We start from the raw sequence: 288,358 nt of genomic DNA, 5'->3' as shown, positions 1-288,358 counted from the left end.
GGCTGATGGTCAAATGGAATGGGTTGGTGCTTGCAAATCAACACCTTTCTTGTTAAGCTCTTTTTGTCTGGGCCCCTCATCTTCACTGTTGTAAATGGGGTGCAACTTGTCAAATAGGAATATTAATAACAGACTCTGATTTTAAGGTTTTTCTTACCCACAGAACCAAATATTTCCTTTAAAGAGATTCCTGACCAAAATCACTAGCCAGCTACTTTTTTTTCAGCCTAAGTCACAAATCCTTTCTTTCCAGTTTGAAGCCAGGCTTACTAAACTTGAATCTCAAAAGTAACGCTGGTTGGGGAGGCAGAGACTATTTTGTGAACTGATGTTCCTTGATCTCAGTGAAAGGGTTCAATCAATCACTTTAAAATTAGCCAGTGGTTGATCTATATTTCTCCCTCATCTTCTCTTTATAAGCCCCATTGTAGCTACCTTCTTCAAGCCATTTACCTTTTTCTGGAATCAAAATGGACTCCCTATATACATATAGAATAACTGCTCAGAATAAACTTCTATTCAAATTTAGATGAGTTTTGATATTTTTAACAGAATATTCCTGGGAAATGAGCAAGTGGAGATAAAAAATGGAGCCCTACTGCTAACCAAAAGGTCAGCAGTTCAAATCCATCAGCCACTCCTTGGAAACACTATCAGGCAGTTATACTCTGTCCTATAGGATTGCTAGGAGTTGGAATCAAGTCAGCTTCAACAAGTTTTTTGGTTTGGGTGGTGCAGTGGTTAAGCACTTGGCTGCTAACCTAAAGGTTGGCGGTCTGAACCCACCAGCTGCTGTGTGAGAGAAAGATCCAGCAGTCTGTTTCCTTAAAGATTGACAGCCTTGGAAACCCTATGGGGCAGTTCTGCTCTGTCCTATAGGGTCACTATGAGTCGGAGTCGACTCTATGGCAGTGGGTTTGGTTTGGTCTTGGTTTGGAAATCGAAATCTAGGACACATGTCAACATACCTCTAAAAATTAAATAAGAGGGTATGGGTACACAGGAATGGTGGGTACCATTGCCCTCAAATGCCAAGCGGTTATGGGATCGCAATAATCAGATCTTTCTGTGGTGGGCATCTGTTGAGCTTTTGGACCTCCAGCCCCTTTGAACACCTCATAACTGGGTGATTGCCCTGCCAGAGAGGTGGAAACTCCCTTTTCTGCACCTAGGCCACAACCATGTGAGTGACTGAGGCGCCACTAATTAGGACTTGCAAGAGACTTTATATATATATATATGTGTGTGTGTGTGTGTGTATGTATGTATGTATGTATGTATTGTTGTGTGCCATAGAGCCATTCCAACTCATAGTGACCCTATAGGACGGAGTAGAATTGCCCCATAGGTTTCCAAGGAGCAGTTGGTGGATTTGAACTGCCGACCTTTTGGTTAGCAGCCTGAGCTCTTAACCACTTTATTTTGTTGTTGTTGAGAATATACACAGCAAAACATATGCCAATTCAACAGTTTCTACATGTACCATTTAGTGACATTGATTATATTATTCTAGTTGTGAACCCTTCTCACTCTCCTTTTCTGAGTTGTTTCTTCTCCCCTTAACATAAATTCACTGCCCCATAAGTTTCCTATCTAATCTTTCGAGTTACTGTTTTCAATCTGATCCCTTACAGATAGTTCTTAAAAGAGCATACTGTTCAAGGCAGATATTCTTTACTAGTTAAGCTAAACTATTGTTTGGTTTTAAGAAGACTTCAAGGGCCATTTTTGGTTTAAGGTTTGAAGATTATCTCAGGGCAGTAGTTTTAGGGGTTCATTCACCCTACGTGGCTCCAGAAAGACTGGATTCTATGAGAATTTGAAATTCTGTTATACATTTTCCCCCTTTTGATTAGGATCCATCTGTAGAACCTTGGATCAAAATGTTCAATAATGGTAGCTGGGTACCATCCAGTTCTTCTGGTCTCATGGCAAAGGAGGCAGTTGTTCATGGAGGCAATTGGCCACACATTCCATTTCCTCCTTCTATTCCTGAATCTTCTTCTTCCTCTGTTGCTTCAGGCAAATAGAGACCAATCGTTGTGCCTTGGATGGCCACTCGAAAGCTTTTAAGACCACTAGTAACAATCTAGGAGGTAGAATAGAAGCACTAAACATGTTATTAGGCCAATCGACTGAATGTCCCCTGAAACCATGACTCTAAACCTCACTTCAAGGAACCAAATCCAATGAGGTATTTGGTTGTACATAAGCAGCTTCAGCAGCTACTGTTTTATTTTATTTATTTATTTTTTTTGTCATTGCTGTAAATACATCTGTCACACAACTTTTCGCATGAGACTTTGATTCAGAAGTGAGCAAAATAAGAAGCACATGCCCTGGGGAATCATTCTGGCTTCTACCAAGGGTACACAGGACCGAGTGGTAGAAAATCCAGGGCAGCCCCATAATCAGCAGTTTCAGCCGATGGCAGTGGGGTCTTCGATGGTGCGGCCTTTGGTGTAGTGTGGCCATCTGTCCTGATTCCGACTCATGACAACCCCATTTGTGTCAGAGTAGAACGCTTCTCCATAGGATTTTCAGTGGCTGATTTTTTAGAAGGAGATCACCGGGCCTTTCTTTCAAGGTGCCTCTGGGTGGACTCGAACCTCCAACCTTTGTGTTAACCAAGCATATTAACCATTTGTACTACCCAGGGACTCCTCCAGAGCTCCCCAGTCTCATTTAATTCATCCTTTCTTGGTTCACACCAGCTTGAGTGTGTCCAGTTGTCTGCAGGTGCAGCCACTGAGTAATGGTTTTCAGATTCAGCAGCAGGCCCTGGAGATGATGTCTGGAAGGTAGTGGCAGGGGCAGGTAGCACAATCCTCCTGCGCTGCAAGAGGACAGGCACAGCACACCACAGGCCCAGAGCAGCCAGAAAGACTCGCACCTCCCAGGAAGGGCAGCCAGTCCAGCCTTGGCTGAGCCCTGGGGTCCAGACCTCGTGGTTATGTGGACACACGAACCCTTCTGACCTTTGGTGCACTCTCTGGGTCACACAGTAGGCGTCACCGATGTTTCTTATGCCTTTGAAACAGAGTGGCTTGAAAATGGGGTCAATAGAGACAGGGAGAGGAAGAGAAGAGTAGGAGGGAAATCAGCCGTGATTCATACTTCCACTGCCCAGCCTGACGCTCTGGTTTCAAGAATTATACGAATCAGTTCAACTTAGTACCACTGAGGCACATAAACCAACTTTCACATCCCTCCAGCCCAGTGGGGGATGAATGGCCAAAGGGACTGCTTTGCATCCCCCTAACCTCAAGGCTCTGTGACACTTTCTCAGAGAACCCACATCTGACCTCCAGCCATCCTGGAAACCCCAGGATGGGGGCTGTGCCTGGAGGAGGAACATCACATTCATCCCACCAAGGAAAGAGCCATGGTCCTGGTATCCTCGATCAGGACCTTTCTCTGGACCTCAGCATCCTTGTCTGCAGAAAAGAATGGGTTGGAACCAAGTCAGGATGTCCCAAAGTGCATCGTGAGGAATGTTCCTAGGTGCTATAACAACAACAACCAACCCCCTGCCTCCCCCCAAAAAGAGAGGGCTCCATAGCAAACTAAATTTAGGAAAGGCAACATTGAACAGGGCTCTTGGCCCCACGTCACTGAGCCTTTAATATGCTGATGTGGTTGTGCGTCTGTCTCCAAGATTCACCACACCCCAGAGCCTCCCTGGGAACCAGGAAGTTGAGGACCTCAGGGGTCCCTCCCGTCTCCATCTAGCACCATGGCTGAGTCCACAGGGTTTACGTCTGAGCTCTGCTGCTTTCCGTCGGTGGGCCCCTGGGCAGGTCGTTCCCGCAACAGCCTCCATTCTTCGTCTGTAAAGTGAGAGATAATAGCGTCCCTCTCAGGGTATTGTAAGGCACTCACAAGAGAATCTATGTGAAGCCCTTAGCAGTAAGTTATTTCAGGTCCACAATCCCACACGAACCCCTCAAAGCCAGCTGTGACTCAGAATTCTGAATTTTCCAGATTGAGAAAGGCGGTCTGGTGCATATGGCAGTAGGTTTTTTATGCAATACCCTCAGTGGGGTCTGAGGTTAACACCCAGTATGCAAACACATCGGTATTTCTGCATTGAAACCTATGAATATTCACCCCGAGTGGACCCTGACTTTGGGCACCAAACAGATGGAAAAGCTTTTGGTTTCCAGAGCTTCGAGGATTGCTGGAATTGCATCTAGAAGGTTGTGAACCTGTGTTACTTTATCAGCACCGCTCCACCACCACCACCACCCCAGCTTGAAAACAGCATCATTTTCCTTGGAATAGCCTCATTTGGGGTGAGGTGCAGGAGTGGGCACGGACCTGAGGGTGAGGCCAGCCGGGCGGTGTGGAGGCCGGCGACTGTGGCTGCCCTGGCAGAGCCCCTCACAGCCTCTTTCCTGAGGCCGATTTGCCTGAAGCGAGCACATGCCACAGTGCAGGCCCCACTGCAGCTCCTGGCTGGGAAGGTCCTGATTAGCTTCCCCAGCTGTTTGCTTCACTTGGCACGTTATTCTCATTCCAGAGGTAACGGCTGGAGGAGGCAGAGGGGAAGCAGCCGGCACTGAGGCCAAAATTTTTTTTTGAAAAGGATAAAAAGTGGATGAAGTTTCAAGTTTGCAATAAAGACTCAGCAATAGCCTGAGCAGACTTAACAGGCCAAGAGCCAGGGCAGGGAGCCAAATGCATTGGAATGTGCTTCGTGGAGAGTCTCTGCTGCCGCGTCCTGGGCTGTCAGGCCAAGGAAAAGGAGCTGTCGGAGAAGCCAGGGAGGGTGGTAGGAGCATCTCGTAGTGGTGGTCCTGGGGTTGAGATCTGCTAGCACAATTCCTGCCTGGGTTTGAATTCAGGCCCTTCCACCTTCAAGCTGGGTGACCCGGAGTGTGTTACGTAACTCATCTGTAAAATGGAGATATTAATAACAACACCTACCTGTCAGGTAGAGGCGATTGGTGGGTCAGTGCTAGCATTCTCATCTCCCACGCCGGAGACCTGCGTTCACTTACCAGCCAGTGCATCTCACGTGCAGCCACCATCGTCAGTGGAGGCTTGTATGTTGCTATGATGCTGAACAGGTTTCAGCTGATCTTCCAGACTAAGAGTAGGAAGAAAGACTTGGTGATCTACTTCTGAAAATTAGCCAATGAAAACTCTATGGATCACAACAGTCCAACTCCATGGCAGCTAACAACATCAGGCTGTGATGAAGTAAAATGCTTCAATCTGTGTCAAGCCTGTATCACAGTGCTTGGCACATGGTTAAACCAAAAAAAAAAAAAAAATCCCACTGCCATCAAGTCAATTCTGACTCATAGTGACCCCATAGGACAGAGTAGAACTGCCCCATAGGGTTTCCAAGGAGCAGCTGGTGGATTCGAACTGCCGACCTTTTGGTTAGCAGCCGTAGCACTCAGTAAATGTTAGTGGTTATTATAGACAATGCTCCATAAAAATTTGTCAATTGCTCAATTTAAGTGGCCAAACTCAGATTTGATCCCGGAGCTCCTGTGTTCAAATCCAGTCATCTCTCTTGCTGAAGTTATTTTCCTAAAGTAGTTCTGAAAAGCAAATTAAAAAAAATAATAAAGGATTAAAAATAAAATAAAGACTGCCCTGAGGCAGAAGATAGGAACTCAGAAAATAACCTGTTGAGGAACAGCACACTGAGACCAGTGCCCCAAAGTGGTCTCGCTCTCAGCTGAGGAGTGGCCACGGTAGGCCTGGGAGGCTGTGGTTCTGCCCTGGAGCTCTGTGAAGCTCGGGTGGGGCTGGGCGTGGAGCCTGCCCCTCCTGAGGGAGGAAGGGCCCAGTTTTGAGGGGAGTGCCCAGAGGTGGTGTTTTTGCTGGGTAGGCTAAGCAGGGATAGCTAAGCCCCTGTCCTACAGTGCCACGAGTGGTTGACATGGACTGGGCGGACTGGGAGGGATCTGTTGGTATCTGCCTAAGCGACCCCCTTTTCTGTGCTGTGCAGACCTTTTCTCATCAGGACACAAAAGTGCTTGGTAGAAACTTGAGGCCTTGCTCCCTGATAGGAAGAATCTGACTTGGTGTCTTCAGAGAGAAACTACACACACACACACACACAGAGCACACACAGCCAACCCACCCACCCTCTAGGCAGATTTCCCCGCCTTTTCCAGGGGGCCATCCCTGGAAGTACTGCCAGAACGCTCCTTAGGAGCAAGGATGGTAAAACTTCGTCTCACATACTTTGGGCATGTTGTTGGGAAGGACCAGTCCTTGGAGAAGGACATCATGCTTGTAAGTAGAAGGTCAGTGAAAAAGAGAGAGACCCTCAGTGAGATGGATTGACACAGTGGCTGCAACAAGGAGCACAAACATAACAACAATTGTAAGGATGGCACAGGACCAGGCAGTATTTTGTTCTGTTGTACTTGGGGTCACTATGAGTCAGAATCGACTCGACAGCACCTAACAACAATCCCAGACCTAGTTCATTGTAAAGGAAATCTGCGCTTGGGGTGTAGCTTGGTCTGCCTGCCCTGCAGGGTGCTGCAGCTGCCTTCACCTAGGTTACCATTTAACTTTGTTTAATCCTCACAACAATGTGATGTGGAAATAAAAGACCACTGAAATGAAAACATCAAACCGAAACTCGTTGCCCTCGAGTCAATTCCGATTCATAGCGACTCTATAAGACAGAGTAGAACTGCCCCATAGGGTTTCCAAGGAGCACCTGGTGGATTTGAACTGCCGACTTTTTGGTTAGCAGCCGTAGGTCTTAACCACTGTGCCACCAGGGCTCCAAAATGAAAACAAGCAGAGGCTATTTATTCAGAGCTTGCTATAACAAGGGAGTCAGCCACCATCACCTGCATTTGGCAGAGACTCAAGGCAGGCAAGAGGAGGGGAGAGCTTTAGAAGGAAAACAGAAAAAGCCTCAGGTGTGCCCTGGTTGGAGGTTGTTGGCACAGGGAAGCTGGAGGTGGACTAGATAGAAGTGGTACGTCCTGTGTAATTGCTTCCCATACCTTTTGCTGTTGAGTTGATTCCGACTCATAGCGCCCCTATAGGACAAAGTAGAACTGCCCCATAGGGTTTCCAAGGCTATAATCCTTACAGAAGCAGATTGTCGCATCTTTCTCCCACAGAGTGGCTAATGCGTTCGAACCTTTGACCTTTTGGTTAGCAGCTGATCACTTAACAACTGTGCCACCAGGGCTAATTGGCTAGACGAACAGGAGTGGGGTGGGGGCAAAAATTAGGGAAGCTGGTAGTCACTTACCAAGTCCTGCCTGTTCTGGCTTGATTGCTGCAGAGATTGTGCTTGGGCTTCCTAGAGCTAACGCTGCCTCACCGACAAGAGATTAAATGTACAAACAGACAGTGACCAGAGCATCTATGACAATAGAACTCTGATTGACATAAGATGCCTGGGAAGCCAAACCACAGCTCATGTTTAAACCAAAAAATGTAACTGAGTAAGAATTGAAAATTTAAAGACTAGAAAGACAAAATGCTAGTGTTTCATTTCTTGAACCTGAGTCTGCTTTCAACCAGAGAAGTCCTGGGCAACAAGTACAATGAAATGAAGAGCCTTGTCATGCTCTCTCATGTATGCATGCATCCCTGCACACACCTACACACCTCTACACACAAACAGTTGTCAGCTCTGCATGCCCATGTGGAATGCACAATTTGACAATATCTAGAGCAGTTCACAGAACATTCTTGAATGCATTTATTGGTGCAAGGGAGAAAGTAGCCAGAGCTAGAGGGCAGAGAGTTCAGGTGTTTCCATTTAGGAGCACGGAGACATTGAACACCGAGCACCCACTGCCACCTCCACCATCCCAGGCAGGTGGAACATCCCATGACAGCCATGGTGCCCTCTGGTTTCTGGCTTCCCCCATTTGTCTTCAAGATGAGTGAGCCCAAACAAGTGTGGCCATCAGGATGGGGGCCCATTGACTCAGGGTGCTGTTGTGAGGCAAGAGCGCTGCCTGGTGGGGGCTCATGGGTCCTCGTCCCTGAAGAGTGTCAGGCTGTGCTTCTGTATGTGTCCCAGCAGGACTTGTCCTCGCCGCTCCAGGGTCTGGAGAACCTGCTTCAGGCCCTGGGCCCCGCCTTGGCTTTCCCAGAACACCGGGTCCATCTGCAGGGACTTGAGCAGCATATTCTGTAGACAGCCTGATGCAAGGACCTTCACAGCAGACTCAGGGAACCTGGAGGAAAGGTCCCCGAGCCCCCGAAACACAAAGGAGAAGCAAAAGTAAACTCAGAGAGTTTCAGAGAAAGGGGAAGCCAGCTGGCCAGGACTTTCACAGCTGGGGAACCCTGGCAAAGTCGCCTTCAAAGTGTCCTGAGCCACACCTGCTCCCTGATTAGCGGAGACCCCTTTGGCCCACTCTGCTGTGAAAGCAGGGGCAGAGCTTTCGGAATGGTCCCATCCCTCAGAGAAGCTGGGGGAATCAACATTTCTGCCCGGGTGCAATGCCCACTGCTCTGCATGGCAAATGCTCTACATGGGAAGAGCCCCAGGAAGGCCGAACTGGCTGCCAGAAGTCAGCAGGGAAGGGTGGGGTCCCAGGCTAGCGCTCCCACCCAGGACAAGGGAAGGGCTATCTTTCTCATACCCCAGCTTCTGCAGGGCCAGGAGGCCCTCTGTACATTGTGGAGGCTAGGACACTCCACCCAGGGGTTGGCGGACCTGATGACTGCACCCCGACTCTGCTTTCCCAGGGCTGGGCTCTCTGCCCCACCAGAAGCTCAGCTCTGACAGCTTTTGTCTGATGGTCTGGAAACCTCTCAGGAGCCACGGTTCAAGGTCCCACAGCCTGTAGCAAGGCCTTTAAGCCTCAGTTCCTTGAACCTCCAACTCCACCCAGCCCTTTGCTCTTAGTCTCCTTGCCTTTGAACCTTACCCATCTATGCCCTCCAACAGCCGAAAGTTCAGCTTGTCCTCAGGGTGCTGAAGGTTTCCCGCATTATCAATGTAGACTAGATGGGATGGATCACTGCTCCGGACCTCAGGGAAAGAAGATGGACAGAGACAGGGAGTAAGGGTGCAGCAGAGCTGGCACTTATCGGCTCTGGGAAGGCCGAGTGGTTTGGGGGCCCTGAACTATCAGTCCCACAACCCATCCTGCTACTGCCCAAATGGTTTCCACGTACTGGTTGCTTACTCTGTGCCGGGCACTGTGCAGACAAAGTCCTTCCAAGGCATTTCTGAATGAATCTTCCCAGCAACCTTCGGAGGTGGGCACTAGGATTAGCCCCATTTTATAGGAGTGGAGGCACAAAGAAGTTAAGCAATTTGCATAGGATCACCCAGCTAGTAAGTAGCTGGGCTGATTTCAAACCTAGACTGGTAGCTGTAAGCCACAGCACCATCGTGCTAAACTGCAATGCAGAGGGACTAATTGCTGGGTTAGTTACTACTGAGAAGACAGTCACCTTTCAGTTTCCCACACCAAGTGGCTGAAGGGGTGAGGAGCCTGGGCAAGAATCTGCAAGTGCAGACTAACATACTCAACAGGGCCATCTGGGTTCACAATGTATCACACATGCACATGCTTACATACACACACGTGCTCATACACACATGCTCACCATGTACACACTCTCACGTACACACACATACACTTACACACGCTCACCACCTGGGTGCCGCTTGTGCCTGCACACCTGGGCATTCCCCCACGCACCACAGGTAACACACCAATGTCCGTTACCTTCTGACAGCACTGACTATATTTCCACAGGAGAAGGATTTGGCTTCTGCTAAGCCTTTTCAAAACTAAAATCAGCAATAGGGAATTCTTTCGTACCTTTAAAAGGGCACTAGGTGTTGTATCTTTAAGAGGGTACTAGGTGTGGCTGGGAAACCCCGGTGGTGTAATGGTTAAGTGCTACGGCTGCTAACCAAAATGTCGGCAGTTCAAATCCAACAGTTCTAATCCAACAGGCGCTCCTTGGAAGCTCTACAGGGCAGTTCTACTCTGTCTTATAGGGTCACTATGAGTGGGGATTGACTCAGTGGCAATGGGTTTGGTTTGGGTTTGAGGTGCACACACTTATTCCCACATATTTGCCAAAATTCCATGGTAATTTCTCATAATCTTCTCCAGTGACCTAGGCTTGAATTATGAGGTTGTTTGTCTCCAGAGCCCCAGCTTCCCCTCTCTTTGCCTCTTCTCCCTCCTCACCTCCCTCCATACATCAGGGATCACCTTTTTTTTCAAAATCTGGTGACTCTTCCCTCTGAAAACTGTCTTAAAGGCCCTGTGAAATGGCTGCCCAGCAAGGGGTGAGTGACAGATATTGAAGCTTTACCTCTCCCAGGGATATTTGCCTTTTATCAGGGAAGAGAAGAGGTGACCCTGGGGGACAGGGGCCCAAAAAATCCCACCACACAGTGGGCCCACGTGGCAGCCCTGGCCTCCAGGGTCAGTGTGGCCTGCCTGGAGCTCAGTCCCAGCACCACACTGACAGCCACCCTCCAAAAGTAGCTGGCCAAAGTGGGGCTGCAGACACTAGGCCTCGTCAGGACAGTAAGGTGGAAAAGGCTTCCCCAGGTGGCACCTTGCTTCTAACGCAGAAGTGGCTGTTAGGCCACACCGGCCCCTCTCTGATGGCCACTTTCCTTCCCACCCTGGTCTCCAGCTCTAACTGGAGGCAGCACCGAGTTTCTCTGGTCAGTACTGCCCTGGGGGACATCAGGGTATTGAGTTGGAGCCCTATTGCTGCCACCAACCAGCCGCGGGGCCTTGAGAACTCCTTCTACTCCCCAGGCCACAATTTCCTCATTTATATGCACAGTGAGGAAGTTTGACTCTCAGACTTTGACTCCTGGAGCCCTAGGGGTTCCCTGGAGTCTCTTGGGGGTCATAGGGCAGTGGCAATGGTGAAAACAGGGCTCCAGACCCCCCTCCCTGACTTCACCTCAGCCACATTCTCAAAGCTCCGTTTTGCCAGTTTTATAAATTGGAAACATTTACTCAAAGGAAGGGTTCTCCTGCCAAAAAGAACAGGATTGGGAAATCGCAGCATCAGATGACCTCTGAAACTCAATAACTGGTTTCTGAAGGAGACAGGAAGACCCGGGCTGGGCTGGCGAGGAGACGTACCAGGATGTGGACCAGTCGCAGCTCGGCAGGGTTCCGGCATTTTTCCCGGAGCCTTTCTTCCACACAGGGGTCTGAGGGTTCAGGCTCAAAGCCGCAGCAGTAGCGATCCAGGCGGTCATGGACCTGTGGGGACACCCAGCCTCTGAAGGAGTGTGGCAGGGCACCTGCCTCCACCAGGCCCAGTGCCAAGGCCGCCTGGCCTGCCGCTCCCTGTGACCTCAGGGCCACACCTCCACCCACTCAAGGGGACTTAGGGGCTGGGACAATCCTCAGCAGCTCTGTGCCGGTCAGCACTGTTGCTGGCCTCTAGCTAGTAATGGGGCTTCTGCTCTGCACCTCTGGCCAGCTCACCCTGCACACCAGGAGCTGTCCACTCCCCTCTCAGGCCAGCATGGGTTTCTGCCCAGTGCCTGCTGCCTCCACGCCTGGGCTTAAACTACACCACTGCTCCTGAGCTCCAGCCTGGGGCCCCTGGGCCTCCAAATGCCAGCCACCTGTCTGCCTGGGGAGGACCACATAGGGCTTTATTTTTTCTTTAAGCACCAAATGCTACATCATGGTATTTCTCCCTTCTTCGGAGACAAAAGTCCCTTTGCAATTGTCTAGACAGTGCTTGGGCAGACAGCTTGCACTCTGCAGTAGGCCTGAATCAGTGTCAGGAAAAGAGGAGGGCATGCCCGTTACAGCCTCATTTTCCACTGGATGGCCTAAAGTGAGCATTGGCAAGTGTGTGGGGTCAGTTCTAAGGAGCTTAACAGAGTCAACACACTCCATGTCTCAGAGTGGATCAAGGAATTCCTATGATAACATCTTCTGAGTCCCTGGCTGGTGCAAATGGTTAAGCTCTCAGCTGCAAACTGAAAGATTGGAGATACAAGTCCACTCAGAGGTACCTGGCAAGAAAGACCTGGCAATCTGCTTCCAAAAAACCAGCCATTGAAAACCCCGTGGAGCACAGTTCTATTCTGACATGCATGGGGTCGCCATAAGTTGCAATCAACTTGACAGCCACTGGGTTTGGTTATAAGGAAAATGAGGCTTATCTCTAGCAGGAAATCTTAGGCAGGGCAGGCTTTGTAGATTTAGCAGCTCCAGAATGTCCTGACAGGACTCAGGGTTCTTTCTGCTTTCCACTCTACCACCCACAATGCTAACAACATCTCAGTGTTGTCTCAGGAAGTCTACAGGTGACCACTTTCCCCACCCATGTCCAGTGGGAGAGAGAGAACAAGAGAGAGAGGAGAAGACGGAGAGGGAACCTCTCCCCCCAGCCGTGGAATGGACGTCTGCAACTCCAGCCTCACTCAGGTTAGGACACAGGCTCATCCCCAGAAAAAGAGAGGCCACTGAAAAATGCCGATGCCCTGATCAGCTGAAGCTAGGATCCCTGCACCTGTCACCTCTGAAGCCAGGAAGGGTGGAAGTTGAGTCAAATCAGGGCTCTACTAAGAAGGAACACAAGGCAACCAGCTGAGTCCACCACAGCCCCCATGTCCTCATTCAGGCTACTGATAAAAGTGTTGACCTGCTTAAATGCTAACAAGCAGCCATCTAAGATGCATCAATTGGTCTCAACCCACCTGGAGCAAAGGAGAATGAAGAACACCAAGGTCACACAACAACTAAGAGCCCAAGAGACAGAAAGGGCCACATGAACCAGAGACCTACATCATCCTGAGACCAGAAGAACTAGTTGGTGCCCGGCCACAATCGATGACTGCCCTGACAGGGAGCACAGCAGAGAACCCCTGAGGGAGCAGGAGATCAGTAGGATGCAGACCCCAAATTCTCATAAAAAGACCAGACTTAATGGTCTGACTGAGACTAGAGGAATCCCGGCAGTCATGGTCCCCAAACCTTCTGTTGGCACAGGACAGGAACCATCCCCAAAGACAACTCATCAGACATGAAAGGGACTGGACAGTGGTTAGGAGAGAGATGCTGATGAAGAGTGAGCTAATTATATCAGGTGGACACTTGAGACTGTGTTGGCATCTCCTGTCTGGAGGGGGGATGGGAGGATAGAGAGAGTTGGAAGCTGGCAAAATTGTCACAAAAGGAGAGACTGGAAGGGCTGACTCATTAGGGGGAGAGCAAGTGGGAGTACGGAGTAAGATGTATATAAACTTATATGTGACAGTCTGACTTGATTTGTAAACGTTCACTTGAAGCTCAATAAAAGTTAAAAAAAAAAAAAAAGTATTGACCAGAACCCTGAGAGTATGGCCCCTGGACACCCTTTCAGCTCAGTAATGAAGTCACTCCTGAGGTTCACCGATCAGCCAAAGATTGGACAGGCCCAGAAAACAAAACAAGACTAGGGGGCCACACCAGCCCAGGGGCAAGGACTAGAAGGCAGGAGGGAAGAGGGAAGCTGGTGATGGGGAACCCAAGGTTGAGAAGGGAGAGTGGTGACCTGTCATGGGGTTGTTAACCAATGTCCTAAAACAGTATGTGTACTGACTCTTTAGTGAGAAACTAGTTTGTTCTGTAAACGTTCATCTAAAGTACAAAAAAACAAAAAAGTTATGCTATGATGGGAAAAAAAAAAAAAAGTGTTGACCAGGACAGCCCTGCAACATGCCACCAGAGACCTCTCAGCCATTCAACTGGTTTTAAATCCACCTGAAGCTAGTATCATGGAGCCCTGGTGGCACAGTGGTTAAGCACTGAAAAATCGATGGTTCGAACCCACCAGCCCCTCCATGGAAGAAAGATGTGGCAGTCTGATTCCATAAAGATTACAGCCTTGGAAATCCTGTGGGGCAGTTCTACTCTGTCCTACAGGGTCATTATGAGTCAAAATCAACTTGACAGCTGCGGGTTTTGGTTTGGTAAAGCTAGTATCACACCGTCTTAGTTCTCCATATTGTCCTTGATCTTAGCAAGGAGATCCAGCTCCAGGCTTTCAACACAGTCGTTTAAGTGCAGAGATCAACAAACTTTTTCTGTAGAAGACCAGGCCAGATAGTAAATATTTTAGGCTTTATGGGCCATAAGGTCTCTGTCACAACTACTTGACTCTGCCAGTGTGGTATGTATTGAATACATTATAGATAATATGTAAACAAACGGACATGGCTGTGTTCCAATAATTATTTATGTACACTGAAATTTGAATTTCACAAAGTTTCATATGTCACAAAATATTCTTTTTTTCCAACCATTTAAAAAAAAAAAAATGCAAAAACCATCCTGGGCCGTGCAACAACAAATGGAGGGGAGGATTTGGCCTGCACTGTGGGCCATAGTTTGGTTTACTGACTCCTGGTTTGGAGCCTAGATAGATCTGGGGATAAATCCTGGCGTCACTCTGTCCTGTCTATGTGACTCAAGGGACTCATTTAACCTCACTAAACCTCTGGTTTCTCTTCCACAAAATGGGGCCATGACATCCCTATGGGCTGCTCTGGGACCACACAAGATGACGATCTACATGAAGCAGGGAGGGGGCTGTCGTGGAGAGTCTTCAGTTGTCTCCAGCCCTGGCAGGGACGGGCCCAAAGGGGAATCTTAGGAGTTCCCTCCCAGGAAGCCTTGGCCTCACCCCAGCTTACTTTGGCTAAAGGCTCGAGAACAAGGGTCTGACATAAAGTAAGTGTTTTGATGGACTAGACACTCTTCTATATGCAGGCCTAGCTTCTGGACCACAGACGGATCTGGGCAACACAAACCTACCTGTTGAGTCCTCTTTGACTGGGAGAGTAAATGCCAAGGCCGTTCTAAAACCAGTTGCCGTAAAGTTAGTTCCAACTCATGGTGACCCCATGTGTCAGAGTAGAACTGTGCTCCACAGGGTTTTCAATAGCTGATTTTCTGGAAGTAGATCACCAGGGTTTTCTTCCAAGGCACCTTGGGTGGACTCAAACCTACAACCTTTTAGTTAGTAGCTGAGCACATTAATTGCTTGCACCACCCAGGGCCACCAGGGCAGATCTAGCAAGGTGAAATGTAATAGCTGCTCTGGACTTGGCTTCATGTGTGATGAACAGCCAGCCAAACCACCCTCCTCCTGCCAGACCCTCCCTGACCCGTCTCCACCGGGCTCTGCAGAAGATTTCACCCCAGAGCTGCGTTGATTTCCAGAGGAAGCTAGAAGGAATATTGGCCCATACAATACGTGCGGTGCTAGCTTCCCAAAACCTACACCCATTTGAATGTTAACAGGAAGGGCCTGGCCAGGTGCAGTTGCCAGTTTGATTATTTTGCTACGCTGTCTGGTTATTTTTTTCCACTGAAGAGAAATTCAGTTTAAACAGCAGCATACTAGTAACCAAACAGGACCAATGTTAAATTTCATTCCCATATTCCTTCAGAATTTGATTCTTTTTCACTTTTTTGGAAAAATGAGAAACTCCTTGGCAGTGTTGCTTTTCTGATCCAACGTAGCAATACTGCGTGATCATGATGCTGCATTATAGTTTTTGCTTATTTTTAAAATAAACAGTTATAAAACCGTTACTCCATGCCAGGCACCACTCTGGGTGCTTTACCTATTGCAACTCATTTATCTCCCCCAACAGCCAATAGCTATTATCCCCATTTCAAAGATGAGGAAACTGAGTCACAGAGACTGAGTAATGTGCCCCGGGTCACCTAGCTAGGAAGTGGTGGTGCCGAGATTCGAACCCATGCACTCTGGCTTTCAACCACTAAGTCAGACTGTTCAGCCGGCATGTGTGCCCTTGGCATCAGGTTACAAGTTCCTTGATGGCAAAGATGAAGACGGTTCAATATGATGCCCAGGACCCAGCACACATTTAGAAAACCTAGAGGCTTAGTTGAAATCTTTTGAATGAATGAATGAAGCGAGCAACTGGCTGACAGGAGGAAGGATATATTGGGTCTTCACGTGAGGACCGTGACCACTGAAAGCCTGCTCATAGCACCCTACCTCCCTGCTCAGGATGCCGACACCAGAAGGCTTCAGAGGAAGGCTTGGCTCTGCAAACAGGGTGGGACGAGCCACTGAAGTCAGGCCAGGAGGTCAGTGGAGGAGGGGACATCAGGCCCAGCTCTGGGGGAGGGGTGGCCCCATTCTCTAACCAGGCCCTCCAGGCTCCTGGGCTAGGACAGGTACCAAGGGCCTGATCTGGGTCTGGTGGGTTCCAGGAGATCCACCTGCTGTCCCTGGGGGCCTGCACCCTTCTGGGTGGAAAGGATGGTTCTCGACTAGGGCAGGCACCCTGCTGGAGACAGAGTCACGAAGTGGCTGGAGGCAGAGGGGTGCTAAGCCCCCTCCCCTACCCCAGCATCTCCCTCCGTGGAGGGCAGCAGCGTCAGCCCACACTGACTGACTTGCTTTGAAGAGGACAGAGTGTGGGGAGGGGCAAGTTGCTCGGCGCTGACTCACACTTTCTGAGGACTCACCCTGCAGTGCTCCCCACAAAGGGCAGCCTTCTCAGGAGGCTCCTGGGAAGGAACATCTGGATCTCCTCATCTGCCCAAGCCTGAGGCCAGAGGTCAAGGCACTAGCTTGGACTTGTGTGACTAGACCGGCTGCTGGGGCTTGAGGAGAGGGATTGAGAAGAGCCAGAGCTTATTTAGGAGCCCTGGTGGTGCAACAGTTGAGCCCTCAGCTACTAAAGGAAAGGCTGGCAATTCACACCCACCCAGGGGCTCCATGGGAGAAAGACCTGGCAATCTGTAACAATTACAGCCTAGAAAACCCTATGGGGTAATTCTACTGTCATACGGAGTCGATTATGAGTCAGAATCGACTCGACGGCACCTAGCAACAACAGAGCTTATTGAAGACATCTGTAGACCACTCTCAATTTTGGACGGCAACACACAAAACCAGTGGCGCATTAAAAGAGAAATCCATTAGGGAAAAGTAGGTTCCCACCAGGAAGCGGGATGAGTCACCGTTAGGACATCTTTCACAAGAAATCCCCATATTAGCACACCACAGGGAAATTAATGTGATCTCCTCCAGGGATATTTGAAAGGCATTTGATAAAATTATACATTTTATACATTCCTGACATGAAGAACTCTTAATAAGGCAGGAATAATGACTAGTTCTGTTTCATATCTTCAGTCGAAAGCCAGCATAATGTTTAACGGTGAAACATTAGAAATAGTCCCAAGACTGTAAGAAACAAGTCAGCACCATTATCCCTTTAATATTTAACACTGCTCTGGAGGCACCAGTCAACGTAATGAGATAAGAGAAAGAAAGAAGAGGAAATGAGAAGACAAAGCGATGTTCACTCCGGATGAAATGACGGTATACTTGAAAAACCCAAGAGAATAAACTGAGCAACTGTTAGAAGCAATACAAATTTAGTAAGGTAGCCAGTAACGGAATTAATATTACAGAAATAAAGCAGCTTTAATACAGGCAAGGAGCTACTGTTGTCGTTAGTTGCCCAAGTCAGCTCCCACTCGTGGCATCCCCACGTGTACAGAGTAGAACTGTTCCATAGGGTTTTCAAGGCTGTGATCTTTCAAAAGGAGATTGCCAGGCCTGTCTTCCAAGGTACCTCTGGGAGGGTTCGAACCACCAATGTTTCGGTCGTTGTTAGGTGCCGTCAAGTTGGTTCCAATTCATAGCGACCCCATGTACAACAGAATGAAACACTACCCGGTCCTGTACCATCCTCACAATTGTTGCTGTGTTTGAGCCCATTGTTGCAGCCACTGTGTCAGTTCATCTCATTGAGGGTCTTCCTCTTTTTCACTGACACTTTACCAAGCACGCTGTCCTCCAGTGACTGGTCCCTCCTGATAACATGTTCAAAGTACATGAAACAAAGCCATCCCTGCTTCTAAAGAACATTCTGGATGTACTTCCTCCGAGACAGATTTGTTCATTCTTCTGGCAGTCCATAGCACGTTCCATATTCTCCGCCAACACCATGATTCAAAGGCATCAATTCTTCTTCGATCTTCCTTATTCATTGTCCAGCTTTCACATGCATGTGAGGCGATTGAAAATACCATGGCTTGGGTCAGGCGCACCTTCGTGCTTTTTAACACTTTAAAGAGGACCTTTTTTTTTTTGAAGCAGATTTGCCCAGTGTAAATACATCATTTGATTTCTTGACTGCTGCTTCTGTGGGCATTGTGGATGCAAGTCAAATGACATCCTTGATAACTTCAATATTTTTTCCGATTATCATGATTTTGCTTATTGGTCCAGTTGTGAGGGTTTTTGTTTTCCTTTATGTTTAGGGGTAATCCATACTAAAGACTGTAGTCTAACCTTTCAGTTAGTTGAGTGCTCAACCATTTGCACCACCCAAGGACCTAAGGAGCTACTAGCCAGGACATAAAAGGAAGAAGAGGTCTCATTTTGAATGCCCACAGAAGTTCAGAAGTTGAAGTACCCACAGGTAACACAACATGAAGATTCAGCTGAAGAAAACTTTAAGATGCTTGAACGTGAATAAATAGACATGCTTGTTCTTGGCTAGAATTACTCTAAATTTTAGGATATAAATTCTCTCTATATTAGTCCACAAAAATTTAGTTTGCTTCCAGTAATATCCCAAAAAGATTTGGGAAAGGGGAGAAAGTAACAAGCTGACTCTAAATTTTATGTGAAAAAAGTATTCAAGACTATCAGGAAAATTCTTAACAAGAGCAATGAAAAGAACAAGCCATCCAGTTTTTAATATAATATGTAAACCTTAGGAATTAAAACCATGTGATTCTGGCATATAAATACGCCCACTCCTCACTTATCTTTTCACTTATCAACATGGTTAAGTTCCAAAGACCAGGTCATTCTGTGAAAATTGGCATTATGCCAAAATGGAGGATGACTACATCATTATGTAACTGCCAAACCTGGCCCAGTTGGCACAAAACCTTAACCATCACAGCCAGTGTTACTCTCACCTTGCACCTCGGTGTTTGTTACTTCCAGGCATACGTCGTTAATGCACAAAATAGATAGTAGATTTTTTTTTACTGTTTTCGTAAATGCAAAATGTCAGATAACAAGATAGTCAATAAATGAAGAGTAGGAAAAGAAAAGAGTCCAGAAATAGACCTTAATACATATGGAAATTGGCTATCTGATAAAGGTAGCATTTCAAATCGGGGGAAAGATTGATTATTCAACAAATGGTGTTGAGACATTTGAGTTGCCATGGTGGTGGTGGGAGGGGGAGTTGTTTCATACTTTATCTCTTACCCCAAAAATAACTTCCAGGTGGATGGATGATATGTGAAACAATAAAAGTACACGTGAAATCATGGAAGAATTTTTTAAATTATCCTAAAGCTAGAATGACTTTTCCAAAGCATGATATACAAAACTAGAATTTATAAAAGAATAGCTTGATAATTTTAACTTTTTTTTAATTTCTGTACAGAAAAAGACTACGAACAAAGCTTAATGACAGTTAAACCTGAATATGAGCAGAAAGTTAAAAATAAAATAAAAGGCTTTTAAACAGAGGCAGGACTAGGGTGTCAGGGGACGCTCACTCTCAGGGTCCTGCAAGTGCCTGGTATGCACAGGAGAGTAAGCGCCGCCTGAAATTTTTGTACCTTGGGTACCTCCCCTTGGCTCATTCATTAGTTTTCTACTACTGTGTTATGAATTATCAAAAGTTTAGTGGCTTAAACACACACACACACACACACACATTTATTATCTTACAAAGGAGCCCTGGTGGTACAGTGGTTACACTCTCACCTGCTAACTGAAAGATCGGTGATTTGAACCCACCATCCACTCCACAGGAAGAAGATGGGGCAGTCTGCTTCCATAAAGATTATAGCCTTGGAAACCCCATGGGGCAGTTCTGCTCTGCCCTATAGGGTCACTATGAGGTGGAATCAACCCAACGGCAACAAGTTTTGTTTTGTTTATCTTACAGATTTGGTGGGTCAGGAGTTCACCTCGTTTGTCCTGGGCTCTCTGCTCAGAGCCTCACCAGACTGAAATCAGCCAGCGCCACAATCTCATCTGTAGCTCAGGGTCCTCTTCCAAACTCATTTGGGTTGTTGGCAGAAATCACTTCCTTGTGGTTGTAGGACTGAGGTCCTGGAGGATCTCAGAGTCTTCCTGGAGGCCTTCCCTCCTGATAGTCAGTTCATACCATGGCTGTTTGCTTTCTTCCTTGAGCCAGAAGGAGGATCTCTCTGATGCTTCATCTTCTTTAAAAGACTCACCTGATTAAGTCAGGCCCACCCAGGACACTCTCCCTTTGGATGAATTTAAATTTAACTGATTAGTAATCTAATCACTGGAGTGATATTCCATTCTATTCACAGGCCTTGACCACAGTTAAGTGGAAGGGTTTATATTAGGGTACAGTAATCACTGGGGGCCATCTTAGAATTCTGCCTATCACACCTCATCCTCATCTAGGCCCTGCTTTTAAATTTATGAAAAGATGTTCGGTGTCATTCATAATTAAAATTTTGTTGTTGTTGTTGTTGTTTTTAATCTATCATAGTGGCAAAGATCAAAGAGATAGATGTTAACCAGTGTTGTTAAGGGGTGGGGAAGTAGGTGCTTCATACATTGCTGGGAAGTGTAGAACTGTTGGGAGGGCAATTTGGCTATGTTTACTGAGCTGTTTGCCACTCCCAATCTAGGTGCTGACCCTATGGGCTGTATCATCCCTGCCCTCTGGCTTCTGGTTGGGTTTGGCTGGTGGGAGGCACCAGCAGGAGACTGGAAGGTCAGAGAAAAGAGAGGTCTGGGCACGTTTTCCTTACTCTCTGCCTGCTCTGGGCTTCTTTTCTGGTACTGGCTGTACCCCTCCTCCACCACAGCTCCTGTCAGGCAGCCCCCTTCCATGACCACAGTGGCTTTCTACCTTCCCCTTGTCCATGCAAGCCTAAGGGCGGTAAGGCTAGTCTCTGATGCTCTATCATTTCTTATTCACTCCCTGAACCCTGCCGACACCTCCGTAACTGGACCTTTCATTAAAATCTCTTCCTATGGACCAACTGGGTTAGATTCCATTTCCTGCTGGGCAGATACATCTATCAAAATGGGAAAAAAATGCCTCTCCCTTTACCAAGCAATTCCATTGCTAGGATTTTATTCTACAGTAAATTTCGGATGATAAAAAGACGTATGTAACTAAGGATTTGCAGGCATAGCTGTTCCAAGGAATGAAGCACTGGAAAGAACATAACTTTCTCAATGGAAAGGAGAGAAGTGGATGGTAGTACAGCCAAACAATGAAATACTTTGTCGCCATGATATACTTTTAACTGGGACAGAAAGAAATCCTGGGCGTGGTATGTTACAGTTTGTGTTAAGGGGGGGTAGGATTAGGTATGTGTAGATATACTTGAATGTGCTGGATTTTTCTGGAGTGACACAAGGAAGGCTAGTGACCAGTTGCCTTTGAGGAGGGAGAATGGGGGACTGGAATTCAGAACAGGCAGATTGTACATTCCTTCCCTGACATGAGACTTGGCCATTGACTTGCTTTGGCCAATGGAATAATAGATGTGACATTGGCAGAGGCCTTAAATGTGCTTTTGCAATTTGGTTGGGCTCTAGGGCTTCTTCCATTCCCCCTCTAAGAAGTTTGCCTCAGGCATTATCTCCTCTTCAGCCTGGGCACCAGAATAAGACATAAAGAGCAGACCTGAGCCCAGCCCACAGCTTGGCACCAAGCTCAGCTGAGCCCAGTTTACCCAGAGACCCTAGAGTCAAAAATAAAGGGCCGGTGTTTTTAGCCACTGAGCTTGGGGAGGTGTGTTACACAGCATTTTTGCAGCAATACCTAACCAGTACAGAGTGTTCTGTGGGATTTGTGAAGCATGGGTGTGATTTGTGGGGCATGTATGTGTGCAGTGCTTGTGTATTTTGTGTGTGGGTAAATGGTATGTTGTACCAGACAAAGAAAAGTGAGGCTTTATGATGCATAAAACAAATGAGCAAGCACGCCCCAAAGCAGACTGTGTACCAAGCTTATACTCAGCCCCCGACCAGAAGGTACCTCAGTTTCCTCTGCAGGGAACCCCAGAATTTGCAGCCCTGCCTCTCTCTGACTTGCCAGTGGTTTCTAGGAAGGTGGTGGCAGCCAGAGGAGTGTTTGACTTGACTAGTGTTCAGCAAACCAGGGAAGGGGTGGCCTGAGCCCAGCCGAACCCAGCCCAGCAGCATCTGATCACACACCCAACCTGTGTGTGCCTTGGCTGCAGAGACTTCGGTCCCCACAGCAGGGCTTGGCAACTGCAGGAGGGTCCCACACCACAGCCATAGCAGGGACAGAGAGGCTCTGTGTGGAGCAGAAAGCTGCAGTGTACACCTCAGCCAGCTGGGGCCTTGTGAGGAGCGGTGCCTCAGAGCCCGAGACCCCCCAGCTTCGCTGCAAGTGTCCATCTTCCTGCTTTTGTTCATAACCATCCCAATGGTGACTGAATGAATGGGTGAGCTTGGAGTCAGACTGTCCAGGCTGCATCTCAGCTGCATCAGCTGTGACAAGTCACTTAACCTCTTGGGCTTCAGTTTTCTCAAATTTAAAATAGAGATTGGAATAAGTTTATTCCTGTAAAATGCCGAGAGCAATGCCTGCTTTTTATTAAGGGTGTGCCGCCTGCCAGGAGCTGTTTGGAGGAAACTGCATGAAGGATCTCACTCAGTCCTTGCAGAAACCACCTGACTCAGGCTGGACTACCCCAGAAACAGACCTTGAGACAAGGATCCAAGTGAAATAGGTTATTTGTGAGCTAACTCCAAGAAAAAAAGTAGGGAATGGGGAATTGAGACAGGGAAGGCCACCAGTTAACACTGTGGCTACCTGGGGTTCAGTCCTGCTGGGGAACTCTGGGAGACAGTATAGGACACACCCTCAGACTTATCCCAGCAAGGGAGCTGGAGTATTTATGCACCAATTCCCATCAGTCCTTGGTTAAGGGCTGCTCCGGGAGGTGGATGACTAACCTTCTCTGCCCAGGACTGTCCCAGTTTTGGAATCCCTGGATGTTGCAAATGATTAAGCTCTTGACTACTAACCGAATGGTTGGTGGTTTAAATCTACCCAGAGGTGCCTAGGAAGACAGGCTCGGCGATCTGCTTCTGGGGGTCAGAGCCTTGAAAATCCTATGGAGCAGTTGTACTCTGCACACAAGGGGTCACCATGAGTTGCAGCCAACTCAACGGCAACTGGTTTGGTTTTGATTTTTTGTCCCGGCTTTAGCACTGAAACTTCTACGATCCTGGGAAGCACCTCAGTCCCAACCCAGGTGGCTGTTCAAGCTACCTAAAAAAAAAAATACCCATTGCCATCGAGTCGATTCTGACTCAGAGTGATCTTCTAGGACAGAGTAGAACTGCCCCGTAGAGTTTCCAAGGAGCGCCTGGCGGATTTGAACTGCCAACCGTTTGGTTAGCAGCTGTAGCATTTAACCACTAGGCCACCAGCGTTTCCACCACTACGCCAACCCACTATGCCAGCAGGCATTAATTCCCCAGCACTTCCAGCCTGTCACACAGCAGGGTAGAGAAGGCTCCAGGGCCAAGATTAAGCTCTCTGTTTCCTCAAAGGAGGTTCCTACAGAAATGGGCTGGCTCGGTGTGCTTGTAGTGCACATATCCACCACACTCTGAGCTTTATTCGCTTTCTGTCCTAATTTGTTCCTGGCAGTTTCCTCACGTGTGTATCCTCAGCTGACATCAGTCACAGGCTGGTTGTTAACAGGCCGGCCAGTAAATAACGGATGCCTGGAGTCCACCAGTTAACCCCTGCTGCCCTGACTCTCCTTCCCTAGGATCTCAGACTGCCCTTCATCCAGCAAGTCCAGGGTTAATTCCTGCACAACAAGGACCTCATCCTCTGGCCAATGGCTGGAGTTCCTTCTCATTCCTCAGCACCCTAACTAGACCAGAATCATCCCCCTTTCTCTCTCTGTCTACCTTTCTGTCTCTCTCTCTCTGGGGTATCTCTCTCACATACACACATACTTTATTTTAAAATGATGCAACCATTTTGAATCCTTGTTGAATCAAGGATGGTTATAAACAGTGGTGTGCTGTTTGGTGTGTGCTGTTGAGTTGATTCCAACTCATGGCAACCCTACAGTTAGTTTACATAATTTCATTTTTAATAATGGCTGTATTTAACAACCAGCTGAATTTCTGAAATTCCTGAAAATTTTAACAATCAGCTCTTGTGAACTGATCCAAGGTGGCTCCAGCACATGGCTGGATGAATAAACCCAGAGGCAGAGAAATAACAAAAGCATGTGCTGGGTGATCAAAGGACAAGGACGTCAGGGAGAGTCACCGCCATCTGTCTTCGGGTGGACAGGTCAGGCCTCTCCACCTGAATCCCCTCCACCTGAATCCCACTTCTCCCCATACCTGCCTGCCTGGCCCCACCTACCTGCAGCAGGAAGTCGAAGAGTGCCAGGCGTGCCCACTCGGCGCGGTGGATGCCCAGGCACAGGGTCTGGCCTGGCCGACTGCAGCCATGCACCAGCAGGGCCTGGTACTGCAGCCAGCCTAAGGCCAGAGAGTTCTGGTCGTCGTCAGGGTCAGCCAGGTGCTGCACGTCCGGCGCCCACCAGATGAGGGGCCTTGCGCTACCATCCGTGTAGCGGTACGGCAGCAGGGGACTGTGGAAGCGCCGGGCCACTGCAGGCAGGCTCCGCCGCAGCCCCAGCACGCGGTCCACGTGGAAGGACAGGACCTCAAGCAGATCCCCGGGCCTCTTGATGAGGCCGCAGAGCCCCTGGGAGCAAAGCCGGCTGAGCCCAGGAGCAGATGTGTCCTGAAGGGCACCCTCGGCAGAGAGGCTGACCTGCAGCACCTGCCCGTGGCCCGGGACTCGGGCCTTACCCACCACCTCCCCGTGGGCCAGCAGCCCAAGTGTCTGCACATCATGCTCTGTGAACCATGGGGGAACCTGTGTGGCGGTCCTCAAGCCCGTCAACAGCCCAGGGGTCTCAGTGTCACACCAGACCGACCCTTGCAACTCCCCAACAGAGCCAGGCCACGGATTAGCCCCCCGGGCTGGGGCAGAGTCCCTGGCATGTTGCCCACCATCCAAGGCTCTTTTCTCAGCTCCTGGCAGCTCCCTGCCTTCAGCTGAGTGAGGCTGGAGGGTGGGTCCAGCAGTAGCTCTCCAAGTCCGGAAAGTGGTCGTGTTGTTCCCTGTAAGCCGGCCGACCAGCGTGCCCGTCTCACTCTGTGTCTTTCGGATGGGACTGTCTGGCTCACACGCTACCGAAGCAATGTCCCTCCGGACCCTACTTGGATGCCTGCTGTCCCCTCCTGGGGACTTCTTGCTTCTCTCCACTCTCCCTCTGTGGTCTTGCTCCTCAGCACAGACCAAGTTGGAATTCCTGGGCAAAGCCAAGCCTCTCCGAAACCCCAGGCTTCTTGCCCGCTGCCTCCGGCTGAAGCTCAGAGCCTGCCGGACATGGGGGACAGGGGAACCAGTTATCCCCTGGGGCTCCATGGAACCAGGGTCCGGGCCGGCGGCTGGATGCAGTGGGGGGGAACGGATGACAGCCACCACAGACAGGGTCATCAAGAGGCAGAATGTCATCACTGACCGTCTCTTGACACGCAGCCTTCTCCAGAGCCACGGTGCCTGGGAGTGGAGGAAGTAGAAAGAGAAAGTTTGAGACCTGGGAAAGATGTCAACCCCAACCCCCAGAACAATGACAACAGAGACAGGGGGCATCTGGGTACGTGAGGGAGTGTAAAGAGAGTCTAGGTCAAGAAACATCTAGCTGCTCTCAAGAGAAGAGATGGGCAACCCCAGTTGACTCCACCAGGCTCCAAGGCTTAGCTTGCTCTGCCTCCTTGGGGTAGCCTCCCCTGGTGCCTGCAGGCAGACTGGCTTCTCCCCTATGGCCTCCACTGCCCTTCAGTCAACACCCATTTGGACATGGTCACCAGGAACCGTAAGAGTCTCTTTCCACATCTGTCCCCCACTACCAAGTCCTGACCACTCTTTTCATCTCCATGTGATCCCTAGGGCCCATGTGGCAGACTCTAGTTGTCTCACAAATATGCTCTTCCCTTCTTCCAGGACACACAGCCATCTAGAAACCCTGGTGGCCTAGTGGTTAAGTACTACGGCTGCTAACCAAGAGGTCGGCAGTTCAAATACGCGAGGTGCTCCTTGGAAACTCTATGGGGCAGTTCTACTCTGTCCTATAGGGTGTCTAGGAGTCGGAATCAACTCAGTGGCGGTAGGTTCGGTTTTTGGTTTATGGCCACCTAGCTAAAGATGACTTTCTCCAGCCTCCTTTGCAGCTGGGTGTGGTCATGCGATTTAAGTCCTTGCCTGTGGCAAGTCAACCACTTTTGCCTGCCTCACTTGCTTAAAAGGAAACTGACTGCCCTGGCCTTTCTCTCTTCCCTTTTTCTGCAGGTTGGCACACAAATGAGGCAGCACAAGCTCCATACATAGGTAGGAGGGTCCCAAGTAGCGTTTGAAATCAGCTGGTTTTCATAATGCAGACAGACGCTCCTTCTCATGCACCACCCAGCCAGGCTGTTCCTGCATATATGGCTGGTCGGCATGGTTCCTTGGGTATCATGGCCTCCTCTGCTTCTCTAACCCTGAGGGCCCAGCTGGGGCCTCTGGGCCACAAAGGTCACCCCCATTTCTACACCCTTTTTTGCATATAAGAGATGGAGATTTTGCTCCTCAGTGTGTCTCTCACCTTCAGGTGTATTTTTGTTGGTGCTATCTGAGATCTGCCCCCACTAGGGTCTCTCCTCCACTCTCTCACTTCAGCCACCACTGCTCCTGCATGAACTTGACTGCTTTTTACATCCCTTCCAAGTATTCTGGTGTCTGCCTCCTAATGCAGCTGAAAAGGGGATTTGCGTTTTGTCTTTCATTCTCTCTGTTGCTTTTGGATAGTTTCCAGTAGAAGAGGAGAATGCAGGGTTTAGACCGCCCTGTTCCTACCAACAGTCCTTGATGGCATGTTTTTAAGAAGCAAAGGAGCATTCCTTTACAGAATGCAGTGACTGGGCCACCCCACAGACTGAGGAGCCACAGCACCCAGACAGCCTTGGGAATCCCAAGAATCTTGCTCCCTCTGCACATTTCCACAAGATCCAGGACAGTGCACCAGCTTTGAATGAATAGAGTACAACCTCCAGGTGGGCTGACCACTCAGCACCACTTCCAAGAGACCACCCTTGCAGTCCACCTATTACAGTTAGATTTTTAGGCATCAGGGAGACGGAGCCGGGGCGGGGGGGCAACTAGGTTGACTAGAAGTCCTCCACTTTATAACTAACTCTCTTTCTCCTGTTTCCAACCTGGCTAAAAGGTAGCTGTTATGTATACTTCTGTACACATGTTCTCAAATCACATAAGTCACTATCAGAAATACTTCTATACTGCTTTTTACACTGTTATGATGTTTTTATAATGCTTTTAAACACTTATGTATAAATCACTTATAATGTGAAATTAGAAATAGAGAATTTTTGAACTTAGAAATAGAACCACACATATTTTTATAATGCTCTTTAACCATTAACTGTAAATAATTAGAAAGTTGTTCTAACCTTGAAAATAGATAATAGAAATATGTGAAGTAGGTCATAAATAACTTCTCTAAATTGGGCTATGCACCTGCACTCTGTGATAAAAACATGTAACAACATATAACATTAATCAAATCTCTATGAATTGGCAAAACACAAATATGTCAAGTCCTAGACAAAGCAAGAAGACAAGAAAAAGAAATAAAAGGTATCCAGAATGAAAAAGAATAAAATTATCTCTATTCACAGATGATATGATCCTATATATAGAAATTCCCAAAGAGTTCACAAGAAAACACTTAGAGCTAAAAGAGGAATTTAGAAGAGTTGCAGAGTACAAGGTCGACAAACAAAAATCAGCTGGGTTTCTGTACACCAGCAATAAGAAATCTGACAGGGAAATTAGAGAAACAATTCCACTTACGTAGCATCTAAGAGAATAAAATACCTAGGAGTAAATCTAACCAGGGACATGAAGGGCTTATATGATGAAAACTATAAAACACTGCTGATAGAAATTTTTAAAAACTTAAAAAAAAAGGAAAAATGTTCCATGTTCATGGATTGGAAGATTTAATATTGTTAAGATGTCAATACAACCCAAAGTGATCTACAGATTCAACACAATCCCGATAAAAATTCCAACAGCCTTATTTACAGAAATAGAAAAACCAATCCTCAACTTTATAAGGAATGGCAAGAGGCCCCGAATAGTTAAAGCAATGTTGAAAGAGAAGAACAAAGTAGGAGTACTCACACCTCATGATTTTAAAATATATTATATAGCTACAGGGAAACCCTGGTGGCGTAGTGATTAAGTGCTAAGGCTGTTAACCACAGGGTCGGCAGTTCAAATCCGCAGGCACTCCTTGGAAACTCTATGGGGCAGTTCTCTGTCCTGTAGAGTCGCTATGAGTCGCAACTGACTCAACGGCACTGGGTGTTTTTGGGTATGCAGCTACAGTAATAAAAACAGCCTTGTACTGGTATAACAATAAGCACATAGACCAATGGAGTAGAATTGACAGTCTATAAATAAACTCATATATCTATGGCCAACTGATTTTTTTTACAAGGGTGCTAAGTCCATTCAATGGGGAAAGAAGAATTTCTTCAATAAATGGTGCTGGGAAAATTGGATTTCCACATGCAGAAAAATGAAACAGGATCTGTGTCTCACACCATATTAAAAAACAAATTCAAAATCAGTTAAGGACCTAAATGAACAAACTAAAACCATAAAATTCTTAGAAGAACAAGCAGGGGCAACGCTGTCAGGCCTTGCTTTCAACAATGGATTATTTAATGTAATAACAAAAGCAACAAACAGCAAAAGACAAAATAAATAAATAGGACCTCATAAAAATTAAAAACTTTTGTTCATCAAAAGACTTTACAAAAAAAGTGAAAAGACAAGCTACTGACTGAGAGAATATCTTCAGAAGCAATATATCCGACATGGATCTAACAACCAAAATATAAAAAAACTTCGACAACTAAACAACAAAAAGACATATAACCCAATGGTAAAATGAGCAAAGGACTTGAATAGACATTTCACCAAAGAGGACATTCAGATGGCCATCAAATACATGAAAAGATGCTCAGCGTAATTAGCCATCAAAGATGCTCAGTGTCATTAGCCATCAGAGAGATGCAAATTAAAACCACAATGAGATACCAATTCACTCCCACTAGGATGGCTAAGATTAAAAAAAAAAAAAACAGAAAATAACAAATGTTGGCAAGGATGTGGGGAAACTGGAACCCTTATCCATTACTGGTAGGAATGCAAAATGGTACAGCCATTGTGGAAAACAGTGTGGTGTTTCTTCAGAAAACTAATAATAGAACTACCATCCAAACCGAAAACTTCTGCCGTCGAGTCGATTCCGACTCATAGCGACCCTATAGGACAGAGTAGAACTGCCCCCACAGAGTTTCCAAGGAGCGCCTGGTGGATTTGAACTGCCGACCTCTTGGTTAGCAGTCGTAGCACTTAACCACTACGCCACGAGAGTTTCCTATCATATGACCCAGCAATTCCACTCCTAGATATATACCCAAAAGACTTGAAAGCAGAGACTTAAAAACAGACTTGTACACCAATGTTCATTGAAGCACTATTCACAATAACCAAAAGGTGGAAACAACCTAAATGCCCATCGGCAGATGAATGAATAAAGAAAATGTGGTACATATAAACAATGGAATACTACTCAGTCAGTAGGAGAAAGGAAGTCTTGATACATGCTACAGTATGGATGGAGCTTGATGACGTTATGCTGAGTGGAAATAAGCCAATCGCAAAAGGACAAATATTATGTGACCTCACTTATATGAAAAGACAAGAAAAGGCAAATATGTAGAGAACAAAGTTTATTAGTGGTCACCAGGGGCAGGAGGAGGGGGACCAGGGGAGTTAACGGTGGTGGAAAAGTTGTACTGATTAAGAGTAGCATTGCACAGCCAATTATTTTAAGTGCTGTGAATAAGTCGTACACCTGTAAAACGTTAAACTGGCAAAAGTTGTATGATAGATATATTTACAACAATGACAACAACAAAAAAAAAAAAAGAGTAGCTGCTGAGGCTACTTACGTACAACCAAAGACCTCATGTGATTTGGTTTCTTGGTTTGGAGGTTTAGGGTCATGATTTCATGAAACATCTCAGTTAATTGGCCTAATAAGGTGTTTAGCGGTTTTGTTCTACCACCTAGTTTGTTGCATAGTGCCTGGGGTCTTAACAGCTTGCAAGCAGCCATCCAAGGCACAACAATTGTTCTCTATTCACCTGGAGCAACAGAGGAAGAAGGAGAGTCAGGAATAGGAGGAAGAAATGCAATGTGTGGTGAATTGCCTCCATGAACAACTGCTTCCTTTGCCAGGAGACCAGAGCTGGATGGTGCTCAGCTACCACTGCTGAACATTTTGATCAAAGATTCCATAGAAGAATTCTGATCAAAGGGGGGAAATGCAGAACAGGATTTCAAATTTCCATGGACTCTAAACTTTCTGGAGCCATGGAGGGTGGATGAACCCCTGAAACTATTGCCCTGAGATAATATTTAAACTTTAAACCAAAAATATCCCCTGAAGTCATCTTAGAACCAAGTTTAACGTAGCTAGTAAAAAAGGTCTGCCTTGAGCATTATGCTCTTTTAAGAACTATCTGTATGGGGCCAAATTGACAACAGCAGCTCAGAAGATTAGATAGGAACCTTAGAGGGTAATGAGTTTATTTTAATGAGGGAGGATCAGAAAACAAGGGTGAGAATGGTTGCACAACTTGAAGGATATAATCAATGTCACTAAACTGCACATGTAGAAACTGTTGAATTGGAATATGTTTTGCTGTGTATATTCTCAACAACAACAAAATAAATGAAATTTAGGAAAAAAATGTAAATATGTCATTAAACAATTCCCGTAATTTTTACTTAACTTGGCCTTGAAGTGTATGTAGTAAATAAGAACATAAATATATCATGCCCTAATTAGCAATAATTTAAATCTCTATAAATTAGCAAAACATAACTATGTTATGCAACAATCCCCTTAACTGGCAATAAAACAGACCAATTAGAGTTAAACATGACAGTACACCTGTCACCTAGTGATGGGACACACACAAAGTATAAATAAATTCAGGTACTAATACGTGCTCTGTAAAGAAAAATGAAGCGAGATAAGATGATAACAGGAGTATATGGACCTACATAAAAATAAATGCAGGGGAAAGACTGAAGCCAAAACATATGCAGGAGAGTGAAGAGGAATTTTTTTTTTTTAATGGGAATATAACCATAATACCCACCTTATAGGATTAAATGAGATAAAACACTAGAGCACTTAGCACAGAGCCTGGGGGTTAGACTTCATGTGGACCCAGACTGCTTAGGTTCAAATTTGGACTCTGCCACTTCCTAATGTGTAACTTGGGCAAGTCACTTTAACCTCTCAGTTCCTTAGTTTCTTGGGTTTTACACATATAAACCCGTGGATTTCTGCTTATTCTTGGAGAAGACAAAAGCAAAAGATTTCTCTGACTGTAAATTTGACCCTGTTTGAAAATAGTGGTTTTCTTTTGCTATGTTGATGAGGTCATACCAGAGTACAGTGGATCCTAAACCTAATCCGTTTTGAGTGGCACCTTATAAAAAAGGAAAACAAATACAGAGAGACACACACAGGGGGAAATGCCTTTTGATGATCCATCTACAAGCAAAGGAATGCCAAGGACTTCAGGCAGACACCACAAACAAGGAGAGAGACCCACAGAAGGAACTGACACAGCTAAGACCCTGATTTGGACTTTTAGCGTCCAGAAATGTGAGAAAATAAATTTCTGTTCCTTAAAGCCACCCACTTGTGACATTTCTGTTATTCAGCACTAGGTAGCTACGACAAGGCTCTGACTTCATCACACCTGCAAAAACCCTTTCCCTAACTGAGGTAACATTCACAGATCCCAGGGATTAGAGTGTGGATAACTTTTGGAGAGCCACTTTCCATCCTACTACACATGGGAATCATTTTTAGTGTAAAGAAGATGTCTGTTGCACACCTTGTTCTGGTTGATATAACAACTTGTCCTGAAGCTTTTTCCATACTTGTCCATATACAGTGACCTTACTCTTTAACTGCTACATAATATTTTGCAATAAGAATGTGCCATAATTTCTTTACCCATTCCTCTATTGAAGGATTTTACATCATTTCCTTTTTTTTTTTTTAATTCTAATTTAGATGAAGGTTTACAGAACAAGCTAGCTTCTCATTAAACAATTAGTACACATATTGTTTTGTAACATTGGTTACCAACCCCATAACATGTCAACATTCCCCCCTTCTTGACCTTGGGTTCCCTATTACCAGCTTTCCTGTCTCCTTCTGCCTTCTAGTCCTTGCCCTGGGCTGGCGTGCCCCTTTAGTCTCGTTTTGTTTTATGGGCCTGACTAATCTTTGGCTGAAATGTGAACCTCAGGAGTGACTTCACTACTGAGCTAAAAGGGTGTCTGGGGGCCATACTCTCAGGTTTCTCCAGTCTCTGTCAGGCCAGTAAGTCTGGTCTTTTTTTGTGAGTCTGAGTTTTGTTCTACATTTTTCTCTAGCTCTATCCAGGACCCGCTGTTGTGATCCCTATCAGAGCAATCAGTGGCAGTAGCCAGTCACAATCTAGTTGTGCTGGACTCAATCTGGTGGCTGTGGTAGTTGTGGTCCATTAGTCCTTTGGACTAATCTTTCCCTTGTGTCTTTGGCTTTCATCATTCTTTCTTGCTCCAGATGGGGTGAGACCAGTGGAGTATCCTTCATGACCACTCACAGGCTTTTAAGACCCCAGACGCTAGTCACCAAAGTAGAATGTAGAACATTTTCTTTATAAACTATGTTATGCCAATTGAGCTGGATGTTCTCTGAGAGCACGGTCCCCACAGCCCTCAGACCAGTAATTCAGTCCCTCAGGGAGATTGGAGTTTGGTCTATGGAGCTTCCATGACCTTGTCACTTCCATTTTTTATTCTAACAATGCTGCACCGAGCATCCAGTGCATGAATCTGTAGGGAAAATTGAGGATTTCCCCAGAGGAGGTACCACGGGATGAAGTTGTTGGGCCCCCCTCCTTCTGACTGATGTTAATTTCCATTATATATCAGTTATTATCTTCTTTAATCCTTACACCAACCCAGCAGGGGAATGAGAGTTACATCATTCCTATTTTACAGATGAGAAAACTGAAAGGGAGAGAGTGCTAGTGTTTCCCAGGGTCACACAATTGGCAAGAAAACCAGGAAAAATGGCCATGGACAAAGAAGGCTGTTTGGCCTTTTTTTTCTTTCTAAAAAGAAAAATGTGTTTTCAAGTAGAGTACATAACCTGTCTTCTTAAAGTTCTGGATACCACTAGGGAAAAATAAGTCATCTTTTTAAAATATTTCAAGAAGACAGACTCTTTTTGATCCTTCTCTCGGCCTCACTTGGCTTCAGACAACCTGGGAAAAGTTGGCAGTTGTGCAGCTGTGCAGAGAGGAAGGTTCAAAACGGCCATGAGCAGCTGGCCCCCGCAGGGCCACCCAAGGAAATGTTTGGGGAAAGAAAAGTAGCTTTGATCAAACTGAAAAAATATCCTCTGAAGAGAAATATTCAGCTGAATAATAAAAAGTAAATTAGAGAAAGGAGAAAGGGAAGCGATGGATAAATATACTAGAGAGTTTGCTGATGGGACCCATATGAACCCATCACTGCATACTTGCCAGCTGAGCCTACTCCCACCCCTATTCTCACCATCCAAAACACAGATACTGTCTTCTCTGCCCTGCGATGATCATAGAAGGAGGGAAAAAGAAATGTCATGACCTTCACTGTCTAGTTCTACAGCTGCTGTATTTCTCCACCTCTCCTCAAATCCCCAGCGCTCACTCCTTTACCATGACTCCCGCTTGATTCCTCAGAGAAGATGCCCACTGGTCCCACAGTCACATCACCCACAGCCGCAGAGGAGGGACGGTAAAAAAATAGGGGGGAGGGGGATTAAGCAGAAAAAACATATGGCGCAGGCTTTGGGAAAGACACAGTCCTGCTTCTGCCCTTCTGAGCTGTTACAATGGGCAGGTTACACAACCTCTCTGCCCCATTCCTCAGTTATAAAATGGAGAAAAGTGAAATAATTCCTCCCTCCAAGGGTTGATATGGGAAATAAGTGAGTCAACATGTGTAAAGGGCCCACTACGTGGTTTGGCACATTTAAATGGGTGGCAGCATCAGGGTTTTTCTCTGCCTACTTCCCGAAAGCCCTCCATGGTCCTGGGATTTGAAAAATACCCACCCACCCCTTCCTGGAGCTTGGCATGTTGTTATCTGAGAGTAAAAAATGGGGATATACGGAAGCCCAACTCAAAGTAGAGGCAGAAGGAGAAAACTCTTTGATCATAAAATCATGAGTGTAAGCTCGGAGGAAGCCATCTTGGCAGTGAGAAAGGTCTCATTGTCATGAGGGGCTCTGTCCAGAGATATCCAGAAGGGAAAAGAAAGGAATCACTTGGCTTAAAAGCATGTGGGAAGGTAAGGAGAGAAAGGGACCCAGGATGGGAGCGGAAAGAGAGGCTAAAAGGAAAAGATTGAGATTCCAACAAGAGTAGGGCTTGGGTTCCCAACCAGCTCTGGGAAGGTAAGTCATGAGTGTAGTGATCAAAAATGCCCAGACCGCTGAGAATCTGGGGGAACATGCTAAGTGGGGATAGGGACCAAACTCTCTCGCGCTGACTCCAGACAAGGTAGAATACAGCTTTCAAACATGAAGCGAAGGTGATTGTCATTGACAGTATCATTTGTTCACAATTCTTCCTTCCTCCCTGCCTTACCATGGTTTCACTGCGGATGGAGTGTACTTCCACACCCACTGTCTTTGGCCTTGACCATATGACTTGCTTCAGCCAATGGAATGTGAGTGGACATAACGTATGTCATGTCCTACCAGAGGATTTAAATGTGCTTGTGTGGTTTGGCCTGACTCCTTGCAAGCCTGCCTCCACCAAGAGAAGAGCATGGCCCAAGTGAGGTACTTGGAGCAGATGTAAACGCAATCCCCAACCTGGACCCAACCCAGCCTCACCTGCTAAGCCCCACCTACCCACAGCCCTGTGACCAAGGAATAGATGTTCGTTGTTGCAAGCTATTCACGTTGTAAGGTTGTTATTCAGCATTACCATGGCAAAACCTGACTAATACAGGTCTTTTGTCAGTTCCTACGGGGCACAATGTGTGTACTTGGGTCAGATAAGCGTAAGGCAGTTTATTGACAAAGTGTAGTATCCTTCCTTTGAATAATAAGGTCACAGAACTGACTCTACAAATGGGGCTCAGGCTGTAACGAGGATGATGGTGCAACCTGGTCATGGGTCTATCCTTGACCCAGTTTTCCCCGTAAGATGGCATGGGGTGGAGCCCTTTATCATATGGAAACCAGACATTTCTTTTGATAAGGAATTTTGGGGGGATATTGAGTAAAAAATCTGGCCACAAGCTGGTGGCCTTTGCACAGAGACGCTTTGATAAACAGGGTCACTTGGAGGAAAGGACTCAATTATAGTTTGTACCACAACAGCCAGCAGGGGCTTTTTCTCATTTCTAAAGAGCCACGGGGAGGAATGCTCTTCTACTTTAGGGAAATCTGGTCAGGATTTTGTCTTATTTTTTGGCACCAGATCTCCATTCCCCAAGCCACCTCCCCGACTACCCTGCTCTCACCCTGACAGCCCCAGTGCCTAACAAATATGATCCCACTCAGCCTGGCGGCACCGGAGCCAAGTGGCAGGGACAGAGGCGAGGCCATCTTTCTCAACTCCCAGACATCAGAAAAAGATGACAAAAACCTGGTCCTCCATCAAACTCCCATGGGTAGGGGAGATGGAGAGAAAGCAGAGAGAAATCCCATGTTCCTCTCCCCAGCAAAGCAGACACAGTTACAAAGCAACTGTAAAGTTTTTCTGGGGGGGAGTTTTCTGGGTGGGAGAGGGGCAGAGGGAAGGTATGTGATGAGGTGCATACGTGTGTGTGTGTTTAGCGTGTATGTTTTAATAAAAACCAAATTTGGCTCCGGTTCTGGAGTCATCACTAAGGTGCAACAGCCCCTTCTGTTCTGTTCCCTGGCCTTTGTCCTCTTCTAAACAGCCTCCACCCCTTTCTGATGGCTGATTCATCATTACTCAGACTCTGAGTGAGACTGGGAGAGTTTTTGAAGTTTGAGGTTTTCTGTTCTGTTTAAAAGTTCAGTTAAATAATTTTCATAACAAAGGTATGACTGGGCTGAGAAGGAATATATGAGCGGATTTTCAGAGGGCTGAACTAAAACCATATACCATAGTCCTCTGAGTAACTCTGGTTGGATTTTGCTTCCCTTAGCTGTGCCCAGAATTGGACCCCAGGCAGAGTGAGCAGGGCTGGCATAGGCCTCCATGGCAAAGGAGACAGTCACAAGCCCATTAGAGCCTCCAGGCACACAACATCCCTCTTCCAGTCAGATCTGCTGGGTCCTGGGAGGATGGAGCTCTTTGTTCCACTGTGGCAGGGTCCCAGGCTGCCTGTCTCCTAAGCCACCACCCAGCCAGGTTCTCTTGGTCAGCTCCATTGAGGGGGGTTGTGATTTTCCTTCCACATCAGCAACTTCAAGAAAAGAAATGACTCTCACCCCTGTAATTTCTGGTCCGGCCAATTTCCAAGAAAAAAAACAAAGGAATGATAACTAACATTTATTCACTACGTGTCTGGGATGGTTTCAAGAACTTTACTCATCTAATCCTCTGGGATACCCTGGAGATGCAGTGGTTAAGAGCTATGGCTGCTAACCAAAAGGCTGGCAGTTCGAATCTACCAGGCGCTCCTTGGAAACCGTATGGGGCAGTTCTACTCTGTCCTATAGGGTCGCTATGAGTCGGAATCGACTCGACGGCAATGGGTTTGGCTTGTTTTTTTTAAATCCTCATGCCAAACCTTATGAAAAAAAAAAAAAGTTGCCATTGAGTTGATTCTGACTCCTGGTGACCCCATGTGTTACAGAGTAAAACTGCTCCATAAGTTTTAATCCTTAGGGAACCAGATCTCCAGGCCTTTCTTCCCTGGTTCTGCTGGGTGGGTTCGAACCACCAACCTTTAGGTTAGCAGTTTGAGCACACACCGTTTGCACCACCCAGGGACGTGGCTAGTCTTATGGGGCTTGGGCACTATTATTATCCCCATTTTACAGAGGAGGAAAATAAGGTATAGAGACTCAAAGTGACCCAAGGCTCACACAGCTAGCAAGGGCAGCACTGGGGCGTGAACCCGGGCCCTGTGGCTCCAGACTAATCACTGTGCTACCCTGGGGGCCCTGCTCTAGCCCTGGTTCCAAAGGACCGCTCTGGGCCAGAGGGGTGGGCCCCACTCTCAAGGAAGGATCATCTGTTTGGGACTGGTTGGTCCATCTGCAAAATGTGGCTCGTATGAGATCAGGGGTGGGTGGCAACCTTTTTGCACTGGAGCAAATTAATTCAGGAAAAATAAAAATGCTTTCAGGGTATACTTATTTTTCATTCCAAATGAAAATAACTTCCTTGTGTCTCATGTCTCACTTTATTAAAGAGAAGGCTATCGATCAGAAAGTGCCAAAATGACTCTAAAGCAGAGATGAGAAGGTAAGGGGGCAAGGAAACTAGAGTGCTGGAAATGATACAACCAGAATGGAATGAATGGGAATGATGACACATTGTGAAAAATATAACCAATATCACTGGATAATTTGTGTATAAATTGTTAATTGGAAACCTAATTTTCTGTGTAAACTTTCACTTTAAATACAAAACATTATTTAAAAAAAAAAAGAAGAAAGTGCCACCACTTAGCCTACTGAAAGCTCAAATCTGGGCGTATCTGAGAGGTAGTATCAGAAGCAGCTTTCTCAGTTGTTACTCCCAAATTAGGTCTAGGGCTTAATCTCAAAACCAAGCGTGTTCTATGCCTCCTGTTATATCCAGAACCAGGTTGTGCCCAAGGTCCTTTTAGCTCAAGCATTCTCAGTATGATAAACCAAGAAATTGAATACATCTGAAATGTGTGGTGAATACAGCAGACCCTCATACTAAATGCCAGGCCACACTATGTGCCAGGTACTCTCAAAATCCTACAGTGTACATATTAACGAGATGGTTTGCCAATTGCAGAAACTAAGATTCAGAGAAGTAAAGTGCCTCATTAGCTGTTAAACACATAAAAAGCGACAGGGAGGATTTAAATTTTTCCCAAAGCCCATGTACTTTCCCTCTGCCAGAGAATGATGAGGGTAGATTCAGAGCCTTGGGAGACAGAGGTGAGTTTAGGGAGGGGCTGTGCATGAGAAAGAGAACTGGAATATTGTCGCCTCTTTCAACAACTTCCTGTGACTTCAGACAGCCCCTTCCTGTGACTTCAGACAGCCCCTTCCTGTGACTTCAGACAGCCCCTTCCTGTGACTTCAGACAGCCCCTTCCTGTGACTTCAGACAGCCCCTTCCTGTGACTTCAGACAACCTTAACTTGCAACAAGCCAGGTGCTAAGGCCAAGAAGCCATCACAGCCTTACAAATGGCAGCCCACATAGTGGGTTCTTAGGGACAGAGCGAAGTCCCTTTTGAAAATGGAAATCTCTTTCCATCTCCTCCTCAACCTTCCTTAATCTGCCCAAGCAAATGCCCAGGTTGGCACATTTGAAGAAAAGTGTTTTGAACAAAAGGCGTCAAGATATTTGGCCTTGAGGGATTTATGGAAGGAGCCCTGGTGGCACAATGGTTAAGTGCTTGGCTGCTAACCAGTAGGTTGGCCATTTGAACCCACCAGCTACCCTGCAGGAGAAAGATGTGTCAGTCTGCTTCCATAAAGATTTACAGCCTTGGAAACCCTAGGGGGCAGTTCTACTCTGTCCTATAGGATCACTGTGAGTCAGAATTGACTCAATGGTAACAGGTTTTTGGTTTGGAAGGCCCATGACACAGATAATTTGAAGTTCTGCTGAGGTTCAGATTTGAATCTCATTTGTCACAAGCCGGTGTGGTGAGAGGGGCCAGCCATTAAGCGTATGGATGAGCCTGGCTGTCTGTGCAAGTTCTGCTGGTTAGCTTCCATTGTGTAACATCAGGGATGCAGTAACCGTGTGAAGCGATGGAAACGTCCTTGGTGAGCAAATGGCAATAGCTAGTGCTGGGAATAGAAATAAAGACTGAAAGAAGTTTTAGAAAGTGATGGCTGTCAATGGGGTGGGGAGAGGGGAGGGAGGAACAGGCAGAAGAGCCCCAGAATCTGTATGCTTTAGAAGAAATAACGAGTGGAATGTCAAATTTAGAGATGATGGAAATCTGTGATCCAAATGAATTCTCCACACCATCGCAGAAATAAGAAAAGCTGTTTAAGAAATTGTTTCAAGAGACTTTAGCCAAAATAAAAATTATTTGTTAAGGACAGTAATAAAAGTGGGAAATTTAACTCTCTCAGCCCACTTTCCTGCATTTTATGGAAGAACATAAAATGCTATGTATAATGGTGTTTTTGAATTTGGGGATTTGAGAAAGCCTCCAGAAGTGGCCGTTGTCAGGGTTACCTTTCTGCAAGAAGGTTCTGGCTGGATAACACCTGGGTCCACCTTTCCAGTCTCCCCCCTTCACTGGAGTGATTTCTGTTCCTGGAAGCTGAACTGTTACCTACAACTGTCTGGAACCCAACACCTGCTTGTAGGCGCAGGGAGTGGAGGAGCCTGGGAAAGGCATGTGGTGGCAGGCACTAAGGAGACCCCTGGGCGGGGGGCAAGCAGCTTTAGACGCTGCCAAAGGGGCAATGCCAGGCTAAGGCATGGAGAAGTAATGCTCCCCAGACAAATTCTGCTGGATCACAGTTACATCCTTTCATTCTGAGCGCCCCTTCTCTGCCCATCACTGGGTCAGGAAATGGGGACACCAGTGTGAAGAAGGCTCGACCCCTGCCCTCAAGCAACTCATTGTCTCCTAGTAAAAATCCAAATGGCACTATCATTTCCCCAGGGCAGCTCTGCCCACCCCAGACCAAAAAACCAAACCCACTGCCATTGACTTGATTACAACTCATAGCGACCCTATACAAAACTGGCCTTGCCCACATCCAGGCAGCGTATCCTCCCAAGCAAGAAGGGATAGGGTGGATAGGCTGGGAGAGCACAGAAAGTTGAGAGAAGTCAGGTGCCACTAACCTGAGGACTCCACCAGAGTCTAGTAACATCTCATATGTGCTTAGCGTTTTTCACTATTATGGCCAGAAGGATGTTGCCTCAAAATAGTCTCACAACTATCATGGCAGGTAGGAAAGAATTCCCATCAAGCCCATTTTATAGATGAAGAAATCGAGGCCCAGAGAGGCCTAGTAATTTGCTCAAAACAACACAGCCAATTAAGCAAAAGAGCTGGGATTCCAACTCGTGTCTTCCGCTTCCAGAAACCAAGCCCTTTTCAGCACACAGGAGCTAGTCCTGGGCCTGGGGACTTGGGGGTGCATGGCGGAAGGGAAAGCACAGCCCTCGGTGCTCATACGCTTCCAGCTGGCGCGGGGGGACCAGCGCTGGCAGAAGGCTTTCGAACACCTGGATCTGTTTGATACACGAGCAGGGAACCTGGCACCAACTGAGACACAGGAGATGACCAGCTTCATTTTCCTCCAGCACATACTCCTGAAACACCCATTTCAGAAAGGATCCTGAAGGATGCAGTGGAAGACACACAGGAGCTGGACGATCTAGACCCAAACCCAGCTCTGCCACTAAGGACCGTGTCACTTAACATCAGTTTCCTCATCTGAAAAATGGATATGGTAATGGTTCCTACCTCAAAGGGTGTTTTGAGGATTAAATAAATTTTAATATGTGTAAAGTGCCAAGAACAGGGCCTTGCATATATGTTATAGTTATTATTTAGTCCTATCGTTAAATCCCTGAGGCACTTTGTAACTCCAGCACCTCCTTTAGATTACTGTCCCGTGCCTCAGTCTTTCCATCTGTGTAGGGGCTGGTAACAGTTAAGGTCCCAGCACCTGAGGGAGTACTATTAACCTTGAGAGGAAGGGGTCAAGGAGGTCTCAGGAACTGATGCTAAGGCACCTGCTCAGAGCCACCACTTGCTCGAGTGACCAAAAGACCAGCTCTGACTCCTCGCTGTGCAGCCCAGTACAGCAGATCTCTGCACGTCGGCTGCTCTGTAAACGCCTGTGAGCTCTGGAGAGGATAACGTCCTCCTGGAGAGACACTGGCCTCCCAGAGAGCAGGGCTCAGCCATGAAATGCCTTAAAGACTGGCCCTTGGGATGCTTGAAACAACGCTATTCTTGGACTCCCAGGTGGAAAAATTAAACCTTTATCAGTTGGTCAGTCTGTGGGGTGAATGGGAAGTAGAAGAACCCTGAAGTGGGGAGGCTCATGGGGTATTTCCTGACAACCATGGACCACAGAGCTCCTTCCAGCCAGAAGACCTCAGGCTGAAGAGGACAAGGGTGGATCGGGGCAGCCGTGTCTAGGGATACAGAGGTCTTTCCTCCAGGAGACGCTATGACAAGACTGTAGCCAGCATTACTGAGCACATCCTGTCCAGGCTCTGCCAGGTGCTTGATTCACATCATCTCATCCAACCCCTGAAACCTTCCTACGAGGAAGGCACCGTCATTCACACTGGGCAGCTGAGGAAACTGAGGCACAGGGAGCTTGTCACTTTCTCATAGCCCCACAGCTAAGTGAGAGAGCCGGGATTCAAAGCCAGGTCTGGCTGGCTCCGTCAGTTTATTAACTGGAGTTTTGTCCCTGCTATTATAGAAGCTTCAAAGAACAGGCGTAAACAAACTTGGAGAGCTGGAAGCCAGCCTCTTCCTGCCCCGGGAGAGAATTAAAGGCCTTTGCTTTCAAATAGAGGCAAATTGAGCTGGGCTGTCTGACTGATCTTGAGTCACCCACGTGAGGGCAGGCTTGGAGCCAGATTTAATTTGATTTAGAAAAGCAGTGCTGTTGTCCAGCCAAAAATGGTGGATAAACACGTGCTATTGCTCTTGGTGGCACAATGGTTAAGTGCTCAGCTGCTAACCAAAAGGTCAGCAGTTCAAACCCACCAGCTGCTCCATGGGAGAAAGATGTGCCAGTCTGCTTCCGTAAAGATTTAAATACTTGCAAACCCTATGGGGCAGGTCCACTCTGTCCTATAGGGTCACTGAGTTGGAATCAACTCGACAGCAACAAAATTTTTTTTTTTTTATTGAGGGGCGTTTATTCCTTCTCTTTCCTCCTGAAACCCCAGTAAAATGACAGTAAAGGAGTTGTAGTTTTAACCCAAAGCCCATAAGGACAAACAGAATAGGAGGCAACCATAAGCAAAATCCAGGAAGCTGGGAAGCTAGTGAATGAGTGATGCCTGCCTTAGCAGACCCATCAAAGCTGAGTCCTAAACCGGAAGGCAGAGGGCAAAGCTCTGCACGATTTACATCACAGAAGAGCCCAGCAGGTCATGAACTGGTGACACCAGGAACTTCCAGAAGTGAGAGGTGAGGGTGAATCATAAACAAGAGTTGGCTGAAAGTCTAAGAAGAAACTAGACCTCCAGATGTCTTGATCCACGTCTCAAGGTCAGGCAACTGCCCCTCCTCCACCCAGCGAAAGACTGGGGGTTTATTCTGTGGTGACCCCGTGTGTTTCAGAGCAGAACTGTGCTCCGTAGGGTTTTCAATGGCTTTTTTTTTCCAGAAGTAGGCCACCAGCTCTTTCTTCTGAGTATCCCCTGGATGGACTCAAACTGCCAGCCTTTCAGTAAGCAGCCCAGTGTTTAACCCTTTGTACCAACCAAGGAATTGTCACGAGTTGGAATCAACTCAGTGGCAACTACTTTGTTTTGGGGTTTTGTTTTGTTCTATGAAGAGAGAAGGCCAGAGTATCCCTATACTAGCACAGTTGAGGGCAGGGGGACTACATTGAAAATAGGAGTTTTTTCTTTTTTTCGAAAACAGGATTTTTAAGAGAACATTTACATGCTGAACATTGAAAGATTGAAAGGGTTCCCAAGCATCCAACACAGTAGCTAAAACTAGACCTGAACTGTACTGTATTGTATTCAATTATTTGCAAGCCCTCCCTCCCCATCCATGCGCTTGCATTTTGGTGGGATCAGCCCTAGCATTACAGGTCCTGTTTCTGCAGTCATGGAGGCAGTATGTTGCTGAAGCCTTTAAAAGCCAAGGCTTCCATGGCAGTGGCTGCTTGGGATTCATTGTCATTTATCTGCACACCTTGACAAAGCCTCAGCACCAGGCACTGCTGTGCCTCTTACCTGCTCCCATAAAACTACCCGGTGTGCAATACCAAGGAACGCACAACGTGGAAGTATAGGGAAATCTATGCGTAGTGAAGCAAATCTTTGACCGTTGGGAGACAGAAGCCAGTGGACAAATTCAAGTGGTCCTGAGTTCCATGTGTGTAGTTTCTTGGACAGGTCCATGGAACAAAGCAATCAATCACACTAAGCAACAGCCAGCTAGGTAACTCATCCTCATATCATCTCTCCCTGCTTCCCTGCTTCTCTGTGTTCCCTGAGATTGCGTTCCCTAACGAAATAATAGCACATAAGCCTTCTGCCTCAGGCTCTGCTGTTGAGAAACCAGGTTAAGACAAACTAAGGCACATCATTGTGAAATTTCAGAACAATTGGGGAAAGATCCTGTAAGTTTCCAGAAAAAAAAAAATACAGGCTTTATGCAAAGTTACTAAGAATCAGAATGACTTTGGACTTCTTAACTGCAACCCTGGAAGCTAGAGCACAGTTAAGCAAGGACTTCAAAATTCTAACAGAAAATGTTTTCTAGCTTAAAATTCTATACCCAGCCAAACTATTAATCAAGTGTAAGGCTAAAATAAAGACATTTTCGGGCATACAATATTTCATAAAAGTTTATTCCTCATACATCATTTTTAATAAACTATTGGATAAAATCCACTGAAACCAATTGGTAAACCAGGAAAAAAAGACATGGGATTCAGAAAATAGAGATCCACCACAAAAGAGAGGCAAAGAAACTCCCTAGATGTTTGGTGAAGGGAGATCTTAAGGAAACAGCTGTACAGCAAACCAAGAGAGAAACCAGTTCAGAAGGGAGCAGGTCAGAAGGCTCTGGGAGAGGAGTATCCTAAGAAGGGAAATTAATATCTGCTTGAACTTATTGGGAAACCCTGGGGGCGTGGTGGTTAAGTGCTACAGCTGCTATCCAAAAGGTTGGCAGTTTGAATCCACCAGGCGCTCCTTGGAAACCCTATGGGGCGGTTCTACTCTGTCCTGTAGGGTCACTATGAGTCAGAAATGACTTGATGGCAAAGGTTTGTTGTTTTTTTTTTTGAACCTATTAAGAGAAAGGTGATTTGGTGATAAGTATCTGAAAAGCTAAGCAAACCAAAAGGACAATTATTAATTACAGAGGGAACAAAAAGCTGCATAGGAAAGGAGAAGCAATCATAACGTACTGTACTAGTCAATCAGCTGTCGTGATAGGCTGCAGTGGTCCCCCAAGGATATCAACATCCTAATCCCCAGTACCTGTGCATACGTTACCTTACGTGGCAAAGGGGACTTTGCCAACGTGATTAAATTAAGGATCTTTCTATGGAGAGATTGTCCTGGATTATCCAGGTGGGCCCCACATAATCACAAGTGTCCTTTTAAGAGGGAAGTAGAGAGAGATTTGACTACAGAAGGAAAAGGTCAAGTGGCTATGGAAGCAAAGTCAGAAAGAAGATGCTATGCCACTGGCCTTGAAGGTAGAGGAAGAGGCTATAAGCCAAGGAATACAGGCTGTTCTAGAAGCTAGACAAGGCAAGGAAATGGATTCTCCCTGGTGCCTCCAAAAGGAACCGGCCCTGCCAATGCTTTGATTTGAACTCTGTTAGATTCATTTCAGACTTCTAGCCTCCGCAAGTGTAAGAGAATAAATGTGTGTTGTTTTACGCCACCCAGTTTGTGGCAATTTGTTACAGCAGCAGTAGAAAATGAATACATCTGTGAATAGTTTTTATGTGGTTATAATTATGTAAACACTGATCTAAACAAAATTATCTAATCATACGGGAAGGATGGATGTATGAGAATGGTGTGTGTGGTGGAAATGGGACAAGGTGATTAAAGTGCCAAATCCTTATTTTCCGTAGAGGGACGTTAATAAATAATGGCCATTGCGGAAAACATTAAGAAGTAATGATACACGCAAAAATTTAGGCTTGTATTTCATGTCTTTGTGTGTGTGTGTTTTTTCTTTCTTTACTTTTTTAATTATTATACTTTAGATGAAGGTTTACAGAACAAACTAGCTTCTCATTAAACAATTAGTACACATATTGTTTTGTGACAATGGTTGCCAACCCCTCGACATGTCAACACTGTCCCTTCTCAACCTTGAGTTCCCTATAACCAGCTTTCCTGTCCCCGCTTGCCTTCTTGTTCTAGCCCCTGGGCTGGTGTGCCCCTTCAGTCTGCTTTTGTTTTATAGGCCTGTCTAATCTTTGGCTGAAGGCTAAACCTCAGGAGTGACTTCATTACTGAGCTGAAATGGTGCCCGGGGCCATACTTTAGGCGGTTCTCCAGTCTCTGTCAGACCATTAAGTCTGTTTTTTTTTCTTTGTTTGTTTTTGTGAGTTAGAATTTTGTTCTACATTTTTCTCCAGTTCTGCCTGGGATCCTCTACTGTGATCCCTGTCAGAGCAATTGGTGGTGATAGCCGGGTACCATCTAGTTGTGCCGCTCTCAGTCTGATGGGAGCTGTAGTACTTGTGGTTGGTCCATTACTCATTTGGACCAATCTTTCCCTTGTGTCTTTGGTTTTCTTCATTCTCGCTTGTTCCAGATGGGGTGAGACCAGTGGAGTATCTTAGACGGCCACTCACAAGTTTTTAAGACCCCGCTATTTCATGTCTTTTGAACTCATATGTTATATGTTTATTTTATTTTACTGTTCTAATAATTCGGTTTTAATATAGTTTATAAAAGTTTTGGTCTGTGATAGATTTGAAATTTTTTTTTTTTAATGTCCTTTACCCCAGATAGTCTGAGGAGCACTACTGTCCTTCCCTGCTCTCATTTTTATAGACGAGGAGAAAGAAACCCAGGAAACTGTGGTTCAGTTACCCAATGAATCATCTTGAGAAGATTGTAAATGGGTGCGGTCTCTTGTGCAATGTTTCATGCTTTTACTGGTTACAGTTTGGGTGTGAATTAGTTCATCAGACACCTGACTGGCTAGCCCAGACAGCTGGGAGAACTGAAGGCAAACAGTGCACCCAAGGTCCCCAGAGTCTCGGCTGCTAAGTGAGGAGCAATCAGCCTTCTCTCTCAGCATCTTAAGGTCTTCTTGGCCAACTTAACAGCTCTCACCTGAAGTCACCTGTTTCTATTTCCATGGCCTGATTTGGACATCCTGCCCCAATGAAGAGCACACTAAGTACCAAGAGGCCACCTTGGCAAGTCTAAGAGAAAAGGTCTCTGTTACTCTCTCCTCATCCCCAATCACCTGAAGCCTGATGAAACTTCTGCCAAGAGGCAGATGGGGGAAACCAACAGATTCAAAATCCAGGCATCCAGAGCAAGTAAATGCCAGCAAAGCAACCACCACCTACTAAATCCTCAATAAACATATGAATGAATGAATGAATGAAGTGCATATGTTCAAAAAAGTAACCGACACAGTATCCGGGTTCAATTAATACTAGGGGGAAAATCACCTTACTTGGACCAATGGCCTGAAAACTTTTTTATTATACACCCTTATTGGTAAAATTTTCTGATCGCATCCAATATAGATTTCTTTATTTGCAAATTATAAACATACATTACTACATGAATATGTTCACTATAAAAGTTAAACAAGACATGAAAATTACATAAGGACAAAGTAAAGTAAATGTTCTAGTATTTTCATACTGAGCCCCAGTGGGTCACCTAGTGTACCGGCTGAGGTGAGGGAACCCCACACTGGAGACCTGTGATCTAGAAGCAGTCTGCCTTCTTCACACACAAGATAGCTCTGACAGAATGACTTGAGTTTAATTGTGTTTGTTTATTATTTTTAAGAACTGCATACACACAGTGTACTAGAGATTATTTGAAGGAGTTATGGAACCTTACTGACCACATAAACCAACCCAGTGCCTTCGAGTCAATTTTGACTCATAGCCACCCTATATAGATGGAGGAAATATTGTTACCACAGAGATCCTGGATATAGCAGTCCAGTTACCCCCACAGAGTCCCACCTGCCCCCACCTTCACCTTTTTCTTCCCCGCCTCCTCTAATTCTCACGGAGGATCCTGGCAAAATCAGGAGCTCCTGGAAGTCAGTAGCTATACCCTTCCACCTTGACTGTCAGTTCTCCTCTTTTCAGAGGGATAAAACCAATTCACATTTCCCCTCAGCTCCATCCAGTTTTGCATCCACAAATTCATAAGCAAGCACTGTGTTCTTTTCCACACACACGCCGAGGGCTGTGCAAGCACAGACCAATATTTCATAATTCCTGGCTCCTTTTCCTCTCCTCTGGCCTCCTGCCCTGGGCTGGCCGGGTCAACTCCATTTCAGGCTGGATGTGACCATGTGCTGTTTCGATGAAGCTGCGTCCAGTGTTAGAAGAAACAAGCCCTTAACCTGGACCGGGTCAACTCCATTTCAGGCTGGATGTGACCATGTGCTGTTTCGATGAAGCTGCGTCCAGTGTTAGAAGAAACAATCCCTTAACCTGGACTGTGTGTCACCAGTTTCTACTAAGAAGAACGGGAGCTTGGAGGGCTATACTGTCCTCCATGGCATGAAGTGGTGCTTCTTACTGCTCGTGACCCAGCTTTCTGAACTAGTTCCGGGTTCTGCCAAGGGGAAGATCTAGCTCCAAGTTGCAAACCTATCCCATCATAAAGATATATGTTTCTTTTTCCTTTGGATAAAAGCAATTAACTAACACAGATGACATCCCAATTGCCAAGTAAATGTAGGATGAACTATGTGTGACAAATGGTGCCATCAAGTCCTCTTAATTGATGACCACTGTTGTTGTTGTTTTTTTTTTTTTAGTTGTTGTTAGTTACCATTGAGTTGATGGCGACCCCACGTGTGCAGAGTAGAATTGCTCCATAGGGTTTGAGGTGCCTGTGTGTAAGCTCGAACCACCAACCTTTCAACTAGTAGTCGAGTGCTTAATCATTTGCACCACCTAGGGACTCCTAAACTTGAGGACTCGTTACCATTTATCTTGAGAATGTATATGTAATTAATGCTCCCAGGAGCAGCCCTCAGCCAATGACAGACAGGAACTGGTGGATAAAGACTCCATCTTCTTTATTCTCGTGCAGGACAACACTGAGCGGGCTCTACACAGTCTCCTAGAAGTCCTCGGCAGGACTGAGCCTGCCCACCTAATGTCCGCTCTATAATGCACCTGCATCGTCTGGCATCCCTTCCTTGTCTCACTTCCCCCTGCCCCACTGCTGTTTCCTGGTGTCATCTTCCAAACAAACCAGTTGCACTGGAATCCCTGTCTCAAGGTCTACATCTGGGAGCACCAATCTAAGACACAACCTTGTAGGGCAGTTATGCTAATTAAATGAGATAGCTGTCAAGTGATTACAGCTTTACCAGCCTCACAGTAGACCTCAATCAACGTCAGCTCTGAGGAGGAGGAAGAGGACCCCTCTCCTGTGCGACCATCACGTGAGGCACAGCTGGGGGAGGAAAGACTTTGCCCACAGGGAAGGTCATACCAGCCTGGGAGTGGGAGGCCTGGGAAGTGCTTTTATGGAAAAAAAAAAATGGTTGTTTTCCAATTTGAAGATTCTCCCCATATCTGTGGACTCCAGAACTCTCTGAAGAAAACAGTAGCTTGCACACTTAGTATCTCCCACTTGAAAAATGGAAAAGTCAGCCCAAAAGGATAACCCCACAGAGCAGGGAGCAGAGGCCAGAGGTGGCGCCAGCCAGACTTGCAGAGGTCCTTCTCACCTCAAACCCAGCAACTCCAGATGCCCCAGCTGATCCCCAAATCCAATCACACAAAACTACCTGCCTTGCACTGTCGTAAAGGAAGCTGATGGTAGGTACTACAGGTGTGGGGAACAGAGGACGAAGGTGGGCAGGAGGGAAAAAATCTGCATCTACTGCTTTTTTTTTTTTTTTACTGCTGGCTGGGGGGCTGTCTCGTCATTCCAGGCCGGCCCTTCCAGCCCCAGGCCCAGAAGAGCCTCCACCCTGGTTTACTGCGTGAAGGGCACGTGAAATGTGCATTTCTGCACAGGCCTCCTTAGTACACGCACTGCCAGGTCTCTGCTCTAGGAACAGAGTGATCTGCTCCTCATCAGGAAGACAAACAGCCTCTGGGAGTTTGTGGACATTCTCCAGGGAGGCCACAAATCCTCAGGTTCCAAGTGGTTGGCCCAAGGCCCACGAGACACAGTCTGAGCAAGGAACTGAGCACCCACATCCTAATGATCCCTGGCCCGCCCAGCTCCTGACTCTAAGACCCGGCCCAGGACAAATCAGCTCACCCCAGCGTTTCTCCAGTCCTCAAGCTGTTTTTATAAGCTTCATCTCTGGGCCCTCCTGCCATCACCAGCCTAATGTAGCCGTTAATAACGCATGGGCTGGGAGTGAAAAACAGTTGAGCCACTGTGGAAAACAGTCTGGCAGTTCCTCACACAGTTAAACAGAGTTCAGTGGTTAAGAGCTCGACTGCTATCCAAATGGTTGGCAGTTCGAATCCACCAGCCACTCCTTGGAAACTCTATGGGGCAGTTCTACTCTGTCCTATAGGGTCACTATTAGTTGAAATCGACTCGATGGCAACAGGATTGGACCACATGACCCAGCAGTTCCACTCCTAGGTATATAATATACCCAAGAAAAGAGAATATATATGTCCACCAGAAACGTGTACATAAATGTTCACAGCAGTACAATTCACAATAGCTAAAAGGTGGACACAACCCAAGTGTCCATCAACAGATGAATAGATAAATAAATGTGGTTCCTACATACAATGAAAGATTATTCAGCCATAAAAAGGAATGATGTCCTGATACACGCTACAATATGGATGAACCTTGAAGACATTATGCTATATGAAGAAGGGTGACCAAAAGGCCACATATTGTATGAGTCCATTTATATGAACTATCCAGAATAGGTAAATCCATAGACAGAGCAAAGATTGGTGGTTGCCAGGGGCTGGGGGAAGGGGGCCATAGGGCGTGAATGTTAATAGGTGTGGAGTTTCATTTTAGAAAGTGTTCTAAAACTGAACATTTTCAAATTGTGGTGCTGGCTGCACATACCTGTGAATATACTAAAAACCATTGAATTGCACGTTTTTAATGGGTGAATTATATCTCAATAAAGCTATTTTAAAAAGACAAAATGGGCACGGAGTCAGGTTGCCTGGGTGTGAATTCCAAGTCCACTGCATCCTTGCTGTGTGACCTTGGGCCTCAATTTCCTTATCTGTTCAGTGGGGATGATAATAGTACCTTCTTCATAGGGCGATCCATTCATTAATTCATTCAATAAATACTTCCTAAGCCAAGCAGTGTCCTGGGTAGATGAGATACATTAAGACCCTTTCCTTATGGGTATGACATTCAGGTGGGAAAAGAATGTGACTTGTCACTCGTAAAAATAAAATCACTTCACTGAGTACCATAAAGGTAATATCAGCTACTATAGCCAAAGTATTGAAAACAGAGCCTGACACATAGTTGAGTCCAGTGTTAGTTCTTCTTATTAGTATTGTTACTTTATGATTTTCTAGCAGTGCTTATGGGATTAGCTCCACCATGGGGATCCTAGAACCTGCGTCGAGAATGAATGTCCGGCAGGTGGAGTGTGAACCCTCAGCCAGCTCCCTAGGTGGGAGGGAGGTCACCACGGTGTCCTTTACCTCTCCTGCCCTGTTCGCTGATCACCGTGCTCCAGCCTCAAGCTTGATTACACTTCAGGGCTTTTGAAGTCCCGTCGGCCCCAGGAGCCCTCTCAGATCCGTCACTGAATTACCACTTTGTTCCAGCTCACAAGCGCTCCAGTATGGGAACACCACAAGCCCGATGGAATTTTGAAGACCCTGTCATTTGTTGGAAATTCCTCTGGCTGCTTTTGTATGAACAGCCACACATTTCACTCTCAGGCCCTTGAATAGGAAGGGGGTCAGGATTGCTGCTCAAAAAATATAGCAAGTTTCTCTCTGGGCCCTTCCATTCTGGGCTTCAGGAGATTCCTACACTCTGGCTGCTGGGAGGCCAGGCCATAGCCCCAGAGAAGAGGAGGAGAGGCAGGTCTGTGTCTTCCAGTTGCACTTCTTTCCCTCCTTCCTGATCAGACTCTGATAACCTAGATGGCTGAGCCCATTAGGGACACCTCACTGCCTTAAATCCATCCCAGTCCCACAGGTCAGAGGGACTTCTACAGGGTTAGGCCTAGAGGAGACTTGGCAAATAGGGATTCATGGGTCAGATCTGGCCGGCAGATGTGTTTTGTTTGGCCAGAAGTGTTTTAAATAAATCTGAGCCAACGTGTAAAAACCAGGATATTTCACATAAAAATCCAGACTTCTGACTTTCCTTGAAAAAGGGAAATTCTACCTGTATCTTGGACCTATGCTCCCACATGGCTTCTACTTTTAATGACATGCCATCTGCAGTTCACCACAGGCCCCACCACTCCCTATTATCTCCCAACACAGAGAGAAGGAAGGCAATGACTTTGGCATCACACTTTATTGTTTTCTTAAAGAAGAGAAACACTTCTCTGACCACAGCTCCATAAAACTTGAGAAAACGAAGCATAAGCTGATTATATTATACTCGGCCCACTTCATTCACACATGCCAGCAGCCTGGCCACCACCGGCACTTCAGTTTGTACCTCTTGGTACAGGGCTGCACTGTCCAATAGGATAGCCATGTATGACTATTCACAATTAAATTAATTAAAATTTTAAATTCCTTAGTTGCACTAGCCACATTTCAAGTGTCCAGTAGCCACCTGGGGCTAGTGGCTACCATACTGGACACACAGAAAGTTCTACTGGGTTTCTCTGGAGATATTTAAAATAAAGTATGGGGAAGCTGCTGTCTCAAGTAGCCTGGGCATTTCTCAAGCTGAAAGAACTGGAAAAAAAAAAAAATTCAAGCCTCAAGTTGCAGTATCGAAGGATTCTATGGGGAAAGTATTGAACAACACGGGAAGCATCAAAAGAAGATGGAAGGAATGCAGAGTCACTAAACGAAAAAGAATTGGTCAATGTTCAACCATTCCAGGTGGTAGCATATGATCAGGAACCAATGGTACTGAAAAGAGAGTTCCAAGCTGCACTGAAAGCATTAGCAAAAAACAAGGCTCCAGGAATTGATGGAATACCAATAGAGATGTTTCAACAAACGGATACAGCGCTGGAAGTGCTCACTCCTCTATGCCAAGAAATTGGAAGATAGCTACCTGGCCAACTGACTGGAAGAGATCCATATTTGTGCCCATTCCAAAGAAAGGTGATCCAACAGAATGCAGAAATTATCGAACAATATCATTAGTAGCACACTTTAGTAAAATTTTGATGGAGATCATTTAAAAGCAGTTGCAGCAGTATATCAACAGGGAACTGCCAGAAATTCAAGCCAGATTCAGAAGAGGACGTGGAACCAGGGATATCATTGCTGATATCAGATGGATCCCGGCTGAAACAGAGAATACCAGAAAGATGTTTACCTGTGTTTTATTGATTATGCGAAGACATTCAACTGTGTGGATCATAACAAATTATGGATAACATTGCAAAGAATAGGAATTCCAGAACACTTAATTGCACTCATGAGGTACCTGTACATAGATCAAGAGGCAGTCGTTTGAACAGAACAAGGAGATACTGATTGGTTTAAAGTCAGGAAAGGTGTGCGTCAGGGTTGTGTTCTTTCACCATATTTATTCAATCTGTCTGTTGAGCAAATACTCCAAGGAACTAGGCTGTATGAAGAAGAGTGCGGCATCAGGATTGGAGGAAGACTCATTAATAACCTGTGTTATGCAGATGACACAACCCTGCTTGCTGAAAGTGAAGAGGACTTGAAGCACTTACTGATGAAGATCAAAGATCACAGCCTTCAGTATGGATTACACCTCAACATAAAGAAAACAAAAATCCTCACAACTGGACCAATAAACAACATCATGATAAATGGAGAAAAGATTGAAGTTATCAAGGATTTCCTCTTGTATCTACAATCAACACCCATGGAAGCAGCAGTCAAGAAATCAAATGATGCATTGCATTGGGCAAATCTTTTGCAAAAGATCTCTTTAAAGTGTTAAAAAACAAAGATGTCACCATGAAGATTAAGGTCCACCTGACCCAAACCATGGTGTTTTCAATCGCCTTATATGCATCCACAAGCTGGACAATGAATAAGAAAGACCAAAGAAGAATTGATGTCTTCGAATTATGATGTTGGCAAAGAATATTGAATATACCATGGACGGCCAAAAGAATGAACAAATTTGTCTTCGAAGAAGCACAACCAGAATGTTCCTTAGAAGCAAGGATGGCAAGACTTTGTCTCACATACTCTGGACATGTTATCAGGAGGGATCAGTCCCTGGAGAAGGACATCATGCTTGGTAAAATAGAGGGTCAGCAGAAAAAGAGGAAGACCCTCAATGAGACGGATTGACACGGTGGCTGCAATAATGGACTCAAGCACAACAACAATTGTGAAGGTGGCGCAGGACCAGGTAGTGTTTCGTTCTGTTGTACATAGGGCCGTTATGAGTCAGAACCCACTCAACGGCACCTCACTACAACAACACTGTCTTAGTTATCTTGTGCCGCTGTAACAGAAATACCACAAGTGGGTGGCTTAAAAGAACAAATTTATTTTCTCACAGTTCAGGAGGCTAGATGCCCAAAATCAGGGCACTGGCTCTAAGGGAATGTTCTCTCTCTCTCTTTCCCTTCCCGCGCCCCCCATGAAGATCCTTGTCTCAGCTTCTGTAACCCCATCCTTCCTGGGTTCCTTGGCAATCCTCACTTGTGCTTCTGTCTTCCCCTGTTTGTGCTTACTTGTCTCTGTGCCTAATCTGCTCTTTTTATATCTCACAAGTAATTAGGTTTAAGACACACCCTACAATGATATGGCCTCACTCACGTAACAAAGAAAACCCTATTCCCAAATGGGGTTACATCCTCAGTGAGTCCATTCTAACTCATGGCAACCCCTTGAGTGTTACAGAGTAGAACTGTTCCCTAGGGTTTTCATGGCTGTAATCTTTATGGAAGCAGATTGCCCAGCCTTTCTTCTGTGGTGCTGCTGGGTGAGTTTGAACTGCCAACCTTTAGGTTAGCTACCAATTGCAAACTGCTTATGCCACCTGGGGACCTGCTATAGTTATAACAAAAAAAAAAAAAAAAAATTGCCATCGAGTCGATTCCAACTCATAGCAACCCTAAAGGACAGAGTAGAACTGCCCCATAGGGTTTCCAAGGAGTGCCTGGTGGATTTGATTGCTGGCTTTTTGGTTAGTAGCCTGAGCTCTTAGCCACTGTGCCACCAGGGCTCCACTCTACAGGTATAAAAAGAAAACTCAAACCCGTTGCCATCGAGTCAACTCTGACTCATTGCGACCCTATAGGACAAAGTAGAACTGCCTCATAGAGTTTCCAAGGAGCACCTGGTGGCTTCAAACTGCTGACCTTTTGGTTAGCAGCCGTAGCACTTAACCACTACGCCACAAGGATTTCCCCTCTACAGGTATAAGGGTTAGGATTTCAACACATATTTTGGCGGACACAATTCAATTCATAACAGCTACCACCCAATGAAAGCCTGTGTTGAGTTCATCCTCTGCACCTGTGCAGCACTGGGCATCGTGGGGAGGTGATGCACACTGGAGCTGCCTCCTTCCAGGAGTTCACTGTCAACTAGGTCACAGGCCACAGCACGGGCAAGCCATCATGGGAAGTGCCTGGTGGGAGCCACACCTGAGGCCTGGCATGGATCCTCTCTGCTGGTCCATCAAACGCCCTCTTGGCCGAGTCCGAGGCAGATGCTGCGTCAGAGGCTTCCAGAAATGGGGGCTTCCTCAGGCTCTTGCAGAGAGGCTACTCAGTAACTAGGTGCCTGGGGCTCAGCCCTACCCATGTTTTGGAGGCTTCCCAAGCAGATTTCAGAGTCAAATTTGGGTGCTTCTCCCCCAGCTTCAGATGCCCCCACACACCCCACTGCCCGCTGCCTCTCTTCCTCATGCCTCCCCAGAGCTGTCCCATCCCACGGCTGCCCAAATCCAGGCCCAGCCTCCCTCCCTGGGCCTCCTACTCCAGCCCTTGTCCTTCCCTCTCTTCTCTATAAACTGGGTGCTCTGGGACCCTGATTCTCAGAACAACGCTCTACAGAACAAACTAATTTCTGAGGATATTTAGTTTTAATAGAAATTTTCCAAAGACTACATATGAAAATGAAAGGGCTAGTCTAGGTATGAGAATTTTCGGGCTGACTGAGTGGAAAGATCAGCACATTTGTCAGTGGAGAGCCAGCGTCGAAGGCTTTCTGGTTTATGAACCGCATGGCTTGGCCGCTGCTCAGCTCACTGAGCCTCTATTTATTTACCTCTAAAATGGGTCTGAGGTCCTTCGGTGGTGCAAACAGTTGGTTTTTGGCTACTAACCAAAAGGTTGGCAGTTCAAACCGACCCAGCAAACCTACCCAATGGTACCATGGAAGAAAGGCCTAACAATCTGCTTCCATAAAGATGACAGCCAACACTGAATTGTACATGTAGAAATGGCTGAACTGACGTGTTCCTTAGAACAATCAGTTATACGAGATCAAACGGACAACATTTGCCCAAAAGCAAAGATGAGAAGGCAGGAAAGGGTAGAAAAACCAGATGGAAAGAAATGGGGAAGCCAGGGTGGATGTGGAGAGAGTGCTGGCACGTCGTGGGGAAACAAACCAATGTCATGGGACACTTTAGGTACAAACTATCGAATGGGAAACTAATTTGCTCTGTAAGCTTTGACCTAAAGCACAATAAAAATTTTAAAAAAGAAGAAATGGTTGAACCGATATATGTTTTGCTGTGTATATTCTCAAACACAATGAAATTAAAAAAAAAAAAATTACAGCCAAGAAAACCATATGGAGCACAGTTCTACTCTGCAACACATGGGGTCTCCTTGACTCAAAATGGACTCAACAGCAACTCTTTTAACCTTTAAAAGATTAAGGAGTCAATGAGATAATGGATAAGAATGCTACAAAGCCCAATGCAAAGATAGATGTTACTAGTATTAAAAGGGAATTATCTTCCAGTACCCAGCACAGAGCCCAGCATGCACTAGAAGTTTGTTGAAGATTATTTTTTAATGGCTCTGCAGTGGAGGCTGAGGAAGGCACTTTCAGGCACAGGGGGCTTTTGATGTTCCCCCAAAGATCATATCACACCAATGAATATCACAGACATCAGGGGTTCTGAACTGTTTAGTCCCAAAGACCTCTCTGGTAGCCTGGTGAAGCCGGTGGACCCTTCTCAGGATGCTCTCTGTAAGTACATAAAATGAAAGACATAGGACTGACAGACAGTCATCAAAATATTTTTTTAAACAAATTTATGACATAAAAATACATGTGCTGCTTAATCAGGACATTAGATAACAAGATCTACTAGCACACCTAATAACAAACATAATTTCAAAGCTGTGAGGAGTAAGGACTATATTTCAAAGTAGGTGCTTCCGCTGTCATGTGATGTAAATTATCTGGGATTTCCACCTCTGATGGAGTCACTGGTCCTGCTAATGCAACTGTGGTTACTGCCTCTGCTCGTTATTGAAAGAAACGCTGAATTTCAGTTAAAGATTAGTGAAAATAAAGATGTAACTTTTTTCAGCCAAGTTCACCTGTTGCCATCGAGTTGATTCCAATTCATAGTGGCCCTATAGGACAGAGTAGAACTGCACCATAGGGTCTCCAAGGCTGTAAATCTTTACAGAAGCAGACTGCCACATCTTTCTCCCACACAGCAACTGCTGGGTTTGAACCATTGACCTTTTGGTAGCAGCTGAGAGCTTAACCACTGAGCCATCAGGCCTCCTTCAACCAAGTTAAAACCAAACCCTTTGCTGTCAAGTTGATTTCAACTCATAGTGACCCTACAGGGCAGAGTAGAACTGCCCTACAGGTTTTCCAAGGGATGGCTGGTGGATTCAAACTGCTGACCTTTTGGTTAGCAGCTGAGCTTTTAACCACTGTGCCACCAAGTCTCCATTCAACCAAGTTAGGATCCCTGAATTCTATGCATGACCTTGGGTCAAGACCCCTTAAACTAAGGTACCCCTTCCCCTACCCTCTGACTCCATCTTTCTCTAGTTCAACATCAAAGGGATATCCATATTGCAGTCCCTTTACAGCATATATTCCTGCTCCAGAACCCGCTCTGTGTGGCAGCTAGGTTCCAAGGCCAGCTCCTGCTCCTGCTCCCCTTGATGCCCTAAAGAACCCTACTACCAGTCATCCAGGCCCAGCCTTGCTGCGCCTCCAGCCCTGCCTGTTGTCTAAGGACAGTGCAATCGCAGCTCCTACTAAGTGAGCACTTACTGTGTGCCGACTTTTGTTCTCAACCCACAAGGGGGTGCTGTTACCTTCACGGGAAATGAGGCTGAGAGGTTAAAGGTCTACTGACTTGCTCAAGGTGGTAAAGCAGAGTTTGAATCCATTTCTGATTCCATAGCTTACCCTCTGAACCCTCCATGCTTTAAAGCTGTGGCAAGTAAGGTATTATGTCACCCTGGACCACTGCGAGGGGGATGAGTGGGTGTGGACAAGGGGCCAGGAGACTTGACTGACCCTCAGCAAAGTGGCTAAAGAGCGTGGCACTCCCAGTCAGCCATCTGCACCCCCCACCAGCCAGCAGCCGAAGAGAAATGGGGGGACTTTAACTAGAGTTTCAGGAGTGAATGTTCTGAAAGAAAGGAACACAATAGCATCTTTGTAGCTGCACCAGGATCTCCTGTAAACCAGGAGAAGTGGGGAGGGGAGAGGGAGTCAGGACGTGGTGACCCACTGTAAGTGCTGACTGGGACCAGGGCCCGCAGACAGTGGCCGGGTGCGCGGGGAGGCCAGGTGTGTGGGGAGGCTGGGAGGAAGTGGCTGTCCTGTCCAGGAGGCCACCTCCTGCCGTCAGCCAGTCCCTGAGCCAGGTCAAGGTCCCCTGGAGGCATACACTGAGCCTCTGTGTGGACAGACAACAGAGCAACTCTGTCCTGGAGAAAGAGGCTCCTGTGTCCCGCCTACCCTCCTCCAGGCTTGGAGAAATCTCTGGCACTTGCAGGGATGGACAACCAGATGGCCCATTCACTGGCCATCCCAGCTCCAGCCCTCAAACTGGCCACAGCCTGCCCCTCCACTGAGCCCAGGCAACCCCAGAAGCCCAACCCAAATCCCCTGCCCAGCCTGGGTACAGCTTGAGCCTGACTCCGGCCCTTCCACCCAGCCAAGCACCCCGGCTTCAGAGCAGAGTGGCCCTATAGGACAGAGTAGAACTGCCCCATGGGGTTTCCAAGGCCGTATATCTTTACAGAAGCAGACTGCCACATCTTTCTCTCATGGAGTAATTGGTGGGTTCGATATCACTGACCTTTTGCTTAGCAGCCGAGCGCTTAACCACTTCACCATCAGGGCTCCTTCAACCAAGTTAAAACCAAACCCGTTGCTGTCAAGTTGATTCCGACTCATAGTGGCCCTATAGGGCAGAGTGGAACTGCCCCACAGAGTTTCCAAGGAATGACTGGTGGATTGAAACACTCCGAAGGTGTGCAAGTGTGGGTGGGTGAGTGTGTGTGTCTATATCACAATGAGTGTGTGAGGGTCTGTGAGTGTGTCAGTACCTGTGTCTGTGTAACTCAGGGCAGTACGAATAGCTGAGATGCCAGCAAGAAAAGCAGACTCATAGAAGACAAGCCCCCAGGGGCCTCCTGAGACCCCAGATGACATCCTTACAGGAGCTGTCCTCAGCCCTGGGTGGTCTGGCCTGGCCTCACCCCCATCTGCACCCCCACAGCTTCCACTTAGACATGTCCAAGGGACTTCAGGGGCCCTGCTTGGATTATGGAGGCTCTAGGGATCACCTGACCTCCTCCCAGCTGTCTGGATCAAAGGTGAACAGTGAGATAACTCCCCCACCCCGCCCCCTGCACCCATTTCTCCCTCTCCACCTCCCGACCTGCATGGTCAGGAAAAGGACACAGGCCTGGGGCTCGTTCAGATTGGGCTTCAGCCTGACCCCAGCTTTCCCAGTCATGAGACCTTGGGCAAAGCACTTGGCTCCTGTAAGCTTGAGTTTCCTCGTTTATAAAAGGCAGAAAGTCACACCTGGCCCACAGAACAACACACCTGGAACATAGAACATCATACCTGGAACACAGAATATCATGCCTGGAACACAGAACGTCACACCTGGACACCTAGAACATCATGCCTGGACACACAGAACAACACACCTGGACACACAGAACAACATCCCTAGAACACAGAGCAACATGCCCAGAACACAGTACATCATACCTGTACACACAGAACAACATGCCTGGAACAGAACACCATGCCTGGATACATTGAACATCATGCCTAGCTACACACAGAACATCATGCCTGGAACACAGAACATCATGCCTGGAACACAGAACAGCACACCTGGAACACAGAACATCATGTCCGGACACAGACCATCATGCCTGGACACAGAACATCACACCTGGAACATAGCACATCACACCTGGACACAGAACATCACACCTGGACACACTGAATGTCACACCTGGAACACAGAACGTCACGCCTGGGCTGCAGTCCAGGAGGCTGCCATACAGTAGGGCTCCCACACACCACCCCTGGGTCTCCTCGGGACTGGGCGCTCCTCTCGGAGCCCATAGCTGCTCATTCACATCCCAGAGCCCACATGGTACCTGGTCACATGTTTTTCTGATGACTAAACTTAATAAATCTGCTGGGGGTGCTGGTTTTGCTCCTCCTCTGCCCCCCACCTCCACTCCTTCTCCTGGATGGTAATGGGGTTCAGGGTTTTCAGAGTATCCATGGGACTGGAATCCAGTCATCTCCTTTGAGAAGGAAGGAAGGAGTTGTAAATCCTACACTCATTGAAATTATAACCCTCTGATGCTACAAATTTGGCTAGATTTGGGTCTTCCCATCCCACCTCAAATGTGCCACCAAGTATTTAAAAATACTAAAGCAACTCCCATTCCTCCCTTCCCCCATCCCCTGGTAACCACTAATCTTCTCTTGTCTGGGTGGATTTACATATTCTAGGTATCTCATTCCCCCCAGGTGTCTGTCAATTTGTCGTACTATGGGGGCTTATGTGTTGCTGTGATGCTGGAAGCTATGCCACCGGTATTCCGATACCAGCAGGGTCACCCATGGAGGACAGGTTTCAGCTGAGCTTTCAGACTAAGACAGACTAGGAAGAAGGACCTGGCAGTCTACTTCTGAAAAGCATTAGCCAGTGAAAACCCTATGAATAGCAGCGGAACATTGTCTGATATAGTGCTGGAAGAGGAGCCCCGCAGGTTGGAAGGCACTCAAAAGATGACTGGGGAAGAGCTGCCTCCTCAAAGTAGAGTTGACCTTAATGACATGGATGGAGTAAAGCTTTCGGGACCTTCATTTGCTGATGTGGCACGACTCAAAATGAGAAGAAAAAGCAGCAAACATCCATTAATAACCGGAACCTGGAATGCACGAAGTATGAATCTAGGAAAATTGGAAATCATCAAAAATGAAATAGAATGCATAAATATCGATATCCTAGGCATTAGTGAGCTGAAATGGACTGGTATTGGCCATTTTGAATCAGACAATCATATAGTCTACTATGCTGGGAATGACAACTCAAAGAGGAATGGTGTTGCATTCATGGTCAAAAAGAACTTTTCAAGATCTATCCTGAAGTACAACACTGTCAGTGATAAGATAATATCCATACGCCTAAAGGAAGACCAGTTAATACGACTATTATTCAAATTTACACACCAACCACTAGGGCCAAAGATGAAGAAATAGAAGTTTTTATCAGCTGCTGCAGTCTGAAATTGATCGAACATGCAATCAAGACACATTGATAATTACTGGCGATTGGAATGCAAAAGTTGGAAACAAAGAAGAAGGATCAGTAGTTGGAAAATATGGCCTTGGTGATAGAAACAATGCTGGAGATCGAATGATAGAATTTTGCAAGACCAGTGATTTCTTCATTGCAAACACCTTCTTTCACCAACATAAACAGCGACTATACACATGGACCTTGCCAGATGGAACACACAGAAATCAAATGGACTACATCTGTGGAAAGAGACAATGGAAAAGCTCAATATCATCAGTCAAAACAAGGCCAGCGGCCGACTGTGGAACAGACCACCAATTGCTCATATGCAAGTTCAAGCTGAAAGTGAAGAAAATCAGAGCAAGTCCATGAGAGCCAAAACATGACCTTGAGTATATCCCTCCTGAATTTAGAGACCATCTGAAGAATAGATTTGACGCATTGAACACTAGTGACCAAAGACAAGACGAGTTGTGGAATGACATCAAGGATATCATCCATGAAGAAAGCAAGAGGTCACTGAAAACATAGGAAAGAAAGAAAAGACCAAGATGGATGTCAGAGGAGACTCTGAAACTTGCTCTTGAGCATCGAGCAGCTAAAGCAAAAGGAAGAATTGATGAAGTAAAAGAACTGAACAGAAGATTTCAAAGGGCCTCTCGAGAAGACAAAGTAAAGTATTATAATGACATGTGCAAAGAGCTGGAGATGGAAAACCAAAAGGGAAGAACACGCTCGGCATTTCTCAAGCTGGAAGAACTGAAGAAAAAATTCAAGCCTCGAGTTGCAATAGTGAAGGATTCCATGGGGAAAATATTAAATGACGCAGGAAGCATCAAAAGAAGATGGAAGGAATACACAGAGTCATTATACCAAAAAGAATTAGTCGATGTTCAACCATTTCAAGAGGTGGCATATGATCAGGAACCGATGGTACTGAAGGAAGAAGTCCAAGCTGCTCTGAAGGCATTGGCAAAAAACAAGACTCCAAGAATTGATGGAATATCGATTCAGGTGTTTCAACAAACAGATGCAGTGCTGGAGGTGCTCACTCATCTATGCCAAGAAATATGGAAGACGGCTTCCTGGCCAACTGAATGGAAGAGATCCATATTTATGCCTATTCCCAAGAAAGGTGACCCAACCGAATGTGGAAATTATAGAACAATATCATTAATATCACACGCAAGCAAATTTTGCTGAAGATCATTCAAAAACGGCTGCAGCAGTATATCGACAGGGAACTGCCAGAAATTCAGGCCGGTTTCAGAAGAGGACGTGGAACCAGGGGTATCATTGCTGATGTCAGATGGATCCTGGCTGAAAGCAGAGAATACCAGAAGGATGTTTACCTGTGTTTTATTGACTATGCAAAGGCATTCAACTGTCTGGATCATAACAAACTATGAATAACACTGCAAAGAATGGGAATTCCTGAACACTTAATTGTGCTCATGAGGAACCTTTACATAGATCAAGAGGCAGTTGTTCAGACAGAACAAGGGGAAGCTGATTGGTTTAAAGTCAGGAAAGGTGTGCGTCAGAGTTGTATTCTTTCACCATACCTATTTAATCTGTATGCTGAACAAATAATCCAAGAAGCTGGACAATATGAAGAAGAACGGGGCATCAGGATTGGAGGAAGACTCGTTAACAACCTGCGTTATGCAGATGACACAACCTTGCTTGCTGAAAGTGAAGAGGACTTGAAGCACTTACTAATAAAGATCAAAGACCACAGCCTTCAGTATGGATTACACCTCAACATAAAGAAAACAAAAATCCTCACAACTGGACCAATGAGCAACATCATGCCAAACGGAGAAAAGTTTGAAGTTGTCAAGGATTTCATTTTACTTGGATCCACAATCAACAGCCGTGGAAGCAGCAGTCAGGAAATCAAAAGATGCATTGCATTGGGCAAATCTGCTGCAAAAGACCTCTTCCAAGTGTTGAAGAGCAAAGATGTCACCTTGAAGACTAAGGTGCGCCTGACCCAAGCCATGGTATTTTCAGTCACAGCATATGCATGGAAAGCTGGACAATGAATAAGGAAGACCGAGGAAGAGTTGACGCCTTTGAATTGTGGTGTTGGTGAAGAATACTGAATATACCATGGACTGCCAAAAGAACGAACAAATCTGTCTTGAAAGAAGTGTGGCCGGAATTCTCCTTAGAGGCAAGGAGGGCGAGGCTGGGTCTTACATACTTTGGACATGTTGTCAGGAGGGATCAGTTCCTGGAGAAGGACATCATGCTTGGCAGAGTACAGGGTCAGCGGAAAAGAGGAAGACCCTCAACGAGGTGGATTGACACAGTGGCTGCAACAATGAGCTCAAGCATAACAACGATTGTAAGGATGGCGCAGGACCGGACAGTGTTTCGTTCTGTTGTGCGTAGGGTCGCTATGAGTCGGAACCGACTCGACGGCACCTAACAACAACAACAGGTATCTCATTCAGATAAGTGAGATTATACAACATTGTTCTTCTGTGTCTGGCTTATTTCACTCAGCATAATGTTTTCAAGGTTCATCCACGTTGTGGCACGTATCAGAACTTTATTCTTACTGGAGTAATACTCCAGTGCGTGCTAAACCACATTTTGTTTCCATTCATCTGTCGAAGGACATCCGGGTTGTTTCCACCTTTTGCCCGTTGTGACTACTGCTGCAGTGAACATTGCGGTGCACATGTCTGTTTGAGTCGCTGCTTTCAATTAAAGCAGCTTCTCAAATTCTTGCCAGGATATCTTGCAAAGCCCCCGGCGCCCTCTGAGGCGTTGGAAGTCACCTCATAGCACTGCTGCAAAACCAGTCTAGACGGAGGAAAGTCCAGCCTCTGGAGCGAAGTCATATTTGTCCTGCACACAAATACTCCCCTGGCTGGATCACAGGGCTGAGCCAGTGGTGGCTCTGGGGATCTGAAGCTCAGAGAAGTAGAGGCAGTCAGCACCCCAACCCCAGCCAGGCCAGCTGGAAACAGCTCTGCTCTGTTGGGGCGACGGACTGCTGAACCCAGCGCTGCTTCGGTGCCCTGCCCAGCCTGAGAGCCCCGCACCGCCCCAAGCCACACCACAGGGTAGATGCCCGCTGTATGAGCTCCCCAGGGCTGCTGCTTTGTCCCTCTGCCTTACTCTTTCTAACTCACATCCAGACATCTCTGACTCACAGGCTTTTCTTCTCTTCCTTTCTCTCCTAGTCCTATTCCCTCTGTTGTCTTTGATCAGTTTTGGCTGATGACATTTCTGGAAAAATTTCTGCCTGACTGGGATCTTAAACATGGAACCATGAACCCAGTGCCTGAGTCAAGATGGAAGATTTTGAATTCTCCAGAATGTTCTGGAAGAGTCTGTTTGCTCACTGTAAGCAAACACCGTTGAAAGCCAAACAGAAACTGCCCACAGGTAAACAGCCTGTGACACAGCCCCTTTCCACTGCCACTTAGCAAAAACCCAAGCCATGGCAGGCGAGGAAGTTGGGCTAGGAATGACATAGCAGCTGAAACCGCTGCCCACCCTCCAGCAGGGTGGTCATCGGGCCCTGGAGGCCAGGAAGACAGGAACTGGCCAGGCCACACAGGCTGGGGGAGCAGCTCAGGAACCACAGCAAGGGTGACATGAATAACGTTGTGCTCATTTATTACTGTAATTATCTCTACTCTGTTTTTATGATTATAAAACCAGTATGTGAACACCAATCAGAGGTCTGGGAAGAAAGGTGAAACGGCATTGCTGTTAAGAATATAACGACCTGTTTTATAGACTTAAAATGATTAGCATCATTTTTAAGTAAGTTACTTCTAGCATTATGACTACTTCTAGGTGTGACTAGTTAAAGGACACCAAAAGGTAAATAAAAATGAAGAGGAAGAGAGAGACCTGTGTGCCCAGATGTTTGCACAAGAAAATGGAGTCACTCTTGATCTGCCCTCACACTCCACATCTGAAGTTACCAAGGGCTGGAGGCTCTCCTGCTCAAACGTCCCTCACACCACTCCCTCTAGCCAGTCACAGTTCCACATGTCCATCCTGTCCACCTGGATCACTCCCCAGACACCTCTGTATTAGTTTCTCATTGCTGCTGTAACAACCACAAATTTAGTGGCTTAAAACAGCACAGATTTACTCTCTTTAAGTTTTGGAAGTCAGAAGTCAGAAATCAGTCTCACTGGGCTAACATCAAGGTGTGGGCAGGGCTGGTGCCTTCTGGGAGCTCTGAGGAGAACTTCTGCCTCCTTGCCCTTTCCAGCTTCTGGAGGCCACCTGCATTCCTTGGCTCCTGGCCCCTTCCTAGTGTCACTCCAGCCTCTCACTTCCCTTTCACATCTCCTACTACTGATTTACATCTTCTTGCCTCCCTTTTATAAGAGTCCTTGTGATTATATTGGGCCCACCTGGATAACCCCAAATTATCTTCCCATCTCAAGATCCTTAACCACTTCTGCAAGGTCCCTCTTGCCACCTAAGGTGACATATTCACATGTTCTGGGGATTAGGAAACCCTGGTGGTGTAGTGGTTAAGAGCTATGGCTGCTAACCAAAAGGTCAGCAGTTCAAATCCACCAGGCTCTCCTTGGAAACCCTATAGGGCAGTTCTACTCTGTCCTATAGGGTTGCTTTGAGTCAGAATCGACTCAACAGCAACAGGTTTGGTTTTTCTTTTTTTGGGGGGGGGAAGAGGGAGGGGGGTTAGGAAGTGGACATCTTTGGGGGAGGCATTATTCTGCCTACCGTACTCTCCCTCCACTCCACTTTTTCAGCCTCCTCTCCCTATCCCCCAAAACATCTTAACCCTTTCGTGCCCAGTGGTACATTTAGCAACCACGAAATTTTTCAGCCTCTGGGGTTTACAGGGAAGCTGCCACACCACTAACAGTGCATGCCACCGCAAGGCAAAGGCCTTTATGACTTTTTGAAACCAAAGAAATGAGCACGTGCCACAAATTACTATTTTTACAGGGTACTGTATGAAGAATGGAGCCCTGGTGGCCCAGTGGCTAAGAGCTCAGCTGCTAACCAAAACTGTCCGCAGTTTGAAACCTAATAGGGCAGTTCTACTCTGTCCTCCTAGGGTCACTACGAGTTGAAATCGACTCGACAGCGATGGGTTTGGTTTTTTTTTTTTTTTTTGGTAAGAGGTGTCTGAATTTTTGAGAGAAAAATTGAAATTTTGAAACTTTTTATTTGTTGCACATATTTACCAATAGACCCCAGTAGGGACTGTAGGGTATAATTAGTGATACTTCATATATACCACTAAACACTTAAGGTAGGTTTGTGGGAGGGAGCAAGGAAAAAAATCCATACTACCTACCAGAAATTCAGACACACTCAGTGATTCAGCATGCTTCCATTAATGAAAACACATGGTAAAAATTATGAAAACACACGGTAGCAACAAAAAATTCAGAGCAGAAAAGAGTCACCAAAGGGTTAACTTAAAGACGCAATTAACCTCACCAAGCTCAAAAGCCTTTCCATTGTCCTAAGGATAATAAGACAAATTCCTAGCTGGACCACAAGACCACCCAAGCCCAAGGGTCAGCAGGCTCTGTCCCTAGCCCCATCTCCAGGTGGTTCCCTTGGCAGTTCCCCCAGCTCCATCCAACCAGAGACAACTTTTGATAGCTCACTGTTGCCTCCAGGATTTTGCACATGCTTTGTTGTTTTCTTTGTTGTTTTCCTCCTGCTAGAATGCCTTTCCCTCTTCTTTTTGTTATTATTACTTTTAAAATTTAAAATAAGGCCTCTAGGTGGCTGTTAGGAATTGAATTGTGTCCCCAAAAAATGTGTGTCAACTTGGCTAGGCCATGACCCCCAGCATTGTGCGATTGTCCACCATTTTGCCATCTGAAGTGATTTTCTTATGTCTTGTAAATTCTACCTCTATGATGTTAATGAGGCAGGATTAGAGGCAGTTAGATTAATGAGGCAGGACTCAATCTACAAGATTATGTTGCGTCTTAAATCAATGTTTTTTGAGATATAAAAGAGAGAAGCAAGCAGAGGGACAGGGGAACTTCATACCACCATGAAAGTAGTGCCAGGACCAGAGTATGTCCTTTGGACCCAGGGTCCCTGCACTGAGAAGGTCCTAGACCAGGGGAAGATTGATAACAAGGACCTTCCTCCAAAGCTGACAGAGAGAACGCCTTTCCCTGGAGCTGGCACCCTGGATTGGGACTTCTAGCCTACTAGACTATGAGAGAATCAACTTCTCTTTGTTAAACCCATCCGCTTGTGGTATTTCTGTTATATCAGCACTAGATAACTAAGATAGTGGCACAAAGAGTTTGTGCTCAACTGCTAACCTAAGATTGGCGGTTTGAACCCACCCAAAGGGGCCAAGAAGAAAGGCCTGGTGATCTGCTTCCATTAAGATTACGCCAAGAAAACCCTATGGAGCAGTTTTGTTCTGTAACACATGGGGCTGCCATGAGTCGGAATTACCCAGACAGCAACTAACAACAGCAAAATTTACATACGATAAAACTAAAACTGTTTGTGTACATTCTATGAGTTTTCATACGTGTATAGACTCGTGTAAGTGCCGCCACAATCAGGATTCAGAACGGTTCCGTCACCCAGAAAACCCCCTTGTACTTCCCCTTTGTAGTCATAGCCCTCCCGCCCCTGGCAACCACGGATCTGTTCCCCACCTCCGCAGCCTTGCCTTTTCCAGGCTGTCATATAAATGGAATCACAGAGCATCTAACTTCTTGAGGTTGAGTTCTCCCGCTCAGCATAACGCCTGAGATTCACTCCCGTTTCTGCATGTATCAAAATTTTGTTCTTTTTAATGCTGATCAGTCTTCTCTTGTGTGGACATATCACAGTTCGTTTATCTATTCTACAACCAAGGGACATTTGGGTTGCTTCCAGGTTTTGGCAATTATAAATAAAGCTACTATAAACATTCGTGTAAGAGTTTTTGTGTGAACATATGTTTTCATTCCTCTTAGGTAAATATAGAGGAATGGGATTACTGGGTCACATGGCAAGTGTGTGTTTATCTTTATGAGAAACTGCTGAACTTTTCCAGAGCGGCCACACCACTTTGCATTTTCATCATTAATGTGTGAGAGTTCCAGCCGCTCTGCATCCTGGCCGGCACTGATACTGGCAAGGTTTTTGGTTTTAATCGTTGTTGTTGTATTTTGTTTTTTTAGCTATTCTAATAGGTGTGCAGTGGCTCCCCACTTCCACACTTACCAAAGTCCAGGCCATCCTAGGACACTCCCTGCCCTGGAGCCTCCCCATAACCCTCACCCCTCAGGCTGGGCCCCTTCTTTCTCTGCTCTCCCATCAGAGCACTTAGCTCACAGAACCGAGGCGTTTCTTCATGCCTCCTTCTCCCCTAAACCCAACACCTGCTCCTGCCATACGGACACACAGGCATACACACACACGCACACACACAGGCATACACACGCGCACACACAGGCACACACACAGGCACACACACGCGCACACACAGGCACACACACACGCACACACAGGCACACCCACACGCACACCCACGCACACACAGGCACACACACATGCACACACAGGCACACACACGCACACCCACGCACACACACAGGCACACACGCACGCACACACAGGCACACACACGCACACACACAGGCACACACACACGCACACACAGGCACACCCACCCACACACACGCACACACACAGGCACACACATGCACACACACGCACACCCACGCACACACACAGGCACACACACACGCACACACAGGCACACACACATGCACACACACAGACACACACGCACACACACAGGCATACACACACGCACACACACATACACACAGAGGCATGCATACATACACAGGCATACACACAGACATAAGCATACACACGCACATACACATGCACATACGCAAGCATACATACACACACAGGCATACACACATACACACAGGCACACATGCACACATACAGGCATACATACAAACATGCATACACGCATACACACATACACACAGGCATACATGCACACACACAGGCATACATACACATGTACACACAGGCATACATACACAGAAGCATACATACACACACACAGACATACATACACACAGGCATACATACATACACACAGGCATGCATACATACATACACACACAAACGTGCATACATACACAGAAACAGGCACACATACACACAGAGGCAGCCTCACAGACTATGCACTCCCCAAGGGCAGGGCCTATGTTATTTACCTTGGTATCTTCTGCCCTAGTACAATGTCTACCTTAAAGCAGGTGTTTCCTGAATGGATGGATGGGTGGGTGGATGGGTGGGTGGGTGGGGGGATGGACGGATGGATGAAAACGTGTCAGGGAAAGAGAGAGCACTAATGCACACATACCCATAGATCATGAGCCTCCCTACATGGCCTTTTAGATATGACACTCAAGAATTCAAAAGCCACTTGGCAGTAAGACTCAGGCCCTGACCAAGGATTTACATGTTGTTCAGAACCAGTCAAGGCCTGGAGACCTGAGCAAGGCTCCTACTGTTTCATCATCCCCCTCCCAACTACCTACCCCCGCCCCAGGATTCACCAGCTGATATCAAGCCAGGCAGCTTCTTACTTCCGTTTAAGGAGCAGCTGTGAAGCCACCAGGCTGGGCCCTGGGGAGCCACCACGCCAGACCCCAGACCACTTCCAAGAGTGGGGGATCCCCAAGAGTTGTGGGTTCCACAAACCTTTGTTCCCATTCTCCCTTTCAAGCCAGGTACCCCTTCAGACAGATCCAGACAATATAGGAATTGCACTCCAAACTCTCCAGATGGAAACACTTCAGTAGTCACATCAAGACGATCCAAACAAAGACAGCCCCAGATGGCTCGCAGCACCCAGGCCTCCAGCAAACCTGACACGCTCTGTGTCTACACCAGGTACCTTGAGTGGGGAAGGAGGCTGGGCCTCCCAGGCCTGTTGTGAGGGGACTATCAGGGAATCTGAGGCCCATCTGAAGTACCTTTCTCTCACCGGCCTCAGAAACAGAGAGCTGAGGAACTAATTTCTTTGTGAATTTGTTCCCCCTCACCACCACCACCATTTTTTGGACTACCCGCTTGCGTGGTTTGACTGGGGCCAGTGGGTTGGTTGTCTACAAGCATCGGCTCTCAGGCCCAGCCCTGCACAGAGCCTGGGTGGTATATGGAGCAGGGGCTGCAGGTGAGGGGGGTGTCCTCAAGAGTGGGAGCGATGGTGTCAAATTCCCCACAAGGCTCCCAGGGCTGCATTCCATGTCCTGGTTCTGATTCCAAAACCGGTTTAACCTCTACTTCATCTGAACCTGAGAACCTGAGGGGCGCATCAGACCTTCTGCAGGAGGATTCCCGGGGGCACCCCAGCAGTATGACCTCAGGCGCCTGCAGCAGTCTCATCAGAGAGCAAGCAGGCCCAGGGGACACATGACTGCACAGACATCTCCCACAGGCTAGGCTTTTCCTGCCTGGTAAGAAGAGAGATATAAGGGATCAAGAAAAGGTTTTTAGACTAGAACCTGTTTATAGCTGACCCACACTTAGGGGGGTCCCAGAACCAGCCCCCCAGCCGATATGGAATGAAAGGTATCTGTAACTGCCTCACCATTCCTTTAAACAAAAACAAACCCAATGCCACTGAGTCGATTCCAGCTCAAAGCGAGGCTATAGGACACAGTAGAACTGCCCCATAAGGTTTCCAAGGAGCGGCTAGTGGATTTAAACGGTTGGCCTTTTGGTTAGTGGCCTGACAGAAAGAAAAACTATTTTTGTGGGTTCTCCGTAAAACCCGCATTCTTATAGCACCTTGGGGTACCAAGTATTTTCACCTTCATGATTCCATTTGCTCCTCTGAACAACCCATTATTATAGTCCCACTTTATAGACCGGGGCCAGAGGTTCAGAGCATTGGAGTGCTTACTGAGTCACACGTCACCCAGCATGGCACAAAGCCCACTCTGATTTCAAACCCTGTGCTTTTTGGAAAATATTTTGGTCATATTTTGGTAGTTCCTCAAAAAGTTAAACATAGAAGTACCCTAAGATGCATCAATTTTACTCTTGATTTGTTTTAACTTCAAAAGAATTGAAAGCAGGGACTCAAACAGCCACATGTACACCAATGTTCACTGCACCATCGTTCACAACAACCAAAAGGTGGAAACAACCCAAGTGTCTTTCGACAGACGAATGGATAAACAAAATGTGGTATAGCCGTACAATGGAATAATATTCAACCACAAAAAGAAGTTCTTATACATGCTACAACACAGATGAACTTTGAAAATATTATACTAAATAAAATAAGCCAGGCACAAAAGGACAAATAATTGTATGATCCCGCTTATATGAAATACATAGAAGAGGCCAATGCGTAGAGACGTAAAGTAGATTAGTGGTTATCGGGGGCTGGGGGAAAGGGGAATGAGGAATTATTGCTTAATGGGTACTGAGTTTCTGTTGGAGGTGATGAAAAAGTTTCGGAAATAAATAGTGGTGATGGTTTGAAAAAAAAAAGGGAATCAAGTACTAATACACACTACACATGGATTAAAAGCAAACAAATAACAACTATGCCTTTTCTCCCCTGCTCCAAGCTGCACCAAATCCTTCAGGTTTATGAAGAAGCTGGGTGTTTAGTGATGGGACCTACCTGGGTAGAAGAACTAGGAGGCCCAGGCTCCAGCCCAACTCTAAGGGACCTTGAAGAAGACACATCGCTTCTGTGGCCTCAGTTCTTCACCTAGAGATTCACCTCTGAGTCTCAACCTCCAGGGATTTTAGCTCTGTCCTTCCGAGAAGAACTGACCCACTGTGGGCTCTCCCAGGACCCCCTTCTCCCACCCCTGGCCGTCTGATGACATCTCAGTAGAGCAAAGACAAGAGAAAACGCCCCCCATCTCCCTGGGGGCCATTTGGGCTCTCTCGGGAGATTGCGAGTAAAACCTCTGGTGGAGAAGAAGACTGAAGCAATTTGTTCTTGTGAGTTTGTCTAATTCCCACTTTGCTGGGCACTCAGCTCCCATTTCCACAGATCATTAGAAACTGGCCACATGCCATCAAAAACAGCCCCACGCTGGAAACGACCTACATGTCCACAAACAGGGAAATGACAATCACGAAGCATTCCAAGTATACTTACGAAGATATTTCAGAGATGTAGATATGGGAACATGTGTTTTGATATAAAGTAAAACAACTCAGATTGCAAAGCTGCATGTTGAGTATACTACAACTCTTTCAAATAATAGAGAGAATAGGAGACACACCAAAACAATACTCACGGTTACCTGTAGAAGCTGGCAGTGTGGCTGTCATACACATTTATTCCCCCACCCCCAAGAGTCAGGAGGAAGCTTTTCTTTTAAATTGGCAGTAATAGTCTTAACTTCTTCTATCTATATTTTTCATCCAAAAAGTTCAGAGGCCCCACCATTGCTGCAAGGGAAGAAGGCGGCAAGCGTCCCAACCTTAGCTTTAAAAATATACGCACCAAGCCCTGACAGGGACCCACACCCTCCTCAAGATGCTCAAAAATGCCCCATGGATCCTGTGATCCAATGTTCACTTGTTCAGAAACACACTTAAGGATTCCAGGCTCTTAGCTTTATATTTTTAACCCAGAGTTTCCCATCTTGTGTACCCTGAATCAGTAATATGGTGGGTTAATAAGAAATTACTGGATAAATGTATACCATATTCGAACAAGTTTGGGAAGTCCACATCTTGGGTAAATGAGCTAAAAGAGGCTCCCCTAGTGGAAGGGCCCTCCAGGAGGGGAATGTAATATGTATCGCTTCCCAGACTAACTCTGGTGGTGTAGTGGTTAAGAACTACGGCTGCTAATCAAAAGGTCAGCAGTTCGAATCCACCAGGCGCTCCTTGGAAACTACGTGGCATTTCTACTCTGTCCTATAGGATCGCTATGAGTCAGAATTGACTAGATGCAACGGGTTTGGTTTGGTTTGTCCCAGACTAACTTCACCAAAACCTTCTGTTTTAGTACTAGCTGGAGGAATAAAGTTCTGTACATGTGGGGGTATCTTGGGAAGTGCAACACTAAGCCCCAGCCTTTCCTGTTCCCTCAAACTTGACTGAGCACTGGCATCACCTGGGAAGCCTGAAAAAACCCATTGGTCCTGGTCCCATCCCAGATTTGGTCTGGGTGCAGCCCAAGCGGGATTGAGAACCACTTCTTCCTCAAACGCCCAGGGTTGGGGTCCACGCTCAGAATTATTTATGCATCTTCGATTTTTGGAGCTAAATGGTGCCTCAAAGGACATCTGGTCCAATCTTTCATTTTACAGAGGAAGAAACTGAGGCCCCCCAAGGATTCCGGGCTCCCTGCCTCCTCCCATGCTGTTTCCATGGTGCCAGGCTGCCCCATGGGCCCCCAGGCCTCTGGACCACGGGACTCTTCATTCACAGGGGGAAGCAAAGGAGAAGCCTCAGCTCTCAAGGCCACTTAGCTGCCAAAGGTTGCCCATCCACCCAGCTCTGACAAACAGGCCCTGACACGGTGAAATTCTGACTCCACCTGAGAGCTCGGATGTGAAGGTGGGAGGCTGCACTGGCTGGCGAGTGCAGGAAGATTACACTGGCAGTGGGGCAAGAACTCCATGCCTCTTTAGGCTGTCCAAGCAGAAGGCAGGTACGGTCTCTCCTCTGTGCATTCTGCCTCTGCCTTGGGGGCCAGTGAGGCTTTGCCATAAACACCTTTCAAGCCAAGAGACCACTGCACAAAGTTAATGCCTTGGCACAACTCCCTTCTGGCAGCACTCTTTGGCCCAAACAGAATTTTGCAGTAAAAATCTCTACCCTTTTCCGTTTCCCATACTGTATCTGTGAACACTCCCCATTTTCAACCTTAAGATTCTATTATTTCTTTCTCTTTAGCATCTTTGAGAAAAAAAAAAAAAACAGGATTAGGGAGAGGGTATTAGGACAGTGAAGGTGAAATACACACACACACACAGCGCCTCACAAATATCCTCCCTCAGGCCCCAGCCCCTGCTGACCAGCCCTCCATCACTGGTCCCCACACCTGTCGTGACACCCTTATATTCAAAGACCCAACACCCTAAAGGGGAGTCTCTAGGTGCTCTTCTAAACACCAAGCCCACAGCTAATCTCCTGGAGGCATATCCCAGGTGGGCCCCAATCTGCCCTCTGTGAGCTTGGCGGTGGGAGACACAGAGGAGCAGGCAGGAGGGCCCCTTCAAGTTCCTTCAGAATTCCAACTTAACCCAGAGGCTGACCTGAAGGACACAGGACGGTCATGACCTGCAGGAATCTGACTGGGGCTGCTGGGAGCTTCTGCCAGAAAGCCAGATAAACCTGCCAGTCCTGAGGGAAACCCCTTTCCTGAGGTTACACGTGTGTCTGCCCGCACCACATTCTCAAAGGATTTACCTTTTCTGCTTGTGAGTGTCTGAGAGGTTTATCAACTGAAGAGAGAGGTGCAGAGGTCCTCCCCTTCATGCAGAACATCCCTGACTGCCCAGTGCTGCTACACCTGCCCTGTGGTCCCCAGAGGGATGTGGTCCTGTCCAGGAAGTGGGAAGAGGTGGATACTAGGAGCTAGGGGATAAAAGGTGAACCTTACCAGGGCCAATTTAACTCCGTGGTAATAAACGTAAGGCATTATTTTTCATATGAAAATATGGCTAAGTTATAATACAAAATTCCCATGCATTTTTGAGAAGAAAAAAAGTGACTTCAAAGGCGTCTCACTCAGCAGAGGCTGCTTTGGGTGTCCAGAGGAACCCTCCCCTCTCTCTGCTCTGTGCGTCGGGTGAAGTTTGCACAGAGCGTTGGCTGGGTTACGGTTCCGCCAGCCTGTGTGGGTGCATAATGAAAGCTCCCCTATGAAGATCCTCCCCCCAAAGACGACAGCAAAGCTGACAGTCCCAGGTCCTGGGTGCCAAACTGAAAGGCCGCCCGCGTCCCCATGCAACTGTCGGGGAACACCTCGGACCCCAGGAGGCAGCGCGGACTGCAACCGCCAGGAGACAGCGCGCTCTGCCCGCACCACCTGTCCACTCCTCACCTCGCCGGCCCCTGCGTCCCCTCCCACGGTCCCTACCATGTCCCTCACGGTGGTGGGGCGGCTCCTCGGCGCGCTCAGCCTTCTCGGGGGCTCATCTTGCTGTCCCAGGCCTCCCCCGACGCCGTGGCTCCCCGAGCTTCCAGGGACTCGCGGCTGCGCTGGCCTCGGGTTTCCCGGACGGAAGGTCCACAGCGTCCCCGCGACCAAGGGGACCCCGGACTCTGGGATGCTCCGCGGGTGGGGTTGTTAGAGGAGGTCTGGGTGGATGCACGACGGGACCTCCGAGGATCTCCGGGTCCGCAGGAGCCCTCCGGCAGCCTCGAGCCTCTGCCTTCTTCTGGGGACGTTTGCAGAGTTTGCCAAGTCCCTGCCGCGCGTCCCGGCCCAGCCTCCCCGCTCCCCCGAAAGCGCGGAGGAGGGAGCTCCTTTCACAATAAAAGCCCTGCCCCGGGCTCGGGCAGCCCAGCCGCCTGGAGCTGGAGGGACTGGGGTGGGGGCTTGGGGCAGGTGAGAGGAAGGGACAGGCCCCGCCCCGCGCCCCGCGGGTGAGGTGCCCAGGCCGGCGGCGAGGGGCGCTGCGCCTCTAAGGCGTGCGAGTCCTCTGTGAGTCCGCGGCAACCTGGGGGCCCGGCGGAGGGTCGCCGGAGCTGCCATCCTCCCTGCAAACCTTTAGAAAGACAAGTCTTTTTTGCTAGCATCTAATCGCCTTGCTCGGGCTTAGCCCCCAAGGGCGGTTTGGAAGGAAACACAGAATGAAAATCCGTGGATCACTTAAGGTCATTAACAATGAACAGCTTTCCTCCTCGGGAATTGTTAGGTGCGGCGGGGTCGGTTTAGACTCATAACCACCTGTGTACAAGAGAAGGAAACACTGCCCAGTCCTGCACCGTCCTCACAGTCGTTTGAGCCCATTGTTGCAGCCACTGTGTCAGTCAATCTCTTTGAGGGTCTTCCTCTTTTTCACTAACTCACTACTTTACCAAGTATGATGTCCTTCTCCAGGGATTGGTCCTTCCTGATAACATGTCTAAAGTACATAATAAGAAGTCTCCCTATCCTTGCTTCTAGGGAGCATTCTGGCTGTACTTCTTCCAGGACAGATCTGTTCCTTCTTCTGGCAGTCAATATCCTTCACCAACACCGTAATTCAAAGGCGCCAAATCTTCTTCAGTCTTAACCTTATTCATCGTCCAGCTTTCACATGCATATGAGACAACTGAAAATACCACGGCTTGGATCAGGTGCACCTTAGCCCTCAAAGTGACATCTCTGCTTTTTAACACTTTAAAGACGTCTTTTGCAGCAGATTTGCCTGGTACGATACGTCATTTGATTTCCTGACTGCTGCTTCCATGGGCTTTGATTGTGTCTCCAAGTATAATAAAATCCTTGACCACTTCAATCTTTTCAGTTTATCATGATGTTGCTTATTGGTCCAGTTGTGAGGATTTTTGTTTTCTTTATGTTGAGGTGTAATCCATACTGAAGGCTGTGGTCTTTGGTCTTCATCAGTAAGTGCTTCAAATCCTCTAAGCTTTCAGCAAGCAAGGTTGTGTCATTTGTGTATTGCAGGTTGTTAATGAATCTTCCTCTAATCGTGATGCCAAATTCTTCTTCATATAGTCCAGCTTCTCTGATTATTCGCTGAGCATACAAATTGAATAAGTATGGTGAAAGGATACAACCCTAACACACACATTTTCTGATTTTAAACCACACTGTATCCCCTTGTTCTGTTTGAACAACTGCCTTTTGGTCTACGTACAGGTTCCACATGAGCACAATTAAGTGTTCTGGAATTCCATTCTTCGCAATGTTATCCATAATTTGTTATGATCCACACAGTTGAATGCCTTTGCATAGTCCCAAAAACACAGGTAAACATCTTTCTGGTATTCTCTGATTCCAGCCAAGATCCATCTGACACCAGCAATGATATCTCTTGTTCCAGGTCCTCTTCTGAATCTGGCTTGAATTTCTGGCAGTTCCCTGTCAATGTACTGCTGCAACCATTTTGAATTATCTTCGGCAAAATTTTACTTGCTTCTTATGTGTGATATTAATGATATTGTTTGATAATTTCTGCGTTCTGTTGGGTCATCCACAAATATGGATCTCTTCCGGTCAGTTGGCCATGTAGCTGTCTTTCAAATTTCGTGGCATAGCCAAGTGAGCGCTTCCAACGTTGCATCCATTTTTTGACACATCTCAGTTTGCAACGCTTCCAACGTTGCATCCATTTTTTGACACATCTCAGTTCGCATTCTGTCAGTTCATAAAGCTTGTTTTTGCCAATGCCTTCTGTGCAGCTTGGACTTCTTCCTTCAGTACCATTGGTTCCCGATCATATGCTACCTCCTGAAATGGACCAATTTTTTTTGATATAGTGACTGTGCATTCCTTCCATCTTATTCTGATGCTAATGAACATTAGTGTCTATTTACCTATTCATGTCATTTTTTGAAAGTGAAAACATACAATATTTGTCTTTTTGTGATTGACTTATTTCCCTCAACATAATGTCCTCCAGGTTCATCCACAATTGTACGATGTTTCGGGAACTCTTTTCTCTTTATCACTGTTTGGTATTCCATAGTATTTATGTAACACATTTGACTGATTCATTTATCCATTAATGAGCACCTAGATTGTTTCCATCTCTTGCTACTGTGAATAGTGCTGCAGTGAATATAGGTGTGCATATGTCTGTTCAGGTCATTTCTACTAGATCCCTAAAATATATACCTAGAAGTGGAATTTCTGGGTCATATGACAGCTCTACCTCTGGTTTTTTGAGAAACTACCAAACTGTTTTCCACAACAGCTGTACCCACCCCCACCTTTATTTGGTTGTTGTTCTTGCTGCAAAGCCACATGTAAGCTAGCATTTGCCCAGTCATCCCTTTTTCCTATGTACAGCATACTGACATCAATTACATCCGTCATGCTGTACAAACTTCACCCACATTCGGTGCCACTTTTTCCATTACTATAAACAAAAAGTGACTACTACCTAAGGAGTACTTGTCCCTCTTTCCCCTCACCCCACCCCCTGGTAACCATTAATGAACATTAAACCCATTCCCATAGCTGTACCATTCTGCATTCCCACCTTAATGGATGAAGATTCCTTCTTTCTCCTTTGCTCCAGATGAGTGAAGACCAGTAGTTGTATCTTAGATGGCTGCTCGCAAGCGTTTAAGACCCCAGACACTATTCACCGGTCTAGGATGTAGAACATAAACTTTATGCCAATTGGCTGAGTAGTCCCACAAGACTATAATCCTGAATCTTCAAACCAAGAAAACTAATCCCATGAGGCAATGCGTTATATCTAAGAAGTATCTGTTTCTGTGACCCTTATTTGTTTTATACCTTAGTGAAAAAAAAGAATTTTTTTTTTTTTTTTTTGCTTTAAGACTTTTACATCTATGTTTCTGAGAGATAATGACCTATAATTTTCCCTCCTTGAATTGTTATTGTTGGGTTTTGGTATCAGGGCCTCATCAGATGAATTAGGAAATGTTCTCTTTCTTTATTCTCCAAAAAAGTTTGTGTAGCTATCTGTGCTTAGAGTTTTCTTTGTGGGAAGACTTTTAATTATGAATTGAATTTCTTTAACAGTATTCAGATTTTCTGTTTATTCTTGTGTCACTTTTGTGAAGTTGAGTTTTTTTTTTTTAAAGAATTTGTTCATCTAAGGTGTCAAATTTATTTGCATGAAGTTGTCCATAATGTCCTCTTATGTTTTTAATGTCTTTTGTGGTCACCTGTGAGGCAGAATGGAACCCCCACCCAAAATTGGTTTGGATGTCAAAACTGATGACGCCATGCACGTACCAAGAGGGTATGAAGAAATGTATTACTTACATATTGCAGTTTTCTGGAAAAGCAGGGAATACACCCAAACCACTTTGAAAGTGGCTTGAGAGGGCAAGGAGGGGTGAGTGACTTGGAGCTTTATTGTGGTTAGGGGGTAGGGCTGGAGTGAGGGTTCCCAGTGTGCAGGCAGGGCCTTGCATAGTTTAAAATTACTTTCTGCTGGTGTCAAGGAAGGGGGCGTATGGGCTCTCTTATTGGTTTGCCCAGATATGGGCAAATGAAGAAAAGGGAGAAGTGGGACTCGAAATCTGTCAGAAATCAAACATCAATAATGGAGTCAGACTCTTTATTACATAATTGTTGTTGTTAAGTGCCATTAAGTCGATTCTGACTCATAGTGACCCTATGGACAACTGAGCGAAACACTGCCCGGTCCGGCACCATCCTCACAATTGCTGCTGTTTGAGCCTATTGTTGCAGCCACTGTGTCAATCCACCTCCTTGAGGATCTTCCTCTCTTTCACTGGCCCTTTACTTTACCAAGCATGATGTCCTTCTCCAGGGACTGGTCCCTCCTGATAACATGTCCAAAGTATGTGAGACGAAGTCTCGCCATCCTTGCTTCTATGGAGCATTGTGGTTGTACTACATCCAAGACAGATTTGTTAGTTCTTCTGGCAGTCTATGGTATATTCAATATTCTTCACCAACGCTAGAATTCCAAGGCATCAATCTTCTTTGGTCTTTTTTATTCATTGTCCAGCATTCACATACATATGAGGAAATTGAAAACACCATAATAAATCTTAATACTTACTGAAATAATTGATAGTTACCTTGTTGCCTACACTTGGGACGCAAGATAAACAAGTATGAAAATGAGGTATATATAGCCCTGACTCTTTGGAAAGGGCCAGAGAATTAGCATTAAATGTGATATATCCTCCCTGGCTGTGCTGTGATTGTTCTACAAGTGAGAACTAGTATTAAAGAATTCCAGAAAAAATGTAATTATTGACACTGTTCATTTACCCATGGCAATAAGCTAAACATGGACCCTTGACTAAACAAATAATAAGAAGCTTAAAGAATATCTTTTATGTAAATTATTTCCATTTCAATACTTACAAAGACTACAGAATGGAGGGAAGGCATCATTTTGTATTTACACTTATAAGAATGTAGGCTTATAAAGGTTAAATGGCTTGCCTGCAGCTTCTGCTTTCTGGAGCAATAATTTTAGGCAAAGATTTTGAAACACAAATGTCAGAAATATATTTAATACATTTTAATAATAAGTTTAATATTGAAACAAATATATGTGTATGTAATGGCTTGGGATGAAAAAAAAATTAATGCTGGCAGTGAGACAGCTTAACACCACATACCTAGTCCTGACCCCTGGAGTCTGAATTTCCTCTGGGGATATCTTTTTTTATTGTGCTTTAAGTGAAAGTTCACAAATCAAGTCAGTCTCTCATATAAAAACTTATACACACCTTGCTATGTACTCTTAGCTGCTCTCCCCCTAATGAGACAGCACACTCCTCCTCTCCATCCTGTATTCCCTGTGTCCATTCAACCAGCTCCTGTCCCCCTCTGCCTTCTCATCTAGCCTCCAGACAGGAGATGCCAACATAGTCTCAAGTGTCCAACTGATCCAAGAAGCTCACTCCTCATCATCATCCCTCTCCATCCCATTGTCCAGTCCAATCCCTGTCTGAAGAGTTGGCTTTGGGAATGGTTCCTGTCCTGGGCCAACAGAAGGCCTGGGGGCCATGACCACCAGGGTGCTTCTAGTCTCAGTCAGACCATTAAGTCTGGTCTTCTTACTAGAATTTGAGGTCTGTGTCCCACTGCTTTCCTGCTCCCTCAGGGGTTCTCTGTTGTGTTCCCTGTCAGGGCAGTCATTGGTTGTAGTCAGGCACCATTTAGTTCTTCTGGTCTCAGGATGATGTAGTCTCTGGTTTGTGTGGCCCTTTCTGTCTCTTGGGCTCATAATTACCTTGTGTCCTTGGTGTTCTTCATTCTCCTTTGATCCTGCTGGGTTGAGACCAATTGATGCATCTTAGATGTCTGCTTGCTAGCATTTAAGACCCCAGATGCCACTCACCAAAGTGGGATACAGAACGTTTCCTTAATACATTTTTTTATGCCAATTGACCTAGATGTTCCCTGAAACCATGGTCCTCTCTGGGGATATCTTGGTGGAAAAGTTCAAGAACTACTGCATAAGGGATGCAACTCCTAATAAAACAAAACCCCAATCTTCCAGGAACAAAGGATTTACCTCGAGACAGCAAAAGGTAGTGGGACTGATAGGCCCTAACTCACTCCCCCTATAAATTGTTAACTTTCCCTTGGAGTTATCTAATTCCTCTTGCCAGTGGTCTGACCCTCGGTTTATTCATGTATGCTGCCTCTCTAGCTGAGGCAAAGACAAATATAGCCAAGCAGGGACAAAAATTCACCTTCTATTTTTCCTAAGTCTTTAAGTGGTACGGCCTAGGTTTAGACCCTTTTTGAGCCTCAGTGCCTCTGTCTATAAAATGGAAAATAGTTACCTCAAGACAAGAATTACCTTAGGTGAAGGGAAGGACAAAACACAATACAGGTGATTCAGCACAACTAGAATAAACTAAAAGCTAAGAAGTTGCCTGAATACAACCAAACACCTCGAGGGACAGAGTAGCAGGGGCGGGGGCCCGGGGACCATGGTTTCAGGGGACATCTAGGTTAACTGGCATAACAAAGCTTATTAAGAAAATATTCTGCATCCCACTTTGGTGAGTGGCACCTGGGGTCTTAAAAGTTAGCAACCGGCCACCTAAGATGCATCAATTGGTCCCAACCCACCTGGAGCAAAGGAGAATGAAGAACACCAAAGAGTCAAGGAAAATATGAGCCCAAGAGACAGAAAGGGCCACATAAACCAGAGACTCCATCAGACTGAGAGCAGAAGAACTAGGTGGTGCCAGGCTATCATCAACGACCGCCCCAACAGGGAACACATCAGAGAGTCCCTGAAGGAGCAGGGAGAAAAGTGGGGTGCAGAACTCAAATTCTAGTAAAAAGACCAGAGTTGTTGGCCTAACTGAAACTAGAGGGACCCCAGAGGACATGGCCCCCGGACTCTCTGTTAGCCCAGTGCTAAAACCATTCCCAAAGCCAACTCTTCAGACGGAGATTAGACTGGATTATAAGACATAAAATGATACTGGTGAGGAGTGAGCTTCTTGGCTCAAGTAAACACATGAGACTATGCAGCCAGCTCCTGTTCAGAGGCGAGATGAGGAGGTAGAGGGGGACAGGAGCTAGCTGAATGGACACAGGGAATGCAGGATGGAGAGGAAGAGTATGCTGTCACACTGTAGGGAGAGCAACTAGGGCCACATTTTGTATGAGAAACTGACTCGAATTTTAAACTTTCACTTAAAGCACAATAATATAAATAGATTAAAAAAAAATACAAAATCTCCATTCCAGAAAAAAAATGTTACCCCAAGGGGCTTTTGGAAACAGTACAAATAAAATTAAATGTACATGAAAAGGCCTAGTGCTATGCCTGGTGCCTTGTGGGTGCCCAGTAAGTGAAGTTAATTGTTAGTTGAATCCATCCATTCTGGAAGCAGATATAACTGATATGGACCTGGAGCTTCCTTTAGACTAGATGACCAACTGTCCGGTTTTCTCAGGACTGTCCCAGTTTTAGCACTGTTCAGTCCTGTGTCCCAGGAAATCTCTCACGAGGACATAAAAAGTCTTGGTTCTCAGTGAGGGGGTGGGGAGATACAGAACCCATATGGCTGCCCCCAAAAGAGGGGCAAGCAACACAGTTTTTAGCGTTGAGTGGCTACGCCATAGATTGTCTGCCTTCTGTGGTTGCTGTTGCTAGCTTTTCCCTTGGCCATTATCGTTGGCCGCCATGATTTGCGGTTCACAATACTGGAACTTCCACTGTGTCCTCACTCCAAGTGAGGCCACTTAAGTGTGTTGTAATCATGAGTGTTAACAGTTTGTCTTTCGGTTTTGCCTTTGGATTAACTATTGAACTTTGTATTGAAATAGTGCTTTTTAAATTTTTAACATTGTGACTATTATGACCATACTTTTTTAAGCATTAAGATAATGAAAACGAGAATGATTACTATATCAATGATGGCATGACCCAGACAACACCGAAAAAGAAAGCTAAATGACTTATTTAATGACAGAAGGACACGTACAACTGGATTAGGAAAGTGAATAACCAAAACAGAACATACTGGGCAATACGCGGAAACGAATTTGAGATTGGGCTTGGTAGAAAAGGAGATCTGAAAACACATACGGGGGCTGAATCTCACAAGTCTGGGATTCATATTTCATATTCATATTTCTAGTTTGAATGATACTTTAAATCAATCAAAAGTTGTTTTTTAATTAAAAACAAATGTTTCCTCTTCACCAAAAGACAACAGTGCCCCATCGAAAATAAAGGCCACTGAATTAGTTTGGGCTTACCACCTAAATGAACACATGTTATTTTATCATTCCCTTGATTGCTCTATGAAACTGAACATAGTCACATTTCCTGATTCGGTGGTTGCAACATAAATGTTCTGGGGGTGAACACAAGGGGATAATCTGATAATAGGTGTGTTGGGCCGTACAGTGCAGAGCTCATTCTGTCACACCTCACCAACAGCCATGCCTTCCACATGCACCAAGCAAGGCATCAAATCATGACAAGAGAAAATGTTGCCCCTAGCTCTTAGGTACTTGGATTTGAAAAATGGAGTTTCAAATTTCTTCTTGATTTCTGTGAGGATTTTAATAAAACCACAGAAAACATAGTATCTTGTTCAAATACAAACTAGACTTTGCTCATCGATCTACATATTCAACAGACGGTGCAAACATAAATTTTAGTAAATTCTGTTTAGTCTTTAAACTCTTACAAAAGAGAAAGAAAATGAAAAGATCTTACTTGCTAAATGTCCTGCATACCTTGTACAGAACTCTGCTGGAAAGGGGTTTGATTTACTTACCTGTGAGTTTGAGGGCTTTGTGATTAAAGTTTTTGATCACTTTTTAATTTCCTCAAAGCATACAGAAGCACTGAATGAGGTTTTTGGCTTTACAGATATGGAAGGAGCCTCTTTATACCTGTGCCAAAAAAATGGCTGTCCTCATTGCCAGCCACAGAAAAGATATTCAAAGGTTGGGCTGCCATAAAGTCACATTTTCAAAGTGTGCGACAAGAAGGATGTCCAGATAAAATTACAATCACAGGCGGAGCCAAGATGGCGGACTAGGCAGACGCTACCTCGGATCCCTCTTACAACAAAGACACGGAAAAACAAGTGAATCGATCACATACATAACAATCTACGAACCCTGAACAACAAACACAGATTTAGAGACGGAGAACGAACTAATACGGGGAAGCAGCGATTGTTTCCAGAGCCTGGAGCCAGCATACCAGTCAGGTACGGCACAAGCACAGAGACCTGCTCCACCCCCCTGAACTAACCCCGGGAGGGGGACTAGCCGGTTCCACGGGCGGCGTGGGACGCAGCCGTTAGGAGAAGTCCCCGGGAGGCAGTGACTGATCTTGGAGCAGAAAGAGCAGCATCCGAGCCAGGGAACCGTCCCACAGGGATTTGGACTGCACGCAGGCAGCTTCATTAACATCTGAATAGCCTGAGCCAGAGGGAGAACTCTGATAGGGATCTGACTGCAGTTTTTTTTTAGCGGATTTTCTGGAAAAACTAGTTTCCCAGTGATGGCTCGGAGACAACAATCCATATCAAACCACTTAAAGAAGCAGACTGTGACAGCTTCTCCAACTCCCCAAACAAAAGAATCAAAATCTTTCCCAAATGAAGATACAATTTTGGAATTATCAGATACAGAATATAAAAAACTAATTTACAGAATGCTTAATGATATCACAAATGAAATTAGGATATCTGCAGAAAAAGCCAAGGAACACACTGATAAAACTGTTGAAGAACTCAAAAAGATTATTCAAGAACATACTGGAAAAATTAATAAGTTGCAAGAATCCATAGAGAGACAACATGTAGAAATCCAAAAGATTAACAATAAAATAACAGAATTAGACAACACACTAGGAAGTCAGAGGAGCAGACTCGAGCAATTAGAATGCAGACTGGGACATCTGGAGGACCAGGGAATCAACACCAACATAGCTGAAAAAAAATCAGATAAAAGAATTAAAAAAAATGAAGAAACCCTAAGAATTATGTGGGACTCTATCAAGAAGGATAACCTGCGGGTGATTGGAGTCCCAGAACAGGGAGGGGGGACAGAAAACACAGAGAAAATAGTTGAAGAACTTCTGACAGAAAACTTCCCTGACATCATGAAAGACGAAAGGATATCTATCCAAGATGCTCATCGAACCCCATTTAAGATTGATCCAAAAAGAAAAACACCAAGACATATTATCATCAAACTCACCAAAACCAAAGATAAACAGAAAATTTTAAAAGCAGCCAGGGAGAAAAGAAAGGTTTCCTTCAAGGGAGAATCAATAAGAATATGTTCTGACTACTCAGCAGAAACCATGCAGGCAAGAAGGGAATGGGACGACATATACAGAACACTGAAGGAGAAAAACTGCCAACCAAGGATCATATATCCAGCAAAACTCTCTCTGAAATATGAAGGCGAAATTAAGATATTTACAGACAAACACAAGTTTAGAGAATTTGCAAAAACCAAACCAAAGCTACAAGAAATACTAAAGGATATTGTTTGGTCAGAGAACCAATAATATCAGATATCAGCACAACACAAGGTCACAAAACAGAACGTCCTGATATCAACTCAAATAGGGAAATCACAAAAACAAACAAATTAAGATTAATTAAAAAAAAAATACACATAACAGGGAATCATGGAAGTCAATAGGTAAAAGATCACAATAATCAAAAAGAGGGACTAAATACAGGAGGCATTGAACTGCCATATGGAGAGTGATACAAGGCGATATAGAACAATACAAGTTAGGTTTTTACTTAGAAAAATAGGGGTATATAATGAGGTAACCACAAAAAGGTATAACAACTCTATAACTCAAGACAAAAACCAAGAAAAACGTAACGACTCAACTAACATAAAGTCAAACACTATGAAAGTGAGGATCTCACAATTTACTAAGAAAAACGCCTCAGCACAAAAAAGTATGTGGAAAAATGAAATTGTCAACAACACACATAAAAAGGCATCAAAATGACAGCACTAAAAACTTATTTATCTATAATTACCCTGAATGTAAATGGACTAAATGCACCAATAAAGAGACAGAGAGTCACAGACTGGATAAAGAAACACGATCCATCTATATGCTGCCTACAAGAGACACACCTTAGACTTAGAGACACAAACAAACTAAAACTCAAAGGATGGAAAAAAGTATATCAAGCAAACAATAAGCAAAAAAGAAGAGGAGTAGCAATATTAATTTCTGACAAAATAGACTTTAGACTTAAATCCACCACAAAGGATAAAGAAGGACACTATATAATGATAAAAGGGACAATTGATCAGGAAGACATAACCATATTAAATATTTACGCACCCAATGACAGGGCTGCAAGATATATAAATCAAATTTTAACAGAACTGAAAAGCGAGATAGATACCTCCACAATTATAGTAGGAGACTTCAACACACCCCTTTCGGAGAAGGACAGGACATCCAGTAAGAAGCTCAACAGAGACACGGAAGATCTAATTACAACAATCAACCAACTTGACCTCATTGACTTATACAGAACTCTCCACCCAACTGCTGCAAAATATACTTTTTTTTCTAGCGCACATGGAACATTCTCTAGAATAGACCACATATTAGGTCATAAAACAAACCTTTGCAGAGTCCAAAACATCGAAATATTACAAAGCATCTTCTCAGACCACAAGGCAATAAAACTAGAGATCAATAACAGAAGAACGAGGGAAAAGAAATCAAATACTTGGAAAATGAACAATACCCTCCTGAAAAAAGACTGGGTTATAGAAGACATCAAGGAGGGAATAAGGAAATTCATAGAAAGCAACGAGAACGAAAATACTTCCTATCAAAACCTCTGGGACACAGCAAAAGCAGTGCTCAGAGGTCAATTTATATCAATAAATGCACACATACAAAAAGAAGAAAGAGCCAAAATCAGAGAACTGTCCCTACAACTTGAACAAATAGAAAGTGAGCAACAAAAGAATCCATCAGGCACCAGAAGAAAACAAATAATAAAAATTAGAGCTGAACTAAATGAATTAGAGAACAGAAAAACAATTGAAAGAATTAACAAAGCCAAAAGCTGGTTCTTTGAAAAAATTAACAAAATTGATAAACCATTGGCTAGACTGACTAAAGAAATACAGGAAAGGAAACAAATAACCCGAATAAGAAATGAGAAGGACCACATCACAACAGAACCAAATGAAATTAAAAGAATCATTTCAGATTATTATGAAAAATTGTACTCTAACAAATTTGAAAACCTAGAAGAAATGGATGAATTCCTTGAAAAACACTACCTACCTAAACTAACACATTCAGAAGCAGAACAACTAAATAGACCCATAACAAAAAAAGAGATTGAAACGGTAATCAAAAAACTCCCAACAAAAAAAAGTCCTGGCCCGGACGGCTTCACTGCAGAGTTCTACCAAATTTTCAGAGAAGAGTTAACACCACTACTACTAAAGGTATTCCAAAGCATAGAAAATGACGGAATACTACCCAACTCATTCTATGAAGCCACCATCTCCCTGATACCAAAACCAGGTAAAGACATTACAAAAAAAGAAAATTATAGACCTATATCCCTCATGAACATTGATGCAAAAATCCTCAACAAAATTCTAGCCAATAGAATCCAACAACACATCAAAAAAATAATTCACCCTGATCAAGTGGGATTTATACCAGGTATGCAAGGCTGGTTTAATATCAGAAAAACCATTAATGTAATCCATCACATAAATAAAACAAAAGACAAAAACCACATGATCTTATCAATTGATGCAGAAAAGGCATTTGACAAAGTCCAACACCCATTTATGATAAAAACTCTTACCAAAATAGGAATTGAAGGAAAATTCCTCAACATAATAAAGGGCATCTATGCAAAGCCAACAGCCAATATCACTCTAAATGGAGAGAACCTGAAAGCATTTCCCTTGAGAACGGGAACCAGACAAGGATGCCCTTTATCACCGCTCTTATTCAACATCGTGTTGGAAGTCTTAGCCAGGGCAATCAGGCTAGACAAAGAAATAAAAGGTATCCGGATTGGCAAGGAAGAAGTAAAGTTATCACTATTTGCAGATGACATGATTATATACACAGAAAACCCTAAGGAATCCTCCAGAAAACTACTGAAACTAATAGAAGAGTTTGGCAGAGTCTCAGGTTATAAAATAAACATACAAAAATCACTTGGATTCCTCTACATCAACAAAAAGAACACCGAAGAGGAAATAACCAAATCAATACCATTCACGGTAGCCCCCAAGAAGATAAGATACTTAGGAATAAATCTTACCAAGGATGTAAAAGACCTATACAAAGAAAACTACAAAGCTCTACTACAAGAAATTCAAAAGGACATACTTAAGTGGAAAAACATACCTTGCTCATGGATAGGAAGACTTAACATAGTAAAAATGTCTATTCTACCAAAAGCCATCTATACATTTAACGCACTTCCGATCCAAATTCCAATGTCATATTTTAAGGGGATAGAGAAACAAATCACCAATTTCATATGGAAGGGAAAGAAGCCCCGGATAAGCAAAGCACTACTGAAAAAGAAGAAGAAAGTGGGAGGCCTCACCTTACCTGACTTCAGAACCTATTATACAGCCACAGTAGTCAAAACAGCCTGGTATTGGTACAACAACAGACACATAGACCAATGGAACAGAATTGAGAACCCAGACATAGATCCATCCACGTATGAGCAGCTGATATTTGACAAAGGACCAGTGTCAATTAACTGGGGAAAAGACAGCCTTTTTAACAAATGGTGCTGGCATAACTGGATATCCATTTGCAAAAAAATGAAACAGGACCCATACCTCACACCATGCACAAAAACTAACTCCAAGTGGATCAAAGACCTAAACATAAAGACTAAAACGATAAAGATCATGGAAGAAAAAATTGGGACAACCCTAGGAGCCCTAATACAAGGTATAAACAGAATACAAAACATTACCAAAAATGATGAAGAGAAACCCGATAACTGGGAGCTCCTAAAAATCAAACACCTATGCTCATCTAAAGACTTCACCAAAAGAGTAAAAAGACCACCTACAGATTGGGAAAGAATTTTCAGCTATGACATCTCCGACCAGCGCCTGATCTCTAAAATCTACATGATTCTGTCAAAACTCAACCACAAAAAGACAAACAACCCAATCAAGAAGTGGGCAAAGGATATGAACACACATTTCTCTAAAGAAGATATTCAGGCAGCCAACAGATACATGAGAAAATGCTCTCGATCATTAGCCATTAGAGAAATGCAAATTAAAACTACGATGAGATTCCATCTCACACCAGCAAGGCTGGCATTAATCCAAAAAACACAAAATAATAAATGTTGGAGAGGCTGCGGAGAGATTGGAACTCTCATACACTGCTGGTGGGAATGTAAAATGGTACAACCACTTTGGAAATCTATCTGGCGTTATCTTAAACAGTTAGAAATAGAACTACCATACAACCCAGAAATCCCACTCCTCGGAATATACCCTAGAGATACAAGAGCCTTCATACAAACAGATATATGCACACCCATGTTTATTGCAGCTCTGTTTACAATAGCAAAAAGTTGGAAGCAACCAAGGTGTCCATCAACGGATGAATGGGTAAATAAATTGTGGTATATTCACACAATGGAATACTACGCATCGATAAAGAACAGTGACGAATCTCTGAAACATTTCATAACATGGAGGAACCTGGAAGGCATTATGCTGAGCGAAATGAGTCAGAGGCAAAAGGACAAATATTGTATAAGACCACTATTATAAGATCTTGAGAAATAGTAAACCTGAGAAGAACACATACTTTTGTGGTTACGAGGGGGGGAGGGAGGGAGGGTGGGAGAGGGTTTTTTTATTGATTAATCAGTAGATAAGAACTGCTTTAGGTGAAGGGAAAGACAACACTCAATACATGGAAGGTCAGCTCAATTGGACTGGACCAAAAGCAAAGAAGTTTCCGGGATAAAATGAATGCTTCAAAGCTCAGCGGAGCAAGCGCGGGGGTCTGGGGAACATGGTTTGCGGGGACTTCTAAGTCAATTGGCAAAATAATTCTATTATGAAATCATTCTGCATCCCACTTTGAAATGTGGCGTCTGGGGTCTTAAATGCTAACAAGCAGCCATCTAAGATGCAGCAATTGGTCTCAACCCACCTGGAGCAAAGGAAAATGAAGAACACCAAGCCCACATGACAACTAAGAGCCCAAGAGACAGAAAGGGCCACATGAATCAGAGACCTACATCATCCTGAGACCAGAAGAACTAGTTGGTGCCCGGCCACAATCGATGACTGCCCTGACAGGGAGCTCAGCAGAGGACCCCTGAGGGAGCAGGAGAGCAGTGGGATGCAGACCCCAAATTCTCATAAGAAGACCAAACTTAATGGTCTGACTGAGACTAGAGGAATCCCGGCGGTCATGCTCTCCAGACCTTCTGTTGACACAGGACAGGAACCATCCCTGAAGACAACTCATCAGACATGAAAGGGACTGGTCAGCGGGTGGGAGAGAGACGCTGATGAAGAGTGAGCTAATTATATCAGGTGTACACTTGAGATTGTGTTGGCAACTCTTGTCTGGAGGGGGGATGGGAGGATAGAGAGAGAGGGAAGCCGGCAAAATTGTCAAGAAAGGAGAGACTGAAAGGGCTGACTCAAGACGGGGAGAGTAAGTGGGAGTAGGGAGTGAGATGTATGTAAACTTATATGTGACAGACTGATTGGATTTGTAAACGTTCACTTGAAGCTTAATAAAAGTTATTATAAAAAAAAAAAAAAAAAAAAAGAAGGATGTCCATCTCCCATGTGGAAATACCTTGAAGATGAGAACAGAAAAAGGGATTACCCGGAAATGTACGTGCTGTTTCTCCAGAGCCTTTGGTGATCTTTGATGAGCCGTAAGGAGCTTCTAAAAAGGTGAACTGCCTGCATCTGAGTGGTTTGATTTTCTGGGTAAGTTGTAGCAAAAACACATATTTTAGAAATACGCCTGCTTCAAAACTCCAAAAATTGTCACCAGAAAAGGGCAGCCAAGTTAAACAAGACGTTCTCAATTTATTAAAACTATAACTTCTTTTGAATCTAACTTCAAATTACCTCTGTTCTTTAAAACTATTTTCCCTGAGAAAGAAAGGTTTACTTCATAATGACATTTAATGTGCTCTGGCATGTTTAAAATGATCAATATATTAGGCATGGATAGTCTATGTAATAGACATCTATATAGTAAATTGGCAGATGGAAAGGACCTGACTGGCAAACCACTGGTCTACCAAAACGTGCCTGTAGATACGAAGTGAATGGACATTTTTGCAGAGTCGGAAACTAATTCCTATAAGTCTAAAAACCTGCTGTTGCTAATGCGGAAAGTCCTAAGTAGCACATGCTCCGGTACTGCTGTTAAGGGGATATTTAGCTTCTTGTTAACACGTTGGACTGACACCAGGAATCAGTGTGTGTTTGATGAGAACAGGTTTGTAAGTCAAAGTGATTTTCACCTCTGACTGTATTCCGTTTGACCACTGCATGAAAGAAAAGAGAGCTGTCCTAAGGGCTGCAGGGCAGTTAGACAAGTATCATTGGAAAAGAATCAGGAAGAATGAAAATATCCTATTGTTTCATGGAACAGAGAGAAATATTTTAATTTTTTTAGCAAATATAGGTAGTATCTGTTTAATTAGTCCTACTGTAGTATTTTGGAAACCCTGATGGTGTAGTGGTTAAGAGCTACATCTGCTAACCAAAAGGTCGGCAGTTCGAGGCCACCAGGCACTCCTTGGAAACTCTCTGAGGCAGTTCTAGTCTGTCCTATAGGGTCGCTATGAGTCTGAGTCAACTCGGCAACAGGATTGTGGTATTTATAGGAGCCCTGATGGTGCAGTGGTTAAGTGCTCAGCTGCTAACCGAAATGTTAGTTGTTCAAACCCACTAGCCACTCCTCAGGAGAAAAGACCTGGTCATCAGCTCCCGTAAAGATTACAGCCTAAGAAAATATATGAGGAGCTTTACTCTGTCTTACAGCGTCCCTTTGAGTCAGAATTGACTCAATGGCACACAGCAACAACAATAACAACATTGTATTTATGTTTTCCTTTTAAAAAGCTTAAATAAGTACCTTAAGACTACATGATAATACGGTCTATGTGACTGTCCAATTAAGACAATTTAACTTTTAAAAAGAGTTAAATTTGTATATCAAAGAAAAGAAGCATTATAAAAATATTGTTTTTCACATATATTTTTGTTTAACCTTATTATTAATTACTACTAATCACCATTGCTAAGTAGTCTTGTTTTGTTTAAATAGTAGCATTTATCTAACAGAAAAGTAAATAATACCAAATATGTACTTTTAAATAAACACCTATTTTCATATTTTTATGTTAAAGTAATAACATGCTGTTGTTGTTTTATGCCATTGAATCGATTCCGACTCGTGGCAACAGCATGTGTCACGTAGTAGAACTGCTCCCTAGGGTTTTCTTGGCTACAATCTTCATGGTAGCAGATCAGCAGGCCTTTTCTTCCGTGGTGCTCTGGCTGGGTTCAAACCGCCAACCCTTCAGTTACCGGCAGAGTGAGAACTGTTTGCCCCACCCACATGCTGTTGTTGTTTGGTGCCGTCAAGTCGGTTCCGACTCATAGTAACCTGTTTGTACAACAGAAGGTCCTGAGCCATCCTGACAATCGCTGTTATGTTTTAGCCCATTGTTGCAGCCACTGTGTCAGTCCATCTCATTGAGGGTCTTCCTCTTTTTCGATGACCCTCTACTTTACCAAGCATGATGTCCTTTTCCAGGGACTGGTCCCTCCTGATAACATGTCCAAAGTACATGAGACAAAGTCTCACCATCCTTGCTTCTAAGGAGCATTCTGGCTGTACTTCTTCTAAGACAGATTTGTTCGTTCTTCTGGCAGTTCATGGTATATCCAATATTCTTTGCCAACACCATAATGCACACACATACATGTACAATTATTTATTGTATGGCCCCAGTGGTTAAGAATTATGGCTGCTAACCAAAAAGGTTGGCAGTTCGAATTCACTGGTCACTCCTTGGAAACCCTATGGGACAGTTCCTCTGTCCTATATGGTCAGAGTTGGAATCGACTCAATGGCAATGGGTTTGGTTTGGTGGTTTATGTTATTAAGGGTTCTTTTTGAATGGTATGGACAGTATTTTGTCTGGTAAACTTTTTTTTTGTCTTGGATTGGCTCTCTAAAAAGCTGGCCAGCCTACCTGCGTCAGTCTGTTTTTGCCACAATAATGCCATGTAACAAACCTCTCCAAAACTCAGTAGCCTCCAACATTTATTTCCACACCCAAGGGTCTTCAGGTTGACCATGCTTTGACTGGTCTAGAATGGGTTCTGCTTCAAATGGATATGGCTGTAAGCAGTGCGCTGGGTTTAGGTCTGTCCTACCTGTCTCGTTCTGGGGATCAGACTAGAGGGAAAATGGCTACCCAGAGCTTGTTCTTCATATAGTGAATACCAGAGAGCAAAGCCAAACCATAGTGCGTGAGCACATATATGCCTCTGTTTGCTCACGTTACATTGATCAGAGTGAGTCCATGGCCAAGCCCACTGACAGTGGAGGGAAGTGTTCACAGTGAGGGGAAGAGAAGTGAGCATTTGCTGAACAATAATCACCACTCCAGCCCCCTTTAAGAGCTGCTACGGGCCCCACCCAATGACTTCCATTTACTTCCCATTGACCGTCCTTTTCTGCAAGTGAGGTTGTGAGCTGTATGATATTTTTGACTGAATATACTGCTGCCCGCTAAAACATAGGGATTCAGTGAGTGAAGAAAAAAGAGAGAATGGAAATTGGATGATAGCAGTCTCTACATTAAAGGAAGTTTCTTTCTCATTCATTCATTCATGGATTCAAAAAATGTTTGCGGAAAATCTTCCATGAGAGAGATCCCTGTTCTGGATGATGTAACCTATACGAACATGTTCCGTGGTTGCAGGAACCGGGCGAAGTAGAGTGGGCAGGGTTGATGGTCCTCATTTGTCAAGTGAGGAACCTGAAACCCGAGGAGGGGGCGTTGCTTTGCTGTGGACCATGTTTCGTGAGTGGTAGATGCAGCATTGCCTCCCTCCTGTCTTATTCCTTTATTCAAAAGCAGTTACTGAGTAGCTACTTGGTGCTAGGCAGATGGAGACAGAAGGCCCAGAGTCATCATTTTCTCTAAGGAGTTCATAATCCATGAGAAAAATATATATATATATATTTTTTTAATTTAACAAACTTGGTTATCTGTGTCCCTGTAGCTGTTGTTATGTGTCATTAAGTCAATCCCAACTCAGAGTGAGCCCATCTGGTAGAGCAGAACCGCCCCACAGGGTTTTCTAGGACGTAATTTTTACAGCAGCAGACCAGGTCTTTCTCCCATAGAGCCGCGGTTGGGTTCAAACCACGAACCTTTTGGTTAGCACCAGAGCGCTTAACCTTTGCACCACCAGGGCACCTTTCATAGTCTACCAGAGAGACCAAAAAGATAACACTTGCAACAGAGTAACTTCAGGGAACATGCTGTGCTGGGTCTTCAGATAGAGAGAATTGGGGTGGGGGAAGGTCAGGTTGGAAATAGAGTATGTCAAGGAAAAGCTTTGAGATGCAGGGAATTGCAGATAAGGAGGTCCACGTTATCAGAGGTCACCTTGGAGGAGTTTGCCTTTATTTAATCCCCAGAGTTACCGGGAAGCAGGCCAGTGGCAGGCCTACACTTACATTTTGGTAGTGACCTGTAGGATGGGGAAACCCTGATGGCATAGTGCTTAAGTGCTACGGCTGCTAACCAATAGGTCTGCAGTTCGAATCCACCAGGCACTCCTTGGAAACACTATGGGGCAGTTCTCCTCTGTCCTATAGAGTCGCTATGAGTCAGAATCGACTCGATGGCAACGGGTATGGGTGTAGGTTGGATCAGAGGGAGCTAGAGACTAAGGAGCCCTGGTGGTGCAATGGTTAAGTGCTTGGCTGCTAACCAGGAGGTCTTCACTTTCAACCCACCACCAACTCCACAGGAGAAAAGACCTGGCTGTCTGCTCCCGTAAAGATTACAGCATAGGAAACACTATGGGGCAGCTCTGCTCTGTCCTATAGAGTCAATATGAGTCAGAATTGACTTGCAACACACACACAAAGTAAAGACTAGTCAGGGTTCCTCCGGGAATACAGTGAATGATGACAAAAGTTTGAGCCAAAGGAGTAGCAGTGAGGATGGACAGAAGGAGAGAGATTCCAAAGTCCGTTAAAATCACCATTTGGACGTGGGAGCCAAGGAAGAGAATCACTTACCTCAGCAGTTCTCCACCCTGGCTGTGCTTTAGAAGTAATTGTGATGTTTTAAAAATACACAGATTCTCAGCCTTGAAAATTTTGGTTCAGTAGTCCTGGGATACAGTCAGACATGAAACCACATTAAAGAATGTGCCAGTAGGGCAGCTGCCTGGGGTACCAATTATTAAGTAGCCCTCAGACGTCATTAGAACAAATTGGAAATCTGACTCCAGAACAGATCAAAGGTAAAGATAGACTTCGATGAAGTAGAAAGCGCCCTCTGGTGGAAATTACAAAATATTTCTCACTAGCCCCTGTTTCAAAGAGGCCTGGTCATGCAATGGTTTAGCCCTCAGCTGCTAACTGAAAAGTCGGCTGTTCGAACCTACCCAGGGGTTCCACAGGAGAAAAGACCTGGCAATCTGCTTCTGTAAAGACTACAGCCAGGGAAACCCTATGCGGCAGTTCTAGTCTGTCCTATAGAGTCACTATAAGTTGGAATCAACTTGACAGCACACAACAACAACAGCAGCACCTGTCTCAGTTGAGTGTTTTCCAACTTGAAAGGTCTGGATGTAACCAGAGGCCCTCCCAGCAACTTGGGAGCAGCCAACTGCCAATCTGTTGAAGATTTGAAAGTAAATAATGCATGAAGTGCTCTTTCCTAAATCCTCCAAAGGGGGGATTATTTGTTATCTGTATTTAAAACCCTTTAATATTGCTTCCAGAGCCCAGGTGGTACAGTGGTTAAGAACTTAGCTGCTAACCAAAAAGTTGGCAGTTGGAATCCACCAGCCACTCCTTGGAAACTACATGAGGCAGTTCTACTCTGTTCTATAGGGTCGCTATGGGCCGGAATAGACACGACAACAACGGGTTTTGTTTGGTTTGGGTTTTGTCTTGGAACACAATGAGTAAGAGAGAGCATGCAGGTGATAATGTTAGAGATGCAATGAGGGACCAGGTGCGGAAGGACTTACAGGATCTTGTACAACTGGAGATGTTACTCTGAGGGAGACAGGAAGCCATGTTAGCTGAGAGATGGGAAGCCATCAGGAGGTTTTCAGCACAGGACCAACAAAATCTGATTTAAGCAGCTCTTTTCAAAAGCAATTTTATTCATGTAATCAGGATGGACTAGGTTATGCAACAGCAACAATTTCCAGATTTTTTTGATTTGTTTTACCAGCGTTTCCAGGAAAGGTGTGCATATTTTTTTGTTTTGCTTTTTTCTTCAATATTATGTGGTGAGTGTAACAGTAGAATTTTTTATTAAAAAAAAAAAATTTTTAAGTAATAACTCTCCACTCTCCTCCCCCTAGCCCTTGGTAACCACTAATCTACTTTATACATTTGTTATTCTAGGTATTTCATATAAATGGGATCATATAATATTTGTCCCTTTGTGTCTGACTTATTTCACTCAACATAATGTTTTCAAGGTTTATCCATGTCATAGCATGTCTCAGAACTTCATTCCCAAATCTTAATGGCTTTACACAATAAATTTACTTCTCACTCTCATATCCAGTGAGGGCTGAGGAAGGCTCTCTGCCGGCTATAGTCACTCAGAGACCCAGGCTGACAGAGGCTCCATCTCTGCACATACCCCCTCATGTCTCCTTCCCAGTTGTTACCCTTCCCTCAGGGCAACCACTTGACTTCTAATGGCATAAATCAGCTTTGTCTGTTTGTGTACTTCATCGAAATGGGATCAAGCAGCAGGACTGCTTTTGTGGCTGGCTTCTTCCCCTCAACAGAATATTTGAGCATAGTTGTAGTTCCTCAAGTCCCACTTCTGTAAAACACTCCGTTGTGTGAATATATTACAATTTATTTATCCTTTTTACTGCTAACAGATATTTGGGTTGTTTCCACATTGGGGCCATGGTGAACAATGCTGCTATGAACATTCCTGTGAACATTTTGGTGAACATGCATAGGCATTTCTGTTGGGAATGGGTCTAGGGGTGTATTTGCTGGGTGAGAGGCAGTTTTCTAATGTGGTGATGCCTCTTGTTTATTCTTTTTTTTTAATTATTATTATGGTGAAAATATACAGACCAAAACATTTGCCAGTACAACACCTTCCACACTTACAATTCAGTGACACTGATTACATTTCTCATGTTCTGCCACCATTCTCGCTATTCTTTTCTAAAATACTCTACCACCATTGACATAAACTCAAACATGAACTTCCCCTTCCCACATCCCTGCCACCTCTGCTAACCATTAATAATCTTTGGTTTCTAGATATTTGCTTATTTCATATAAGTGAGCTTATACAATATTTCTGCTTTTGTGACTGAATTATTTCACTCAGCATGTTTTCAAGTTTCCTCCGCGTTGTGGCATGCATCAGGACTTCGTTTCTCTTTATGGTTGAGTAGTATTCCATTGTGTGTATATACCATATCTTGTTTATCCATTTATCTATTGATGGACATTTCAGTTGTTTCCACCTTTTGGCTATTGTGAAAAATGCTACACTTAGCATTGATGTACAGGTTTCTGTTTGCATTCCTGCCTTCACTTCTTCTGGGCATTCCAGAAGTGGAATTGCTGGGTCATATGGTAGTTCTGTGTTCAACTTTTTAAGGAATTGTTTTCTGTATTGAAACCAAATTGTTTTCTGTAGTGGCTGCATCATTTTACATTCCCATCAGCAATGGATGAAGGTTCTACTTTTTCCACAACCTCACCAACACCTGTTATTTTCCTTTTTTTTTTTTAATTATTGCCATGCTAATGGGGGTGAGGTGATATCTCATTGTGGCTTCTTACTCATTCCTGACACTCAGCACCAAACACGGGGTTTGGCACAATACAGGTGCCCAATAAATGTCCCCTGGATGAATGCATGGAGAATGAGGAAGTAAATGATAGGGAACCAGAATGGGTTGTCAACATCGTAGACATGTTGGGTCACAGAGTCATAGGCACAGCTCTCTGAAGCATGCTATCGGTGACGTAAACTGGCACGGCACATCTAAGATACTATGAAACAGTGGTCTGAATTATAGGGTTTCAGAATTGGAAGGAATAGTGTAAGCTAGAAGGAATAGCGTAAGCTTTGTCTCACATCTTTGGACATGTTATCAGGTGGGGACAAGTCCCTGGAGAATAATATCATGCTTGGTAGGGTAGAGGCTCAGTGAAAAAGAGGAAGATACTCAATGAGATGGATTGACACAATGGCTGCAACAACGGACTCAGGCATAACAACAATTGGGAGAATGGCACAGGACCAGGTAGTGTTTGCCTCTGTTGCACACAGGGTTGCTATTGAGTCAGAACCAACTCGACGGCACCTAACAACAACAGTCAAGCGCTTGGCTGCTAACTGAAAGGTAGGTGGTTCACACCCACCTGCCGCTTCAGGAGAGAAAGATGTGGCAGTCTGCTTCCTTAACAATTACAGCCTTGGAAACCCAGTGGGACCATTCTGCTTTGTTCTACAGGGTCAGTGTGAGGCAGGTCATTTCCACAATCATTGTTATGTTTGAGCCCAGCAATGCCACTGGGTACAAGATCAATATTTTAAGAATTAACTGTATTTCTATACACTAAAAAAAAAAAATAACGACAAATTCAAAAGTACAATTAAAAAGACAATTGCAAAGTGTCATCAAAAAGAATAAAATACTTAGAAATAAATTTAACAGAAAAGGTACAAGATTTGTACACTGAAAACTACAAAACATGGTTGGACGACATTAAAGACAAACTAAATAAGTGGAAAGGAGCCCTAGTGGCACAGTGGTTAACTGGCTGCTAACCAAAAAGTTGGCAGTTTGAATCCACCAGCAATTCCATGGGAGAAAGATGTGGCAATCTGCTTCCGTAAAAGATATAGCCTTGGAACACTATGGAGCAGTTCTACTCCATCCTATAGGGTCACTATGACTTGGAATTGACTTGACGGCAATGGGTTTTTAAATAAGTGGAAAGAAATCTCTTGTTCGTGGATTGGAAGACTTGATATTGTTAAGACGACAATACTCCCCAAATTGACGTACAAATTCAATGCAAACTCCTATCAAAACCTCCACTGAATTTTTGACAGAAGTTGACAAACTGATCCTAAAATTAATATGAAAATGGAAGAGACCCAGAAGTGTCAAAATGATACGGAAAAAGAAGAAAAAATTTGGAAGACTCACACTTCCCAATTTCAAAGCTATAGGTAATCAAGACTGAATGGTACTGCCATGAGGATATACATAAAGATCAATGGAACAGAACTGAGAGTCCAGAAATAAATCCATACATCTATGGTCAATTGATTTTCCACAAGTGTATCAACACTATTCAATGTGGAAAGAACAGTATTTTCAACAAATGGTGATAGGACAACTGTATATTCTCATGCAAAAGAATGAAGTTGGATTCCCTACTTCACACCATATACAAAAATTAACTAAAAACAGATCAAGGACCTAAATATAACAACTAAAAGTACAAAACTCTTAGAAAACATAGGTATTCAATTTTGTGACCTTGGAATAGGGAGTAATGTTTTAGTTATTACAACATAAGAAAAAACAGATGAGTTGGACCTCGTCAAATTTAAAAACTTTGTGCTTCAAAGGACACTATCAAGAAAGTGAAAAGATAACCCACAAAATGAAATAAATATTTGCAAATCATGTATCTGGTAAGAGTTTAGTATCCAGGATATGTAAAGAACCGTAACAATGAAAAGACAAGTAACCCAATATAAATATGTGCAAAAGAATTTAATATACATTTTCTCCAAAGAAGATATACAAAAGACCAAAAAGCACATGAAAAGATGTTCAATCTCTTTAGTCATCAAAACCAAACCAATTGGTATCGACTAGATTCCAACTCATGGCACCCCTATGAGTCAGAGGAGAACTGTGCTCCACAGGATGTTCAGTAGCTGATTTTTCAGAAGTAAATCACCAGGTCTTTCTTCAAAGGTGCCTATGAGTGGACTTGAGCTCCAGCTTCTCAGTTAGCAGCCAAGGGATTTAACCATTTGCACTATCCAGATACTCCCATTAGTCATTAGGGAAATGCAAATTGAAACCACAATAACACTTCACACCTACTGGGATGGTTATAATAAAAAGATAAACAATAAGTGTTGGTGAGTGTGATGGTTAAGATTGTGTGTCAACTTGGTTGGACCATGATTCTCAGTGGTTTGGCAGTTATGTAATGATGCAGTTTGGTAGTTATGTAATGATGTAATTTGTCAGTTATGAAATGCTGTAGTCATTCTCCATGATACAATCTGATGTGACCAGTCAATCAGTTGTAAGAGTTTCCTCAGGGGTGTGGCCTGCATCCAACATATATATATGGACGTTCAGGCAAAGCTTGCTTGCTAGCTCTGGATCCTGCATCCGTTTTGTCATCATCTGACCTCCGGTTCTTGGGATTTGAGCCAGCAGCCTGCCATCTTACCTGAGTATCTTGGGATTTATCAGCCTCTACAATCTGTGAGCCAGCAACCTGCCATCTTACCTGCTGGTCTTGGATTTGTTAGCCTTTGCAGCCTGTGAGCCAGCAGCCTGACATCTGACCTGCCAATCTTGGGTTCGTCATACCCTGCAGCTACGTGAGTCAGGAGAAGCCTGACACCTGAGAGCCATTTTCTTGAGAAAGGTCCATACACACACACACATATTACTGATTTGCTTCTCTAGACAACGCTGCCTAAGGCATTTGTTACCAAGAGTGCTTCTAGACAAACAACAATGTAAGGAAAAGTTTTCTAAATTAGTCCTCAATCTGACTAATCTTAAAGGCACTGATGACTCTGCCTCCAGTAGTAAACAGAGTGCTGCTAATCCATGGAGTGAGGTGGCAATATTAATATGTGCCGGGGGCCAGCCTCAGCAAAGAACAGGGTCACCAGAGGAGGGGTAGAGTTTGGCGAAAAAGAATGAGAGATAGTGTGTCTTATTTTTTCATTCTGCAGAAAAAAGAAGCCTGCTCTTTATTTTTTACATGGTCTTTTATATCATAAGCTTACAAAAGCATAACATCGCATGATCAATAAAGGGGCAGTACAAGATATAATCATAAACATCATTTCCCAGAGACATAATTTTCCAAGTGACACATAGTACAGTTCCACATACACACACAAGTACAATGAGTTTTTGTTTAATTGAAGAGAATATTTTGTTGATTTATTTTTACACAAAGTAACAATTGACTTCATACTGCTTTACACTTTATGCTTAATCTTGCAATTCCTTCCACAGTTTTTATAATAATTAATCTTTTTTGCAAAACCATTGCCACATAAGCTTTGTCTATTTTGTCCAGGGTGGCCAAATTCTTGTAGTCCAGCCACTTTGGGTTACGTCATATTGTCCACGATTATGCCAAGGACAATTAGCCCAATCTCTACACCCAAAGACCAGTCAAGCGCAGCAGTGAGCGGGGTAGACGAGAAGGTCGACCTGTAATTGGCTGAGAAATTGGCTGAGAGAACTCATTGCCTTTTGTTTTTCCACTTTTATGGGATCATGTGTGGGTGGTGGTTTAATCACAAAAGGGCATCGGTAAATACCAGGATTCCACCATCCTGTTTTTGTTTTCCATAGTCGAGCTATTTGTTTTCCCCCTAAGACAACTTCATGTTGATCCCCAGGTAATACACGGGCTGTCCCTACCCGGGATTTTACCAGGGGATTATGAGTAGGACGCCCCCCTCCAAAGGTCCCTAAATCTATAATGGAATTTTATGCTTATACATTCTGCTATACACAGGCTGAAAATGAAACAGAAACATAACACAGATGACAGAGATATTCCTGACTTTTCAGGAATTCTTCGATGTTTATGCTAGGGGCAGTGGGTGCAGAGGGGCCGCCCTTGCAGCCTGGCTCCTCCTGACTTTTCAGGAATTCTTCAATGTTTATGCTGGGGGCAGTGGGTGCAGAGGGGCCGCCCTTGCAGCCTGGATCCCAGCAAATATGCAAAATATTACCACCAATAGATCAAGTATTTTTGAGAAGCAAGATTCTGGGTGATCACATGTTTGATACTTTTCTACAATTTGGTCAGAATGAGAAGTATAGGAAAGCTGGTTTGTTGGTCGTACTTTCACTAGACAAAGTGGTGAAAGAAAGATGAGCTCAGGGCTTCAGAGTCACAGCTCAAGCACTGCATAAAAGACCTCAAAGTTGCCACTTGTGTCCTGAAGAAAGCCTTCTTATGGTAACAGAGCTGACATTGCTGAAAACCAAACCCAGAGTCTTATCCTAAGAGTGGCTGAATTACAATGCCAATAGATTCCCAGCCTTGAATGGTGTTTGAAGTTAAAGTGAGGGCATTGATTGGGAAGAAATGGGATCCATAAACTTGGGATGTGGACATATGAGCAGATAATCAGGAAGCTGGGGACACTGAGCCCATAAATTCTGTTGAATCACTCTTGCCAACAGAACCTGACATGTGGAGTAAACGCTATTATGGTAAGGGAAGGCCAATTTCCCCTACCCAGGAAAACAGTAAACCAAAAGCAATACCACATTCCTGAAGGGACTGCAGAGATTACTGCCATGATCAAGGACTTCAAGGATGTAAGAGTGGTGATTCCCACCGCATCCCCATTAAACTCACCTATTTGACTTGTGCAAAAGAAAGTAAGAAAAAAAAAAAAAAAACAGATGAACCTTGGAGAATTACAGTGAAAAATCGTAAACTTAACCAGGTGGCAACTCCAACTGCAGGTGCTGTTTCAATGTGGTTTCATTGTTTTAGTGAATTAATACATCTCCTGGACCTACCGTGCGGCTATTGAGCTGGCCTAAATGTCTTTCTCTCTATTCCAGTTTTGAAGGAACACCAGAAGCAGTTCGCCTTTATCTGGCAAGGCCAGCAATACAACTACACTGTCCTTCCTCAGAGGTATATCAACTCTAGCCCTATGTCATAATTTAGCCCCCAGAGCCCTTGATCGTCTTTCTCTTCCACAAGACATCACACTGGTCCATTACATTGATGACATTATGCTGACTGGACTTAGTAAAGAACAAGTGACAATGACTCTGGACTTACCGGTAAAACATTTGCATGCTACAGGGTAGGAAATTAATCCTACAAAAATTCAGGTATCTTCCACCTCAGTGAAATTTCTAGGAGTCCAGTGGTGTAAGCCATATCAAGATATTCCTTCTAAAGTGAAGGATAAGTTGTTACATCTGCCCCCTCCTACAACTAAAAAGGAGGTACAATGCCTGATGGGCCTCTTTGAATTTTGGAGGCAACATATCTCTCATGTGGGTGTGCTACTCTGGCCTATTTATCAAGTGACTCAAAAAGCTGCTAGTTTTGAATGGGGCCCAGAACAAGAGAAGGCTCTGCAACAGGTTCAGAATGTGCAATCCATTCTGCCACTTAGGCCATATGATCTGGCTGATCCATGGTGCTTGAAGTATCAGTGGCAGATAGAGATGCCGTTTGGAGTCTTTGGCAGGCCCCCATTGGTGAATCACAGAACAGGCCCTTAGGATTCGGGAGTAAAGCCCAGCCATCCTCTGCAGATAACTACTCTCCTTTTGAGAAATAGTTTTTGGCTTGTTACTGGGCCTTAGTAGAGACTGAATGCTTAACCATGGGCCACCAAGTAACCATGTGGCCTGAACTGCCCATCAAAAACTGGGTGTTGTCTGACCCACAGAGTGATAAAGTCAGACGTGCACAGAAGCAATCCATTATTAAATGGAAGTGGTATATACGAGATCAGGCTTGAGCAGGACCTTAAGGTACAAGTTAGTTGCATAAGGAAGTGACCCAAATGCCCATGGTCTCCACTCCTGTCACATTACCCGCCCTCTCCCAGTCTGCACCTATGGCCTCATGGGGAGTTCCTCATGATCACTTGACTAAGTGAAAACTTGTGCCTGGTTTACAGGTGGTTCTGTGTGACATGCAGGCACCACTTAAAAGTGGACAGCTGCAGCACTGCAGCCCTTTTCTGGAACCTCTCTGAAGGACAGTGGTGAAGGAAAATCTTCCCTGTGGGCAGAACTTTGAGCAGTACACCTGGTTGTTCTCTTTGACTGGAAAGCGAAATGGCCAGATGTGTGACTGTATACTGACTCTTGGGCTGTGGCCAATGGTTTGGATAGATGGTCAGGGAACTGGAGGAACATGATTAGAACATGGGTGACAAGGAGGTATGGGGAAGAGGTATGTGGACAGACCTCTCTGAATAGGCCAAAGAAGATATTTGTGTCTCACATGAATGCTCCCCAAAGGTTGGCCTCAGCAGAGGAGGAGTTTAACACTCAAGTGGATAGAATGACACATTCTGTGGAAATCAGTCATCCTCTTTCCCCAGTCACTCCATCATTGCCCAATGGGCTCATGAACAAAGTGGCCATGGTAGCAGGGACAGAGGCTATGCATGGGCTCAGCAACATGGACTTCCACTTACCAAGGCTGACTTGACTACAGACACTGCTGAATGTCAATCTGCCATCAAAAGAGATCAACACTGAGTCCCTGATATGGCACCATCCCTCAAGGTGATCAGCAGGCAACCTGGCGGCAGATTGACTACATTGGACCACTTTCATCATGGAAAGAGCAGCGTTTCATTCTCACTGGGATAGTCACCCTGGATATGGATTTTCTTTCCCTGAATGCAATGCTTCTGCCAAAACAACCATCCATGGATTCACAAGATGCCTTATCCACTGTCGTGGTTTCCCACACAGCATTGCCTCAGATCGAGGGACTCACTTCACAACAAATGAAATGTGGCAAAGGGCCCATGCTCATGGAATTCACTGGTCTTACCATGTTACCCATCATCCTGAAGCAGCTGGCTTGATAGGACAATGGAATGGCCTTCTAAAGACACACTTATAGCACCAACTCGGTGGCAACACTTTGCAGGGCTGGGGAAATGTTCTCCAGGAGGCTGTATATGCTCTAAACCAGAGTCCTGTATATGATGCTTTTTCTCCCATAGCCAGGATTCAAGGTTCCAAGAATCAAGGGGCAGAAATGAGAGTGGCACAACACACTATTACCCCAGTGACCCACTTAAAAAAAATTTTGCTTCCTGACCCCATGACCCTATGCTTTGGGGGTCTAGAGGTCTTAATTCCAAAGGTAGGAATGCTCCCACCTGGAGACACAACACTTGATTCCACTGAACTGGAAGTTAAGAATGCCACTTGGCCACTTTGGGATCCTCACGCCTCTGGATCAACAGGCAAAGAAGGGAGTTATCATATTGTCTGGTGTGACTTATCCTGACTAACTACCAAGTGGAAACTGATGTTGCATAATGGAGGTAAAAAAGAGTATGTCTGGAATTCAGGAGATCCCTTAGGGCATCTCTTAATTCTACCATACCCTGTGATTAAAGTCAATGGAAAACCACAGCAACCCAATTCTGATATGAGTACTAATAGCCCAGACCCTTCAGGAATGAAGTTTGGGTTACTCCATCAGGCAAAGAACCACGACCAGCTTAGGTACTTGCTTAGGGTAAAGGGACTATGGAATGGGTAGAAGAAGAAGGAAGTTCTAAATACCAGTCATGACAACGTGACCAATTGCAGAAATGAGGACTGAAACCATTATGAGTATTTCTTCCTTGTGTGTGTGCATCAAATATTTTTGTTTTCTTCACTTATAAAATATAAGATGTAAAAGGGGCTAGTGTGTTTTCAGTCATACACATTAGTTGTATCATGTTAGGCTCATGCATGACACAATTGTCTTCATTTAGAGACTATGTATGGTTTAAGGAAATGCGTACAGGTACTAAGGTGACAAAGGGTGGACTCTGACGGTTAATGTTGTGTGTCAACTTGACTGGGCCATAATTCTTACTGGTTTGGTAGTTATGTAATGATGTAGGTTGGCAGTTATATAATGATGCAGTTTGGCAGTTATGTAATGATGTACCTTGGCAGTTATGTAATGATGTAGTCATCTTCCATGATGTGATCAGCCAATCAGTTGTAAGGGGAGTTTCCTCAGAGGTGTGGCCAGCATTCAATATATATATGGACAGTCTGGCAAAGCTCACTTCCTTGCTCTGGATCTTGCATCTGGCTCATCTTCATCTGACCTCCGGTTCTTAGAACTTGAGCCAGCAGCCTGCCATCTTACCTACTATCTTAGTCATCTAGTGCTGCTGTAACAGAAATACCAAGTGGATGGTTTAACAAAGAGAAATTTATTCTCTCACAGTCTAGGAGGCTAGAGGTTGGAATTCAGGGTGCCAGCTCCAGGAGGAGGCTTTCTCTCTGTTGGCTCTAGGGAAAGGTCCTTGTCATCAATCTTCCCCAGTCAAGGAGCTTCTCAGCACAGGGACCCTGGGTCCAAAGGACATACTACTCTCCTGGCTCTTGTTTCTTGGTGGTATGAGGTCTCCCTGTCTCTCTGCTGGCTTCTGTCTTTTATATCTCAAAAGAGATTGAATTAAGATACAACTTAACCTTGTAGATTGAGTCCTGCCTCATTAACATAACTGCCTTTAATCCTGCCTCATTGACATCATAGAGGTAGGATTTACAACACATATGAAAATCACATCAGATGACAAAATGGTGGACAATCACACAATACTAGGAATCATGGCCTAGCCAAACTGACACATATTTTGGGGGGGAACACAATCCAATCCATGACACCTACCAATCTTGGGATTAGTCAACCTCCACAACCTGTGATTCAGCAGCCTGTTGTCTTACTTGCTGATCTTGAATCTGTCAGCTTCCCCAGCCTGTGAGCTGTGAGCCAGGAATCTTTGGGTTTGTCAGCCCCTGTAGCTACGTGAGTTAGGAGAAGCCTCCACTGTGACACCTGACCCTCGGACTTGGGCCTTGTCAGCCTCTATAACCACGTGAGCCATTTCCTTGAGATAAATCTCTCTATATATATTTATATAGATACGTCTCACTGGTTTTGCTTCTCTAGAGAACCTAGCCTAAGGCAGGGAAGATGTGGACAAATTGGAACCCTCATACATTGCTAGTGGGTATGTAAAATGGCTCAATTATTTTGGGATAAAATTTTGACATTTCCTCAAAACGTTAAACACGGAGTTGCCATATGATGCAGCAGGTATTATCTAGAATATGTACCCAAGAGAAAAGAAAACATATGCCCACAATAAAACATGTACATGAGTGTTCACAGCAGCATTATTCATCATCCCTAAACAGTGGAAGCCAACCAAATATCCATTAACTGATGAACGGATAAACAAAATATGGTATATCCATCCAATGTAATAAAATTCTGCCATAGAAAGGAATGAGATATGATACATTCTACGAAATAGATGAACCTTGAAAACATTATGCTAAGTGAAAGCCAGTTGCAAAAGACAACATATTGTATGATCCCATTTATATCAAATATCCACAACAGGCAAATCTATAGAGACAAAGTAGATTAGTGGTTACCTAAAACTGGGCATGTGAGGGGAATGGGGAATTACTGCTAATGGACACAAGGTTTGTTTCTCTTTTGGGTGACAAAAATGTTCTAAAACTTGACTGTGGTGATGCTTGTACAATTCTGTAAAAATACTAAATACCATTGAATTGTATACTTTAAATGGTGAATTGTATAGTTTGTAAATTATATCTCAGTGTGGCCATTAAAAAAAGACATGAGAGTCTACTTTGCACATCAAGATGAATGATTTTAATGGTTGAAAAACATTAATCCATGGACATCCATGAGTTTACAGAAAAGCAAAATGCATTGACAGGTGACTCTTAAATCCTTACTTTGAAAATTGTTATTTAAAGGTAAAGTAATTAAGCCCTTGTCCTATCTTCCCAACACTGATAATTTTGAGGAATTTTAAATTTTATTGTATGTGATAATGTTATTTTGGTTAAGTAGGTAAATCTTCTTAGTTTTGAGATGTATCCTAAAGGGGAGGAAAATGATAATATTCGTAAGCTACATTCAACTATTTCAATATAAAAAACTGTTTTAAAATTTAATATATTTATTATCATGTATAATAAATATATTTATAATAAATATATATTATGTACAATAAATATTTTTTGTTTGTTTTTTATTATCATGTAAAGCAAATTTTTCTATTTGGTCTACTGGGTAGTGGACAGGATAATATTGCATTGAGTTTATCAGTTTTATAAAATGGGGAGGGGAGGAATTGGATAAAAGTGATCACACATACTCAGTATTTAGAAAATGTTTTCCACATATCCCCAGGGATATAAGCATCCCAGTGTGTGAAATATCAAAGCAGGGTGTTGTATACTACAATTTAAAGAGATGGAAAGCAATGAGTAGCAGACCAGTCAACAACCATGTGATCAAGGATCCCAGTGTACTCCATGCACATAGAGAATACATGTCTTTCACTTTGATGAAATAAGGCAAAGGAAGAGACCAAGCTAGAGAGGGTACCTTTTGTTAACTCACCTATGAGGCCTGCTCTGCTGTCCCTCCTGCTTAGGCCTCCCTGTGCCTGGCCGAACCGTGGCTCTTTCCCTTGCTCTAGCTGAGAGATCAGAGCTGGTTTGGAAGCAGGTGATGCTCCTTGAAGGGAAGAAAAGAAACACAATGATGAGCAGAGTCATAGATGTCAGTTTCAGCCTATAGACACAAGAACAGGCAGAGGAGGTGAGAAGAGTGATTTCTGGGTGGACTTAGCAAGAAGTATTCTGGAGAGGTATAAGGATTCTAGGAAGAAGCTTGAGACACACTAGGACGCAAATTTCTTTTTAAAGGGAAACAAGATTTCTTACCTTCGTTGTCAGAGGATGGAAAATTCCCATTGCGGGGAAACAGACACGTGGTTCCTAGATGCAACTCCCAGAAATGAAAGGGTGAGGTTCTCTCAAGATAATTTGGAGGGTTCAATACTAGGTTGAGGGTGAGTACCAAGATATAGCTCAAACTGTGCTGTACCCAGAGGACCACCTCTGAGGCAAGTGGGGAGAAAGCATAGTTTTTATGATGGAGAAAGAAGGAAAGCCCTCTTGGAGGTTAGAGAGACCCCAGGGCTCTCCATACCTGGCAACCTCAGATTGCTATGTGGGTTCAGCTAATAGTTATAAGAGACCCCTTCAACCTCAGAGGGCCCAGGTAGAGACCAGCGGCACAGAGGTCTTACCTAGGAAGGCCACGGCCTCATAGTTCTCCAGCATCACATCCCTGTACAATGCCTTTTGAACAGGCACCAGACTGGCCCATTCCTTCTGGGTGAAGTACATAGCCACATCCTCAAAAGTCACTGATTTCTGAAACGACAAATTCCTGCTCTCCCAGGTCTCAGGACTTTGATGATGGTCAAGACTGTCAACGAAAGGCCTGAGAAAGGCACCTGCAATGATATGTGTTTAGTACTGGGTCCCTGATGTGCCTAAGGGGTCTGTGAGTGTAATGTGGACGGTGTGGAGGAGGAAGACACAGGATTAAGGGCAGACAGCCAGAAGTCAGCACGCTTTCCCAGTTAGAACCAAGTATGTCTGCACTATGAGCTTCCAAATATATATGACCTCCACACAGACATTGAACCTGCTGTACAGGACCAGGGCTTGGGCCTGAGCAAAAAGGATATAAATAGGAGAACGGACCCCTGTATATAGCTGTCCCCTTAGCTCTAAGCCCCTCCTCACTTTGTATTTATTTGGGTGATTATTTGAGCTGACATTTCCCAATTCTGCTTTTGCCCCAACTCTTCATTCTTGTCTTCTCAGCCACTAGCCCGGCACAAAGCTCTCAGGTCTGCTGATGACACTCACACCCCCTCCCCGTCCCCATACAGAGGGAGTGAGGTTAGAGAGGTTAGAGAGGGATAGGAAAATACTGCTTACTTGGGAAAGGCGACAGTCTAGATCACCCTGGTGTGCATAGCTCAAAGAGGCCTGAAAAAAGGCTATTCAAAGGTTTCAAGTCCTGAAAAAGGAGCTCAGCCACGTATTTCAGAAAAAGAGCTCTAGAGGAAGGGGTCTTAACCTGGAGGATGGGATTGGGGGAACCTATGAACCAAATGCTAAAAAAAAGCTATAAGTATGAACCAAATGCTAAAAAAAAGCTGTAAGTTATCTTATAGATATATTTTTAAATTATCTAGGAGGCAAGCCCTTTATGTTATATTATGTTGTAAAAATTATTTTACTTCCCCAACAGTGAGTGCTGTGGAGCACTGATACAAAAACAGACAACCAGACTAATAGAACTAAATGGGGAATTAAAAAATAGACCCAGAATATATAGTCACCTAATATATGACAAAGTAGTAAATGCCATTTAATAGTGAAAAGATATGGCTTTTCAATAAATGGTCTTGAGTAAATTGGATATCCTTATGGAGGAAAACAGAACTTTGACCCATATCTCACACCCTTAATTTTAGATGAATCACAGAACTATATGTGAAAGCTAAAACAATAACCCTCTAGAAGAAAACATGGAAGGATATCTTCATGACCTTGGGGTAAACAAAGATTGCTTACACAAGACAAGCATTAACCACTAAAAAACAAACAAACCTGATATACTGGACTTCATTAAAAATAAGAAATTCTGGCCAACTCTTCAGACAAAGATTAGACTGGACTATAAAACATAAAATAATACTCATGAAGAGTGTGATAAAACATAAATAATACTCATGAAAAGCATGCTTCTTAGTTCAAGCAGATACATGAGACTAAATGGGCAGATCCTATCTGGAGGGGTGATGAGAAGGCAGAAAGGGATAGGAGCTGGTTGAATGGAGATGGGAAATTCGGGTGGAAAGGCGGAGTGTGTTGTCGCATTATAGGGATTGCAACTAGGGTCACATACCAATATGGGTATAAATTTTTATATGAGAAATTAACTTGAGCTGTAAACTTTCACCTAAAGCACAAGAAAAAAAAGAAAAACACACACACGATAAGAAAATGGTGGCAACAAAAAAACTCGTTAAAAAAAAAAAGAAATTCTGTTTATCAAAGGACACCATTAAAAGAATGAAAAAGCAAGCTGCGTACTGGGAGAAGACATTTTGTATATACATATATCTGACAAAAGACTTATATCCATAATACACAAAGAACTATTACAGTTTAAGGGAAAAAAGGACGCACAATATAATAAAAAATGGGAAACATCTGAACAGGCACTTCACATAAAAATATCTCCATTTAGCTAATAAACATATAAAATAGTGCTCAACATCACTGGAGAAAAGACCATTTTAAAACCACAATGAGATGCCCAGAAGTAATGACAGTAAGTGTGGGCAAGGATGCGGAGTAACTGAAGTCTCATACACTGCTGGTAGAAGTATAAACTGGAACAACCATTTTAGAAAATTGTTGGGTAGCACCTACTAAACTACCCAAATGTATACCCTATGATCTAGCAATTTCACCGTTACAGATACACCCAAGAGAAATGAGGGTGCATGTCCGCCAAAAGGCAGCTACTAGAACGTTCACTGTATTCTTATTCATATAGTCAAAACTGAAAACAAAATGTCCACCCGCAGAATGAATAAATAAAATGTAGTATAATCATATAGTTGAAAACTACTCAGCAATGAAAACAGACAACTGCTATGTGCCATAACATGAGTGAAGTTCACAGACTTTGAGCTAAAGAAGGCAGATACAAAAGAGTACATATTGAATGATTCCATTTATATGAAGCTCAAGAACAGGCAAAACTAATCAGAATAGTAGTCAACTTTGGGGGGTATTCCTGGAAGGAGGCAAGAAGGGGGCTTTTTGGGGTGATGATAATGTTCTGTCTTGATATGAGTGATATTTATACAGGTGTGCATGTTTATAAAAATTGATATAGATCTGTAATATATACATATGTATATATTCATATATGTTCCTGTTAGTTGCCATTTAGTTAATTCCAACTCATGGCCACCCCATGGGTGCAGAGTGGAACTGCTCCATAGGGTTCTGAATGCTGTGATCTTTCAGAAGCAGATCACCAGGCCCATCCTCCGAGGTGCCTCTGGGTGGATTTGAACCGCCAGCCTTTAAGCTAGTAGGAGAGCCCTTAACTACTTGTGCTGTCCAGGGACTCCATATTCATCTATATTACATATATATTATTTATACAAATACATATACACACCCATGCATACATGTGTATATAAAACCTGCTGGTTAATACAGACCACTACATCTTTAGCTTCAGGTACTCGTTCACTGAAGTGCTTGTACTGGCTTAATTCAGGTCTACAGAAGGCAGAGGAAACCCAGCTCACCTGGGGTCTGGTTGCTGAGGACATAGCTGTCATCATCTGACCTCTTTTATTCCTTTCTTGGGGCTGAAGGTAAAGAAGGAAACATTAGTGACCATAACTCCATTGACTGTAACTCCTGCATATAACCTCTGACCCATCCTCTTTTGAAGGCTACATGAACTACTATTCTTCAGTTATTGCTTATATCAGTGTCATTTTTAGGCTCACAGACATTAAATAGGGGAATGCAAGCAGAGATCATCCCAGGAATGAATCTGGTAAGAGCTAAGAAGGTGAACTGAGAAGCCTGTAATTTTCAGTAACCCAGAGAAGAGACATTAAAGGAAACTAGGTTATGGGCTGAAAAGAAAATTGGAGCACCAAACAGTTAAGGTAGATTCCCTGAAATCTATAAAATACAGACACTCATGAGTTGTAAACAAGAAATCCACCAAATACTGGTTTTCCTCTCATGTTACACAAGATATTTGTATAGGACAGTTTCAAATTTGAAATTTGAAAATAATTTATTAGGACTGTCTTGGTCCTAATTGCCTATTACTACTTTTTGCCTCTAAATACGAAGGTTGATTATAAGATGTGCATTTTGTAAGCATTGGGGACTAGTGTTGAGAAGAAAAACATTACCATATTAAATGAACCCAGGAATTTCATGACTTGTCCCAAATATTTCCAAGTTCCAAATATAATGAGGGAAGCGAAGCAATCTCACTTCTCAGGTAGTCCCAACTACCCCTGGGGTAAGTTAACTAGTTCATCATTAAGCAGTAGGCCTTCTGCCATTCAATAGAGTGACTCACCAACGTATACCCATTAAAGGCAACACCTGAAATCCAAATAGCTGCCATCAGTGAGATCAGAAATACTTAACCAGCATAAAAATGCATGTACTTGTTTGTAGACCTTAAAGAGTTTCAATTTCAACTTCCATTTCTGCAGTTTGCCATAAGCCTCATGGAACTACAGCAGCATCAGAAAAAAGACTGCCCCTCACTCCACTGCCCCTTAGTGAATCCAGGAAGGCAGGGGAAGCTGAGGCTGTCAGGGCAACGGAGTTGTCAGGAGAGACTAGAAAGGACATCTTGGCAGTTAGGGGGAGTCCAATAAGGAGAAACAGTAGTTTCAAGTGTAAACACAAAGACTTTTAAAAAAACAGTGTAAAATCTACACAAGTAATGCAACTAAATTCGTGGATGGCTTCTGTCCAAGGGTAACGAAAGCAGGGATTGACACTGAGTGAATGGGTACCTTGGTACTTGTGTACTGCATTGCAGTTGTGTGTGCTATTTCTCTAAAATTGTGATGCTTTTTGTATCTTTGTGATAAATGTTCCTTACCGTGGGTACTTAATAAGACTGACAAAGTTATGACAATGGGATAAAAAAGAATATAAGTGAAATGCAGGCTATAAAGAGAGCTAGATCAAGAATTCCTTCCCTGTCTCTAACACTGTACAGAGGAAATTATGCTAAACATTGGATACATATTTTAGAGTGCTTGATCGATATGACCCAGCATGAGATCTTCAATTAAAACATTCATGTGAGCCAATTCAAATCTCAGAGCTCCACGTTCTCCAATTTGTGGACTAAACAGGCTTCATTCTGGGGATAGAAAACAAACATTTCAGTATTCTCAAAACTTAGACTGCTTTACGCACCACAATAAGCTTTGAAGGTGAATAAAATGATCACAAACTGACTTCCTAGTGCCACCTGAAAAGGAGAAAAGGTTTGAGCTGTACTCATGTTCAGGGCTGGGGCTGGGGTCTCCGCAGCTGCGACAAGGACGGGGGAGGGCAGGGGGGTGGGCAGCCGAGGGGCGTGTTCCCTGGCGAACGGACAGTTAAAGCTTTACGGGTAATTCGCTGTCAGTTCCCGAGCCTGAAGAGCCCGTGAGCTGGCCTGGGGAAGGGAAGCCAAGGGCGGGAGCCTGCGACCAGCGCCCCAGGCCTGGCGGCGCCCCTCTCGGCGCCCGAGGCGAGCCGGGGGTCGGGCTGAGGGCCCCAGGGCAGCAGTGGTCATCATGCCCTCCTCCCCCGGAGCCCTGTCCTGTTCTTCCCGGGCCCAGCCGGAGCCGCTCACCGTGGGCTCAGGCAGCCTCTGCAGCTTCCAGAGAACAGAGGTCTTGGCCACCACAAACCGCCCCTCACAAATGGAACTTGAAGGCGTTAAAAGTCACCATGGCCCCGCTAGAAGTCGTCCCTACACTGACTCTCCAACTCTTACCTTCCCTGGAATTCTCTCTAGCAATATTGGAGGACACCCACATCTCAGTGGTTTCCTCCTTCTAGTTCCCGCAAGGCAAGCCTAGAGGAAAGGGCGAGTGGGCGAGACACGCTCTTGTCCAGGGTTGCTTATTTACATTACATATATATGTTACCGTCGAGTGCGTTCCGACTCATAGCGACCCATAGAGTAGAACTGCCCCATAGAGTTTCCAAGAGCGCCTGGTGGATTCGAACTGCTGACCTTTTGGTTAGCAGCCATAGCACTTAACCACTACGCCACCAGGGTTTCCATATATACATATATAATGAATCATCTGGGGGTCTTGTTAAAATGTGGATTCCGGTTCAGTATTTCTGGGTCTCTAGAAGTCGGAATCCAATGGATGGCAAAGGGTTTGGGTTTTTCGGGGAGGGGGTATGGAAAAGGGAATTCTCAGCATGGGGTCGAACCCAGCGAACTGGTTGGAAGCCCTGCCCTTGTCTTCCTCAGCTTCTTTCTGAATCAAGACAACAGATCTGTGACTCATTCTCCGCCCGATTAGGGTTAGGAGGCAGGAGTCTAAGGCGGCAGCAAGAGGCTGCCGTTCATTCCTTTGGATACCCGGTGAGGCGCAGCTGAGCCAACGAGAAGCGGAACCTGCATAAGTCTTCCCCCACTTTGGAAGTCCTAGCCTGTTCCGGCCCAACCCCTGCCCTGCTGGTTTCCCACCTCCAGGTGGTCCCTCCAGAAACCCTGATGGCGTGGTTAACAGCTATGGTTGCTAACCAAAAAAAGCTGACAGTTGGAATCCACCAGCCGCTCCTTGGAACCTGTATGGGGCAGTTCTACTCTGTCGGAATGACTCCACGGCAATTTTTTTTTTTTTTTTTTTGGTTGGCGGTCCCTCCTTTCTGGGTCTAGAAGAAGGGAATCAGGAGTCAAGCAGGAGACCTGAATGGAGCTGAAGGTCTGGCCTGGACAGAATGGGCCTCAGAGCAGTGGAGCCTCGGAAACGTTTGCTGGAATAGCTGCAGAACACCCTCAAAAGAAAAAAAAAAATGTTGCCATCCAGTGGATTCTGACTGTTGGCGACTCCATGTGTGTTGGAGCAGGACTGTGTGCTCCATAAGGTTTTCAGTGGCTGATTTTTCATAAGTAGATCGCCAGGCCTTTCTTTCAAGGCACCTCTCGATGAACTTGAACCTCCAAACTGTTAACAGCTGAGCCTTTCACCTGTTTACACCACTCAAGGACTCCAGAAGACCCTCAAGGTGTCAAAAAGGTTGTGCTTTTTCCATCCTGTGCATAGGGAGGGCCACCAGGAATGAGTGAGGCAGGGTTAGGAACAGGACAAAGTGAGCCCAGGCTGGACTAGAGGCCTGCACACCATCCTGCACACCACTCTCAGATGTCCTTTAGGGTTCAACGGACCTCACTTGTCCCACACTGCCAGATGTCCTTATTTGTCTGTCCAACTTCTGCCCAGGCCACGGCGATACCCCCCTTGGGGCTCAAAGATTACAACTTTTTTTCTTTTTTTTTTTACACAACTCTTTTTATCTTACACTCATGCTCAATCATGGTTTCCCACAAAACAACCACTCTGCCGAGAAGGCTGAGTCCAGAGGAGCATGCAGCCCTCAGCCATGGACCACTGAGGTCAACACTTCTCCAAGATCCATGAAGCCCTTATGTGCAGCCCAGGTCACCTCTTTTCAAGGTGGCCCGCAAAATCCAGGGCTCTTAGCAGAGCTTCACTGATGACCCCCCAAAAGACCTTTAAATATGGGAGTGCAGGGGCTGGCACCTCACTTCCTGTTCAGAAGAAAGTAGGGAGAAAACTGAGTCATCACAGGTAACTGGTTGGGTAGGTATGCCAAGACAAATCAAAACAACCTTTATCAGAGTGGTTAGTATAATACTCATTTTAGAACAGCAATTTAGTTTCAGCAAAATATTACTGTCCTTAACATTAAATTAATGCAATTTGAATATCATTGATTTTGAAGTTTTGGTTGTAAGAGTGTAATACCTATAAACATAAGGATTTTATATCAAGCTTTAAGGGTACACATGTTTAAGCTTTTTATTATTATTATTTTTTTAAAGTTACAAAGGTTGCTCATTGTAACAAATCAAATGATTAAAAAACAGCCTCACAACACAGTAAAGCTTTTAGATACAAGAAACACCACATATACCCCTGAAAATCAGTCACTTATATTCAATATTTCTCATATTACAGAGATATTAAAATATAAAATAAGCCTCCTGCCGCACTTAGAAATGCCTTTATCCACAATACACACACACAATCCAGTAAAACACTCACTTAAACTGGTTTGTTTTTTCACATTAACAAGAAGCTTGGATGTAGGCAGTAGCTGGTGTTGTGTGGGTGGCTTAATGCTTGGGCCAGCGCCTGTGAGACGCTCTTGGCCACTCCCTCATTGTTCCAAGACAACTGGTACAGCTTCAGACAGCACATCTTTACTCCAGACAGGAAGAAAGAGGAATATCTGGCACTATATCCTGCACATTTTACCAGAAAAGTCACGTTTTAGCCATCACTACCCTCGAACAGTTTTCTACTCATATCTCACTTGCCAGAATAGTGTCTATTAATGACTTAAAGAAGAAAGTTATTTACCTTTTGCTTAACAGTATGAAGGCAGGTAGTGTAGGACTGGTAGGGAGCTCTGCTCCATGAAGTCATCCAGGAACATCGGCTCCTTTGGTCCTGTTGCTTCACCATGAAGGTGCTATCTCATCTACCTGGTCCAGGATGACTCACTACCACTTCCTCATTCCAGCTCAAGTGAAAGGAGTTACGGGGAGACAAGTGGAGAGCGCCCACAGGTTGTATGAGAATCTGGGGGAAATATTTTTTAGAGGATCCCTGTCTCTATAAACAATTTAATTAAACAACATATTACAAAATTCATGGTCCCATGTAAGGTAGAATGATTTTTCAATAAAGATTTAGAATAATGGTTAAGAAGAGGTACTTAATAGTTATTGTCCAATCAGTGCACATGGAGATTCCTCATAGCATCCAGGTACCACTTGTTCTTGTTCATCCCCAGGAAGTTTCTTTGTGGTCAAAGCTGGCTAATTTCATATATCCCATCACAGGAAAAGGGCAGTAAGCCTGACAGTGCCCTGCAGAACCTGTTTGTATTGAAACCTGTTTGTATAGATCTTTTCGCATCTGCAGGTCCCTAGTCCACCGCCGTCAATTTCCCATAGATTTGCAGTTCCCTAGTACCATTTATTAAATGCTGGTTACATCATTACCTGGGGTATTACCTTATCATGGCTTCCAATGACATTTTCAAAGCTTGTTACTGTGTTTCATTGGTAATTACTATAAATACAAGTCTTACCCAGAATACACAGGAAAATATAAATGGCAATCAGTTTCCTGGTCATATTAACCTTACCGTTTGGAATTTTATAGTGTAATCATGGAACAACACATTTTACAACCATGACATATCTTGAGCTCTTTAGGCTGTAATCACTGTATTCCTAGAATGTCATGTCTTTAAATATTGATCACAACTCTCCCGTTCATACACCCCCACCATAAGCAAGGGGCCCATGGGCAGAGTTAGAAAAGCAGCCCAGTTCACCCAAGAAATGTCCATCCCTCATCCAGCACAGCTTAAGACTGACTCAGGAGAGAGAACATAGTGTCCTGGCATCAATCGTAGGAGAGGACATCTATCAGAAAAGCCTGTTGAAAGGCCTCAGAGGAGACAGTTGTGGCCACCCCCAGGGAACCACCTGACATGTGGTACCAGAGACTGTGTAGGAGGCAGGCTGCCCACCCTAAATGCCAACAACGGGGGCAAAGTGATAAAGGACACCACCACCTCTATGTCCTGAGGTGTGTAGCCCAGAGGCAGTATTGCAGTTGGAACACAGATGGGAAGGAGCTGACACATGGGCCCACACATGCAGCTCATGCCCAAGGGTCAGCAATGCACCCATAGTAGCCCAGATCCCTGAACTCATCCTGTGCCTGACATGAGAGTCACCCAAAACCAGTGTCAATGCCATTCTGTTGGCCTAACCCCATGTGATCCTGTGAGAGAAATACAACGATGGCTGCTCTCCTGGAACCGAGGCCCAGCCACAGGGCCCTGAGCAACTCTACAGGTATGAGTTATGGAGCAACTCAGTGCACCTAGTCGACCCACACACTGGGTGAAGGGTCAGGGAATACCTCTAAGGGGAGAAACATAGGTCCCAGTCTGCTCTTGGAGCACACCACAGGACAACACTGCTGGGCCCAGCCACTCCCGGGCAATAGTGGAGGATTTAAAAAATGTGTGGCACTCCAAATACAGGAACGCCTGAGGCACTTCGCCTGGGGCAAGACCTCGCTTTCCTAGATCTAAGGGTGGAATGCGTTCAAGTGCATGGCCAGAGACTTGCACACACCACTTCATCACAGTGAGTCACACGGTCAAACCTCCTGTCATGGATTGAATTATGTCCCCCCAAAAATGTGTGTACCAATTTGGCTGGGCCATGATTCCCAGTATTGTGTGGTTGTCCTCCATTTTGTGATTATAACTTTATGTTAAAGAGAATTAGGGTGGGATTGTAACACCCAGCGGGTTTGGTTTTTTTGGTTTGTAACACCCTTACTAAGGTCACATGCCTGACCCAATGTAAACGGAGTTTCCCTGCACCACCTTTTACAAGAGATAAAAGGAAAGGGAATCAAGCAGAGACTTGGGGACCTCATACCACCAAGAAAGCAGCACCAGGAACAGAGCGCATCCTTTGGACCAGGGGTCCCTGCGCCTGAGAAGCTCCTTGACCAGGGGAAGATTGAGGACAAGGACCTTCCTCCAGAGCCTACAGAGAAAGCCTTCCCCTGAAGTTAAGCCCTGAATTTGCATTTCTAACCTACTTTACTGTGAGGAAATAAATTTCTCTTTGTTAAAGCCATCCATTTGTTACATTTCTGTTACAGCAGCACTAGATAACCAAGACACCTCCCTATGGGGCAACCGAGAAATTTAGCAATTTCTGTGGAAGGAGAATTGAATGCATAGGTAATAAGTAACAATCAGTGACATATCCTAGCTGCAAGTCAGGAAACAAGATGATTCTACAATACATTTGAAAAGTGAAATGAAAATAGCCAAATCACTTTGAAAAAGAACAAAGTTGGAGGATTCAAATATATGATTTATGAATTTACTATAAAGCTACAGTAGTCAGGACAATGTGGTATTGGAGAGAGTATACATATATAGATCAATGTAACAGAATACAGTTCTAAAAACAGACTCACATACACTACCAACTGATTTTTGACAAATTTGCAGAGGAAACTCAATAGAAAAGGCATAATCTTTTCAACAAATGGTGCTTCAACAGCTGAATATCTATTATGCAAAAAAAAAAAAAACTTCAAGCCACACCTTGTACCATGGACAAAAATTAACTCTACAGGATCACAGGCTTAATGTAAAACCTAAAACTACGAAACTTAGAAGGAAACAGGAAAATCTGCCTTGAACATTGTGCTCTTTTAAATAATTATCTATATGAGATCAAACAGACAACAGGAGCTCTAAAACACAGATGAGAACTTGAACGGGCAGAGAGTCTAACGGTGGTAAAACAATATGAGTTGAGACAGTGAGAATGGTGACACAATGTGAAGAATATAACCAATGTCATTGAACTGTAGATGTAGAAATTCTCGAATGGGTGTGTTTTCACAAAAAAAAAATTTTTTTAAGAAAACAGGAGAAAATCTTTGTGACCTTAGGGTAAGCAAAGATTTCTTAGAAACAACACGGAAAGCACAATCCATAAAAGGAAAAAAAAGATTATTTCGGACTTCAACAAAATTAAGAACTTCTGCTTTTCAAAACACTAAGAGTAAAAAAACAAGACACAGACTAGGAGAAAACATTTGTAAATCATATATCTGATAAACAATTCCTATCCAGAATATATAAAGAACTCTCAAAACTCAATAGTAAGAAAACACAAGCCAACTGTGTAGTAAGGAAATCTGGACTCCAAAGAGAAGTCTGGCCTTTGTCCTGGTTCCAGAGATGTAACCTTGGAATTTCCTGATAGGAGTGTCACTCAGCCCTGTAACACAGTTCAGCAATCTGAGCTGTGACACAGGCCTATACTGTCTGGGTCTCCCAGCCATCTGCCACTGCCTCAGGCAAAAACTGAAGTAAACAGACTGTGTCCAAACATTGGAGAAAGCTGTGCTCTCCAGGTACCTAGCATGGGAGAAAAGGGACAGTGGATTAAAAAGCACACTCTAGTAGCCTGGCAAATAAGCCACTGGAAACATGAAGGAGAATCCCCCAACTCCTGAAATTTCTCTCCAGCTACCTCTTTTGACAAAGCTTATTGTTATTTGTTGTTAGGTGCTGTTGAGTCAGTTCCGATTCATAGCAACCCCAAGTACAACAAACCACTGCCCAGTCCTGCGCCATCCTCACAATCATTGCTGTTTGTGCCCATTGTTGCAGCCACTGAGTCAATCCATCTCGTTAAGAGTCTTCCTCTTTTTCGCTGACCCTCTGCGTTACCAAACATGATGTCCATCTCCAGGGATTGGTCCCTTCTGATACGGCCAAAGCATGTGAGACAAAGTCCTACCATCTTTGATTCTAATGAGCATTCTGACTGTACTTCTTCCAAGACAGATTTGTTCATTCTTCTGACAATCTATGATATATTCAATATTCTTTGCCAACACCATAATTCAAAGGCATCAATCCTTCTTTGGTCTTCCTTATTCATTGTCCAGTTTTCACATGCATATGAGGTGATTGAAAATACCACGGCTTGGGTCAGGTGCACCTCAGTCCTCAAACTGACATCTTTGCTTTTTAACTTTAAAGAGTCTTTTGCAGCAGATTTGCCCAATGTAATACGTTGTTTGATTTCCCGACTGCTGCTTCCATGGGTGTTGACTGTGGATCCAAGTAAAACGAAATCCTTGACAACTTCTTTTCTCCATGTATAGGGTCGCTATGAGTCGGAATCCACTCTACCGCAGTGGGTTTGGTTTTCGGGTTTTTTATCATGATGTTGCTTATTGGTCCAGTTGTGAGGATTTTTATTTTACATTGAGATATACTCATTACCGAAGGCTATAGTCTTTGATCTTCATCAGTTAAGTGCTTCAAGTACTCTTGGCTTTCAGCAAGCAAGGCTGTGTCATCTGCATATCAAAGGTTGTAAATGTTTATAGTGGTGGTAGACAATAGTGGCTACATGCCAGGGACTTAATATAGATGACTTAGCAAACTGTAGTGAACTAGCAGACTGCATGAGGGCACTCACGTTCAGCTTCACAAAGCCTGTTTCCCCTTTAATACTTATTACAAGAAGCTCTCACCTTTTCTCCAAAATGAGAAGCAGTTTCAATAGTCATTGTATTCTTTTCTGACTATACTAGTTACTCCTCAGTTTGAGTCACGGCCCCACTGAATACTGCATATAAAATGAAATGAGAAGAAAATGGTTAGTGTACACAAGCAATCACAGGTATGTAACAAGCAAAGAGAAAATATGCAGTTACCCAGTCTTCATTTCTGTAGTGGGTTATGAAATCACAGTATGCATTTATAGCTTCCTTCTTAACTACCATTAGCCAAAAGCTCTGGATACTTTACCTGGTGAAATAACCCAAGTCTTCATTCCCAAAGGGTCTGAGTCCTCAATCATCCTGCAGTTTGTTTTTTGGTTCCTATAGTTTTCCATTAGCTTTTAGTATTGGCCATGGAAGTACTAGGAGCCCTGGTGGTGCAGTGGTTAAGAGCTTGGCTGCTAACCAAAATGTCAGCAGTTTAAATCCACCAGCTGCTCCCTGGAGACCCTAAGAGGCAGTTCTACGCTGTCTATAGGGTCACCATGAGTCAGAATTGACTCAACGGCAACAGCTTTGGTTTGGTATTTTTATGGAAGTACTAAGAGGCACCCCAGAGAATTCCTGGACTCCAGACATAGTCCTCTTTGTTTTCACTGTGTCACAGCAACCCAATTTACCCTTGGTAATCAGGATTAATCACTCCAGCCAGTAGATTAAGCCCCCTTTTATTTTCTTGTTGGTTCAGTTGCAAAATGGCCAGGTAGTACTCATCTTTCAAATCAATGGAATGTGTCCCCTAGCAGAAGCATCATTCTTCATTTGGGACTAAAATCTCTAAACCAGCAGAGTTCAAAGCTGCTGTGAGTGGAAACAAAAATTTTGTGAGTGTGTTATTAGGTGTAATAGTGAGTGGGAGGAACATCTTCCACTTCCTTCCCTTGATTCCTGGACCCATGTGTTGTGGCTAGTTATCCATGGCTGTGTAACAAATGACCACAAATTTAGTTGTTTAAAACGATATACATTTATTACCTCACAGTCTCTGTGCGTCAGGAGTCCAAGCATGGACTGGGTCTTCACTTCAGAGTCTCTCACTGGGCTATAATAAAGGTGTTGGCCATGCACAGAATGAGGTATTGCTGTGACCAAGAGCCAGCAACAAAATAAAAATAAAATGAAAAGAAAAAATGGCAGAAAAACAGGGAGTCAACAAAGATAGAGTTCTTGTGTGACTTGGGATTTTCTTCAGGAGCCAAGAAAAGACACGCCCGGGTTTAAATAGTATATGAGGGAGGAACAGCGACAGTTTGTCTCTGGCAGGTGAGCCTACGTGGCCATCTCAGTGCAGCCACATCCAAAATTGTCAAGGTGTAATTTTCAAAAACTTAAAAATATGACCCTTTTTTGTATTTAAATACAAACAGAATGATACATGTCAAAATTTCACTTAACTCCTTAATGAGGAAAGAGCAACATGGTAAATAAAGCTGGTTCAAGGAACATTTAAGGAACAGGCAGGTCAGGAAAGAATACCGAAATAAGTTATCCCTTTGTTGTTTTAAGTTAGAAAAAAAAAACTAGTTAATTTCTTCCAGGTCAATAAAACCATAATCTTTGTGGCTACCTTTACTACCCGTTCAGGAATCATTTGCATCTTTAAAGGAGAAAAATCGCAAAGTTAAGATGTAACTTAACAGAGTTATACCGATAACCTGTTGTCATCGAGTTGATCCCAACTCACAGTGACCCTAGAGGACAGAGCAGAACTGACCCACAGGGTTTCCAACATTATCTTTAAGGGAGGGGACTGCCACATCGTTCTCCTGGGAAGTATCTGGTGGGTCCAAGTGGCTGACCTTTCAGTGAGCAGCTAAGTGCTTCACCCCTGCACCACCAGAGCTCCTTGTTACACCAACAGTAGACAGCAAATCAAACAAAGCAGGCTCCTAATCAATAGTAAATAACAGTTACGTCAATAGAAGTTGAGAGAACACGCAACCGTTTTTTTCCTTATTTCTATCCATTGGGGATACTCCACCCTCCCGACCTATCCTGCTCTGGAGAAGCTTGCAAATGCAGAGTTAGAAATGACTTTGGGTCAAGTAGAGAGAAAAAAATATATATATAAAAAAAATCCAGGATTTAAATGAGTTGTAAATAGAATAACGCTGCCTTTAAGAAAATATTCAGGGATGAAGGAAGCATAATGAGAAAGGTACCATCATGGAGGCAAGCTTCGAAAGGCTTTAAGGCAAGACAGGATCAGAGGAAGGGGGAGAGAAGAGGAGAGGGCATCTGGGGGAGCAGAAAAAGCAAAGGTTCAGAGGTAGGAAGTGAACTAGCCTGTGGTGTAGACAGTGAGCAAAGAGGACCAGCAGGAGCAAAGTGAGCACTCTGGGGAGGGGCAGGAGGTACAGCTGTATTGGGAGAATCAGGCCAAGGAGGGACGGGCCTGCTAACTTGCACCTGGGGGACACACAGACGAACAATTACATTTGAACGTTTCTCTCCAGGATCAGTTCTCTGATGGCGAATAAAATTTGAGCTCTGAATGAAGATTTTCCTACAATCTTTTTCTCTAGCATGGAGCCTCTGGTGCCGCTTCAGTCCTGAAATCTTGTTAAAGACCTTCCCGCAGTCTTTACATTCACGGGCTTTCCAACAAGGGTGGACCCGTTGATGTTGATTCAACCTGGCTTTCTGCTTGAAGGCCTTCCCACACTCCTTACATTGATAGGCTTTCTCTCCAGAGTGAATTTTCTGGTGCCGGAGGAGCTGTGAGTGCCAAGTGAAACCTTTCCCACACTCCTTACATTGGTAGGGACTTTCCCCAGTATGCAGCATCTGGTGGTAAGTGAGCTGCGAGTTCAGCTTGAAAGCTTCACCACATTCCTTACACGCATAGGGTTTCTCTCCAGTGTGTGTCCTCTGATGCCGAATGACGGTAATTTTCTGACTAAAAGCCTTGCTGCAGTCCTTGCATTTGAAAGGTTTCTCTCCAGTGTGGACTCGGCGGTGTGCAGTGAGGTAGGAGCTGCAGCTAAAGGCCTTGCCACATTCTTTGCACATGTAGGGTCGCTCTCCCGTGTGGATCCTTTGGTGCTGAACAAAAGTGGAGTTCAAGGTAAAGGCTTTGCCACAATCCTTACACTCATAGCGCTTTTCTCCAGTGTGGATTCTGCGGTGTCGAGAAAAGTCTGAATTGCTACTGAAATGTTTGCCATGCATATCACAATTGTTGGCAATCTCTTCACCTGGAAATTGCACATGTGTTACATGATAAGAACTGACATCAATATTTTTCTCTGATTTCTTGTGTGGACGACATCTATTTTCTTTATGAATTTTCTCATCATTTACTCTCTCCTTCACTGAATCTGTCTTATTTTTCGTCAGTGTAGCTCCCACAGGATTTCCTGAATTCCTTTCTATTTTGCTCTCTGATTCAGAAGTGCCTTGAAAATTGTGTCTCTGGGAAAGGTCTCTTAGATATTCCTCTGAAGCCAAGCCAAGGGATTTGCTATTCTCAGAAATGTCTTGATTGGAAGCTGAAAGCTCATTTCCAGCCCTGACTTTATAACCTGAGGAGAAATAACAAACGCAAATATCATCTCTTAGCAATGCCAGAGAGGGAACTGGACCATCAAGGATACAACTGTGTCCTGTGAGTACACAGCTTTTATATGTTTACAAATTGGTTTCACAGCGTATACGGAACGAAGAAAGATAGGAAAAGTCCTGGGACTCAAAAGGGAAAAGGGCTACATCTAGTCTTGTGACTAAAGATGCAAATTATGGCTGATTAGAAAGGATAACACTGTGGATGATGAGCTATTTGGTATTGGGAATGGTCTGAAAAAAGAACAGTAAAGTGAACAGGCTAATCCCTTAGTAAGGAGACTGACAATTAAGAAGAAACAAAATGAGTGAGGATAAAATTAAGTGAGACTCTCATTAATTAATCAACTATCAAACAAAAAATAAAATTAAGTAATTTAGATATTCCATATCAGCGGTATATGACAAATGTGCAAGCTCATAAATGCCATCGAGAAGCTTTTAAATTATTTATAAACTTAAGTAACACACAAAATTAGAGAAAACAACATTGGGACAAGGGCACACAGATCAAACCTGCCACCCACAGTGACTAACTAACGGTAAACTGTAAGGTAACCGCAGTTTTGCCATTTTGCCATTACAGTTGGCTCCAGGCTGTATTTCTCAAAGTGTTGCCCTTGTACTATCCATTAGAATCACCTCTGATATGCTGCTAAAAATATAAATTACCTGGCCTTACCTGAGGCCTCTTGAATCTGAAATTCTGGAAGAGCCCCAAGTTTGCATTTGAAAAGTATTCAAGGTGAGTCTTATTATGCACACTGAAACTTAAGAGGTGTTACTCTAAGAGAATGGGCCCAGATTGACTCTGCCAAGAACAATACCCTCCAAGAAAGGGTAATGAGCCAAAATCCTATGGACAAAATTAATCTGCATTTCTGGAGAGTCTTTACTCCTGTAGAGAACAGCTAAGTAGGAAAAGTCTGAGAAATGCAATAAAAGCCCATTCTCCGACAACAAAACTGAATGGCATGGAGAGAGGCAGGTAACCAGTTTCCCGGCACTCACCATCACGGATGCCCCCACAGCCTCTCTGGAGAAACTACCCTGAAGATCCAGGCTGAAGGTTCTTCCCCCTTGCTCTGAGAACCATCGCCAGAAAATGCAAACCCCATAGTGGCTGAGGACAAACCAATAGGACAGGATAAAGAGCAGTGGAGCTCATTAGCAGACCCACATGGGCTGGAAATGTAAACCAATAGCTAGTAATTACTAGCACGTACTACGTGCCAAGTATATGGGTTATCTTATCTAGTTTTAATTACCTAATTAGGTAGGCATTATTCAATCTATAAAAAACCATTAATCCAAAATGATACTTAAAAAAGATAAAGGCAAAAAAAAAAAAAAATATTTATTACCATTTGAGGCTGCCATTAAATCACCTCCTTACCCAACATTATTAATTGAAGAGGAAGAATTAATCATTCATCCTGCCTTTTTAGAAGTAGCTGCTGACAAAATGGTCTGGTTTACAGACTAATATCTGCTAATAAATTTAGAAGGAAGGATAAAACTAGAAAATCATCACTGTGCAACCCCTACTGAAATTAGTGTATTCAGGAAAGACTTAGGAGTTGGTGTTCAAATCATTAAGTGAACGACTGGCCAGGAACTTGACAATCTCATAATGCCACAGGATCTCTCTGGTCTCCCAAGGACAAACCTAAATGGACAACGAGGGATTAGGCTGTCACCTCCTTATACCAGTTATCAATCCTGGCATCACAAATGGGCATCAGCAATACACGATATCACATATGACACCATGTGGTCAAAAATTTTTACTTTAAATTTTATTAGGAATTATGTAACTAACTTTCAGTTTAAGAAAGTATGGAAGGAACCAAGCTAAATGAAACTACACAGAAATGATCAAAAAAAAACAAAACAGAAAGCAGAACAAATAACTTTGTCTCTTCACCAAGTCAGTGTCTTGAAAAAGAGACTGAGTTTAAAAATAAATAAATAAAGACTTAAGGAACCAGTTGTAATATGTGATCCTAAAGTGAACAAACCAAGTAAAAAGCTATTTTGGGAACAAATACGGGTATCTGAGTATAGACCCAGTATCAGATAGTATTAAGAAATTACTGTTAATTTTACCATATACAATAGTATTATTTTAGGTATGTAAGAAAATATTCCTATGTTTTAGGTGTGTGTCCTGAAGTTTTTAGGAGTAAAATGTCATTATGTCTATCCAAGATCAGAATGAGAAATAAAGAAAAAAATTAACTTCTCTCTTTCCTATTTACAGTACTTTTTTTTTTACTGAATTTACCTATTTTGGAAAATGAGTTAAATTGAAGAAGGTGGAAACAAATACCAAGCCAGCAAATAGAACATTTTCCTTCAAATACCTTCGTGGATAAAAAACCATCTCAGCATGGGAAATGAGAAAGCTAGGGTGTTATGTACAATAGCTTAAAGGGATGGGAAGCAATAAGTAACAGACCAGGGAAAAAGGGTGCAATTAAGTATCCCAGTGAATCCCGTGAGGCTAGGAAGAGAGAGCACATGTCTGTCATACTGATGAAGCGGCCAAGCTGGAAAGGAGAGAGTACCCCTTGTTTCACTCACCTGTGAGGCCCGCTCTCCTGCCCCTCCTGCTTAGGGCTCCCTGTGCCTGACTGAACCATGGCTCTTTCCCTTCCTCCAGCTGAGAGATCAGAGCTGGTTTGGAAGCCGGTGACACTGCTTGAAGGGAAGAAAAGAAAACACAATGATGAGCAGCGTCACAGATGCCGGTTTCAGTCTATGGGAGCAAGCACAGCAGAGAAGGTGAGGGGAGTAATTCCTGGATGGGCTGCGCAGTGGGTGCCCAGGAAGGTGCAGGGAACCCAGAAAGTAGCCTCAGCACAGTGGTCCCAGGAAGCCTGAGGCACACTGGGAGGCAGATCTGGATTTAAGGAGAAACAAGATTTCTTACCTTCTTTGTTAGAGGATGGGAAATTCCCATGAGGAAACAGACACATGACTCCTAAAAAAAGCTACCAGTGGGAGACAAGGAGGCTGAGGTTCCCCCACATAATTTAACAGATGAGATGGCTAGGGGTACCAAGAAGCTCCTCAACTCCTTCTGTGCCTACAGGACCATCTCTAAGGCAAGTGGGAAAGGAAGGATATTTCTCCACCACTTGAAAATTCCAAGGTTGAGCTACTTAAGGTCCAAACCCCAGAAGCCACTACTCAGTTAATAATTATAAGAGACTCCTACAGCCTGTAAAGACCCAGGCAGAGACCAGCGGCACAAAGGTCTTACCTAGGAAGGCCACAGCCTCATAGTTCTCCAGCATCACATCTCTGTACAAGGCCTTCTGAGCAGGTACCAGGCTGGCCCATTCCTTCTGGGTAAAGTACACAGCCACATCTTTGAAGGTCACTGATTCCTGAAATGATAAGGTCCTGCTGTCTCAGAACCACCCATTCTCAGGCCTTTGGTGATCTACATGTATTTGGTCCTGAGTTTCTGGTGTGGTAGACAGGTTTGTGTGTGAAATTGAGAAGGTGTGGAAGAAGAGGACACAGGAGTTAAGGCAGCCAGCTACAGGGCAACATGGTTTCTCAGTTGGTAGATCCAATATGAGCTACCATGCAGCTGGACTTCCTGTGGACATTTCACCTACAGGATCACTGCTGGGCTTGGGTCTGAGCATGAGTACCTTCATGGAAGGAGAACTTAGCCCTGGTCAGGACCATCAATGCATACTGATGCATATATCTGGGTGACTATGTGGGCTGCTCACCTGAGGCCACGTAACCATGTCATCAACTTTCACCTTAATTCTTCCTTCACCTTACTCTCCACACCCTGTTTGTGGTTCTCCACCCACTCACTGCATTTACTAAATGGTTTATTAGCGACCTGGAATTAACTGTTTCCTGCAGTGGTATGTGTGTGCAGTGGTAAGGGGACAAGAAAGCAGAGCCAGAGGACAACTCTTCCTCGCTGCCTGAGGTGGGGAGGCAAGTGCCACTTACACTTAGAGCTGTATTCTCCACACAGCAGCCAAGGGAACACTTTGAAAGAGGAGTGACGTGATCTGTCTTAGGTGTCAAAAGGGCCACCCCATAACTCTGGCCTCACCTACTACAATTCTCCTCACTCCGCTTCAGCCACACATGCTCTTTCTTTGTACCTGCTGTTCCCTCTAGTCAAAACACTCTTCCTCGGACATCACCACACAATGTTCTCTCAAATCCCTCAGTCTTTGCGCAATTAACACCTTCTCAGTAAGGCCTTACCCTTACAAACCTTTACAAATAGCAAACCCCCATCCCCAGTACTTCCCAACCCCCTTTCCTTCAAGCATATCATGCAATTTACTCCTTTTGCTTATTGTCTTTCTCCCTGACTAGAATATAATCTCCATCACAGCCAATTCACTGCACTCTCTCTAGCATCTGGCCCTTAGTAGGCACTTGTGTGGTATCTAGGGAATGAATGAAAAAATGAATGAATGTCTTGCACACAAAGAAGCATTCCTGTGTCAGTCTTTGCCCACACCAATATCTTGATTCAATAACAATTTTCTGTAGACTATGGGTTGTGGTCACCCCACAGAAACAGAAAAGATCCCACACACACATCCCCAAAATTTGGTTCAGATGTTGCAACTGGAGGTACCACACTCGCACCCAGAGGGGATGAAAAGGTTTATTACTCACATAATGAGGCTTTCTGGGAGAGCAGGACAGGCTCCCAAGCTAGTCCAAATGGCTTGAGAGGGCAGGGAGAGGGGACTGGCCTGGGATTTTACAGTGGGCAGTGGGTGGAGCTGAAATGAGGGTTTCTGTGCTCGGGTCAAGGCTTGTGTGGTTTGAACTTCCCACTGGCACCAAGGAAGGGAGCATCTAAGTTTTCTTACTGTCTTGCCCAGATGTGGGGTAGATGGGGAAAAAGCGAGGGGGCTAGAAAAGCTGTCAGCAGTCAAGCATCAAAACTGGAGTCAGGCTCTTTATTACACCATGCAATGCATGGTATGGTCAGTATTGCCTGGTTATGCAGCTGCTGGACACAGAGCAGTAAGTATCCAGGAACTCACACCCACCCACCAACCTCACATTCTCCACTCAACCCAATGGCAAATTTGAAGGCTACGGCAAAATCAGAGGCTAGAACATTTGAAGACTCTAATTAAACAGTTTCAAAAATCAATGGGATCACTTTTCTCCATACTCCTTTTGATCTATATATATATCGACAAAGTGAAAACCCAAGCTTATCACTTCCCTGTTCAAATACGCTTGCTGTCTAACTCAGTTTCTACAATTCCTCACCCAGGGATTCAGGGCCACATCACGACCAGAATTCACTCTCCAACCCTGCCTCACCCTCCTTCCCTGCATGCACAGTACACTGCAGCCACACCCGGGTGTTGTCTGTTCCGTAAATATGCCCCTGCTCATGCCTGCTCTCTCTGCCTATAATGCCTGCCTGCCCTTCCTCCCTTTCTGCCCATCTCCCTGCTGTCTAAACAGAACCCATTCTTTGGAATCCCAGTTCAAATGCTAACCTCCTCCATGAAACTTTACCAAGGTCTACAACACCCTTCCCCTAAATAAATACTTTGCAAACTCTACCCCACCCATCCCACTTATAGCAACCCTTCTTAGAACTCCATGTATGCCAGATATTTGGTGTCTTTCTGACTCTAAAACAGACTCTTAGGTATCTCTCAATACTATTTTTTCCCCTTCTTTATAGAGATAAACAAAATAAAACAAACAAAAATCCTTAAAGTTTAATTGAACATGTGAACGTCCAAAAATAAAGGTACATCCCAGATGCCCTTGCAGCTAGGTATGACTGCAGAATGTAATAAGAAATGAACTCATGACTAAATCCTGGTGGTAAGCATGACTGCACAGTGGTGAGCCATCTTAGACCGTGCACCCCTGTTCAAAACCTTCCAGTGGCTACCCAGCTATCCAAATCCAAAGTCACTGCCCCTGGACACCCTTTTAGCTCAGTAATGAAGTCACTCCTGGGGTTTACCCTTCAGCCAAAGATTAGACAGGCCCAAAAAACAAAACAAGACTAAAGGGGCACACCAGCCCAGGGGAAAGGACTAGAAGGCAGGGGGGGGACAGGAAAGTTGATAATAGGGAACCCAAAGCGGAGAAGGGGAGAGTACTGACATGTCGTAAAGGTTGGTAACCAATGTCCCAAAACAATGTGTACTCATTGTTTAATGAGAAGCTAGTTTGTTCTGTAAACCTTCATCCAAAGTACAATTAAAAAAAAAAATTCCAAAGTCATTACCATGGCCTACTAGGACCTGTAAGACCTGATCCCTGGCTCTCTCTTTGATGTCATTTCCTCTCACACTCTGAGCTCATCCCCTAATCATTGCTGCCTCCCTGGCTCCCTCTCTATTAATACATGTTTCTTCCTAACTCGGGGCCTTACTATTACTATTTGCCAGGAATGCTATGCTCCTAAATATCAGCACATCTTGTTCTCTGTTTTACTCTGGTCTCTGTTAAATGTTCCCTCATCAGAGACTGTTCCTGACCACCCTATCTTTCCCTCTCTATCCTTCTGTGTTTTATTTTCCGATATAGAATATATCATTTTTGTGTGCCACCAAGTCAATTCCAACTCACAGAGACCCTACAGGACAGAGCAGAACTGCTCCATAGGGTTTCCAAGGCTATAATCTTTATAGGAGCAGACCTTGCTTCTTTATCATTACTTGACATATTTATACACTGTGGGGTTCTCCCACATTTTGGTGTTATGCCAATATATTCGAATATTGGTTTAACTAGAGAATAAAGGAATGGGTTTCTGTATGATCAGTCCATGCCTGTCCTTCATTTACTACCACGTCCTGAGGGTATTTCTTGCTGCTGCCAACTAACTCCCATTCTTCAGCCTATCCTCTGCGGCAGGTGCACCTCTTCTCGGCATCCACCTCATCTTACCTGGAACCTTTCAGAGCTCATCCTGCTAGTGAATACAGACAGGCATATCTTCACCTTCAGACACAGGTTCAATGAAATGCCTGCACTGGTTTATCATAAAACTTAAGTGGCTGGACTGTAAGACATTAAATGATACTTGTGAAGAGTCTGGTTCTTAACTGAAGTAAATACATGAGACTAAACAGGCAGCTCCTGTCTGGAGGCGAAACGAGAAGGCAGAAAGGGCCAGGAGCTGGTTGGATGGGCATGGGAAATACAGCATGGAAAAGAGGAGTGTGCTGTCACATTATATAGAGAGCAACTAGGGTCACGTAACAACGTGTGTATAAATTTTTGTATGAGAAACTAACTTGAACTGTAAACCTTCACTTAAAGTACAATAAAATGAATAAACAAAATGTCCCTCTTCATCTCCAGAAAAAAAACCTTAAGTGGACAGAAGATTAAAAGAACCAACACTTACCCGAGGCCTGGCTATAAAGGACATAGCTGTCAACATCTGGTATTTTTAATTTCTCTCATGGGGAAAGGCACAATTCTCAGGAGCTGAAGGCAGAGAAAGATGTATCAGCAAGACTGAACTGACCATAACTCCCTCATAGACCCTCTGCCCCAGGTTCTATTTTAACATTTAACACGGTTTACACTGGCAGCATGATATTTGCTCACAGACAGAGATAACATATATAGAAGAATAGAGATGAAGCAGAGATCATTCCAGAAAGTGGATTCTTAGGCAAGAAAACTGTAAGTTCTGTGGATGCAAAGGTGACATCACAGGAAAGCACACAGAAGGGGAGACTGAGGGAGTTGATGGGTAGAGAACTTATAAGTCAAGAAGAAAAATAGAGACCCAAGCTATGGATAGAGTTCCCTAGAATCTACACACCAGAGATAGGAGAGAGGAGCTTATTAGATATGCACACAAACACTAGAAGACCTTGGGCGAAGTCCTTAACTCTCAGTCTGCTTTTTTTTCTGTATAGAAAAGAGCATTGGACTAGACAACTTCAGAAGTCCCTTTCAGCAACAAAAGTCTACGATTTGAAGGAACTAAACCAAAAGAGGATTTGGAAACTGTCTGCCAAAAAGATTTTGATAACTCTCAAATACTGCTTTTCCCTAAGACATGCAGATTGATTTTAAAACGCTTCATTGATCTTATAGCTCTGGCAGGAGGAAGATGGGCATAAAAAGAGAGAACGGTAGTCACCTTAAAGTTACATATCAAGTTATAAGGCATATCGGAAATATTACAGTATTGTAATAGCAAACTATTTCCAATCCCATTCTGTGCTACTTAGTTCATTACTGGGAAATAGGGATTCTATCTTTCAGTGAATTGATTCTGCAAGATATACTCATTAAAGGCAATGCCTGCAATATAACAGCTACCACTGGTTAGACCAGAAATCCCCAATCGGCATGAATCTGTAAGTCCTAATAGCTCTTTAAGCCTCAACTGCCTCGTTTGAGGCCAAATAGATGCAATCACCACACTCAGCTTTCCCCCTCTGCTCATACATCAAGCTTTGACAGACAGACAAGACAAAAGTCCACAACCCAGTATCAGTTCTGCAGCTTTACCAAGTCCATGGCATTCTGACTCTACAGGTATTTCAGGAAGGTAGGAAAGCTGAGCCATGTGGGTCACGAGAAAAGTTGTCAGACGATGCTAGAAACCACACCTTTGCAGGTAGAAACAACCTAATGAGAACAAGTAGTTAAAAGCATGAATTGAAGAACATAAAAGAAAACGTGAAAATCTTCATAGGTAACGCTGCTAATTTCATGAAAGGCTTCCATTCAATATTAACACAAGCAGTAATTCCTTGTAAACAGAGTACATAGGTACTCCTTGAAAGTGGTGTTTTATTTCTCTTAAATTGAGAACCTGTTGAACCTCTGTGCCTATTTGTCCTATCCAGTGCATATTTCATAGATTAGAAAACTCAAACAAGAGGACTTTGGAAAGAAGGTCTGATCAAGAGAACGAGCTGTTGAAAAGCATATACTTAGAAAATACTAAAGCCCAATGTGAGTTACCTAGAATATGCTAGTAACAGAGGTTCCCCTAAATGCTCCTTAGGACCTGATGCTAGACGTGAAAAACCATAACCACTGAGCTGAGGTCCGAATACCAAGTCTGCTGTAGACGTGTTACTTCACTAACAGACTGTGAAACCCAGTCAAGTCTGAATCCTCAGAATTTTAATGTTATGACACAAAGTAAGAGAAAGAGGATGCAATGAAAAGAGTAAACAGACAGATGTGAAAAGTAAGATTTCTCTGCTATCTCTCAGATTTGGAAAGGATATGTATTTCAACTGTGCACAAAGGAAGATTTTAGGTTGAAGAAATTTCATTATGCCAGTTCAAATCCTGGGGCTCCAAATCTTTAATGTGGACTAAACAAGTTCCATCTTGGCATAAAAGTCCAATATTCCAATGTCCTAGACACTCTGATTGCTCCATAGACAACTAAAAGCATCTAGTCCGGGCTAAAAGCCATGCCTGGTGAATTAAGTGTTTATAAACTACAGGCAGTCCCTAACTGTGTCTTTAAGTTAAATTTGTAGGTAAGTCAGAACAGGTGCAGATGGTGTCTTCCTTTAGTACCTTACTTCAAGCTGGAACCGGTTTGAACCCCTGCTGAGATTTTTCATTTCCACTCCAGATATGCTGAATCAGAATCTACATTTTAACACCTGGGAATCTTGTTAAAATGTAGATTCTTTTTTTCCAAACTTCAGTGGCCCATAAACAGAGCAAGCAGGATTTTTCAAGAGGCTTTCAAGCATCTACTTGAGGCAGAAGATACATGTGCTCCCCCTCAGAGCAAGTTCATAGACCCCCTTTCAGAAGACACACAGGTCTTGTGGGCCTCACTTAAGAGCAAAGCACAGTCCACTGTCTATCTACTCCCAGGAGAAGAATGGTTTCCTGGCTGTGCTAGGCATCACCGCCTCACTCACGGGTTTTCCTGGAGTCCCCCAGTGCAAAAAGCAGTATTATTATTTTATTAATGCTTGAGGAAGGGCGACCTGACACTGAACATCAAATTATTTAGAAACTTGACTTTGGTTCGTTGAACTTCTAATTTCCCAATTTCTGGCAGTCAATGCATCATTTTCTTTCTTTTTTTTTAAATTGTGCTTTAGGTGAAAGTTCACAGCTCCAGTTAATTTCTCATTCAAAAATTTATATGCATATACAGCACGCCTCCCCCTTCCAACCTGTCCCGTGTCCATTTGACCAGTTCCTGTCCCTTCCTGCCCTCTCTTCCTGCCTTCGGACAGGAGCTACTCAGAAGCACGTGCCTCACGTGTATCATTCCTCCTCTTACAGTCCTGTCTTTGTCCAAAGAGTAGCCTTCAGGAATGGTTTCAGTTCTGGGTTAATAGGGTGTCCCGGGGCCAGAGTTTTGGGGGTTCCTCCAGTCTGTCAGACCATTAAGTCTTTTTACATGAAAAAAAAAAAAAAAAGGTAGATTCTGATTCAGTATATCTAGGGTGGAAAAGCCAATTCTCAGCAGGGGTTCTAACCGGTTCCGGTTCAATGCCCTGCTTTAGTGCAAGAAAAGGCTCAAGGCCGTTTCAATGACTAAAAGCTGCACGTGCAGCAAGCGAAGGTGATTACGATGGAGAATGTGCTGTGAGTAGTGGGTTGGTTCAATCCGGTCAAAGTGAGGGCAAAGTTACTTAGCATTAAAGGGCAAGTGCAAGGTGTCCGGAAACCCTGGCGGCATAGGGGTTAAGTGCCACGGCTGCTAACCACAAAGGTCGGCAGTTCAAATCCGCCAGGCGCTCCTTGGAAACTCTATGGGGCAGTTCCACTCTGTTCTATAGGGTCGCTATGAGTTGGAATCCACTCGATGGCACTGGGTTTGGGGGTTTTTTTTTGAACAAGGTGTCCACAAGTCTGACGTTCCTAACGCAGAGACTTACTGTATTTCCTGTGGCCACATAAAAAAAAGGGGGGGGGGGGCCGCCGGCGCTGGACACCTTAGGAGGAAAGTCCACGAGCAAGGGAAGGTGGTGGGATCACCAACGATCGTGTTCGCCGCCGCCACACCGACCCAGAAAGGCGGACGGTGACAATCTTGTGGGGCGCATGCTGTCAGTCTCCATCAGGCTGCCTCACGCGAAAAGTAATGGGGTGGGAGGGCGGCCGGTTCCCCAGGCCAGCACACGCCCCCTTTTCATCGCTCCCACAGCTACCACCAGCGTCGGGCCGAGGGTCCAGGTGACAGCGGCAGCTGCGCCCGCCTCCCCCGGGGTCCTCCCCGTCCTTCCCGGGCCAAGCCAGACCCGCTCACCGTGGGCGCAGTGAGAGCCCCGCAGCCCTTCAGCAAAGAGCAAGCTCTGCTACTCAAAAGCTCGCCCTGAGGAAACGCGTCATCGCAGGGACCTTCCGGCACAGAACCTTCCTCTGGTTTCTCTAGGAATCCGGGAGGATCCCACACCTCGCTGGTTCCTCCTAGTTGAAACGAGACCAACCTGAGGAAGAGGGCGGACAAGCGGGCCCTGCACGCTTCTTTCTTTCTTCCTTACAGCCTCCTGTGCTGAGTCGGGACACCTGGACTGGGTTCTTTCTCCAACTGATCTCCTTGGAAAAGAGCTGGGAATCTAAGGAGGGAGAAAGAGAGGGGCCATTTCTTCCACTAGATACTGGCCCTACCCAACCAGGTAACAGCAGAGCCTGCAGAGACCTCTTCTTGGAGACTGGAGCCTGTTCCTGCCTACCAGGTCCAGTCCCATTCCAGCTACTGTCCTGAGGGCAGACAGACCTGACAGGGAAATTTGAACAGCGCTGAGGGATTTGCCTGGGCAATTAGAAATATTTAAGGATACTGGTGGCGCAGTGGTTAAGAGCCCAGCTGCTAACCAGAAGGTCCCCAGTTCAAATCCACCAGCAGCTCTTTGGAAACCCTATGGGGCAGGTTTACTCTGTCCTATAGGGTTGCAATGAGTTGGAATCGACTCAACGGCAGCAGGCGGGCTGGTGGCACTGAAGGTTAAGCACTCGACTCTGACCAGAAGTTTGGCGTGAGGAACCCACCCAGAGGCCCCTTGGAAGAAAGGCCTGATCATCTGCTTAGACAGGTCACAGCCTTGAAAGCCCGATGGAGGGCAGTTCTGCTCTGCACACATGAGGTCTCCATGAGTCAGAACTGCCTGGAGGGCAACTGGTTTGGTTTTTGTTTTGGGGGGCGGGAGGTGGAGGATTGTTAATATTTTAAAAATCAATCATATTTCTATATATTAGCAAAGAGGAACTTGAAATTCAAAAACCAACATTATTTACCCCAGACTCACTGCTGCCGAGTTGATTCCGACTCACAGTGACCCCACAGGATTTCCAAGGCTGTAAATCTTTACAGAAGCAGAGCGCCACATCTTTGTTCCGTGGAGCCACCGGTGGTTTCCAACTGCCAACCTTTCAGTTCGCAGTCCAGTGCTTTAACCACTGCACCATGAGGGCTCCTTTAATAATATTTACAGTGACTTCTAAATATATGAAATCCTTAGGAATATGACAAAAGATGTGCAAGATCTGTACACAGAAAGCACAAAGTTAATTTTACATTAGGGATAAGTATGACAAAAGATGTGCAAGATCTGTACACAAAAATTAAAAAATTAAGACTCAGTGTTGTTAGGATGTCAGTTATCCACAATTTGATCTACAGATTCAACAAAAACGCAACCAAAAATCGCAGCAAGGTTTTTTGTAGAAATTGACAAATTGATTAAAAAATTTATATGAAATGCAAAAGAACAAGAAAAGCCAAAACAAAGAACAAAATTGGAGAATTTACATAACTTGATTTCAAGAGGTATTATAAAGTTACAGTAGTGAAGATAAAGAAATCAGTGAATCCAGAAATATTCATATATTGATTTTTGACACTGTTGCCAGAATAATTCAATGAGGAAAGAATAGCTTGTTCAACAAACGGTGCTGGAAAACTTGGATAGCTGCATAGAAAAAAAATGAACTTAACCCTTTTTTAACACCATATACAAAAAAATAACTTGAAATGAATCATAAACTTAAATGTAAGAGCTAAAACTGCAAAACACCTGGAGAAAATCTTAATGACCTTAGGTTTGGCAAAGATTGCTTAAATACTACATAAAAGATACAACTATAAATGAACAAAAAAAAAGTATGAAGGAAAAGAACCATATGATCATTTCGATGGAGAAAAAGCATTTGGAAAAATCCAGTATCCTTTCATAATAAAAGTACTCAGCAAACCAGGAATAGAATGGAAATTGCTCAACATGATAGAAGACATTTATGAAAAACCCATAGCAAACATCATACTCAATGGTGAAATACTGAAAGCTTTACTCCTTGAGATCAAGAACAAGACAAGGATGTTTGCTATCACCACTGTTATTCAACATGGTACTAGAATTCTAGCCATAACAATCAGGCAAGAAAAAGCATTCAAACCAGAAAAGAAGAAGTAAAACTACCTCTATTCACAGATGACATGATCCTATATATAGAAAACCCCAAAGAATTTACAAGAAAGCTGCTAGAGTTAATAAATGAGTTTAGCAAAGTTGCTGGGTAGAAGATCAACACGCAAAAATCAGTTGTGTTTTTATACACCATTAATGAACAATCTGAAAAGGAAATTAACAAAAACAATTTCATTTACAATAGCATATAAAAGAATAAAATATCTACGAATAAATTTAGCCAGGGATGTGAAAGATTTGTACACTGAAAACCGTAAAACATTGCTGAAAGCAATTAAATAAGATCTAAATAAATGGAAGGACATCTCCTGTTCATGGATTGGACCACAATACCGTTAAGATGTCAGTACTACCCAAACTGATCTACAGATTCAATACATCCTTATCAAAATTCCAACCTTTTTTTTTTTTTTTTCGCAGAAATGGAAAAGCTGATCCTCAAATGCAAGGGGCTCAGAATAACCAAAACAATCTCGAAAAAGGAGAACCAAGTAGGAGGATTCAAACTTCCCAATTCCAAAATGTACCACAAAGCTACAGTAATCAAAACAGGGTGTTACAGGTATAAAGACAGACATATAACCAAAAAAAACCCAAACCCAGCGCCGTCAAGTCGATTCCGACTCATAGCGACCCTATAGGACAGAGTAGAACTGCCCCATAGAGTTTCCAAGGAGAGCCTGGCGGATTCGAACTGCCGACCTTTTGGTTAGCAGCTGTAGCACTTAACCACTACACCACCAGACATACAGACCAATGGAATTGAATTGCGAGTCCAGAAGTAAACCCATATACCCATGGCCAATTCATTTTTGACAAGGGTGCCAAGTCCATTAAATGAGGAAAGAGTAGTTTCTGCAACAAATATTTCTGGGACAACTAGATCTTTACATGCAAAAGAATGAAATTGATCTATACGTCACAACATCTATAAAAATTAGCTCAAAATGAATCAATAACCTAAAAACTAAAACCATAAAATTCTTAGAGGAAAACACAGGAGTAGAGCTTCAGGACCTTGTTTTTGACAGTGAATTTACATAAGACACCAAAAACATGAGCAACAAAAGACAAAATAATAAATTTAACTTCAAAATTTTAAATTTTTTTGTATCAAAGGACTTTATCAACAAAGCAAAGAGACAACCTACAAAATTGGCAGAGCATATTTGGGAACCATATATCTGATAAGGGTTTAATATCCAGAATACATGAAGAACTTCTACAACTCAACAACAAAAAGACAGCCCCATTTAAAAATGAGCAAAGGACTTGATAAACATTTCTCCAAAGAAGATATACCAATGGCCAATAAGCACATGAAAAGATGCTCAGTGTCATTAGTCATTAAACCTGTTGCAGTCGAGTCGGTTCAGGCTCATAGCGACCCTATAGAACAGAGTAGAATTGCCCCGTAGGGTTTCCAAGGAGCATCTGGTGGATTTGAACTGCCTGCCTTCTGGTCAGCAGCCAAGCTCTTAACCTCTGCACCACCAGGGCTTCTCATTAGTCATTAGGGAAATGCAAATCAAAACCACAATGAGACACTACTTCACACCCACTAGGATGGCTATTATCAGAAAAACAATATAAATGTTGGTGAGGATGTGGAGAAATTGAAACCCTGGTACACTGCTGGTGCTGTTGTAAAATGTTGCAGCTGCTGTGGAAAACAGTTTGGCAAGTCCTCAAAAAGTTATACGTAGATTAACCTTATTACCCAGGAATTCAACTCCTAAGTATATTCCCAGAGGAGGGGCTCAAACAGATACTTGTACATCATTGTTTATTGCAGCAGTATTCACAACAGCCCAAAGGCGGAACAACCCAAGTGTCCATGAACAGATGAATGTATAAACAAAATATGGTATATACATATGTCAAAAGAAAAAATTTGATTAACAAGTCAATTAGAGTTAACAGAGTTTATTGAGTGAGAAGCTGTTCATGAAGAGGGAACACCCCAAAATGAAAATAGTAAGGGGGCTAGAGCTTACACAGTTATAATACCCTTTTAAAGTTTAAATGAGTATTTTGTCCTTTGCCTTGATTGGTTAATTACATTAATTTTCCTTTTGTTTTGGAAAAGTCGGTCACTGAATGCAAAGCTGGCTTGATTGGATGAGTGTTGCCAACTCATGCTGATAAGGAAAACTTGCAAAACTCTTGAGTCTGCACAAAGTTGTTGTTTCTTGTAAAGGGACTTATGACTAATTTTTGTTTGGCTGTTAGTGCAGGGAAGCCATTTTAACTTTTGCCTCTAAAACTTATTAACACATACAATGGAACATTATTCAGCCATAAAGAGAAGTGACATTCTGATACACGCTACTACATGGAACAACCATGAAAACATTCTGCCTGGTAAAAATAAGTCAAACACAAAAGCACAAATATTGTATGATGCCACTTACATTAAAATCCAGAGCAGGCAAATGCACGGAGACAGAAGTTTTCAGAGGTTACCATGGGTGGGGGAAGTGGGGAGTTACTGTTTAAGAGGCACTCATTTTCTGTTCGGGGTGATGAAAATTTTTTGGAAATAGATAGTGGTGATGAGTGCACAACATAACCTGTTGCCATTGAGTTGATTCTGACTCATAGCGACCCTATAGGACAGAGTAGAACTGCCCCATAGGGTTTCCAAGGAGCGCCTGGCGGATTTGAACTGCCAGCCTTTTGGTTAGCACCTGTAGCTCTTAACCACTACGCCACAATATGGTGAATGTAATTAATATCACTGAATTGTACACTTAATCACACTTAAAAGGGCAAAAATTGTGTTTATAGTATATATTATATATGTGTACATATATATGTATACACATATATATAAAAACACAATAAAATTAAAAATAATATTAATCATAGCTATTTCTCAGTAATTGGATTACAGGTGATTTTTGAAAAACTTATTTTTATGTATTTTCCAAATTTCTACAGTTCAGTTTCTTTATGTAATACTTTTATAGTAAAAAAGTTATTCTTAAAAATTTTTTAAACTGTGAATGAAAAATAAGTTCTTGTGGGTTAGCCTGATAAACTAACATACAGTATATCTCCAAGTTAATGTGTTCCAAAGTTCAAACAAGGGACTTGTAAATCAGCTCTTAGATTCCTGCCTTTCCTAAGTCACAGCACTGACTTCTTTGGTTCTTTAATTCCTTTTTAGGTTAGCCTTGCCACCATCACCCTTTTTCTGCCAAAAAAGACTAGTCTTTTAATTCTCATACCAAACTTGAACCAGTGCCCAGAGGATTGCCCTTTTCAAATCTGTCTACCCAGACTGGGCACCCTTTTCTAATTTATCTGCCCAGAAGGGGTGTGTTTTTCTAATTCATCTATCTGCCTTATTTCTAATTGCACAAAAGTACTATTTAGGCTAGTAGGGGCCCTAGCTATATGCTTCTCAATGTAAATGCAGGAATAAAGAGAGGGTACCTACCCCTTAAACTTTTTACAAATCTTCAGCTTCACTCTTTGGATCAGTATAGGACACATGCCCATTCCTGTACCAATAGCTGTAGCCACAGAAATGGGATTATTCCAATTGACTTGACTATCAGGGTCCACCTGTGTACTTGATAGTATAGATAAACCCATACTATATGGCTGTGAAATGTTAAGAAGGGGACAGGGGGTTATGGATGCTGGATAAGCAGTCAGCCAAGTCCACTACATCATCTATTTCAATTACCATGAGGGAAGGTAGCATTTATTAGCTATTGAGCACTATCAGATTTTTTGTCAAGATCTTTACATTTGGCCTCCCTGACTGTTATGGATTGAACTGTGTTCCCGAAAAAGATATATGATGAAGTCCTACCCCCTATACCTGTGAATGTGACCTTGTTTGGGGGAACAGGGTCTTTCTTTAAAGATATTATCAGTTAAGTCATACTGGAATAGGGTAGGTCCTAGTCCTAATCTCTTCCGAGTGGTATTTTATAAAAAGAGAGTCACACACACGGAGAAGACAGACGCCACGTGACAACAAAGGCAGATGTATCTATTAGTAGCAAAGGAACACCAAGAACTGCAGGCAGCCCCCAGAACTCGGAGACAGGCATGGAAGTTCCTCTCTCAAAGTCCTTGGAAGGAATCCACACAGCTGATTTGGACTTCTAGCCTCTAGAACTGTGAGAAAATAAAGGTCTGTTCTTTTAAGCAACTCACTTCATGGCATTTTTTTATGGCAGCCCTAGGAAACTAAGAGGTTAAGCAGTAGTTAAGCGCTCAACTGCTAAATGAATAGTTGGTGTAAGAACCCACCGTGGGACAAAAATGTGGCAGTCTGCTTTCTTAAAGATTAGAGCCTTGTAAACTCTATGTGGCAGTTCTACTTTGTTCTACAGGGTCTCTGTAAGTCGGAATAGACTCGAAGGCAGCAGGTTAGGAATTAAGATATTGACCTTGCTGTCTTAGTCTTTAAGCAACAGGACTAGGACTATGCCCCATCCTCCTAGATCTCCATTTGTCTGATTTTAGTGTTGGCCTCTGAGAAACTTAAAAAAAATAAACTGGTGAGAAGAGGCAGAGCCTCGTACCTCCAGACTGACCTCAGCAACCTGTGCTTCCTCTTACCTCTGTCAGGCAGAGGGCAGACATAAATTTGATGGATCCACTGGTCCCTTTACCTGGCTCTTTCTGAATATTCCCATTTCTAGTTCTTGCACTCACACTCACTTTGACTTGGGGGAGAAAATTGCACCTTACAAGTTGGCGGAGTACTTCGCAACTGAGGTAATCACGTACTGTGATCAAAAGGAGACAGAAAGTCTTCCTCGTAATAAATCTATGTTTCCATGCTGCTGTTTCCTTTATGCTGAAACTCACTCCTCCTTTGTAGATGTATGAAGGCTCAAAGAAATGAGCAACACACTTCCAGATGTGGTTGGCCTATACAAGGAGTGCTCATCAGCAATACTATTGGCGTTTGGGCCAGATAATCCTTTGCTGTGGGGGAATGTCCAATGCATTGTAGTGTGTTTAGTAGCATCCTGGCCTCTACCCACTAGATGCCAGTAGCATCCACTCCCTCGTGACAAATAAAAATGTCCTTAAACATTTCCAAATATCCCGTGAGGCAAAACCACCCATACCTGAGAGCGACTGGTTTATACAGATATATTCACCCATTCTTTGAAAGAGGAAGACATGACTAAAAATTAGAAATGGGCAAGTATGGCTGAAGCTGGGCGATGAGGGAAGTGGGAGGTTGAGGGAAGACAGAGCCAAATCATAAATTAAAACAATCATTTATGAAGTTTTGAATATTGACCTAAGGAATTTGGATGGTTTTATAGACAGCAGAGAATCATTAAAGGGTTTTCAGAAAGGGAGTGGTATTAGATTTTCATTTTAAGAAAAGTTTCTTGACCTCAGAATGAGAGGATGGAAAAGACAATAGCTGTCCCAGAACTCTGGGATGGTCACCACATGAAGAAAAGTGAGGAGGTGGAAAGGAGGTGGCAGATGTACTGTATTTGTGGGAAGGAATCATCACAGCCTGACCACAGACTGTTTATAAGGGTGCAGGATAGAGAGGAGCTGAAGGTTCTCATGAAGTTCCTGGCTCGGAGCAGGCGATGGGTGGTAGGGAAAATGGGGAACGCACACTTGTGGGTAAGGACAATAAATTCCGTTTTGTACACATGACATCTAGATGTAGCTTAATCCAAATGGATAAATAATTCTGCCTCCTAGTGACTATGTAAAGTCAGAAAAAGAATAAGATTGGATCACTAGGGGCCTGCTTATCTTTAAAGGTGGGTAAAACAAGAGGGACCTCAAAAGTGGTAGATAGTTAACAGGTCAGAAACACCAGAAGAAAGTGGTGTCCTAGGAGTCAAGAGGGCATTCTCAGGGTGTGAATGTGGTCAACAGGGTAACATGCTGGAAAGAATGAAGGCAAAGAAACCAATTATTGGTAGTAACCTTAGCTCAAGGAGTTTGGTGGAAGCAGAAGCCAATTGCTGTGGGTGAACAGTGAGTGGACAGAGAGGAAATGGAGAGTGTCATGAACCTGGGCTAGTCCTTCAGGACAATTCCCACTTTCCTGGACAATAGCATCCAGCCCCATCTGCAGGTTAACTGGGCATCAAAGATGGAACATGCCCACCTCTTGTATGTGTTCTGAGTTGATTTTCAGTTTCCATGTTTATACCATCATTTATGGCTTCCCTCAGGAACATGTTACCTTTCCAGAATATTTTTACTTTATACATCCCGCCTTTTTAAAAAAATCTCATTTGCCACCAGTTACCAGTATATACCACATTTTTTCATTTATAGTTTCACAGTGGATTGGTGTATTCACTCCTTTGTTTCCCCTTCACACAGGCACAAACTCTTCATCTGCCACCCCAGGACAGTAAAATTTCAGGAGAGTTTATACCCATTTTCATGTGGATCCCTTGAGCCTCCCAGGAAAAATAATAAAGTGTGTTTTGGGGTTGGTGGTTAGATCTCATACATATAGAATTAATATTCTCTCAAACAGTAGAAAGCAGAGTCAAAAGCCTACCTCAACCTCTCTACAGGGTGCTCCTAGTAGGCAGGAAACTTATCTGAGGTCCAGGACACCTGAGACACCACTTGATTGCTTGGTAGAAAAATTTATTTTTAGTTTCTTCTCTCACACCAATTTTTTCATTTCTTTTTATTATCAACAGATTAAAAGTGTCTGTTCCTTACTATATCATCTGAAAACCGATGAGTAACTTTTCACCAAATTTAGTGGGTACCAAAAAACCAAAACCAAACCCAGTGTGTCGAGTCGATTCTGATTCATAGCGACCCTACAGGACAGAGCAGAACTGCCACACAGAGTTTCCAAGGAGTGCCTGGCGGATTCGAACCGCCGACCCTTTGGCTAGCAGACGTAGCACTTAACCACTACACCACCAGGGTTTCCTTAGTGGGTACAATATAGTGAAAATCAGAAGGTATTGGGTCTCAAACCTCATTTATGCTAAACACACTTTAGTCCAGCTTGAACTAGGAATGCGTGAAATTGGGGTGGGGTCTGACAAGTGTGCTTGCTTAACGCCAGCACTTACATCCTTTACACCAGAAAACTATAGCTCTTCTCTGGAAAAAAAAGAAAAAGTCAACACTATTTCTTTTGCATGCTTTCTGTTGCTAAAATAAGGAAGCAACTTTTCAATCTGTAATTTCATCTCAGTCCCTGGGCAGAGAGATGACTTTTAGATTAACAGAATCTATCCCCAGGTCTGGACTCTGTCCTTCTCAACAATCGCTGCAGAATCGTTCAATAAAACAAAGTGTCTAGCAGATCGGAATCAAGCACCTGACTACTTCACAATGAAACGGACTTAAAATACAGGTGACGTGGCAAATACAAAATTCACTTGAATTTGGTAGGGGGGCTTCTAAGTCACCTCAAAGAGACAGGAATTTATCCTCTACAGAATGTGGAGCTGGGAATATATTTTTATCAAGTTTGGAGGGTATGTTACAGTATGACTTAAAAATCAGTCAGGTGGTATTCATGAAATTAACTTTAGGACATGAAAGGCATGTATTTAGACACAGCCTTCAGGCAGCTGAAATGAGATACAAATGAGGAGCTTGTGTGACTACCAAGCAAGAGAAAAATGCCATGTTACGGTGCCGTATGACCAAAGTGTTTTCATATTCAAGCCTGTAACAGTTATGACTAGTTCAGTTGTAAATGACAGAAAACCCAAATGTAACCAGCTTCACAAAAGATGTTTATTGGCTCACATAGCTGAGAAGTCCAGAGGTAGTTCTACTTCAAGTAAGGCTTGGTCTAATGGCTTAAAAGCTGTCACCAAGGACCCAGTTTCTCTCCATTTTGCCACTGTCTTCTTTGGTATTGGTTTCACCTTTGGGCTCTGGAGAGTAGCACCTAGAAGCTCCAGATTCTCCCCTTTTTAATAGAAAAAAATAGTTGCTACAATTCTAGGCCTCATGTCCTCCTACATACCAAGGAAAGGACCGAGAATATCTCCTTTGTCAGCTCTCATAGAAGAAAAGAAGCCTCTCTCTTCCAGAAGGCCCGGGAAATATCTTCTCACAGTTCACTGGCTCTGTGGCCAAGGGAATGGGATAAATTGATTGACCTAAGCCAAACAGGTCCACTCATAAACTTGCAGGAAACCCAATTATGTGGCTGAGAAAGGATACCTTCCCAAAAAACATTTGGGTCACTGTTCCCAGAAGGAAGAGGAATGGACACTGGGAACCAAATAAGAGATGACCATTGCTAAGCCCCAAACTGAAAGTCACAAAGACAGGTGCTCAGAATTGCAGACAGTGATCTGCAAGTGAGTTGCTTCTAAAATAAGTAACTGTATCTGACACCGGGGTGTAAAAGAGCAGGGATATAATTATTGATTTCCCAAGAAATTCTGGGTAAGCCAGCTAATTTTTAATATGTGAATGACTTTACATACTATTTTCATATTTCCTTACTTTGCAATTTTGAAAAATTTCCAAGACAAAATTTTACCACGTCCAATTACTGATTTTGATATATTGTTCATTGCAATTTATCAGAGAATATCTTAAATTTCCACCTTTAATGTTTGTCCAGAATTTAGGAACTGAGTAGTACTTTTTATTCCTCTTCTGATTTTTAGAAGTCTGGAAAGTATCATTACAAATTGGAAGGTCTTCCATGTTAAAGTTTTTTTTCTTTCGATCTTTTTTTTTTCTAGTGACATTGACTTGAACACTAAATGACAGAGCCAGATGGATCTCTGAATTGAGACCGAGGAGTTTCTGTGGCAGGCCAAACAGTCACTTCTCTGTACAGATGCTCCTACTTTTGTGAACATAGGCAGTCCCTGGGTAACAGGTGAGACTCACTCCTAAGGCTGTCTTTAAGTCAAATTTGTAGGTAAGTTAGAGCAGGTACATATGGTTCTTATTTAGGATCAGTAAGTCAAATGTTTGTCTTAGTATATAGTATATACTTTACCTTTCTATATAAAACAGTTAAAAAAAAACATTTCTAAACCACACAATGTTTTCACGAGCATCACAAAGTACTGCGTGTGTTCATTATGAACCATTGTATTTAACTCAGATTTTCAATATAACAGGCTTTATGGCAGTCTGTTCTTAAGTATGAGTTGTCAGTGAGTTAGACGTTCGTAACCCAGTTACTGCCTTACGTTACACTATAGAGTCCATGAAGTGGGCTCAGGGCTTCCACATGTTTATCTCTGGGCCTCTGGTAAGAAAATGACAAGTTAGGAATTCTCTTGGTAGGGGATCCATTTCCACATTCTATTTCCTAAACCTTCTAGAATACCCATCTGTTGCCATATTTTGATAATTCTCTTGTGACGATCTTAAAAATCTTCCCTACCCACACACACTTCCACCTTTGAAGGAGTTTCTGGGGTTGATCAACTTCAATAATGCTCCTCTCTAAGGCCAAACTCTCCCTTCTCTCTCCTGTTCCCTCGTACTCATAATCTCTCTGCTTCTTCCCATGTTAAGATACTGACCTCTTCCAGCATATACATCATCGCCACCCTGGAAGCTTGTGAATATTTGGGGTTTTAATAATCACCACCTTTCAGCCACAGTCTAACCTTCAACCCGGTAATTTCAACTACTTCCTGCATAATGTGTACACTGGTAATGTCGCCAGCCCCTCACTGGCTACTCTTTCTCAGCATCCCTTGCTGGCTCCTCCCCCTCCATCCAACTCCCTAAATACCAAATTGGAATGTCATAGGACTCCATCCTGGGCTCTTATCTTGCTATACTTTCTCTAGGAGCAATGTCCAATAGTACTTTCTGCAGTGATGAAATAGTGTACTATATCTACACTATCCAGCATGGTGGCCAACTGCCATATATGATTACAGAGCACTTGAAATGTGACCAATGTGACCGAGCAACTAAAATTTTATTTAATTTTAATTTAAATGGCCACAAGTGGCTATCTATTGTATTGAATAGCATAGTTCTAGGGATTTATTTCATTCCTTCCCATGTCTTTATATCCCTTCTGCTTATTTGATGACCCCCAAATGTACAACTCCAAAACTGTATACTGACTACTTGAAAGTTTCACTTGCACTTCTTATACAAATTTCAACTATGTTAACCTAAAACAGAGTTCTAGATTTCTTCCTCCCCAAACCTATTCCTTCTCCCGTCTTACCCATTCCAGTAAATGGTACCACTATCCACTCAGCTAAAGCCAGCAATCGACTCCTCCCTGCACATTACCGTTTCTATCCAATCCATTAGCAGGTCATTGATTCTATTTCCAAAACATCTTTTAAATCTATCTACATCTTTCCATCTCCATTACTACTACCCTCTCCATGTCACCATCCTTTCACCCCTAGACTGCTACTACAGCCTCCAAGATTATCTTTCAGTCTTGTCCCTTTACAAACCATTTTCTACTTAGCAGCCAGAGTGGTCTTCTTAAAATATAAATCGAACATGTCACTTCTCCACTGAATACCTTTCAGTGGCTTCTCTTCTCACATAGGATAGAACTGAATGATCTGGTCCACTTCTCTCCAAACCCAACTTGTGTTACACTCTTTTTGGTACCTTGAACATGCCAAGCTCTTCCCACATTGGGGAGTCTGCATAGCTGTTCCCTTTGCCTGCTGCTCTTCTGCTCTTGATACAAGTGGTTCTTTCTCACCTGTCGATTCTTAGCTTTAATGTTACTTCCTTCCTAGGATAAGCCTTCCTTGACCACCTATATAAAGTAGGTCCCCTCCATACCAGTCTCTCAGCACTCTGTTCATTCCCTTTATAGCACTTTGCAATTCAAAATATTTTTTTGAATTATTTTACTTGGTTTCCTTTGAGGGAGTAGTTGGTCTCTTCCACTAGACTAACTGTTCCAGGAGGGCAGGGAACAAGTGTTACTGTTTATGCAGTGCCTGGCACAGTGTTTTGCACACAAGTAGGTGCTCAGTAACATTTAATAAACAACTTTCTTCAAACACCTGTTCACATCATTCATTTCCATTTCCTTGGTTCCATGTGATACAAAATTTCTACTGCTTTTAGAGGTTGTCTTGGCTATGCTGTGCTAGGCCAAGTTCTCCTTACTACATGGATTTAGGCTTCAGCAATCAGGGTCTCTGGAGTTAATGTTTATGATTTTCAGGAAGCTTCTCTTCATCGCTCCTTAATCAACAAGTAATCTAACTGGCAGGCAGTTTACAAAATGAAATGCCTAAACGGCAGTGCATTGTCTAAAGAATGGCTCTAAAGGTCAAGAGACTGAAATGGATATTTCAAATCTGTCTGTTTTGGTCAGCATCCTTCTCCCCTGAATAGGGCCTTTGGTTCTCTTGAATAGTGTCAAGATGGACAGTATTACTTTCTAATATCCTGCATTTAATAGCTACTATTTACAGCTTGCATCCCCTTTAAAAAGATACTGTTACACAGACTCCTCCTGATTTCAAGTGTAGTTAATTCTGGAATTCTTCACTTTCCCCTTACGTGTGTAGAATCTATGTGTTCCTAGCATTTATCTTTGATCCTAGACCTTGGGAAGGGAATTTGTGACTCTGTCACCAGGATACTGGATCAGATGGTATCTTTTCAACTGCTGACTGGCTGAAGCTGTCTAATAGCGCATTAACCACCATCAGAAACCGGCTGTTTCTCTCTCCCTTGGTGATCAGCCCACAGCTTATTTGGGGATGTGGGTTATTATGGTGATGAGACAGGGACAGACTGAGAGGGGATTTAGAATACTGCTGCAGTGAGGAAAGGAGCTGTAGCTATACACATTTTTATGAAAAAATCTCAAGCTTGCCTTACAACATCCTATTTCCCACTCTCAGAGCGTAGGCTGATAACATAAGGGCCATCAGGCTTTCCAAGACTGCACAACCCAGACTACCTTCTCCTGCTTTTCCTCAGTTACCCTGGTGACACCAAAGTGGACCACAATGTCTGAGGAAAAGAAGATCCTGGAGTTGGCAATATTAATTTCAGTGTCAGCTATATCAAATAAGCATTTGGTGAGGCAGACTTATGAAAAACAATATTAATAAATACTTGTGTATATAGAGAGAATATATCCAGAAGAATACACAACTAGTAACAGTAATTGCCTCTAAGGAGAAGAATTAAAAGGAAGCTTAGTTTTCATTGACGTCTTTTTAACTATATCAATTTTTTGTTTATCATACTCATGTTACACCTAGTAAAAAATAAATAAGTTTTAAAATATGATAAATAAAAGAAATGCAGTGTTGGCTCTCAAAGGGAAATTTAGCTGGAGTCAAGACTAACACACAGGAGACTGTCAGAAAAGTATAAGGCAGCACATAATTAAATACCAACTTCGGCGGCGCTGATTACAAATAGGATAGAAACAGAAGTCTGTTTAGTTGAAGGAGTTGGGTCTTGATGAAGGGAAACTTTCAGCCCAGGGAAACCTGACCAGAGAAAAACGAGTAGAGGCAGGAATGTGCGTAATTAAAAAAGAACAGCGGACTCTGAAGTCAGATAGCCTGGTTCCAATTTCAGCTCTTCACTTGTTAGCTGCGTAATCTTGAATAAGTTTTTTAATAACCTCTTTCAACCTCAGATTCCTCATTTGCAAAATGGACCTGAGTATCTACCGTAATAGAATTGTTAGGAAAATTAAATAATGCATGTAAAGCACCTGACACATAGTAGGTGCTCAACTAAATAGTGGCTGGTATAAACATGGTTGAACAAAGGGATTGGTCTTGTTAGAGTACTTGGTATCTGTTCAGGAGAAGGGGCAAGATATTATTGGCTATTAGGGTAAGAGTAAAATTCTGGAAGGTTACCTCATTTTCTTTCTGGGGTTCCTGTAGCATGAGAATTACAAACAATTACCACCATTATACATTCTCTAATGTTCAAGAAGACGAAAGGTCTGATAGTTATAGGGTTTCTCTCTAGCATGGCAGTTCCGGTGCTTAATTAAGACAGAATTCTGACTGAAGGCCTTCCCACAGTCATTACATTTATAGGGTCTTTCCCCAGTATGAATTCTCTGATGTCGGATAAGGTGTGCCTTGCAAATGAAGCTTTTCCCACACTCAGTACATCCATGAGGCTTCTCCCCAGTGTGGACCCTGTGGTGTTGAGCAAGGTCTGAGTTCCATATGAAGCCTTTCCCACAGACCTTACATTCATAAGGCTTCTCCCCAGTGTGGATTCTCTGATGTCGAAGAAGGGCAGGGTTCCGAGTAAAGCTTTTTCCACATTCTTTACACGTATATGGTTTCTCCCCAGTGTGGATTCGCCGATGTTGTATAAGGCTTGTATTCTGACTAAAGGCCTTCCCACACTCCTTGCATTCAAAGGGTTTCTCTCCAGTATGTATTCTCTGGTGCCTAATCAGGTTTGACTTCCAAACAAAGGCTTTAGCACATTCTTGACATTCATAGGGTTTTACCCTAGTGTGAATTCTCTGATGTGCAATGCACCGTGATCTAAAACGGAAAGCCTTCCCACATTCCTTACATCCATAGACTCTGTCTTGATTATGAGTTCTCTGGTGTTGATCAAAGTCTTCATTTTGATAAAAACACCTGCCACAATCTTCACATATACAGAATAGCTGCCCGCTTAGAATTTTATGATGTATAGTAAGGTGGGTATTGAGATCAGTACTGTCTGAACTTTCTTCTACTGAGATCATCTCGTCCTTGACAATCACTTCTATAATATCGTCTGTAGCGCTCTCTACACTTTCCCTGTTGGCCCATCTCCCTAACCTGCTTTTCTTATCTTCACAGGTTTTTCCAAACCAGAATTCCTGGGAGCCATACCACTGGGATCCACTTGATAGCATCATATGGTTGTGTGTCTCCTGAAAAAATTCCTGCTTCGGAATAAATTCCTCTTTTTCACTCTTCAACACACCCTCTGAAAGAAGAAATCAAAGCTGCAAATGTTATCATTACCCACTCAGTGGTATTAACATGTCCATTTTCTCTCCAAGAGCCACCCCTGTGTCTTGGCAGCCTTTCCTAGCAGAAAATGTCAAAGCAATGCTAACACATAAAAAGTAAACAAAAGCAAAAGACAGAAACTAGACAGAGAGTCTCTGAGGGCTGTGATTCCCAGCACCAGATCAAGCACAAGGTGGGCTCTCAGGACACAGGTGCACTGAATCCAAGTGAGACAAGTCACAATTCCTTTTGAGTAGCTCAGTCCAGTTTATGATATGAGAAGGAGGCCAAAATTCAGGGTAGAGGACCTGTTCAGAGATAAAGAATCCTTTGTGGGATACTTGAGGAACTGAGCTTTGTCACACAAGAGGCAACAGCAAGAAGAAGGACCTTCTTCTAGCTTCTCAACACTAATAAAAGAAAATGTGGTCTTGTCACTCAATCTGATTACCAGGCTCACCATAAAAAATGTTTCCCCACACTACTTCTGGGAGAGTTGGGCAAAGATTCCGTCCTCTTTGTTCCCATAATGCCTGTTCACATCTACGTTATAGCATCATAATTTTGCTGTAATTACGCATTCATGTACCTGACTGTTGCATTAGACTGTGAACCTTTCCATGATAAATGCCATAGCTTAATTGTGTTTTGATCCCTGCCAACTAACACAATGAGTAAAGTATAGCATTTACATTAAAAAATATTGGTTGAACATAGTGGCCAGATGGGTAGGCCATGTATTCAGTTTGATCCTAGGACCAAAAACCCATCCTAATTTAATTAATTGACTTGACCTCATGAAAGGTGAAATATTAGGGTTTAAGTTTCTTCTTGATTAACTGGTTGATTTAGAGGTTTCTGGAGAGTCGTCATTTACAGCATGAACAGTAAAATGGATTTTTAACATTTTACAAAGGAAAGGCAAAAGAAAATGTGTGATTGGGAGAGAAGTGCTCATTTCTCTCTCACTTACCAGTACAATTTAGACATGGACCCCCTCCTTGCAGTTTCAGGTTCAGTGGCTCTTCCACCTGCTCAAGCTGGGAGATCCCAGCAGGCTTTAGAAATGGATATCCTGCCAGGGTCAAGATACAAATAAGGCCAGCTCAGTCAGAGGTGTGGGGCCCATTAGGAAAAGAGCAGAGATGGAAGTGGCAAGGGAAGAGTGAAGCTGGGTGTTGGTAACATAGATGACCTGAATCTTGAGGGGGACAATAATATGAAGGTTAGGAAACAGAGGTACAGGGAAGTTGTAATTCCATCAATTCTCAAAGAGATGAATACATATAATCCATTTTAAAAAGCCAAAAAGAAGAAACAGGAAAATTGGGAAAGAAACTTAAGCAAGTTTTCATGTCCCAACACAGCCTTCTTGAGACCTCTCCAGCCATAACACCTTTAAGATCTAAAACTAAGGCTTCTTCTTCACTTGCCGCATGAAGGTGAAAGCCAGTTCACAAAGTAAAAGGGTCAGGATAGGATGGAATTGCAAAGAGCTATTCCTGGGAACTCTGTCTAGTCAGGATGTGTTGGAAAACCACAATCTTAGTTTCCTTCCTTCCTATCCATCTATTTATTTCCTTCGTATTCCACAAAGGACCTGAGGCAGTTCAATGATGGGTCTCTCTATGGCATTTGTAAGAAATGGCCTCAAGCCTTATCAGCTATTTCCAGAAGTCTTACCTTACTCTGTTGATGGACACCTCTATTCACATAGGTCCACTCTATTAAATTCTTTTTCAAACTGAGCTAAAACCCGTCCTTTGTCACTCCCATCTAAAGCCTCCTAAGATTCAGGGCAATTTTACATCCTCCAAATGACAACCTTTTATATCGCTAAAGCCAGGGACAGTGTGTCCCCTGAGTATTCTCTTCTCTCAGACAAAAGTCAACTTTGAGTAGGGGCAGATATGCTCCAGGAAGGCTGCTGCAGGTCAGGGAGTCAGGGTTTTGCTCAAGGAATAACTTAGCTGTTGGCTTTCTGCCCAAAAGAAAGATGAGAAATTCCCACAGGCAGTAGGAGGAGTAAGCACTACATTCCTGAGTGAGTGTAGAGGACACTGTCGTTGTCTCCTTACATCCATTCTAATCCTCCCCCAATGTTGAGTAGCCCCAGCTTCTAGGGTAGGCCCTGACTGGTAGAAGCCAATCAGGCTAAGCCCATCCCACTTGCTACAATAATTGATTCAGGGACGAACAATCCAAGTCAAGCCAATCAGTACATGACGTTTCCCTGGCCACAGTGATTTAGAGCTGGCATATGACTTATGATGTTCCAGTCTGCGCAATACTTGGGACTCTGATTCCTAATGACTGAAGGCTAAGAAAGGCCTGCCCTGTTTTTCCCCATAGGTATGAAGAAGTAGGCAAAAAGGTCTGGGTACAACTACAACTACCAATCACCTTACAACTATGTGAGGAGCCAGGCTGTGGACAAAGTTGACATACAAGGAGACAAAGAGACTAGAATTCTGATCAGACTTTACCTGCAGCCCATTCTACCTATGCACTTCCAGCCAGCTGAAATGGTAAATTCGTCTTTATTGTTTAAGTCACTTTGAATAGGGTTTTCTGTTACTTGTAAGCAAAAGTACTCTAATATAGAAAGACTGTCAGACACAGCAAATAACTGTGAGAATGGAGAAGTTGAAACCAAGCTTAAGTACCTCTGTGCCCACAGAAAAGCTTGGTAAGAAGAAGGAGGAATGGGGCCAGAGAGGCAGTAAGGGGACACAAGTCTCACTAGGAAACAGAGCAGAAAAGCCCACAGGAATCCCAGGGCTTTCCCCACCAATCCCTAGGGAATAGGAACTACTCAGCTGAGAGTTACCAAGACTTCTCAACTTCTAACGATAAAGATCACCTGCCAAGGATGGAGTCAGAATCTTCTGCTGGAAGACTATAAGTAGGCCAGGGAAGTAGAAAGACCACTTCAGATCAGGGAGCAAACAGGAAAGTCAGGGAGTAAAGATAAATGGTGACCATCGTAAGAACAAAAGAACTGGGGAGGAGGCAAAACAGGTGAATGAAGATGGCACATAGCAGCCAGGAGTGAGCAGGATGAATAATAGAAGGACTCAAGATGGAAAACCATGAGAACACAGAGAAAAATGGGAATTCCACTGTGTCTACAGCACTGGGTTAATAGAACACATACCTATTACATGCTAAAGAACAAGACAAGGGAACTGGTCAGATGAGTGGCATGTGTGTTCTCACTCACCTGAGGAGATGCCCCTCAGGCCCTCTCCATCCAGAGCTCCCTGAGGAGCTGAGCACCAGGGTGCTTCTCCTTGTTCCAGGTAGGAAATCAGAGCCGGTTTGGGAAACGGAAATGCTGCTTGAGGGGAAGGAAATCGGACAAGGAGGTGAGTGGAGTCACACAGAACAATCCCGGGGCTCCTCCCAGGCCTTTGACTTCTGGGGCAGGAGGAAGAAGAAGGGAATAACTAGGGACTGCAAGAACGGATAAGGGGCAGGAGACCCAGGGGAGAGGGCCAGGAGGCTTACAAAGGTCAGGAAGTTGACAGAGTAAGAGGAGCTCAATAACAGTTTGAGTGAGCAAATGGATGATTTCACTCATTGAGGAACTAAACTTTCTTGTCCTCTCTCTCAGGGCTCTCAAGTTCAGAAATCTGTACGAGGATGTTCAGTACTGGGCCAGGATCTCACCTATAGAACTGTGAGAGCTCAGTGGAATCCCAGGAATCTTCTCTCTTCCCACTGTACCCACAAAAGATGGGGTGGGGCAGGCCTCTTAAGGAAGTCCTGTGTGAGGCCCAAATTGATACCAGGATTTCCCACTTCTCAGCAACCTCTGAAGTTGGGCCATTAAGAATCTAAGAGCCTGAAGCTACCACTCAGCTCAGGATTATCAGTGACTCTTGGGCCTCTGAGATAGAAGGAGCCAGGAAACTCTGAAGGGCAAAGGCAGAGCCCAAAGGGAGATACCCTTACCCAGGGAAGCCACAGCCCCATAATTTTCCAGCATCACATCCCTGTACAGAGCTCTCTGGGCAGGGGCCAGGCTGGTCCATTCATTCTCAGAGAAGTAGACAGCTACGTCCTCAAAGGTCACTGACTCCTGAAACAACAAGTGCATGAATGCCCCAGGATAACCTCAGGACCCAGGCAGACAGGGCACTAAGAGGTACTAGAGCAGAAGCCTGCTGGATTCCTGGATCCTGAATATCTCAGGGTACTCCAAGTAGAAGATTTCATCCCCTACTTACAGGGAAGATATAAAAGATCAGCCATCAATTTCCTCATGTCTCTTCATCTTTATTTCAGCAAACATCCTCATCTTTTTCACAAGTATCTGCAAAAAGTTCTCCCTTTTCATCTCTATATTCAAAACAACCACTTGTGTTCTACATTCTATCCCTTCTCCACAGTGTGTTCCCTCCTCCAGAGGCCACCAGCCCTTGATAACAAGAACGACTATTGTTTATTGAACCTGTGCCACGCACTTTACATACATGATGCTGCCTGTGCTTTACAGCCTAGGAAGAAGGCATCAGATCCATTTTATGGAAGAAACTGAGGCTCTGGTGAACTTGCCCAAAGTCACAGAACTGAGACAGAACCCAGGCCTGTGTGACTTTCTGCCTCTAACCTACTATGCCACACTCCCTTCCATCCTCACTCCTGCCACCTCCACTTCTCCTATGTAGGACCCTTCCTCTTCTCTCCCTCCCAGTCACTGCCACCAGCCAAAGACGCAGCTAAGGGGTCCTGGGAACACTCACGTTGCCCTAGATACTGTACAACAGAATAGACCTTAACTCTGACTTCACTGCACCCTCCACCTCAATGCACCCCCTAAAACATCCCACCCCACTCTTTCTTCCCCACGTCTCAGTCTCAAAGTCCTGTTTTTCAATATTTCTTTTGCAGCCTGAGCTGTTGCACCTTTTCTTTCCTTCCTCTTTAAAAGACAGTGTTAACCTACAGCTATCGAGCCTTTCTATAATTTCCTACATTACAAGAAATCCTATAATTCAGGCTTTCTGTCTCCATACCAAGGAGGTACCGATTCTGGTCCATTACACTTCAACCCTTGTCCTACGAAGTCCCCACAGGGATTTATCCAGCACTCCAGAGCTCAAAGGCTCGGACTAGCTCACCGCGCTGTACCTAATAAAGTCCAAATTCCTCCGCACCACAGACAATTTCATGCACCATCCGGGGACCCAGCTTACCTGCCCAGGATCCTATCTTGGCACGACCACACCCATTCCCTACCCTCTCAACATCCTGTTAAGATGGCAAACCCTTTCCTCGCCCAGATCTGTACCCTTGAACCTGCAGCTCCCCCTGCCTGAAGATCCAGTTCCTTCCTCCTGAATGTGCAAACTCCTGTTCATCTCAAGACTCACCTCAAACGCAACCTATTCTGTAAAAAACTACCCAAAAAAAATAGGCTCATTAAAATCACGGCCATTGCCGCTATCCAAGCGCTGTTAATACCTCTGCCCTCAGCTCCAGCCAGTGCAGCTGCACATCTGCTTCCCTGCCGACTCAAGTCTGGGGGTGTCGAATTCACTGTGCACCCGGCCTACCCCTCGGGGCCCTCCACTCTGGCCTGTACCCGCCGCACCGCCCCCCTTCTCGCCCCTTATCTGGTCCTAGAGGCCCGAGCGGGGCAGAGTCCGCTTCCAGGCGCCAGGCCCGCACTCACCGGGCGCGCCCGGGACGGCGCGGGACTTCCGGGCAGCAGCTCGAGGGCAGGGCCGAGGCGGGCCCCGCACTCCCGGGCCGCAGCCGCCATGGCCCCGGCCGCCCTCAGGGGAAGCGAGCGCGCGGTGGTCTGATCGGGGTCGGGGAAGGGCACCTGGGCCCAGGTCGCCTGGAACAGCGCCTCCGCGCCGGGGCCAGACCCAGGATCCGCGCCCCACCGGCCCCCAGCGCTCTGCGCCCCCCAGGCCTCGGCGTTCGCGAGACCAAGAATGCGGCCCTCGTGCTGCTCCAGCTTCTCTAGGACGGCGAGGGAGCCGTCTCTGTGGTCCTCCTTCCCCTCCCTCAGAGCAAAAGGGAGGGGAACTAGCTAGATCTTGCCACAGTGGCGTCACTAGAGGGGGTACAGGTGTGCGGACCACACTGGGTGACACTGTGGGGGGGGGGTGACACCAAAATGACTATAAAATTTTTGTGCGGTTTTAGGGGAAATTTATTATTTTTTATAAACATATCCCTGTAGTTAACTCTAACAACAAAAACATTATCCCTGTAGTTAACTCTAACTTAAACAAAAACATTTTTGGTAGGCCCATCTTACATGTATCAATATACCTACAAGGCTAAAACTGTGCTAATGTACTTTTCCAACCTTCTAATGTGCTCAGGTCAGAGCTGTCATTATTATCCAATTACAGTGATGCTTGGAATCACCGTCCTTTTGTCTGCAGGACACTGCTAACACGCTGCTGTTTTCATTGCTTCCTGTGTCTTTATAGTCGCTGATTTTGTCAAATTTTCTGGTGTTTTAGCTAAAGTATTGTGGTAATTAGTATTCATGAACCTACATCAATAACTTTTTTGAGAATGAAATAGTAATTAAAGGAAAAGAAGGAGTGATATATGGGAACTATGATATATGAGTGACATCAGTACGAAAAAACATTGCTAAGGATTCTGTATGGTCTGGTAAGGGAGGAGGTCCACAGTAGGGGGGTGACACCACAAGCTATCACACTAGGTGACACCAACCCTAGTGACGCCGCTGCCTTGCCAAGACACTGACCTCCCCAGGGGCACCACTACTGGACTCTAGGGGAGCAGACAGCTAGAGAGAAGGGTTCCTATGGAAAACCTTTCCCGGTCGTCCTCCCACTAACCACCCCTTCCTTTGTACCCCACTGTACCATAGTATGGGGGGATGCTGATATACGTACGGCAGCTCGTATTTCGCTTACACTTAATTGTGCTCATGAGGAGCTTGTACATAGACCAAAAGGCAGTTGTTCAGACAGAACAAGGAGATAACGCATGGCTTAAAGTCAGGAAAGGGGCGTGTCAGGGTTGTATTCTCTTACATATTTGTTCAATCTGTATGCTGAGCAAATATCTGAGAATCTGGACTATATGAAGAAGAATGCTGCATCGGGATTGGAGGAAGACTTATTAGCCTGTTATGCAGATGACACAACCTTGCTTGCTGAAAGTGAAGAGGACTTGAAGCACTTACTGATGAAGATCAATGGTTACAGTCTTCAGTATGGATTATACCTCAACATAAAGAAAACAAAAATCCTCACAACTGGATCAACAAGCAACATCATGATAAATAGAGAAAAGATTGGAAGTTGTCAAGGCTTTCATTTTACTTGGATCAACAATCAATGCTCATAGAAGCAACAGTCAAGAAATGAAATGATGTATTGCATTGGGCGAATCTGCTGCAAAAGACCTTTTTAAAGTGTTAAAAAGCAAAGGTGTCACTTTAAGGTCTAAGCTGCACCTGACCCAAGCCATGGTGTTTTCAATAGCCTCATATGCATGTGAAAGGAAGACAATGAATAAGGAAGACCCAAGAAGAATTACTGCCTTGGAATTACAGTGTTGGCAAAGAATACTGAATATACGATGGACTGCCAAAAGAATGAATATGTCTTGGAAGAAGTACAGCCAGAATGCTCCTTAGAAGCAAGGATGGTGAGACTTCATCTTACATACTTTGGACATGTTATCAGGAGGGATCAGTCCCTGGAGAAGAACACCATGCTTGGTAAAATAGAGGGTCAGCGAAAAAGAGGAAGACCCTCAGCGAAAAAGACTGACACAGTGGCTGTAACACTGGGCTCAAGCATAACAATTTTGAAGATGGCGCACAACTGGGCAATGTTTGGATCTGTTGTACTTAGGGTCGCTATGAGTCAGAGGAAACCCTGGTGGTGTACTGGTTAAAAGCTACAGTTGCTAACCAAAAGGTCAGCAGTTCAAATTCACCAGGCGCTCCCTGGAAACTCTATGGGGCAGTTCTACTCTGTCTGATAAAGTGGCTATGAGTCGGAACTGACTCGATGGCACCTTACAACACTTCACTTGACCTTGCCTGTTGTGTATCTGCCTCCCTTTACTAGTTTTACATTCCCAGAGGGCAGATTATATTCTTGAGTTATTCGTTTTTGTGCCTTTAACATCCACCCGATGTCTGTCATCTCATGAGGTCCAATTTCTTGAAGTGCCAAGGAATAGCTGTTGAGTAAAAGAATTAATAAATGTTAAACCATCAGTCTTTCAGTTGAAGTAAAGCCAAAAGAGAGGAAATGGCTTGCCTAACATCACAAAGCAAGTCAGGAAGTTAACCTTTTAAGCAGGGAAAACAAGACTCAGCTGATTGGATACCTATAGCTCTCCAGGTCTTGAGAGCTTACAGATACCATACCTGTGAAAAACCACAGAGGAAAGGCCTCAGGTAGGCTCCCAGGTTTGTTTTTAAGAGGATACTGGAGAAGCTTGCGAATGGACACTTGCTGTGAGTGCAGAGAAAGAAGCAGTGACTCTTACCATGGTAAAAGTCACTAGGTAGGTTGACCATAGAACAAAGTTTCCCATAATTTTCTTGGGAAAAAGATGGAGAAACCTGGACTGGGTGACAAAACCATTATGAGATTTTAGCTAATTGAACCATGAGCCCTGGAGACGCTTGTGAAGGGGGAAACAGGTTTTGTGAGGCTAAACACAAGCACCCTCATGCATTCCACTAGTTCACGACCATTTGCTAAGTGATCCTTATGTAAGTCCTTGATATGTAGCTACTATTGTCCACCACTGCTATAAAACCTCTGCCCTCCCACTGCAGGGCATCGAAATCTGCTTGGTCCTCCAGTAGCCCAGGACTTGATTCATATGTAAGTCTCCGTAACAAACTACTTTGCTGCCCCCCTGGAGTTGCCCACCTCTTTGGTCTCTTGATGCCCTCTATTTTTGGGGGGAAGTGTCACATTACAAGTCTATACCAGGACGGCATGATTACTAGGTAACGTTCCACCAGAAGGAAGGTTTCTTATGGCTCTGATCAGTGTTTTTGTTCAAAACTTTTAGAAAACTAATAAGGAGATAGATAATCTATATTTACCCATATTTTTCCTCTTTCCATTGTTCTTTGTCTCAAGCACAGAGCAGCAGGCAAAGCTAAGGCCAAGGCCTTACTAATTTGTCTGGTAAAGACGCAATGAGCCACTTCTGGATTTATATAATTTATTACTTACATAGAAAGTAAGAATGGCCAAATGTGCCAACTCCCCAGATCCTTGCCCCACACTCCAAAAAGAACAACAAAAGAGGCTGGATGACAACAATGAGAGTTGTGGGACACACCATTGCTGAGAAGCCAGTTCTAAACTGTAGCTATATAGTATTATAGGTACAGACTATATCTTGATAGCCTCCCCTGGGAGATGGGCTTGTAAAGCTCCTCCCATCCTCTCATGTTCTAGAAGGATTACAAAGTGATCTGACAAAACTCAGATAATTTGTGGCTCAAGCCTTTGCCTGCATTGCCTATATAGATACGTGCAAGATTGCCAGGGCACTATGGTGGAGCTATTCCCCTACAGCTCCACCCTCCACTCACCAACCTTTCACATATCCAGCTAAGTCGTCACAGGAACATTGGCCACCACATAGACCATCGAATACTCTAATTAATTGTACTGATAGAAGTTTGGCCAACTCCATTCATCTTAGGCAACACTGAACAAGAATGACCATGACTATGATTTCCAGTAGGGTGTCCAGGCCTTCCTGGTGACAGACTCCCCATCCAGGGCAAACCAGCTAAATATGTCATTAATCCAGGTGTGGCAAGAGGCGTTAGTAATAGCACACACCCACACAAACTGGCCAACAGGAAATCCAGGGCAATGATTGTCCATTACTCTGCTGACAGCTTAGAAGTATCAGTAGTAATCTGTGAAAAATGTACGTAAGCCCAACAACAACAGGATGTGGCTAAATGGAATCATATCAGTGTCCAGACTGTTAAACTTGTCCTGTCTTTTAGAGTGGAGGCCATTCCTTTCAGGAGTCAGTGGCTGCTGGGTGGTTTCTGAGAGTTTTACAATTGTTTGTTGGCCAATTAAAGTTGAGGGTGGTGGCAGAGGCCTGGGTTGAACTGGTCAGTTGCCCTGCAGATAATAGATAAGAACAATAGTCCCTTTTCCATCCTGACTTCCCAGTATCCAAGGTGTTCTTTCTTTACCAACTGTCTTAGTTATCTAGTGCTGCCATGACAGAAATACCACGAGTGGATGGCTTTAACAACAAGAAGTTTACTTCCTCACAGTACAGTAGGCTAAAAGTCTAAATTCAGGGTGTCAGCTCCAGGGGAAGGCTTTTTCTGTCAGCTCTGGAAGAAGGTCCTTGACCTCAACCTTCCCATGGTCAAGGAGCTTCTCAAGTGCAGGTCCAGAGGACACACTGCTCCTGGCACTGCTTTCTTGGAGGTATGAAGTCCCCAACTCTCTGCTTGCTTCCCTTTCATGTCTTGAGAGATAAAAGGTGGTACAGGCCACATCCCAGGGAAACTCCCTTTACCTTGGCTCAGGGAAGTGACCTGAGTAAGGGTGGTGTTATAATCCCACCCTAATCCTCTCAACAGAAGATTTCAATCACAAAATGGAGGACAACTGCAGACTACTGGGCATCATAGCCTAACCAAGTTGATACACACATTTTTGGGGGACACAAGTCAATCCATGACACCAACCCAGACTGTTTCTCTCCGTCCACACCCACATGACCATTTTGATAATCCCTGAAGCAATCACTTCACCTTTTTTCCCATCCTCCCCCATGCCTTACCCATACCATATGCCCAGATTCATCCCTAACTAGCTCAGAAGTTTCTTTCTTACTTATATCACCTTCTTACTTCTAACTTGTACCATCCTGGAACATCTCCCACCCTCAGACACGTGGTCCATGCCAACACTACCTTAGGAGTTGTCAATTCATATTCATGATCATTATCATCATTTTAATTGCCAAATCCCAAAAGCATAGGTGGGTAGCAAAAACAAAACACCAGGTTTCAGTTTCCTCCCCCTGGCTCTTTCCTACTCACAAATTTCAGCACCCCAGTTTTCCAGGGATAGGTGTGGGAGGAAAAAAAAGTGAGGTTTAATTATGTCTGCTGAGTCTCTTACATTCAGTCTGGGTTTTCTCCCACTCTCAAGCTTCAAAATTTAACATTTAAGTGGGAGGTATCCTTTTGAGGGACTACCACATTCAGAGCTCATACCACCTATCTTAAATTGTGTGCCACTGAGAGTTGAATCTTGGTTGTCCAGTTATCTTTTTCAGTTTAAGGGTTCACTCCTTCTTTTAATAGCATATGTTGCTTAGGGATGACACAGGGCATAAAAAGTCCAGGTAATGTCCTGGGTAACTGCCCACTGCTAGTTACTTTTAGCTATAAAAGTGGCACTATTGCTGTCGAGTCCAAGTCCAGGGTCACCAACACAGCACAATGTACTCACAGGCATTGGATAGAACATTGCTTTACTCACACAGAGGAACAGAAAAAGATCAGCTTCAATTGTGGGAGCCAGTCCCCCATGGCCAGCGAGTCACTCCCTGCAGCCGCTGCAGGGATGGTGGGCCGTACATGCCCCTCTTGTGTGGCAGTGGAAGAACCTCATTCACTACCCACTGGGAAGAGATGTAAAGAATTGGCCGGGTGCCATAAAATGCACACACATTAACAGAGAGACAAAGTTTACTGTGCACCCTGAGCAGGGAAGGAGGCTCCCCAATAAGGAGAATAAAGTGGAAGGAGAGAGGAGCTCTGTTCCCGGACTCCATTATCACGGAATGTTTTGGGCCCAAGCCTTCTGATTAGGTGGCCTGGGTGAGAAGCGCAGGAGCTGCAACAGATCATCCTTCCAACCATGTCTAATTGGGGGTGTTTGGGTAATCCAGATATGTAATAGCCTATATTACTCCACATCTGTGTGCATGGGGGACAGCAATGTCATACCCTGAAAAGGTGTCAACTGCAGTCAATGCCCAGCAGTACCCTTGAGAGGGGTAAGGGGCTTAGTCTATTTTCCAGGACAGGCCAGGTTTGGTACCCCTAGCTATGTGCCCATTTTGTTTGGTACTTAACTATGTGGCTGGCACTCTGGGCACATTTGTCAGGCTTCTGTGTTCCTCCTTCCTTCCTAATGTTCCAAGATTCCTTATCGTTTACTTTCTGGTTAGAGAATTTCCTTTAGCCATTCTTTTAGAGTAGGTCTGCTGGTGACAAATCCTCTTAGTTTTCCTTCATCTGACAACATCTTGATTTCACTTTCCTTCCTGAAGGATATTGTCACTAGGTATAGAATTCTATGCTGACAGTTGTTTTCTCCCATCACTTGAAAAATTTTGTGGTGCTTCCATCTAACCTCCATGGTTTCTGGTGAGAAATCTGTTGTCTGAATTGCTTCTCTACAGATAATATGTTGTTTTTCTCTAGCTGCTTTCAAAATATTTCGTCTTTATTTTTCAGAAGTTTGATTACAAGGTGTATGGACATGAAATTTGGGTTTATCCTGTTGAGTTCTGTACTGCATCCTGAATCTAGAAATTTGTCTTTCACCAAATTTGGGAAGCTCTCCACCATTATTTCTTTTTATACTTTTTTCAGCCCCATGCTTTTTCTCCTCTCCTTCTGGGACTCCAATGATACAAATATTAGATCTTTTGTTATTGTCTCACAGGTCCCTAAGGTTCTGGCAATTTTTCAGACTATTTTCTCCCTGTTGTTCAGACTGGGTAATTTCTATTGTTCCATCTTCAAGTTCACTGATTTTCATTTCTTATATTTATCTGCTATTGAGCCCATTAAGCAAGTTTTTCAGTTTTATTTCTATTTAGTTTTTTTTTTTTTAATATCTTTTACTTCTTTGCTGAGGCTATTTTTTCATTTGTTTCAAGTGTGTTTAATTGCTCACTGGAGCACTTTTATGACGTCTTCTTTAAAATCCTTGTCAGATAACTCCAATATTCATGTAATCTTGGCACTGGCATCTGTTCGTTCCTTTTCTCACTGAAGTTGAGATTTTCCTGGTTCTTGATATAAAAATTTTTTTTTTAATTTTATTCTGTTAATTTTGAGTATTATGTTGTGAGATTCTGAATCCTATGTATTTTTTGCAGACAGTTATTTTTTGAGGTGAGGGTGGAAGTTCCACTCCTCTCTGGGCCTCCCTGACACTGGAATGGAAGGTAGGTTGAATGGTAATTAGCACTGCCTTGCGTTGCCTCAACCTCAGTGGAAGTTTCAGGTCCCACTGGGACCCACTGACTCTCTCAGCAAGAAAATCAATGTCCATTAGCACCACCTCACATTGCCTCGTTCTGCCTCTCTGCTGCTGGGTGGGGATGGAATTTCAGTTCCTTGCTCATCTCTTCTGATACCACCTGTCATGGATTGAATTATGTTCCTCCAAAATATGTGTCAACTTCGCTAGGCCGTAATCCCAGTATTGTGCCATTGTCCACCATTTTGTCATCTGATGTGATTTTCCTATGTGTTGTAAATCCTACCTCTAGAATGTCAATGAGGAAGGATTAGAGGCAATGGTTGTTAATGAGGCAGGACTCAATCTATAAGATTTTAATCTACAAGATTTTAAGTCAATCTCTTTTGAGATATAAAAGAGAAAAGCAAGCAGAGAAGACAGGGGACCTTATACCACTGAGCAACAAGAGCCAGGATAATACTGCGACCTGTGGACCCGGGGTCCCTGCACAGAGAAGCTCCTCAACTGGGGAAGACTGATGACAAGGACCTTCCCTCAAAGCCGACAGAGAAAGCCTTCCCCTGGAGCTGGCACCCTGGATTTGGACTTCTAGCCTCCTAACTGTGAGAGAATAAATTTCTCTTTGTTAAAGCCATCCATTTGTGGTATTTCTGCTGTAGCAGCAGTAGATAACAAAGATACTACCCCAGTGGGGAAAGCAGAAGGCTGGCTTCTCAGTGCTGCTGGGTCAGACCAGATGCCCAGCTCCACATGCAGTCCTGCTGACACTGTGAAGTGAGTGTGCGGCAGGTTTTTGTGTGTCTGTGTGTGTGTGTGTGTGTGTAGTGGAATGGGGAGGGTATTATCAAAAAAGTTTTCAGGTCTGCTAGGTCATCCTTAGCCGGGTTTTTTGGCTAAGGAGGCCTAAGAAGGTTTTTATTGGGAATTTTTTTAGTCTATGCCTGGTGCTAATTCTGCATTTCAGGCTTCTTCAGTACCACATCTGTGATATATGAGAGACAAAAAGTAACCCAGGGAACTCACCACTGTATTGTTCCTCAAGTCCTGAGGTCTCCAGGGCTTTCTTCTTTCAATATTTTAGAAGCTTTTTATGCTTGTTTGTTGTATAATGGGAAGGTTTTTTTAGTTTTAAGAGGGAGGACTAGTGAGACACGAGAAAGGATAAAAATTAGACAATCATCTCAATAGATGCAGAAAATGTACTTGATATAATCCAACACCCTTCATGATTAAAAAAAAACAAAAAGCAAACTAGGAATAGAAGGGAACGTCTTCAACCTGAAAAAAGTTATCTATGAAAAACCCACATATAACATATTTAACGACTAAAGACACAAAAGTTTTCTCGCTAAGATCAGGAAGAAGATATGCTGGATATGTCCACTCTTGACACATTTATTCAACATTATATGGGAGGTTCTAGCCAGGACAATTACGCAAGAAAAAGAAATGAAAGACAGCCACATTTGAAAGGAAGAGGTAAAACTATTTGCTGAGGATGTAATACTATATATAGAAAATCCTAAAAAATCAATGAAGGACAAAAAAAAATTAGCCCTAATAAATGAGTTCAGCAAACTTATGGGATACAAATCAGTTTACAAAAATAAATTCTATTTCTCTACACTAAAACCAAACCCGTTGCCATCGAGTCGATTCTGACTCTTAGCAACCCAACAGGACAGAGAACTGTCCCATAGGGTTTCCAAGGAGTGGCTGATAGATTCAAACTGCCAACCTTTTGGTTAGCAGCCAAGCTCTTAAGAGCTGTGCCACCAGGGTTCCAATTATATCAGGAGACTTAATTATCTTACAGCTCTCACCAAATGTGTTATACTCAGAAATACAAAAAAGCTCTGACTTCTGCATTTTAATCCAACCTGCCTCATACTTACCAAGCCTGAAGCTGGGATCACAAATGTATGGCAGCTTGGAAGCGACTAGTTAGGGAAGGTCTGAAGCAGCATGAAATTTTGAGGACTGATTTCTTGCTCTGGATACTCAAAAATGATGAGGTCATAGAAAACTAGTTTCTTCTGTCTTAATTCAAGCAAGAGTAATTTGTTTCAGGAGATGTATTCAATAACTTATAATGACAAATATAAATGCCACACATATTGCTGACCATTGTATTTTCTTCTCAGAAGGGCTTCTCAGGACTCTAGGAAGGCTGATGTGTGAACCTATAAAAATACAGCAGGGAAGAAACTTTAAACAGGTAGTCTCAAATAAGCCGTGGAGGGTCACCATAAACCTTCTTCTGCATTCTTACTCTAGCCAATGTTTCTGGAACCCTTCACCGTTGTTTCCGGTTAAGGTCTAGTTTTTCGATTTGATATTCTTTCATTTCCTAATTATTTCAAAAAAGCCCCCTTGTGCTTCAGGAAGAACTTAATGTAACTACAAGAAGAAAGAAAATGGGGAGGAGAGGTATCAGCAAAACTCCGTGTAGGAACTGAATCCTAAAAAGCAAATAGAATATAAATAAAGAGAAGATAGGCAGCAATGGATGACTCTGGAACTTTCAGTGTGTGGGTGAATGTGACTGGATTCGATGCTCGAAGTTGAGAGTGGAAGGCAAAAAGAAGAAAACAAAGTGTGGCAGTTGATAAGGCATTCTTGTTTAGATCTCAAGACTCCAATTATAGCATCCAATGATCTCTCCAGTGTGTATCCTCAGATGCCGAATAAGATGTGAGCTACAAATGAAAGCTTTCCCACACCCCGTGCACACATAGGCTTTCTCCTCAGTGTTAATTTTCTGATGCTGAATGTGAACTGCAACAGACAGCTTTCCCATATTCTTCACATCCATAAAGTTTCTCCTCACCATAGTTTCTCTGATGCCAAATAAGGTATGAACTGCAACTGTAGGCACTGCCACACTCTGATCATTCACAACGCTTTTCCCTAATGTGAATTATTGTATAAATGCTCAGGTTTTTGCTGAACATGAAGGCTTTCTCACACTGCTTACATTTGTAAGGCTTCTCCCTAGTGTGCGTTCAGGGCACTCACTCTGGGGGAAGGTCCTTGTCTCTTCAGCTTCTGTTCCTGGTTCCTTGGCGATCTCCATGTGGCTTGGCATCACTTTTCCCCCACCTCTGCTTGCCTAATATGCTTTTTTATCTCTTGTAAAGAGATTAACTCAAGACACACTCTAAACTAATCCTGCCTCATTAACAGAAAGCTCATTTCCAAATGGGATTATAACCACAAGCATAGAGGTTAGGATTAAAAATATATGTCTTGGGGAACACAATTCAATCCGTAACAGCAAGTTTATACATGTTTGTATTATGTACAGAAAAAAGACTAGAAGAAAAAACACAAATGTATTACCAATTCTTATATAGGAATGGTGGCATTATGAGTAAAATTATTTTCTTTCTTGTAATGTTTTCTATTTCTTTCAGAATCAGGGTTTTTTGTTTTTTTTTTTTTAAGAGAAGAAAAACAGGCAAAGAAGTTAAAATCTATTAACTTCTGCCTCATTTACCTCTATGGACCTGCCTCAATACCATGTTCTCGTAAGTTCCCAGAAGATCCAGGCCCTCTGGCTCTTCCCGTTGCTCCAGTTGAGCCATCACAGCTAGTCTGGGAAATGAAATGCTGTTCAAAGGGGAAGGAAATTGAATATAAAGGCATCTAAAAGCAAGCAGAGCTGCTGTCAAGACCTTCTCAGATCTATGTCTAAAGGCTGGGGGGTAGTGGATGAGATGCTAAGAGTGATCACAAAAGGCTAGCCCAGATGGAAATGCAAAGGAGTCAAGGAGACTCAGGATTCCACTTCCAATAAAACTGATGGGAGACAGAATCAACCTAAAGGACAATAAATCTTGAGAGGAAGATAGGAAATTTGCATTGCACAAAGGGATTCTGCGAGATACTTTTGGACACAAGAGAGATAATCTCAGAGAGGGCAGGAAGGTTGCAGAGGACTGAAGTATAGTGAAATGGATTCTACTCATTCCTAGCTGTGTTCAGCTCTCTGCATTCCCTAAGAAAGCAAAAATACCCTGTTTCAGGGCCAAAAGAACCTTAAGACTATCCTGAAACCCCTGAAGTTGGAGAATCTGGCCCAAAAGCAACCACTCAGCTGATGATTATCAGAAATCCCTCAGCCTTTGAGACAGGAAGAACCCCAGAAACCCCAAAGAAGAGGATGAATCCCAGGAGTTAGGAGACCTTACCCAAGTAGGCCTCGTTTCCATAATCCTTCTGCATCACATCCCTGTAAAGGACCTCTGAGCAGGGGTCAGACCAGACCTTTCCTTTCTGATGAAGGATACAGCCATGTTCTCAAAGGTCACTGCCTGAAGCAAGAGGTTCCTGCTACTCTAGACACAATCTCACAACTCGAGGCGCTGGTGAGGGTAATTGCATACGTATGGACTGAGTGAACAGTAGTAAAATGGAGAGAAGAAACAGAGAAGACAAAGATTCTGAAAGTCAGGAGGCAGAGGTTAAGTGTTCGTATACTAAGCCAGAGAAACTTCACTGTTGCCTGGGCTCAGGGATTCCAACCCAGTTAAAACTCTGAGCTATTTTATGGATTCAATAGGTATTTGTAGACCAGCCTGGAAAATTAAAATCACATACACGTTATTGTTTCTATGGGGAATAGAGTTCCTAGTTTCAGTAAACCAAACCTATAAATTATACCTATAGTATATCAGAACACGCATCACCCCTTGCCCTGACTGTTGCCTGGGCTCAGGAATTCCAACCTAGTTAAAACTCTGAGCTATTTTATGGATTCAACAGGTATTTGTAGACCAGTCTGGAAAATTAAAATCACATACACTTTATTGTTTCTATGAGAAATAAGAGTTCCTAGTTTCAGTAAACCAAACCTATAAATCACCTTGTAGAAAACAGTCAGGGCAAAGTGTGATGCGTGTTCTGGTATATTATAGATATAAACCTGGTACAGTTGTTCTAAAAGTAATTTAAAAATATGTATCAAGAGTCTTAAAATGAACATAAATTCCTTTGACTAATAATTCCACTTGTAGAAATCTATTCCAAGAAAATAATCATAAGCACAAAAATCTTTGAACAAAGTTGCTCTCTCATTATTTGTATCAGTGAAAACAACCTAAATTTCCAATAATAAGGGGCTGAATGAATATATCACAGTATATTCTATAACAAAATAACCCATGGTCATTTAAAATGATGTTAGGAGAGAATTTTTAATGACATGGGAAAATATAAAGTTAAAAAAAAATTAAACTCTGTTTTTTATTTACATATATCAGCTTTTCTTTTTTTTACCCTTTATAGTATACCATACAGTTCCTATGATAAGCAATTATTGTCATAAGGGGGAAAAAACAACACAACTTTTTTTTCTTTTAATTATAGCCAGATTGAAAGTCAAGACCTTTGTGGATCTATCTTGTCCGGTTCTCAAATCCTTCCATGTTCAGTTTCTCTCTCTCTACCCACTTAAGGGGTGCTTTCTTTTCACCTGGCTCCCTCTATCCAGCCTGGTGCTGGGCCCCAAATTGAAATTAAGAAGCTAGATCAAATATCAGTTATGGCCTCTGACTCCTGGGGAAACCCAAAGATGTCATTGGAGAAAGGAAGGTACCAAGGAAGAAGGTGAGGTTGCCCACGGAAGCATAGGGAAATCTCAGTAAACACATGGCCAGACATCCTATGGCTCATTTATGGGCTGGGGACCTGCCTACCAACATGCTCCTAAAATTACCCTGTCCAGATACCCTGTTCATCTTTAGCCCCACTTAGAATGCACTCACCTGTTTCCCAAGCTCTTCCTCCTCTTTTGGGGGCGAAAGCAAAGATCAGCCCCCCTTTTCCTACCTGTATCTTTCCTTATGTCCCACTATTCATTGAGAATAATATCTTTCTCCTAATCTCAGATATAACATATGAATACTAAATTAATATTCTTGACACTTTCACTACCTTGCTCAAAAATCTTCAGAGGTTCCCCACTGCCTGTCAAGTAAGGACCATTCTTCAGGTGAATTCTAGGAGCTCCAAAATAGGTATCATGCCATCTTCCCAGCTGTTTCTTTTATTAATGCCCACACTACTGCACAGCTGTCACAGGATGATGGTGATTGACTGAAAGGTGCCATCAGACTCAGGCTAGAGGTAAAGATCCAGTCTCTGCATGGAGGAGTAGGCCTCCCTGGCCTTCAAATCCCCCAAGAAGGTGCTCTAGCATTGAAGATACTGCCTGGATGCCAGTACTTCACAAAGCTTCCCTTGCCGTGCTGGGGGCGGGAGGTGGCATTTACACCCTCCAGACCCCTCCCAACTGCTCTGGAGGCTCTAGTAGCACGGCTGCTTCTGTTTCGGTGAGAACAGCAGCTAACCTTAATATTTTCCTGAGGGCTTGCTGGGAGGTGAACTGAAGGTCAGTTTTCTAGATAGCACCTCAGTTAGCAATCTAGGCTTCAGGCCTGAGTTAACCTGACATGCCAGACACCTGGACTTTTTTCTTCAAGCACATCTCATCAGCCCTTTAAAGGCCTCTCTCCATACTGTTCCCTTTGCCCGAAACGCCTTACCTCTCCATCTGCAACCTGACCTATACATCTTTCCCGTCCATTCCAAATGATTCACTTTTTTCATAAACACCTTTCTGATCCTCTTCTCTTTCCCCTAACAGGATGTACCACCGCTCCGAGAATCCTCTGGCATTTGGCTTCTACCTCTTTTACCATAGTGCTTTTGATACTTAAGTACTTATTTCATTTTCTTTATTGAGCATCAGCTCCTTGAAGAAAGGACCATCTTTTAACCCATTTTGTCTCCCCCATGGTGCCTAAGATAGTACCCTGCATGTGGGAGGCCTACAATAAGTGATTTATTGATATGAACTATGGAATTGTACACTACAACTTGTTTCCCTAGTCCTGATTTCTGCCATTTTAGGTTTCTCTAACCCACTTAGCAGTGAATCGTGCACAAATAAACCGGCTGTATTCGACGCTTGCTTCTGTCACTTAATATATGTATACCCATGAGAGAGTTCCTCTCGTCTCTGGGCCCCAATGTTCTCATCTGTGAAATAAGACCAACACTGAATCAGTAATCAGAAAGATGGAATTCCTGAATTATTCCCTCATTCAACAAACATTTACAGAGTACTTACTATGTCCCATGCACTATGCTAGGTCTTAGGATATGGTGATAAACAAGACACAGGCCTTGCTTTTAAGAGGTCTACCAGCCCCAGCTCATACTGGTCATTCCTTAGTGACCTCAAGTTGCTATCTTGAAAATGGCCTAAGGGAGGGGCGGGCATTATTTACACCATGGAAATTGACAAACCCTACATACTAGGGCTTCCCCCTGCCCCCACCCAGTGTCAGTTTTAAATAATAATAAATGCCTTGAAGAAACTGAAATCGGGTGATGTGCTACAAAGTGACTGAAGGAGAGAAGGCCACTTTACATCATTTGGGTGGTGAGGAAGAGCCTTTCTGGTAAAGGAAATCTGAGCCGAGACCTGAATGACTGGAAGACACCAGTCACGCAAAAAAAGAAAAAACATTTCAGGCAGAACGAACAGCAAGCGCAAAAGACTTGAGGAGGGCCCTGGGCTAGAAGAGCTCAAGTTCAGAAGCAGACAGACAGGTAACAATCTTGGCTCTGCCACTTGCTAGCTCTGCAACTCTAGGTAAGTCACTAGCCTCCTGTAGTCTCAATTTCTGCCTCTGTAAAATGAGGGCATTATGAATTCATAGGGTTGTGTGCATAAAAAGTTAGCATAGCAGCCCCAAGAATATTATCCTTAGAAAGACCTGCTTCCAAGGTCGGCCCCTGACTGGTGTCTCTGAACTTGGCTCTTGGAGCATTCTAAGTCAACAGTTAACTGATAAGGCTAGTTCACTGTATCTACAGTATTTGTGCAAACAATATCATTTAGGTTGAATACTTGCTTTCCTTCTGGGAGTCTGCAATTTTGGTACATGCTACCCAGTACCTATGTGACCAGCCCCCAATACAAACAGTGGGCACCACATCTCTAACTGACTTCCCTAAGTAGAGACAATGCACATATGTTGCTGCATTTTCATTGCTGGGGGAAAAATGAGCTCTGCATGATTCCTTACAGGCAGGAGAAAGCATTAGGAAGACTGCACATGAGTTCCTCCAGACTCCAGCTGCGTTGTTTTCCCTTATGATCACTGTATATCTCACTATGTTGCTATGGTGAATCTTAGCCATGACTACAACCACCTGCTGAGTCCCCTGAGTTCTAGGTAATTCCTGAACGTAGCAGTGGTCTTGCAGACCCCACAACACAGGCTGAGGATTAAATGATATAATACATGTATTTAGCATAATACTTGGCTCATGGAAATTCTCAAAATGAGGTAGCTGAGTATGGTGATGATGTTGGTGGTAATGGGGATGGCCAGCACAGAGCCATGAACAGTACAGGTGCTCAATGTCAAGTACTCCAAGTTCCCACCCATCCCTCCATCCTCTCCATCTATATGCCCTTATCTCTCTTAGCCTCCTAGTAAACTCACAGCCCAATACCTTTATAATAGCACCCCAGTGCTGGCAAGTACGTCAAGTTCAGTCTCTTATGAGTCGCAAAGGACTCGACGGCAACGGGTTTGGTTTGTTTTTGGCATATGTGATACAGGCTAGGAGGAAGCATACCCCACCTGGGCCCAGGCTGTCAAGAACCCAGTTTGCCATGGAGGATTTTCTTCTCCTTCTGGAAAAAAGGAACCTGGAAAGCTAGAACGGAAAGGGAGCCTTAAACAAGCCCAGCCCCAAATTAAATAACTAATACCTGATCTAAAGTAAGGGTGAAATAATTTCTGCCCTGTATCTTCATTTCAGTGGCACTGCTGTTGACCGCTGGGGCTGTTCACAGTAGGTGGCAGGCACCGGAGGAGCAGTCAATACCATCCAGAGCTGGAGAGAAATGCAAACAAGACGCAGAAGATTGCCGGTGCACCTGCAATTAGTGCACCTTGAGAGCCTCAATATAGGAACCAGAGCGGGTAAACAGAACCCTCAGGTCGGTGTCCAGTTGCTCAGCCCAAAATTCTGTGCCACTGAGGGAATGAGAATGCCACCGGGCAGAACCAGAGACCCGCCTGAGCCCTGTTTGGACGGGAATTCCACCCACCCTCCTGCTCACCAAGAGACGTGCAAATGAGGTGAGCATGAAAGTACGCCAAAAAATGCTGAAGGACGACCGATATGACGCTCCTGGCCGGCTAATGAGACGAGGCCTCCCAGGGGCGTAGGCCGAAGTAGGAGCTTAGCGCAGCATGCGCGCGCTGGCAGCGCCGGCGGTGGCAGGGAAGAAGGCAGCCTCTTCTGCACGTTCTCTCCCAGCCCCAGACCCGCTTACTGACTGCTGGGCCTGCGAAGTCACACACAGCGCCTTTGCTCGGAGCTCTGCAGACACACCGACAGACGGCGCCTCCGCACCACGCCGGAGCCGCCACACCTGCCTACAGCCGCCGTCGCGGAAGCCGCAGAGCCGGAAGCGCGTCATTGCTTTCCGACGCTCGGGCCTGCGTCCTCTCTAGCACGCCCGGAGGCCGCGCTAGGCGTCGTTGGTCTTTCCGGCGTCCCGGCTGGTCACCGTAGCCCCGCCCCCACACTCCAGCCCGCTGGGGCCGGAGACCGGACGGCTGAGGTGTGCTAGGGATCGCGGGGCTGACCGTGGGTCGCCGGCCTCCGGCCCCTTGGGAGGCCTCAGAGGGCATCTCTGTGAGCCGACCAGCTTCCGCCCGAAAGAGCGCCAACAGTCACTGGTGGCCATTCCAGCCGCCTCACAGTGGCCCCCGTGGGGTGGACCCAGACACGAGGGCGGCTGGACTGGCTGGCGTGGGAGAGAGTCAGTGCAGCGTGATGAGTCAAAGCCGGGCCCACACCCTGTGGAGACTCTTTCCCCTCCTCTGAACCCACCAGCCACTTTGGCTCACAGGGTGGCTGTGCCCCGACCCCGCCATATGCTTGAGCCCTTAGCGCCACCACCGTACCCAATACAAATTGACCTGGCCTTGGCGTCCAGGTCTCGGCTTAATTCCCACCTGGACTCCTCCCCACTCCCACCTTTTCGTGCGCTGCTCCTCTCCGTTAGATCATAAACTCCAGGAGGGCCGGGACCAAGTCCATTTCATTCACAGCTGTATTCCCAGCTCCTAACGAAGTTTCTGGTGCATTGTAGGTGCCCAATAAATATCCGTTGAATGGACAGACGAGGCTGCTCCAAAGAGAAAGGGAAGGAAGGGAGGTAGGAGGAATGAATGAAAAATGGCCAGGACAAAGTTTATCTCATAGGATTTGGCCCACAGTTTCTGACTGTGGATTCTGAGGCTGAGGAGAGGAGATGATGCTGAGTACTTGCTATGGTTGGTCTGAGAAATCAGAGAGGGCTTCCTGGAGGCAGAGTGGCTGTTTCAAGCTCCCTGCTAAGAGGAACTGCACAAGGAAAAGGGAGCTCACTCAGGCGGGCATGTGGACACGGTATGATTGTCTGAGGAGCCTAAATCCCTGTTTACAGGTCATTGGACAGTTAAAGAGTAACTTGGGCGGGGGGTTCAGAACTGGTTGAATTGAGTCTGATCCTGACCTGTTGCAACACTGGGCTAGGCTGACTGACTGAAGCCTTGGAATCAATGACACAGCTTTCTCCATGGACCTCCTGGCAGGGACCTGGCCTGACACCTTGTAGAAGGCTCCCAGGCAATGATCAGCTCACCTCAATACCCCAAGCCAGGGCAGCTGTCAGAGAAAGTCACCACTGTGCTCTGGCCTAGTTCCTTATCATAAGATAATAGCGATTGGTTTGAGGTTCCTATCATCTCTGACACTTTATAATACCAGGATTCTTCCCCAGCCAGTTCTTGCTACAGAAAAGTATAGGCAAGCTAGCTGGGCCAGTGGGAGGGCTCCAAGCCAGAGGCTCAGAGTGAGTTCTGTCTCTGTCGCCTCCTCAGCTGGATCCATTCACACTCTGCCCACAGATTGAGTCAGCACCACCCCCCCACCACCACCTCAGCCTTCTCAAGTGCGTCTTTCCTTCAGATTAAAAAAAAAAAAAAAACCTGTTGCCATCAAGTCAATTCCGACTCATAGTAACCCTATAGGACAGAGTAGAACTGCCCCACAGAGTTTCCAAGGAGTGGCTGGTGGATTCGAACTGCTGATCTTTTTTGTTAGCAGCTGAGTCCTTAACTACTGCACCATTAGGGCTCCTCCTTTGGATTACCCTTTGCCTTGGAGTCGATTCCGACTGAGAGGGACCTGAAATTCAGCCCTCATATGACGTTGACTGTGTGTACTCTACGTATGTAGAGCTAGGAGCATACTTGACTTCGACTCAGCCCTGCCGCTCAGCAAGCAGCTTTGTGACCACAAGTGAAGAAAGACTTGGGAAAGAATGAGGAGAAAGGGCACCGGGGAGCCATGGGACCCAGTGGAAGTGGCAGGAGGTATGGGAAAAAGCTTTAGGGGAAGAGTTGGCATATACTGAGCCAGGCACTGTTGTGTTTTGCACGCATTGTCTATTTCTACCTTACAGCAGTACCTGTGAGGCACTATTACTATCCCCACTGTTCACAGATGAGGGAACAGAGGCACGGTAAGGTTAAGTAACTTCCCCAGGGTGGCCAACTAAGAAAAGGGCTTGAGTTGGGTCTTTTAAAGATGAGAAAGGACTGGATGTGAAACTTAGTAAGTGCTTGTATGTTTTTGCTGAATGAGCTAGCAAATAAATGAATAACTGAATGTTTAAGTAAATAAAGTTATGGCTGGTAAGTCATGGGGGAAGAAGTGGGATCAAGGAAGGCTTCGTGGAGAAGGTGCTGGAGCTGAGCCTGAGAAGATCAGAGCAAGGCCTGAAGCTGGTGAGGAGGCTGTGACCAGGCTTCCTCCCAGCCCCTCCTCCTGCTCCTTTCACATAAGAAGGCTCTGGTAAGTGCTAAGTTCAGGACAACATTTTGTTCCCAGGTACGTCTCACTGTGTTATTTGCTGTGATTTGCAGCCACAGGGCAAGGTCTAGGTGGACAGACTTTTCCATCCCCTATTTGTCAAGGCCTTCCAAAACTCTCTTGGTATGAAGAGAGCAGCCAGTGTGTCTGGAGCTTAACTTGGGGAAGCACAGCCATGGTACGCTGGTGTCTCATGCTGGGAGCCCTGTTGGTGGCCATCGTGGGGTACTTCTGCCTGCCAGGGCTATTCTGACAATGCAAGCCCCAGGAACCCCCTCTGGACAAGGGTCCTGTACCCTGGCTGGGCCATGCCATGGCTTTCCGGAAAAATATGTTTGAATTCCTGAAAATCACGTGGGCGAAGCATGGGGATGTGTTCACTGTGTAGCTAGGTGGCCAGTACTTCACCTTTGTCATGGACCCCTTCTCCTTTGGTCCCATCCTCAAGGATGTACAGAAAAAACTGGACTTTGTGGAATATGCCAGAGACCTAGTGCTAAAGATATTTGCATACCAGCCAGTACAGGGAGATTACCGTATGGTACACTCAGCCAGCATCAAGCATCTGATGGAGGCTGGCTTGGAGGATCTCAGTGAAGCCATGCTGGACAGCTTGTCATTGGGAATGCTGGGGCTGAAGGGCTGGAGTCCAGATGCCAGTTGCTGGTGTGAGGATGGCCTCTTTCACTTCTGCTACAACACCTTGTTCAAAGCCAGCTACCGAAGCTTGTTTGGCTATACAGAGGACAAGGAGCAGGACCTGCTACAGGCAGAGGAGCTATTTGTGGAGTTCCACAAGTTTGACATCCTGGTTCCCAGATCTGTCTACTCCCTGCTGGGGCCCTAGGAGTGGCTAGAAGTGTACCGGCTCCAGCATTTCTTCCATAAGGCGGTCTCTGTGAAACACAACCTGGAGAAGGAGGGCATAAGCAACTGGTTATGCCACATGCTTCAGTTGCTGAGGGAGCAAGAAGTAGCCCTGACCATGCAGGACAAGCTCAACTTCATGATGCTCTGGGCCTCCAGGCAAACACAGAGCCTACCACTTTCTGGGCCCCCTTGTTCCTCCTGAAGCACCCAGAAGCCATGCAGGCTGTGAGGGAGGAAGCCACCAAGGTCCTGGGTTAGGCCAGGCTGGAGGTCAGGCAGTCCTTCACCTGTGACCTCAGTGTCTTGAAATGCACCCCAGTGCTAGACAGCGTGATGGAGGAGCCACTGTGTCTGGGGGCTTCAGCCAACCTCGTCAGGATAGTACAGGGTGACCAGAGCCTGAAGATGGCCAATGGGCAGGAGTACCTGCTCTGCCATGGAGACAAAGTGGCTCTCTTCCCCTATCTCTCGGTGCACATGGACCCTGACATTCACCCCGAGCCCACTGCCTTCAAGTACGATTGCTTCCTCAACCCCGATGGCAGCCAAAAAATGGACTTCTACAAGGGAGGCAAGAAGATTCACTACTACAGCATGCCTTGGAGCTCAGGTGTCTCCATCTGCCCCGGGAGGTACTTCGCCCTCAGTGAAACGAAGCTCTTCATCCTACTCGTGGTCTCATACTTTGACCTGGAGCTGGTGGACCCTGACACAACTGTGCCGCCTGTGGATCCCCAGTGCTGGGGTTTTGGCACCACACAACCCAGCCATGATGTGCACTTCCGCTACTGCCTTCAGCCTGCTGAGTGAGCATGACCAAGCCTGCCACAAGCCTAGCCACAGAGGCTCTTGTGGGTTTCCCACCTCCTCCAGCTCTCCCTCTGCAGCCTCAGGCCTCACTAAGCTCCCCTCGCTCTGGTTCTGTGGCACCCTTCTTCTGTCCTGGTTGTCCTCCTTTCTCTCTAGCCTCCTTCTAGCCATCTCACATGATTATCATTCTCTCTTTAGGACAACTTCTCTCACAGTGGGATCTGCAGAATCTTCCTTTTATAGCTGGAGGGGGAATATCTGTGGGCAAATCCATTTGAGAGATGATGTGTGCCTTGAGAAGCCCTGTGGTACAGAAAGCAGTTGAGAGTAACATAGCATTTTTCAAACATTAGCCTCCACCATCCTCTACTCTGCTGTTTTTTCCCCCACAAGCTTATTCCATGACCTGTGGAATCCATGTTCTATAACAGTGTTATCCAATAGAAATACAAGCCATGTGTGTAATTTTAAATTTCCTGGTAGATACATTAAAGAAAGTAAAAAGAAACAGATGAAATTCATTTTTATAATATATTTTATTTAACCCAAAGTATCCCAAATATTAGCATTTCAACATGTAATCAACATAAAAAATATTAATGGCATATTTTTAACCTTCCTTTTGTCATACTGTCATCAAAATCTGGTGTGTACCTTACATTTGCAGCACTTCTCAATTCAGACTAGCCACATTCCACAGGATCACCAGCCACATGTGGCTAGTGGCTACCATGTTGGAGAGCAGGTCTAGAGAAATGCTGCCTTTGATGTAGGGGGTATTCAGGGTCCTTCCTTGGTGCCATCCTGATAATTCCACATTTCTGTCCACACCAGCTCTTAACGGGCCCTCTGCTCCACCTTCAACCCTCTGTTCTTTCCAAAAGTGCCTCTGATTATCACTCTTTTACTTTCCTGGCTCTCTATTGCCTCCACACACCAGATATTTAAGTTTCACCATAGTTCAGCCCCAAATTTCTCATTCCAGTACCATTCAACTTGGCCAGCTTTTCCAATGGAACCATCCCTAAAGTTGGAGCATTGCTTTTACTGCCAACCCTCCAGTGCTGGCTACTCCTCGAAGCCTTCCTGGATCTTCCTCAACTCATCCTCTGGCCAGAAATGGCCTCTGTGCCCTGGGCTCCTCCAGTGCTGTTCGTATCACAGCGCATCTGTTATGTGTTGCTGCTTTCTGTGTCCTAGTTCCCTGCCCCTAGCCCCAGACTGAAACCTACTAGGGTTTGGTGTCTTATTCATTCATCTCTGACCCCCAAAAACCTAAGTATAGATTAAAGTATAGAAATCTGACTTCCAGTCTCTGGTAATTTATTTCATGTCCTCAAGTCATGTCCTTCCCCTCTTTGGCCTCAGCTTCCCAGCACGTAGAATGGAGACAATCCCCAGTGCCAGGCATGATTCCCAGGGCCAGGATGGGGAGGATGCTGTGGCAAGAGCTACACTGGGCTGATGGCAGGGACCTGGTTGTGTTGGGACAGGAGGGGAATGACTGTGGGAGATGGTAGAGGGTCCTGTAGGCAGAAGGAGGCATAGGTGGCATGGACTCCCCCAGCAGAGACCATCCAGGGGGGTTCATTCTGCTACCCCCACCCCACATCTCTAATCTAGCCCCTTCCCTTCTCCTGGAGCTACCTGTTTGGCCCTGAATTTTGCCAGGATCTTAGGCTATTAGAGCAGACAGGAGCAGGAGTGCGTCTCCACTAGCTCTGAGACCCCAGACCGGTGGTCTGTCATTCTCTAGATCTAGCTGCCCCAAAATAATGATGTCTACCTGGAGCCTGATAGAGCTCTGACTGTCTGGGAGAAGCCAGAACAATCCAGTCTATCCCAACAGGGGTCAGGAGCACAAGGAGAAGAGTTAGGGTGGGAGGCACAGGAGGAGGTGAAGGGGGCTGGGAGGCTGGGAGCCATCCATGGGGAGCTAACCAGTGACCTCCCCACACACCAGGTGTGCCCAGTCCAGGCGTGGGGAAAGAGGCAAGGGGAGGGGGCCCACACACAACTCCTTGGCCCTGCCCAGCCCAGGTGCTGCATCCTCTCCTATCCCACCCCCTCCAAAGGAATATGGACCAGGAGCCTAGCCTGTGGACAGGCTGGAGCAGGGCTGAGGGCCTGAGTCCACTGAGTTGGGACCAAGAGGTCTCAGTTAAGAGTGATAACACTCAGATCCGGGAGGAACTTCATGGACCCCATGGCCTGTGTGAGAACCCCAGAGGGTATGCCTGGGTTCGAGGGAAGCCACAGTGGGTCAGGTGTGAGGTGAATACAGGTGAAACCGTATCACAGCCAGGGGCAAGGATGTCCACCATAACAAGAAGCCACCCTGGAAGCAGAGAGCACACCAGCACTAGCAGTGTGCAAGGAGAGGCCAATGCCCATCGCTGGCAGGGGAAGGAGGCCATGGCCTCCAGTCCCTCCAGCAGAGACACCTGTGTGGGAACTGCTGGAGGCACTCTCTACAAGGACTACCTCCCTTCCCTGGCAGTGAGCTTGAGGCAGCAGGAAAGGCTGAGACCCTCAAAGATGCAGTTAGTCACTGCTTGCCCAGATCCAGCAGCCCTGACCCCCATTCTTTATTTCTGCTCCTGATTTTTTTCTCCCTCCCACTCATTCCTTCCTCAGGGCCTCAGAGGAAAGCCCACTAAATGCATTCTGTCTGAGAATAGCATATAACAGAGCAAGATTAAGGGTGACTCTCCAGTGCTGGAATCTCAGGCATCTGGGAAAGAAAAGAGATCTGTTTCTCATAGGCAGTAACTGCTAGGAACACTCACCTCACTCTTCACAGGGCTGAGGGTGGGCAGCAGCCCTGTTCACAGCAGAGCCATTCCTGCACTCCTCCCTAGATCAGCCTTGGGGAAGGGTCCACCTAGACTCAGACCCCCAGGGCCAAGAGAATTCTGGGGTATTTGCTGAGTCCTCTGAGGCAGGGCTGAGCAGTGCAGGCAGGGAACCAGGCTCAGTCAGGCCTTTGGGCAGACAGAGAGCAGCAGAATGGACCAGGGTCTGGCCAAGAAACAAGGTCGGGTACAGAGAGCTCTGTCTTGGCCTGGAAGGTGAGAGCCAACCCCCAGCTCACACCCTAACCAGTACCCAACTTGCCTTCTTGCAAACAGCATTGGGGTCAAAGCCCTCCCTATGGTCAGCAGCAGTATATGGCACCTCAGACAGTGAGACGGTATGATGGGCCACCTGCAATCAGCCCTCCCTCTCCCCATTAGGCACAGGCTTCAGAGCACTGATTATCATACAGATATCTGCAGCAAGAACACACTAATATTTACACAACTGGACACACAAGAGCAAGAAACAAAACCCACAGGCACATACCCAGCCCTACATGGACACAGTGACACATTACTATTAGATCCACATACACAGCCATATGTGCTATGCACTATCTACAGCAACACAGACCCATGCATACTACATGTGCACGCACACACACACACACACACACTAATCTGCCAAAGCTGGAGACAAATCCTGCCGGCCTTGCTTGGTACATCTTGCCTAATCCCATCTGTTTATAATGGGCACGAAGGCAGGGACTCTGGGTACCTATGCCCTGCTGGGACAGCTTAGGCTGTTCTCATTAGCCAACCTGGCACATAGGCAGAACTGAAGCAACTCTAGCAGGACAGATGAGGCAAGACACGGGAGGTTGTAAGGTGGAGGAAAGCAGTGAGGACTTCAGAAGCTCCAGAAAGAGACATCACTGTGGGCCAACAGCTCACTGGAGAAAGGTTTCAGTGTCAGTGGGCGGGGAGGAGGGGGTCCAACTTTGGAGACATGAAGAAGAAAGCACCCAGGCAGAAATCCTAAGGTTGCAAATTACAAAAAAACACAATCTTCAAATTGGAAAGGAATTTATTGGTTTATTTAAGAGTCAAGTCCAGAACTGAGATGAGTTTCAGCTGTGCCTTGATTATGGTCTCACACACTGCCAACAGGTCTGCTGGCTCACTTGTGTCCCCCTCTCCACCTGCTGAAGTTCTGGTCGATGTAGGGAGCAGCTCCAGACCTCACATCCTCTCAGCTTCAGTTGCCCCCAACCAAAGCCCCCTTGCATTTCACTGGCTCTGCCAGGGCCACGTGCCCACCCCTGAACAAATCACTGGGGCCAGGGAAACGTAAAGCTGTAACTGGCCTAAGCCCCACGCTCTCCCTGCCTCCACCCAAAGTACAGGGTGGGGTCACCAAGGAGTGCCTTCCCAGAATAAATGGGATTCAATTACAAGATAAGGGCAAGTGAATGCTTGGCAGGAAAATGATTCTATTATGGAGTTGATTGTGCCTCCCTCTAAAAAAAATATGTGTTGGAATCCTAACCCCTATAGCTGTGGATGTATCCAGTATTTCTGGAAATAGGGTTTTCTTTGTTATGTTAATTAGATCATACCCGAGTAGGGTAGGTTTCAAATAGAATCACTTCTAAGTTATAAAATAAGCAGATTAGACACACACACACACACACACACACACACACACAGAGAGAAAAACAGACCCCATGTGAGGATCTAGTACAAGCCAAGGAACAAAGGAATGCCCAGGACTACAGACAAGGAAAGAATCAACATGCTGAGACCCTGATTTGGACTTTTAGTCTCCAGAATTGTGAGAAAATATATTTCTGCTCTTTAAAGGCACTCTGTTGTGGTATTTGTGTTACAGCAGCCACAGGTAACTAAGACAGATCTCTATTACATGAGGCAGAGAAAAAGCACAGAGGTGGGAATGTATGGGAAACTCAAGTGGTACCTGGCATCCGGGTAGCGAAAAGGGCAGTGGGAAAGTATAAGGTACAAGAGTATAAGGTACTACTTTAGCAAGGTATTACTTGCTAAAGCCCTAGACTTGAAGTCAGAAAAAGATTCTGGACTTCATTTTGCAGGCCTCAGGGAGCCCTGAAGGCTCTTGAGATGGGGCATGGCAGGCAGGGGGAAGATACAGGGGGCATCATCATAGATCCCCTGGGAACACAAGGTTCATGCCGCCCCTGGAGGCTACACATATTCCTAGACAGATCCTTAGGCGGGACACCCCCATGCCCTCCTAGCCCATCTTGATTGCCAAGCCCTGGTGCCACCATCAAAGGAGCCCTGGCGGCACTAAGCAAAAGGTCAGCAGTTCGAACCTACCAGCTGCTCCACGGGAGAAAGATGTGGCAGTCTGCTTCTGTAAAGATTACAGCCTTGGAAACCCTATAGGACAGTTCCATCCTGTCCTATAGGATCCCTATGAGTTGGGATCGAAGTGATGGTAATGGGTTTGGTTTTGGTTTAGAGCCACCATTAAGGCTGCCAAGATTGTGAGCAGCCTATTTCATCAGATTTCCCCAGCTGAGCTATCTACAGGGAAGGGAGTAGCCTAGGCGTTGGGTAGAAGACCTTGGGCTCTTCTTCCCCAGCAGTGCCACAAGGAAAAGACCACCTCCTCTACTCATGCATTTCATAGATACTTACTGAAAACTACACACCAGACCCAGTGTCAGGTACTCAGTACATCACTAAGCCAATCCAAGATCCCTGCCCTGGGGAGTTCATGTGGGCCAGTGGGGTTGAGGGAAAATAAGCAATAAACAAAACAAACAAGCAAATCATATATAATGTTGGGAAATATATAAAGTAGGGTAGACAAGGTATGCCTAACTGAGATGAGATTTGAGCAAAGACCTGAGGAGGTGAGGGAGTGAGCCACGCAGACACCTGGGAGAAGAACATTCCAGCAAGAGGTGAAATCAAGCCTGGAGAGTTTGAGAAATAGCAGGGAGGCCAGTGTGCCTGGAACAGAGTGATCCAAGGGAGTGATCCAAGTGATAGAGATAAGCTCAGAGAGGGAAAGTGGGGTTGGGGCAGATCACATAGGCCATGGGAGGTGACCATAAGGACTTGGGCTGCTACTCTGAAGGAGGTGGGAGTGATGGCTGAGAGGGGTGTGATCGGACTTAACATGCATAAAGGTTTCCTCTGGTTGCTATACGATGATTATGCAACAGAAGAGCAAATTGGAAGCACAGAGGTCAATTGGGAAATGAGTGCAGCAATTCAGCAAGAGAGTGTAGAGTTCTGTTAGCAAGTGAAGAAAATAGAGGGAGAAGGTAGGAGTGAGCACTCACTCTACCAAATGCTACTGAAGGCTGAGAACTCAGAACAGGCCATCAGATTTAGCAGTGTGGTCACTGAGGTCCTTGGTGAGAGCAGTTGGTTGGAGTGGTGGAGGTGGAAGCCTAACTGAGATTGGTCCCACCAAATATCAGCTCTCACCAGACTACGGTGTGGCCATTCAAGCTGTATTTTTCCCCACATCCCCCTTGTTGGGGGAGCCGTCAGCGTGCTTCTTCCCCAGCTCATTCATGCTGGTCATTTCTTCTTGAGCAGTCAAGCAGCTGCTCCCAGAACAGGTGGACAGTGAGGCCTGGGCAGTGCTAGGTGCCAGGTGCCATCCAAGAATAGTGGCCAGGAAAGTCTTCAGGTACTGGCGGAAGCGGCGACTGGAGAAGGCGTAGAGGACAGGGGTGAAGCAGCAATGAAGGAAGGCGATGCTCTCTGTCACCTGCAGGGCATAGTCCAGGCGGTGGCTGATGTTGCAGTCCCCAAAGACTTGCAGGTCCAGCAGTGAGTGCAGAAACAAGGCGAGGTTATATGGGAACCATAGCACGAAGAAAGCCACCACCAGGGCTGCAGCCATCCTTAGAGCCCGGCTCTGGCCTGGGGGCTTCAACCTGACCAGGACACAGCCAATGCGTGAGTAGAAGAAGATCATGGCAAGGAGTGGAAGGAGAAACCCCAGGAGGTTCTGCTGGAAGCGGAGGAAGAGCTTCCAGAAAGTCCCATGCCCGCCAAAGTCCGGGTAGCAGCGCCACATACCCTTGGGGTTTTCATGTGTCTGCACAAAGACCATGTCAGGGATGGAGATGGCCAGGGCCACACCCCACACCATGGCAGAAAGGATAAGACTCTTGGCCCGTGTCCTTAGCCTGTGGTGGGGCTGAGCGTGTACGATCTCCAGGTACTTGTCCAGGCTCATGCAACTAATAAAGAAGATGCCACTGTAGAAGTTAATGGTGTAGAGGGTGCTTACCATCTTGCACAAGAAGTTCCCAAAGACCCAATGCCAGGCCGCAGAGATGCCCCAGAAGGGCAGTGTCACCACAAACAGGAGGTTGGAGATGGCAAGATTCATCAGGTAGATCTCGGCCATCTGCCTGCGAGGAACGTACCGGAGCAAGACCGTAAGAAGAAGGAGGTTCCCACCCAGGCCCAACACAAAGATCAGGCTGTAGAAGACTGGCAGGAAGATTTTGCCAAAGGACATCACTGCATCCTTCCTGCAGAGCATGAAGGGAATGTCTACAAAGTAGTCATAGTAATAGTAAGAGCTGTTCTCAGAATTGGTGTCCTCAGTGGTGAGCAACGGAGGTGAAGTGCTGGCAGCCATGTCAGAGAGGACCCGCCTAGTCCTGGAGCTCTGTAGACCAGAAAGTGGTGTGAAAGAAACAAGATGGTAAAACCAGGCATTCCTTAGCTCTCTCCAAACCCACTTTCGCTACTGCCTTGGGATGTCCTACAGACTCTTCAAGCCTACTTCAGTAACTGTAGTCTAGCAATTAAGAGCATGAGCTTTGGGAGCCCCACTCTGTCACTCAGTAGTTATTTAACAGGCAAGTGACTTAACGTTTAGGTGTTTTCACAGTACTCAATTCTTTCATTAGGGTTTTACTTCTTTATTTTCTTCCTCATAATTTAAAAAGGCTTAAAATGTCTTTCGTATTTTCTTTATTATTTAAGGGTGCCAATTCACCAACATATTGTGTCTCCTGACCCCCTCCTCGCAGTTCACTTCCTTGTGTGGCTTACAATTGTTTTTAAAATGAGAGTTTATCTTCAGTAGGGCCTGTTTTATCTATGAACGTCCAGTGTTCTCTATACTTCTATCACCTGAGAATTTCTCTTACTGTTGAGTTCAGTTAGGTATTAAAATTTTTTAAATATTTTATTCAGTATAAACTATTTCCACTGTGTTTGCAGCATGAGAATGTGATCCATCATGTCGATGGACTCAGAACCTATTAAACCTTTCTATGCCTTGGTTTCCTCATCTTTAAAATGAAGATGATAGCTGTGCTGATCTCATGGGGTTCTTTTGAGGCTTAAACGTAATAATACACACAGAACACTTTAAGCTCTACTAAGAGTATCTGGGAGCTCTGGTGGCGCAGTGGTTAAAGCAATTGACCACTAACTGAAAGGTCAGTGGTTCAAAACTGCCAGCAGCTCCATGGGAGAAAGATGTGGCAGTCTGCTTCCATAGAGATTTACAGCCTTGGAAACCCTATGGGGTCACTATGAGTCAGAATCAGCTCAATGGAAGTGGGTTTAAGAGTATCTAGCACACAGCAGGCACTCAATAAATGTTAGTTTATATTATTGCTTTGCCCAAAACTGAGTCCATCATCTTCCCACCAGCTTTGTCGTCTCTCCTGTCTATCTAATGAAATGACACCACCAACTACTCGTTCACCTAAGACTGAAAAATCCCAGATTAGCCCTCATCCCTTCACCGTCACCCTGTCAGTCTCTACCTCCTAATGCCTCTTGAATATATCCACTTATCTCCAAATCCCATAAAAATATATACAACATTATACTCTTTTAATAAGGTTAAAACAAATGAAATAAAAATACATTCTTGGAAGTAGTACAGGTAGATGAAAGGGAAAGCAGAGAATGACAAACACAGAATTCAAGATGGTGACTCCTGGGCAGGAGAAGCCAGAGAAAAGGGATGAGGGGAGGCACATTGACAGGGGTGGTAACTTCTGTGGTCTAGTTTCCTCTGAGGTAATGGCTTCTCTGGTGTTTATTGTGTTATTAAAAATAAATAATTTTTTAAAAGAGAACATCACATAAACCAGTGATATGAGTCTGTCGTGAACCAAGAATTAGTCTCAATTTTGTTATATGTTCCAGAAGGACAGAAAGAGAGAGGTCATGTTCAACACATTAGAATGTTCACCAGTGGGGAATGGGGGCTGGAGAGGAGAGAGGAAGGAGATAAAAAGTAACAAGTGGCCCAAGCAGGCAATCATGAACACATGCAAGAGAGGGGCCTGTGAGCTGGTGATGGTAATGGGTACAAAGTGAAACATACCGTTAACCCTACATTGTACCTGCATTTTATTTTTTAGGAAACCCTGGTGGCGTAGTAAAGTGCTATGGCTGCTAACCAAGAGGTTGGCAGTTTGAATCTGCCAGGCGCTCCTTGGAAACTCTATGGGGCAATTCTACTCTGTCCTATAGGGTCGCTATGAGTCGGAATCGACGGCAGTGAGTTTTTAAAATTTTTTTTTTCTTTGATTCAAGTGAAGTTGAACTCCTTTATATGTTCAGTGTCTATTTATATTTCTCCTGTGGATTATTTATTGTTTTAATGGGGTGGGGTTCTCATTTTCAAGAGGCCTTTAATAAGAATTTTAACTTTTAATTTTAATTTTAACTTTCCTATATAAAAAAAAAATTTATATATATATATATATATGAGTCGGAATCAACTTGACGGCACTGGTTTTTTTATGTATTGGAAAAGTGTCCTCCAGTTCCTTCCAGGTAGAAGTTTTGTCTATTTTTTTCCAGGTAGAATTTTGAAGGAGATGTTGACTCAGGCCTTCAGCTGACTCTTCTAGTACCCATGACGCTGTGACCTCACAGCTGATGGAAATATCAATGCTGCTGAGGTGGGACCTCTCCTGGGGAATCTCTGGAGTCCACCCACTCCATAAGCTCTGCCTCACTCTTGGGCTCCTGTCAAATGGCAGTTGTTGGGGAAAATCCCATGTGCCCCTACCCCCACCCCAGGACAGACTGGGAGGCCTTGTCTAGAGCCCAGCTTTACCCTGTCCTTGGGAACTTGGCCCTGGCACCTTCTTTTCCTGGTCTTCCATTCCCCTCCTGGGCATTGAGGTCTCCCATCACTACACTCTTTCCTTTCTAGGTAGCAGTAAGGACATCCCCAACACATGGCTGGTGTTGGGAATCTGTGGCTGCTGGAGTAAGGTGGGGGGCTGTTTTGTACTCGGGCCTAATTTGGGGCCTATTAGGTAGGTGTTGCAAATAATTAAACATTAGCTCTTCTGAGCTGTCAGCACTGACCTTGGACCTACCCTGGAACAAGGTATGCTTTCGTAAACAGCAGGAAGCAGTCCGACAGCTGTTTTGATCAAAGCCAGAGGTCAGGGACAGCAGGTCTGGGGCTGGACCAGGCCATCTTCTAAGGGTCCTTTTCCCCTGGAACACCCTGTTTCCTTCCCTCTTGGGGCTTTCCTGATCCTTCACCCCAGTAATCTTTCCTGCTTCCAGGGCCACCAGCCCCTCCCATCGCTTTCATCAATATCAACAACAACAACAGCAACCAGCATCTAATGTAATGTCCATTGTGCACATTACAATGGACTAGACAATTTCATATCCACTGCAGCACTTCTGTAAGGCCAACCAGAACGGAACTTGGCCCCTCATAACCCAGGAGTAAAGCAATATTTTCAAGGCCAAACAGTGAGTTGTCAGCCACACTGCATCTGAAACTCAGGTCTTTGGACTCCAGGCCCAATATTCTATGCCAGGTTCCAGTTCATCCTTGATCTCTGTTCTGCCCCACCCAGGCATTATCAAAAGGCCTTACCCGAGAAGGGCATAGAAGGCAGTTGTGGTTAGGCTCAGGAGGTCTTGGTTGCCTACGATATTGGCCTTGTTGGCTAGTCTGGCTGTTCTAGAGTCCACCATCCATGCTGCAAGGCTTTATTGAACTCTTTGCAAAGCACACCCTTCCTGTGCTAGGCAGAATTATTTTGCCCAAAGATAGCCACACCCTAACCCCCAAAACCTGTGACTATGTTATTGCAGCAAAAGAGATATTGCAGGCATGATTAAGTTAAGGCTCTTGAGATAAGGAGGGTATCCTGGATTAGACAGTGGACCCAATCTCATCACAAGGGCCCCTACCAGAGGGAGACAGGAGAGTCAGAGTCACAGAAGGAGACTGACAATGGAAGCAGAGGTCTCAGTCATCAACTAAGGAAGGCAGGCGGCCTCTAGAAGCCAGGAGAGGCAAGGAACGTATTCTCCCCTAGAGCTTCCAGAAGGAATGCAGCACTGTCAACCCATTTTAGACTTCTGACCTCCAAAACTGTTATATAATGAATTTGTGTTGTTTTAAGTCACCAAATTTGTGGTAATTTGTTATAGCAGCAGTGGAAAACTAATACACCTCCCGTGATCCCTCATGTGCTCAGAGTCTCAGGTTGAGACAGTGAGAGAGTCTGGTGTCCACCTCCGTCAACTTACAGGTGGGGAAACTGAAGCTGAAAAAGGGGAACAACTTGTGCAAAGCACACAGTCAGTAGTCAGTGGCCAGGCTGTTACTGACTGTGGCTCAGGTCTCCATCTACTCACACATGACAGTCCCTACTCTCATTCTACTTTTCCTTTTTCTTTTCACTTTCCCTTATTGTCTAAATTCATTTGGCTTATCCAGCAATACCTTGAGAGAAATGAGTGGGGGTATCAGTCATTCACAACCTAGTGAGAATTAGGAGGTAGTAAAGCAGTCTTGGGTGAAGCTCTGCAGTGGGACCTTTGAGGAATCCAGAGAACTATATTGGGGGTGGGGAGGGAGGCCTATGGAAGAGGGATAGGAAGAGCAAGGTCAGCTGGGCTTCCCCTACAACAAAGCCAAGAGCACAGAGGCAAACTACAGCTTGTCTCTGGGGCAGCCATATCATGCTCTTGGTGACTTCATGAGGCCACTGGCCTGGGCTGGCCCAACCTCAGCTCCACAAGAATCTCTGGCTGGAGGAGTAATGTCTCCTCCTGGGGATCTAGGGCCCACCTTCCAAAGCCTCTCAGAGAAGCTGCAGTTGAGGCAATAAGAGAGAGGATATTGCTATGTCTATACTGACAGGAAGGCAGCCATGCTGTTGAGTTCCTTCTCTGAGCTGAGTACTGACATGTAGTTTTCTCATTTAATTCTCACCATAATCCTAGGAGGCAGCACTAGTATGATCCCCATTTTCCAGATGAAGAAACTGAAGCTTTAGAGAGGTGAAGCCCGATTGCCCACAACCTCAGATCAGCAAACCATGGATCTGACCTTTTGGTTAGCAGCCAAATGCTTCACCACTGTGCCACCAGGGCCCCAACAGTAAAAGATGGATTAGCTCCCATTTCTAACATGGACCAAACATGGATTTGAAGGAGAAGGCTCTGGTGGTGGGATTTCTGGCCTCAGTAACAAGTGGCAGAGAAGATTCAGGTCTGGTGGTATGCTGGAGACTTATTAAACCTTTGCCAGCATACTGTAGATCATGACCTGTGGAACTTGACCTGCCCTGCACAGCTTGCAGTCTCCCTCTCTGCGTCTCCGGCCATCTTCCATGTGAATCTGACCACCACCCCCACCTGGGAGTCTGTAGGACAGGGGCCACATGCAGGCCTCCTCTCTGGTGCCCCCAGCACACACACGTTGTGTGGCTCATAGTGGAGCTGTGGCCAGAGAACAAATAAATACGATCATGCATGACCCCAATAGACTACACAAGCTTTGGAAATAAAAACCAAAAACACCATTTGAGGTTGCTTCTAGTGGACGATAATTTGGCTTGCTTCCTTAGAATTTAGAAATACATTTAAAATGCAACCTAAATCCTCCCCTCCCAGAAGCTGCTTGTGCCACTGGCCTGGGGAAGCCACCACCCCAGCCCTGCAGACACTCCCAGAAGGTCACTTTTCAGTCTTAGTGCCCACCTCCTGGAAGAAGAGCCATCTTTTGGTGCTCTAGACTGGAGGTTCCCAGGAGTTGGAACTGTGTCCCAGGGCTTGCAGGCATAGGGCCTGGCATCAGGAGGTGTTCAACAAATCCTCATGGAATTAATTGTCACAGGCACCTCTCTCTCCCACTTCTCTTCTCATTTTCCCTTGGCCTGGTTTTCCACTTCCCCTGCTCTTGCCCCGGACACAGCTGAGCCGAGATCCTCCCTCTGTGAGTTGTTTCCCCAGCCTAGGCCACCCCTGCCCTAGTGGCCTCAGAAGATTGTGACCACAGAGCGTGACCAGCCCAGAGCCCCCACTGTTTCTGCTGAACCATGGTGCAAAGCCTCCTTGGACCAATGTCACAGAATGTGGCCTTTTACTTACCCCATTTCCCTCCCAGGATACTCCCCCCACTGCTCTTGGGAGGACTGGGTGGAGAAGGGCCCAAAGCCTGGACTCCTCTCCTGGCTCAGCTCAGGCTAGGCCCCCTGGCCCTCTGCCCATCCCTCTGGCATTTCCATCCCACATTCCTGGGCCAGTCGTGGCTGGAAAAGTTGAGGCAGGAGTTGCGGAGTGATTCAGGCTCTAATCACAGTGTTTTGCCTTGGGAGAGGTACAGAACAGAGCAGTCGGGCATGGTGGTAGAACACATGCATTGGGGAAACCAGTAATAGGTATTAAACTGTGTATGTAGTAACAACAACAACAACAATAATAATAATAATAGCCAACACTTACATAGCACTTGGAGCTCTGGTGGCACAGTGGTTAAGAACTTGGTTGCTAACCAAAACTCGGCAGTTGGAAACTACCAGCTGTTCCTTGGAAACCCTGTGGGGCAGTTCTACTCTGTCTTACAGAGCACTACAGAGTTGCTATGAGTTGGAATTGACTTGATGGCAATGGGTTTGGGTTTTTTGAATGTAGCACTTACTATGTGACAGGCTTAGTTTTTAGAACTTTGCATGCATTGATTCACTGCATCTTTACAATAACTCTACTATTATCATCTCCATTTTACATAAGAGGAAACTGAGGCACAGAGAGGCTAAGGAACTTGCCCAGGGCCACACAGCCAGTAAGTGGCAGAGCTGGGATTTGAACCCAGGTCCAGAGCCAAGGCTAGTTCATTATGAGATGTGGCAAGGCATGGGCCTAGAGGTAGAAAAGTAGCAGGATGCCTGAATGGAAGCCTGGTCAAAAGGTTGGAACCTCGTGAATGGAAAACAGGAAAAGGAACTTAGAGTCGTACATCGAGGACACGAGGGAAGAAGGCCAGTGCTCCAGGAATGCACCGAGGAGAGGAACTCACAAATGCCCAGCTCTGGGGACAGAGTTGGCACTGGGTTTCACTGCTCAATTTGGGGTGCCCTTGGGCTTAAATCTTCAGGCTCTGCCAGCCCCAAGACAGAGGCAGGGCTTCCGGCCCAGGGCTTTTGACCTCCATAAGCCTGTCCTCTTACCTGTAAAATAAATAATACTTTAAAAAAAAAAAAAAAAGGAAAATTGTCCTCCAGTGGATTCTGACCAATAGAGCCTCTGGGCAGTGCAAATAGTTAACGTGCTTAGCTGTTAACCGGAAGGTTGGAGGTTTGAGTCTACTCTGAGGTGCCTCAGAAGAAAGGCCGGGTGATCTGCTTTCAAAAAATCAGTCATTGAAAACCCTCTGGGCCCAGAAATAAACCCCTCCATTTATAGACAGCTGATTTTCGACAAGGGGTCCAAATGCATTCAGTGGGGAAAGAAACAGTCTCTTTAATAAGTGGAGCTGGCAAAACTAGATATCCACACACAGAAGAATGAAACAGGACTCACCTCTCACACCACACACAAAAACTAACTCAAAATGAATCAAAACCTAAATGTTAAACATAAAACTATAAAGTTCTTGGAAGAAAACATAAAGACCTATCAAAAAAAAAAAAAAAGGCTAACAAGCATAACTACAACACACAGATAACAGACAAAAAATTAGATAAACGGAACCTCAAAAAAATTAAACACTTATGCTCATCAAAAGACTTTATCAAAACAGTAAAAAGACAATCTATAGACTGGGACAAAAATCTTTGTAAACAACATATCAGATAAGGGTCTAATCTCTAAAACGTACGGAAAATTTCAACAACGCAACAGCAAAAAGACAGCCCAGTTTAAAAATGGGCAAGGACATGAACAGAAGCTTCACCAAAGAGGACATTCAAGTGGCCAAAAAACACATGAAAAGGTGCTCATGATCATTAGCCGTTTGAGTAGAGAGATGCAAAAAAAGCTACAAGGAGATACCACCTTACCCTGGCTATAACAGACAACGAATGTTGGCAAGGATGCGGGGAGACTGGAACACTTATCCATTGCCTTTGGGACTATAAAATGGTACAACCGGTGCGGAAAACGGTGTGGTGTGTCCTCAAAAAACCAGAAATAGAACTCCTTTATGATCCAGCAATCCCATCTTTAGATATACATGCTCTAGAAACCTAACAGAAGTGACATCAACAGACATATACCTGTGTTGGTTGCAGAAGCCCTGCAAGAAACCCAGAGCCACCCCACAAGCTAGACCAGGCCAGCCCTAGAGCCCTGGTCTTGGACACGCACACCACTGCTCACTCCTTGTCTCTTTGCTTTTTTTAACATGTATTTTTCCTGATTACAAAATGTGAAATGTGAAAATACAGAAGAAAAAAATAGAAAGAGGCAAAAATTAAAAAAAAAAAAACCCATAATCCTACCTCTGATAAATAACCCCAGGGGAAGCTCTTGGCGTATTGCTTCCCTGTCTGTTTTCACACCCAGAGCCCAATCTGCTGAACCAGCCTGCCTTGGATTTGTACAGTCACAGTTTTGGGACTGGAAGGGAGTTGCCCTGTCCAGTCCCCTGCAGGGCAGGGGTCCCCCTGCAGCCTTGATAGACACGCCTCCTGCTTCCTGGGATAGGTGAGGTACATTGCTCCCCACGCTCCCTGGGACCCCACATTACTCAATACTTCCTGGTTCTTATCAGGAAACAGGGATGTTTGTGACATTGATAAAATCCCAAGAGTAACCCTTCCCCCGAAGGCTTATTTCAGTTAATAAAACGTAATGACTTTTAGAGCCCAACTCCAAGGAGCTGCTGCCTCAGGACAGGAGATGTGATTTTTCATGTCTTTCCAGAATTTTCTTTTTTTTTTTTTTGCCCCCTTCATTGTTGCCTGAAATTTCACCACTAGCTCCTTGTGTTTGTATTTCAGCATTATTCTGGATTCAAAATCAAACATCCCCACCACCATCCCCAGGGAGAGCAGTATACTCCGCATGGTAGAATAGACAAAACACAGGTTGAGCCATTCTGAGAGTCGATTCTGACTCATAGCAACCCTATAGGACAGAGCAGAAGTGCTCCACAGAATTTCCAAGGCTGTGCTCTTTACAGAAGCAGAGTGCCACAACTTTCTCCCACAGAGCAGCTGGTGGGTTCAAATCCCCAATCTTTTGGTTAGCAGCTGAGCGATTAACCACTGTACCACCAGGGCTCCTTAATGGCTGGGTATCCCTGGGCAGGTTACTTAGCCTCTCAGACCCTTAGTTCTCTCACCTATAAACAGGGTTTCACATGTTCCTTCAGGTTCAAACCCTTGCTGAGAATTTGCATTTCTAACAACTTCCCAGGCGATGCTAATACTGCTGGTTAGGGACCAATGCTAAGAACCACTTAGAAGAGCGGTGGGTCTCAAAATTTATTGTACATAAGAATCACCTGGGATCTTGTTACAAATGTAGATTCTGATTCAGTCCATCTGGAACGGAAACGCAAATTCTCAGCGGGGGTTCGAACCTGAGGGAACATGTTTGAAGTCCTGTCTATAAAATGCCTCCCTCATAGAGTTTTTATAATAATTAAACGGGTTCCTGGCACATAAGTATTAGTTAACTTCTAGGTCCTGAAATGAGTAAACTCACTGATTAAATGACACTTGGCTCAGGAGGGATGGATGAGAGGGGATCCTGGAGCTGTTTGGATCCTGGGGCAGAAGGAGGGGGCTGAGAATTCAGGGGTACATGGAGAGAGGATGGTTGTTAGGTGCTGTGGAGTCAATTCCGACTCACAGCCACGCCATGTACAACAGAACAAGATGCTGTCCGGTCCTGTGCCATCCTCACAATCCTCGCTATGTTAAGAGAGCCCATTACTGCAGCCACTGTGTTAATCCATCGCTTTGAGGGTCTTCCTCTTTTTCGCTGACCCTCTACTTTACCAAGTGTGATGTCCTCCAGGGACTGGTCCCTCGTGATACCATGTCCAAAGTATGTGAGACAAAGTCTTGCCATCCTCCCTTCTAAGGAGCACTTAGTGGAAGTGTACAAAAGAACACCAAAGAGGTAAGGAACCTCAGCCCTGGAAGCGGGGGGGACCTTAAAGACCACCTCATCTCCCCCCATCATAGTGCAGCGGGGGAAATCGAGCCCCAGAGAGAGAATGGAATACCTGAGATCTCCCACCTAGGTCTGAGGCCCAACTCTCACAGAGTCCCAGAAAACTCCCTCCCGGAACTGGACCAGAGGACCACTTGCATCCCCACTGCTGGAGGCAGCTCTCCAACCATTGCCCGGGAGAGAAAACTCCACGCTCACCCTCTAACCCCTCCTCTCTCCAGCACCTGTTCCCACTCCCCAGGCCACTGGGTGGTCTCTCCCTGTGGCCCTTGGGCAGGTCCCACCCCACTCGGAGAAGCCAGACCCACTTGCCTGAGCCGGGAGGAGAGCAGTAGCGCCTGTGTTCCTCTTCCTCAGGGGAAGTGCAGAGGAAGTGTGATTCTCCTCTGTAAGCTCTTCCCCTCTCTGGACAGGGGCCTGGACACACAGCTTTAGGGCTGGAAAAGGCGGCCCTTTGCACCGGCCCCTGCCCCTCCTCTGCTGCATAGCCACAAGCTGTTTCCCTAGTCAACAAATAAGTCAAGCTCAAATAACCGCCCCCAATGAAGGAGCACCCCCAACCAAGGAGAGTCTAATTACTTAGGAAAACAGGTATCTCCAACCACACCTCTCTGGAACTATTCCCCAAGTACCCAGCAGCTGGGCCAAGGACACCAATGGCCCCAGTCCAGGCCTCCAGGCTTTGGCTTACCCTGTCACCCACCTGGATGGCCTCCCAAGCAGGAGCCCACCTCTGGCCTCCCCCAACCCTAAACCCCTCCCAGAGTCTCCTCTTGTTATAACTCCAAACAGTGCTGTGTCGGCTACACCCACAGAGCACCCACAATATCCTTATCTCCTAGATTTTCCAAACCATCTTCCCTCTTTCCCTCTCTCTTCTTCTCCCCACCCTGCTGCCTCATCATGAGTTATATCCCTATATAACTCGCTGCCTGTTTACTTATCTGTTCCCCAACCAGGTCAGGAGCTCCCAGGGCAAGGACCGTATCTGACTCCCAGCCCCAGCCCAGGGCCAGGCAAGAGCAGCAACTGAATGAACGAATGAGTGTGCAGGGTATGCCACCTTTCCAATATGGGGGTCCCTCTGCCCCACAGCACCTGTGGTCCAGAGTCAATGTTTCAGCCACCTTCACCTGCAGCCCCACAGACAGGCTGACAATAGCAGGTGCTTGGTGAATACCTGTTCCCTCCACCTGAATTGAGCAATAATGAAGCAATACTAAAAAAAAAAAAAAGGCATCAGCATTGGGTCACTCACAGCTTGGCTTGTATCTGGCTTTGCATATGCCGGCTGTGTGACCTAGAGATGGTGGCTTTCCCTCTCTGAGCCTCGGTTTTCCCATCCGTGCTGGGGATGCTGATGATGTGATGACAACTGAATGCCCTAGAGAGATGGACATGGGCTTAGACGTTTGCCTTTGTCCGGGGTCCACAGGCCACCCAGAGTGAAGTTTGAGCCTGTGATGGGATGGGCTCTTACTCAGAGAAAAGCAGGGAGTCTTCCAAGTGGGTGGGCCTCCAAGCCTCTCTTGGCCAAACTCTCAGTCACCAATAGGGAGAATGAGGTTCAGGAAGCCCCCAACGAGAACCAGAGTCCGATTCTACCTCCTTATGGCTGCCTTCCAGGACCCAGGGCTCCTTCCACATCATCTTCCTTTTTTTTTTTTTTCCAAACTTCTTAAAATTTTTAAAATAATTTTCAGACTTACAAAAATAGCTTACATTATACAGGAATAATGTATAATGTATTCCTGTATACCTGTCAGCCAGCTTCTTCCAATGTTAACATCTAATATAACCCCAGGACAATGATCTAAGCCAGGAAACTAACACTGACACAATACTACTAATTTACAGATCAATGGCCCCACTGCTGTCCTTTCTCTGGTTCAGGATCCACCCCGGAACCCACCCAGCATTGGGTTGTCATGTCTCCTAAGTGTCCTCTACTCGGGGGCAGCTCCAAGGTCTGGCTTTGTCTTTCATGATGTTGGCAGTTTTGAAGAGCACCAGCCAGGTAGTTTGTAGAATGGCTTTACATTTGGGTTTGGTGTTTCCTCATGCTTAGCTCAGGGTTATGCATTTTTTGGAGTAATGCTCCCGAAGTGAGGTTATGGCGTATCAAGCAGTGCATGAAGCTGATACGTTTCATTTCTGGTGGCGTTAACTTTGATTAGAGCCCCTGGGTGGTGCAAATAGTTAACACACTTGGCTGCTAACATGGGAGGTTTGAGTCTACCCAGAGGCACTGCGGAAGAAAGGCCTGGCAATCTACTCCCCAAAAAGCCTAAGAAAGCCTATGGAATCGGAATCATCTGATGGCAACTGTTTTTTTTTAAACTTTGATGACTTGGTTAAGGTGGTATGTGCCAGGTTTTTCCACTATGAAGTTATTATTTTTCCCTTTGTAATTCCTCAGCATCTTGTGGGGAGACACTTTGAGACTATGCAAATATCCTGTTTCTCAGCATACTTTTGCCCACTAATTTTAGTATCTGTTGATGATTCTTTCTGACAATTATTACTCTGGTGTTTGCCTAATGGTGATTTTCTATTTCCATCACTCCTTCATTTGTTAACTAGAATTCCACTGTAAGAAAGAGTTGAGCCTTCTCCCCATTTATTTGTTCAATTATTTATTTATATCCCTATGGACTCATGAGTATTTCTTGTCTTCTGTGGGTTATCACCCATTATTATCATATTCCTTTTGTTGCTCAAAGTGTCCCCAAAAACCCATTGCCGTCGAGTTGATTCTGACTCATAGCAACCTTATGGGGCAAAGTAGAACTGCCCCACAGGGTTTCCAAGGAGTGGTTAGTCAGCAGCCTATCTCTTAACCACTGCACCACCAGGGCTCCCAAATTGTCCCATCCCCTTTTAAAAGATATCCAACCCATCTGCTTCGTGTTGAGCTGATTTCCCTAATGAAATCGGTAATGAGGTTACATTGCCCACCCTCCATGACTCCCCCCAGCCACAGCATACACATCAAACACCTGGACCCTGGGGTGAAGCACAAGTTGTGAAGGAGCTGAGGTTCCCACTTGCGGGCAGACAGGTTTCCCTGGCACACGCTGGGAGTTTCCCCAGCCAGGGCAGGGTTTTTTCCTGGAATGGGCAGGTTCCAGTCAAGGGAAGTCAATCACGGCTCCTGGGGCCAATGGTGGGGAGTTCCAGGCAGGCTTGAGCCAGGCCAGGTGACCCCATGTGCTTCCCCTGCACTCTAGTCATCCTGCCTTTCAGTGATCCACCCCATCCCCGGCCCTGGCCAGCAGCATCCGCCAACCTCGTGCTCTGAGCTTTTGCTGTCTGACTTCCCCTTCTCTGCCCTTACTGGAGGGAAAGCTACTGAAAAGCCCAGGTGGCAAACAGCTGGGCAGCATTTGCCCAAATTCTTTCATACAAAGGAAGCTGTCCCCACCCAGGGGACGGTAACCAGCTGTTCTCCACCAGCCCTAACCCAACCCATTGCCGTGTAGTCGATTCTGACTCATAGTGACCCTACAGGATACAGTAGAGCTGCCCTATAGGGTTTCCAAGGCTGTAAATTTTTACGGAAACAGGCTGCCATATCTTTCTCCCACAGAGCAGCTACTGGTAGTTTCAAACTGCCAACCTTTCAGTGAGCAGCCGAGTGCTTAACCACTATACCACCAGGGCTCCTTCCACCAGCTCTAAGACCAGTCAAAGCAGAGATAACAGTGCATTGCAGCAAGAGAAACTCAGGTCAGGGAGATGGGGCAACTTCCCAATATTGAAGTAGGCTGGAGAAAGAAGGCTGTGAACTCATCTTCTTTGCTATCTTTAAGACACACAAGGAGGCTGTTTGCCCTGGGAGGGGAGAGGACCAGCCTCTGATGCGCAGGGCCTCTCCCACAGGTTGCAGTGCCACTTTAACATCAGGATTGTTGCTGTTTTATCTGCTGTCAAGTGGCCCCCAACACATGGCAACCCCATACACAATGGAATGAAATGCTGCCCCGTCCTGCACCATCCCTGTGATCAGTTGGTGTCATGCGTTGAATTACGTCTCCCCAAAAATGTGTGTATCAGTTGGGCTGGGCCATTATTCCTGGTATTGTGTGATTTTCCTGTATGTTGTAAATCCTGCCTCTATGATGTTCATGAGGGAGGATGGGCTGCAGTTGTGTTACTGAAGCAGGACTCAAACTACAGGATTGGATTGTGTCTTGAGGCAATCTCTTGAGATATAAAAAAAAGAAGTGAGCAGAGAGACAGGGGGACCTCATTCCACCAAGTAAGCAGTGCCAGAAGCAGAGTACATCCTTTGGACCCGGGGTACCTAGGCTGAGAAGCTCTTCTTCCAGGGGAAGATTGATGAGAAGGCTAACAGAGAGAGAGAAAGCCTTCCCCTGGAGCTGACACCTTAAATTTGGACATTTAGCCTACTTTATTGTGAAGAAATTTATTTCTCCTTGTTAAAACCAATACTTGTGGTATTTCTGTTATAGCAGCACTAGGTAACTAAGACAGCGGGGGATCGGACCATTTTCATTAATTGATTTTTGGAAGTAGATCACCAACCAGGTCTTCTTTCCTAGTCCATCTCAGTCTGGAAGTGCCATTGAAACCTGTTGAGCAACAGACAAGTCTTCATGGACAGATGGGTGGTAGCTGTGTACGAAGTGCATTGGCTGGGAATTGAACCAGGGCCTCCCACATGGAAGGCAAGAATTCTACCAATGAACCCCCAACGTCCCCTCAACTTCAGGGTAAAACAAACAAACAAACAAACCCGTTGCCGTCTAGTCGATTCTGACTCATACCAACCCTATGGGACAGAGTAGAACTGCCCCATAGTGTTTCCAAGGAGTGGCTAGTGGATTCGAACTGCCCACCTTTTGGTTAGCAGTCGAGTGCTTAACCACTGCACCACCAGGGCTCCCAACTTCAGGTCAGAGATGTTAAAATCTTTACTATTTTTACATACTTCTTAGCACACTTTTTTTTTTAATTGTGCTTTAGTGAAGGTTTACTGAGCACAATTAGTTTCCTATTAAACAATACACATATTGTCTTGTGACTTTGGTTGCCAACCCCATGATGTGTCGCCACTTTCCCCCTCTCGACCTTGGGTTCCCCGTTGCCATTCATCCAGCTTTTCTGTCCCCTCCTGCCTTCTCGTCCTTGACTTTGGGCTTGTGTGCCCATTTAGTCTCATATATATGGTCGAGCTATGTGTATTATTGTTTGTTTTATGGACCTGTCTAGTCTTTGGCTGAAGGATGAACCTCAGGAGTGACTTCAGTACTGAGTTAAATAGCACACTTACATTTTAAACATGGACACACCTACCGTTACAATGAAAAATGGCATCACATTTTCAGAACGTTTCCAAAACACCTGCTTCTCTCTTCATCTGAGCACCAACTGTCGATCTGTGAGCCTTTTGTCTGCAGCCTGATTCTTCCAGTCCTCTAGGACCCAGCTTCAGGCCCACTTCACCCGGGAAGCCTCCCCAGGCTTCTCTAGGCTTCCCTGATCCCCTGCTCTGGGTCTGCAGGCCTTGTTCATCTGTACACACAGTGCCTGGCACAATTTCCTCACGAGCAAGAGCTCAAAAGATGCTGGCCAATTGATTTGCCCACAAACTGGCTTTTTTGCTGAAAGATCCCTGGCCTGGCCTGGCCTGGCCTGGCCTCATCCTCTGTCTCAGGCTCTGTCTCTCTCTCCGTTTCTGCGTCTTCCTTGGGCAAAGTTCGCTCCACTCCGGTATGAACCCATGAGGGGGTCAGTCTGGCCCATCTATGGGGTTTTAAAAGCCTGAATTTCCCTTCAATTTACCAGCTCTGTTAGTGCCCACACTTACTCACTTTGATTAGATGTTCTGCCAGAATCTCAAATACAACTTCTTCCCATCATGGCCCACTGATGGCACGACAGGAAGGAAATGTTGCTCATCTCACCTCTTCCACTTCCTCTTTCTGTGCTGCCCCCCATGCTGGCCCCCTCCAGCCATGCCAGACTTGTGTTGTCTCCTTCTGTTGCACGTTTGCCGGGAGGCACTGTCCTCGGGGCCTTGGGAGAGGGCTGCTTTTGGCTAAGGGGGAATGTATAGCATTTTCTCCAAGTACCAGTATAAACATACGTTTGAAATCATTATATTTATACATTCACTAAGTAACTTCAGTCATGTGTTACACATTAGAGCAAATGGAGTGGTTCTCCAGACGCCTTCTCTGTGAGTTAGACCATGTTGAGGTTATCATGCTAATTTTGCCGACAAGGTTGCCAAGGTTCAGAGGCAAAGTGAGTTGCCCAGAAACACAGTTGACAGAAGCCACCTGGCCTGTCTGACTCCCACCCAAGTGCTCTCTTGCATGCAATGTATGTGAATATGCTGCTTAATTCTTTGCTCCTTCCTTGTCCCCAGCCCCTCCAACTCTGATCTGATCAGCGGTTCCAGGACAGAAATTATTTCATGCTCAACTATGGGTCCCCCAAAACATAACCCAGCCGGTGCTCGACACACAGTAGACACTCAGTAAAGGTTTACTGGGTGAATGCATGCTCTGGGCAAAAGGCCTTCCCAGAATTACTAGCTCTTACCTAAGACTGGTCTCAATTCTCTGCTAACTCCGTAACTGGTGTGCAGTTTTCTGGTCTACTTTACGTGTCTTACACGTATAAATTCATCTAACCCTCCTGACAAACCCATTGAATAATGAGAAAACAAGAGCACATAGAGACTAGGTGACTTTTCCAAATTCCAGAGCTGTGATTTGAGCCCAGCCAGCCTGATTCCCCCCACAACTCCACCCTCAACTCCTCCAGTTGGTTTCTGCATCCTCCCTTCTGAATCCAGGTGTTTTTTTCATTTTATTAAGTTGTTTATTTTGACACTTTTCAAACATAGACCAAAGAAAAACAAACCAGAAAAGTATAATGAACTATGCACCTATCATCCAGCTTCAACAATTTTCAACTAGCGGCCAATCTTTTTCACCTAAACTCCCTCCCACTTGCCCCTTGAAGCAAATACCAGACATCATATCATTCTATCTGTAAATATTTGGGTGTGTATCTGTAAAAGATAAGGACTTTGACCATTATCACACCTAAAGAAGTTAATCCTAATTCCTTCATATCATCAGGTACCCAGTTACAGCTTATTTAAAGGTGATAATTTTTTTTCCTTTACAGTTAGTTTGAATTAGAATCCAAATAAAGTCCACCCACTGTGATTGGTTGATATTTTGAGCCTTTCTTAAATCTATAAATTCCTTCTCCATCTCAAATTTTTCACTTTTCCTTGTAACCTATTTACTGAAGACACTGGTCGTTCATCCTGTTTCCCATAGTCTGGATTTTGCTGATTGCATCTTCACAGTCTTGTTTAACATGCTCCTCTGTCCTATTTCCTGTAAACTGGAAGCTGGAGGTTTGATCAGATTGAGGTTTGATAAGGTTGGCATGACTGCTTAGCAGGTGGTGCTGTGTTCACCTGTCAGGAGGCAGGTACAGTCTGGGGGTTTCTGTCCTTGTGAGGTGAGCAGCCATTAATGCTCAATGCCAAAACCCCAAAAAACTAAACCCAGTGCCTTCGAGTCGATTCCAACTCATAGCGACACTATAGGACAGAGTAGAACTGCCCCATAGAGTTTCCAAGGAGCACCTGGCGGATTCGAACTGCCGACCCTTTGGTTAGCAGCCGTAGCACTTAACCACTACACCCCCAGGGTTTCCACTCAATGCCAAAAAAAAAAAAATTCCAAGCACCGTTAATTCTTCAGTGGTTCCACGGTGGTGATCTGGCTTAGCTTTGGGGACCTATAGTCTCCTCCTGCAGACTCTTGCCCATTCCTGTCCCTGCTCTAGCATCTTCTTCCTGGCTGGCTCCTTAACTACTGGCATTCCTGGGCCCTTGGCTGCCAGGCCCCTGTCCAGGCCACAGTACGTCATAGGGCTGGGTACAACAAGCAGAAGACGGAACTCCAGCTCTACCTGGAACCTCCCACTTAGGGGCTGTTCTTGGGGGATAGGATTCTGGGAGGTCATCACAACATGAGCCCTGAGTCCTCCAACTGAAAAAAAAAATTCTCAACAGGTGAAGTCAGGTCCAATTGTCAGCTGAGATGACTGCTGTTCTTGAATTAAAGTGAAATGGGCTTGTCCCTCGACTTCTGCTCATTCCCAGGAGCTTATGCTGTCACAGTCACTTTTAGCTTTGAGTCTTGAGCTCTCCATCCTCCTCACGGCTCACTGTCTACAGCTGTCCCTGTCCCCCTGCAGGCCTAGGTGTGGGACTCAGCCCTGTTACCATACTTTGTCTGCTCTAAATCACTGTAGGACTCATTTGTGCTTGTGGCAGGTTTTCATTAGGTTTGGGGCAATGGTTGGATCTCAAGTTGCCATGTGGTTGGACCCCTCTTATTTTTCCTGGGCCCTCCTCAGCCTCTCTTCTTTCCAGACTCAATCCCCTCCTTATAGTAGAGATCAGTTCAGTGATGCTTTCTGCAACGACAGAGACCATCTGCTTCTGGTCTCGCCTCAGTAGCACAGAAGACCTGGAAGGAGCCCTGAACTTTCTGCCTTTCCCTGTTCCCATTCCCACCCAGTCTATGGATAGAAGGGAACAATGTGGAGACTTATATGCCTTTTCCCTTAAAAAAAAAAAAAATCAAACCCGTTGCCTCAGAGTCGATTCCAATTCATAGAGACCCTACAGAACAGAGTAGAACTGGCCTATAGTGTTTCCAAGAAGCGCCTGGTGGATTCGAACTGTTGACCTTTTGGTTAGCAGCCATAGCTCTTAACCACTATGCTACCAGGGTTACTTTTTGTGCCAATGGATCCCTTGGGCAGTCTATTGAAGCCCTTGGACTTCCTCTCAGAATAATATTTTTTAAGGCACAAAATAAAATATGTTAAAAATCCATTATAGCCAAAAGCTGGAAATAACTCAAATGTCCTTTAATGGTTGAATGAGTAAACACTTGTTGCCCATCATACCATAAAAAGGAACAAACTAATGATACACACGACATTTTAGATGGATCTCAAGGGAATTACATTGAGTGAAAAGATCCAGGCCTCAAAAGTTTAAATACCATTTGATTTCATTTATATAACATTCTTGAAATGACAAAATTGCAGAGATGGAAAACAGATTATAGTGGTTGCCAAGGCTTAGAAAAGGGGGAGGAAGGGAGATGGTTGTGGCTATAAACGAGTGACACAAGGGATCCTTCTGGTAATGAAACTATTCTATGTCTTGACTGTGGTGCTGGTCACAGGAATCTACACGTGATAAAATTGCAAAGAACTAAATACACACATACACATGCATACACAAACTAATGAGCGCATGTAAAACTAGTGAAATCTGGATAACGTTGGTGGATTGTATCAATGTCAATTTCCCAGGTGTGGTATTGTACTACAGTTATGCACAATGCTACCATTGGAGGAAACCAGGTAAAGGGTATATAAGGTCTATCTGCATTATTTCTTATAACTTCACGTGAAACTACTATTATCTCAAAATAAAAAGTTAAAAAAATAATTCTGAAATACAGTTATTAAAATACTTTTAAAAACCAAAATTATGACTTAGTAACATATGCATTTCATTAGTAACATATTTAAAAAGCGATGGATCTTACAACTACCATGATAGAGATGACTGTAAACGAAATTTCAAGACTCCTACATCAATTGTCATATAATAAAAAAATATTGTGATGCCTACTGGTGACAGTGTCACAGGTCCTGCTACTACTACTATCTTTTGTTGCCTACATTCATAATTGAAGAATATGCTAATTTTGTTAGAGGTTAATAAAATAAATAAGTAATTTTTTGCATGCAAGTTCAGGGATCCCCAGAAGTATATCATGAACCCCAAATGAAGAACTCCTGCTTTAGAAAGATAGCAACTTTCCCTCCTTCTTTACACAAGTTATAAAGACCATAAAGGGCAAAAAGTAGCAGATGGAGCATCTGCAAAAGGGACAATAGTCACAAGCCTTGGTCATGGGTGGGGGGTGGTCTGGAGACTGTGGAGTAATATTTTTGAAATATTATTGATGTTTCCCCACATTGACCTTCCCTCCATGCAAACAACCAGGCTTCAGTGAGGGTCTTGGAGTCTCTCTCTGACCTTGGAGTACAGGAGTTTAAGGAAATTAAGTTTCTCTTCCTATACCTAAGTAAAAAATGATTCCCCAGGCTGAGGAGAAGATGAGAGGCAGGACGGAAGCAGGTCACTCTAGACATCAGAGGGAACCTGTGCCTTCTCTGAAGCCTCTAGGTGGTACAAATGGTTAACGCATTTGGGTGCTAAACAAAAGGTTGGAGTCCACTCAGAGATGACTTGGAAGGAAGGCCTGGTAATCTCCTTTTCATAAAAAAATCAGCCATCGGAAACCCTATGGACCACTGTTCTACTCTGACACACATGGGGTCACCATGAGTTGAAATCAACTTGATGGCCATTGGTAACTGGTGCCCTGCCTTGGCCAGGGTCCTGGGGTTTGTGGGATCCAGGGCCAGAGGGACATGACACATGGTCTGAGGTGAACAGGACCGCAGGTAGCCTTGTCTCATGTGCTAACCTGTCACAGAAGCAACCAACTAAAGTACTCAGCAGACCCACTGGGCCTGCAGGTGCTGGTGGACCATACTGAGTGTGGGCGTATGGGGCTGATGGCCAACAGCAAGGCGGGATGATGATGTCTAAGTGAATACCCACATGGACAGATGTCCTGGATCACGGTACTGACCAAATCTCCTGGAACTGATGCAATTCCGGGAAAGGGCAACTCCCACAGTGACTGAGATTTACTTTCCAAAATCTTGTGGGATGGGGATCTTAAAACAGAAAATCAGTTGTTAGAGAAAAATAAGACCATATTTTCTTACATACTTGAGTTTGTGGCCAGAAATACCTGCTAGAAGCACTTCTGGAATCCACTGGTATAGCTTCTGTAGCTTCTGACTTCCAATGGTCAAAACTCACACTGCTTTGTCTGAGGGCTCGCTCTGCCCAAAGAAGCCTGTTTTGCCCCTGCCCACCAGGACAGCATGCCAGAAGTTGTGGGAAAAGAGGGCTCCCCACCCAGTAGACTGATGGGAGCATCAATACCCCAGCTCCCTTGTCCTTGGGTGGAATCACTCAGTTCTAAAGTGTCTCCTTGAGGTTCTTGAATGGGACTAAGCTCCAGCAACCTACAGGGGTAACTCGTTTGGTAATTCACCTTTTATGGTTGCCTTTCCCTAGTGGCCTACCTGTGTCTCCTTCATCTCCCAAATAAGCAATTAAGTTGAACCATATGACACTGCCAATATTTGAGCTGTTTTAACTTAGAAAAATGGCAATTTCATTTAGTTCACCCTAATATTTACACTCAAATCTTTGTCTCAGAATTGACTTCTGGGTTATTCTAAGACAGCTATCCACATATGCTATCTAAGGACTGTCCCCTTGAGCTGCCACCTCGCCAATCAAGGGGAGGAAAGAGCTGAACCAAGCACCGTGGGCTGAAGCCCTGTGATTTACAGAGAACCCCTATGTCGCTTCCCAGATCCACAGGGCAATAGGTTCTGGGAAGTGGGGTGGACAACACAGAGACCACGTCAGGAGTGAGAACATGCTCACCGGGCGCATATCACAGAGGGAAGTGTGGCCACAAACTGAGGAAATTATGAGTGATATGGAAATGCTGTAACTGGAAATGGGATGGAATATTTGGAAGCAGAAGCTCTGGGTGTGGGCTCAAAGTCTACAAAAGGGAACATTTGGATGAGGTCAGGAAGGTGACTATGCAAAACCCCAGAGGCCTATTTGGCCTGATCCTAGACCTCCCTCTGAGAGAACTCAGCATGTTGAGGTGGAAGGTTCAGGATGGATTGGGCTAAATCAGAACCCTGAGCATCAAGGTAGCATGTGAACATCTCAGTTTAGCTACCCAGCAAAACTACACTGCATCTAGGGCTCAGAGGGTATGGGGACTGCCCTACTAGACAGCTGGGAGGAGCAGAACTTGGACTAGAATCCAGGCCTGTTCCACCTGAGCAGACATTTTTGCCTGTGACTCACAATATGAAATGCATTTTCCTTGCTGGCCCTTTGCACACGTAATACACCTGAAGCAGAAGTTTCCCAAGATAAGAATTTCCCTAACCACAGAAAATGTGCTCTATTATTTTCTATTTGATTCTGTTTCACGGTTTTAAAATGCTGGACATAGCCTAGTGGCTGATTTCAGAACCTGCTTTTGGGTGGTGACCTGCAGTTGGAAATACTGTCCTTGAGCATATCCAGAAATGAAGGGGTGTGGTAAGTATTTCTGGGCTCTTCCCAAATACTGTGCATTTGTCATCAGCCTCTGTGTTCCATTCAAAGTCAGGGCTTAGGGCTGCAGGGACTCGGGGGCTGAGCCAGGGGAACCCCTAGAATTCCATAAGGTGAAAGTGGTTGCAGTCTCTTAATACTGTGAATCAAACCAGGAACTGTCAACACCTTCACTTTTTGCCACATCCCCATACCACTCCTACTGTGCATTGTTGTATGACTATTATCTCTAAATCAACTCATAACTTTTTGAAATTTAAATATTTTCTCTAGCCCTGTCTTATGGAATAATATTGGTGAAATGACAGGTTTGACTGGTTATATGTTCTCCAATGGAAATCCTGGTGGCATAGTGGTTGAGAGCTATGACTGCTAACCAAAAGATCGGCAGTTCAAATCCACCGGGTACTCCTTGGAAACCCTGTGGGGCAGTTCTACTCTGTCCTGTAGGGTTGCTATGAGTCGGAATCAACTCGACAGCAGTGAGTTTTTTTTTTTTTTTTTATTCCCCAATACAAAATAAAACAAAAACATAACTATGAAAATAAAACAAGCTTGTCCATATTTCACCTTACATCATCCAACCAGCAGCCTTCTCCACCCTGTTCCTTTCATAGGGGATTTGATCCAGTTTCTGCACAGCTGCAGCTGTCCCCTGATTCCTAGAGAGGCCTCACCCTTCTGTCCACCTCTTCAGTCACAAACAGCATCATCATCTGGCTAGCAGCACGAACACTCATTTAATCTTCACGCCAACCCTATGAAGCTTTACTGCTATCCACATTTTAGAGATGAGGAGTCTGAGACACAGAAATTTCAGGTATACTTGCCCAAAGTCCCACAGCTAACAAGTGATGGACCCAGGCTTTGAACTCAGGCCATCTGATGGCAGAGCTGTATACCTAGGTACTACCTTTTACTCTGAAGCCTAACCATCCCCAGCCTCACCAGAAAAGCTTCTCGGAGTTGGAGCAGACTGTTACCCTCTTGCCCTCCATCCAGCCTTCATGTTGCCACCAAAGTGAGCTTCCTAAAACACAGTCAGCCCCTTCTTCAAACTATGCAGTACCCAGAAGCAGAAAAGAAATAATTAACAAATATGACTTAAGCAAAAACCATCTGTATGGAAGACAGATGGTTTTTGTTTAGGTCGTATTTGTTCAGTAGGATCAATAGTTAGAAAATCTCTATCAGAGATCACATGACAGAATTTTGTAAGACCAACAGCTTACTCATTGCAAATACCTTTTTTCAACAACATAAACAGCAACTCTATACGTGGACTTCACTGGATGGAATACACAGGAATCAAATCGACTACATCTGTGGAAGGAGACAATGGAGAAGTTCAGTGTCATCAATCAGAACAAGGCCAGGGCTGACTGTGGAACAGACCATCAATAGCTTATATGTAAGTTCAAGCTGAAGCTGAAGAAAATTAAAACAAGTCTATAAGAGCCAAGGTACGATCTTGAGTATATCCCACCTGAATTTAGAGACCATCTCAAGAACAGATTTGACGCACTGAACACTAATGTCCGAAGACCAGATGAATCGTGGAATGACATCAAGGACATCATACATGAAGAAAGCAAAAGGTCATTAAAAAGACAGGAAAGAAAGAAAAGACCAAAATGGATGTCGGAAGAGACTCTGAAGCTTGCTTTTGAACGCTGAGTAGCTAAAGTGAGTGGAAGATGAAGTAAAAGAGCTGAACAGAAGATTTCAAAGGGCCGCTCCAGAACACAAAGTGCTATAACGAAACATGCAAAGACCTGGAGTTAGAAAACCAAAAAGGAAGACATTCTTGCTATTTCTCAAGCTGAAAGAGCTGAAGAAAAAAATTCAAGCCTCGAGTAGCAATGTTGAAGGATTCTATGAGCAAAATATTGAACGATGCAGGAAGCATCAAAAGAAGATGGAAGGAACACACAGAGTCATGGTACCAAAAAGAACTGGTCAACATCTGACCATTTCAGGAGGTAGCATATGATCAAGAATGAATGGTAGTGAAGGAAGAAGTCCAAGCTGCATGAACCGAAGGCATTGACAGAAAATAAATCTCTGGGAATTGACAGAATACCAGTTGAGATGTTTCAACAAATGGATGCAGCACTGGCAGCACCCACTCGTCTATGCAAAGGAATTTGAAGAAGCTACCTGGCCAACTGACTGGAAGAGATCCATATTTGTGCCCATTCCAAAGAAAAGTGATTCAACGGAATGCAGAAATTATCAAACAATGTCATTAATATCACACACAAGTAAAATTTTGCTGAAGATCATTCAAAAGCAGTTGCAGCAGTACATCGGCAGGGAACTACCAAGAAATTCAAGGTGGATTCAGAAGAGGATGTGGAATGAGGGATATCATTGCTGATTTCAGATGGATCTTGGCTGAAAACAGAGAATACTGGAAAGATGTTTACCTGTGTTTCGTTAACTATGCAAAGGCATTTGAGTGTGTGGATCATAACAAATTATGGATAATATTGTGAAGAATGGGAATTCCAGAACACTTAATTGTATTCATGTGGAACCTGTACATAGAATAAGAGGCAGTTGTTCGAACAGAACAAACGTGGTTTAAAGTCAGAAAAGGTGTGCATCAGGGTTGTATCCTTTCACCATACTTGTTCACTCCTTATGCTGAGCAAATAATCCAAGAAGCTGGACTATATGAAGATGAATGGGGCATCGGGATCGGAGGAAGACTCGGTAACAGACTGCGTTATGCAGATGACACACCTTGCTTGCCAAAAGCAAAGAGGACTTGAAGCACTTACTGATGAAGATCAAAGACTGCAGCCTTCACTATGGATTACACCTCAACACAAAGAAAATAAAAATCCTCACAACTGGACCAATGAGCAACATCATGATTAACAGAGAAAAGATTGAAGTTGTCAAGGATTTCATTTTACTTAGATCCACAATCAACAACCATGGAAGCAGCAGTCAAGGAATCAAATGATGTATTGCATTGGGCAAATCTGCTGCAAAAGACTTCTTCAAAGTGTTAAAAGGCAAATATGTCACTTTGAGGACTAAGGTGCACCTGACTTAAGCCATGGTATTTTCAATTGCTTCATATGCATGTGAAAGTTGGACAATGAACAAGGAAGACCAAAGAAGAATTGATGCCTTTAAATTATTGTGTTGGCAAAGAATATTGACTATACCATGGACTGCCAGAAGAAGGAACAGATCTGTTTTGAAAGAAGTACAGCCAGAATGCTCCTCAGAAATGAGGATGACAAGACTTCATCTCACGTACTTTGGACATGTTATCAGGAGGGACAAGTTGCTGGAGAAGGACATCATGCTTGGTAAAGTAGAGGGTCAGTGAAAAAGGGAAGACTCTCAATGTGATGGATTGACACAGTGGCTGCAACAATGAGCTCAAACATAGCAATGATTGTGAGGATGATGCAGGACCAGGCAGTGCTTTGTTCTGTTGTACACACAGTCGATATGAGTTGGAATTGACTCGACAGCACCTAAAAACAACAGTGACATGGAAAACTGCTCAACCCACAGAATTACTCTTCTGTTCCCAACAGAGATGACTTTTTACCCCATCAGTTCATTTGAAGGTTGATCATAAACTGCCTGGATACGTTGCCTCAACCAGGCAGAAGGGGAGTGGGGGCAATCCTTGAGAGGGAAAAAACAGAAAAACCAAATTTGCTGTGGAGTCGATTCTGACTCATGGTGACCCCAAGTGTTACAGGGTAGAATTGTTGCCTAGGATTTTCTTGGATATAATCTTTACAGAAGCAGATCAGCAGGTCTTTCTTCCATGGAACTCCTGGTCGGGTTTGAACCGCAAACGTTTAGGTCAGCAGTTGAGCACAAACTGTCCCACCCAAGGACCTTCCTTGAGTGGAAGGCTGAATCTTATATTCCTTTGTGTATCTTTGGGTCCAAAAGTATATCTAAGGCACTGGAGCCTTCAATAAGTGTCTGTTGAACCCTATGTTTTTGCCTTGTTGTTTGACAAAGATCCTGTTCTCTTTGCCAGTTACCAGCTCACAGGCTGGTTTCCCATGAAACTCTGGGACTAGCTGAGACGGAGGTGGTGAATCAAAGGCAACAGATGCAAGGAGCCTTAACCTGGGGCCCACAGACCCCCAAGGGACCCATGGCTAGTATACGCACTTAGAGGTCTGTGAACTTAGATGGGAACCAAATTCTATCCTTAATTTCACTAGCTTCTGATGGAAATTCAGCATTCTCTTCCATTGGAACGTGGTTAACAAACCACAGTAGTATTAGTAGAACCCTGTGACTTTGTCACCAATAAAATCCCAGTAGTCTCATTTCCCATCACCGTCATAGCAGACGTCTCAAAATATTGTTTATAGTCATCGTTTCCTTGAAATTCTGGTTGTTTACAGACCTACTGCTAGATCTTGTGTTTAATACATTGAAAAAGAATCACGTATATAGCACACCCTATAGTACAATTTTAAAATGTTTTGATAACGATTTTAGTAGGATTGGCATTCTTTGTAACCGTATGTATTTTATTTTACGCATTTTAAGGCATTATACAGAAATGGGCTTATAAGCTTCACCAGACTGGAGGGGAAGCCATGACACAAAAAAGGTTAGGCTACTCTGCATACAGAATTGTGGTTTAGGGCAGGGAATGGGGGCCAAAACCCTTAGTTCTGCCATTTACAAGCCAAATGGCCTAATATCTGGCTGAGCCTCAATTCCCTCACCTGTAAAATGGGGATTACTACCTACCTTACTGGATAAACACCTAGCACCTGAGTAAAGGTGACGTCCAAGCTCAGCCTGGACTGCCTGCAGAGGAAGCCCAAGCCTGGAGATGGTGGAGCCCTCAGCTGGGACATGGTCTCCCTTTCCCCCTGCTTCCTACTTTTCCCCTTTCAGAGCAGTCATTTGTACCCCCTCAGCCTGGCCGAGCCCAGTTCTGTATAACAGGACAGACATGCTGACCTCAGACCCTTCTCGGACACTCTGTCCTATTTCTGAGCACGAAACTGCACCCCGCCCCCCAAAACTGGCTGGTAGTATCAGACACTCCCTAGAGAGGCTAGTCATCTCCCTAGTCTAAGCCATGAAATGCATTTCCACACTCGTCCACTGGGTGGGGCTGGCTCACACTTTTAACCCGTCAGCCAAACCAGCAGGGCAACCAGGACCTCACTCAGAGCTGGGGCCATCCCCTCAGATTCCCAACCCTATCACTCCCTTCCGCATTTTTTCCTAGTTCAGTCTGACATGCACCGCTTTCCAGTCATTACCACCTCCAGAAGAGCGGTAACTATCCTATCAGAATTAGCTTTGCCTGTTTTTAAAAACTCATTTAAATGCAGTCACACAAAATTCTTCTGTGTTTGGTTTCTTTGGTTCAACAATGCGTTTGTGGGATTATGTGTAGTTGTAGGTCATTCATTCTTATTGCTGTGTAGATCCCATTGGGTGAATACACCATAATTTATTTGTCCACTGATCTGTTGATTAGGCCTTTGGATAGTTCGAGTTTGGGGCTCACTTTGTTATTGTTCCACGGAGGATGCGATGAACCCCCCACCCCACCCAACCTGGTTCATGTGTTGAGACTGATGATGCTACACACTCATCAAGGCGATGTGACAAGATCTATTACTCACATAATGAGGCCTTCTGGAGAAAGCAGGGCGGTACCCAACCAGTCCATTTGGCTTGAGCTTAAAGGAGGGGCAAGTGGCTCTGGTTTGTAAAGTGGTTGCGGGTGGGGGAAAGTGAGGCCAGGGTGAGGGCCTTCTCTCCCACAGGCTGGAGTTTGCATGGTTGGAACATCTCCCTGACAGCACTAAAGCAGGGAGCACCTGGGCTTTCTTACAGCTTGTCCAGGTGTAAGACAACAGGGGAACAAGGAGTGAAGGATGTCAGGGGTCAAACATCAAAAATGGAGTCAGACCCTTTATTCAGGGTTATTATGAGTAGTACTGCCATGGCCATTCTTGACCAGCCTTTTGGCAAGCATATTATGCCTATCTGTTGGGTACATACCTAGGGGTGCAACTGCTGGGTTATATGTTCAACTTTTATAAAAAGTGCCAAAGTTTGCCAAAGTGATCCACCAAGTTATATTCCCTCCAACTTATTATTATTATTTTTTTGCTTGTCCAGTGTGCAGTTTAGGGACATTTGGGTTGTTTCCAGTTTTTGGCGATTACAGATAAAGCTGCTATGAGCATTTGTGTGCAGGTTTTTGTGTCAGCATAGGTTTTTATTTCACTTGGGTAAAGTATTTAGGAATGGAACTGCTGGGTTGTGTGGTATGTGTGTTTAACTTTGTAAGAAAGTAGCCAAACTCTTTTCCAAAAGTGGCTGTACCTTTTTTCCATTTCCACCAGCAAAGTATGAGATTCCAATTGCTGTACATCCTTCTAAGTACTTGGCCATTCTTGACAAACCTTTCAAGTATTTGGTGTGGTCAGTCTTTTTACTTTTAGTCATTCTAATAGGTGTGCAGTGGTATCTCATAGTGGTTTTAATTTGCTTTTCCATAAGAACTAATGATGTTGAGCATCTTTTCCCGTGCTTATGTGCCTTCTGTATACCTTTGGTTGAACCCTGGTGGTGTAGTGGTTAAGAGCTACAGCTGCTAACCAAAAAGTCAGCAATTTGAATCCACCAGGCACTCTTTGGAAACTCTATTGGGCAGTTCTACGCTGTCCCACAGGATCACTATGAGTCGGAATTGACTTGAAGTCAACGGGTTTGGTTTTTTTTTTTTTTTTTTTTTGGTTATACCTTTGGTGAAGTGTCTTTTCAAATATTTTGCTCGATTTTTTTAAAAAAATTTGTGGTAAAATATATTTAACAAAAAGTTTGCCATTTGAACCATTTTTAAGTGTACAATTCTGTGACATTAATTCCATTCACCATGTTGTGCTACCATCATCACTATACCCATTTCCAAAAGTTTTTCATCATCCCAAACAGAAACTCAGTATGCCTTCAGCGATAACTCCCATTCCTCTCTCTCCCCAGCCTCTGGTAACCACTAATAAATTTCTGTCTCTATACATTTGGCTATTATAGATTTTTCATATAAGTGGGATCATAGAATATTTGTCCTTTTGTGGCTGACTTATTTCACCCAGTATAATGTTTTTAAGGTTCATTCATGTCATAGCATGTCTCAGAACTTCATTGCTCTTTAAACCAAAAATATCAAACCCAGTGCCGTCGAGTTGATTCCAACTCAGAGCGACCCTATAGGACAGAGTAGAACTGCCCCATAGAGTTTCCGAGGAGCGCCTCGCGGATTCAAACTGCTGACCCTTTGGTTAGCAGCCGTAGCACTTAACCACTATGCCACCAGGGTTTCCATTGCTCTTTAGGGCTGAGTAATAGTCCCTTATCCATATAAACCATGGGGAACGCTGGTGGCATAGTGGTTAAGAGTGATGGCTGCTAACAAAAAGGGATTTACGATGGGCCTCTCCATTCAAAAATGCCAATTCTAAGGATTAGAACTAGGACAAGGCATAAAATCAAGTTTGCCTAAAAGTAAGGACTCCTCTGTATCCCAAAGCAGCTGACCAACATACAGACCATGTCAGGCAAGATTCATGTCTTAGGTGTTCTTGGGGTGGGGAAATTTTTTGTAGGGTCTTGCACATCATGTCTCAAAGGCAGCATCAAAGATCTTTAAGTAAGATGCTAAAGACTGTTGTACACCAACTGTTGGGTGCTCATGTGTCAGCACTGCAAAGGGCATTTGAAAGAGACAGACAGGAAGGGGCAGGAAGGGGGGGGATGGTAAGCAAGATGAGGACTTAAGAATCCTACAGTCAGTATTAGCCCACTAGTCTTCCATTTCACATACTAGTCCTGAAGTCACATATCGGCATCTCCATACAGTCCTACAAAACTTCTTTGTGGTCTTCACTCAGTCTGCCCAGAATACCACACAGTAACCCCCTTTCTCTTCTAGGTTCACGACACCACAGGGCTTCTTGGTCTCTATGAACCGTATCCAAGTTGATCTTGTTTGCTATCAGTTTTGATATGGTTGTTTTGATATGGTTGTGGCTTGTCACCTTTGTATCCCCAAGGATGATCTAGAACCTCATAGAGTCACGGGATGGCCAAGAGAACATCATAGGGTCCTTTCCACCTGTGTTCTTTCTTGGGATTCTTTTTCATAAGACCCTGGATCCTCTGGAAGAGATGTGCAGTATGGAGTCTAGGGCGGCCTTGCAGCCTGTGCTGCGAAGGAATCCAGGACACAAGTGAGTACTTGAAAATAAGAACGCAACAGAGAAGTAGAAAGCCTCTCGGAGTTGGAGTGAAACTACTAGAATATCAGCTGGATGATGACTTTGAAATGGCCTGAGCCCCAGGCTCTGGTGGATTGTGAAATTGCACCTCTAGAATTCATCTTGATCCTTGGAAGGGCTTCAGACCACTTAGAGTCTGCTTATGGCAAAATTTTACTTAGCTTTGCTTTTTCTTTTTTTTTGCTTACTGCTGCAGTTTCACTTCTATCTCACCAGAGCTTTAGAGGTTTTAGGGGATGTGTGGACTGCAATTTATATACATGTTGGAAAATCCCGTAAAATAAAAACATTGATCTGAATCTGAGGTTATTTTTTCCTGGGGAAGAATGCATTCCTGGAGCAGTTCTGACTGCAGTAACATCTGCCTTCCAGTAGGGGATGCCTCAGGCTGCCCAGAGAATTAAAAAAAAAAAAATGTTGCTGTGCAGTCGATCACGGCTCATGGTGACCCCGTGTGTGTCAGAGTAGAACTGTGTTGTGTAGAATTATCAGCGGCTTGTTTTTCAGAAGTAGATCACTAGGTCTTTCTTCTAAGGTGCCTCTGGGTGGACTTGAATCCCCAACCTTTCAGTTTGGAGCTGAGCTAGTTAACCAGATCATTAACCATTAGCACTCCCCAGGGACTCCACCCAGAGAATAAGCATAACATAACTCAGACCCAGCGCGAGGCTCCTAATATTCAAACCAAGTCTTATTAGGAGCTTCCCCGTGTTATCAGTGGCAGAAGACAGGCACTGCACACAATGAGAAACTGATAAATTGGAAAACTCGAGTGCACACCAAGTATTTTTTCTTATTTTATTATGCTTCTTCACTCAAGTGCCCCTAAGTAAGATATCCAGGCTCCAATAGGCTGGGGGAGGGAGAAGGGACCTACCACCGGGCGCCCATCTTGGTGGAGGCTATGAGCAGACAGAAGAAGCAACCTGCTGGTGTCCGGGCAGCCTTTTCCATACCAGGCCCCATTTTGTAGGTCCTGTGGTTGTTGAAAAGTGACAAGGGCCTGGGGACTGGAACCGGGGGTGCTGATATGTGCACTTATGTAGTGAACAGCTTCATCTCAAGAGTTTTCCTTTTATGTACTTCAGCTGAGTCAACTTAATAAACAAAACCTTCCTAGTAGAAATTCATTCTTATAAATACTAGGCATCTAAAGTTCTCTTAGCTGTTTCAATAGTAAGAATAATCTGGTATGATTTCACATAAAATCATAAATCTAAATTGCTCAAACACTTCAAATTAAAGTTACAAAGCTGTCAGTCTACTAGGCCACGTCTATCCTCCTGTGAAATATAAAACATCAGATACACAAAGTCACCTACTTAACATAAAAAAAAATTAATACTATGGGTCTCTTGAATATTTCCATGCTTTGTTCTAAAGATTCCTAGGTTGAAAGATGTTTACCCACCCGTTATGGATTGAATTGTGTCCCCCCAAAACGCATGTTGTAAATTCTAATCCCTATACCTGGAGATCTGTTGGTGTGGTGGTTAAGAGTTTGGTTGCTAACTAAGAGGTTGGCAGTTCAAATCCACCAGCCATTCCATGGAAACCCTATGGGGCCGTTCTACTCTGACCTATAGGGTCACTCTGAGTTGGAATTGACTGGACCTAAAAAGGGTTTGGCTTTGGTTTTATACCTGTGGTAATAATCCCATTTGGGAATGGGTTTTCTTTGTTATGTTTATAAGGCAGTATTAACGTAGGGTATGTCTTAAATCAATCTCTTGAGATATAAAAGAGCAGATTAAGCAAGGAAACAAGCAGGCAGAGATGGGGGAAGAGAGATGCCAAGCCACAGGAAGATCTCAGAGGAGTGGAAGCTGAAAAGAGACAAGGACTTTCCTCCAGAGCCGACAGAGAGCGAAAGCCTTCCCCTAGAGCTGGTGCCCTGAATTCAGACTTTTAACCTTCTATTGGGTGGGATCTGTGAGAAAATAAATTTCTGTTTGTTAAAGCCACCCACTTGTGGTATTTCTGTTATAGCAGCAATAGATGACTAAGACACCATCTAAGAAGGTCATTACCGTACCAGTTAACTGAAGCTATTTACTAGCAGACACTTGGGCTGGGAGGCTGAGAATCTTGTTTGAGACCCTGATGGGCAACACTAAAGACTATATATAATCCTTATATTACTGATTCTGTAACTTCGAGAAGGGGAATAGTTGGATGAAATGATATGATGTCTGGGATTTGATTTAAAATATTCCAGCAAATAAATAAATAAATACATAAATAGAGGAGTGACTACTTAGCCCACTTCCCTGGATTCAAGTTCTATGTTACCTAATTTTTCAAAAAGTCTGCAGCTCCTACCCTAGTTGCTCAGTTGATTGAGTTATGAACTCAAGGCATGTAAATATCATTATCCTTATAACTGTAGAGACTTTTGAGCTTGATGCTCTACAGTAGTGTCTTTTGCATTTAATTTTAAAGACATGTGAGCCTGATGGAATTCTGTGTTCTTTTATATCCTTAGGACCATATAACTCCTCCAACCAAAACCAAACCCAGTGCCGTCGAGTCGATTCTGACTCATAGCGACCCCATAGGACAGAGTAGAACGGTCCCACAGAGTTTCCAAGGAGCGCCTGGTGGATTCGAACTGCCGACCCTTTGGTTAGCAGCCATAACCCTTAACCACTACGCCACCAGGGTTTCCATATAACTCCTCAGGATTCTTGAAACCACATCTTGGATTTTGAATATTTCACGTGGCATCTGTCTCAAGGTCGGAATTTAGAGGTTCATTCTACAAACATCCCCCTTGAGTCAGAAAATATCTTCTAACCGCTATATTTGACAGCTCTTGGTATTCTTCGTGATATCAATAGATGAGTTAATAGCAACATGATTGAGTAAAGAGCTCAACAGCAGTGCCATTCAGTTTCTCTTAGAATATTTCTTATTGGCTTTCCTCTTTCTGTGTCCTTATGAACTCACATCTTTTTACAGATTTAATGTATTTAAATAAGCCACAGCAATTATTCTCCTTTTGATGGTCAAACAGTCACAGCTCAGGCTAGCAAGAAACCCTTTAAGCTGGCTCCTGGGTCATTTGGAAATAAGCACATTAATCTTTTGAAAGCGTCCTTGTTTTCTGGCAGACACTCTAAAAACTGCTTCCAACTCCCAAACATGGAATCCTCCATTTCTCCAAAGAGCCCTTCTTAGCAGAGTAAAAGTATTTTACAGGAAAAACAGAACCATAAAATGATTTTGCTCCTGGACTACTGTAGTGAATAGAACTAAAACAGACATATTTATTTTTTTTCCCTGTAAACACAGGGTATTCATAATATTCAAAATTTAATTCTAACACAACATTGTTTCTACTTAAATTCTTAATTCTGTAATTGTACTTCCTTTTCTTTTATACTGAAAATCCTGATTCCTAATCAAATATGTGTAATCCCTAATTATGTTTATTTGCATCTGATAATACAAGAAAATGGTTTAATGATTCTATCTTCATTATCTAGTGCCGCTGTAACAGAAATACCACAAGTGGATGGCTTTAGCAGACAGAAATTTATTCTCTCACATTCTAGTAGGCTAGAAGTCCTAATTCAGGATGCCAGCTCCAGGGGAAGGCTTTCTTTCTCTGTCGGCTCTGGAGGAAGGTCCTCTTCATCAATCGTCCCCTGGCCTAGGAGGTTCTCAGCACAGGGACCCTAGGTCCAAAGGATGTGCTTTGCTCCTGGCACTACTTTCTTGGTGGTATGCTGTCTTCCTGTCTCTCTGCTTGATTATCTCTTTTATATCAGAAGAGATTGACTCAAAATATGACCTAATCTTGTAGACTGAGTCCTGCCTCATTAACATAACCATCTCTAAACCTGCCTCATTAACATCATAGATGTAGGATTTACAACACATAGGATAATCACATCAAATGAAAACATGGTGGACAATCACACAATACTGGCAATCATGGAGTAGCCAAGTTGACACACATTTTTTTCTTTAAGTAGTTAATACTTCTTTACATTAAGCTTTCCCTGTTCAGATTTTCCCTATTCAAATTCCTAATTTGAAATTCTGGCTATGGGTTTTGGGTTTTTTTAGGGAATAAAAAGAGCCCTGGTGGCTCATGGTTAAGCACTCAGCTGCTAACCAAAAGGTCAGTGGTTGGAACCCACCAGCCACTCCTCGGGAGAAAGATGTGACAGTCTGTTTCCGTAAAGATTCCAGCCATGGAAACCCTATGGAGCAGTTTCACTCTGTCCTAGAGGGTTGCTATGAGTTGGAATTGACTCAGTGGCAATGAGTTTAATGGGTTTAGGGAATAGAAAAAGGAGCCCTGGTGGTGCAATGGTTAAGGGTTTCACTGTTAACTGAGATGGTTGGTAGTTTGAACCTACCTAGCGGCTCCACTGGAGAAAAGACTTGGCAATCTGCTCTGGTAAAGATTTTAGCCTAGAAAATCCTATGGAGCAGTTCTACTCTGTCACACCGGCTCACTGTGAGTCAAAATTGACTGGATGGCATCTAACAACACCACCAAGGAATAAAAGAGAATTCTAAAGAATACCCTAGGGCAGAGTAAGAGTACTCAAGGAAGGAATTAACTTGGAAGGAGGAAGGGTCCCTCTCCAAGGCTGGGGTACGGGCCTTCTTGGAGAGGGTGTGATTGCAGCCCACTGGATGCCAGAGAGGTTCACTGGGTTCCCCCAGACCAGAGCTGCTCCACAGTCAGTGGCTGAAGCTGGCAGGCAGGAAACCATGGGCCAAGACTGGCAAGCTGAACTCCCCACAATTGGGGTTGTTGTTGTTGTGTGCTATCGAGTTGATTCTGCTCCTAGCAACTCTATAGGCAGTGACGTTGCTGGGGGAGGAGGGTGCGCGGACCACACAAGGTGACACTGCCAGAGGGAGTGACACCAAAATGACTGTCTATAAAATTTTTGTGCAGTGTTCCAGCAGAAATTAAATTTTTTTAAATAAAAAATCCCTGTAGTTATAACAACAAATTTTTTTTTTCGTAAGCCCAGCTAACACGTATCAATACACCTACAAGGCTAAAACTCTTACGCTACTTTACCTTTTGAACCTTCTAATGTGCTCAGGTCAGAACTGTCATTGTTACCCAATTACAATGACACTTTGAATCAACAAGCACAGGCTGTTGTTTTTGTTGCTTCGGGTGTTTTTATAGTTGCTGATTTTGTCCTATGTTCTGGTGTTTTAGCTACAGTCATGTGGTAATTAGCATGGGGGGCGGTGACACCAACCCTAAAGACACCACTGCCTATAGAACAGAGTAGAACTGCCCCGTAGGGTTTCCTAGACTGTAATTTAAGCTTTACCGGAGCATTTTCTCCCCAGCAGCCGCTGGTGGGTTCAGCCTAGCTTTAAACTGTAGTCACCAGGCAGAAGCTAGTAGGCAGGAATCTAAACTTGCCCTCCAGCGCCCTCTACCGAGAAAGCGTCTAGCTAAAAAAAAAAGAAGAGGGAAAAATCTTCCAACATCCCTACACCAAAAAAACCCCCAACCAGTTGCCATTCAGTCAATTCTGACTCATGGTGACCGCATATGTTGCAGAGTAGAACCGCGCTCCATAGGATTTTCAAGGTTGTGTCCTTTTGAAAGCAGATTGCCAGGCCTTTCTTCTGAGGTGCCTCTGGGTAGGTTTGAACCTCTGACCTTTTGGTTAGTAGTTGAGCACTTAACTATTTACGCCACCCAGTGTCACAAGCAGGGCAATAAAAGGTTGATTTAGAACAGCAAGGAGTGAAGCTGATAACCTGCACGCCTACTCGAAAGATTGGAGGGTTTGCTGTTTTACTCTTGGGGGCTTTTTACAGGTATATAAAAGACTTCTCCCTGGGGGGGAAAAAACTCCCAATATCCTTAATGAGGCTTTGTAACCTCTGCTAGGTGAGGATGACAAATTTAAGCCTTTATTTTTTAAGTTTCATCTTCTCTTAGCTCTCTCTCATTCCATGTGGCCACGAGGGTTTCTCATGTATTTTCCCATAAATATCTCAGGAAATTATGGTCCCAGGGTCAATCTTGGAAAAACACCTGTTTGGGGTTCTCCCTGGTATAGCAATCCAAAATAATACAGAATGGGGACCAAAATGTTTACAATTGACTGACTTGAGGGAGATTGGAGTTGCCTTCCTGACCCAGAGAGGGGCACCCACAGGAAGTCTATATAGCCTAAGGTGAAATGGAGTACACCTGGTTTTAGGGGGTCTGAGAGGGAGGGTTAACACAGAGGCTGGACAAACAGATGGACCAACATGTCCAGTTTATGATGCTTCCCCGAAACAACAAAGCCTTTCAGAAAAGAAGACCAGCCCAGGGACAGAGCTTAGACATGGCATCACCAGGAGCAGAGGGCAGGGAGGAGGACAAAAAAGTAAGACATGAAGGGATCTCACCAGTGTGCACTTGTTGTGTGTCCGGAACTAACCTCTGTTCTGCTTGGAGTGGCTCCAAGCAGTCGCTGTTTTGTGTTGCACCAGGTATGTTGACTATGGCACAGAGCACAGAGTCACAGTACATTTTAAACAAGGCACTGCCTCTTTTCAGGACTACATTGCAGAAGGCAGGAGGGGCATGCTTATCAGCCAGAGGCTGGAGACCAGCACACCCCAATTCCTCACACAATGAAATGACACAAATCTTTTTTTTTTAATTTTTATTGTGCTTAAGTGAAAGTTTACAAATCAAGTCAGTCTCTCACACAAAAATTTACATACACCTTGCTATATACTCCTAGTTACTCTCCTCCTAATGAGACAGCACTCTTCTTCTCTCCACCCTGTATTTCCATGTCCATTCAGCCAGCTTCTGTCCCCCTCTGCTTTCTCATCTCCCCTCCAGACAGGAGCTGCCCACATAGTCTCGTGTGTCTTCTTGATCCAAGATGCTCACTCCTCACCAGTATCACTTTCTATTTTATAGTCCAGTCAGACAGACTAAAGAGTCTGAAGAGTCAGTTCTGGGAATGCTTCCTGTCTTTGGCTAACAGAAGGTCTGGGGACCATGACCTCCGGGGTCCTTCTATTCTCAGTCAGACCATTAAGTCTGGTGTTTTTATGAGAATTTGAGGTCTGCATCAGACACACATCTTTTGAGGCATGGACACAACCTAAGACCTCCTCCGTGATTGTCTTGTGGTTATCCGGAGAGGAGAGGCCTTGGGACATTCAGGGAGGACAGATGAGACCTTATCCCATTCAGCAGTTAAGAGAAATATGGACTTTGTTTTAAGCTGGCAAACGTCAAAAAAGCTAATTGAGAGGGGATTTAAAACAAAAATTTGAAAAGAGGTCCCATATTTGCATAGTAAAATATTAGAGATCTATGAATAGGATATAGTGTATGCTAGTTCAGAGTTTAAACTTTAGAATATGTGACCTGAAGCTCTGTGGGTGATGGGGGCTGATTGCTTCTTGAGGGTAGGGTTCTGGAGGATGGTCCTCTGACCCCAGACTCCTTCTGCCTCTGTACACGTTCCCTTGGGCGCTCTGCAGTCCCATAACTGCCCGTTCAAGCTGTGCCCATGTCCTGTTCTGTGTCCCTTTTTGTCTCAGTTGATGCCACCAGTAGAAGACTCAAAGAGTAAGTCCACATGGCAGAGCAGAGAGTGCACAGGGCTGGTAGTCAAGGGGTCTTCCCTTCATCTGAACTCTGAAATCAGCTTGCTGTAGGAATAAGGACAAGTCCCCTCTCCTCTCTGGACCTCAGGGGCCTTACCTATAAAATTAGAGTTGGTCCAACTCCAGTGCCTAATCAGAAAAGGCAAAGGATCAGAGAGCTGAAGGAGCTAGGATTTGGGTGAAAGGTGAAGAGAATGAACAGTAAAGGCAGGAGTCCTTGGCCTGACCTCCTGGTATTGGCATTGAGGACAATGACTCACTCTGGGCCACCCATAACTGTCTATCATTCCTGGTCCACCACTCCCATTTTCTCCCTTGATCTCCTTGGAAAGAGAATTCATGATATGTCATAGATGGATTGCCTTAGTCATTAACTTCATAGGGGCTATTGCCTAGGGCACAAAAAGTCATGCCCGTAATTGGTTTGTATCCAGTGAGTTAATCCTCTTGTTTGAAAGCTGTAAGAGTCCTGACACACCTGTGTGGACACAATTCTCCTGCGTCCTACCCAAGCCCAGGTATGTAGCCTCCTGGGCACTTTGCATTGATCAATAGTATGTTGTACACATTCCAACTTCTATTGTCCTCTCGCTGACCCTCATCTCCGTCTCTCCATTCAAAACTCATCCATTCTTCAACTCTGCTCAAGTCTGTTCTCCACTAGGCAACTTACTCTGTCCCTTCTCTAAGTCTGTAATTCTTCCATCACCAAGCAGCTTTATGTTCCCCTCTCCTGGGAGTGTCCTGCCCTCCACTAGTTGTCCGTAAATGTTTGACCATGGTGATCATGATAATATACCGCTCATTCATGATCATATACAACTCCGGACCATCTCCTGTATAACCTTTATTACCTTCCCTCTTTTTTAATTTTTTTAAATTAAGTATGCACCACCAAAATGGCAGGGCTTGTACTTTATAATATAATTGTATTTTCTAATATAATTCTATTTTCAGAGATTACTAGAGAAAAGAGTTTACATCCGAGATGAAAACCTTCTTCCACACATTATATTCTTGACAAGAAACCTTCAAGAATCCCCTGATTAGCCTCAAAAGTCATTAGTCTTTATCCTAAACTAGAGGAACCAAGGAGTCCCTGAGTGATGCAAATGGTTAATGCGCTCAACTACTAACCCAAAGTTTGGACGTTCAAGTATACCCAGAGGCCCCTTGGAAGAAAGACCTAGCTATCTCTTCTGAAAAATCAGCTGTTGAGAACCCTGTGTAGCAGGGTAGTTCTCTGACACATGTGGGGTCGTCATGACTCAGAATCAACTCAGCAGCTGCGTTTTAGAGAGAATGAAGTGTCAATTCAGACCCTAACTAACATGTGGGGTGACTTCACGTCCAAATTTCATACCCTCAGATCTTCCCAGAACATTCACATACAGGTGGGACCTAGGTAGGATAATACACTTCAGAAACAATTCCTTTTGATTTCTCTAGAAGTGACCCTCTCAGGGTGAACTTGATCTGACTTTCCTTACCTGAAATCAAAACATAACGTAAGCATCCTTTGACCCATCTCACTGATCAGAGCTTATGACTACAGCTCTTTCCTTTTCCTTTGAGAAAAACCTAAAAGTATATGATAGCCAAAGGCAATTCAACATTTCTTCACTGCCCAAAGTTGGCAAACAACCATCATCAAGTCCTAGGTGAGGAGTGTTGGGACTTCTCCCAGTGAGTGAGAGGCTAGATGACCAGCTGCCGGAATGCCACACTGACTAGAGGCTGGACCTCACAGAGACAAAGTGGACAAGCCCAACTCCTAGAGCCCTTGTTTTGGGACTTGGTCAACTCCTGTCTTCCAGGTTTTCTGTGTACATATCTTAACTAAGCTGTAGGGTTTCCAGGGTCAAACGGCACCGTTTCTCTTCTCCTGCTCCAGTCTCGGATGCTATATAGCCTAGGGCTCGACGTTTAAGGCCCCCTTCAAAAAAAATCTCATTGTCATCGAGTCACTTCTGACTCATAGTGACCATATAGGATAAAGCAAAACTGCTTATAGCGTTTCTAAGGCTGTAAATCTTGACGTAAGCAGGGCAACTGGTGTATTCGAACCACCAACCTTTTGGTTAGAAGCTGAGCACTTAACCACTGCGCCATCAGGGCTCCTTTAAGGGGTGCTCAGTAACCACCAAATTCTTTCATCCTCTCATTGTCATGCTTTAAATTTTGTACTAGAAATAGAGTTTCGGGAATATGGAGATATGATTACAACATGGTTACGACAGGTTTCCTGCCTGAACAAAACCCATAGCATCAGAATCCAGGAAGACTGACTTGTAGTAATGGTTATGATACAGGGAAGGGTATTGGCAGTGTGATGGAGGTTCAGATGAGGAAACCACATTTTATACGGGGAGATGGATTAAGGAGAGAGGACTCAAAGGATAAGGTAAAAAATGAATTTCTAAAAGTTCAGATAAGCAGACCACTCCACCTAACAGTAGAATACACATTTTTCTTAAATATACATGGAACATTCTCTAGGGCAGACAAGCTGTTAGGCCATAAAACAAGTCTCAATACACTTAAAAGACTGAAATCATGCAAAATATGTCCTCAGAGTACACTGGAATTAAGTTAGAAATCAACAGTAGAAGGAAATTTGGGAAATTCACAAATATGTGAACTTAATTAAACAAAACCAAAACCAAACCCATTGCCCCTGAGTCGATTCGACTCAGGGACTCTATAGGACAAAGTAGAACTGCCCAGAGGGATTCCAAGGCTGTAAATTTTTATGGAAGCAGACTGCCACATATTTCTCCTGTAGAACAGCTGGTGGGTTTGAACTGCCAACTTTTTGGTTTGCAGCTGCGTGCTTAACTGCTGTGCCACCAGGGCTCCTTGGAAATTTTTTTAAAAAACACTCCTAAATAACCAATGGAACAAGAAGAAATCACAAGGGAAATGAGAAAATATTTTGAGATGAATGAGAATGAAAACACGCATACCAAATTTAAGAGGCTCAGAGAAAGCAGTGCTTAGAGGGCAATTTACACGTGTAAATGCTTATATTAAAAAAGAAAAAATATCTCAAATCAATAAACTAATCTTATACCTTAAGAAATTAGACAAAGGATAGCAAACTAAACCTAAAGCAAGCAGGAGGAAGAAATAATAAATGTTAGAACAGAAATGAATGAAAGAATAACAGAAAACAGAGAAAATCAATGAAACCAAAAGTTGTTTCCTTGAGAAGATCAGCAAAATTGATAAAGCCTAGCTAGACTGATCAAGAAAAAAGAAAGACTCAAATGACTAAAATCAGGAATGAAAGAGAGGAAATTGCTACAAAATAAAGAGTTAAGAGGGAACACTATGCATAATCGTGCCAACAAATTAGATAAAATGAACAAATTTCTATAAGGACACAAACTATAAAAACTCAAGAATAGAAAATTTGAACAGAGCTGTAGCAAACTAATTAGTAACTTAAAAAAAAAAAAAAACTTCCCACAAAAAAAATCCCAGAATCACATGGCTTCACTGGTGAATTCTACCAAACATTTAAAGAAGAATTAACATCAATCTTTCACAAACTCTTCTAAAAAACAGAAGAGGCAACACTTCCCAACTCCTTCTTTAAGACCACTATTACCTTGACACCAAAGACAAAAATACATCACAAGAAAACTACAGATCAACATTCCTTATGAATAGAGACACAAAAATTCTCAACAAATACTAACAAATCGACTTCAGCAATACAGAAAAAGGATTATGCCTGATGCCCAATTGGAATGTATCCCAGGAATGCAAGATGGGTTCAACATAGAAGATCAATCTATACATCATATTGATAGAATAAGGAAAATAAAACACATGATCATCTTAATACCTGCAGAAAGGGCATTTCACAAAATTTGATATTCTTTCATGATAAAATCTAAGCAAACTAGGAACAGAAGGGAGCCTCCTCAACCTGATGAAGGGCATCTATCAAAAACCCACAGCTAACATCATACTTAATGATGAAAGCAGAAAGTTTTCCCCCTGAGATCAGGGAAAAGAAAGAGATAGCTACTCTCACTGTTACTTCCATTCCACGTGGTACTGAAGGATCTAGTAAGGACAATTAGAGGAAAAAAAGAAGGGAAAGAAATGAGGGAGGGAGGAAAGAAAGGCATTTAGATTGGAAAGGAAGAAGTAAAACTCTATTTGCAGATGACATGATCGTATATACAGAAAACTAAACAATTGGGGGAAAAAACAGAAATGAGTTCAGCAAGATTGCATGATACAAGATCAATACACAAAAATCATTTGTATTTCTTTACACTAGCGATGAAAACTCTGAAAATGAAGTTAAGAAAACAATTATATTTACAATAGCATCAAAAAGAATAAATACTTAGGGATAAACTTGACAAATGAAGAATAAGACTTGTACTCTGAAAACTACAGAACATCATTGAAAGAAATTAAAGAAGATCTAAATAAACGGAATGACATCTTGTGTTCATGGACTGGAAAATTTAACGTTGTTCAGACGGGGATACTCCCAAAACTGAATTACAGATTCAATGCAATCTCCATCAGAATCCCAGCCGGCCAAATGAACAAGCTAATCCTAAAATTAATATGGAACTTCAAGGGATCCAGAATAGCTAAAACAATCTGGAAAAAACCAAAGTTGCAGGACTCAACTTCCTGATTTCAAAGCTTACTGCAATGCTACACTAATCAAGACTATGTGGTACTGGCATTAGGATATATGTATAGACCAATAGGATAGAATTGAGAGTCCAGAAATAAAACCACACATGTTTGGTCAACTGATTTTCCATGAGAGTATCAAGACAATTCAACAGGGGAAAGAACAGTCTTTTCAACAAATGGTTCTGGGACAATGGAATATTTACAGGCAGAAGAACGAAGTTGGATTCCCTACCTCATAACATATACAAAAATTAACTTCGAATGGATCAAAGGCCTAAATGTAAGAACTAAAACTATAAAGTTCTTAGAAGAAAAAACAAACAAACAAAAAAAAACCAAACCCATTGCCGTCGAGTCAATTCCGACTCATAGTGACCCTATAGGACAGGGTAGAACTGCCCCATAGAGTTTCCAAGGAGCACCTGGTGGATTCGAACAGCCAACCTTTTGGTTAGTTGCCATAGCACTTAACCACTATGCCACCAGGGTTTTCCTTAGAAGGAAACATAGATGTAAATCCTGTGATCTTGGATCAGACAATGCTTTCTTAGATATAATACCAAAAGTTCAGGGGACAAAAGTAGCAAGAATTAAATTGGACTTCATCAAAATTAAAAACTCTTGTGCTTCAGAGGACACTATCAAAAAAGTGAAAAGACAACTACAGAAGAGAAAAAATATTTGTAAATCATGTATCTACAGGAACTAATACCCAGAATATGTAAAGAATTCTTGCAACTCAATAATACAACAATAAAAAGACAAATCACCCAACTTTAAAATGGGCAAAAGATCTTAATAGACATTTCTCCAAAGAAATATACAAATGGCCAAAAAGCACACGAAAAGATACTCAACATCATTAGCCACCGATGAAAACCTCAACGAAATATGACTTCACACCCACTGAGATGGCTATAATCCAAAAGATGAAAATAACAAGTGTTGGTGAGAATGTAGAGACATTGGAACCCTCATACAATGCCAGTGAGAATGTAAAATGGTACAGACACTTGGGAAAACAGTATGGCATCTCCTTAAAAAGTTAAACTTAAGAGTTACCATACACCCAGCAATTCTACTCCTAAGTATACAGCCAAGAGAATTGAAATTTTATGGCCACAGAAAAATTTGTATACAAATGTTCACAGCAGCATTATTCATAATAGCTCCAAAGTAGAAATAATCCATATGCCAAGCAACCAATTAACGAATAAACAAAAAGGTGGTATATCCATATAATGGAATATTACTCGGCTATGAAGATGAATGAAGTTCTGGTACATGCTACAAGATGGATGAACCTTGAAACATTATGCTAAGTGAAAGAAGCCAGACACAATTCCACATATTATAAGAGACTCCATTTATATGAAATGTCCAGAATAGGCAAATCCATAGAGTAAGTAGATTAGCGGTTACCAGGAGTAGGGGAGGGGGAAATGCGAGTGACAGCTAATGGGTGTCAGTCATATTTGGGATGATGAAAATGTTCTGAAGTTAGATAGTGCCGGTGGTGGCACAAATTTATGAATATACTAGAAATTGCAGAGTTGTACACTTTAAAAGTGTGAGTTTTACAGTTTCTTGAATTATATCACAATAAAAAAACTCAGACAAATCATGGAATCAGAATCATGGCATGATATAATTAATTCAGAACAAAGTGAGACTGACTACCTTCATCCGATTACTTGCTGCAATATAACGGAGAAAAACAGGGCACAAAATTCAGTAGATTTGAGTAAGTCATTGTGCAAACGTTTTTGGGATTCTTGCCACCCTATGCTTCAGAGTGTGCCAAGCTGGATGTTGTTCAGCCACTCTCCAAGGGTCTTAGAAGCTGATGGAGAGGCTTAGAACGGCACACAGTGGACGGAAGGCCCAAAGATGGCTGGTACTGGACATGCCAGGGCAGGCCACAAAGCTTTCACTTCCAAGAGTCCCAGGCAGGCCTTGAAAAGAGAACAACTAGACAGGTGAAAGCTGAAAGGCTGCCCAGGAGAGAGACACCTGAATAAGTTATAGGATGAAGCCACACCTTGATCTCCCAGACACTTTGAGACAGGGAAGAGATCGCGCTGGCTGAATTAAATAAGGGCTACATTCAAGGCCCTGTGTGCTCAACCAGCTATAATTAAATCTAAACCTAAGTGCAGGCCACCATACAACCGTTACTGCTGGCACCCGAGAACTACTTGTGATTAACAAACTAGGTGCTCAGACAAGATAAGGGGCTGCATTTCAAGGCCCTGTGTGCTTGACCAGCTATAAATTACTGATAATCCTCCTGAGTTGTTTTTCAAGGCCTCACCAGGTGCAGAGCATGTGCAGTAAAAATCAACGTGGCCTATGAATAACCTTCCACATGAGACAAACATAAGCAGGGATCCCTCACCGGGGCTCAAACCAAGATCCAGAAGCATCACGCATGCACAACATCCCAGAATAAGTCCTGTTCAACATCCCAGCAGCCTTTGTGACCGACTCCATCTTGGTTCCAGCAACCTCTGCAAGGAAGTCCATCTTGGATTCTAACTGCGCACGCGTTTGATTTTCATAATCCCTCCCCTTCTCCTAGAAATCTCCACCCATCTAATGAATAAAGATAATGCCTTTTTTCCACCTAAGAACTTGTATAAGCCGTAGGAAATCCTTTGTTCAGTGAGATACTGGAGGCTAGCGTAGGTGGAAACCCCTCTTCCTCTCTCCCTCGAGAGCATTTTACTTTCTTTTTCTGTCCCTAATAAACCTTTGTTCCTGTGGAACCTCTGAGCCTCTCCTGGTCATTCCTGGTCAGAAAAAGGTGAGAACCTAGGCCAGGCTTAGTCCCAAGCTGGGAAGCCTTGCCCTGTAACAATATTGTTTTAAGGATCAAAGACACTTTAATATGCCAAGTGCCTAGCACTGGGCCTAGAGAATGTCAGACACTGAGCATGTGGGTGTTTGGGCAGCTGCATGTGGTTCTGCTTGCTTCTGGTGTCAAGTACATGAAGGGAAGGGGGAGGCCAGGGACAACCTACTCACTATAGTTCACAGATCCCAAGGGTTGCAAATACTAGTGAAGTAAAAATTAGCCAGAAAAGATAATATCCAAACCCAAACCCATCGCTGTCGAGTTGATTCCAATTCAAAGTGACCCTATAAGACAGAGTAGAACTGCCCCATAGGATTTCCAAGGCTGTAATCTTTCCTGGAGCAGATCGCCAGGTCTTTTCTCCCGTGGAGCAGCTGGTGGGTTCAAACTGCTGACCTTTCACTTAGCAGCTCAGCGCTTAACCACTACTCCTTAGAAATGATAAGTCTTTTAAAACCATTGATGAACCATCCTTAAGCAACAGCGTATCCAATCCCCACAAAAGTCACAAACATGCACAGTGCACTTAGCCCAGGTTCACTGACTTGTGACTTCCCTCTGATCAGCCATTTTGCACTCAGCAATAGGCTAAGCTTACTAGCTATTTTTTCATACTATTATTTTAATACTTACGATCCTTGAAAAAATGTTTCTGACTCTGGTAAAGTGGAGCGACAGAAGGGCTTTGGTGGCTAGCACCTGGCTGCCAGTTCACTGAATCTGCGCAGGGCAGATAATCTCTCTTCTCTGGTTTACTCTGAAACCAGGCAGACAGGTTCCTGTCAGTGGGCAAAAGCATCCCACAGGAAGAGGCTTTCAGGGCACCAATTTAGGTGAAGCGTCTGTTTGCATAACCCATTTTTCTCCCAGAGCTGTGGCAGGAGAGTAATTGTCTATCCACCTCTGGCAAAGGAGGGAATTATCCTGTCCTTATTGTGATTTCAGTCTAATTTAGATGTCAGCTACATTTATGAGCCGTCAATTCATTAAGCCACCAAGATAAACAGATGGTGCCCTGTAATCAGTGCGAGGACAGGAAGACCTGAAGAGCTTGGAAGATCACCAAACCCAGCACCATCGAGTCGATTCCGACTCATAGCGACCCTATAGGACAGAGTAGAACTGCCCTATAGAGTTTCCAAGGAGCGCCTGGCAGATTCAAACTGCTGACCCTTTGGTTAGCAGCTGTAGCACTTAACCACTATGCCACCAGGGTTTCCTCTTGGAAGATCAGTCAATAAAAATCTATTTGCAAAGTCATTGAATACGGCAGAGCCTCACAGAAGAAGCATCTCATTCTCTAAGAATTTAGCAGACTGTAAAAATAGCCCTAAATCAAATCTGTGAAACATTTCATAACATGGAGGAACCTGGAAGGCATTATGCTGAGTGAAATTAGTCAGTTGCAAAAAGACAAATATTGTATAAGACCACTATTACATGAACTTGATAAATAGTTTAAACTGAGAAGAAAACATTCTTTTCTGGTTACAAGAGGCGGGAGGGAGGGCGGGTAGGAGAGGGGTATTCACTAATTAGATAGTAGATAAGAACAACTTTAGGTGAAGGGAAAGACAGCACACAGTACAGGGGAGGTCAGCACAATTGGACTAAACCAAAAGCAAAGAAGTTTCCTGAATAAACTGAATGTTTCGAAGGCCAGCGTCGCAGGGGCAGGGGTCTGGGGACCATGGTTTCAGGGGACTTCTAAGTCAATTGGCATAATAAAATCTATTCGCAAAACATTCTGCATCCCACTTTGAAGAGTGGCATCTGGGGTCTTAAACGCTAGCAAGCAGCCATCTAAGATGCATCAATTGGTCTCAACCCACCTGGATCAAAGGAGAATGAAGAACACCAAGGACACAAGGTGATTACGAGCCCAAGAGACAGAAAGGACCACATGAACCAGCGACTACATCATCCTGAGACCAGTAGAACTAAATGGTGCCCGGCTACAACCAATGACTGCCCTCACAGGGAACACAACAGAGAACCCCAGAGGGAGCAGGAGAACAGTGGGATGCAGACCCCAAATTCTCATAAGACCAGACTTAATGGTCTGACTGAGACTGGAAGGACCCCGGTGGTCATGGCTGCCAGACATTCTGTTGGCCCAGGACAGGAACCATTCCCGAAGCCAACTCTTCAGACATGGATTGGAATGGACAATGGGTTGGAGAGGGATGCTGGTGAGGAGTGAGCTTCTTGGATCAGGTGGACACTTGAGACTATGTTGGCATCTCCTGCCTGGAGGGGAGATGAGGGTGGAGGGGGTTAGAAGCTGGTGAAAAGGACACGAAAAGAGACAGTGGAGGGAGAGAGCAGGCTGTCTCTTTAGGGGGAGAGTAATTGGGAGTGTGTAGCAAGGTGTATATGGGTTTTTGTGTGAGAGACTGACTTGACTTGTAAACTTTCACTTAAAGCACAATAAAAATTATTTAAAAAAAAAAAATGCCCTAAATAATGAGGAGAGACAGAGCCGGGAAAGCAGAGGGGCAATCTGTATCTAAGGCAGGTGGGGAGAGGGCCCTGAAAAGGAGGCTGTGTGGGTGATAATGGGGATCAGACAGCCCCTGGCACCTCATAAGAAAGGCCTGGCGATCTGCTTCTTAAAGTCCATAACCTTGAGAATTCTGTGGAGTGCTGTTCTACTCTGCACACATGGGGTCACTACGAGTCAGAATCAACTCAACAGCACCTGGTTTTTTTGGTTTGGGCCCTGCTTCTGCACCCCTGGTAGCTGTGAATGCAGTTGGCATCACTGGTCCCAGGTGCTCACTTCTGCATACAGCTGTGAGTCATACAACCAGTTTTTTTTACTGGAGGCCTCCTATGTGCAGACCACCACCGGACGCTGGGGTGATATAAAGATGGATGCAATATAAGCTCTGTAGCCAGGAGCTTGTAGCTCAATTCCATACAGAACCCTGGTACTCAACGTAAAACCAAGTACCAGGGCCAGGTAGAAAACCCCAGGTAGAAAATCGTAAGTTTATCCTTTCTACTGGAATAAGCTCTTTGTCTGTGGCAGAGCTTCTGCTCTGGCGATCAATGCTGTTTTTGTGTAATCTAGTCCAATGTCTGTACACATATGTCATAAAAATAAGTCAATTTTTTTAACTATATAAATTATATAAAACTACAAATTTTCTAACCAAGGTATAACACATCAACTAAAAAAACCCAGCGCCGTCAAGTCGATTCCGACTCATAGTGACCCTGTAGGACAGAGTAGAACTGCCCCACAGAGTTTCCAAGAAGCGCCTGGTGGATTCAAACTAACGGCCCTTTGGTTAGCAGCCGTAGCACTTAACCACTATACCACCAGGGGTTCCCTAAGATATAACACATACATGTCCTTCAGTAGAAAATGACTAGGCAGGATTTGGTCTTTTTAATATTCAGTTTTATAAAATATAACACATACAAAACTGAATATTAAAAAGACCAAATCCTGCCTAGTCATTTTCTACTGAAGGACATATTCAATAACAAAATATAAACCCGTTGCCGTCAAGTCAATCCCGACTCATAGTGTAAAATTACATAAGTTTTTAAGTAGCAATGGTTGTGCTTTTAATTCTGGATCAGAATCTCTTCAAAACAAGGAAATGGGACAGGAAGGGTGCAGCTAAATCAGGGGAGTTCTCTGTCTACCACCCCATCTGTCCATCTCACCTTACTCCCACTCAAACAGGAGAGGCTTCTCTGAGGAAGGAAGTGACAGAAACCCCCTCCTGGCAGTGAACTTCCAGGGAACAGGGCCCCTCTTTGGTTCATATCTGAATCGTTGGCATAGACTATTCAGTAACTATATGGTGAAGTGATGCAATGCATTGAGGATTGTGCCAGGGGAGTAGATCTGTGACTAAATTGGAGTCTTTCACCATAAAATAAGATTGCCAAGTCCTCTATTATACAGCTATGAATTATATGCCATGGGCTCAGGATTTTAAAAACCTTTTATCCAAAACTGAGTTAAGACGCATGTAGGAAGCATTCCTGCTATGTATGATAAAAACCCCATACTCTGATGATGTATCATTTCAGCTCCTTAAAAGCACAAGTTGGGCTCCTCCTGGTATCTCTGTAATGTTAAAGAAAGAGAGATGTAACAGCTGCAGGGACTGGAGGACTTAAAAGATAAGTAGTGATAAACTGGAACTCAGTTATGGTAACTGAAACAATAAAAGAGTCCATTTCAATATGAAGAAGTGATCTCTTTCTGATTATTACAGTACTCAGAAACCAAAATCTTGGTAAAAGTTAGTGATAAATACCTGAAACATAGGTAATCAGATAATGCAGAAAAAAAAAATTTTAAATGGGGATCCTACTACACTTTATATGATGTTACAAGAAAACAATGGAGATCACTGACAAGCTATTACATCTTTCATAATACAGACATAATTAATAACAAATACACAACATATATTATTCCTTTCCCCTTATTGTGTCATTTTGAAGTATACTTTTCTGACTAATGCTAGCACAACGATGCAGAAGACTTTAAAAAAAAAAATTATCTGGATTCTCAAATGCAAAATTAAACCACCTGTAGTTCATAGAAAGGCAGCGCAAGAAGTGTCTAATTGATGGCTGCCCCCACTGTTACCACAATTTCTCAGGTCAGAGCCACCTGCCGTAGATAGCCAATTCCTGAGAGGGGTGAGGTGAGTAGCAAGAGCTTTAACGTGTATGGATACACAGGAGACAGAGTGGAATGATCTCCTCCAAAGCCTGTCTCCCACAAATGGAGACTGGCTCAAAGATTTATTGGGCAAAATCAAGGGTTTCAGAAACTTGTGGAATGTCATTCTCTCCTGGGGTGGTTTCGGTGATCATGGTCCCAAGGTATCATCTCATCTGCCCAGGGAGTGACTGGTCTCCTGGGGTGATTTCAGTGGTCATAAGACTTTCTTAGATCATATCTTTTGTTTATATAATCTGAAAAGGACATTAGTCATTAGTAAAAATTCAACAAAGAAAAAGGAACTGAGCAGTCAAGAACAAGTTTAGAAGAAACAAAAATGGTGTAGGTCCTGTTCATGTCATGGCCGAGCAGCCTGTTCCAATCCCCCCTTTTTGTTGTGAGTTTCTCAATCTTGGAAACACGTGTTGAGTCTCTCTAGCTGCTTGCTGCTGGATGCGGGCATAGAGCCCTGAAGGTTAGAGGAGTGGAACTCTCGTGTTGTCTGAGCTAAACTATTATATCTCTCTTGTATCTATATTGGCCCTTTATTAGGCTGTCGTCTGTCCTGTATGATGGGGGATGGATTGAAATCCCTGATCAACCATCATTTGGAGCTAGAACTTTTGAATCACTTGAAATGACTCTACCCTTCAGGGAGAAGGCACCAACTCATTAAGACATACATCAAGACACATAAGCTTGTCTAGAAAGAGGAACAATGCAAGCAAAGGTTAAAATAAAAATAAAAGAGATAGAGCAAAAACAGTTCTTAATACCTATACAGCACTTGTTTTTATGTTATTTACCAGTCTTTGTTTTGTCTCTTGAACAGCCATTTAAGTCCTTTAACTTCGTATTTTCAAAAAGGCAAAAGTGGGAAGCGGACAAGCATGTTGCTAGATCCATGTCTGTCCAAATCCAAGGAATATTATAGAATAGGCAAGAATGGGAAACCAGATCAGCATGTTGCCACTGCCATGTCTGTCCAAGTCCTAAGAATATTAAAAAAAAAAAAAAAGAATATTACAGGGTACAAAATGGGCAAAACCATTAAAAGTTTTACCTTCTCACAAACTGGCTACACACTGTGATCTTACATTTTGAATTGCCTTTCTTAGCAATCATTGGTAGAGCTGGAGCTGGGCTCACAAGGACACATCATCTGGGCCCTGAGATGAAGACAACAGAATAATCTCGGAAGATATCTTTTAGGGAACCTTTCACATAAGCCAGAACACAAAAGACTTTCCACTCTCATCATTTTCTATTAGCACTTAGTGAATAGAAATTTATTGGACCAACGAAGACCCTTTTGTTAGTGAAACCTGCACCAATGATTGTTAAGAAAGACAATTCAAAACGTAAGATCACAGTTTCTAGCCAATCTGTGAAAAGGTGAAGTTTTCAATGATTTTGCCCGTTTCTAATGTTAATGTATACTGATGACTGTAACATTCTTTGAACTCTGGCAGAAGTGGCTGGGGCAGCATGCTTGTCCATCTTTCCATTCTTGCTTATTCTGTAATACTCTCCGGACTTGGACAGACATGTCTGTGACAGTATGCTTGTCCTTTTTCCCATTCTTGCTGACCCTGTAATATTTCCTCGGATTTGGGCAGACATTAGGTCTGGCAGCATGCTTGTTTGCTTCCCATTTTTGCCTTTTTGAATATATGCCAAATAAAACTTTCTTTTTGCTTTACCAAACCTTGTGATTTTTTTTCCCCTACAACAGCTAATGGCATAGCCAGCAGGATATCTGAAGCTATGAATCTAGCTGAGCTTGAGGAGACCTGGACTGTGGAGCAGAAGCTGGCAAAAAGAGGTCCTATGTTCTGGACCTACGTGTTCCCACTTCATGTCCCCTCGACACCAACCGGGTGAGTGCTCTTGGAAAATGAGCCTTTGCTTATTCTTTTTTGTTCTTTCTCATGTTTTCTAAAGTTTTGTTCAATATATTTGTTTGAAAGACCAGTTGGTTGATTAAGGAGAATCTTTCTTAGATTTTTCCTTGATCATTTGACTAAGAGTGATATTTGCTAACTCTTTGGTAAACTACAGTTTAGGTCCAGATTCAGACTTTGAAACATTAAAGAGGTAATTCTATGTTCAAAGAGCTCTGGATCACCATAAGCTGCAAAGCTCAGGCCTTTTTGTGACTCAGAAAATTTGGACAATAGTGCTCTGTTTTGTAAAATCTGGCAGTTCCTGACCTGTTTAGCCAAATTCTCAGGGGGCGAAGGGAGAAGTGGTAGTTCCTTACCTTTTTGATGAGATAGTTTCTCAATGAAAAATCACAATGTTAAAATTGAAATCATCAGTAGCTTTAAAGGACTTTCCAACTGGAAGAACTAGTATATTTAAGGCCTAAAATAAGAGACTAGTTCTCTAGCTGGCAGAATGAATTAAGCTCAAAAAGAAGAAAACCAAAAGCTTAAACCTTAAAGCTTAATATCTTTGACTGATCCCCCTATTACTGAGACACTGGTTTGGGGTTCATATTTTAAAACACTATAAACTGAGTATACTACAAGTACTTTGGAATTTCAGTTACCATTTTAAGAAAATTAACTTTTGTGTTGTCTTTTTCTCTTTGGGAAATTTGCTTGATGCTCAGGTTTTGTCAAAAGTTCTAATATTCCTCCATCTGAAGCTCTAGCAAGTTAATGTTTTATCTAGAACCTGTTTTTTCCATTGAATTGAGTCAATCTTACCAAAAATTGCTATATACAGTTTAAGAAACTAGGATCTCCAAGTCCTTGTTTTGTGCAGTATTTTTGTGTGTGTGTGTGTGTGTGCAGTTATCTGTCCATCTCCTTTTGTTCTAAGAGCTTGCTTCTGGTCTACAGCGTTGTGTCTAAATTTCTGTTTTGTACCAGGTTAGAGGCTATGGTTAAGAACTGTTCCTTTTTTTTTAAGGCTATCTTAGAACCTCAGTACTTTCCTTGTTCAGAAAAACTGTGTCTTGTGTCCGTGTTACGATTCAGATTTTTAGTAGCTACTTGGAGAAACTTTGATATAAACTGGTCTATTTGAAAAGTACACCAAGATCTTTATGTTCTGTATGTCAGTCTTAAAACCAAAACCTTTCTAAGCAACTTAAGTTAGACATTGTATGAAATGTGTTTTATTTAAAGAAAAAAGGATAGTTTTGTCTTAAAGTAGCAGTTTCAGAACAGCAAAAGGGAAAGAAATAAGTTATCTTTTGCTTTTCAAAACTCCTAGGCCAACCTAAACATATGTAAATGGAGTGACCTAATCTTGTCTTCCACCTCCATTTAAAAGGTAGGTAGGGTGGGGCAAGATCAGGCCTCCTCAGCACTCAGCCCTCAGTCTCCAAGGTCAAATAGAAATCACAATGAGACACACCTAAAATGGCCTGGAAAAATGTTTCTAGCTGTAGCCAGAGACTTAAGGTTATATTCATATCAATGAATCAGCCAGTTGAGCAGAGACTTTGTGATTTCCAAAGCCAGTTGATAAGATTGGGAAATAGTAAAAGTCGAATGAAAACTTACAATATTTAAAGAAACTTTACTTCAGTTAGTTATGTTTTATGGAATACAGGCTTAAAATAATCTAAGATCTTTTAGGTAACTAATCGGTGTTAAATTAATAGGCATGTGTCATAATTTAAGCTTATATACTTTTGCTTTTTATACCATTGAGACAGATAGGGATAACTGTGCTGGAAGTTATCTAGAAGTTAGGTAAACAGGAACCACACCCTGCCAGCATGAGATGAGGCTGAAACAACCCATGAATTACTTTTTTCTTAGTGTTTTTCTAGTCTCTTCCCCCTTTACAGGCTCCCGCATACGCAAAAGAACAGTGTGACCACTGTTTAACCTTCCTTAGCTCTCTGGAGATGGTGATGTAGTGCCAAAGATCAGTGTGCTTGCACTATATCCCATAATAAGTGATGCCAAGGGCTGCAGAGAGGACTCCATCTTGAATATCAGCGGGTTCCATCTTGGATTCCAGATGTGCATGCAACCTTGATTCTGAGAAGTACCCGCCCCTTGAAAGAAGCCACTATATAGTCATTACTCTATTGTCTCCAACAAACCCATTTAAGCCCTAGCCTTTCTTCCCTTTTCCAGTCTTTTAGAGAGGCTTAGATCCCACTGACTCCTTTTGCTTGACTCAAGCAAAATAAAGCTTGCTGAAGATAAAGGTTGTTTTTCATGTGTATTCTTACTTGGGAAAAGACAAGGACCCTTTGTGTCAGATTGGCGACTGATAACACCATGAGAGAAAGGATATATATGTGTGTTTATTTGGGTCAGCTAATGAGTAAGTTCATTTTTGCCATTTTAAATGGAGGTACTATAAGGTATGCTACAAAGACAATGTTTAAGAGGTTTATTGAAAAGAAATTTATATGATATGGTCAAAAGTTTTATCTGTCTGACTGAAGTTTAATGGCTTAATTTATGAGATTTTTCAGGAGCTTTAAACAGCATATAAAACAAAGAATTAGGTTTCTCACTGTTAAAATAAAATTTTCCTTGATTACTGACTTGAAGAGTTTATCTGTTTTTTGTGTAATCTGCGTAGAAGACAAAACTTCAGCCTCTCATTAGAGTAAGATTCCTGAGTCAGAAACCAAGCCACATGGATTTAGGAAAACAAAAAGAAAAGCTAAGGTTTTTATTTTAAGGTCTTTGGTTAAATAACTTTTGTTTCATGGTAACTTATGATAAGTGCCTGGTAAGTTTGAAAGCCATGAAATTTTTTTTGTAAGGAAAAGTGCTAAAAAGATTTATTTAACATGTTAGAAATTACATGGAAGGTGTTGTCAAAATCAAGAGAAGTACCTAATTCTTTCTCTTTGGGTTAAAATTTGTTTGTATTTTGTCTTATGTTTGCCTAACACTAAACAGAATTCATAATATCATGTATTATGTCATAACTTTATTATTATTTATTTCTAACTTCATTGAAACTTTTTTTTTTTAATCTAGCATCATCAAAGCCAATAGTTTGATGGAAGGATTCAAATTATTTACCTATGAAGTTATTTTTTATTACTATTCAGGTATTTAGAAACTTGATAATCTTGGTATATTCTTAGTATATCCTGACTATGGTATTATGTTTCAAGGTTATTATGAAGTTCTTTAAAAATATGGTTAATGATTATATTTAGAAATATTTTTTATCTAAAGTTTTCAACTGATTTTATTTGACCTTTACGTTATGCTTAAGTAATTTCTGTCAGGTCTTTCACTATTAAGAGGTATGTTTATAAATTAATCATGGCCATATTAAGTTTTGTCACCTGCAGATAAGTTTATACTTTGCTGATTTTCTGAAAACGTTTGGCCAGACTTTTAACAAAAAAGATGGACTATATTGAACTTATGAAAAAGACTGACTAGACTCAATCAAGATTTCCAGAACTCTTATGCAGAAGCTGATGGGTTCACAGACTACAGTCAATCCAGAATCACGTGTAACAGAAATTAACTACGTAAGACTGAGTAAACTATGGGTTTTATGCGAGATTGTTGCTGACATTTTAAAGTCTTTCTTTCTGGAAATAAGAAATGCCTTAAGGTCCTACTTTCTAGATATAAGAAACCATTTTCTTTTCTCCTAAATTATCTAATGGGTTATTTTAACTCTTGAATTAAAAGTTCCTGGTAATTTTTTGGTAAACTTAGCAGTTATAAGTATCAGAACCAGAAAAGTGTCTGAAATTTGAGCTATGATTTTACAAATTAGAATAGCATTAGGTTTCCTATTAGTTCTTTCAAGAAATAGTTTCTGCGTCAATAGATAAACGTTGGTGTATTTATATTAATGCACAATCTGGGGTTTTGCACAGTGCAGTTGTTGCTGAGGCACATGAAAAGCTGTTGCTGGTGCTGCTTATGCATAAACAAACACCTCATGAGATTTGTTTCCTGGTTCAAAGGCCTTAGAGTCATGGTTTCATTGGTTATTTCAGGCAACTGGCCTAACGTTAGTGTTCCTACTCTACCTCCTGATTTGCTGTATAGTGCCTGAGATCTTAAAAACCAGATAGTGCCCAATTACCACTTAGGATTTTTGATCAAAGCTTCTATAAAAAGATCATGATCCAAAGGAGGGAACCATGAAGAATTGTAATCCTCCTGGAATCCAGATTTCTGGCTTTCATGGAAGTTGGGGCAACCTACATAGCCAACTGCCTTTGTGTGTCCTTTTGAACCTCGAGCTTTGAGGAAAAACACTGATTCCTGAAGCCACTTTGAGTCAAACAATTGTCCAGATAAACTGGCAAGACCCTTTTGCTTTGGACATTGTGCTTTTTTTTTTAAGAATTTGGTCTGTTTTGAAAAACTGATTCCAAAGATCAGACAGAGAGTTATGTTTAGGGTAAATCAGTAAACAGAATTATGTTTAGGATATATCAGTAATTGGTTTAATCAGTCTTCAAGACAATGTTGTACAAAATACCTAACGTTTATAATCAAACTTTCACCCTCTTGCTATACAGAAAATTATGTATCTTAAAAAAGTCAGGTTGTGAGATCGGCATCATGGCTCAGGCTCCATTTGTCTTCGATTCCACTTCTACTTTTGAGAAAGTGATCCATGACTATTAATAGGTAAACCAAGGAGGGTCAGCTTGCCCTTGGGAAGAACACTTAGTATGCTTTAGACAGATTTACTGGGGACCTCCAACAAGAAGCCCATCCTATATTATCTTGCTAATCAGGTATTAATAGAAACTTGTTTGTCACATGTAAATTTTTCTATACCTTCTGTTTTCTCTTGACAGATTTTGAGTGCCCTTTATGGATATATGTTTTTGTGTAGTAGATGCAAGTAGTTTAGATGATCCCTTTCCAACTGACAGTGAATTTACATGGACAATCTCTTATTTAGATTCTTGGTGAATGTGTGGGCAATGCACTTTGGGAACCTTAGGATTACCTTTAGATCTTCACAGTAATGATGCCAGTAAATACTGGAAAGGTAATGTTAATTTAGTATGCATTGTAAAACGAGAGTCAGAAAAAACCCCACTGGTCCAACACTCAGGGTATGGTTGTTAACTTTAGTTCCTACTTGTGGTATATTTGATTCGGAAAAATCTTTTATAAGAAATTTATCAATCACTATGGGAGAAATAACAGACAACGTTGCTAGTGGGATGTGAACACAACAGTGATCTCTGACCTCATTAAGCCGAGGGGACATGAGATAACAAAATACCTTAGATTTTATTAGTCCAAGAATAATGTAGTCTGTGCTGTAACAAATACCTCTTGTTGCATTTAGATAAATAACACAGGAGAAGTAGAACAAGATACAAATAGAATTTGAGAACAAGTTACTTGGTTACACACTGTAACACCCTTACAAACACCAGATTTATTTGGTTGGTTTCCATCAGGAATAAGTACATGGGCTACTGCAAGTAATATTCTTAGTCTACATCCTCACAGTACAAACTACACTTTCTTGGGCTAGTGAAAAAAATCTCAAGTCTATTTCATGTCACCTTGGTTTAATGAGGTCAGAGAGCTGTTGTGTTTCCATCCCTCTGGCAATTTCATCTGTTATTTGTCCATGGTAATTGATAAATTTCTTAAAAGATTTCACTAATTCAGCTATATTGTAAGTAGGAGTTAAAGCTACCAACCATATCCTCAGTGTTGGACGAATAAGATTTCTTCTGACTCTCCTTTTATAATGGGCAACAAATTAACATTTATCTTTCTAGTACTTACTAGCCTCATTACTATGAATATCTAAAGATAATCTTAAAACTCTCAAAGTGCACTGTCCATGTATTCCCCAGTAATCTAAACAAGAGGTTGCCCATGTCAATTCACTGTCAGTTGGAAACTGATCATCTAGTTTAGTTAAATCCACCACATGAAAAAACATATATCCATAAAGCACATGAAATTTCTCTAGAGAAAACAGAATAGAAAAATTCACACGACAAACAAGTTTCTATTAAAGAATACATGATTAGCAATACAATACAGGATGGACTATTCCTGTTGGAGGTCTCCAGTTAATTTAAAACATACCAAGTGTTCCTCCCAAGGGCAAGCTGCCCCTCCTTGGTCCATCTCTTTTGAAAACCTGGTTTCTTTAAGATACATAATTTTCTGTATACCAAGAGGGTGAGAGTTGGATTGCAAACATTAGAGAGGTATTTCATACAGCAAGGAAAAAGGAACTGAGCAGTCAAGAATAAATAAGTTTAGAAGAAAAAAAATGGCGTAGGTCCTGTTCATGTCATGGCCGGGCAGCCTGTTCCTCCCAACTACGGACCAACAGAAGGCCCGCCAGCACACGTTCGTGGCGGATAAGCAACCGGAGAGAGGAACGGATAGGACGCTCAGTCGCCCCACAGCCTTCAAAGCCCCTGAGAGCAGGGATGCGCTTCCACTTAAGCCCGAGGCCTCCCAACGGTGGGCCCCAGGCGAAAGCCCTCGCCCCCGGCCCCACTGCCCCGCACGACATTACGCCGGAAGCCAGCGCCCGGGACACAGCGTTCACGGTGTTTGCTGCAGCCACCGCCCGAGGGATAAGAGCAAGAGAAATTTGAGTTACCGGCAGACCACGGGTTTTTGAGAGTCCCCGCACGAACCCCGGACTCTGCACGCTCCCCTCTGACGTGGCCCGTAGGCGAGAGTGGGGGACGTCGAGCCACGCCCGCCGGGCCCGCCGCTCCAGCCAATCCAAGGCCGTCTCTGAGCCGCCCCGCCCACGCGCACAAGCGCGCACCCACCGGGCCTCCTTCCACGTGCCGGTTGCTGGATTTTGATTAGCTGGGGCCGGTAGTGGGCGGGACGGAGAGAAGCCGGCCGGAGAAGGCTCGCAGGCCGGGGTTAGAAGCCCGTGGCGCTTTACGCAGCTTGTTACCTGTGGTGAGTGAAACGTGAGGAGTTACTGGGCGCCGTGGGCTCCCAGCGTCCGGGCGGGAAGAAGCGAGGGAACTCCTGGCTGGGCCTAGACGACCTTGAGGGATTGGGGCCGCGGGGCTGGGAGTAGGGGCGATGCCTGGGATCGCGGTACAGTTGGCGCCGCTGAGATCCGACCACGAGGATCCGGAGAGGCCAGGGGCCTGCAGACAAGGTCTGGGGTCGTGTCGGGTGAGAACATACGGGGCGAACGAGCAGATGAAGCGGAAGCTGACGGACAGAATGAATCCCTGCCGACCGGGCAAGACCCACTGATGGGCGAGTGATGAGAGATCTGTGAAGGGGGGCTGGGGCCGGCTTGGGGAGCAGGGAGCCGGTAACCAGGAGCGTCCCGGAGCATGCTCACTTGAGAGCGGGGGCTGAGCGGTGGGTCTGGAGGGATAGGCAGGGGAGGACTCTGGCCTTGGAGTCCTGACAAGGTCACAGGAAGCGAGAGAGGAGGAAGGTCGAAAGATTGAAGGGACGGCGAAAAACAGAGGTAGTCCGCCGTCTGCCTCCTCTCCCCAAGCCGTGCTTCCAACCACCCTTTGCGCCTTGACCTACCTGGCGAAGGTACGAGGGCCTCGGGCCCTGAATGAAGCATCCCTGGCGGAGTTAAAATTTATTCTTGAACGTAAGCCTGGGGATGGGAAATTACAAAGCAGGGTATGAGCTTAGAAGTGGGAGCAGCCGGAATGGCTTGAGCAGTGTTTCTGCTAGTCTTCCTCTCCTGACTACCCCGGGTGAATGCAGCTATTTTCCTCTTCAGGGTAATCCCTACCGAAGGCATCTAGGCTTCCGGAAGTACCCAGGCACTTTGGAGTAAGACCGGTTTGAATGAAAAGTTCTGGCAGATGGAAGTAGTACCGTTCTCCAGCATGACAAACATGTTTGGAGCAGTGTAGACCAGGAGTCGCTATGAGTTGGAATCGAGTCCATGACAACGGGTTTTTGGTTTAGACTAGGGGTCTCTTACTTTGGTGTGCACCAGAATCACTTGATGGCGCTTCTTAAAATACTGGTTCCAAGAGCCCTGCCCAGACCGTGTGAATCAGAATCTCCAGGGTGGGGCCTCGGCAGCCATTATAAACAAACTTGACAGGTGAGTGATGCAAAATCGAAGTTTTAAAACATTGCTTTTCTAGATAGAGTTCCTGTGACCAAAAAGACAGCCTGTGAAGATCCTTCAGCCTGTTACATCGCCTGATGCCAGGGGCAGCCCATCTTCCATTATACCTCTTCCAGGTTCCCATGCGTTGGAAAGGTTTTCAGTAGTATCTTACTAGGCTTACTGAATAGTTCCTTTTCTCCAAACTCGCTTTAAATATCTGGTTATTAGTGCCTCTTTTGGAACCTGTTCAACTTTCAGACAGCAATCTGGGTCAGTGGCAGCAGCTGGATGAGAAAATGATGATAAAGGAAAATCTAGCAGTGGTGCTAGTGAAAAAGAATATTTTCAAATCACAGTTAAAATTGTTAGGTGATTTAAGTCGCTGGACAGGAAGAGGCTGTATAGTTTTACACGTGGCTTACATTTTTTTCAGTTCAAAGAGAGATCCAGGCTTCTGTTAAGGAATGAATTTCAATGTTTTTCATATTAATATGCACCAACATCGTAACACTGGTGATTTGGCAATATATTGTCTATCAAAGGAACCCTGGACTGAGTATGAAGAGAACTGGGTTCTAATCCTCTTCTGCCAGAGATGTATTCCTCCAGTTAAAAATTCATGTAACTGCTTAGAACTCATTTTCTTATTTGTAAAATGAAGTTATTGGCATGGATTAATCATCTGGGTCGTCCCTTACTTTCAAATTTTGAGTTTCTCATTGTTGACCCTAGTACTTTAAAAGCTAATCATCTTCAATTCAGGTAGCTGTATATTGTGAACACTTGGGAAGCTTCTAGGTGGTAATTAGGAAGACAGTTACCAAAATCTGTCCAGAGAGTATGTCATAAATATATACTATATTAGAATTTTAAGATGGTATAAAGATACCATTTGAACTATAAGGTAACAACTCTGATGTAAGTGTTGGATTTTTAATATTCATCTTTATTAATATTATTCTGAATGTGCACATGAGTTTTATGGATCAGAGAAAGATTATCATTACTCACTTAGAGCAAATAATGATGACTTGGCTCCCCACACCCTGATTCTTACCCCAGGGGTAACATTCTGAAAGCCAGGTCAAATGTCCTACTCATACAAACTTTCGAGTCTGTGTCATAGGTAAAGAATGGAGAACCATAGCTGTTCTCCTAGTCTTCGTTTATATACAGAAAAGAGAGAGCCATCCCCCTCCCTTCCTGAAAGGAAGGGCCAAAACCCTTTTGCTTCATTGAGACAGGATGCAAAGGATCTTCGGTTATCAGCCTATCCTTTTAGAATGTAAATGCATCCTTCCAGTGTACAGATGAACATCTCCCCCCCACTCACCAAAAAAAAACCCATTGCTGTGGAGTCGATTCCAACTCACAGCGACCTTATATAGTATGGAGTAGAACTGCCCCATAGAGTTTCCAGGGAGCACCTGGTGAATTTGAACTTCTGACCTTTTGGTTAGCCAAACTCTTAACCACTGTGCCACCAGGGGGTCTCTCCAATTTTTAGACCTAGAGATACCTCCAAGGTCTGAGCTTTATACTTTCCCTCCAGCCTTCCTGGCACCTTGGGACTTAACCTAAGGATGTAGTTTGGGCTGTAACCATTTGGCCCTCAGAACAGAACAGGTAATTAGACAAATAGCTACAGATCTCATTCTCAAAGTATTTATGATTTGATATGAAGTAAAATGCTCCTAGGGAAAGTGGAAGCAAACAATCTTTATATTGTATGTATTTCCTTGTCTCACAAGGCTAAGGCTTTTTACAGGAACACAGAAATTGACAGAAGTTTTATTCCAAGACAAGAATTTGGTTATGTGTTGTATTAAGACTTGGTTATAGGTAATAGAAGGTGGCACCGCGGTTAAACACTCAGCTGCTGACTGAAAGGTCATGATTGGAACCCACCAGCCCACCAGCCCGCTCCCTGGGAGAGAGATGTGGCAGTCTGCTTCCATAAAGATGATAGCCTTGGAAACCCTATGGGGCAGTTCCACTCTGTCCTCCAGGGTTGCTAGGAGTTGGAATCGAGTCAGTGGCAATGGGTTTTATAGGTAATAAAAATCCACTAGGATGGGTTTAGGCAAAACAAATGGAATTTATTTAAGGCTACATGTTGTGCAAGCTTTTTGATTTTTATTTTGTCTGCCTTTCTTTCTGCCTATTAATGTGCCAGTAACCAGGAATGCATATATAATTAAGATTCTTAGCTGTCTAGAGGGTGGAGGTGTGGGGGAAAAACTTATATAGAGATAACAAAAGAATTTATGCGAAAACAGCATGCTAACAGAACTTAACTCTCCTGAGGGAAGTAAGGAGAAGCTTCAGAAAGGTAGTGATGTTTGAGCTAGATAAAAAGAATGAGGATCACTGACAGGAGGAACTAAATCTGTAAATCATAGAGAACCATAGAAAATTTTTAGATGGAAGAGTAACACAAAGAAAGAAATGTTTAGCAACATTAGTTTAGCAAAGAACAGAAATTGAGGTGATCTGTTAGGTAATTAGTTATCCAGATATGCAGTGATTAGAGGAAAAAGTACCAACATTCTTGTTTTTAATGATAATTCCCAAATGATTTCTTAGTTGAGGAAAAATTAAGGCAAAGGTGGAAAACATGTCTTTACGTCTACAGAAGAAGTTGCTAGTTTTTAAAACTGGATTATGTTATATAATAGTTTTGTCTCATGTTTTCAAGGAGCCAACTCCTACCCTCGTTATCATGTCTTCTTTCATAAATACAACAGAAGAATTATAAAAGAAATAAGTACCTACATACATACAGTTTGGCATATTTCTTACTGAGTGATTAAGCTCTACAGAGGTGTATAATTATTACTGTTTTCACTAAATATTCCTAAATAAATTACCTGAGAATAATTTTGCTTGTTGAAAAATATGACTTCTTAATTCATTCGGCAAACATTTTGTTGTGTATTTATTGCCTGCAAGGCATCACACCAGCAGTGGAGATAGATATGAGCAGAGGAGATCTAGGCCCCTGGCTTCAAGGATTCTAGCAAGAGAAATAGGCAAGTAAACAAGCAGCTGTGATAAGGGTTATAATAGAAAAAAGGTCCTTTTGTTGTTAATTGCTGGCAAGCTGGTCCCTGACTCTTAGCAACACCATGTACAATGAAACAAAATCCTGCCTGGTCCTGCACCATTCCCATGATGGGTTGTGGATCGGGCTGTTGTGATCCATAGGGTTTTCATTGGCTGATTTTAGGTCACCAGGCCTTTCTTCCTAGTCTGACTTAGTCTAGAAGCTCCACTGAAACCTGTTCAGCATCATAGCAACACATGAGCCTCCACTGAAAAATGGGCAGTGGCCACAATGAGTTGCATTGGCTGGGCCTCCTTCATGGAAGGTGAGAATTCTACCACTGAACCTCCAGTGCCCCCACGGGGTCCTATGGCACCGCATAACCAAAGCACTTGTAAATGTATAGAGTCAGGAAGCCATCCCAGAGAAGGTCAGTTAAGGTATGGGAAGGGTTAGCCAGGGAAGAGTATCTAAAGGGGATGGAAAGTGGCGAAAGGGAAGAAGAGTGTTAACAGGCAGAGGGATCAACTTGTGCAAAGGCTTGGCGGTATGGAGAGCACCTGAAAGTTTAGTGTGGCTGAGGTGTAGGATTGGGCAAGACAGTTGGAAGGAAGTTTTTTGATAAACAGTTAATGTCTTTGAGGAGCTTATGATTTGGTATGAAGGCAGCTAATAAACATATCAGCCTAAAATAAATACAATATTTAGTCTCTCCATCCAGTCCATTTATGCAGACTCTTCAAGGCCAGTCCCATCTTTTTCTGAAACCTTCCATACCTGCTTTAGCTAAAAGGTATCATTCCCTCTGAAATCAGTCTACATGGTCTCTATTACACTAAAAAATACACTATTGACAATTAATCACACTCTGTCACCTCTTTAAAAAAAAAATCTGATTTTGTTTATGCTTCAGCTGTTTTCAAAAAAGGTGAGTTCCCCGAAGGCTCCTCCTTGAGTCTTGTATATAATAAGAGCTTAGCAAGGAGGAATTTATTCAACTGGGAGGTAATAGAGCACAGAAAAAAAAGCTGAAGCTCTAGTTCTAATCGTAGTTCTCTCCTATCTAACTGACCCTGCACAACTGCTCTGGTTTAAGGTTTTCTCCTCCGTCAGATGACAGGATTCAACTCTTAATTCTCAGTGAGGGTGGGGGGCTGGAAGGATGAATTCATTTTTCAAACTAAGCACACACCCTTACCTCTAGACTTCCTGCAATTCTGGGGGAGACCTTAACCACCACGAACCCTCTTTGGGTTGCAAGGTGTTGCATAAGAGCTATTATCAAGGGGAGTGTGATGCACATGAAAAACTTAGAAGTGAAGGTAGGATTTTATCTGGGCAGTGGGATGAGAGTTGATACTAATCAGACTTGTGTAGTTATATACTATGTTTGACTCCCTTATTTTATCTGTGAGTAAAGTTTATGGGTAGTTCAAATCAATTCAATGAAGGAGGAAGTATATACATAGTTAGTATGACTAAGGTGAATTATATTTATTATTGCCTGTATGAAGGAAGATGATTGAAAAGGGAGGAGTCTTTGCAATAATGGTTATAACCTGCTGCCGCCGAGTCAGTTCTGACTCATAGTTATCTCATAGAACAAAATAGAACTGCCCCATAGGGTTTCCAAGGAGTGCCTGGTGGTTTTTGAACTGCTGACCTTTTGGTTAGCAGCCATAGCTCTTAACCACTATGCCACCAGGGTTTCCAAATAATGGTAATAAATTTTTTCTTCCGTCTTTCTATCATCAGGGTAGCATTTTTTTTTTTTTTTTTTTTTGCCTCACTTGAATAATATTATAAAGGAAGGTTCAGGGAGAACAGTGTATCCACTCTAAGACAGAAGCCGGAAAAATATAAGATATGTAAAGGAAGGCAGAGCTGCAGCTTGTTATTGTTGTTAGGTGCTGTCAAGTTGGTTGCTGCTCACAGTGACCCTGTGTACAACAGAACGAAACGCTGCCCAGTCCTGCATCATCTTCACAGGCGTTTCAATGTTTGAGCCAGGGCTTTGAACTGGTTTGTTCAGATTTGAATCCCTACTGAGAATTTGCATTTCGACCCCAGATATAATGATCAGAATTTGCATTTTCACAAGATCCTCAAGTGATTCTTATGTATAATAAATTTTGAGAACCACTGCTCTACTAGTGGTTCTCAGAATTGGTCCCTAACCAGCAGCATTAGCGTCGTCTGGGAACTTGTCAGAAATGCAGATTATTAGCAGGGGTTCAAACCGGTTCAAAGCCCTGGTTTGAGCCCATCCATGCAGCCACTGTGTCAGTCCACCTCATTGAAGGTCTTCCTCTTTTTTGCTGACCCTCCGCTTTAGCAAGCATGATGTCTTTCTGCGGGGACTGGTCGGTCCCTCCTGATAGCATGTCCAAAGTACATGATATGACACAAAGGGTTTCTGAGGCTGTAATCTTTACAGAAGCAAAGTGCCACATCTTTCTCCCTGCAGAGCAGCTGGTGGGCTCGAACTGCCAGCCTTCCGGTTAACAGCTAAACGCGCTTAGCTACTGCACCATCAGGGCTCCTTGGAGCTGCAGCTTAGAAGATATTCATTAAGAAGCCCTCAGGGTATTTCAGTTTTATACTGCAATGATGTTGAAAACGGTAACCCTGAGTCATAAAAAATAAAAAGGTTATATTACGTATTTTTAGCAACTGTATTTAAAATTGAAGCTTTGTTCTTAAAAGGAGTAAATGATGAGTTAGATAGAAATTTTGCCTATTCATAGTGACCTTAATCTTTCCTGGAAGACCACCACCATCAATAATAAAGATTAGTGTAATGGGTTGGAAACTATTGAGAGTTGAGAATTGAATCCAAGTAGCTTGGTGGAGCAAATGAGTCAGTAGCAGTTGAAAGGAATTAAGATTATATTTACTGCAATGAAAAGTGCTTAGTAGGAGTTCCAACATACTGAGGAGGCAATAAGGAATATCAGTTTGGCCTGAGTAATTTAAAGCTGTCAAGTCGAAGTGATTAAGGGTAAAGAAAACCAGAAAATTAATAGATGCTATTTTAATTGATAAAAGTAATTTCCTTTTTTTTTTTTTTTTTCTTTTAACAGTGTGAATAAAAATGTTTAGAAAAGTTCATGGATAACATATACAGGTTTTGCATAGAAACTAGGAATTTTTAAGTACAGGCAGTCCCCAGGTTACAAATGTCCAACTTAAGAACAACTCACATTTAGAATGGACTGCCATAAAACCTATTATATTAAAAATCTGAGTTAAATACAATGGTTTGGAATAATCAATGCAGGCATTACTTTGTGATGCTCATGAAAATACTGCATGGTTTGGAAGTGTTAAGTGTTTTATCTGTATTAAAAAAACAAAAAAAAAGTTGCCTTCAAGTCAATTCCGACTCATGGCGACCCTATCAGACATAATAGAACTGCCCCATAGGGTTTTCAAGGAGCGTCTGGTGGGTTCGAGCTGCTGACCTCTTGGTTAGCAGCAGTAACTCTTAAACCACTATGCCACCAGGGTTTCCTTTATATGGATAGAAAGGTAAAATAGATATACTATACGCTAAGACAAACATTTGACTGACGCTGAAGAAGAATCATAGGTGCCTGTTCTGACTTACCTACAAATTCAACTTAAAGAAAGACTGAGGAACTGATCTCTTTCTTAACCCAAGGACTGCGTGTACACCTAGGCATTTTATAGTGTTCTAGATGCTTTTAATTATAGAATCTCATGAAAATTCTCTTTCAGGAAGATTCTTCAACCAATCGCTATGTCATCCAACGCAGATGTTTCTCTTCCTTCATATGATGAAGATCAGGGATCCAAACTTATCCGAAAAGCTAAAGATGCACCGTTTGTCCCCATTGGTAAGCTTACCTTTAACATTCTAATAATCTGTTGCAAGCCTGAATACAGCAGACATACAGTAAACTTCTTCATCAAGCACATCCTGAAAGCATTTATTTTCAAGTATGTTTTTTTTAGTTGTTGAAACATGCTGAGATTGGTATGATATAAATCTAACTAAAAAATTCTTCTGTGTGTATCCGCAGACGTCTCATTTTATTGATTCCTACTTCACTGAGTGTGTAGTAGAGTGCAAAGAACACTGGATTGGGAATCAGAAGCCCCAGTTTTAGTCCTGGGTTTGCTACCAACTACATGCAGCAGTGGGAAAGTCTATAATCACACTGAATCTTAATTTTTTTCATTCACTATCACAAAGGAAGGATTTTCTAGATTAATAAAAACAACAGCTTTGATTCTGCCAAACTCCTAAAGCTTGGAAATCTTTTTTTTATAGTTTTTAGGTATGTGTTCAATACAGTGCATTTTAATAGGTCTATACATCAGTTTAATCAATTAAGCCTATTCCCTTCCTTTAAACATGCCTCTTTGAAAATCATTTAACGTAAACTTATTTGACCTATTTTGCACAGTCCTCTTTCTCTTCTGATTTTAAGACAAGAGTAAAACATGTCTAAGGAAAATATATTAGAAGTAAAAAAATGTACAAAGATACAAGATCAAGATACAAAAATCAATTGTATTTCTACACAGTAGAATGAATAATCTGAAAATGAAATTAAGAAAGTGATTCCATTTGTAATGGCATAAAAAAATACCTAGCAACAGATTTAGCAAATGAAGTACAATACTTGTACACTGAAAACTATAAAATATTGCTGAAAGAAATTGAAAAAGACCTAAATAAATAGTTCATGTTCACAGTTTAGAAGACTTAATATTGTTAGAATGGCAATACTGCACCTTCCAAATTGATTTACCGATTCGATGCAATTCCTATTAAAATCCTAGCTGACTTTTTTGCAGAAAATGACAAACTAAAATTTATATGGAAATGCAAAGGATCCAGGATAGTCAAAACAATCTTGGAAAAAAAAAAAAAGAACATTCCACTTTTTAGGTCCATTTGTTTAACCATTGTCCTTGCCCTATCTGTGACATTGGAGTTGTTCCTATAGTGTTGCTATAACATATACCTAACACACACATCGGGGTCTGTTTCTTAACTCCATTTGCTGCTTCGTTCTATTATGTCTAGTTGTGTACCAGAAACTTAATGGTATGTTTATTTTCAAAAAGAGCTTGCCTGTTTGCTTTGAAATTGGCTTGACAAGTCTTGTTCCCCCGTCCCCAGAAAAGGGGGGGAGGGTTCATTTTATTGGAATTTACATTTGGATTGCATTTAATTAATTTATAAATTTCAGGAGGATTGACATTTTGGAATGTGGTATGCCAATACATTTTTATTTAAGTCTTTTGTGTCCTTAAGTATAAGTTCATATTTTAAATTTCTCTAGGTTTTGCACATTACTTTTTAGACATTCCTAGATATATCTGTTGATGCATTCATGAGAGTAATTCTTTCTCCTATTGGTTCTAGCTGGTTTTCATTTGATTCTCGATTTTCTCTGTACATAGTTATATAATTTCCAAACTAATAATGTTTCTTCCTAAGTTATGCTTATAGCTTTTTTTCATGTCATTAAATTGTTTGGTATCTCCAGGCAATAGTAATAGTGTTTGCATGCATCCTTCCCTTATTCTTGACTTTAATGGGAATGCTTCTAGCATTTCAACATTAAGTACAATTGATATTTGCTATTGGTTTCTGGAATATATTTTATTATTCTAATTTATTAATTTTTAAAATATTTATTGAAATGATGATATAGTTTCATCCTTTGTGAATTTTAATACATTTCATTATGTGGAATGAATAATTCCCAAAGTAAAAACCTAATAATCATGGTCAGTAATATTTACAGTTGTTAAGTTATGATTTTATTTAGGAATTTTGCATCTGTTTTAAATTGCTCAATAATTATTTTCTCATATTATCCTAATTTTGTTTTGCTATTAGGGTTTGTTTGCATAGAAAATGTATTGGGAAGCTTACCATCTTTTTAATGTTCTGAAAAACATTAAATAACACACAAATTAAAAATGCCCTAAAAATTTATTAGAACTTGTTGATAAAACTATTTGAGTCTTTATCTTTTGGACTGCCCTAAATCTTCATTGTCCCTTCAGTTCTTTCCATGGTTATTGGTATAAACCCACTGCCATCAAGTCGATTCCTACTCATAGTGACTCTACAGGACACAGTAGATCTGCCCCATAGGTTTTCTAAGAGTGGCTAGTGGATTCAAACTGCCAACCTTTTGGTTAGCAGCCGAGCTCTTAACCACTGTGCCGCCAGGACTCTGGTTAATGGTACAGTGAGGCTTTTCTACCACTTCCTGAGTCAAATTAAGTGCTTTGTTTTTTCTTCAAAAATCATTAATTCCAAAATCCATATAAATAGAACAAAAGAAAAGAATCACATGATCGTCTCAATCCATGCAGAAAAGGCATTTGGTAAAGTTCAACATCCATTCCTGGTAAAAATGCTCATTAAAATAGGAATAGAAGGGATATTCCTCAACATAATAAAGGGAATCTATACCAAACCAAAAGCCAACATCATTTTCAGCGAAGAGTGGCTGAAAATATTCCCCCTGAGGATGAGGACAAGACAAGGATGCCCTTTATCAGCACTCCTATTTAATATCATACTGAAAGTCCTAGCTAGAGCAATAAGACAAGAAAAAGAAATAAAGGGCATCCAAATTGGAAAGGAAGACATAAAAAAAAATCCCTATTTGCAGATGATATGATGCTATATATAGAGAACCCCAAAGATTCCACAAGAAAACTACTGGAACTAATAGAAAGATTTCAGTAAAGTAGCAGGATAGAAGATCAACATAGAAAAATCAGTTGGATTCCTATATACCAACAAAGAGGACTTCAGAAAGGAGATCAGGAAAACAAATACCATTTATAATAGCCCCTAAAAAGATAAAATACTTAGGAATGGATCTAACCAAGGACATAAAAGACCTATTCAAAGAAAACTACAAAACACTATTGCAAGAGACCTACATAAATGGAAAAACATACCATGCTTATGGATAGGAAGACTCAACATTGTGAAAATGTCAGTTCTATCCAGAGTGATCTACAGATACAATGCAAAGCCAATCCAAATACCAACAATATTCTTTTTTTTTTTTTCTTTTATTGTACTTTAGATGAAGGTTTACAGAACAAACTAGTTTCTCATTAAACAGTTAGTACACATATTGTTTTATGACATTGGTTAACAACCCCATGACATGTCAGCACTCTCCCTTCTCAACCTTGGGTTCCCTATTACCAGCTTTTCTGTCCCTGCCTGCCTTCTAGTCCTTGCCTCAGGGCTGGTGTGTCCCTTTAGTCTTGTTTTGTTTTATGATCCTGTCCAATCTTTGGCTGAGGGGGAAGCCTCAGGAGTGACTTCATTACTGAGCTGAAAGGGTGTCCAGGGGCCATACTCTCAGGGTTCCTCCAGTCTCTGTCAGACCAGCAAGTCTGGTCTTTCCTTTTGAGTTAGAATTTTGTTCTACATTTTTCTCCAGCTCTGTCCAGGACCCTCTATTGTGATCCCTGTCAGAGCAGTTAGTGGTGGTAGCCAGGCACCATCTAGTTGTACTGGGCTCAGTCTGGTGGAGACCATGGTAGATGTGGTCCATTAGCCCTTTGGACTAATCTTTCCCTTGTATCTTTAGTTTTCTGGGCTCTTCCTTGCTCCCAAAGGGGTGAGGCCAGTGGAGTATACTAGATGGCCGCTCACAGGCTTTTAAGACCCCATATGCTACTTACCAAACTAGAATGTAGAATGTTTTCTTTATAAATTATATTATGCCAATTGAACCAGATGTTCCTTTGAGACCATGGTCCCCACAGCCCTCAGCCCAGCAATTCAGTCCCTCAGGGAGTTTGGGTGTGTCTATGGAGCTTCCATGACCTTGCCTTGTACAAGTTGTGCCCAGCAGCATTCTTTTTAATGAGATGTAAAAACTAATCATTAACTTTATATGGAAAGGAAAGAGGCCCTGGATAAGCAAAACATTATTGAAGAAAGAGAACTAAGTAGGAGACGTCACACTGCCTGACCTCAGAACCTACTATACAGCCACGGTAGTCAAAACAGCCTGGTAACTGGCACAATGACATATACATAGACAGGTGGAACAGAATTGAGAAACCAGATGTAAAACCATCCACCTATGGTCAGCTGATCTTTGACAAAGGACCAAAGTTCATTAAATGGGGGAAAGACAGTCTTTTTAACAAATGGTGCTGGCAAACTTCGATGTCCATCTATAAAAAAAGAAAGAGGACCCATACTTCACAGCATACACAAAAACTAACTCAAAATTCAAAGACCTAAATATAAAACCTAAAATGATAAAGATCATGTAAGAAAAATTAGAGACAATGCTAGAGGCCTAATACATGGCAAAAATACAATACTAACCATAATTAACAATGCACAAACACCAGAAGACAAACTAGACAACAGGGAGCGCCTAAAAATTAGACACTTATGCTCATCAAAAGACTATCAAAAGAGTTAAAAGAACCTGCAGACTGGGGAAGCATTTTTAGCTATGACATATCTGACAAGGGTCTAATCTCTAAAATCTGTCAAATACTTCAACACCTCAACAATAAAAAGACAAGTAATCCAGTTTAAAAATGAGCAAAGGATATGAACAGACACTTTAACCCTAACCAAAGAAGACATTCAGGTAGCTAACAGACACGAGGAAATGCTTACAATCATTAGCCATTAGAGAAATGCAAATAAAGCCTCCAGTGAGATCCCATCTCACCCTGACATTACTGGTACTAATGAAAAAAAAAAAAAAAAAAAAACCCAGAAAATAACAAATGTCGAAGAGGTTGCAGAGAGATTGGAACTCATGCAGTCCTGGCGGGAATGTAGAATGGTACAACCACTATGAAAAACGATATGGCACCTCTTTTAAAAAGCTAGAAATAGAAATACCATACAATCCAGTAATCCCACTCCTGGGAATATATCCTAGAGAAATAAGAGCTGTCACACGAATAGACATGCACACTCATGTTCACTGCAGCATTATTCACACTACCAGAAAGATGGAAACAACCTAAATGCCAATCAGCAGATGAATGGATAAACAAACTATGATACATATACAAAATGGACTACTACGGAAGGATAAAGAACAATGATGAGTATGTGAAACATCTTACACATGGATGAATCTGGAGGGCATTAGGCCAAGTGAAATAAGTCAATCACAAAAGGACTAATGAGGCCACTATTATAAGAACCCAAGAAAAAGTTTACAGACAGAAAAAAACAATCTTTGATGGTTATGAGATGGGAGAGGGGAGGGGAAATTGCTAAATAGATAAAAATAGATAGTAAACCAAAAAAAAAAAAAAACCTGTTGCCGTGGAGTCGATTCCAGCTCATAGTGACCCTATAAGACAGAGTAGCACTTCCGCATAAGGTTTCCAAGGAGCAGCTGGTGGATTCAAACTACCAGCCTTTCAGTTAGCAGCTAAGCTCTTAACCACTGTGTCACCAGGGCTCCAAGTAGATAACAGACAGGAGGTGTTAACTTTGGTTAACTTTAGCCAAGCACAACTTGGCCAAGGCAAAGTCATTAAAGCTTCCTAGACACATTCAAACACCTCGAGGGACCAAATTACTGAGGCTGAGGGCCAGGGACCATGGATGCGGGGAACAGCTACGTCATTTAGCATAACATAGTTCATAAAGAAAATGTTCCACATCCTACTTTAATGAGTAGCATCTGGGGTCTTAAAAGCTCATGAACAGCCATCAAAATATATTTATTACCCCCATCCCATAGGGAGCATAGCAGAATGAAGAAGATATTAGTCCAAAAGACTAATGGACCACATGAACTAAGTCTCCACCAGCCTGAGCCCAGAAGAACTAGATCGTGCCTGGCTACCACCACTGATGGCTCTGAGAGGGATTACAATGGAGGGTCCCAGACAGAGCAAGAGAAAAACGTAGGAGAAAATTCAAATTCACAACTTTACCGACACTGGAGGAACCCCCAAGACTATGGACCCCAGACACCCTTCTAACTCCAGGAGTCCACCTTTTATCCAAAGATTAGACAGACCTGTAAAATAAACAATACAAGGAACATGCTTCTTAGTTCAATCAAGTATAGAGACCAGATAGGCAACACCTTCCTCAAAGCAAAGAAGGCAGGAAGGGACAGGAAAACTGGATGAATGGCCCTGGGGAACCCAAGGTTCAAAGGGAAAGGGGGAGAATGCAACCAATGTCACAAAACAATTTGTGTATAAACTTTCAAATGAGAAACTAATCTGCTCTGTAATCTTACCTAAAGCACAATAAAAATTTTTTTCAATTTTTTTAAAAAATCATTTCACCTAGATTTTCAAATTTAATTGACATAAAGATATGCAGAGTAATCTATTTTTTTAATTTCTTTACTGTTTGTGGTTATAGCCTCTTTCCCATTTCTAATGTTGTGTACTTATTTTCCCTTTTCTTGATCAGATATCCTTGAGGTTTATCTGCTTGTTTACGAGGTTAAGAATCAGCACTGATTTTATTTCTGTGTACTAAGGCCATTGTTTGATAGTTTCCTAAAATCTGTTTTTACTATAATCACTGAACCCAATTATTTATTTAAGATGTGTTTAACTGCTAAGTGGTTAGGGACGTGTATGTGTGACTTTTATATTTTGATTGCTACATTTTGGTTTTATGGTATCGTAGTCCAGGAATATAGAAAGTACCCGGGTTACGAATGTCCAACTGATGGACAACTCATATTTAAGAATGGACTGCTGAATAGGAAATGAGATGGGCGATATCACAACAGACCCAACTGAAATTAAAAGACTCCTATCAGATTACTGCAAAAAATTGTACTCTAACAAAGTTGAAAACCAAGAAGAAATGGATGAATTCCTAGAAACATAATACCTACCTAAAGTAACACAAACAGAGGTAGAACAACTAAATAGATCCATCAAAAAAAAAGAGATTGAAAAGGTAATCAAAAAGCTCCAAAAAAAAAAAAAAAAAAGCCCTGGCCCTGACAGCTTCACTGCAGAGTTCTATTAGACTTTCAGAGAAGAGGTAACACCACTGCTACTAAAGGTATTTCAGAGCTTAGAAAAAGACAGAATACTCCCAAACTCATTCTATGAAGCCAGCATATACCTGATACCAAAACCAGCTAAAGATACCACAAAAAAAAAGAAAATTACAGACCTATATCCCTCATGAACTTAGATGTAAAAATCCTCAACAAAATTCTAGTCAATAGAATCCAACAACATATCAAAAAAATAATTCACCATGACCAAGTGGGATTCATACCAGGTATGCGGGGTTGGTTCAACATTAGGAAAACAATTAATGTAATCCACCATATGAATAAAACAAAAGACAAGAACCACATGATTTTATCAATTGATGCAAAGAAGGCATTTGACAAAGTGCAACACCCACTCATGATAAAAACTTTCAGCAAAATAGGAATAGAAGGAAAATTCCTCAACATAATAAAGGGAATTTATACAAAGCCAACAGCCAGCATCATCCTAAATGGAGAGATTCTGAAAGCATTCCCCTTGAAAACCGGATGCCCCTTATCACCACCCTTATTCAGCATTGTGTTGGAGGTCCTAGCCAGAGCAATTAGGCTAGATAAAGTAATAAAGGGCATCCAGATTGGCGAAGAAGAAGTATCTCTATTTGCAGATGACATGATCTTATACACAGAAAACCCTAAGGAATCCTCCAGAAAACTACTGAAACTAATAGAAGAGTTGAACAGAGTATCAGGATATAAGATAAATATACAAAAATCAGTTGGATTCCTCTACACCAACAAAAAGAACATCGAAGAGGAAATCACCAAATCAATACCATTTACAGTAGCCCCCAAGAAGATCAAATACTTAGAATAAATCTTACCAGAGACATGAAAGACCTATACAAAGAAAACTACAAGACACTACTGCAAGAAACCGAAAGAGACCTACGTTAGTGGAAAAACATACCTTGCTCATTGATAGGAAGACTTAACATAGTAAAAATGTCTATTCTACCAAAAGCCATCTATAGATAAAATGCAATTCTGGTCCAAATTCCAACATTTTTTAATGAGATGGAGAAACAAATCACCAACTTCATACGGAAGGGCAAGAGAGCCCAGATAAGTAAAGCATTACTGAGAAAGAAAAACAAAGTGGGAGGCCTCACTCTACCTGATTTTAGAACCTATTATGCCACCACAGTGGTCAAAACAGCCTGGTACTGGTACAACAACAGAATTGAGAATCCAGACATAAATCCATCCACATTTGAGCAGCTGATATTTGACAAAAGCCCAAAGTCAGTTAACTGGGGAAAAGACAGTCTTTTTAACAAAGGGTGCTGGCATAACTGGATATACATCTGCAAAAAAAAAAAAGAAGACCCATACCTCACACCATGCACGAAAACAAACTCAAAACATATCAAAGACCTAAACATAAAATCTAAAATGATAAAGATCATGGAAGAAAAAGTAGGGACAATGTTAGAAGCTCTAACACATGGCATAAACAGTATACAAAACATTACTAAAAATGCAGAAAAGGGAGGCGGAGCCAAGATGGCGGACTAGGCAGACGCTACCTCGGATACCTCTTACAACAAAGACACGGAAAAACAAGTGAATCGATCACATACATAACAATCTACGAACCCTGAACAACAAACACAGATTTAGAGACGGAGAACGAACTAATACGGGGAAGCAGCGATTGTTTTCAGAGCCTGGAGCCAGCGTACCAGTCAGGTACGGCACAAGCACAGAGAGCTGCTCCACCCCCCTGAACTAACCCCAGGAGGGGGACCAGTTGGGTCACGTGGGCGGCGTGGGACGCAGCCGGTAGGAGAAGTCCCTGGGAGGCAGTGACTGGTATTGGAGCGGGGAGAACAGCGTCCCAGCCGGGACACTCGGTCACGGCACAAGCACGGGGAGCTGCTCCACCCACCTGAACTAACCCCGGGAGGCGGCCCAACTGGTTAGCGGGGGCGGCACGGCAACACGGCTGGAGGGATGAGAAGTCCCCGGGAGGCAGCGACTGATTTTGGAGTCGAGAGTGCACCGTCCCAGCAGGGGAGCCTTGACGCAGGGCATCGGGCTGCAAGCGGAGGGTCTGACCTTGTCTCCAGCGGGCCAGGCCCCCCGGGGGCAATCTCCACACAGCCAGCACACATAGGCGACGCGCCCCGCAGGAATCTCAGATATAATAGTCATTCCAAGCAAGACAAGCAACTCTGGCTATATTCTGAGGTGCTACTCTCCTATCTCTCTGTTCCTTCCCCCACCCTCCCCAGGCAGCTTCATTAACATCCGAATAGCCTGAGCCTGAGGGAGAACTCTGATAGGGATCTGACTGCATTTTTTTTTTAGCGGATTTTCTGGAAAAACCAGTTTCCCAGTGATGGCTCAGAGACAACAATCCATATAAAACCACTTAAAGAAGCAGACCATGACAGCTTCTCCAAGCCCCCAAACAAAAGAATCAAAATCTTTCCCAAATGAAGATACAATTCTGGAATTATCAGATACAGAATATAAAAGACTAATTTACAGAATGCTTCAAGACATCACAAATGAAATAAGGCAAACTGCAGAAAAAGCCAAGGAACACGCTGATAAAACTGTTGAAGAACTCAAAAAGATTATTCAAGAACATAGTGGAAAAATTAATAAGTTGCAAGAATCCATAGAGAAACAGCACGTAGAAATCCAAAAGATTAACAATAAAATTACAGAATTAGACAACGCAATAGGAAGTCAGAGGAGCAGACTCAAGCAATTAGAATGCAGACTGGGACATCTGGAGGACCAGGGAATCAACACCAACATAGCTGAAAAAAAATCAGATAAAAGAATTTAAAAAAATGAAGAAACCCTAAGAATCATGTGGGACTCTATCAAGAAGGATAACCTGCAGGTGATTGGAGTCCCAGAACAGGGAGGGGGGACAGAAAACACAGAGAAAATAGATGAAGAACTCCTGACAGAAAACTTCCCTGACATCATGAAAGACGAAAGGATATCTATCCAAGATGCTCATCGAACCCCATTTAAGATTGATCCAAAAAGAAAAACACCAAGACATATTATCATCAAACTCGCCAAAACCAAAGATAAACAGAAAATTTTAAAAGCAGCCAGGGAGAAAAGAAAGGTTTCCTTCAAGGGAGAATCAATAAGAATAAGTTCAGACTACTCAGCAGAAACCATGCAGGCAAGAAGGGAATGGGACGACATATACAGAACACTGAAGGAGAAAAACTGCCAGCCAAGGATCATATATCCAGCAAAACTCTCTCTGAAATATGAAGGCGAAATTAAGATATTTACAGACAAACACAAGTTTAGAGAATTTGCAAAAACCAAACCAAAGCTACAAGAAATACTAAAGGATATTGTTTGGTCAGAGAACCAATAATATCAGATATCAGCACAACACAAGGTCACAAAACAGAACGTCCTGATATCAACTCAAATCGGGAAATCACAAAAACAAACAAATTAAGATTAATTAAAAAAAAATACACATAACAGGGAATCATGGAAGTCAATAGGTAAAAGATCACAATAATCAAAAAGAGGGACTAAATACAGGAGGCATTAAACTGCCATATGGAGAGTGATACAAGGCGATATAGAACAATACAAGTTAGGTTTTTACGTAGAAAAATAGGGGTAAATAATAAGGTAACCACAAAAAGGCATAACAACTCTATAACTCAAGATAAAAGCCAAGAAAAACGTAACGACTCAACTAACATAAAGTCAAACACTATGAAAATGAGGATCTCACAATTTACTAAGAAAAATGCCTCAGCACAAAAAAGTATGTGGAAAAATGAAATTGTCAACAACACACATAAAAAGGCATCAAAATGACAGCACTAAAAACTTATTTATCTATAATTACGCTGAATGTAAATGGACTAAATGCACCAATAAAGAGACAGAGAGTCACAGACTGGATAAAGAAACACAATCCATCTATATGCTGCCTACAAGAGACACACCTTAGACTTAGAGACACAAACAAACTAAAACTCAAAGGATGGAAAAAAATATATCAAGGAAACAATAAGCAAAAAAGGAGTAGCAATATTAACTTCTGACAAAATAGACTTTAGACTTAAATCCACCACAAAGGATAAAGAAGGACACTATATAATGATAAAAGAGACAATTGATCAGGAAGACATAACCATATTAAATATTTACGCACCCAATGACAGGGCTGCAAGATACATAAATCAAATTTTAACAGAATTGAAAAGTGAGATAGATACCTCCACAATTATAGTAGGAGACTTCAACACACCACTTTCGGAGAAGGACAGGGCATCCAGTAAGAAGCTCAATAGAGACACGAAAGATCTAATTACAACAATCAACCAACTTGACCTCATTGACTTATACAGAACTCTCCACCCAACTGCTGCAAAGTATACTTTTTTTTCTAGCGCACATGGAACATTCTCTAGAATAGACCACGTATTAGGTCATAAAACAAACCTTTGCAGAGTCCAAAACATCGAAATATTACAAAGCATCTTCTCAGACCACAAGGCAATAAAACTAGAGATCAATAACAGAAAAACTAGGGAAAAGAAATCAAATACTTGGAAAATGAACAATACCCTCCTGAAAAAAGACTGGGTTATAGAAGACATCAAGGAGGGAATAAGGAAATTCTTAGAAAGCAATAAGAATGAAAATACTTCCTATCAAAACCTCTGGGACACAGCAAAAGCAGTGCTCAGAGGCCAATTTATATCAATAAATGCACACATACAAAAAGAAGAAAAAGCCAAAATCAGAGAACTGTCCCTACAACTTGAACAAATAGAAACTGAGCAACAAAAGAATCCATCAGGCACCAGAAGAAAACAAATAATAAAAATTAGAGCTGAACTAAATGAATTAGAGAACAGAAAAACAATTGAAAGAATTAACAAAGCCAAAAGCTGGTTCTTTGAAAAAATTAACAAAATTGATAAACCATTGGGTAGACTGACTAAAGAAATACAGGAAAGGAAACAAATAACCCGAATAAGAAACGAGAAGAACCACATCACAACAGAACCAAATGAAATTAAAGATTATTTAGAAATAATATTATGATTTATTTCAGATTATTATGAAAAATTGTACTCTAACAAATTTGAAAACCTAGAAGAAATGGATGAATTCCTGGAAAAACACTACCTACCTAAACTAACACATTCAGAAGTAGAACAACTAAATAGACCCATAACAAAAAAAGAGATTGAAATGGTAATCAAAAAACTCCCAACGAAAAAAAGCCCTGGCCCAGACGGCTTCACTGCAGAGTTCTACCAAACTTTCAGAGAAGAGTTAACACCACTACTTCTGAAGGTATTCCAAAGCATAGAAAATGACGGAATACTACCCAACTCATTCTATGAAGCCACCATCTCCCTGATACCAAAACCAGGTAAAGACATTACAAAAAAAGAAAATTATAGACCTATATCCCTCATGAACATTGATGCAAAAATCCTCAACAAAATTCTAGCCAATAGAATCCAACAACACATCAAAAAAATAATTCACCCTGATCAAGTGGGATTTATACCAGGTAGGCAAGGCTGGTTTAATATCAGAAAAACCATTAATGTAATCCATCACATAAATAAAACAAAAGACAAAAACCACATGATCTTATCAATTGATGCAGAAAAGGCATTTGACAAAGTCCAACACCCATTTATGATAAAAACTCTTACCAAAATAGGAATTGAAGGAAAATTCCTCAACATAATAAAGGGCATCTATGCAAAGCCAACAGCCAATATCACTCTAAATGGAGAGAACCTGAAAGCATTTCCCTTGAGAACGGGAACCAGACAAGGATGCCCTTTATCACCTCTCTTATTCAACATCGTGCTAGAAGTCCTAGCCAGGGCAATTAGGCTAGACAAAGAAATAAAAGGTATCCGGATTGGCAAGGAAGAAGTAAAGTTATCACTATTTGCAGATGACATGATTATATACACAGAAAACCCTAAGGAATCCTCCAGAAAACTACTGAAACTAATAGAAGAGTTTGGCAGAGTCTCAGGTTATAAAATAAACATACAAAAATCACTTGGATTCCTCTACATCAACAAAAAGAACACCGAAGAGGAAATAACCAAATCAATACCATTCACAGTAGCCCCCAAGAAGATAAGATACTTAGGAATAAATCTTACCAAGGATGTAAAAGACCTGTACAAAGAAAACTACAAAGCTCTACTACAAGAAATTCAAAAGGATATACTTAAGTGGAAAAACATACCTTGCTCATGGATAGGAAGACTTAACATAGTAAAAATGTCTATTCTACCAAAAGCCATTTATACATTTAACGCACTTCCGATCCAAATTCCAATGTCATATTTTAAGGGGATAGAGAAACAAATCACCAATTTCATATGGAAGGGAAAGAAGCCCCAGATAAGCAAAGCAATACTGAAAAAGAAGAAGAAAGTGGGAGGCCTCACTTTACCTGATTTCAGAACCTATTATATAGCCACAGTAGTCAAAACAGCCTGGTACTGGTACAACAACAGGCACATAGACCAATGGAACAGAATTGAGAACCCAGACATAGATCCATCCACGTATGAGCAGCTGATATTTGACAAAGGACCAATGTCAATTAATTGGGGAAAAGAAAGCCTTTTTAACAAATGGTGCTGGCATAACTGGATATTCATTTGCAAAAAAATGAAACAGGACCCATACCTTACACCATGCACAAAAACTAACTCCAGGTGGATCAAAGACCTAAACATAAAGACTAAAACGATAAAGATCATGGAAGAAAAAATAGGGACAACCCTAGGAGCCCTAATACAGGGCATAAACAGAATACAAAACATTACCAAAAATGATGAAGAGAAGCCCGATAACTGGGAGCTCCTAAAAATCAAACACCTATGCTCATCTAAAGACTTCACCAAAAGAGTAAAAAGACCACCTACAGACTGGGAAAGAATTTTCAGCTATGACATCTCCGACCAGCACCTGATCTCTAAAATCTACATGATTCTGTCAAAACTCAACCACAAAAAGACAAACAACCCAATCAAAAAGTGGGCAAAGGATATGAACACACATTTCACTAAAGAAGATACTCAGGCAGCCAACAGATACATGAGAAAATGCTCACAATCATTCGCCATTAGAGAAATGCAAATTAAAACTACGATGAGATTCCATCTCACACCAGCAAGGCTGGCATTAATCCAAAACACACAAAATAATAAATGCTGGAGAGGCTGCGGAGAGATTGGAACTCTTATATACTGCTGGTGGGAATGTAAAATGGTACAACCACTTTGGAAATCTATCTGGCGTTATCTTAAACAGTTAGAAATAGAACTACCATACAACCCAGAAATCCCACTCCTGGGAATATACCCTAGAGATACAAGAGCCTTCATACAAACAGATATATGCACACCCATGTTTATTGCAGCTCTGTTTACAATAGCAAAAAGTTGGAAGCAACCAAGGTGTCCATCAACGGATGAATGGGTAAATAAATTGTGGTCTATTCACACAATGGAATACTACACATCGATAAAGAACAGTGACGAATCTGTGAAACATTTCATAACATGGAGGAACCTGGAAGGCATTATGCTGAGCGAAATTAGTCAGAGACAAAAGGACAAATATTGTATAAGACCACTATTATAAGATCTTGAGTAATAGTAAACCTGAGAAGAACACATACTTTTGTGGTTACGAGGGGGGAGGGAGGGAGGGTGGGAGAGGGTTTTTTATTGATTAATCAGTAGATAAGAAATGCTTTAGGTGAAGGGAAAGACAACACTCAATACATGGAAGGTCAGCTCAATTGGACTGGACCAAAAGCAAAGAAGTTTCCTGGATAAAATGAAGGCTTCAAAGGTCAGCGGAGCAAGGGCGGGGGTCTGGGGAACATGGTTTGCGGGGACTTCTAAGTCAATTGGCAAAATAATTCTATTATGAAATCATTCTGCATCCCACTTTGAAATGTGGCGTCTGGGGTCTTAAATGCTAACAAGCGGCCATCTAAGGTGCACCAATTGGTCTCAACCCACCTGGAGCAAAGGAAAATGAAGAACACCAAGGCCACACGACAACTAAGAGCCCAAGAGACAGAAAGGGCCACATGAACCGGAGACCTACATCATCCTGAGACCAGAAGAACTAGTTGGTGCCCGGCCACAATCGATGACTGCCCTGACAGGGAGCACAACAGAGGACCCCTGAGGGAGCAGGAGATCAGTGGGATGCAGACCCCAAATTCTCATAAAAAGACCAAACTTAATGGTCTGACTGAGACTAGAGGAATCCCGGCGGCCATGGTCCCCAGACCTTCTGTTGGCACAGGACAGGAACCATCCCCGAAGACAACTCATCAGGCATGAAAGGGACTGGTCAGCGGGTGGGAGAGAGATGCTGATGAAGAGTGAGCTAATTATATCAGGTGGACACTTGAGATTGTGTTGGCAACTCTTGTCTGGAGTGGGGATGGGAGGATAGAGAGAGAGAGAAGCTGGCAAAATTGTCACGAAAGGAGAGACTGAAAGGGCTGACTCAATAGGGGGAGAGCAAGTGGGAGTAGGGAGTGAGATGTATGTAAACTTATATGTGACAGACTGATTGGATTTGTAAACGTTCACTTGAAGCTTAATAAAAGTTAATAAAAAAAATGCAGAAGAGAAATCAGATAACTGGGAGCTCCTAAAAATCAAACACCTGTGCTAATCCAAAGATTTCACCAAAAGAGTAAAAAAGACTACCTACAGACTGGGAAAAAGTTTTTAGCTATGACATTTCTGATCAGCACCTGATCTCTAAAATCTCCATGATTCTACTAAAACTCAACTACAAAAAGACAAATCACCCAATTAAAAAATGGGCAAAAGATATTAACAGGCACTTCACTAAAGAAGACATTAAGGCTGGTAACAGATACATGAGGAAATGCTCATGATCATTAGCCATTAGAGAAATGCAAATCAAAACTGCAATGAGATTCCATCTCACTCCAGCAAGGCTGGCATTAATCCAAAAAACACATAATAGTAAACATTGGAGAGGTTGTGGGGAAACTGGAACACTTATACATTGCTGGTGGGAATATAAAATGGTACAAACACTTCGGAAATTGATTTGGCGCTTCCTAAAAAAACTAGAAATAGGACTACCATACGATCCAGCAGTCCCACTCCTTGGAATATATCCTAGAGAGATAAGAGCCTTTACACGAAAAGATATGTGCACACCCGTGTTCATTGCAGCACTGTTTACAATAGCAAGAAGTTGGATGCAACCAAAGTGCCCATCAATGGATGAATGGATAAATAAATTATGGTATATTCACACAATGGAATACTACACATTGCTAAAGAACAATGATGAATCCATGAAACGTTTCATAACATGGAGAAATCTGGAAGATGTTCTGCTGAGTGAAATTAGTCAGTTGCAAAAGGACAAATACTGTATAAGACCTATTATAAGAACTGGAGAAATAGTTTAAACAGAGAAGAAAATACTCTTTGATGGTTACAAGAAGGAGGAGGTAGGGAGGGAGAGGGGTATTCACTAATTAGATAGTACCCCAAAAACCAAACCTGGTGCCATTGAGTCGATTCCCACTCATAGCGACCCTATAGGACAGAGTAGAACTGCTCCATAGAGTTTCCAAGGAGCGCCTGGTGGATTTGAACTGCTGACCCTTTGGTTAGCAGCTGTAGTACTTAACCACTATGCCACCAGGGTTTCCAATTAGATAGTAGATAAGTTTTACTTTAGGTGAAGGGAAAGACAATACATAATACAGGAGAGGTCAACACAGCTGGACTAAACCAAAAGCAAAGACATTTCCTGAATAAAGATGCTTCAAAGGCCAGCGTTGCAGGGGGCGGGAATTTGAGGACCATGGTTTCAGGGGACATGTAAGTCAATTGGCATAATAAAATCTATTAAGAAATCATTCTGCATCCCACTTTGGAGAGTGGCATCTGGGGTCTTAAACAGTAGCAAGCGGCCATCTAAGATGCATCGGTTGGTCTCAACCTTCCTGGAGCAAGGAATAATGAAGAACACCAAAGACACAAGGTAATTATGAGCCTAAGAGACAGTAAGGACCACATAAACCAGATACTACATCAGCCTAAGACCAGAAGAACTAGATGGTGCCCAGCCACAACTGATGACTGCCCTGACAGCGAACACAACAGAGAACCCCTGAGGGAGCAAGAGACCAGTGGGATGCAGACCCCAAAATCTCATAAAAAGACCAGACTTAATGGTCAGACTGGGACTAGAAGGACCCCTGAGGCCATGGTCCCTAGACCTTCTGTTACCCCAAGACAAGAATCATTCCCAAAGCCAACTCTTCAGACAGAAATTGGACTGGAATATGGCATGGAAAATGAAGAACAAGCTTCTTGGATCAAGTAGACACATTAGACTATGTTAGCATCTCCTGTCTGTAGGGAGATGAGAGGGCAGAGAGGGCCAGAAGCCACCCGAATGGACACGAGGAGAGAGAGTGGAGGGAAGAACTAACTGTGCTATCTCATTAGAGGGAGAGCAATTAGGAATGTATATAGCAAGGTGTACGTAAATTTTTGTGTGAGAGACTGAGCTGATTTGTGAACTTTCACTTAAAGCATAATAAAAATTAATTAAAAAAAAAAGAATGGACTGCCATAAAACCTATTGTATCAAAAAATTGCATTAAATACAATGGTTTCGTAATAATGAACACGTACTATTTTGTAGCACTCATGAAAACATTGCTTGGTTTGGAAGTGTTTTATATTCATAGAAAGGTGAAATAATATACTAAGGCAAACATTTGATTAACTGGCACTAAATAAGAACCGTTTATGTACCTGTTCCAAGTTACACCTACAAACTCGATTTAAAGACAGATTTAGGAACAGATCTTCTTCATAACCCAGGGACTGCATGTATAGCCTCTTTGGAATTTGAAATTTTCTTTGTGGCCTAATACATAATCAGTTTTGTAAAAACCTCATAGGCATTTGAAAGAATATGTGATCTCTGTTTTAAATTCAAATATCTTATTAAATTAATGGTTATTTAATGATGTTCAATTCAATAGCTTTACTTTAGGGTTTCCTTATAATTTTCTGAGATACATTTTTCCATTTTTAGTATCTTCTAATAGAGTTTGCCTTATGTTCTTAACAATTTTTGCTTCGTTTATTTTTATACTATATAAATTGGATTATTTAAAAGTTTATGACTTGTTTTTAATGGATTAACATTTTTATTATTATAAAATGTCTGCCTGTATGACATGGTTGAAGAATTTTACCTAGAAATCTATTTTGATAGCAATTAGTTTTGCCACTTCTGCTTTTTCTTTTTGTTTGTATTACCTATCCTTATCTTTGCCCATCCTTTTATTTTCAACTTTTCAGTGTTATTTTAATCTTCCATGCAAAGCATATATCCAGGTTTTACTTTTTAACCCAGTAGAGGAAGATAACCCATTCATATTTATTTTAACAGTTCTGTTAGATTTATTTCTGCCATCCTACTTTGTTTTCTTTTGTGTTGTTACCCATTCTTTTATTTTCGTTTTAATGATTTGAAAATTCTGCAACTATTTCTATACTACTTTACATTTTTATTCAGCATATGTCTTTTCAAGTATTAAACCGAATATAAATGCATATAAATTAAGACAAGACCTTTAACATACTTGTATTATCCAAATGTTTTATGGTAATAATCATAACCTTATTTCCAGATTAATTTTTCTATAATACTACCTTGTCAGTTTTCAAGAAAACAGATTTTACTGGCCTTCTTGCTCATTATATCTCACATGTTTATTTCTTGAACTGTCCATTTTTCATTTGACTAGATTACTTCCTCTGTTATTGTTAGGTGCCATCGAGTCGATTCTGACTCATAGCAACCCCATGTCAGAGTAGAACTGCCCCATACAGTTTTCTAGGCTATAATCTTTACAGGGGCCGCTCACCAGGTCTTTCTCCTGAAGAGCTGCTTGGTAGGTTTGAACTGCCAGCTTTTAGGTTAGCAGCCAAGTGCTTAACCATTGGGCCACCAGAGAGCCTTTACTTCCTCTAGTTCTTCTTTTTTTTTTTTAACATAAGTACGTGGATGGTAGACTTTGGAAACACGCAAGGTCATATCCTGAGTGTTTTTTGCCCACTAAATGAATGAGAGCTTGGCTAGGTGTACAATTCTAGGGTCATAATCCTTTTACCTCAGAACTCTTACCATTGATCTAGTACTGTCTCCTGTGAGTGTTTTACTTACAGTCTTCCTAGTACCGTATCTCAAAGTTTGAAGTGTACAGGTGCGACCAATCTCTGTTTCTCAGATAGTAATGTAGGGGATTTTCTCTGCTATATTAACTGATTCCCTTCAGGGAGAGGAGGAGGTCTGGCATTCTTTTAAAGGAATTTATCAACTGGCTCCACAAGTCCACATTTTTAAAGATTATCCTGATTTTTCTGAATCTGTTACTATTTGCCAGCAATTATAGATTGTTGGTTCTGAGGGGAAACAATTATAAACTCCATTTTTATGATCGCTAATTAATGACGTGATAAAATAGAGGAGAATACAGTAATTGGTGGTGACGTCATCATGATCCCCTCCCCACCCTCACGCATCTAACACCCATGTGACTATTTCTTTTACAGGAGTGGCAGGTTTTGCAGCCATCGTTGCGTATGGATTATACAAATTGAAGAGCAGGGGAAATACTAAAATGTCTGTCCACCTGATCCACATGCGAGTGGCAGCCCAAGGCTTTGTTGTGGGAGCAATGACTGTTGGTAGGTTCCTAGAGGAGATTTAAAATTTTTGGTTACCTGTTCATGCATTTCTATATAAACAAAACAAAGTCAATATTTTTATCTGACCCTGTAGCAGTTTGCAGATACCACTTAAATGCATTTTAATATAAAACTTGAACTAATAAAAATCATTCAATTAGTGATGTAGTTTTATTGCCTATGGTACAGTGTATACTAGGATTTTAGAGGAAGAAAGAAAAAACAATCCTGCTTAGCTCTGAGTTTACAATGTCACTGAAGAGTCTATTTGCAAATAGGGCTGGTAGTGGAATCCAGTATCTGGGATAAATATGTGATTGCTATGTTCTTGAGTTTCTGAAAGTAGAAGAGATGTTTAAAGTATAGGTATTGCATGCAGTTATTGGCTTTGTCATTCGTTGACTTCGTCTGGTACTGTGAAGCAAGAGTAACTCCTTTTAACATTGCCAGATAAATACTGATTGTGTTTTAAACCAAATGTTTTTAACAGTGTGAGCTAGTCATATTAGCCCTAAGCTACTTGGGAAACTATAAAGTTTTAGAAACTTAAATTGTTTAAGAAGGCAAGAGTGAGTGACCTTGGTCTTACTCCCCTTATAAATACTCCGTCCTAGCACGGGTGCTACTTTTAGCTATTTTATGAACTGTTTCTATTTTCTTAATATTGAAAACATTATTTGAGTATTTAACTATCATTCTTTTTCTTTAGGTATGGGCTATTCCTTGTATAAGGAATACTGGGCAAAACCTAAGCCTTAGAAGAAGAGATGCTATCTTCGTCTTGTTAGCTTTGCTTGATTAGACGCCTCATTTCGAAGTTACGTGTTTATGTTGAAAATAAATCATTTAAGTGCGTTCAGACAAGGATGCAGTATTTTGAATATAGGCTTTCTTTATTGCAGGCTTGACTAGCCTAGTGACCAAATTGCTAGTGCCTAGGTCACTAACTAGGTCATCAGGGGAGTCAAGTTAGCAAAAAGAAACCTGCCACCCAAATTCACTTGACAGTGATAAAATGCCCACATTCTTAAACTTTTAGGATGAAATTCTAAAAAAGACAGCCGGCCAGTACCGAAGTACTTCCAGTTGCTTTGGATGTCATGTGAGAGTGCTATGTACGCCTTTTTCTGCCTGCCGTGTAGACTCGTTGAGTACCTCAGTTTCTAGGGCTGGTTGACTCTTGACGAACCCTTTCAGCAAAGTAGATGAAGTAGAACATATTGTCCCCTACAACTGAAAATGTTTACGTGTTTAAATTAAATCTAAAGAGCTAGTAACAGCTGCTTAGTAGTAGTATTTATTTTAGAATCATACACATGAGAATAACTTAATTATGGATTCCAGTTTAACTCTTTTGTAATCACAGAATTATATTTTTGCCGCTGTCATGTTAGAATAATTTTTAAATGTCATCTTGAAATAGAAATGTGTATTTTAATTGCTAATCCAAAAGTAAATGAAGAGCACTTTTTAAATGTATGCAGTCTTTTTGTTTTCTCTGTAAGAATCATAAATGTTAAACACAGAACCTATATTGGAGGTGATTAATGATTTCATGAGCTAGCTGGTTTGGTCAAACATCATAACTTAGAGATACTACAGAATGCACTTGTGAAATTCACCTGTCTAAACCCAAGCTTACATTCCATGGTACTAACGCGGTATATATATTGTCATTAAAGTAAATGAACATATCAGATGTCTTCTGTTTTAGTTTGACCAAAAGGAAAAATAAATCATTCCCCAAACTAGCACAAATATTAAGTTCCAAGAAAAGTGATGTAATGTTTTGTACCTTTGCGAGGAACCAGCTAAAGAGTATCTGCCAAATAGCAATAATGGCTAACATTTATTGAGTACCTTCTGCCACAGGCTGCTCTAAGCACTTTTCATGTCTAACGTCACTGAAGCTTCCTAACCACCCTAAGAGGTAGAAACTGTGGTTGGTCCAGTATTCCCAGTGCTTAATACAGTAATAATGGGAAGAGCAACCATTTACTGAGTTTACTAATGGAGCTCTGGTGGCACAGTGGTTAAGAGCTTTGCTGCTAACCAGAAGGTTGGCAGTTTGAATCCACCAGCTGCTCCTTGGAAACCCTATGGGGCAGTTCTGCTCTGTCCTACTGGGTTGTCCCACAGGTTGAGTCAGAATTGACTCAATGGGACAGAACAATGTGTCGAGTGTGATGCTAAGCCCTTTACATTCACCATTGCATTTAATCTTCCCAATTACCTTAGCCTGCTAATATTGTCCTCATTTTACAGATGAAGAAACCGTGGCTACTAAGCTAGTGATGGCAGTCATGAATCCAACTGATTCCAATAAATAAATAGCTTTACATCCACGTGAGCCACATCTAAGAATTTCCAAAATCTGACATAGCCTACACATCAAACCTAATTTACCACTGAAAAAAAAAAAGTTGGATGTTTTTGGACCATTGGTGTGTCATTGCTTCCATGTCTTTCCCACTATTCTGCTTGAAGGCATGATGGTCTTTTTCATCCCAAGTACCTGGCATTAGTGCCTGACTCAGAGATATTCAGTAAATGTTTGCTGAATTAATTAAAATAAGGAGGTTTTGTTTTTTACTTTCTGCATCCTGCTGTCCCTAGAAAAAAACAAAGGTACCTATTTCTACTTAATAAGCAACAGTGACATCTGGTGGCGAGAGTTGGAATTTGACTCCACGCTTAGGAACCTAACTACGCGGAACTTCTGCACCATAAAGTCAAGAGGCTTGGTTATCAAGGCTGTGCCTCTTGCCTCATGGATGAGGCACTGTCACTTAAAGACTTGAAATTCAGGCTCTTTCACCGTGTAAATCCACAGCCCATCACATATTTACTAGACCAAAACCAAGCTGAATGGATTTAAAAATCTTTGTGTATCAAATGGTGGAACTACCAACTCACATATTTGATGCTGTTTTGAAAGCTCGTCAAACATAATGGGGAAACGGGACAGCCGTCTTGATTGGGCTGCCTTATGCCCACTTTATTAGCAACTGATTAATCTGTTATAAGTTCATGAGAGAACTAACTCTGCTCAGCCATCCTAGGTTTACTCTCAGTCAAATCTCTCGTTAGTCACCGAAATGCGGCAGAAGGAAGAAAGAATTTGCTTTTAGCAAGGCAAAAGTGAGATTTCCTCCTAAATTCGGTACTGATAAATGGCTCAAGAGTGGAGGCCTGTGTCCACTTGGTCCTCTCAGAGAGGGCCAGGAATGGATCCTCTCTAGTATTCTGGGCTTCTCCTAACACTGGTGTTCGGTCCTTTTCCTGTTCCCAGGGTAGTTTGGAAGTGTCCCAGAGCAATTAAAATTTAACAATGTGAGGGGGAAATGCCGTTATACATTTCAGCTAGAGTACTACTAACACCTGAAACTCAGCTTGTCTACAACCAAATTTATGATCGTCCCCACTGGTACCCCTTCCAAACTCTATTTCTGTCAGCGATCCCCCTACCCCAACCCCAGCTCCCACTGTCATTCCCTGGGCTCAGACTCTTAGAGGTGTCTTTCCTTCCTCCTGTTCTTTTATTATCACTATTAAACCAGTCAGCAAGTCCTATTGGGTTTTCAAAAGTAGAGTCTCCTCAGATTTGTCCTTTTCCTCTCCCTACTCAGAGCCCTGATGGCAATGGTTAAAAACTTGGCTGCTAACCAAAAGGTTGGCAGTTCAAATCCACCAGCCGCTCCTTGGAAACCCTGTGGGGCAGTTCTACTCTGTCGTATAGCCTCGCTATGAGTCAGAATCGACTCGAAAGCGATGGGTTTTTGGTTCGCCTCCTGTCCTAACTGGGTGCCATTGATGCTAAGGCCCTGTGCTCTCCACTGCCCCCCATACCTTTGCTCATGCTGTGCTCTTCCTGAAGTGTTACCCTCCCCCACTCCCAGTCAAGTCAAATGTGGACCTTAAAGACCCAACCCCAGTTCGACTTTTGGTAACGCTTCTAGGCTACAATGAACGTTCCCCTTTTTTCAACTCTTAACAGTATTTGAGGAAACCCTGGTGGTGTAGTGGTTAAGTGCTATAGCTGCTAACCAAAAGGCCAGCAGTTTGAATCCACCAGGCTTTCCTTGGAAACCCTATGGGGCGGTTCTACCCTGTCCTATAGGTTCGCTATGAGTCAGAATCGACTCGATGGTAATGGATTTGTTTGGGTTTTTTTTGGTAGTATTTGAGTCTAAAACACAGTGCATGCTCCGCTGTGATAACATTTTACTTTTGTACAGTGCTTTGCTGCATATAAAATGCTCTAGTGCTTTTTCTCATTAGTTCCTCACAAAAACTCTGAAGTCTGTATTTTCCTGACTTTCATCAGTGAGGAAGGCTGTGATTTACTACTCATGGTCATACAACTAAAAAAGCAGCAGAGCGGAGACACAAACCCAGAACGTGAGGCTCTTGGTCACGTGGAGAGGGTGCATGACGGAAGAGAAGCCAGGTACACAAAGCAATGCTTGTTCTTCCCTTTCCTTCATTTCCACCTTCCACCACACACATACACACACTTGCCCCTCACCAAGGTCCCAAGTCTCATACTTTTTTCCAGTACAGCAGAGCTGCATTGTCCCCAGATTTTTTTTCATATATGAAAATCCCCAGTCAGTATTTGCTTTGTTGTTGTTGTTTTTAATTGTGCTTTAAGTGAAAGTTTACGGAAAAATTAGTTTCTCATTCAAGATGTACACACAAATTGTTTCACGACCTTGGCTGCAATCCCCACAATACCTAAGCACTCTCCCTTTCCATCCTGGGTTCCCCATTACCATTCTTTCAGTTTTGCTGTCCTTTCCTGTTTTCTCCACTTTGCTTTTGGGCAAGTGTTTCCCATTTGGTCTCATATGCTTGATTGATCTAAGAAGCACGTTCCTCACATGTGTTATTGTTTGTTTTATAGGCCTGTCTAATCTTTTTTTTTTTTTTTTTAATCTTTGGCTGAAAGGTGGACTTCAGTAGTGGCTTCAGTTCTGAATTAGAAGGGTGTCCAGGGTCCATTGTCTCTGGGGCTCCTCCAGTCCTGTCAGGCCACTAATTGCTTTGTTTATAGAAGAATGAAGCTAAATAGATTCCCACATTCAAATGGTCTTCCTGTCGGGGTGGTAAATACCATTAAGTGCGCAAGGCTTTGGGGACCAAGTCATGGAGGAGAAACCAATATTCCCTGGGAGCAAATGACTTTCATCCAGTGTTATAGGAGACCAAGATTGGGCCAAGAATGAAGTTGAGATAATTTGAGGGGAAATATAAATTACGTTACCAACATAATTTTGCTGAGGGCTTACGCTGAGGGCTTGGTAGAGAGCCAAGGTAGACCTCATCCATCGGAAAAGCTCCTTGGAACTGCAGAGTGATGAAATTTGGCAGAACATTGAGTTTTCTAACAAAGTCAGCATATGATGAATGAGATCACCACGTATACAAACACATCTTAGACAAAATAGCTCCATGGACAAAATAAGACTTGACTAACCAAACTGGTCAAGCTAAAACACGAAGTGGGGCAGGGGAGGAGGGAGTCTAGGAGGCTAGTAGCCAAAAGCCCAAAACTGCAGGGAGTCGAAGAAGCAGAACTGTGTATCCAGCACCTTCCAGCTAGAGCCTTGAACCTGGAGAAAATGAACAATCTGTATCTATGTGTGGGCTCCTGATTGTGAAACGGGATATTTAATAAGGCTTAACCCTGGGTCAAAAATATCTCAAGACAGTTTGCCTCTGTCTGCTCTGAATCCATGCCTGCGATATCTTTCCAGTGATTCTTCTGGCTTCCTGGGTGCCTGATTCTGGGAAGGCAGAAGCTCTGGATATGGGGCACAATCCACTAATATAAACTGGTGGCTTGGCATTCAGGTTTGCATGTCAATCACTTAGTATGACTGGGTTAAGTCCAGCCCCAAGAGACTCTCATGGTTATAATGACCAAATTGGATTTTGGACCTGCAAAGCTGAGGCCCAGATTGGAGGGCTCTGAGACGGGGAGCACCAGATGGAACCTTGGTTTGAAACTGCAACAAAGCTCGTTTCCATTCAGAGGGAAACCAGCCAAACCTGCAATAATATATGACGACCGAAGAGCGATTTACCAGTTTATAAGCACTTTCATGGCCTATTTGATTATCATCGTCATAATGATGCGATCCCTATTTTCAAGAAGAAAGTTGAGATTTGTGACTTGATTAGTGTTACAGAGTAAAAAGGTATTCTCACCTTGGCCTGAGTTTGTTCAACTCAAGTTTGCCTCTTGTACTAAGAGTAGGGTCATCAACTGCTTATATTATGTTTACTTATTTGTGGGAGAATATAATTTTAGTGAGGGGAGACCTGTTTGATGACTCCATTGTCATCTTTAAGACGATAAATAAGCATGGCTAGAGGTCCCACTTTAAGCTGGTGCTATGCGGAGCTGTGAGAAAAACCTAAATTAGAGATTAGAAACAGCAGTTACCAGTCAGTTGCTATAGGGTTGACTCCAACTCGTGGTGACCCCATGTGTGTCAGAGTAGACCTATAGGGTTTTCAATGGCTAATTTTTCGGTTAGAGCACCAGGCCTTTCTTCCAAGGTGCTTCTGGGTGGACTCAAACCGCCAACCTTTAGATTAGCAGCCACACTTGTTAACCATTTGTACCTTTTTGTAAGCTGCTGTCGAGTCAGCCCCCAACTCATGGCAACCCCATATGTGACAGGGTAGAACTGATTAGGGTTTTCTTGGCTGTAATCTTCTGTGGAGCCACTGTGGAACCGCTAACCTTTAAGTTAGCAGGTGATTGCAAACCACTCACACCACGCAAGCTCTTGTATTAGACCCGCACAAATATGCTCAAGTGATTATTGACAAAGGTACAAAAAAAATTCAATGGAAAAAGGATGGCTTTTTCAACAAACAATGCCAGGGCAATTATATATCCACTGGCCAAAAAATGAACCTCAACTTCTTTTGTATAAGAGTCTCATATCTTAAACAAAAATTAACATCAAAATTAGTCATGGGCTTAAATGTAAAGCATAAAAGTATAATATTTTTAGGAAAAAATAGGAGAAAATCTTTGGGATCTAGGGCTAGGCAGAGAGTTCTTAGACTTGACCCCAAAAAGCACAAACCATAAAAAAAAAATTGATGAATTGGCCCTCATCAAAATAAAAAACTTTTGTTCTGTGAAAACCCACGTGAAGAGATGAAAAGAAGCTACAGACTGGGAGAAAATATCTGCGAACCACACATCCAACAAAGGACTAGTGTCTAAAGTATACAAAGAATTCTCAAAACTCAACAGTGAGAAAATGAGAAAAGACATAAATAGACGTTTCACTGAAGAGAATATACAGGTGTCAAACAAGCACATGAAAAAATAAGTTCATTATTATCATTATCCATAATGCACATTAAAACCACAATGAGATATCACTACACACTTATCAGAATGGCTAAAATAAAAAATGTTGTTAACACCATTTAGGTTATAGAGGAACTAGTCCGCTATAGAGGTTGTAGAGGAACTAGTCCGCTCATAGTGGCTAGTGAGAATGTAAAATGGTACACCCACTCCAGAAAACAGTTTGATAGTTTCTTCTAAAACCAAAGATGCAATTGCCATTATGACCCAGCAATTGCACTCTTGGCCATTTATCCCAGAGAACTTGTTCACACAAAAACCTGTACATGAGTATTCTTAGCAGCTTTATTCGTAACAGCTCAAAACTAGAAACAGCCCTAGATGTCCTTCTTTATATAACATTTTTGAAATGACAAAATTTTAGGACAGCTTAGTGATTACCAGAGGTTAGCGATAAAGGGGAAAGGGACAGGAGGGAGGTAGGTGTGGTTATACAAGGGCAACAGAGGGATCCTTATGGTGATATAACTGTTCTGTATCTTGACTGGTGGTGGATACACAAACCTACACATGGGATGAAACTATAGAATTAAAGAGACACACAAATGAGTACAAGTAAAATGGGAAAATCTGAATAAGTTCAGAGGATTGTATCAATGTCAGTTTCCTGGTTGTGGTATTGTAACATAGTTTAGGAAGATGTTACCACTGGAGGAAACCAGGTAAGGGGTACAGGGGTATTGTGGGTTTAATTATCTTTCCCAAAAAGACATGTTGAAGTCCTAACCCCTGGTACCTATGAATATGACCTTGTTTGGAAATTGAGTCTTTGAAAAAGTTATCAGTTAACCTGAAGTCATACTGGAGTTAGGTGGACCCTAAATCCAATACGACTGGTGTCATCAATAAAAGAAGAGAGAACGTCCACGCTCAAGTCCCCCCACATGCTCACCAAAGAAAACAACCAGAAATTGGTAGACTCAACTCTGTAAGAATTCTGAAAAGAAATCGGGGGGTTGCAGCAACTAAGCAAGTGCTGAATCAGGAAAAATGCGACATTTAAGCAGTAGGAAAAATTTAATTTCTACTGACTGTTCCTCCCTGGCACAGTGGTGATGGCAGACTGTGGACTGTGCTCTCGGACAGGGGGGCCTGACTGTGGGTCAGTGGGTACAGCAGACTTGCTGGTAGATTATTGTCTATGGCTGTTCTGATCTGTCTGGGGCATGCCTGAGGGACTGAAGTGGGGTGCTTCCCTTGGCTGTCCTTGGAGCTCACGCAAGGTAGGGGTGGGTGGAGCAGTCCCTTTTTGCAGAAATGGAAAACGCAATCCTCAAATTTATAAGAATTGCAAGGGGCCCTGAGTAGGCAAAGCAATCTTGAAAAAGAAAAAGAAAGAGGACTCACACTTCCCAAATTCAAAATGCACAAAGAATGGACAAAATAATGTACAAAAGCTATAATAACAAAAATAGTGGGGTACTGATATAAGGATATATATAAACCAATGGAATAGAAATGAGAGTTCAGAAATAAGCCCATACCTCTATGGTCAATTGAGAAGGGTGCCAAGGGCACTCAGTAGAGAAGAATAATGTCTTTAATAAATGATGCTGGGACAACTGGGCCTCTACATGCAAAAGAAGGAAGTTGGACTCATTTCTCACTTGATAGATGAAAATCGATCAATGATGTACATATAAGAATGAATGCTATGAAAGTCTTATAAGAAAACAGGGGTAATACTTTAGGACCTAGTTCTGGATTCTTAGATATGAAACCAAAAGTACAAGCAACAAAAACCAAATAGTTAAATTGGACTTCATCAAAATTAAAAACTTCTGTGCATCAAAGGACTTAAGAAGTAAAGGGACAACCTGCAGAATGGGAGAAAATATCTGGTAACCACATATCTGAAAAGGGTTTATTATTCAGAATATATAAAGAACACCTACAACTCAACAACAAGAAAACAACCCAATTTAGAAGATGAGCAAAGGACCTGAATAGACATTGTCCCAAAGAAATACACAAATGGTCAGCAAGTTCATGAGAAAGTGCTCAGTGTTGTTAGTCACTAGGGAAAAGCAAATCAAAACCAGAATTAAGTACTACTTCACAGGATGGCTATCATCAGGAAAACAGAAAATAACAAGTATTGGCAAGGATGTGGAGAAATTGGAGCCCTATCCATTGCTGGTAGGAATGTAAAGTGGATCAAACACTGTGGAAACCAGTTTGGCAGTTACTCAGAAAGTTAAACTTAGAATTATCACGTTGTTGTTAGGTGCCATCGAGTCAGCTCTGACCCACAGTGACCCTATGCACAACAGAACAAAACACTGCCTGGTCCTGCGCCATCCTTAGAATCGTTGTTATGCTTGGGCTCATTGTTGCAGCCAATGTGTCAGTCCACCTCGTTGAGAGTCCTCCTCTTTTCCACTGACCCTGTACTTTGCCAACCATGATGTCCTTCTCCAGAGATTCATCCCTCCTGACAGCATGTCCAAAGTATGTAAGACGCAGTCTCGCCATCCTCGCTTATAAGGAGCATTCTGGTTGTACTTCTTCTAAGACAGATTTGTTTGTTCTTTTGCCAGTCCAAGGTGTATTCCATATTCTTTGCCAACACCACAATTCAAAGGCGTCAGTTCTTCTTCGGTCTTCCTTATTCATTGTCCAGCTTTCACGTACGTATGATGCGATTGAAAATACCATGGCTTGGGTCAGGTGCACCTTAGTCTTCAAGGTGACATCTTTGCTCTTCAACACTTTAAAGAGGTCCTTTGCAGCAGATTTATCCAGTGCAGTGAGTCTTGATTTCTTGACTGCTGCTCCCAGGCTGTTGATTGTGGATCCAAGTACAATGAAATCATTGACAACTTCAACCTTTTCTCCATTTATCATGATGTTGCTCGTTGGTCCAGTTGTGAGGATTTTTGTTTTCTTTATGTTGAGGTGCAATCCAAACTGAAGGCTGTGGTTTTTGATCTTCATTAGTAAGTGCTTCAAGTCCTCTTCACTTTCAGCAAGGAAGGTTGTGTCATCTGCATAACACAGGTTGTTAATGAGTCTTCCTCCAATCCTGATGCCCCATCCTTTTTCATATAATCCAGCTTCTCAGATTATTTGCTCAGCATACAGATTGAATAGGTATGGTGAAAGAATGCAACCCTGACACACACATTTCCTGACTTTAAAACAATCAGTATCCCCTTGTTCTGTCCAAACAACTGCCTCTTGATCTATGTAAAGGTTCCTCATGAGCACAAGTAAGTGTTCTGGAATTCCCATTCTTCATAATGTTATCCATAATTTGTTATGATCCACAGAGTCAAATGCCTTTGCATAGTCAGTAAAACACAGGTAAACATCCTTCTGGCATTCTCTGCTTTCAGCCAGGACCCATCTGACATCAGCAAGGATATCCCTGGTTCCACGTCCTCTTCTGAAACCGGCCTGAATTTCTGGCAGTTGCCTGTCGATATACTCCTGCAGCCATTTTTAAATGATCTTCAGCAAAATTTTGCTTGCGTGTGATATTAATGATATTGTTCTATAATTTCCACATTCGGTTGGATCACCTTTCTTGGAAATACGCATAAGTATGGATCTCTTCAGTCAGTTGGCCAGGAAGCTGTCTTCCATATTCCTTGGCATAGATGAGTGAGCACCTCCAGCGCTGCATCTGTTTGTTGAAACCTCTCAATTGATATTCCATCAATTCCTGGAGCCTTGTTTTTTGCCAATGCCTTCAGAGCGGCTTGGACTTCTTCCTTCAGTACCATCGGTTCCTGATCATATGCTACCTCTTGAAACGGTTGAACATCGACTAATTCTTTTTGGTATAATGACTCTGTGTATTCCTTCCATCTTCTGATGCTTCCTGTGTCATTTAGTATTTTCCCCATAGAATCCTTCATTATTGCAACTCGAGGCTTGAATTTTTCCTTCCGTTCTTCCAGCTTGAGAAACGCTGAGTGTGTTCCTCCCTTTTGGTGTTCCATCTCCAGCTCTTTGCACATGTCATTATAATACTTAACTTTGTCTTCTCAAGCCGCCCTTTGAAATCTTCTGTTCGGTTCTTTTACTTCATCAATTCTTCCTTTTGCTTTAGCTGCTCGACGTTCGAGAGCAAGTTTCAGAGTCTCCTCTGACATCCATCTTGGTCTTTTCTTTCTTTCCTGTCTTTTCAATGACTTCTTTCTTTCTTCATGTATGATGTCCTTGATGTCATTCCACAACTCGTCTGGTCTTCCGTCACTCTTGTTCAATGCGTCAAATCTATTCTTCAGATGGTCTGTAAATTCAGGTGGGATACGCTCAAGGTCATAGTTTGACTTTCGTGGACTCGCTCTGATTTTCTTCAGTTTCAGCTTGAACTTGCATATGAGCAATCGGTCTGTTCCACAGTCGGCCCCTGGCCTTGTTCTGACTGATGATATTGAGCTTTTCTATCGTCTCTTTCCACAGATGTAGTCTATTTGATTTCTGTGTGCTCCATCTGGCGAGGTCCATGTGTATAAGAGAATGTGGTTCATTCTCGCCATTTATGTTGGTGAAAGAAGGTATTTGCAATGAAGAAGTCATTGGTCTTGCAAAATCCTATCATTTGATCTCCAGCATAGTTTCTATCACCAAGGCCATATTTTCCAACTACTGATCCTTCTTCTTGGTTTCCAGCTTTTGCATTAAAATCACCAGTAATTATCAATGCATCTTGATTGCATGTTCCATCAACTTCAGATCAGAGCAGCTGATAAAAATCTTGTATTTCTTCATCTTGGCCCTACTGGTTGGTGCGTATATTTGAATAATAGTCATATTAACTGGTGTTCCTTGTAGGTGTATGGATATTATCCTATCACTGACAGCACCGTACTTCAGGACAGATCTTGAAATGTTCTTTTTGACGATAAATGCAACACCATTCCTCTTAGAGTTGTCATTCCCAGCATAGTAGACTATATGATTGTCCGATTCAAAATGGCCAATACCAGTCCATTTCAGCTCACTAATGCCTAGGATATCGATGTTTATGCATTCCATTTCATTTTTGACGATTTCCAATTTTCCTAGATTCATACTTCTTACATTCCAGCTTCCAATTACTAATGGATGGTTGCAGCTGTTTCTTCTCATTTTGAGTCATGCCACATCAACAAATGAAGGTCCCGAGAGCTTTACTCCATCCACGTCATTAAGGTCAACCCTACTTTGAGAATTATCATATGACCCAGCAATTCCACTCCTAGGTATATACCCAAAAGAAAACAGATACTTGTTCACCAATATTTATTGCAGCATTATCCACAAAAAAAACCAAAAGACAGAAATAACGCAAATGTCCACTAACAGATGAATGGACAAACAAAATGTATATACATACAATGGGATATTATTCAGCTATAAAGAGAAATCAAGATCTCCCCTGGGGACATGCTATGGTGTGAATAAACTAAAAACGTTAAGCTGAGTGAAATTAATCAGATACAAAAAGACAAATATTGTGTGATTCCCCTTACATGAAATATCTAGAATAAGAAAATACACAGAGTCAAAAGTTTATTAGTAGTTACCAGGGGCTGGGGAAGGGACAAATGGGGAGTTATTGTTTATGGGGTACTGAGTTGCCATTTAGGGTGATTGTTATGGATTGAATTGTGTCCCCCCAAAATGTGTGTCAACTTGGCCAGGCCATGATTCCCAGTATTGTGTGGTTGTCCACCATTTTGTGATCTGATGTGATTATCCTGTGTGTTATAAATCCTACCTCTACGATGTTAATGGGGCAGGAATGAGATAGTTATGCTAATGAGGCAGAACTCAATCTATAGGATTAGGTTGTATCTTGAGTCAATTTCTTTTGAGATATAAAAGACAATGAGCAGAGAGACAGAGGAATCTCCTACCAGTAAGAAAGAAGAGCCAGGAGGAGAGTGCATCCTTTAGAACCAGGGTTCCTGTGCTGAGAAGCTTCTAAACCAGGGGAATATTGATGACAAGGACCTTCCTGTAGAACTGACAGAGACAGAAAG

At 43.5% G+C, this 288,358-nt stretch overlaps 6 protein-coding genes and 1 long non-coding RNA gene across 14 annotated transcripts; 2 read left to right on the top strand and 5 right to left on the bottom strand.

Annotated features, from left to right (window-relative positions):
* Nucleotides 1-7,681: 7,681 nt before the first annotated feature.
* Nucleotides 7,682-75,630, bottom strand: GASK1A (golgi associated kinase 1A). The gene is made up of 5 exons (XM_049863076.1): nucleotides 75,303-75,630; nucleotides 24,401-25,612; nucleotides 11,088-11,210; nucleotides 8,883-8,986; nucleotides 7,682-8,183 (listed from the first exon to the last, which is right to left on the bottom strand). The coding sequence occupies exons 1-5, from the start codon at nucleotides 75,303-75,305 to the stop codon at nucleotides 7,973-7,975; spliced, it is 1,653 nt and encodes a 550-aa protein (XP_049719033.1). The 5' UTR covers nucleotides 75,306-75,630; the 3' UTR covers nucleotides 7,682-7,972.
* Nucleotides 75,631-117,284: 41,654 nt separating this feature from the next.
* LOC126063848 (zinc finger protein 383-like) lies at nucleotides 117,285-137,512 on the bottom strand. The gene is made up of 4 exons (XM_049862297.1): nucleotides 137,352-137,512; nucleotides 129,366-129,492; nucleotides 128,684-128,800; nucleotides 117,285-126,060 (listed from the first exon to the last, which is right to left on the bottom strand). The coding sequence occupies exons 2-4, from the start codon at nucleotides 129,397-129,399 to the stop codon at nucleotides 124,742-124,744; spliced, it is 1,470 nt and encodes a 489-aa protein (XP_049718254.1). The 5' UTR covers nucleotides 129,400-129,492; nucleotides 137,352-137,512; the 3' UTR covers nucleotides 117,285-124,741.
* Nucleotides 137,513-142,595: 5,083 nt separating this feature from the next.
* Nucleotides 142,596-159,326, bottom strand: ZNF662 (zinc finger protein 662). 2 transcript variants are annotated; one of them, XM_049862298.1, is made up of 5 exons: nucleotides 159,136-159,326; nucleotides 157,413-157,539; nucleotides 156,679-156,795; nucleotides 154,429-154,530; nucleotides 142,596-153,429 (listed from the first exon to the last, which is right to left on the bottom strand). In XM_049862298.1, exons 1-5 carry the CDS (start codon nucleotides 159,223-159,225, stop codon nucleotides 152,408-152,410), a joined length of 1,458 nt encoding a protein of 485 aa, XP_049718255.1. In that variant the 5' UTR covers nucleotides 159,226-159,326; the 3' UTR covers nucleotides 142,596-152,407. The 2 variants fall into 2 exon arrangements, with proteins under 2 accessions (XP_049718255.1, XP_049718257.1); XM_049862300.1 differs by having other exon boundaries at nucleotides 156,679-156,792.
* Nucleotides 159,327-159,506: 180 nt separating this feature from the next.
* LOC126063850 (uncharacterized) lies at nucleotides 159,507-176,194 on the bottom strand. 2 transcript variants are annotated; one of them, XR_007514410.1, is made up of 3 exons: nucleotides 175,503-176,194; nucleotides 167,732-168,891; nucleotides 159,507-161,651 (listed from the first exon to the last, which is right to left on the bottom strand). It is a non-coding gene; the product is annotated as an uncharacterized LOC126063850 (long non-coding RNA). The 2 variants fall into 2 exon arrangements; XR_007514411.1 differs by having other exon boundaries at nucleotides 159,507-167,849; nucleotides 168,604-168,891.
* Nucleotides 176,195-178,838: 2,644 nt separating this feature from the next.
* On the top strand, nucleotides 178,839-180,343 carry LOC126064298 (5-beta-cholestane-3-alpha,7-alpha-diol 12-alpha-hydroxylase). The gene is given in 2 exon segments (XM_049863188.1): nucleotides 178,839-179,682; nucleotides 179,685-180,343. Coding segments are annotated over 2 exon segments (1,503 nt in total).
* A 3,882-nt stretch (nucleotides 180,344-184,225) lies between these two features.
* On the bottom strand, nucleotides 184,226-246,693 carry ACKR2 (atypical chemokine receptor 2). 4 transcript variants are annotated; one of them, XM_049863467.1, is made up of 2 exons: nucleotides 246,630-246,693; nucleotides 184,226-187,828 (listed from the first exon to the last, which is right to left on the bottom strand). In XM_049863467.1, the coding sequence occupies exon 2, from the start codon at nucleotides 187,796-187,798 to the stop codon at nucleotides 186,644-186,646; it is 1,155 nt and encodes a 384-aa protein (XP_049719424.1). In that variant the 5' UTR covers nucleotides 187,799-187,828; nucleotides 246,630-246,693; the 3' UTR covers nucleotides 184,226-186,643. The 4 variants fall into 4 exon arrangements, 3 of the variants coding, with proteins under 3 accessions (XP_049719424.1, XP_049719423.1, XP_049719425.1); XM_049863466.1 differs by lacking the exon at nucleotides 246,630-246,693 and adding an exon at nucleotides 197,896-198,039; XM_049863468.1 differs by lacking the exon at nucleotides 246,630-246,693 and adding an exon at nucleotides 195,900-195,996.
* A 166-nt stretch (nucleotides 246,694-246,859) lies between these two features.
* Nucleotides 246,860-279,133, top strand: HIGD1A (HIG1 hypoxia inducible domain family member 1A). 3 transcript variants are annotated; one of them, XM_049863470.1, is made up of 4 exons: nucleotides 246,860-246,946; nucleotides 254,878-254,996; nucleotides 274,847-274,981; nucleotides 275,691-279,133. In XM_049863470.1, exons 2-4 carry the CDS (start codon nucleotides 254,900-254,902, stop codon nucleotides 275,738-275,740), a joined length of 282 nt encoding a protein of 93 aa, XP_049719427.1. In that variant the 5' UTR covers nucleotides 246,860-246,946; nucleotides 254,878-254,899; the 3' UTR covers nucleotides 275,741-279,133. The 3 variants fall into 3 exon arrangements, with proteins under 3 accessions (XP_049719427.1, XP_049719428.1, XP_049719426.1); XM_049863471.1 differs by lacking the exon at nucleotides 246,860-246,946 and adding an exon at nucleotides 246,967-247,552; XM_049863469.1 differs by lacking the exon at nucleotides 246,860-246,946 and adding an exon at nucleotides 247,616-248,081.
* The last annotated feature ends 9,225 nt before the right edge of the window (nucleotides 279,134-288,358 follow it).

The sequence above is a fragment of the Elephas maximus genome, chromosome 20, assembly GCF_024166365.1.
Source record: "Elephas maximus indicus isolate mEleMax1 chromosome 20, mEleMax1 primary haplotype, whole genome shotgun sequence".
Lineage (NCBI taxonomy): Eukaryota > Metazoa > Chordata > Mammalia > Proboscidea > Elephantidae > Elephas > Elephas maximus.
This window is presented reverse-complemented; position numbering and strand designations above follow the sequence as displayed.

Excerpts from the sequence above, each read along its gene's own strand:
- ACKR2 (XM_049863467.1), bottom strand. The coding sequence starts at position 187,798 with ATGGCTGCCAGCACTTCACCTCCGTTGCTCACCACTGAGGACACCAAT.
- LOC126063848 (XM_049862297.1), bottom strand. The coding sequence starts at position 129,399 with ATGCTGGAGAACTATGAGGCTGTGGCCTTCCTAG. Across the intron at positions 128,801-129,365 it reads TGAGGCTGTGGCCTTCCTAG|CAGTGTCACCGGCTTCCAAA; the intron begins GTAAGACCTTTG and ends CTTCCCTTCAAG. Across the intron at positions 126,061-128,683 it reads CAGGAGAGCGGGCCTCACAG|GTTATAAAGTCAGGGCTGGA; the intron begins GTGAGTGAAACA and ends ATTTCTCCTCAG.
- ZNF662 (XM_049862298.1), bottom strand. The coding sequence starts at position 159,225 with ATGGCGGCTGCGGCCCGGGAGTGCGGGGCCCGCCTCGGCCCTGCCCTC. Across the intron at positions 157,540-159,135 it reads CGCCGTCCCGGGCGCGCCCG|GAGTCAGTGACCTTTGAGGA; the intron begins GTGAGTGCGGGC and ends TTGTTGTTTCAG. Across the intron at positions 153,430-154,428 it reads TCCATGTCTAAATTGTACTG|AGGGTGTGTTGAAGAGTGAA; the intron begins GTAAGTGAGAGA and ends TTCTTCTTTCAG.
- GASK1A (XM_049863076.1), bottom strand. Across the intron at positions 11,211-24,400 it reads TCTTCGACTTCCTGCTGCAG|GTCCATGACCGCCTGGATCG; the intron begins GTAGGTGGGGCC and ends GTGTCCCCACAG. Across the intron at positions 8,184-8,882 it reads CTGTTGGAGGGCATAGATGG|GTTCCCTGAGTCTGCTGTGA; the intron begins GTAAGGTTCAAA and ends CCTTTCCTCCAG.
- HIGD1A (XM_049863470.1), top strand. The coding sequence starts at position 254,900 with ATGTCATCCAACGCAGATGTTTCTCTTCCTTCATATGATGAAGATCAG. Across the intron at positions 254,997-274,846 it reads TGCACCGTTTGTCCCCATTG|GAGTGGCAGGTTTTGCAGCC; the intron begins GTAAGCTTACCT and ends TTTCTTTTACAG. Across the intron at positions 274,982-275,690 it reads TGTGGGAGCAATGACTGTTG|GTATGGGCTATTCCTTGTAT; the intron begins GTAGGTTCCTAG and ends CTTTTTCTTTAG.